The 260,159-nt window shown below is 39.8% G+C and overlaps 5 protein-coding genes across 24 annotated transcripts; 1 reads left to right on the plus strand and 4 right to left on the minus strand.

The window, feature by feature from the left end:
• Nucleotides 1–4,725: 4,725 nt before the first annotated feature.
• On the minus strand, nucleotides 4,726–29,124 carry shmt2 (serine hydroxymethyltransferase 2 (mitochondrial)). The gene is made up of 12 exons (XM_023290504.3): nucleotides 28,964–29,124; nucleotides 20,320–20,505; nucleotides 16,641–16,720; nucleotides 15,268–15,468; nucleotides 14,916–14,997; nucleotides 12,833–12,955; nucleotides 10,361–10,500; nucleotides 10,063–10,225; nucleotides 9,451–9,550; nucleotides 7,601–7,756; nucleotides 6,750–6,857; nucleotides 4,726–6,526 (listed from the first exon to the last, which is right to left on the minus strand). The coding sequence occupies exons 1-12, from the start codon at nucleotides 28,994–28,996 to the stop codon at nucleotides 6,399–6,401; spliced, it is 1,500 nt and encodes a 499-aa protein (XP_023146272.2). The 5' UTR covers nucleotides 28,997–29,124; the 3' UTR covers nucleotides 4,726–6,398.
• Nucleotides 29,125–31,568: 2,444 nt separating this feature from the next.
• LOC111582038 (neurexophilin-4) lies at nucleotides 31,569–167,173 on the minus strand. 5 transcript variants are annotated; one of them, XM_055011039.1, is made up of 4 exons: nucleotides 167,116–167,173; nucleotides 164,608–164,770; nucleotides 131,033–131,144; nucleotides 125,606–130,787 (listed from the first exon to the last, which is right to left on the minus strand). In XM_055011039.1, the coding sequence occupies exon 4, from the start codon at nucleotides 128,599–128,601 to the stop codon at nucleotides 127,588–127,590; it is 1,014 nt and encodes a 337-aa protein (XP_054867014.1). In that variant the 5' UTR covers nucleotides 128,602–130,787; nucleotides 131,033–131,144; nucleotides 164,608–164,770; nucleotides 167,116–167,173; the 3' UTR covers nucleotides 125,606–127,587. The 5 variants fall into 5 exon arrangements, with proteins under 5 accessions (XP_054867017.1, XP_023146273.1, XP_054867014.1 ...); XM_055011042.1 differs by lacking the exons at nucleotides 125,606–130,787; nucleotides 131,033–131,144 and adding an exon at nucleotides 31,569–32,955; XM_055011038.1 differs by having other exon boundaries at nucleotides 125,606–131,144.
• Nucleotides 167,174–175,732: 8,559 nt separating this feature from the next.
• Nucleotides 175,733–185,253, minus strand: LOC111579118 (SH3 and cysteine-rich domain-containing protein 3-like). 4 transcript variants are annotated; one of them, XM_035955438.2, is made up of 14 exons: nucleotides 185,006–185,253; nucleotides 184,653–184,723; nucleotides 184,464–184,526; nucleotides 184,054–184,132; nucleotides 181,914–182,070; nucleotides 181,723–181,820; nucleotides 181,554–181,635; nucleotides 180,958–181,055; nucleotides 180,566–180,629; nucleotides 180,351–180,400; nucleotides 179,510–179,613; nucleotides 179,296–179,347; nucleotides 177,997–178,134; nucleotides 175,733–176,428 (listed from the first exon to the last, which is right to left on the minus strand). In XM_035955438.2, exons 2-14 carry the CDS (start codon nucleotides 184,661–184,663, stop codon nucleotides 176,330–176,332), a joined length of 1,095 nt encoding a protein of 364 aa, XP_035811331.2. In that variant the 5' UTR covers nucleotides 184,664–184,723; nucleotides 185,006–185,253; the 3' UTR covers nucleotides 175,733–176,329. The 4 variants fall into 4 exon arrangements, with proteins under 4 accessions (XP_035811331.2, XP_035811334.2, XP_035811332.2 ...); XM_035955441.2 differs by lacking the exon at nucleotides 184,653–184,723 and adding an exon at nucleotides 184,768–184,866 and having other exon boundaries at nucleotides 185,006–185,251; XM_035955439.2 differs by lacking the exon at nucleotides 184,653–184,723 and adding an exon at nucleotides 184,768–184,887 and having other exon boundaries at nucleotides 185,006–185,125.
• Nucleotides 185,254–186,825: 1,572 nt separating this feature from the next.
• LOC111579120 (R3H domain-containing protein 2) lies at nucleotides 186,826–246,787 on the minus strand. 13 transcript variants are annotated; one of them, XM_023286258.3, is made up of 28 exons: nucleotides 246,502–246,787; nucleotides 246,083–246,135; nucleotides 223,631–223,787; nucleotides 222,675–222,833; nucleotides 222,302–222,523; nucleotides 220,577–220,618; nucleotides 218,028–218,114; nucleotides 217,714–217,837; nucleotides 216,972–217,050; nucleotides 215,827–215,886; nucleotides 215,164–215,304; nucleotides 214,005–214,113; nucleotides 211,786–211,881; nucleotides 211,545–211,594; nucleotides 210,680–210,733; nucleotides 206,931–207,166; nucleotides 205,194–205,333; nucleotides 204,578–204,676; nucleotides 203,425–203,718; nucleotides 198,521–198,656; nucleotides 197,149–197,306; nucleotides 196,193–196,332; nucleotides 195,862–195,962; nucleotides 194,606–194,775; nucleotides 194,191–194,335; nucleotides 192,430–192,524; nucleotides 191,158–191,242; nucleotides 186,826–188,434 (listed from the first exon to the last, which is right to left on the minus strand). In XM_023286258.3, exons 5-28 carry the CDS (start codon nucleotides 222,458–222,460, stop codon nucleotides 188,031–188,033), a joined length of 3,204 nt encoding a protein of 1,067 aa, XP_023142026.1. In that variant the 5' UTR covers nucleotides 222,461–222,523; nucleotides 222,675–222,833; nucleotides 223,631–223,787; nucleotides 246,083–246,135; nucleotides 246,502–246,787; the 3' UTR covers nucleotides 186,826–188,030. The 13 variants fall into 13 exon arrangements, with proteins under 13 accessions (XP_023142026.1, XP_023142025.1, XP_023142024.1 ...); XM_023286257.3 differs by having other exon boundaries at nucleotides 205,194–205,375; nucleotides 211,545–211,576; nucleotides 246,502–246,786; XM_023286256.3 differs by having other exon boundaries at nucleotides 205,194–205,375; nucleotides 246,502–246,786.
• Nucleotides 246,788–248,120: 1,333 nt separating this feature from the next.
• Nucleotides 248,121–254,132, plus strand: LOC111579121 (inhibin beta B chain). The gene is made up of 2 exons (XM_023286266.3): nucleotides 248,121–248,961; nucleotides 250,384–254,132. Exons 1-2 carry the CDS (start codon nucleotides 248,592–248,594, stop codon nucleotides 251,163–251,165), a joined length of 1,152 nt encoding a protein of 383 aa, XP_023142034.1. The 5' UTR covers nucleotides 248,121–248,591; the 3' UTR covers nucleotides 251,166–254,132.
• The last annotated feature ends 6,027 nt before the right edge of the window (nucleotides 254,133–260,159 follow it).

Here is a 260,159-nt window from a genome sequence, read left to right on the forward strand (position 1 = left end):
GGCCTCGACACATACATCAGTCTAAGCTGCACATGGAGTCCAAAGAGTTCATGTAGTTTCCGTCTTTGCTTTGCCTACCTTTGAAAAACTTCAACACTTTCATATGCAGGGCTTTCAATATTGTTTTATTATTTATGAATGTTAGAGGCCGACCAATTTCACAGGCGGTTTTTGGCATTTTTCAGATTATCGGCACTGTTAATATTATTTTTTAAACTCCAGATAAAATAAATCAGTTCAAAAATGCGCTGTTTTGGCTCTGATGCATCCACCTCTTTCTGTCCGTAGTAACCACTCTGTGGTACCATCTGATTGGCTACACATCACGAGATATAACCTACTAAGAATGAAAGATAACTGTGTCTTTTAATTAAACATACACAAAATGTATATAAACAAAGGCATGTAAACTAAGCTTTTTAATGTCGCAGATAACGGCTGTGAAACTGCCAGGTGAGGGATGATTTAAGGTGGTAAAGGTGGTGAAATTGCCAAGTGAGGCTTTGACATAGAAATTTTTGTTTTTACTAGTCCCAAACGGTTATTAATCTCTTTTACTACCAGTAATCGGTGTCAGTATTGGCCTTGGAAATCCTATTGGTCGAGCCCTATTAAAAGTAGCCTTGTTTCTGCAGTAAGTACAATAATGTGTCACGTTTATTCTAGTTATCAGCAGCAGTAGCAGCAGCAGGTGCAGTAATATGAGAGGATTAGGGGTGGGATTAGGATTACTGTACACACAGGCAACATCGGCAAGGCTCAAGTGATGCCTCTTACTCTATGAGGAGCACTCATGTTTCATTATGGGGTAATTACAAAGCATTAGTGGGGCTTGGATGTATAACCATGACTTGGAACACAGTTACATCCACACAGACAGCTCCTCCTGCCTATATTTAGATCTTTTTACGGTCATATCAGCTTCTGTCAGGTTTAATTAAGACAGGTATTGAAGTGACAGATGTACATTCATGTATACTGTATCTACAGACACACACATACACTCACACAGTTGTGACAGGCTGCAGATACATTTCTAATTAATTGCTGACACTGTCATTTATCCCCCTCCTCATTAAACAGACATGAGTTATTGTCAGATCAGCTACCAAGGGAACTGAATTTTATCATCTTTTCATTTACCACTGTGTGTGTCTTTGTGTGTGTGTGTGCAAGTGTTTTGTTTTTACAACAGCAGAGGGCAGATCAGAGGGAGTTTTAAGGCTATGATATACGACCAACATTATGAGGAAATGTACCAGATGGGTAATACTGTGCACGATTATGACAATTACAACTGAAGAGTACTTTTTCATTGCACTTTCTCTTGCTTATGGACCCATTCGTTTTACAGAGTGATTTTACAGTCCGTTCTTCTGCTAAAAGAAATGGCTCATGTGTGTTGCTTCTGAAGAATGAGGAAATTGTGTTAACTCCTGCACAGGATTAAGAAAGAACGAGCTCCAGCACATGAAATGAAAACAAACAAGGATCTGTTAAAATTCTTCAACCAGTCAGTACATTTTGATGCAACAGTGCTGGAATGCCACTCATAAGTTGTGTGTCTTCATAAGACATTATCATAGATATCCAAGGACACATTGTTTTTAAGTGTTTTTGACATAGAACTGAGTTTCATATGGGATACACGGGGACAGTTACTGCTGTCAGAAGGCAGGGAACAACAAACATTCCTCATTTAGCTGTACTTTGTCAGCACAGCAGGCAACTTTTGTTTCATAGCAAATTCACTGTGGAAATAGTCCAGTAATGACGTTCAACAATCACTACTGCTATCACAAAGTGACAGGAGTGACCTTTAGCATGCACAACCCTGAACCTGACCTGACTACATTTACTACAGACGACCACAGGCGTAGATTTCAGAGAGGGATGGGGGGGATACGTCCCCTACATGCATTTGTCCCCCACTTTTAAAAAGAGGAATGAAAAGGACTTCTATCTTGAAAAACACTAACATTTACTCGTGCCTGAATTTTGCATTTTCTTTTATATAACTATTAAAAAAATCCAGTTCAAATTGATGCAGAAAAAGTACAAATTAGTGCATAAAAATTAACCAGAACGCAGAAAATTAAGTGCTTGATGCGCAAAATATACCCCTGCTTCAGACAAAATCTATAAAAACTTAAAAAGTTTTTGTAGATTGCCCTGTCCTAATGTACAAGTATCATCTGGAACTTCTTTCACAATTTACTGTACTTCAAATGACCACTGATCTGCTTTTCAGAGTGGTTTGATTTTGATATGCCTACAATTAAATTTCCAGGTATTCCACTTAACAACATCATAATTTTGGTAACTTACTTGACAATATTCCTACATGCACAATATTGGATTTTGGCAGTTCCTTTTGGCCATTGATGATATTGAATAAGCACATATTTTCTCAGCCTAATTCCATGATAAGCTTCTTCTTTTGCATTAACATATTATGGCATCCTTATGGACATCTGGCAAAATGCTTTAAACGTGTACATATTGACTGGGCGAAGTAAGAAAACTACAGGTTTGGATCACACTCCTTGAGATAATCATGATAATCAAGCCACAACCAGGCCGCTTCTGACCTATTTCACAAGCTGCAAAACAACTAAATAAATGTCATCCGTGTCCATGCATACCAATGCTGACATTTCATTATCAAACCTTTATCACTTCATACCAATAATGGCACCATCTTGTCCAAAATACGACAAAAATCACCAAATAATCTGCAGGTATCTGTGCGAGAAACGGGATCATTTAACAAAAACTACCACCTGAACCCAGTTATCAATTTATTTTACATAAGTCTATTTAGTTATTTGCTGATTTTACATGGATACAAATGTTGCACAAAAACAAACTACTTCACAAAGGTCCAGAATACAGTAGTGGTAGATTAAAACAAACTACTACTGTGATCTAGTCGTGGTAGATTAAAATACACTACTACAAACTGTACAGTACCAACGAGCATGCGGCCATCATCCAGCACAGCGCTTACAGTATTTAGTCAACTGCATTGGAATGGACACATGTATGTAACATAGCAACCTGTCTGACAGCAACCACTAAACCACCCCAACAGATAATCCTTCCAAAATTACAAAAAAAAATAATGCCTTGGAGCCTTCATATGAAATGGTATGTGGTATTGATAAGCAGCAAGAAAACAACAATACACTAATTTTACCTTAAGGTTGACAATGAATCATTCTAAATCAGCAAAAAGACATAAGATTAATGCATGAACATCACATAAGCAGTAGGGCTGGACCCGATTATCCGAACATCCGAATATTCGGTCCGACGGCGGTATCCGGATATTAATTTTGAGATGCGAATATTCGCCTCACCCCCCAATTATCTAATGAGAAAGTGATTTAAAATTCATATGGAAGCAAATAAAACACATATTCTGAGTAGATGTCCCAGTATAAGAGCATACAGCAAACACAGCAGACATCAAATAGCAGAGCACACGGACTAACAGAGCCACTTCACCTCCTGATTGACATGTTAGCAAAGCAATCAAAATCCTACCTGTAGAAGCAGTCACCTCTGGTTTCTTGCAGAAAAGAGCAGGTGAATCATTTAAAAGTCAGCGAGTTGTCCACAAACAGCAGCAAGAGGGACCAGCCTGAGCTGAAGTACTTTCTCCACAAAATGATCAGCGGTGTTAAGTTATCAGATTGCTGCCAGGTTTGCTTCTTTCCTACTTTTTCCCCTGTAATGTTGCAGCAGCTGTAGCTACATACAACAGTATACAGCCAATCAGCAGCTTAAATAACCCGCCCTGTCAGAGAGGTGCGTTTGATTTGCGTTGCAGCCAGGAGAGTAACCCATGTGAGGAGAAATCTGAAGGTCATTGGCTCATTATACACCGTTTTTTTTCATTACAGAAATTCTGAGTAAAGATTTCTTTTGGTAGAATTAATGATGGTCCAGTAAGCCCTGACAGTGAACCAGCATTCACAACAGAATGACCTCCCCCAAGTGGAATGCAGCCATCATTAAAACTACCTGTACTTTTCAAACTACAATTAAAACGACCAGTAAACTATGTTTTAACTGCAGAATTAGTCACCTTGAAGAGCAATTTATGTCAACACCAGACCTGGCAAACAAAATATGATCTGATATATATTTATCATATTAACTTTATTGACATAGCACTTTTAAATACAATGGTTTACAAAGTGTCTGCAGCATATTTTTTGTAGATATGCAACGTTTTTTATTAGTTATTGAAGATCAGAAATCACAGCAACATAGAATATGGCCATTTAATATAGATGTACCCACAAACAAAACGACATTATGCTGAGCACAGACGTGTGTTATGCATGTGTACGTCATGTACGGATACAGAATTGCATGACCTAAATATGTAGCTGATGACAGGAATTGATGAGACTCGGAAACCCCCCCCCAATTTAATCAATTGTTCCTTGTATCATTTCCAATGAATAAGTCTGCAACAGTCGATTTGTGGTAGGATCGTAATCATGTGATCAGCAGGCAGCTGATGTAGTGTTTGTTAGAGTCATTGCTGTAGATAAATGTTAGTCCATTCCTTTTTTCTGCAATGCAGTTTAACACTCTAACACATCTGTCCTATTCCAGTACAGATGTTTAGATTTTCACAGCTTTTTTAACCTGACTGTGACAAAGCATGTGACAAATGATGTATAATAATATTAAGGACACAACACAAGCTACATTTGCATTATTGGATTTTTATTAGGACTCTGCTAATAAAATTAATAAAAACATTCTGTAAAAGAAAGTTAGTTCAAACTGGTGGTTGTGTACAATGGCTGGAAGCACATCAGAGATGATAACAGACAAACAGTAGATTTGTGAACACCACAGTAAAATACTTGTTGGTATATTTTGGCGAATGCTTGTCAGAAAAATTGAATTTGTTCACTTTAAAAGATGTGTTCTGTGCAAAGTAGGAAAGTAGCACATCATTTTTACGTCTCTTTCTCAATTGTGCTGTAAGACCGTTTCACAAACAGAAATCTTGCTTCCTCACTGATGCAGTGACAATGACAACAGTGCCAATCTGTGAACCAGACAGACAACAAAATACTCAGAGAATGTTTTATCAAATCAAGCTGCTTCACAGCTTCCATCACTGAACACCACATTGCAAAAAAATGACACTCAAATCAGGCCGACTGCAGTACAAGCTGTCTTTTGTGTCGTATAACAAATAAGCATGGTACCAGAAACCTACAGATATTTGTGAAATGGTGGCGATTCTTTTTAAATACAAAGAAAAGTATATACTCTCTGTAAACAAAATGAAACAAATGGGACACAATGCAGACCAGCATTTCTGTTATTACTCCATTTGGTTATTATAACGATTTTGTCCTAAGAAAATAAAGAGCATTAAACCTGACATCTATGATATGCTGGAACAAAAAAGAGAAGACAGTTATAGCAAAGTCAAAAGAAAATGACATTCTCAAATTTTGGACATATGTCACAATCTAATAGAAATTCACATTATACTCTAATTTTAAAGCTGATATTTGACTTTTGTTTGCTCTGTGTTAAATGTGTTCTCAAACAACTTATGTGAACAGTTGTAGTGTTGCGTAGTGTCCGTCTTCTCTATAATTTTGGCTTGAACCCTTCAACTTTGGAAAGAAGTAGGTCATATCTTTTCTAAGTTAAAGAGCTAAATTTCAAAAATGACATTCTGATAGTTAGGGTTAATTTCAGATTTTCAACAAAACATTTCCCTAAAAAAAGAAGGCCAGTACATCATTGCTTGACAAAACACCCCTTAACCTCATGATACTTGTTTGTGTACCTGGTTTCAAAGACTGACGATGACAGCACCAAGCTGCCATGCAAACATCTCATGAACATAGTAAAATACATTAGTGACATTAGTTAAGACTCTTTACAGAATTAAGACTCTCAGCGTATCTTGTTATAATGACTAATTATACATTTATCACTTCACACAGACTGTGATAACAAGTGTTGGTCTTTGTTTCATTTGACATGTTACTTTTTTCCTCCCACACATTTGCGTTAAACAAGTGGTGGGAAGACAGCTGAGAAAGATCTTCACACACACAATAGAAAATAGGTTCTTCTGCTCTACAAAATCTGACAAATGTTATTGTTTCTTTTGCCTCAACATGGAGGCCATGTTGTTACAAGAATAGATTGATGGATGACTGCAAAGAAGTACAAAAAACGCTTCTTCAGATCTGATTGGAAAAAAGTGAACTCAAGTCATCCAAATTCACAGGCACAAACACATTTCACTACATGACATTTTTCCATTTTCTCCATGCACACTTCTGCCCAGCCAGGTTTCTGCCATCTGGCTGTCACAGACCAGTGACTCCACATCGGCCGGCCTAATGGTCGTGGAACCCTGGCATGGGAAAGGGTCTGGCAAAAGCTTCAACACGGTGGCGCAAGTCTGCGATGCGAGCGACGGTCTCTGGGTCCTGAAGAAGGAAGTTCTTGAAGTCCTGGAGCTTTCCTGCAGACAACAGAAAGGGAAAGAGGAAAAGCATTAGCTTGTTACTTTTAGCTTCCTTGCTTCCTTTGTTTTATTACCACTGGGCATTTTGTCTCCCTTCAGCCGACAAGTTAATATGTAATACAATTTCAGACTGTGCTTTGAATGAAAAAAAGACTCACACAAGTTCTTGGCAACCACTGAGTTATATATTAATCTGTCTGCCCTCTCACAGCAGGCTAACCTGTCTTTTTCTTCACATCCAACGCAATCCTGAAGCCTTCATCCATGAACTCGACAACTTGCACAAAGTCGGCCTCTTTAAACTGTCTGGAGGTCAGAGCTGGAGCACCTGGGACAGAGAAGAACAAAACACAATGCAGCTTAAAATACAAACTATTGACTATAAACTTCACTCTTTGCTTTTACAGGTCAACTGTTAGTAATTCATGTTCTTAATTTTTTTTTTCTACTTAGGAACCATATGGTCTTTACAAAAAATAAATAAATAAAAAAGCAGAACCCTGGAGCTTCTTGAAACTTCAGTAATTAATCTACAGAGACTGGAGATGTGTCAAACCTACACAGATGCTGGTGGTCAACAGGCCACTACGGTGCAGTATAAAAGAGAAGGTAGTAAGTGCAGAGCATTGTAGTGAAGGTTCAAGATCTCCCCTTAAGAAAGTGCTAAAATAAGACAGCATAGATGTGGAGCTCTTGAACTTCCTGGAAGATGATTAAAAAGCCAAACAAGTTTAATTAATCATGAATTGCTCAGCGCTTGTGGCTTAATTGGTGGCTGACTAATTTCCATACGCAGTATTGCATTTTGAAAAGTAAAACAGACGAAATGAAGAGGATGTTAAAAACAAAGTAAATTAGACAAAAACGCCTCCACTTTGTAGTGACATATGGAACATAATACACTGGGAATATAGATTACAGTTTCTTTTGAGAATTAAGATTTTTTGACTATTCAAACCAGCACAAGCATTACTGTTTTATTTAATATGGTTTCTGATCACACACTTAATAAATAAGACAAGCCCTCTGTTTGTCTGGCTAAATACAGCGTAATGTGAGGTTGTTCCTTACCTAGCCTGAGGCCACCAGGAGTCAGGGCGCTCTTGTCCCCGGGGCAGGTGTTCTTATTTGCAGTGATTGACACGAGCTCCAGCACCCTCTCAGCTCGAGCCCCATCAATGCCCTTAGGCCGCAGATCCACCAGGACCAGGTGGTTGTCGGTCCCATCTGGAATAATAAGCATTGTTGGTAAAAACGTCTGAAGAGGAGGAGTCCAAGGTTTTGTAGACAAGCGATCTTTACTTAGAAGCATTTGATCGTACCACCTGGTCCTTTATTTAACACGGACAACTGTTATTGCTAGGTTTGTTAGCTTTAGGATATGAAACAGAATGCAGCTAATGATGAAACCAAATTACTTTTGGTAGTGTCTTGTCAGTAAAGCTTCAGATCTTCACCTTTCTAATGGGCCATCTGATTTACATTCACCTGAAAGCTGCATTTACAAGTTTCACTGCATGCTGCCTTGAATGGAAATAAGACAAAAACTTTTTTTTTTTCAGCTCAATGAAGTGTAAAGGAGACAAATGGTCAATTTAGTTCCTTTTGTCATCTGGATCCCCATTAGCTTTCACCACAGCAGTTGCTCTTCTTTCCATCCCCACCATAAATGTTAGTATCTAGAGACAATATCTATTAGTAATTCAAGCTGCTGTATGAATGTTCAGGCTTATTGATGAGCTTATGTCATTTTTTTTAAAAAGGTGGATATGCTGGTTAATTAATTGTGTGAACCAGTTTGCTTCATTTGCTCTAAAAAAAACTAAACAGTATCTTTGAAAATGTTACTTTTGAGGCGAGGATTCTTGAAATTGAGGTTATTAAGAAAAGTCTGGGATAGGTATGTATTTGGTCTGGATGTTGCATTTGATCAGAGAATGAATGGGATGTGTGTGATACTATTTCTTTCTTCATTCAGGAGAGAAGCAGGACAATCTACTGTGAATTATACTACTGTGGTACAGTACGCAGTTTAATTCTGGACTAACTGAAGGCTGAATTTATTATTTGCAGCAGATCATGTGATTTACCAGTACTTCAATGGGACAACAGTAATGGATTACTGACATTTTTCGTAAGAAATGGAGGTACAAAAACATAATTTGATAGCAACAACATAATGACATTGATATTGTCAATATACTGAGACCATGGAGATAGTGCTCCAGTCCAACTCTGAGTAAACTAATTTAGCTATTTTTAAAAAAAAATAAAAATCTATTAAAGAGAGATGTACCTAGGGCTATCAGCAAACTGAATTCCACTCCCAGCTGTCACAAAAGATGACAATGCCATTAAAATTCTCAAAGACAGTCAACTAATTTGTCAGTTTAAGGTAACTTATGCAGGATGTTCTTTACAGTTTAAATTATGCAAATCTGTATTTGTTTGGATATGTTTTGTACAAGTGTTGAGGATACATTATTCCTATGACACAGTCTTGCTTACTCTTCAGTTCTATTGTTAAAATATCTACAAAGGGATTATAAGAGGGGTGTGTATGCTCTGCCGTGTAAGCACAGGACAAATTTGTATTTTTTAGGGTATCGACAGAGAGCTATACATCAAAAAACAGCTGAGGCCAGTGTATTAAATGCAGTACAAGATTCAAGCATTTGCTCACAGCCACAAAGTGACCACTTTAATCTGATTTCATTTTCTTGACTGACAGGGCAGCTACCCTGACATTAGCCTATTTGCACATCATGAATTTAAATGCATTCCTCTTTTTTTTTTCCCAATGTGTAATTTGCATTTTGTGACAAGACATTCTGCGTGAGATTTCAGTGTTTCTCAGCCGTTTGCTGAGTCAGTGTCTTCTTAGAAATAAAAAAAGAATGCTTATATACAAGTTGGATTACCTGATACCAGGGTGTAGCCTTTGCTGAGAAGAGCTGCAGCCATGGACTTGGCGTTCTTTAGGACCTGGGCAATGTACTCCTTAAACATGGGAGACTGTGCCTGGACACGCACACAAACAATAAGGTTAAGTCAGCTTTTTTTCTTTTTGGAGGGGGGGGGTCAAGAAATAATGAACGATTTCTATAAAAACATAAATGCATCATGTTTAAAGGTTATTATTTAATTCAGAAGAATACTATCATGTATGTTGTGATAGAAATGTTGATTATTTCCTTTTTTAAATGACGAAATACCTTAGAAGAAAAAATTGGATCTACTGTTCACTACTTTTGGAGGTGATGGAAGTATAAATAGCATTATAAATTAAGAACTGCTGTTCAGGAGAAATTTCCCTTTAACAGTTCAACGGTGAGATCATTTCACTCCAAATCCAGATAGTTCACGTCAGAGAAGGGGGAACATAGGAACTATAAGATTCCGTTTCATGGACAGATTGATTCTTTTGTTATCAACCTCTTATGATAGGATATAACTGAACAGGCTGATGCAGTGAACGTTGATCACTGTGTGACATAACACACATTGCAAATGGATATTTGTGTTGCGCTGACCTGTCTGAGTGCCACAGCTACTCCAGCAATAGCATGGTTATGAGGTCCACCCTGCAGGGAGGGAAAGACAGAGAAGTTGACCTTGTCCTCAAGGTCGTACATGATTTCCTTTCCCTTCTTGTCCACCGAGCGAACGCCCTTACGATAGAAGATGAGGCCAGCCCTGGAAGGAACACAATCATTTACTGACAAAGCATTTCTACCACTGAATCTTTCTCTAAAACGTAAACAAGGTTTCATCCTTGGTAAATTGATTTGTCCCCACTTGTGGTTTCTAAGGCTCACCGACTGTCCTTACCTGGCTCCTCGGAGAGACTTGTGTGTGGTGGAGGTGACCAGGTCAGCATGTTCAAATGGGGAGGGGATGGCTTTGGCTGCTACCAGGCCACTTATATGAGCCATGTCAGCAAGCATGTAGGCATTAATGTTGGTGCAGAGCTGAGAGAAAAAAAAGGGCAGAAAGAAGGAACAACTGTGAAATTAAGACACACATTTATATAAAAAAAATATATATATATACACACGCACACACACACACACACACGACAGGAAATTTTAGCTGTTTCCATTATGAGACTCAAAATCATCACATTACTCTGCAATACCTGTGAACTGCAGTGCAGTCATTAAGCCTTGAGGCAGTATGATTTTTTGTTAGATTGGTTCTATGACAATGAGGTGAAAATGCAGACTCTGTGTAGGAATTTTAGCCACTCTTAGACACTGTCTCCTTACTTCTAGGTGACAGAGTACTGAGGCAAGTTGTGAAGAAATCTAAAAAACAAGCTGAAGTTATGACATCCTATCTGGGTTTGCCTCTGTAATTCTGCAGTCTCTCATTCAGCACCTCTTGCATGGGTCTTGCTGACAAATTAAGCCTTTCTGGGTTTACTTTCCATATTCTTGGACAAATCGGCATCCACTGCTGCAGTTGCTATCATGATTTTACTGAAGATAAATAATGTCATAGGATCGTAAATTGGTTTCATCCATTCCTATAAAACAAATCAATGGACCCTTATCTAGTATTTTTTCAACTTCTGACTAATCTTTGCTCTCTAAAACCTTTGACAGTGTGCAGACCTCTTGACGCTGCTGCTACTACAGACATATCCGAGCTAACAACAACCCCTGAACTCACTAATAGACTTGCCACTTCTGTCAATACATCACATGAAACAAAAAAAAGCGCACATACATGATTCCAGCTCTCACATAGCGGAAAGTCAGCACTTAAGCCTTAGTCACTGTTTAATTAAAAATATAGTATCCAGGAGAATAATGCAAAAAAGCACAGGGGCCAAGTATTTATGAACTGCCATGTCTTTGCATATGCATTACTCTTGATATACAGAGCGTTCCCAGAAACGGCTAGATAATGTAAACCTAAACTTTGTGCTGCCACAGTCAAAGCCATCAGTGACCCCACTGTTCTGTGAATTTTATTCGACTGAACTCTGTATGAGTTGAAATTTGAGATAAAAGATACAATCTCATGGTGCTTACACATTTATATCCCCCCCACAGTTAAGATTTGATAACTCTTTTTACATCTGTTAGCGGTACCTATCTTCTCCAGCATAAGATATTTCAAATAAGAGTTGGTGTAATTACACTCTTCGGCAGTCTTCAGAGGCCTGAAATATTATAGTGCAATTCAATAAATCCTGGCTGTCTCTTGCCAGCATTTACTGAAGAAGGCACAAACAATAAATAGCTTTCTAACATGCAAATGACTCACTGGCGAATGATCAGAGGAGTAAACAATCTTTTTAGTGCTCCAATTAATATGCATTATCATGACAATCTCGTTTCGTCTCATATCTAAACTGGATCAGCACGTTTAATAGATTAAAAGGCAGGGGAAAGGGGGTAAAGAACACAAGTGGGTGATGTGCTGCATCTGATGAATGCCGATAGTGAAAAGATTTTAAGATTTCAAAAAAAACCCCAAAAAACAAAAATAAAAGGTTTGCTCCAATCTAGGTAGCACACGATAGAAAATCTGGCAAGAAGCCTGCCCGGCAGATTCTGCCATAAAACAGTGAACAGTTCCACAGAGACATGCCAGGGGGAAAATATGGCCCCTCTTCAGGCCTCGTGGCAAAGTAGTTATGGTGCTTAATAAAAACACAGCTCTGTAATGGTGGGACACTCCATCTGATGGGACAAGCTAAAGTGGAGCTCTGCAACAAAGGGAAGCAGTCATGGAGTGAATGAAGTGAATCAGCGGGGGGAGTATAACAAAACAGATAAAGGGGCCTCTTGTGCACTGTCAAAGAGAGCAGTGAAGTGTGCGGTTAAAAGTTGCTACTGTGCACTTGTGAGTCTGTGCGAGCGTGAGTGGAGTAGGCAACAGAAGAAAAAGGCATCTGTGTTGTTGTGTGTAAAGTGTGTAATGACCCTAAAATTGGTTTGTGTTTGGAAATGTTGAAAATTTGAAAGTGAATGCTCTAAATTTTGAGCACACAGGTCTCTACTGAGGGACAGAAATTAGTAAAGGCATGGCTGGAAGAGAAGCTGGCTGGGTCTGACCTATCAATATGGGAAGCAGGTGTGTTTGACATTTCGGTGAAAAAGGTTGACTGAGTTTTAAATAAGAGGATGAAGCTGGTCTGTCCTTCCTAGTGCAGGATGAGAAGTGGAGAAAACAGGTAGCAGAGGAGTGAAGGGTAGAGCAAAATACAAAAAAAAAAAAAAAAAAAAAACTGAGAGAAAGATGGGGTGAAAGGAAGGTAAGCTTTGAATACAGAGCGAGTTCTCCATGCACCTTCTTAATGCGGGCATAGTCAATGAGGCGGGCATAGGCACTGGTGCCAGCGATGATGAGCTTGGGCCGGAACAGCTTGGCCGTCAACTCCATCTGGTCGTAGTCTATGAGTCCTGTTGCAGTCTGCAGAGAGGTAGACAGATTGAGGAGAGAGAAGAGGTGGAGAGAGGGGCAAGAATAAAGACGAAGTGGAGGAGGAATATGAGAATATTAGAGGGAGCGTAAGGGTCAGGAGAATAAAAGGAACATGAGAGGATGAAAAAAATTGTCAGATATCTGAGGATCAAGAGCAAACATCAACACGGAAGGGAGATTTTTTTCTCCATTTGAAGCTCATTTGAAGCAGCTGCATTTGAAGTACTTTGGCTACCTTAAAAGGGAAAGGAATTTATCTAAGGAAGACATTTACACCCATCATATCATGGAAGAAGATGGAGCAATTGCAGTAATACACCTCTACTTATCCTAATTCAACCTTTCAGAGATCTGCTTAACTGGTGAGATGAGGCTGAACCAGATCAGGTCGGTTTCGAGACTCTTCCTGCTCCGTTCATTGAACCGAGCAATTTAAGAAACATGTTAGACAATCCATTTTATAGATGACGTAGTTCAAAGTCATGTGAAATGAAGTCGACCGGACCAGCCAAATGACCAGTGTGTCTGCTGCCTGAAGACAGTTTTACCCTTCTGGTCCTCCTCCAAGAATCGGAAAAGAGAGACAGCGAAAGACAGAAAGATAGAGCAGAGAAACAAAGCAAGAGACAGACACAATGGAGAATAAGGGAGAGAGAGACAAGAAAAAGAAGAGAGAAAAGGAGGAGGGAAAGCTTTATTTAGACAACCTGATAATCTCCCATCTCCACAGCACATCTATGGATGCCCCCTCACTCCATCAACCTGCTCATTGTGAAGACAGAGCCAGTGGTGCTGGCCAGCCTGTCGATTTCCCATTATCTCTCTCGCAGAGGGGTCCTGCCTGCCCATACATCAGCAGGTCTGGACATGCAGACTATCATGGCCATCCATCAGCCACTACCAACACTACCACACAACTATGACCCCAGGAATAAAATACTATACACTAAATATACAATGGACTGAGCATGTCTATATGTTAACTTGATAAATTACTTGTCACTGCTGAGAGGCTCTGATTGTACAGATCTCCATGCAGATGGAAAAAAGCGCTTTGAATGTTTACATACACTATTAGGACTCTATGGTTGCATTGTGGATACTGCGGCCGTACAGAGACTAAACCATCTGAATTGCCTTCTATCGGCAAGCACCTGCCAGCCAGTGACTGCTGGTTTTAAGTTTTCTTGAGGTAGACACTGAATCCCAACCCACACTGCCTTGTGTCTTCTCCTTCGAGGCGGGGAAAAACAAAAACGGGATTTCTTAAAGCTAAATCACAGCATTTTTATTACATCCTTCTCTTTTCGGTCCCTATCAATGAATATCCTGTGTAATTTATTTAAAGGAATTATCAGTACTTTCTGAAGATTTGTACTTTCTTTGTCTGTCTTGTTCTTTCATTATTATTCTGTCAAATAATCAGTGTTTTTCCAAGTCTTCTCATTTGATAACAGCTGATGAACCAGACGAAAATCCTTGTGTTGTACTGCAATTTTAATTACAACAGCAATATAAAAATGGTGAATGCTAAGCAAAGCTCAGACGCTATGCTGTATGTTCTGACCTTGTGGTGTCATGGCTATTCATTGTTCTTTATCCTCTCTTTAGGAGATTTTTTGCATTCCCTATTACAGTAAATGAGCCTAAAAAAATTCCACATGCAAGAACAGCACAAAACACATTATAAACAACATACTATACAATGCTCTGAAAAAGGTGATTGTCTTGACATTACAGGCTGAATTTACAACAGGTCTCGCACTTGAGATTTAAAAAGCATGAAATATACATGAGAATAGGTAAGTATTTCCAAATGTTATTGAACTTGCATTTGCCTCAGATTTTTCATGACACTATGACTTGCTTTAATCTTGCTACATTTGCATTTACTTTTCTTCCATTACCAAAAACAAGCTGACGGTGGAAAGTAGGTACCTCTACTTACATTTAGTTTGTAGGGCATGGATTCAAAATAGATTGATGTCGCTGAGATTCTCTTCACATCAGACATGTAGCCATGGGTCAGACTGGGGTGACAAGGACATATAGACAAACATCATTTTGTGCAACACGTAGCTTGCAAACAACTACATCCATAAACACTAATCTTTCTTCTAGTGTAAACAAATGAGTAGGAAAATTTGAAAAGGAAAATGCACAACACTGATTTTTCATGCTCTTTAAGTCCCACACTAGTGTTGAACAAGAAAGAAACTGGGGCAGCTTTGAAAAATGCGAGGATAAAAGAAAAAAGTGACAGGGTGAAGAATAAAAAGAAAATGGCAGTGACTACTGACTGTCCTCCATCGGGCAGGTCCAGGCCCATGATACGGTCATGGGGCTTTAGCACAGCAGTGTAGACTGCAAAGTTAGCTGGCGATCCAGAGTACGGCTGGACGTTGACACCCCACTGAGCTGGGTCCAGGTCAAAGGCCTCTAGAGCTCTCCTCTGACACAGCAGCTCAATCTGGTCAACCACTTCTGCTCCTCCATAGTACCTGAGGGCAAAGTTGGAAAGGAAAAACAACACAAACATGATATTCCATTAATAAAAATGGATGTATCAATCTTACACACAGCCTGCTAGAGTAGGCATTAATTCTGATGCAATTTAAACGTACAATTGCTAATATTTTTGGCTACTACGTGGCAGCAGAATAATCACACTGTAACCCGAAATGGCAATCTTGTTAGTAAAACGTTGTTTGCATACACATTTTCCAGATATCACTTTTCTGGATTTATATTTGCGTCCACTTGATAAATGTAAAAACAACAAATATTGTTTGTTTTAATTGAGAAATGCTCCACTGTGTTCACTAAACTAGTGACAATCTGTACTTGTTAGCTGCTTGGTGCAGGGATTGTAGTGACCATGCGGATTATATTAACAGTAAACAATGTTATTAATATAATAATAATAATAATAATAATAATAATAATAATAATAATATAATATAATATTACAACAAAATAGATCATGTCCCTTTTTTTCTGTAATGCCTGTTCACTTTCATACATTTATCACAAATGGCACTGTTGGTCACAAAAATCTAGAGCAACCTAGACCAGCATTGACCTAAAACTTCCACAGCCGATCTGGGGCATCTTAGGTAAAAATGCTCATGAAAGCTTTTCAGTGTAATTACAGATGAAGGAGCAACAGATGGCTTCTGTAGCGATCACTCATTCAGTGATATCATCATTTTGTTTCATTACATTAAAGTGTAAAACAACAGATGAGCAGGATTGTAGGGGAAAAAAACATGACAACACATTCAGGGGAATGAAATGTATGGGAGGCTTGTATTCCAGGAATCAAAGGCATCAAATGAGGAGAATTATACAACATGTCAGCTCTCTGTTTGCTGCTGATAAATGTGGGTTATCCACAGCAAATAATAGAAAATCGGAAAAGCGAAAATAGAAAACATGCAACTACCAGCCTGGCACTAAATTCTTCCAGTGTATCCCCTCGGGAATTTTCTTTGGCAATTCAAGGCTGAGGATTATTTGCTATGTGGTTGGAATGTACTATTGCAGGGCAAGCTAGCAAACACAGTCTAAATTAGTGTGTGTCTACGTGTGTGCATCTGTGCAACAAATATCCTCAAGCACAGAATATCAGCAGTGTTAATAAGCAGAGGTGGGGCTGAATAAACATACTCACCTTCTCCCTGGGTAGCCTTCAGAGTATTTGTTGTTCAGACAGGAGCCCTGAGCTTCCAGAGCTGCTCGGCTGCAGAAATTCTGTGGTGAGAGCACACGCACAAGCAAACACACACTCAGATCAATGGCGCAAGTGGACAGAAGGGACAAGGATGGCAAATTAAAGTCTGTTAAGTGATAGTGAGAAATTCCCCTCCGGCTAGAGGCAATCATTACAGTATTGAACCCCTGGACTTCCATAGACTAACACGCCGCACTTCACAATGCTTATCGCCTCACTGGTGGGGGAGATGAGATGATGTAACAAACTTTTCTGCACGTGCTGCGATACACTGCCGTGGCCTTTTTAAATCATTTTGAAATTCATTTTCCAATAAAAACCTAATTGTAGTGAGTTGTTTTGCTGAAAACGTGGTGGAATTTACCACCAAAAGTTTTTCTTTCTTATCTTTTGTGTGTACTATAAAATGAAACTCATTGGATTCACTTATTCATTTTCACATTAAATTTGTCTGATTTTAGTGGATGCATTCCTTAAATTCTTAATATGGCTTTACTGCACTAAATTAGATATGAGCCAATTATGGCTGAGTGATTTTTCTAAGCAAAGATATGCGTCATTCCCTTGTTCTAGCTTCTCAAATGTGATATTTCTTTGGGAGTATCTTATAAGATAGTAAAACTGAATATCTTGAGGATTAAAGGGATGTTTTTACAACATAGAAACTTTATTTTTTCCAGTATTTTTTAGCTGTTACGAACAAAACTATCAAAGAAATGAAAATAAAAGAGAAAAGCTAGTTAATTACAGCCCAAACTTCTACAAATTGTTGTTCATCTTGTAATAACTATTTCCCAGTAATGCTTTTCCAGCGTCTTCTCCAGAAGTTTCTTTCTTGCTGTCTAGGTATTTTCTGTAACACTCTCTTCATGCTGTAATGAGTCTTTTCAACTCTTGTCCAAATCTTCCAATCAATTACAATAATATTGACACCTGATTCCTAACACCACAGGTAATGTGCAAACAGTGTTAGAACAAAGGAGTGGAAATGCATATGATAAAAGGTCATCTCAATCGAAAGCCATTCATATTAAGGGGTAAGTTTACCGTGAGGCTACTTTAGGTGTAGTGTGCATCTGTATTTTGAAGGAATGAAAAATACCACTAAGAATATATTTTTAAAAAATCAATTCTCTATCAGATACCTAATGGACTTACTTTCTATTCAGTTTTATCAGGGGGAAAAGAAAATATGACTGGGACATCCTTCACCAGTGCCCACTGTACGTATGCAAATTCACTTCCCTGACTAAATGCATGCAGCCCTGACTGTGTAACACAACTCTTGACACGGCCTCCTCAACAACACTAGTGTATATTATCACATTGGTCAGTAATAGGGTCTGACACAAAACACATACAGACAAATATAGTCTCCACTTTCTCCCTCAAAAGGGAGGTAGGTGGTGTGTGTTGTGTGTGTGTGTGGTTATGCTAATGCTTCACCTGGGAGCCAAGAGGAGATCGAGGAAGATAACAGCTCCAGTAACAGCTTTCTGCTGCGTCCGTCTGTCATTCCGACGACTGTGCATATATTAGAAAAGGAAATGCATTTGCCTCTCGGTGTCTTGAAGTATGTGTGTGCGTGTGGGTGGGTGGACATGTGTGGGAAAATGTATGTCTTCTCATTCAAGGAATGTCTGCCTGAGCTGTACTGTGATGTGCCTTGCAGAGTGAGTTGGGGAGGAGGCAGAATGAAGATATCAGCTTTATCTCACACTAGAGCGGTCAGGCTTTGTGTTGAGGGGGAGCTGATATACTCCACTGAACAACTACTGCGGCGAAGAAGAAAGAGGAGGAGGGGAAAAAAAACAGACGATAAAACCTTGTCCGCCCTGTTGAATAGTAAAATTTTCCATTTCACACCATTCAGCCTTGGAATAAAAACAAAGAGTTCTGTAAAAACTAAGCTATTCTTGCTTACAGTCAGAATCGTTACTTGTGAGTGTTTTTACTGTTAAAGAAACCAAGATTGAGCGACTTAGAGCACGCTGTGGACAGTTTGTCAGCGGGTAAATAATGTATGAATAGCGAGTTTGATATGAATTCGTTCTTGTCAGTCCATGACATCAGTTTTATCATTTGGATATTTGAAGCAGAAGGTCATAGTTTAACAAGCCAAGCAGGCCACTGGAAAGATTGCAAAACAGCAAATTTATTGCTATAAAACATTAATGCATTCAGCAAAATGATTACGGAATGAATTAGCAAAAACATTCAAACATTTGCAGTGTGTGAATTTCAATGCGATACCCCTATCATTTGCTGTACTCGATGTACCACATATACTGTATTTACTAAGAGCCCAAAGACACCCCTAAAAAAGGCTTTTGTTTTACTGCTGCTAGCAGTAACATGTAAATTAATTACAGCCACAATAGATATTCACAAGGCTACCAGGTCTGCACATTAATCATTTTTGCCAAAACATTAATCCGAGGTGATGGGGTGTTTTCAGCTACCTGCACTGCCAACATACAGAGGAGATGCTGCCAGCTCTTACAGACACTGAATATGTGCTCACATTGAATGCCTTTCCATTAAAATGAGCCACTTCAAAAAGAAATTGTGACTGAATTAAATAAATTAAAATATCTGCCACCTTCTAACTTCATTCAAACATTTTAAAGGCAGTGTCAAAATGAATGTGCTGATTCTTAACTGATCCATCAAGATGGTCAAAATAACTGTTTATATTAGTCTGCCCACACCTTCTGGTCAATTAGCCTATCATTTTCAAATACCCAGTCAAAGTCAAGCAAAACAGCACATTCATATATTCAGTTACACTGGCATCAAATATAGGTTTTTGAGACCATACCAATATATGACTTCCCAGTTGATTAAACGGAAATTTTAATTTCGATTAGTAGAATGATCACAAAGTAAGAAAACACTTAGAAAACCATTAAAATTATCCTCAACCATTAAACATGGTCACAAAAAAAGTATTTTTTGTGGCTGTTTTAGAGCTGAAATGTGTGGTGCTTTGTGCCTGACATATAAGCAGTGCATATTATCCTACAAAACAGGACAACCCATTAAATAAAAGCTAACAAATGGCACTTAAAACACCACGCAAGTCGACATCCAGATGCCTGTACTCAATGTGGTTGTGCACTGCTCCTGTCAAGTGGTTATCAATCTATTCTGACACAACCTCAATACAACCTCCTTTTCATTTTCTAGATCAAAATACTGGTTTTGCAAGATATCATCGGTCTCATTGTGAACCTTGGTGTTTTACAACATGCTGACATTAGCATGATAAGATCAGAGCTGCAGTCTCCCCACTAGCAGCCTACTGCCAGGCAGGTGGCAACCTGTCATTAGCCAGGGCTACCCCAGCTAACTAGCAGGTGGCTGTGTAACATCTTGGATGCAACAGACTAGTATTTATATGGTGCTGACTAGCAAGGGTAGAAACATTTAAATAATTTACCTGACTAATTGAACACATTCATAGTAGACTTATCAAACTTAAGAAGGTATTTTCATCACACCCCTTTTGATGTTGCCCAATCTCCAGTTTCCCTCCATTCTCAAATGAACAGAAACAGTCAAGAACAAACAAACAAGTTTAAAAAGCATCAGTTAGAATTAGTAAAATGTGTGGTACCTCAGATGCAATGAGCTCCAAACCACGACACTGCCTGTCTTTCTCTTTCTGCAGCAGATCCCACATTTCGGGGTCATCTTGAGCTAGGCTCTCCTGACCCGTCCACGGACGATCTTCATCCACTGTACGGGTGGCAGCGTGCTGGCCACGCACGCTGACACGAATTGGGGTGCGATGGCACAGCGGCTGTGAGCAGGAGGACGGTTGGGGTGTAAGATGAGAGAAGAGGGTATACAGAGAGGAAAAGGCTCCATTTAGAATGTATTAGTTTTACACAGATATCACAGTTATTGTAGACATATTTTCTAAAACTGGGCCATTGCAGTTAAATGGGTCATGGATTATGAGGACTGACACAAGCTGGCAAAGTTTGGGGGGAAGAATTTTGGAGAATATTATCTATTAAGATGAAAGCAGTTTGGACATTTTAAATAATCAGAACATAACAAGAGAATGAACACAGAACATAATTTCTCTATAGAGCATATTTCACCATTTCAAATATATAAAGAACCATCCTGATTTGACCTGTATGAGTAAGAAGACATTTCAAGTGCTTTCCACAGCTCTGTTCTTCTTACACTCTAATATGTAGCCTGGTATAATTAGAAGCTGGCGTGTTTGCATGATATCAATAATCAGCATGGTTGTTCAATTATGCCTCTATCAGCACTTCTACAAACTGAGGGACTGACTTTTACAGCCTCAGTGTACCAGAAGGAGGCATATAGAGAACAGATTCAGCACTTCCTGCTTATCTAATCTTGACTGGGGCTGGCGAGTTCTTCTGCTGCTGCTGCTGCTGCTGCAATGCCTGATCATGTGAGTGCAGAGTCCATACAATTTTCACTGGCTCCTTTAAAAAATGAATCCCATACTGGGTTCAGTTCTGGTCCCATTATTCTGGCTTACTGTTACATACCATAGCTGCAGTGTTTGGACAAGCAGAAAACTTCTATGCACACGAAAAATGTTGGGTTGTATTTAAATAGTGCACAAGTTCCTGTTATAATTCTTAATCAACAGTAAGACTGCTGTGTGGGAGAACACTAAGAGTTTAAATTAAATACTTGACAGGTTGATTGCACTAAGAACAAAATGGCTCCTTCTCGTCATTTAATCAACAATATGATGATGACTCTGTGCCGAGATCAATCGCCCCACTACTAACCAATAATTATCGTCTGTGCAGGTGTGCTGGGGTGTGAGGGACAGCCTCCCCTTAATAGCACTATTAAAAAGCAATTAACACAATGCTCAGGACTGGTTGAGGACACCTATAAAAAAAAAATATACAATTACTCCTATTTTAAGGGGTGTAAAAAATGTTAAGTTACACAATCTTTTGAAGGAGCCTTATTACAGTTGAAATTTAGCAAAGAAAACAACTGTGTAGTTTTTCAACAGGTTTCAAGACAAAGAAAAAAATGAATAAAAGCCACACAAACTCCTGCAATCTAAAAATGACCACCTTAGTATAGTTTAACATTCTTGAGAAATAAATTCTGTTAAAATGAACTATTTATCCTCGGAAACAGCCTCAAGGTAGTTTATCTACTCCACTGCTGTGCAGCTTACCCACTCTACCCTGCTGCCTCTTCCTCAGGTCCCCGGGGTGGTAGAGGGGACAGTGGTGACACACCAAGTGGCACATTAATGACCGATTTCTAACAGTCTCTACCCTGGCCTTCTGCCACCAGTAGCAGTGGTGGTGGTGGAAAAGGGGAGAGGCCCCCCGCCTCAGGGTCCTGTAGGAGATGAGGGCCTGGGGAGACAGGTCGAGCTGTCTCGGAGGACACGTTTCTCGCCAAGAAATCACATGGGTCATTAAATCTTGACGGGAACTGTCCTTCGCTGTCTGCGTTTCTGCTGGGGCAGACCAAAGCCAGGGAAAGCAGCAGCAGAAAAACCCAACACAAGCCAACACTGTGGTTACAGGACCACTGATGACTGCAAAACAGACAAGGGTGCCTCTCCCTCCTCCTCCTCGCTTCCCTTTTCCCATCCTCCTGTCCCCATCCTGTCACCCTTCGCTGCTAAGCACGCTCAACCAAGTAACACTCGTGTGGCATTTTTATTAGTTCCTCCTGTCACTGACATCACTTCCATGGTGTCCAAATGGGACAGCTCTGGGCTTAAACAAACAACACACAGGTCAGTCCTTGCGGTCTGCCTCTCCGCCTTCCTGCTTCATTTCTCAGCCCTGATCATTATGGGGGATTAATTAATAAACACAAGATAAACTGATCCAAGAGAAGTGAGAGCCAAGATACAAGCACCAAATATGTCACAGTGGGACTATTTTTAGGCGATACATTACACGGTTGTTTGAAGGTGAACTTGATGAAAACTCTGCTGTGAGAAAAGGGGCGGGATAGGCCACATCAACCTGGGTGCTGAGCACGAAATAATGGCAGTCACAGATGCACTACATCTGTGTGACAATGATAAGGTAAATGTTGGCGCTTTGCCTTTCCTGTCAAACATCTGTGCCCGAACAACAATGGCGGAGAAGAAGAAAAGGGAAGAAAGAAAATCATGTCATTAATCCTAGGTCTGTATTATTTTTGCCCATTTCCTGAAGCAGCTCCCGAGGCGAGTCAATTTTACAGATGACTGCTGTCCATCAGTGGCTATACCAAACAACAATCAACTCTGTAACACAAGGAAAGCAGACAGGACTAGAGTGGGGAAACGGTGAAGAAAAAAAACTGATATGTAAGGTAGCAGAGAAGAAGTGTCGACAGGGCAGCAGCATCTGTCAGTCTGACACGTAGTTGCCTCTTTCCCTGTCACTGACTAATAGCGGGGCTGTCCGTTACAAATTGCCCTGTGACTCACTCTGGATGGCACTAGACTGAGAAGTCTGGATAGGGTGAAGATGCGTAAAGGGACGGAAGCACAGTCCAGGGCGAATCCACGCTATTCGGGTCAAAAGATTGTCAGAGTGACAATCAGAGACTTAAGCAATGCCGGCAACAGAGCCAATCTTCAGGAGGTGTAAGTGCTGGAACGGTACATTTATGTTGTAATCTTTCCACAACATTCCCTGCAGTGAAGAAATTTTTTTTTTTTTTTTTTTTAAAAGTTCAACACTAGATTTCATGGTAACTCAGATGCAAGCTGTGGACTGTACTGCAGACACCGTTTAGTTCAAGGTTCGTGGCCTTCCCTTCACTCAAACCATTCTTAATGTCTGTCAAGCTCACAGTGTGCTAAATCAAAAACAGAAATACATTACAGGGGGTTCTTACATTGCATATTTTGTCTGGGCCACCTAAAATGCAATTCCGAACCACCTAAATACAGCTAAATCACTTTTAAAACTTAAGTTAACATGCATAAATTTGTGGGAATAAATAGCAATGATTTTAAGTCATAGTCAATGTTATTCTGTCAGAAGTAAACTTTAAGTCCCTATAAATCCAAATCCAAAGATGGAACGGGTTGTCTGACAGGTGTAGCAAACTATATTAAGCTAGTTAATCTGCCATTTATTTTCTCTGTCAATATTTTGTCTATAAAATGCCCAGTATAATTTTGTGTGGCCCAATATCATAGTTTTAAAATATCACATTACTAATTGTGAGGATCCACATAAATATTCAATTTGTAGTGATACTGGAGAGAAAAAAGCAGCATAGCTCACATTTTAGAAGTCTGAATCAGGTTGTATTCGGGCTGTTCTGTGTGACTTAATAATTTGCTAAATGCAGTTATCTTTGAAAAATCTGCTCTACACGCATGCATGTGTTCTCTGTGAATGTGGATGGCCTTTAAACATTTCTATGTGCTGAATTCATAAAGATGTCAAGCGTTCTGAACAGCATGTGTGAGGAACATGAGGCAATAGTACGAGGTACCAAAGGCACACAGAGATGTCCGATGTGTGTCTAGGCTGGTCTTGGCTAGTGTCGATTCCGTATTTTCATTGTCACACTCAGCATGCGAACATTTGATCAGATGGAGCCTTGGATACGTGGACCATGCACTCACAACATCTGGATAGTCAGATAATTACCTGTTATATAACTGATTGATGTGAATTTGGTGGCGATTATGAAGTTAGCTAGTTTGGTTTAATTTAGCAAGGGAAATTTCAAGACATGTTTTAATTGAGTTTAGAAGAAAAGGTTTTACTGTTTCATTGGATATTTATGAGCAAAATATATAATTTAAGCCATGTTCGAGATAAATTATTTCATTTCTTCAGTGTTTGAGGTTTAAGACGTGAACTGCATCGCTAATATACTGTAAAATTTGTTTATTTATCACAGGTCAACAATGTACAACGTTATCACACTGAGATTTTATTCCTATAATCCGGACCAGGTTGGCATAAGGAACACTTGAAATTATGAAAGTAGGAGGACCCATATTTCACAGTCAGAGTAGCTCAAAGCAACCTAAAAAAAAAGATGTCTGCTGAGGAAAACACAAAGCCATTAACCAGCACTGACAAACTTCTGTTAAATTATCAAAAGTAGATTCAAAAGGATTAACAATGCCTCTCCCGGTGCTGCGATATGTTATTTTAGGCCAAAAACTGCAAAATACAAAGTGATAAATTAAAATTTTGGTGGTTTCTGTGTGTGACATTGAAGTTAGAGAGGTTGTATTTAGGGTGACACTGCAAATTATTTCTAAACCAAAATGAAATACTGAATGCAACAATACTACTCTTTTGGTTGACGTTGGCAGCATATGGACGAAAACAAAAAATGTTGTTGTCTCTTTTCCAACCCACTTAAGCTCTGACAACCGTTTTTTTTTTGTATGTAAAAAGTAGAATTACTGCAAAGCTTTTCCTCTGAACTTCAAACAAAAGCATGGTGAGTAGGAGTTATGCGCCAAACTCTAAAGGGCAGCAGGTCTTCTCACCAAAGAAAAACAAAATCCTCCTAAACAAATCTCTCATATATAAGAACACAGCATTGAGAACCAGCAGTAATGATTTTAGATTTGATCAAATTTGAATTTTCCAAGTACTGAATCATAAATTTGTGTTTTGTATGTTACATTGAATTTTGACCTGAGAAGAAAACATTGTGAATTATTTTCATGTGAAAGTTTAGGGGGGGAAAGATGCAATTTTGTGTGCCCACTTATACTAACTTTCCTGATTAATGATGTTTTTTTTTTTGGTTTTTTTTTAAGTTTCTTTCTCTCAGGTTAAATTTATACTGGCCGACACACAGAAATTATAGTCGTCCATGCAAATAGCAGTACCCAGCAAGCTCTTCTAATGCATTCCCCTTACCTTCACATCTCAGCAGAACCTAAACTATGGAAATAAAAAGTCTAAAAATATGGAAAGTTACATGCTGTGACATTCACACTCCGTTTGCTCTAACAAAGTTTACTGCATAACAATTTAAATTTGAAATAAGGGGCTTTTCAAAAGGTTCAAAGTTGGAGTGCACGGGTGCTTTTTCCATCATTATACACTGAATATAAGCGTGATATCAATGCAAATCCACCAAATCCATGTAATTCAACCATCATCTGCACTACAACTAGAGCCTAAAAACACTAAGAGAATGCCTTACAGAAATGAGAAATAATTGCTCTCATTAGTAAAAGAAAACCTTAGTCAAAAGTAACAGCTGTTTCTTTGGCCTCTTGAACTGGATGGATGATTTGATACTGGGATTAGAGTTCATTTAGAATTTTCGAATAGACTAAGTGGAGTTTTATGAATACAAATACACCAACTTCGGAAGACCAAAAGCTGAATTTCTGTGATAACAAGCCATAAACAGACCAGTCGTCCTAAAAAGAATGTGAGGTCAACAGCAACAAAAAACAATAGTGTACTGAAATCTTTCTGGCACATATGCAGATCCTGTGAGGACATCACATGCTTCCATACATCCAGGAAAAAAAAGACCTGTCTTGTGAGTCCATCAGAAATTCAATGATGATGCACACTTAACCAATTAGCACGAATAGGAAAAGCATGCAAGCATGTGGACTGCTTAATTTAGTGGGAAACTTCAAACACACTGACAGTAGTGAGTGACTTATAAAACTAGGTCTGAATACATGCCACAAAATTTTGGCTCAAACTTGGTATAGCCTAGTTGTTTCTGAGAAACTACGTGAAATTCATAACATCGCCTAAATAGGTCACTTCTTGAGGTCCATAATTAGGCAAAAAATCAACCAGTTTTTCTTTTTTCCCCTACACCTCCATCACCCTGATGTGTTAACTAACCCAACAACTTGTTTCATAAAAAAATGCAGTGAGCAGTACCTTGTTGTGACATACTGTCCTGTATTATACTTAAGTGTGTGTGACATTTTCTTTCTCCTTTATATGTGTCAGAATATTAGAATTTTAATTCGGGTGTGTAGGGTGTAGTGATGATATTAGGACGATATTTATGCGTGAATAGTGAAGAGAATTAACTAAATCCAATGCAGATGAAAAAATGTAGTTTAAATTTCTGTGAATTACATTTTGCTACAATAATTTAAAAAAAAAAAAAAAAGTTTCATCTTTGTGGTACCAAAGGTAACAAGTTATACTAAAAGGTATTTCGAGTAAGTTCCAGCCCATGTACAGTACCCCAATAAGAGTAGACTAATTGCAAAAAAAATTACCATAACCTTTATAATTGTGTTAGTTTGTGTTTATTTCATAAACTGCCAACTGTGTGGGAAGGATATTAGGGCAATATCTACATCTGGACAATCATGATTAACACCGTCCTTGCAACAACCCTAGTTAAGATAATAAGTAAGAAGCTGCTGACACAACTGAAACAATGGCCATTAATTCTCAAGTTGCACAAAAATATGTCCTTATCAGTTATACAATTATCTCAAAGCAAGAGGTTAATATTTGCTTGCTTCTCCTGCAATACTTCTGAGGGTCATTTTGGACTTTGAATGTTACCGAGAAGAGACAGAACCACGCATTTCCAGTTAATATATCATTATCTGTTAACCTTGTCTTGCATTATCTTCATAAAGCTGTCAGGACTGAGGCCTTTACTATGACTTCACAGCCCTTTAATTTCAGAACCGCATGTGTAGTCCAGAATAACTAAAAACTCATTCTACTGCAGTTTTTGACCAGATGATGCAACATGATCTTAGACAGGAAGCTAATTTAAAAGCTTTTCATGACACAAAAGAACATGACCATTTAAGTTGCTTCTCTGTTTTGGTTATTGTTCAGTTTGATATACAGCAAGGTTACCAAAAAAAACCAAAACAATCTCTCCCATTCAGACATCATAGCAGGAAAATAAAAACAAGCACTAAAAGACAATAGTGTGTGAGAATTTAGATCAGCAACTCCAAAATTTGTCAGCTATTTTTTGTTATTTTCATTTCAGTGTAAAACTTGCCTAATGACATGCACGGGCACTAGGCGTGGAAGACAGCAACTTCATTCATGGTTTAATTTAATTTGCATGGTCCTAGTTTGAGTTTAACTACTATATTTAACTTTTGCAGTAATTATGGCTAAAATATGCCATTTCTAATCCTTTATAAATCTACTGGTTTCACGCTATTCAACTCATGACCCCCTTTTTGCTGTTTCAAAGTCTCCCTGAGGCGTCCACACCCCACTTTGGGAACTCCTGGCTTAGCTCACACCAGAGACAAGGTTAAACCTTTATATTGTCCAGTCCAAAAGTTGTTCATAATGTGCAGAGGGTGCCCAAAACATAAATAAATACCTGCAACATCACTATCCCCCACAGCATTTCAAATGACTGCACTACAAGTACTGGCTTTGGGTCGAAATAAACACTTACAGCAAAGAAATACTACAATCTCACCTTCCCAGTACTTCAATCTTTGTGAAGTTCTAAGTTGAATTTAACTTTTTTTTTCGGGTAAATAAAATCAATTTACAGTTCTATGCAGACTCCCCCAAAAGCAAAGCGGAGAAGACAGAGGTGACACAAAAAATTTAATTGAGAAGGCTCAGTGTATTCATCTTAATGACTGACTTCTTACCGTGTAATGAATTTGCCAATTTAGTATGCGTTATATGCTTCTTCGCTGAATAAAGTACTTCAAGATTTTACTATAGATGCAGCCACAAAACAGATGAATCAATGTTCTCTCACGTCTACGACAAAAATCACACGTGTCTAATAAATATATTTATATAATTTCATGCTCATTGGGTAACATATATGCATTATTTTAGATGGAACTTATTTTATATTGTTTATTAACAAATCCACCGTGTAAACAGCCAAAGCCATCTATTCATTCGTGATGTTTTGCAGTTTTCCCACATGATGAAACTGAGCTGTCGCTGTTGCATCATAACTTGGACGCAACTGCAGCCACCTAAGTTACGGAGGCTGACAGCTAGCAGCTTAGCTCAACGGCTAGCTAACACGCGTCAAGACTTTAAAAGATTCAACGCGAACAGTCCGGAGAAGTCAGCGAGTGATTCGTTCCTGAAAATCTTCTTTCATTTAATATCAGCTGTACCTTACACAAGCAAGAGTGGGCAAATGAAACCCCCCACGACTGCAAGTTGGTACTGACTCTCACTGACGTTAAGCTAGCTATCAGTCCAACCACGCAGAAAGCCCAGCCTCTAGTTACTCAACCGAGCATCCAGAGAGGGAAACAATGGCACAGAAATTGCACTTAATGCTACAGTTACCCGTGTGAGTTGTCTCAGGGCGAAGGACAGCATGGTTCCAGGTGTCAGGCCAGAGGAAGAGGCAGTTCAGCAGGCGACACACCGCTGACAGGCTCGAAAGGCTGTTTGAAGTTGTTGGCAACGGCTGTTGACGCTCGTCCTGCCGCAAGGGTCGATGGGAAACGTAGGCCGCTGCGACGAACTTACATAAACCAGCGGTGAGCCTACAACACCCCTTACAGCTGCGTCTACTGCACTGAAGCTGACCATTCACTTCATTATCCACAGTCTCCCCTCATTGTGACTGAATTTTCACAGATTTTTTATTTTTATTTTTTGTTAAACTACATAAATCACCTGTACATTGTGAGAACAGCACAGTAAATGGTTTATCTTTGTTTACCCCGCCTCTCATCTGTTAGAAACAGATAACAAATATTTCAAGCAAGCACTTTGTCTTGCTTTACACTTGTTTATCTGGGATGATATATGTTTAGATAAACAAGCCTGGCATTTAGAAGTGCAATAAATTGCTCGTGGCCATGTAAAGCTCACTCTAATATCCTTGCGGGTAAGTCTTGAGGAGATTTTATTTTATGAGATGATAAATTGTAGCCTACTCATGCAGTTGTGATTCACAGCAAGAAGATCTCAGGCTTGATGTCAGCCTCTTGTGTGTCATTTGAGGAGTTTTAATGCTTCTTGTGTCCTTAGATTTCCAGATGTGTCCCAAAGCACTCATGACAAGTCTCTAAATCTGTGTATAAATTTTTACACGGATGTCACTTGGACTGTTTTGATCTCTGTGTTTACATCCCATAATGCTTTCTGCTGGTTAAGGCTTCACATCTTCTTGTCACTTCATGCAAATGAGCTACTCTTGTTAAAAAAATAAAAACAAAACATGAATGAATGAATGAATGAATACATGAGTAAACAGGGTTGAATTAATGACAAGACAAAATGTGAATGCTATATTTTAATTGTAACAGTATCAACTCACTAAAAGGTAGATGAATGAATGTCAGAGTTTAGAATTTTACTGCCAAGTGGTGTTGCCTAGTGAAGTCACTTTGCCACGATAACCAAGTAGCGACCGGCTTTATCACCATCTGTATCAATTTAAGTGTCAACTACGGTATGCTGCCACTGTCCCTCAGCGACGCCAAATCAATACTTGCTCATTCAATGTAAATCTCAGTGTATAAGAGTGGCAGAAAATACCTAATGACAAGATCTGGATGGGTTGATGGGAGACAGCACTGGCAGTACCTGTATCAGTTACCTTTTCCAGTTTTTCCTCTGAAGATTATTTAAAATCTGATGTTTCTGTCAAACTTCTTTGCAACAAATGAGGCCCAGTTTCTCCACATGTCCAGCGATGGTATATCGGTGTGATCACAGTCGTTAAGACAAGCATTCTGTTATTGTGTTCTTTCATATTTATATTTTATTGAAATTCAGGAAAATATACGTGGACACACACAGACGTACACATGGAAATTTTCAGAATCACACCAGCACCTGCAGCCACTCACAGACATGCAAATCACATGTATGCTCACTCACAAAGGAGGATATACAGTGAGGATCCGTCTACACTAAACCTCTGTAGAGATTCTGCGTAACAAAGAACTCCATGAATCTCTGTGCCCCCGACTGTCCACAGCAACTTGTGTAAGACACGTAGACCTCCGTGGACCTCCATCTCGACGTCATTGATCAAGCCCATAATGAGGTATTGAGCCAGAGAAAGATAAAGATTCAATTAGCATTGAGTGTGTGTTTTCTAATGAAATTCTGAGGACCAATATCATCAGATCAAAGGTGTAAAGAGCACAGACCCAATGACCCTGCAATGAGACAAAAACAGTGTGTGAACCAGGAAAAATAGCTTTAAACAGTCAGAAAGGTGGCTGGTGTTCGAGGTGTGGCTGTTTAATTTAATCAAGGAAGAGGTGGGTGAGCCGATTCTTGCTTTTGGTTTTAATCCTTCATCTGGATGCATGAATAATTACTTTTTTTTGGCGGGTCTGCAGTCCTGCTTCATTTTCCTTGGAAGTTCATTTTCTGAGCATAAAGAAAGCCTTGATAAAGTAAATATTATTAGGCAGCTAAGATCATAACACTGGCAGCAGAAATACAGCAGTCAATAAAATATGAGGCAGCCACCTGGAGGTTTAGGCACAACTGAAAAGTGTTTACGCAGGTGTGCAATACTTTCTTTGCCTGCATGATCAACCAAACAGAGATCCGTCAGTCACATTACTTCTAATACAACAGTAATTTTTCTTTTCAGTTTCAGGGTATATGTAATTAAAAAATAATGTGAAATATTTCCGTCGGACTCTATTGCTGTACAAATCAACTCCATCAAAACAATTCAAACACTATCATTTCAAGAAGGTTTCACGGTGAGTTTTCATGTCAGAATTCAATCCACAGCACAAAATTAAAATTACATATCTTCACTGAAAGCTGGACCATGAATTCCTAATCAGAGTAAAACGTAGCTTAAGTCATAATAGTGTCCTTGCTGAGTTAGATAACATGAATATGTTGCACAGCTTGTACCCTGCAATTGTGCTTCAAGCTTTGAATAAGAACATTCACCCAGTAAAAGGCAGACAGTTTAAGAGATTTTAATGTGCTTTTTATACAGTATATTGTATGCATATCCAGCATAGCATTCCTCATACATATAACTCTCTTATATCCAGGGTTTGAAATGTAGAGCTGAGAGGATGATTAACAGTCAGTCTACCATAACATTACGTCTGCCATACGATGATGGCACAGCAGAGCTGCCTCACAGGCTCACTTTGTACTTGAAGGGCATAATACAGATTCCAGCTGTTTTAACCAAATTCTCCAACCGCAGAAAGTAATAACACTGAGAAACAAATATCTAAAAACAATAAGTCTGCTGAGGGCGAGTACATTATTTACAGAAAAAAATAAAAACAGAAGTTAACAAATACAAAGTTGGAAAATAAGTCAGAGGAATCAATCATATCCTAACCATCCATAACTCTGATTATACAAGATTTAAATCCACAATTCACTGCAGTTCAGAGGCAAGAAACTGTCCCCTGTATATTCATCATAATCAATATGACTATCATTTCCATAATTATCATTATAGTCATCGTTGTTGTCATAACATTGTCTCTTTTTTCTCTATTCAGTTCAGTTTCATTTACTTATCCAAAGTAAGGGTGCTCGCTTTGGAAGTTGTAGTCCGGACACACTTTCTGAACCAGCTTGTAATCGATGCTAAAGAAAGAGATGAAGATGCAGATCACCTTGAAGGGCTTGGCACACAGCCAGGCAGCGTGGGACTGGGTGTGCTCTGTGAAGCAGGTCTGAGACGGATCATAGAGGCAGGGTTTGGACTTCTTGGATCTGTTGGTTTTCTCGTACTCGACCCGACAGTTAAAGGTCTTTGCCTCTTTAGGATCGATGGTAGACTGCTGCGTCTCCTGGATCTGGACGTCCTGATGGGTGTGGGGGTGCAGCTGCTGCTGCTGCTGAAGGACCTCAAACTCCACCACTTTGGTTGGTGGCACGATACTGACCGACACGTTCCCCAGGCTGGACGAGTTGTGACGGAAGTAAACAGTGAAAGTCCCGTTGATGTGGTCCACAATCTTCCCTGTCACCAACAAGCTGAACTTCACCGTCTTGACGTTAAAGTAGAAGTCTCCCCAGCCAAAGATCTTCTTGGTCTTCATGGCTGTCTTTAGTGCAGGCTTGCGTTTGGAGCGGTAGCCTGTCTGGTCTAGTAGCAGGGACTGGTTCCGGTTTGAGTCGTACGGGTTAAAGAAACCATAGGTCGGTGGTTTGGATTTCATGGGTGTCTGGTCAATGGATGTGGAGTAGATGCGGGTTTGGTGTGGAGGCTTAACTGCTCCTCCAACTGGGCCACCACCCATTCCATATGGAAAAGTCTTCATCACTGACCCCACTGGACCCAGATCTGAGAAGTCCACTTGCTTCTCCAACCCTTGGACCTGCAGGAGACAGACAGAAGAAGAAAACTTTACTGACAATACACAAAGGGCTGATTTCTCAAACAACAACAAACAAACAACAGCATCAGCCACTTCAACAAATGTCCAAAACTGATGTACTTGTGTTCAAGGGCTAAAGATTTAGGAATCAAGTCTCCTGGCCATCCATTGTAAAGCAGTAAATAGCACAATGTTGTTAAACAGTCACAAAGTGGATGCCTGGGTGAATAGCTGGGTCAACGGGGGGCAGAGTTTGATACTTGCTGATGGTTTCTTTTAACATCATGAATGCCCCCTGAACTTAACCAAATGCCCACCATTGTAAACCTTTCTCTTTCCTTAATGCAACTAAATGTTTGTGCCCAAACCAAACCTTAACCACAGAGTTATCACAATGGTTTTGAAGTCACAGACAAATGATCCCGTCTTTCAGAAAGGATATTAGTTTATAAAATGATCATGCATGTTGTTCTGAAGGGCTTGGACAAAAAAAAAATATTGTTATTTAGTTTGAATGACTTGTTGTCATCCATTGTTACAAATAATCCAAGGCCAAGTTGGGTGAATATTAAACAGTTCAGCCTCATGTCAACTTACATTGCATGGCTTAATTGTTATTTCTTGGACAAATCAGTGCTTGCAAAAGGTTCCTAGGTACGTATTGAATATGCACAAACCGGTAATGGGTGAATGGATACGCTATCTCGGCTGCAGTCTGAATGAAAGCAGTATGTCACGAATTCGCGACAATCAGCATCAAGGTGTTAAACACTTGGCACCACACCATCCCTTATTCTCATTGATGATTAAAAGCCAAAATGCACATCGCCAGGGATAGGAGTTGAATCAGCAACCTGCAACTAGTCCTTGACACACTTTATCTTATCTAGGTAAAAAAAAATGCTAAAGAGATCAGTATTACTACAGTAAATCACGCAGAGTCCAGGTAAGTCAGGACAAAACTAAATATACACAAAGTGAAACCATTCTGCTAGCTCCCATTCCATTTCACACACATTACTATAATCTTAAATGTTGTACAGGTCACTCGTCAGTAGTATTCTTTTTACCTCACATGAGTTTTATATCCACGAGCATCCTAGTTGTTAGATGTTGCAATGTTTCATCTCTCAAATTCAGGAAAACAAAACCATCTATTTTTGTTAACACACTTTAATTTTGTTGTCAGTGTTGCTCCAGAGAGCAAAACAACTTTGCATGTAAGGGTAATGGATGTGAGCCTTTGTTTGTTCAGACAGTTCTCTGCCTTTAATCCACAGCCTAGCAGGTTATTCACAGGGTTGATTGACTGGAAATCTTGCTCTGCTCTCTTTCATGTCTCATCAATCACATCACTACCATGCTCCCATCCATATGCATATATGTGCACACACACTTTAATACATGCACAGTCAAGCACACAGAAACAGTTGCGCACATGCAGACTTCAGGCTTGAAGCTGTCATGAAGTGACAGTGAGAAGTATTACAACTATTCAGAGGGGTTACATGTACTTCCCCTGAGGATGCATTTGGATGGAGTTAAAACTATTCTCCTAGTGGATAAACACCCCTCCCTCACTCCCCCACCTAAAAAATAATGAAAACAGCATTTTAAAATAAGTACAGGATCACATTTTTGTGTCTATTCATGCAAAGGCAGGTTCTGTCTTCTTTCATTCCTATTCGGGGCAGTGGAACCGACAGGTTTGTGCCAAAGCTATGCTCATCTTTCATCAATCACTGAACCTAATAACAACTCCATATTGCTATTCGCAGAAGTAAAAGTGCAGCAGTCAATACAGCTTCTAATGTATTCGGCCATTCAATTAATGTATCTATTTCTGCTGGCTATTAATTAACATGCCTGCAGAGATGATTTCTAAGTAGATTGATTGGGGCGAAAATAACTGAAAGTTTACTGACCACTGGAGGAATGAATTACCAAAAAATGAGAGGTTTTGATGAATGACCAGTGACTGGGATAACATCTCACTGCTGATTTTCAACACACCTTTATTCCCTTTGGTGCCATAACAGAAGGTCTGTGCAAGAGGACATGCAATTTTAAGCCGGTGAACAGGTGATGTGAGCTGACTTTGGCATTGACAGGTAGAAATAGGCTACAGTTGATGGCGGAAAAACATCAGAATATGAGCAGCAACAAACAGTGTGTACAGCGCATGCAATATAGGGACTTGCTGTGAATGCGCTGTCAGCAGTGCTGTCAGCTAGCTCCATGTGTTGCCATCTGTCAGGCTAACACTCTGCTGGTGCAGTCCTAATCATTTCTCTAGCTTATGGCACAGAGCTCGAACCAGCACGATCATCATAATCCTTAACCATCTTCAGAAGCAACATCACACCATGAACCTCAACCTGACCTTCAGGGTCAACTGTATGAAGCTCAGAAATGATTTTATGCTTTGGTCTGAGGATGGTGTGGGTCTTTCTGAAGGGGGGGAAGCAACTGTACACAGTCAGCAACTTCAACAAAACATCGACTGAGTGGAAAAAGATGAGTATGAAGAAAGGGCTCTTCTTCTGTGGCACGAAAGTAATAAAATGCCAGCAGAAACCAATAAATAGATGGACTTTCTATTAGCATAAATATAAAATTTTTTGTACCTGACAGTAAATCCATTTAAAGGGTGAGGATTTGTTAGAAGAAATATCAGATATTTTCTCTTGACATGAAATCCATAAACTATGGACTTTTTGAAACAGCGGATGTTTGCTATAAGGTCATATTAGGCTTCTGCATCCAGTGAAAGATTGATGGTGTGAAAAATAAACCTTCATGCTTTTCTTCCTTCTAAGCCTCTATTTAGTGAAATTAGAATGGGCGAGAAGTCAGTTTTAGAGCTGTAGTCTGAGGTGTACTTAGGGGTGATAAAGAGGTGATGAAGCTAAATGCACACATACAACCAAACACTAGACACTCTAAATGAACACTTATGAGGCTTATAAGTTACATTAGAAATAAACGTATAGCTGTAAGCAAAAGTTTGTCCACCCTCAGGCAAATTACATGTTTTCTTGATTCTCAAAGTGAAAAGAAGTAATTAGGAACCCCACAAGGCTTTCCTTCAAACGTTAATGCCTGTTACCTTTCCTTTCATGATCAAAAATTACCATTAAGAATTGTCAGCACACAATTTTATAGCTTTTTAGTCCACTAAATATCAGAAAATTGCGAATAAATATGTTGTGAAAGCGAACCAAAAAAAAAAGGCTACCACAAGGAAAGGCAAGGATCCAAAGCAGACCACCGAATCCACCATGAACAACATCAAGAAACAGAAAAAGATGAAGCTTTGGAGCGGCAATCACAGTCCCCTGATTCAAACATCACTGAAAATCTGTGAGTAGATTTGTGTGCAAGACAGTCTAAAAATATCTCATAATGTGAAGTGATGTGCAGAGATGAAAATTTCTAAACCAAGGGCAGCTACATAACCTGTTTCCAAGTAGGGGTATCTTCCATAGGGGTTTCCATAGGAGTGCTGACTTCATAGGGTGCCCAAACCTTTGTATATGCGGCAAATACTTTTGTCTATTTTTTTCAATATTTATTCCAATTTATGTTTATTTTTCATAGTTTAATTATTAAAGCAAGTAATCGAGAGGTTCATAATAAACCATCAGTCTCACACAATGTTATATCAAATTCTGGAGTTGCGAAAATCTTCAACCATCTTGGAAATGCACGTCAGAATACTGAACCAAAGTACTGAGCAACCAACCAACAGACTCACCTACTCCTCCCTGCATGGCTAAAAATCAGTATCCAATTAAAAGATGCAGTTAGCTGGGACAACATGGCACTGTGGCTGACAGTTTAACACTGTACTTTATGGTAAAGTGGGGTGTTATTCAACAATTCTCCGCCATGCGAGCTACACAACCCAAAGGCTTTACTTTCCCAGTATCTACAATCACATTAAATCTGAACCAACTTTGCCAAGAAACAATCCCTTTAACAGAAAATCCAACTCAGTAGTCTTCCAGCTCATCAGGCATAACTGAAAGGTAAACGTCAATAAAAACTTAACTTTAAGGAATGGTATGAGTTCCCTCTGGTGGCTATCTGTAAAGCTCCCCACAGAGCGAAGTTATACACATGTCAACATGGCATTAGTGTTTCCTCCACTTAGGAATGGGATTCCTGTTTGGTTGAATGCTGAAGGAAATTATAGCAGAATATGGAATAAGTATTGTGGTGGACTTATACATATGTATGATCCAGGCAACTCAATAACAGCACAATCATAGGAGGAACAATCAGATTACAGAGCTTGGGAGATAGAGGGAGATGGTGAAGAAAATGTTATTAGTGGAGAAGTGAGATGAGGAGAGGGGAGAGTAAGGAGATCTTGTACATTTTCTAGGAATGGGGGACATTAATCATCTTTAACTTCATTTGGAGGTTCATATGAGCAAAAAGCATCCTTAGCCGCTTCTTACGTGGAAGCCCTATAACCTACCTGGAAATACACGCAAGAATGAAATGTTGGAATTGTTCGATGAGGAGATTATGAGTTCAGCCAAGACACAGAGACAAACTGGACAGAAAAAAATGATGTACAGGTAGATAGAGAAGGGTTTAGTGAGGGAAACGAAGGTCGTACGATGAGGTGCTTCACTCTAACTTATTAAATAAGGTGAGATGAGCTCTACAATTGACTGCTGAAACTTGATATATCACACGTCACCACAATTAAGATCTCTTTTCATCATTAAGGAAGCTTTGGATCAATGGGAGCTCCTCTTTCTCTCACACTCTCACCGTCTATCCGCTATCTGATCCTCTGTCTGCAGTTCACTCACTCTCACATTCATCCATAACTTCCACACCTCCTTGATAGCACGAGTATTCGGAGGAAATGAACCATGCTCACTGGCTCCTCAGCCCACATCCGACTCCCTCTCCTGCCTCCCGCCCTCCCATTCTCTCCTCCCTGAGGACTGATGTGAAGATGGGAGTTGCTTGTCTCTGAGCTCTCTCCCAGGCTTGTTCCTTTGTTTAATTGGAGTTTTATTGGTGACAATCAATTCATTTCTATCTGTGCTCCAGGCTGCATTGATCTGCTGTCGCACAGAAGAGTCAAATGTACAGTTCCACTCCCACCACACTGCAAACCACAGGGTCCGATGCCAGCTACTGATTGTTTTTTTTTTTTTTTAACTCCCTGTTTCTAGTGCTTTACTGCTTGTTGTGATTAGAAGCAGGGTTATCTCATATTTCCTTCAGATGGCTAAAAGAGGCTGAAAAGTATCTGTCAGCAGTCAGAGGACAGTAACTGTGGATAAGATGTTGTAAAGCTTGATGTACATCAGGATTTACTTTGAAGTCCCTGTTTACCTTAAATGCTCCTTCACCATCTCTGAAAGATGCAAGCGCCATGAATCTGTTCAAATCTGTGTGGGTGGAAAGCCGAACATCTTAAAGTAAAGAAAGTTACCTTATTGTTGGTTGGATGTTCAAAGATGAAATTTGTCAACATTTCTGGCACATCTCCCACTGCTTTATGAAATGTGTTGGAAAGCCCTGAAAATTTAATGCCTTTCATTTCAACTATCCCACTTCATTTCCATTTTGGGTGTTTTTGTTGACCCTGAGACCCGCGTACGACTCAGTGTGACTGAGCAAGTCAAAAGGTTAGGCACTTGTTTGGAGAAATCTCGAGATATTATGAAGTTTTGCTTGCTTCATTGGCCTCAGCTAGCCTTTGCATGCCGTGGCAGTTTTTGCAGTTAAGTGTGAAGCGAATTCGATGAGGGTCATTACCTCAAAGTTTGAGGTCATGAATCAGTCTCTTCAGGTTGGGAATAGGTTGCTCTCACAAAGGAACCACAGTATTTTGGAGTTTGGCAAAGCAATATGCGTGGATTATGTTGGCATCTTCGAGCACACCTGCTATTTTGTTTCACGCAGGTGCTGCAGTGCAAAGAGCAAGACAGCAAGCTAAGGTGGAATATAGAGCGAAGGCTGTGGTGGTTCACAAATTAGTCATATGACTGGTCTCATAGCTCTGAGTCAACGGAGGCAAACACAGTGATGCATTACGACAATGGCTCAAAAAAATTCTCCAGGAAGTCATATTTTTGTCTGGATGGTGCAAAGTGGCAGATCTGAACACACAGCAACACAGGAAGATGTTGTGGGTGTTTGTTTTATAACAGTTAATACAGAAACAATACAAACAAATTATTAAAACTAGTTTCCTGAAACTATTTTTATTCATGTATCTATTTCACTCAGAATTCAACCTTAGTTCAAATTATAATTGGTTATATCGTGCCTTTAAATGTGACATTACAGCTATTGCTTTATAATGTGTTTTAATTCATTCTGACATAAGCTGGAAAGGGGGGATGCACTTTGGTAATCTGATGTCTTTCACATAAACCGGCACAATTCTGAGTGAGAATTGATCTGTCTGCTGTGTACAGAGGTGTATGGGGTTATTGTGTAGCAGCCTGGTACCATCTGCATGCAATTCATAAACACAGTTGTGCATATTGGCACTGCAGATTTGCCAACATATTTGTCCTGCTCCTGTCAGATGGCTGCAAGGATTTACTGAAGGAGAAGTTTTTCAAGTAGTAAAAAAGCAGTTATGAATGACAGACGATGTCAGATCATATTCAAATCACATTAACTTACAGGTAAGTAAGAGAATTTGCTGAAATCCCTGCTTTCACTGCATTAAAACATTTTTCTAGATGCCAATTTAAATACATTTCCTGTTTGTGCTAAACTAAAGCATTATTCTATTGGTCATAAGCTTATCAATCAAGCTATCAAATTTAACAATGCCTAAAACAAGAGGTAGCAAAATGACTCTGCTCCTTTCTAAGACAAACATTTAAAGCGGTGTCTGCACAGAGGGCACTTTAGACACATTTTTAGTTGTCCATCTCAAGCGTGCCAAATACCTCAGATTCACTATTTTAATCAATTCAGCTGTCGACACAGGTAGTGTAATGGCTTGCATTGCTCGCACTAGTGCATTTGTACTCTTCAAGTCTGTTTCCCTGCATTTTACATGCAAAACTCCACTGACTGTGTGTTGGCCACCGAGCACAAACTGTGGGTGACCTGCATCTCAGTGCAGTACCTGAACACCTCCTGTGTGGACACAGATGTGATACCAGAGCTGCAGCCACTTTGCTAATGCGCTGCTCACACTACGACTTCAGTGTAGACATGGTGTGTCTGCATCAAAATACCAACAACTTGTTCTGAGTTGCCTCTTATAAATGAACCTCCCACCTGTGCACTGCACGCTCTGTTGTCGGCAATAAAATGCCACACAGATGGGCGAGGCACATTTCAAGGTCAGGGAAGCTGTTGGATCAGTGCTTGTGCTGGTTTTTGTGCCGATACAAAGAAAGATCCTTGCTATTGCTTGGATAGATAACTGGAAAACTGTGTTACGTTGTATGTTGGTTGTTGGTAAATGGAGGGTGAAACTTTTAGTTTGTGAAGACCGAAGACCAGGCATGAGATTCAGAGCAGGCATGTTAAAAAGCTCCTTACAACAAGATCTGCAAGAAACAATTAGAATACACCACACCAGGTTGTGAAATCAAGGAAACGTGCTTCAGGCAAGTAACTAGTATTGCAGGCAGGAATACTAAAACACAAAGGATCTTGACCATGGCTAAGATTCAGCTTACAGTTGGACTTTGGTTTATCAGCTAAACATAGATTTAGTTTAGTTTTTGACTATCTTAAGACTGACAGGTGTCAGTGAGACTTTCTTCAAACTAAAAAACATGGCTGACCGAACAGCTTCCTTGGCTACTCTTGCGCCTTTTTAAAGAATTGTTAGTGACAAGTTGCAATGTTTTTAAATGGGCAGTCCAACTAAATATGGAAAAATCTCAACCAAAAAAACAAAAAACAAAGCAATACAAACAAACAAAAAAGATTTGGAAGAAAAAAGAAATAATTTCTAAAAGGTCACTGCAATCTCAAAAATTCTTTCCAACCTTGAATTTATGAGTCAAGTTTTTTTCTCCTTTTTGTCCCTTGGTGCCAATAAGGGTTACCATGGAAACATACTGTAGCGCCAGTCTCTACTTGCCCGAAACTGTTTAACTTGCAATATTCTTATTTTAAGACCAAATTTGTCTCTTTGTGAAACTGGCCCCAGGAGTCACCAGGACATTTCAGCACTCGTGCCTACAAACAAAGTGAGGACCTGAGAAAACCACAGAGACGTCGGAGTACAGGCCATGCTACTTCCAATGAGAGGAGGGAGTCAGACGCTTTGGGCTTTCACAGTACAGGAAACATCATAGACGCCTCTGTTTCACCTGAGGGAAGAGCCACAGCTCTCATCCCAGGGATTACAAATCCCATCTGTTATGAACATGGCAGGACCCCTCTAGAAATATAAAATGTGGCTGTAAAGAAGACTGTCTGGATTTCTTTGCTTAGTCTGCTGCCACCAAAACTTAAAGCTGAGTAACCACTGACGATAGATTAATGGATGTGTACCGACTCACCTGTCAACAAATACAATGAATATAACAGAAATTGAATGCCTATCCATTTGTTGAAAAGACGTACAGTGATTCTACAAAGCAATGATTGCTGCTGCATTAGAGGACAGAGAACAGACAATGCTGAACTGAACATATTTGCTAGTGAGGTACTGTGGTTCAGTTTTTACCAGCTGTGACTCTGCTCTGTTTTGACAATAATCACATTATAAAAAAAGAAACTTTTTAACTTTTAACCCCCACCCACCACCCAAAAAAGAAAAAAAATGGGAGAGCTGAAAATGACATTTAATTACAAAAAGCAAAATAAAGCCAGGAGGAAAAAAGATAAACCAGTAGGGAGAAAAAATGGAGAGAGAGAGACAGACACCAGGAGAGAGACAGTGGAAAAAGAAGGAAAAAAAGGCAGTAAAAGCGATTTCGCAGTCCAGTGGTGTCGCTGGATTATCATGAAAATGAAAGCTACTGAGTCAGGGAGTATCAGGGAGCAAGGAAATGGAGCCGAGACAGATAACACAGTAAGGGAGAAAAAGAAAACGAATAAGAGAACGAGTGTAGAGAAAGCAGAGAGGTCTGTAAGACAATATGAGGCGAAAGTGCAAAGAAAGAGAGAAAAGGTAAAAAGACAATATATATACGACACACAGTGAGATTATGAGTGCAATAAGACAAAAATGAGAATCACTTCACCCCATAGAGAATAATCAGAGGTTTCTTGAGAAGTAATATCTGTAATATTGTTTCAAGAGGACCAGCTCAGTTGTGAAATAATTTTAGTTAAAGAAGGGATGAAGTTTTTTTTCTTTCATATTTCAGACAAAATTTAATCAGTATACTGGTTGATCATGAGCAAAAGTTCCACTTTAAGGAATCTGTATTTTTAGCGTGTTGGATATAGAGCAAATAATAACAAAGTTGGATTTGAAGAAAAAGAAAGAAAGAAAGAAAGAAAGAAAGAAAGAAAGAAAGAAAGAAAGAAAGAAAGAAAGAAAAAGAAAGAACAAGGCACATGAGGCAGTACTCTGCCATTTGATGTCTACATAAGAGGATTTATGAGGGTATTGTGTGCTGGCTTAAGTGTAATATGCTGACAATATTGCAAAAATATTGCAGATGCTGCTAAGATTGGACTGAGAGGGAAATGTTACAATCCCTGTTGTTCTGTGTGAGGTAACACACGTGCAGTAGGAAAACTAAAATGTGCGACAGTTATGGCAATTTTTGATTTGCTTCATTGCTTTGGCACAACATCTCAACTTTTTAAGCTTCTGAGTTTTGCTTTACCAGGTTGTATTTTTCATTAAAAAACAACTTATCTTAACCAACTCAGCCTACTTGAGAGCGCAGGTGAAATTGTTTGGAAAGTCTTGCAATTATTGAGCCAACTAGATCAGCTTTTACACCTGTCAGCGCTGCAAGCTCAGCCAAAAGATGTGTTTTGACAGAAATGGGGACAGACAGGTCACTAGGTAGGTAGCCATTATCTTGTTGATGCTCAAGGTATCCCTACTTTAAAAAGTAAAAGAACTCCATACAGTGGCTACATTATACACAAACTCGTGCATGTGGGAAATATGGCTATTTGCTTTCTTGCCAAGACTGAGATGAGAAGGTCAATGCCACTCTCAAATCTGTCAGTAAATACAACTCAACAGCCAGCTCACAATCTGTTGTGTCCATTACTCACTAAGTTCCATTTTTCACCTGAAGCTGTTTTTCTATTTGCATCACAATCTAACCCAGTCGCACCTGTGACTCGCAGCTGTAAATTCTCCAGTGCACATTGCAGTCCAGTGATTTAAATAGAGAATGGCCAGCCACAACCAAAAACCAGAGGGACGATGAAAGAAATGTTTTTTCGCTTACATTTGGAATGACGTAGCTCTTGTAGAGAACATGGGACTAAAACAAGGCAATATGCTCCTGCAGATTAGCCACACTACGCAAACAATAGTGCTCTTGTTGCCTCCATCTTTTGTAAAAAAATAAATAAAAATAAAAAAATACAGTGGGATTAAGGAACTATGTAAGATATTAACCCAGGAGATTGCGCAATCACCACCGCCAAACAAGCACACAACGTTAACAACACACTGAGGATCGGTGCCAGCATTGTGTGTGGGAGTTTTCATTCATGCACATTTAAACATTGCTGTCACAGCCAAACATATTTAATTCTTCATATTACATCAGACAATGACTCCTAAATGAAAGAGCCGAACTTTAAGCTGAGGACTCCTACAGCACTCAAAGAAACATTGTTTTCATTGTTAGAACTTTAAGAAATACAAATACAGTAAAATTCTATTTGTTATGTACATCAAGGGCGCTCAGGTACATAAATTTAGACACACACACCTACATAAACTCACATTTACATGAATAAAGAGTACTCAAAGGTCTGTGGAAGAAGTGTTGGAAGTTAGTGTTGTACAAAGATCTTTTAAAAACGTCAGGGCAACTGCAAGTAAATAAATCAATTAGAAACCATTAAAGAATACTACATGTTTATATCAGACAATATGAAGGATAATGACAGAAGCACATCAGCAGTTACCCTGGTATTGGACATGTTGGCCTCTTTAAATGAAGGTATTCTACTAAACCTACAACCAGGCACCGTGATAACGTGATCTGCACAAAGGCACCTCCATCCATCCATCAATTATCTACACCTGCTTTGTCTTGTGAAGGGTCCCAGGAGACTGGAGACCAACTCAGCTGACAGTGGGCGAACAACCTGGACACACCAGTCCATCACAGGCCTAACACAAAGAGAGAAACGATGCTATACACACCCACACCTATATGGCCAATTTAGAATCAACGATTAACCGAAGAGCCTGTCTTTGGACTGTGGGAGCTGAAGCACCCAGAGAAGGAGAAGGCACCTACCTGGGGTCAAAAAAGAAATAAAATAGAGGCAACAGTGGCAGAACAAATCACTGCTTAAAACAGGCCAAACCAGTTGTGCAACCAGCTGAAATATTAGCTGTTGCTGAAGCTACCATTCTATCTAACATGCAATTAGCTTAAGAGGATGTTTATGTGAAGAGGTTGTAACTCCTGCACTCTTTAGAGACCCCCTCTGGTCAGAGTTTTTTAAAACTTTGGTAACATGTCCATATGGTGGTTTTGATATGCTGGAATACACATCATAAGCAAATGGCTGACCATTTCCATCTTGAAATTGTAGTTTCCAAATGTCCAAAGATTCAGACTTCAGGGGCTTCAAACTTAACCGACCTCAGAACCCAACCCTTTCAATTTGTGGAATGAAGCTCTCCGTACCATTCTTCTTCTTCAGAAACAGGTTTGACTTTAACAGTATTTTTCACAATGTCTGAGCAGAATTGTAAGTGTGCTGGTGTGCTTGAGCTGCAGCCAGTAGTGGAAGGGTGACTGCAGGTGAAGATGGGGATTTCATAGATCTGCACATTCTAGAAGAAGTCTTGATGTACAGCCATATCTAAGCCATTTTAAGGCTTTTAAAAAAAATGAAAACCAACTCTTAATATGAATATTTAGGGGGCTGTAGAGGGACTCCAACATGGATTTTTTTTGAGACAGTAGGAAAAATGTCAAGAGCATAAGTGGATGAGTATATAATCAGTTTCTACCTCTTTTTCAGCCCGTAAATGTTGCCTGTCGAACTTGACCTTCGAAAAACATAAATAGACATCCTATAAAACTTAAAATGAGAAATCATACCTTTGAAAAGTCAGCTGTGGTCTAACTGTGAGGTTATGGAGGCTCTTTCCATTTAAACAAACCCTGGTCATTGTAGAATAAGTGTCACTGAGTGTTAATGGCGCAACTAAGAAACTAATAGTCTGTTAAAGCAAAGTACATACTTTACCAAAAAGAAATCTGCATTGTGATATGGTGGACTGTGAAGTTTCTCCTTAATCAATCTCACTAACTCAATCTTACTCTAACCCTACAGTCATTAAAAAAAAAAAAAAAAACAGTTCCAAAACAAGATGATGAAAACATTGCTAATGTCCTATGTGCCACATTCATCTTCTCTAACATCTCTGTATGCCATTTGCCCAAAGGTAGACAACAGAGCAAGTTAATACACACTGCTGTATGCTTTATCTATAAAGCCATTAGAAGATTTCCCTCTCAGGAGCCAGACTTCAGTGACCATAGATCAACTGTGTGCAGTCGTCCTCCCTTGTTCCTCCTATCTCACTGATCACATCAGATCAGCATGCCGGAGTGTTTTGCCTGGCTCGATGGGTGGGCAGACTTCCCACATGTCTCCAGCGATGCCACAGCAGCACCTGATCAATCACCCAAGGCAACTCTTTGGGGACACATCTGAGAGGGAGGGAGGGACCGAGGAGTGGGGTGGCATCGGCGGAGTGAGGGTGTCTTGTTTGCATGCAGGACGGCAGGCAATGCATCAAGAGATGACAGCTTCCCCATTCTTCCTTAAATAAAAATGGCGAGACTCCTGTTGGTCGTGCCTTAACTTTAATCATTCATCTAAATAACTGTTGCAGAAGCCTGCTACAGGACAGGACAGTGGCAGCAGGCAGGCTGCAGTGGGCGTGGGGAATATGAGAAGTGGCGTTGCGCTCCTGGATTTCTCATTTGTAAATGTGTAAACATATATTTGACTCAGATTGCAAAAGCACGAAAGTGTTTGTCCTCATCCAACTCCCCCCCCCTCGTTCCCTCTCCCCCGCACAGATTTATGTATTGAAAGAGTTTGAAATTCATTGAGGTTAGACTAAGCAAGAAAGGGTTTGGAGGAGGGCTCCGTCGACATGAGCGACGTGTTGAGCAGCTAAGTGACAGTGATTGATGCCCTCTGTTTCGCAACGTATCAGGCGAATGCACGCGCGCACACACACACACACACACACACACACACACACACACACACACACACACACACACACTGCAAACAGATAAACAGCAGAAACATTTGAGATAAATAAAGAATCAAATAAACACAAGGGAGTGCCAGAGACAAAAAAACCCAAAAAAACACAACAACTTATCTGCATAATGAATGGAGCTGGGAGAAGAGAGGGACAGACTCCCAGCGGGTGAAACTGAGCCTGGGAGATGTCGGCTGGGGAGGGATACAGGGACACATGGGCTTGTGACGACTCAGACAAGTCACCCAGGCGGCAAAAGAAAGCCCGGCTTCCTCAGATTTGTTTCCAGTGCTCATCAGTAGGAGAGCTGGATGACGGATGGACTGGCACTGGGCGCAACGCGAGCGTGTCAAAGTTACTCACCATAATAAAGACCTGCTCTTTTTCCTTCCATTTGCTTCCCGTTTTTCTGCAGCCACCTGCGGTCCCCGCTGTCTACAACCAATTTCATTTCATTTCAAACTGCCTTCATTTGTGTCTTGTGCTTTGTCCTGTGCGCTTTCTTCCTAATACACAGCATTTATATACAGTACGTGAGTTTGGTTATTGAGCATGGTATATTTTCAAGGTTGCTTACCAGCGAAATGCTACAAGAATCTCCCTTCTTTTTTCTTTTGTTCTAGTTCTTGCTTAATCCATCTCCTTCCCTGTGCTTCCTTCCTTTCATTTATCCATGGATGCCTCTTGAATTTCTTTATTCCCCACCCCTCACCCATCTTCTGCTCTTGCTCATTCTTCCTTTATTATGTCCCCTTATCTTCTGTTTCCATTCTTCCATCCATCCTTGACCATGGCAATACATAATTGCAAACATGTTGCTCCCAACTCTGCTCTTATCTCTGATTCTCCATCTTTCCTCGCTTGTTCTATTTTCTCCTTCTGTCTTTCCTAAATTTCTTCCATTTTTCATCCCTTTCTTCCATCATTTCTGCATCCCCTAGTCTCTCTGTCTTTCCTACTATTTTCTAAGTCTTTCATTTCACATTTAAATTATCTTTCCCTTTCTCCATCCTCCAGCCATCGCCTCATTTAGAACTTGAATTGAGATCTGTTTCTGATAATTTCTTCCCCAGTTCCTGTCGGCCCTTCTCTTCCTTACTTGCTTGCTTTACTTCCTACATCCTTCCACATATTAACCCACCAATTACTATACTGTTAACAGAATTATGACTTACTCTTGATACTTTGTTCCTTCCTCAGTTCCACTATTCTATTCTTCTTTTAATTTTTCTCATTCTTCTATTTTTCTGTTATATCCTCCTTTCTCTGGGTCATTTAGGATCGTTTCTTCCTTTATATTCTCATATTCCTCTTTCCTTAGTTTATTTCCTACTTCCTCCACCCCTCTCTTCATTGTATAACAGCATACACAAATAGAATTGAATCAACTAATCGCTTTTAAAATAATTTATTGTAATATATTAAGTTATTTTTTCAATTTGAACATTTCTATTTTTTTCAGATCAGAACTTATGAACACAGCTACTGAAGTTCACTGAAATCAGTAAAGTATTTGTAGGATTATAGTATTGAATAAAATGATTTAATTCAATGTTATTTCAAGTTTAATTAAATGCCTTTTATTTAGATAGCACCACTTCACAACATATACTCCTGTTCAAAAGTTTGAGGTCACTTAAAAATGTCCTTATTTTTGAAAGAAAAGCATTTTTTGAATGAACACAACATTAAATTAATCAGAAAGACAGTTTAGACATTGTTAATGTGGTAAATGACTATTCTAGATGATGTTTAATGGAATATCTCCATAGAGGTACAGAGGAACATTTCCAGCAACCATCACTCCTGTGTTCTAATGCTACATTGTGTTAGCTAATGGTGTTGAAAGGCTAATTGATGATTAGAAAACCCTTGTGCAGTTATGTTAGCACATGAATAAAAGTTTTCATGGAAAACATGAAATTGCCTGGGTGACCCCAAACTTTTGAAATGTATTGTATGTCGTCTCAAGGCACTTCACACAGTAAGTTGAAGATCTTACAAAGCCTTTACAGAGAACCCCAACAAAACCAAAGCTGATGGAGGTTAGTTACCCTCATAAATGTATAATTATGTCACCAGCAGCTGCTTTGTACTGACTCAGCACAAAGTGACTCCAAGAGAAGCAGCTGAAGCTCCATTCACTTCTCAAATTGAGAAAATGAACTGAGACAAATGAGTGCAATAAATGAACAAAGTTAAATCAAATAAACAAGTCAAAGGTTTATACAACAGACCATTTTAATCAGCCTGAAATAGATTTGCAATTTCTAACACCAACCTAAGCAGTTCACTAAGTTACAAAATCCAAATCAGCCAAAAAGTCAAAACATGGTAAGAAAATTTAATCAAGCCAACATTTGCCCAAAGAATGAACTCTGAACTGAAAGATGTTTGCCTGAAGTTTTGAGGCAGATCTCTCTCTGGTATTTTTAGTTATATTTAACATTGTTCCATATTTTCCTTATTTTTCGGTCCTCCGCCCCTCATTTTCTCCTTCTACAACATCCACGGCCAGAAATGTGACTAGCTTTTGATTCTTCCTTCCACTCTTTCTCCATAAAACCATCCCTCCATTCTTACTCTCCTCCTACAGTTCCTACATCCCTCCATTCTTCCACACTGTATTTTTCTCTTTCCTTCCCAGCTTCCTTTCATCTTGCTGCCAGAACACAAAGCCTCCCAGTCTCTCCTCCCTGGTTTGGAAGTCGGCTGACTTTGGGGATAAAATAGGATGATTAGACAGAGATGAAAAGACTAAGTGTTTCCATGTCTGTTACTCTCCTGCTGTGGAGGATGCTCTCCAAGCATTTGGAGCCTAAGCTGAGTGGGGATGAGCGGGGCAAAGCTCAACCCTGTGAGGGGATACATGGCTCTACGGCTTGGGGCAAACTGTCTTCACTGGGGCTGATGGCAGAGTTAATTGGAGAGGAAACAGTGGGAGGTGCCGATGAATAAAACCCCAGAGAGATGCTGGCAGCAGGGCACGGCGACATTCCCCTGTTCCCTTCAAGGTTATGCACACGCACAGAAACACACACCTGCTACTGAGGCTGAAAGTTCCTGTAGGCAGGAAGAGCGCAAAATTAGCTCCAGTATGGCTCTACTGCGTAAGACTAATTTGATTAAAAGGAAATGAAAATTACACGATAGAAAAATGAATGAAAACATGACACCACATACACATACGAGCACACAATGTATAGCAAGTTCTCTCCTCGGCTGCCTTTCGGATGCCTTTGCCAGCGTATAAATCACCCGGCTTCAAGGACGCAGCACTGGGACCCCTGACTGGGATCTTTCACATCTACCATCTGGATGCAGAAATCCAGAGTGCTGACCAGCGGCCCTGCTCTCATTCTGTTCCTCAGGACGAACTGTGAGATGTGGGGCTGCGGGCGTATACTGTAGATAGAAACCTAATCAATCCAACGACTGCTTGGTGCGTACTGGACTTCACATAAAACCCTGTCCGCAGATGAAGAGGAGTCAAATTGAGCAGTAATGGTATTCTGAGAGTTAGCGAGAACGAGCGAGGCGGAGGCCAGGACGGACAAAAAGAAAGAGACAGAAGCTGTCAGTGTCTCTGCTCATCCAGAACTGTCTGAACCGTTCATTCACACGCTCCCTCCCTCTTTCTTTCCTCTTTGCTCGCCCTCCTCCAGACACCGCAGTCTTCCATCACTTGGTTTCACACTCCGAGGCCCAATATCAGAGTAGATATGAACAGAAGAGAGAAACACAGGATTGTCTTTCCACAGACAATTGTGTCCACTGCGGTTATTTGTGTCATGCTATCCAGTGGTGTAAGTAGGCCTATATCTCTCTGCCCGGCTGCCGTCTTTCCATCAGGCTGAAAATATTACCTCTCTACCAGACGGGACAGTCGCTTTGGTTCAGCTCAGGTCATCTCACCTGCGGGATGCTGCACCGTGGCTCATCGCTTGGTCACTGGCAACATCCAGATGTGCAAATACACACACTCTCACATACTCTGCACCCAAAGAAGCATATGTATGGCCCCTATGGACAGATGTACACACAGGGAGACACAAATGTCCTACAAAAAACTCAATCTGGAAATGTGGTGAAACAGAATCAAACCATCAGGTTCAAATGGTTTATGTGAGAATGGAAGATCAGGATAAAATCTAAAACGCAGTATTAGTAGCATGTGTTATTTGTGGCAAATCAGGGAAGAAATGTGGTTTAACTATCAGAGAGTTTAAAAAATAATTTTGTAAATAAATGTAAAAAAAAAAAAATCTGTGTAAATTTGTGGAGCAAGTATGCCAATATCTGTAAACTAATGAATTTTTAGCTGATTTAAATGCAAGAAAATGGTGAATTTTTATGATTAACATTGCAAACAAACAAATTTGTAAAAATATTTTTGATGTGGACATTATTTATAGTTTTGATTTTTTTTCTTTTAGGGGTAAAATACAGATTAATATGTTTTCCAATGATTTTAATTGGTTTTATCTGTAACTTAACAAAACAAAACAGGGAAATCTGTAAAATAACAGTAGGTTGTTAAAAAAATTCAAACTGTTAAAACTGTTCTTTCTGTTGTACAGTGCAGTGAAACAAAGTAGTGTGACAACAACTGGCAACACTGCCTGATACAACTATAGATTAAAAATATTTTGAGTTCATTACAGTTCGACCATACTATGTATTTCACATTTAAACAACACCAAACACGTTTATAAATTCCAACAGTAATACATTAAGCAGAAGCTTTGTTTAAAATAAACCTTTCAATTACAATTCTTTTACACTGATTACTTTAGAATTTTGAGTGTTGAGTTTTAGAGCTGAAAAATAAACTTTTTGGAGTCCTTTAGTTGACTAAACTATGAAATGGAAACCTCCTTCTAAAATGTCTGGTCTTACACATATCTTTGGTATTTGGCATTTTAAATGCCAACTCTGTCTTGTCATTATAATTAATATAATATAATAAAGGACTATCTGCTAAGATATTGGCCCCTGCTGTACTTAGTTGTGAAGCTCTACTGCTTAGATTTAGGACCTTAATAGAATTTCCATGATAAAGCTCAATGGGCCAAGAAATACAAGTCAGGTCAGACATGTATGCAACTTAATGGTTTATCCAGATTATTTTACTTGAAATTAAAAATGTCCTTCTAATAATACCTAATTTCTTCTGAGAATTGCCTCAGCAAGCAGGGCAGATTAAATCGTGTTGAGATTTGATTCAGTTACTTCATAATCTACATAGTAAAGTAAATACATAGTACAACGTTATACTGCCAACAGAAAACCTGCAACATTTTTTGAGGGTACACAAACTGAAGAAGGAGATTTGTACAGAGGAAAATTTGCCACTGCGATCTTTAATAGCTACATTTGTATTACTGACCTGTTCCATTCACACTGCTTGTGTTGATTTAACAGCGATAAAAGGCTCCGGACAGACCAAGACTTGTGACTAATAGTCCAGCAGGATCTGTGGTTCAATTACCGTGTGGGGCAGCTCTCCTCTGTCCCTGGGCTAGACGCTTTACTGGAATAGCTAACACACAAACACCCACTGAAACGCACAACACAGCAAACAAACACACAGCCTTTATAAATGCGATGTCACTGACCAAAGGATGGCAACACTGATACATTTCTCCCGTTTCTTCCTTAAAGATATGTCCAAAGGAAACGTATTGGAAGATTGGATATTGGCACTATCTAAATGAATGTTTTCTGGCCCTGGGGAGGGAAATACTCACTGCACCGTCTGGTCTTTTAAAATCAGGGGACAGCTGATGAAAAGCTCGAGTGGAGCCGTTTATCCACAATGAGTGAGAAAACACAGGAAATGAACAGTGACCTGTGAAGTCAATTCCAGCTTCTTCACATAACTCTTTTGTCAAGTTAGCGTTCAGGAATCGTAACGGCGGTTTCGAGAGCAATCATCCATTCTCTCAGCTGTTAACTGGTCTTTTGTAAGTTCGGACTCAAGGACTCATGATATCTCGCATCTTGGGCAAACAAACTTGATTAAGTGAAAGAGGTCAGTGACATAACGTTCTGCTGTTGCACGGCGTCACTTGGACACTATACAGTAAAAAGCAAACCAGCAACGGCAGCCAGCGCGGCCTTGGCATTCACGGCAGCAAAATGATGGATGCAACAAAAGCATGACGAGAATTTTCCTCGCGTTCCTGCACCGGTCCAGCCACTCGAACAACGACAAAACTGAACCGCCTGACACACACATACACACACACGCACAAAACACCCACATGGCGTAAACACAACACAAGTCTAAAGATCTGGCGCCTTTCCAGAGCAGATGGGTGGGTTGGGTAGGGGAGCCGGGTGGGTCTGGTGGGTGGGGGGTGCAGGAGAGCGTCAATCTGTCATTTCTAACAAGCCAGGAGACTTGGAGCCAGGGCAGGTCACAGACACACACACACACACACACACACACACACACACACACACACACACACACACACACACACACACACACACACCCTCGATGTCCTTATGCGGGCGTCATATTCCAACTGTGGCATTCCTGCTAATTAGAACACAAATTAATGATCCAAGCAAGTGAGACAGGCTGACTCTCCCTCCCTTTAGTCAACATTTAGCCTTCCTCCCAGCTGCATCTTCCTCTGCACTGGCATTTTTTAAAATTTGTTCTGATTCTCCTTTTTCTTTTTAATATTATTCCTTGTTGTATCTTTCTGCTATTTTTTCTCCTCTTTGGCAGGTAAGAAAAACAATCTAGAAATGCTGCGTAAACACAAACTCTTTGTAATTTAGCAGAAGTGTTCATATTCTGTCCATGTGAAAGGTGGCAGTAAGACTTCTCCTGTAAATCTGCGTCTAACATTATAATGAATGGAAGGGATTTCACTTATTTAGATCAGGTGGAATGTTTTTAAGCAAGGCAAGGCGAGTTTATTTGTATAGCACTCTTCATGTCCAAGACAATTCAAAATGCTTTACATAAAACATTAAGAGCATTACAGTGAGGTGCAGATAGTTAAACGATATCGTGCAGATTTCATGCATAGGAGCATGAGAAAAGAAATTTTTTTAACCTGGATTTAAAAGTGTCTCATTTGGTGAAAGTTTAATCTCCACTGGCAGTTTGTTCCACTTGTTTGCAGCATAACAGCTAAATGCTGCTTCTCCATGTTTAGTCTGGACTCTGGCCTGGAACAGCTGACCTGAGTCCTTGGATGTAAGAGCCCTGCTAGGTTTGTATTCTCTGAACATATCACAGATGTATTCTGGGCCTAAACCGTTCTCTTTACATGCTGAAACTATATTCTTCAAATGTCATTGAAGTTATTATAAGGGTTATAATTATTTTGTTCAGTTTTAACTGACAGCTGGGTTATTTTCCTGTTCTCGGCTGTTACCAGCCACTCCAATAAACAAAGTGAAGAAAAAAAAGACAGTACAAGCCAAATGGCCCTAATACAAAAAATTTAATTTACTTATATAAATCATTATGAAGTGGTAAAGTTTAGTATGTATGCTGACAAGTGACCAACCACTGAAGGCAACATCTGGGAGGCAAACACTCAAGTGTCAAAATCTGCAGTTCCTCGAATGGCCATTAGAGACCAAAAGCAACAATCATTTTAAAATTCTGAACTTCAAAGCAGAAATAAACATGTTTACAGCCTGGTATGAGTTTGGACTCATCTATAGGTGTTTTCATTCAATTCAGTTAAATTCAAACACTTTATTTATCCCCGAGGGGCAATTAAAAAGGCACAAAGAGCAGCATCAACAAAGAACAGGACAAGAACAAACAGAACATCAGACAATAAAAACGACACAAAGTTCTATCATTTAAAATTCACATATTTTAAAAATTGCAGCAATTATCATGTCAATAATGCGCTCTGTGCTTCACTCTAAAGTGCTATGTACACTTAGTTGTGGGGTTTGTGCAATATCTGGACAGGGAGGGGTCAGAGTTCAGAAGCTGGACTGCTGTGGAGACAAAGGTGACCCTCCTCCTTTGTCATGGAGGGTGCATCCATCTTTATAAACAGCCGAGAAGTCATTTTCACAGCGTTGCGTTTTTCAGATTTTTTCAGGTGATTCTAAGTAAGAAGGTAATTCTTGCTGGGTTCAACTAAAAACTCGATGCACCACTTTGACATCCAGACAGAAATCTTAATTTTGTGTCTTGTTTTGTTTTTCCAAATTTCATCATTAGTGTCACACTGGTGATTTGAGACAGAACTACTTCCACATTCACATTCATCTCTCACCTGTCGACCATTAATATCTAAAGCAGATCTGGTTTCGCTATGTCTGTAAATCTGTTCAAGCGAGCACCACCAGGCATCTGAGAACTTGATTTGTACATTTGATGTCTGTGCATTTTTATGACAACAAACTATTAGTCAAGCTTGTCAGGTGGTTAAATCACAATCCTGCTCCGTCTCTTTGAAAACCTTGCATCTTTTGTCACTGCTTACAGTAATTTTCCACTAGAATTAGTGCGAAACAATCAGTGCATGACTTGAACAAACGGTGAAAAATCAGGTGCATAACTTGCAGAACAAGTACTGCTCATTTCCTTCAGAGCTGCAGCGCTGAATAAATTGCTTGTTCTGTGATTGTATCTGTTTGTATTCCTTCAGGAACAACAGTGATAAATTCTGGGGCAAAGTCACATAAAACAACAACAGCAACAAACTCGATCCGGCGCTGCTCCTCAGCGCTCAGGACACCTTGCCCACAATGCATCAGTGGAGGGCTGACCTTGAGTGCGAGGTATTAAGGTCAGGAAGCATCATTAGTCCTGTTTCCCCACTGCCAGGCTAAGAATAGGAACACGAACACAATCACTCACTCATCATCTCCATATATCTTTGCTTTTCCTTCCTCAATTTATCATTTTTTTGCTCAGGGTTTGCTGGAAAGACGAAAACAATTAAAACTCTTAATGCAGTGCATGTGAGTTTAAGTGGGATTAAATGAGCTGTAGAACAGACAGCTCTGCATTAAGCAGAATTAAGTCTTAACATTATCCATACAGCCAAATCAGCGCAAAGTCAGTATGTAACGCTCAAATCAACTAACATAAACAATCACCTTCTCAGGCTGCCTTGTCTACATGAATTTACATGTACAGGTGGATTTCTCCACTGGTTATGTTGCTACATGCACCCTACACAGACTCCTACTGTTAGATTGTGTCTGCACGTCAGGTCTTGTTTAAAAAAAAAAAATCCCCATGAGGGAGTTTTTCTAGGAACTGAAGTATGTCCGCTTTTATTTCTTCAAATAAATAAATAACTAAGCACACCCTCGTTTGAGTAAAGTATGCTTGAAAATAACACCTTACATAGCAGCGAAAGAACGACCGATACAAATCACCTGCCAGTAACAGCCCACAGCCTCCATCTCCGTTTCCTTCGGTCCCAGTTGGGGCTCTTGCTCACAATCAATACCTTTCACCGCTAAGCCAATCTGCAATAATAAAGGCATTACAGACAGGGAAAAATAACATCAAATCTTATTAAATACGAGAGATGTTGTCTTCCCCTCTATGTCTTCCTGTCTGTTGTTGCCTAGGTGATCGGGAAACATCTCCATTGGACAGATCACAGCTGTTGGCTTGATCCCTAAATGTTCTGCTGCGATCAACAGGATCAGGATCGGGGCCGGTGTTGTGGATTACAGGTAGAGTCGGGAGCTTAGCATTCCGCTCAACTCTCCTGCCAGCCATGTATATTTTACAGGCCTGTCTTTTATATTCCGTCTGCGGCTCAGCGGAGCACTCATCTTTGTTTCATTTTGTGGCATTTTTTAATTTTAGCTGAGATTTCTTTGCACCCTCCACCTCTTCCTCCTCCTCCTCCACTCCCTCCATCCTTCCTGACATCCCCCTCTGCCGACTGAATCAGTAATGACATTATGCATCTTGCACTCTCAAGCTTTCAGAAGAGCAAACAGTAACTTCTAGCAATTCGATTTATGCCCTGACTGCACCAAGCCAGGAAAAAGGGAGAGATTCACTTTGTGGATATCCAAGTGTCCATTTTTTTGTTGTTGTGACAACTCTGTTACATCAGTGTACAGTTGTTTCTGTGATGCAGTTATTACACTTCATTTTACAGGTAAAGGGAAGCATACAGTGCAAACTTATTAAAGGGTAAGTTCACTCACATCAAACAACCCAAATGTATTTTTTTTCAAGTGAATAATTTTAGTTTTATTTGCTTATGTTTGAGATATCTGCCACTGAGTTGTCTTCATTTAAGTGATGTAATGGAGACGAATCAATATGCTCAAAAAAAAAGACAAAATAGTTTTTTTAGAACCGTTCTAGTTATTATTTCTTTGGTTGCCCCAGGCTATCCTTTTTCATTTTGGTGTTTTTAAGCCTTTATTGGAGAGAATGGATCAGAAAACAAGAGAGAGAAAGATGCAATAAGGGCTGCAACCACACTCAAACTGGGGATTGTGAAAATCTGGAATATCAGTGGTAAACGCAGTATTACAATCCTTTATCTAGGTAAAATCCCTCTAAAATACTTAAATAAAAAAATATAAATGTACAGATAATTATTACAGTAGCCAGTGAGTGACTGAGGTGGAGCTAATTGTGGCTATTTTGTCTACAGGTGGGTAATTCAGCATCATATAGCCATTATAAGTGTTAAAAACTGATATCCGGATGTTAAATTTAGCTGTCAAAACTGAGTTAAGTGAAAAGAACAATATCTCCTCTTAAAATTTACTGAATTACAAGAATGAAGACGTACAAAATGAAATGCTCAAGGAAAGTATTTTGGAATTAGCACTTTAATAAATGCACTTTGGCCCACAAAGTCAAATTAGAAATGAAGACCGCATTGCTCTCCTCTCTCCTCTATAAATCTAACGCATTTCCTTGTCCGGTAAAGTTATCGTGTCTCCTGCACCGTGTAGACATGGACTTTTCTTGTACAAGTCTTAACAATCACCCTTTCAAGCAGCCTTGGAACAGCTCGAAAGGGTAACAGAGAATTTTAGATGGTCTCATTACAGTTGGTTTGCTGTCAAGGGGGCAATTAACCCACAAACACACCAATCTACCACACTCAGTTAGCGTTGCCAATAGAGCCTGAAGTCAATAGAGCCGGCAGCCTGCTCTTTATTTACACCTTTGTCTGTGGTCTTGGTAAAGCGATTCACATCTCAATTTGCTGGTAATTGAACACTACAGGGAAAAAAAGTGAGTGTCTTGATGGTGACAGGATTTTTTAGAAATCTACATCAGGCCAATTTATTATACAGCCATGTACACTAAAACCACCGGACACAAGAACAGCTTCTTCTCCACCCTAATAAACAGCTGAGTCATTCCTCCACACCTGTACAATATACAATATACCAATGACTATGTACAGTACTTTTTTCACTATGAACAGCATTCTCTGCTTTTTGCACTGTATCATTATTGTCTTTCTTTATTCCTAGGGGGACACCAACAGCCGAAACCAAATTCCTTGTATGTTGTATACGTACTTGGCCATTAAAGCTGATTCTGATTCTTAAAGTGCAGCAAATTTAAATTCATTCATCACCAAATATTATTTGGAGAATTCTACAGAACAAAATGCAGTGTGGATTCTTGTTGTTTTTTCTACAGTGACCTCTGCTGCTGGTGCACCACCTCCACCTTGTTGTTATGTGAGAAAATGATAAATCAATAAGTCATACAAATATCATCAAACTTTTACCTGTATTTTTCCTTATATTTTTTAAAAATACACCCTTTGGTTCTGAGCTCTGATTTGACAACACTTCTTTGAAGCTAACAAATAAATAACTAAGATCCAGTGGTTGCACTGTGAACAAGTATTAATACTAGCTGTGTTGCTAAGCAGAGAAAACTGTTATTATTTTAAATATTGGTTATGCTTTTCCCCTATTTCTGTGCGACAACACTTACATTGTAAAAGTAAATGACTGCTCTCAGTTGATTTGCATTTTACATCATAACAACACGCAGAAAAATCTGTGGAAAAAGAAAATAAGTACCCTCTATTGAGCCAGACTTTCTATACTACAGGGTATTTTTCAGGATTTATACATGTTGTGGAACACACACAACAAAACTCAAAAACCCACAATGACAATGATCTTATTCTTAGATGACACCTTCAGAGGTACATGCCACTCATTATCAACAAATCTCACAATAAACATTATTGTTAACTTGTGAAAAATCATTTTATATGATCCTGCAGAAAACTACAGGACTCTACAAATACACTACAGACACCACAGATAAAGTCTTGAGTACATTGTCAGGTATTCTAATGTTTCAACATATCAGCACTTAAAATCAAATCAACTTCACTGAAGTCGTAAAAATATTTAATTCCACTAGCTGTATGCCAAATAATTCCACAGCTTTCTCTAAAAACAGAAAAAATATGAAGGTATAGCATAGCACAAATTCCCTGATGTATGAAAACAAAGGTAAAAAAACAACAAAAAAACATCTGAGACTTAAAGGATTGACGTCTCTATATCTGACATGACATTCAGTCTGATCTATACTACAAGCACAAAATTATTTGGCAACAGAATATAATCTCTACAACACTGAAAATATGAATGGAAAGGAGACAGTGGGGTCTGATATCTCAATGAAGAACAAGAATGAAATCATTAACTAAACCGTTTGGCAACAGAATCTAATCTTTGCTACATCAGATGTAGCAAATGAAATAGGAGGGTGGGTTGATATTGCAACAAAGAGCATTTGTTATCGCAGATGAAAATCAGTTTATGTGAAAATCAAAATCATTGTGGGGGTAATGTGCATAAAGACACCAGAGGTGTTTAGGTGCAGCAGCAAAAATGTTAACATGCTTTACAACACCACATTATTTAAGAACACATATTAAATGTTAAAGCCTTTTGTAATCTGTGTCCTGTGAGGGATAACAACTGGACCTGGTAGTGTATCTGATACAAAAATGTGAAAAAAAAAGCCGGCAGAGGAGCATGAATTACAGAATTGATATAGTGACATTGGATGGGGGCTCGTGGGAAGCGCTGACCTCGTGGATTAAACATCAGAGGAAATTACAATAAACATTTATCAGCAACATTCATTTGTAAATCTCATTTTAATCTCTATTTAGTGGATGTGGCAATCTCCAAATAACGCACATCCAGTTAAACAGAAATTGCTTTGCCTGATGAGATTCTATTAGATGTGATAAACCTTGAGGCACACAATCATGTTGGAGCAAAATTTGTGGACACGTCATTTCTGATATTACTTTAAGGTTAAGTCCACAAGTCGATCACAAGAATGATGTTCAGCTAGCAAACTACGCCATAAATTCTGGCCGTGTGCTGCTCCCCAAGTCAGGGTTTACTCATTCAAGGTCTCACACAGGGGTTTTTGATATTAGACTACTGCACAGGTATATATATACAGTAGTATGGTTTTTTTTTTGGCCATTCTGTTTTACAAGGGAACAGCATAGTCAATCTTTCACAGATATCTTTTTAATCTCTTTTTTTGCTGTCCTTGTGTGCGCATGTGTTTGATTTATGTGGCTCAGCAGGCCATCAGGACACAATGCTGGCCTCTCAATACTCTGCTGTCTGATGTGGCAAGACACGACATCACCCTGGCCTCCTTATCTCGACTGCACGAAAACACCTCACTACAAAGAATGACAGAGAAAAAATATCAAGGAAATGAATACCTAGAAACGAGAAGAGTTGGGAAAATAGGGGAGAGTAGAGGAGGCAGTAGCAGAAGTTACTGAGGGACACCAGCAGCTCTGAGACACTGTGCTGGGACACTAAAGTTAAACGCTAACACTAGAATTGCAATATGCTTGCAATGGCACTGTTGATATGCTGATTTTAGCTGGTGTAATGTGAACTATGACCATTTACATTCAAACATTTGCTTATTCGCTGGAAATCATTCTAAAGCGGGCTATTTTATTGGCCAAATCTTGTGGCTACAGAGCAAGTTAAGCAAATAGCAAAATTATTACATTTACTACCAAGGAGGACGTAAATGTGTGTACCTCATTTTGAAGCTATCCATCTAATTCATGCCAATTCATGCTTTCCACATTTAATTGTGCCAATAAAGTGGACGCATACATGGTTCTATTAATACTAACATAAGTACACAGTGATCGGCTACACGGATAACCGAGTTGCCTCTCATGTCAAACACAGAAAATTGCTGGTTACAGCTTACACTGTAGCACTGTGTTAATGTGAATATGCCTAAGTTGTGCCGAGCACAGCGGACAGACATAACACAGGCTATCTGGAGAAATGAGGACATCCCACTGTGTTTGGGTTCCATTGATGAAAAAGCACAAATTAAAGCACCTCCAAAGTACAGCAGCAATTACAACTCTTTCAATAAAGATTAATGAATGTGGATGACAGAGAATCTCCTCCTTCTGAATATTTGTTTTAAGCACCACTTGTTTTCCTGGCACATGTGCTGTAAATGCGCTTGCATTGCAATGTTGCAAACCCTCAGAGATTTGGTTTGGATGATAAAGATTATGCCACACATGTCCTTGCAAATGTGTACGCATGAACTGGCCTTAAGAGTTGTTGAGATATTTCACTAAAGAAACATATCCTTTACAATTAGGTGATTGATCAAGCAAAGAAGAAAAGCTCTCAGAGAGTACCAAGGCTGCTCAGTCGTTGTATCATTTCCGACGGCTGAAATCTTGAAATATAATTGTGCAGTAGTCACAGCACTATAGAATGTGGCCATTTAATATAGATGTACCCACAAACAAAATGACCTTGTGCTGAGCACAGGCATGTGTTATGCATGTGCATGTTATGTACGGATACAAAATCGTGTGACTGAAATATGTAGCAGGCAGCGGGAATTGATGGGACTCAGAAAAACCCCCAAATTTAATCAACTGTTCCTTGTATGATTTCTGACGAGTAAGTCTTGATAAGTCCACAACAGTCGATTTGTAGTAGGATTGTAATCATGTGATCGTCAGCAGGCAGCTGATGTAGTGTTCACTTGTTGTCATAGTTACAGTGACGTTGTGCCACTATCTCACAACGATACAGAAATCTTTAACAAATCCGTGGATCCAGACTATAAGCCGCATCTCTGCCAAAATCTAATCACTAGGTCCTTGTGTCATTTGACAAACGTACACTGATGGTCACATAACTCCTTGGTGGAGTAAAAAACAAACAAACAAAAAACACTGAGCAGCCTTTCTGTATCATACACCACAATATTAGGCATGGCAAGAATGTGAAATCACTCATCCACACTGTCTGGAGTCAGCTATTTTCACACGTATTATTAGTATTATTAGTGAAAAGAGCATGTAGGCCCACAGGAAGACTGCAACCAATTTGAAGAAGATAACGGGGCTCCAAAGACATAATGAAGAATAGTGGAAGGATTGAATAAAAGATAGATCAGAAATGCTTCTGGGGTCACCAGAACTCTTCTGTCTGGACAGTCTCCATGTTTGATTGACAGCTGAGCCAACAGGGGAATGAAGAGACAGTGTAAACAAACATGCTGTTAAGTGTAGCTTAGAAGCCAAGGACAAACAGTGTTTTATTAGCAAATGGCACTGAACAACACGACAACAGCATTTAGCATCTAAACTGACCGATGTTGACATTTGCAGGTCCACTTTTACGCTGTTCAATGTGCTGCAGCTAATTAGATGTCTAGCCTGCACACCAACATTAGGAGAGCACCTTCCCTGCAGTGGATGTTTGTTGTTCGATATCCTACGTGAGAACAAGTCACATTTTCATTCTTGTCAGGATCCAGATTATAAGCTAGAAAGCCACTCTGCATCTTTTTGTGTTCATAAGAATCAAAACAGTATTTGTGGTTTGTTGACAGCATCAATAGTTAATCTGCTTCACACTGTTTTGGGTCCATTTTGGTCATTTATTTATGTGTTGTTGTGTTATTCAATGACAATTTACTGTGTATATAAGCAGCCTTCTTGTTATTTGTTATGTGGAATGCTTAATGGAGGTCAGTAGCTATTCAATAAATAAAAAATGGGTTCTGTGGACTCTTTTTCTCAGTGTCCCTGAGAGCAGACACCACATATAACTGTGATGATTGGTTCATTCTGTAAATATGTTCCACATGAAATCGTTTGCTTGGTTTTAGGCAAATCGCTTCTGTCTGCACAAACAAAGGATTACTCACTAAACACACCAAGGATGCCATCATGCCACCAAAACTATAAATTATAAATTATTTATTTATAAATAAAAGGTTAAGAGCTTGGAACATGTACTTTACAGAGCATCTATTCTGGCATCAATAAACCCAATCACCAAATTCAGTTAAATTCATTTCATTCTGAGTTTACTACTGTCTGTCATAAAATGCAGAAAAAAAAGGAGAAGATGTCCACTGTGAAGACAGGATGGATTAACTGGATCAAAGAACTTGTAAATTAACTCAGCTCATTCAAGCAATGACTGTCTTTTCAGCCCTAAACTGTAGCTAGTTGGACTCCATGCATTCACTCATGTAACATATTTCTCTACAGCAGACACGCACTGAGAGCATAAGGTTATGCTCTTGGCAACTTTTCTGCCCAAAGTCATGAGGGGAGAAAGAAGCGTATTATCAGCAATCCTCCTGGTTGGTCAGGGATCACACTGTTCTGCTGTTGCCCTCCTTGTTTATGCTGCATTTCATTGTTCATGCTCTCCTCAGCTGAACTTATTAAAGCTCACTGCAGAGAGGTGTCCAGCCTCACACCAGTGGGACATATGTGTCTGCTTCTCCATTTGTCTCTCTCTATCACTTCCCCCCTCACATTCTCTCTCTGCCTGGTTCTCTAGGTGCCACATTATGCCGCTGTCACTGACTGGTCATGTTGCTACATGCGAGCTGGGGTCTGGTCCAAGTGTTTGCCGAGGGGAGGGTGACATCTGCTGAGCGGAATGAACTGAGGCTTTAGGAACTGAATCCATCTGCAGTGTTCTGATCAGAAAATGTTTTCTTTCCAAGTTTTCAAAAAAATTCTTTTTAATATAGGTGTGTGTGGTTCAGCTGTGACTCAGAATAGGTGACCGGGGCTGTAGCTGCATCTATTTTTTATTGAGGCCAGAAACTGAATTCATTGCATCATAGCTTGCAGTTTCTTCCACTGGTTTTTAAATTGTAGAGTTGCTGTTAGCCAGCTAATTATGGTGTTAAACACTATGAACACTATTTATGTGAAATGGTATCAATATGGATTTTGGCTTTCACCAAAGATAAACTTTTTAGGTCATTATTACTCCGCCAAGGAACGCGGTGGAGTTATGTGACAATCGGCGCACGTTTGTCTGTTAATCTGTGAATCTGTCTGTGCAACGTTTCTCAAAAACGGAATAAAGGATTTGAATGAAATTTCCAGGGACGGTCAGAAATGACACAAGGACCACCTCATGAGATTTTGGCAGTGATGCATCTTATAGTCTGGATCCATGGATTTGTTAAAGATTTCTGCATCATTGTGAGATAGTGGCATGGCGTCACTGTAACTATGACAACAAGTGAACGCTACATCAGCTACCTGCTGATGATCACATGATTGCGATCCTACTACAAATCCACCGCTGTGGTCTTGTCGAGACTTATCCGTTGGGAAATTATATAATTGAGCTGCCTTGGCGGAGTACTGCGGTCTCTGAGTGCTTTTCTTGTTGTTATTGTTTTGCATTTCGTTCTCGGCCTTTAAGAGCAATTTTGGTTATGATAGAAGAATCCTAAAAATCTTGAATAAGACATGAGTCTGGACCACTGTCTCATCAGTGACATTTGAGAAGAAGTTTAAAACTTTACAAGACTAAGTGCCTGAATAGTCAATATTACAATTACCTTTATTATTCATGTAAGACCATACCGATTCAAATTTTCAGTTTTCTAATTCCCATAGCTTTGGTGAAGCTAATGGACTTGACCATACAACCTAATTAATGTAGAAAAAGATTGCTGCCATGGTTAAAGGAACTATTTGGTTAAGCTAACAAAAAAATATCATTTTGTAAATTTTTATTCATGTCCCAAGCTTCAAAAGTTCAGATTAAAAATACATTCTTTACCTTGAAAACTGTGTAACTGAATAACCTGTCGCATTACAAGCGAGGCATGATGATCATGTCACGTCGTGTCATGCCCAACCATCCACTCCGACCTCCTCCTAATAGGTTTTGTGTTGCAACAAAGTCACACAACTACTTCAATTCATTCAAGTAATGACAGCAGGAAAACAAAGGGTTGCTTTTCAAGACAGCATAAAAACAATGTGCTTGATCCCTTAAATAATTTTTGTAGTCTTTTATCTGATCTGGACAGCATAGAACAAGCCCTTTCAACATTTTAAATGGATTAAAGAATTTTGCAATCCACTTCTGACTAGACAAACTCAAATTTGAGAAAACTCAGTAGGTAAGCTGTGTGAACAATCTAAGTTTTGAGGCTCGCAATCTTATTTTGCCTGAACAAACTGAAACACTAATTCAAGGTTGTAAATTATCTGACTATTGTTAAAGGTGGAGCCTTTTTCAGTGAGTAAACAAATTCTGTGAAATTGTTTCTGAGGTTACTGACACATTGGTAACTTTACCACTCACAGCTACAACTCTTATACATCATTCAGAATCCGTAGTAACATCAAAAGCATCAAATGGTAAAATGTCAAGGTCCACAAAAACACACTGACGGTTAAACTCTGCATGAGGAGTGAAATGAAATTTGATAATGTGAGGGCAGTTAAGATGTGAGCCGGTTTTCTGATGTTCCCTTCTGCCCACACAGCCTCAAGTTCAGTTTGCTATGCACTCCTCTCCTTCCTTCGCCCTGACCTAGACTCCCTCCCCAGCAGCCTCCTTTGGGCCAACTTGGACCAAGTTAAAGGAGGGAAAGTCTACCCTCCCCGCCTCCGCACACACACATTTCTTCCCTCTTGCCATCAATCTCCCCATCCCCCCTGCTTCTTCGATGCTCGGGCTAATTAACTAAAAACCAAGCAGAGATTTTATATAATTCAGCAGCAAGAACTGCCATGTCTTGATCCAGAAACACCCAGAGAGAAACATGGTGACTGAAGCCAGAAACCACCGGGAGAGGAAAAAGAGAAAACTAAAACGCAGATCTCGTCTCCACAGCACAAACTATCAGAGCAGGAGGAGTTGAAAGCTTAAACTATGATAGTTTCCTTACTTATCTTTCTTTTCCGTTTCTTTTAGGGCTATTTTTTAATCAGAGACACTGGCGAAGAAGTTGTGAACCCCAGCATGGTCAGTATCAAGGCGGGGAAGAAGGGGAAGTGGAAAGAGGCTGCAAGAGCAGAAATGGGGCAATGGAGTGAAGGATAGAGGCTCGATTGTGAGGGATTTGACAGGCAGGTGGCAGGTGAGAGAGGTGTAAGATGAAAGAGAGAAAGGCAGGGAAATAGACTGAGAGCAGTGCAAGGGATCTGTGACCAAATGGTTCTGCAGAGTGCTCGGTTCTCCGCTGAAATCTCCTGACCACTCTCCATTAAGCTCCGCTCCAGAACACAATATATCAAGACAGTTTTTGACACAGAAAAACAAACTGTGGTAAACAAATTTTAAAAAAAAACATATATAAGCAGATGGTCTTGCATTAAATTCAGTAATGCATCCCACGTAGCTGTTGAAATCCAGCATGGACAAAAAAAAATAGAATTCAAACCAGACCCCATGTCCAGTGGATTTACGCCGGATCTTTTATTTATTAAGATGGCATGATCGCTAAGGTTCAGCGCATACTGAGGCTTACTGAAGGGGTCACCAATCTAGTTGGGTTACCTATGTCTCTTTTTTTCTCCTTCTCATCCTGCCTCAGTTCTCCAATAAATTCAATGCTTGTCTGAATTAATGCATTACAAGCTGTGCTGGAGATATTAAAAAATGATAAAAACTAATCCCTCCTCCACAGACTCGCGCCGGGCAGGGTCTTCACACTGCGCTGACCCTGAGCGTTCTCTGCCATCTGCACTGTGAGTTATGATATTTGGTGTCGCTCGGATCACACTTTAATATTTCATTACATGCACAAAATCCTATTCTATATATCTCCTCTAGGTGTGTCACTATTAATCACAAGATGTTGTGAAAACCCAAGGCTACCTAATACCTCCTCAAAGCTATATGTGTGCGATACATGTATACAAATATTGTGTAGAAGAAAAAAGGCATACACTCGCCAGGCACTTTACCAGTAACATCTGCACAGTCTAATGCAATCTAATGCTGGACTGCATTAAATTGAAAAGTGCTCAGAATATTTTGCATGCACAATAAAGCAGTTCAATAAACCACAACCTCAATAATAAAAGTAAAGTCAAATTATCACCCTTTTGAGAATGTCAAAAAAACCAGAAACTGTATAAGCTCCATACACGTAGAATGCATAGCAGAGCTGTTATCTTGGATTGCATTGTGCTCTGAAAAAAGTGCTCGGTGTGTTTATTTAATACACACATATATATACAGGTAATCAGAAATTGTGCACGTAAACTCTCACATCAACACACAAACGCACAATCTGTCATCGCCTTAAAATTCTGCGCAACATTCCGCCGCCCTGTATGAGCTCGTGTTCAGCTCACAGGCTCGTCTCTCACACCAGTAAGCACACACAAACGCGTCAGAATACACACTGCTGTATCAAATAGCAAAAGTATGAGGCACAGCGTGTGTTGTCTCCCAGGGGGAGATGAGACTAGGCAACGCATTGACCACGGGCAGCGGCGTTATGCCATAACTGGTGGCCCCCGCCGAGAGCTGAGCTACTCATCATGCATGTATGAAACAAACGCGGTGCCCATCATCAGGAGCCAAGCGTCCCCTTCTGATGTGATCTATTTCCAAAGCTCGACTCTGCTCCTCGCAGCCAGGAAAAAGAGACGGAGAAAGAGAGAGAGAGAGAGATTAACACACTGCTCACATCACTAAGATGACTGGGGACCTCGCAAAGTGGAGCAACCGCAAGCCAACCAAACCAAAGTAGGGCTGACCACGTCACCCACAACCTCCCTCTGCTGCTTTATTTTATTAAGTCATGCAAAAGAGGACAACAACAACAAAACCCTAGTGGACATGAAGGAAAAACAACAGCCGAATACATTAGTAAAGAAAACAAATGAAAAACAAAACATCACTTAAAACTTTTTTTGAAAATTTTTGAAAACTTATGCCAACATGATTATACTGCCACCGTTACCAAGAAATAACTTTTTTAATTCCATTGCTACTTTGAGGAAAAACAAACAAGAAGAATGTTTTCTATTGTTATGCCAGTAGTTCTGGGAGGTTACACTTACAAAAGTGCTTGGAGATGAGACCTAGACATGGACAATATTTACCATGTTTGCTGTCACATTTAGAATGATAGCATCGTAACATCAACAAACAGCTGAGGTTGATGGGAATGTCATTACTTTTGCAGGTATTTGGGCATAATCCAAAGTATTGGTCAAATTACCATTTTGAGCCACATAAAAACTTAAAGGATGACCAAAATGATGGTAATTCATGCCGAGAAGGGCACGAAAGTGTGTAGATTTAATGGTAACCCATCCGATAGTTGGGACATTTTACTAAAAGAGGAAAATGTCAGCCTCATGACAGTGCTTGAAGAAAGGTCAAGGGATCACCAAAGTCTTTAGGATACATCCTATGGGGACCACAAATGTCTGTGCAAAATGTCATGGCAATCCATCTTACAGTTGCAGAGATATTTTAATCTGCAACAAAGTGTTGGACTGTCTCCATGTGTGGCTAAAAACAAGCAGTGATACCAGAGCTTCCTCTATAGCTCACAAATCTGACCTGACACTCAGTGACGACTTCAGTGTATTTAAGTTGTACCAAATTGTGTGCACAAGACGAATGAAATTCAACAGGATGTACTCAAACATTTTGGTATCACTCAGACATTAAAAATACGAGATGATAGAAGAAGTGGTACCCTTCTCATCCGCTCAGGTCACTGTGCGGTGATGGATGTCTGCCCTCTTGGCAGACATGTAGCAGGGCCACGACACTCCCAGCTCTAATGTCCCTTTATCTGCCTCAGCTAAGTGTTCATTTTTCGCTCCCTGCCATCGTAGCCGTAATATCTCAGCGGTAATTGCTGTGTTGATAAATAGCATTTTTGTCTAGCCCACCTTGGCCATGACAACGCCGAACAATCAGGCAGCCACATTCCCCGCATTCCTTAATTTTCCCTCTCGGCGGTGAAGGCGTTTATACATGTGCTCTTGGGTAATTCATTTTTATCACATTCAGTGCATGCACGTCTGTGTCACATATCTTTACGGCGAACAGATTACGAGTAATACTTTCAAACTGATTCCTTTTCAGGTGTTATTATCTCCTCAGACATCCCCCTTTTTTTTTTTTTTTTTTTTTAGCCCCCTCCAACTCCTCTCAGGGAGCAATTTTCCTCAGTCACTCCATAAGACTTGGTGAGTCATACACAGGACTATTGTAATTTCGGTAGCCCATCCATTCAGGTAGGCGGGGATGCATTAAAATGCTGTGTGGGTGTGTGTTCTGCAGCGTGGGTAGAGCTCAGTTCAAGACAGATCAGGTGTGGTTATCTTGACCTAGACCTCCATATGTGCTTTACCCGCTCTGCCCTCATCCTCCTTCCCTTCACTCGGGCAGCGACAGGAGGACAGAGAGAACAAACAGATGATGCACAGGAAACAAAACTAGAATCAGTATGAAAGACCGTGTTTGTTTAAAACCGTATAATCATAGAAAACAGAAGAGAAACACAGACTTTCAGAGAATCAGGCTTCTTCCGTCCCAACAAAAGTCTCCAGCCATCTCCATCATCACCACTTCCTCCTCCAGCGCTCGAGCTGGCAGTCACATAGAGATCTGAGCGGGAGGCTGGACGGAGGCTCAGGCCGGGAGACGTGAGACCCTCCTGGGGCTGAGGCAGCAGCTGTCCACAGGCCTTCTTTTCCAGATCATCCTGGCAGTGAAACCTGGGTCGCACGGTCTGATGTGGAGCCCAGTGTTCTGCTTCCCTGTCTGGCTGCGTTTTCACTGGAGCTCAAGAAGTCACTTTTTCCAACAACAGGTCGGGGGGTATTTTGTGCTAATGGCAAAGCGTGCACTATGTACTGACTGCTGGAACACAACTCGCTTTTATATTCAGCTCCCGTTTCGTGTCATCTAACTCCTGCAGGACAGTTAATAGTTGAACTCTATGGTTCTATGACATGTACTGTACTGGACAGACACTCAGCTTGTGTTTTGCGCTAAACTCGGTTATTCAGTATCAGTGATAATTGGACTATATTTGTAGTGTAGCGCTTTTTTTTTCTTCAAAAGTACAGAGTTATGGGAATGCTCATTAATTTGTGATATTTGCCACAAACCTAACACTTTGCAATCTCACCCATAATGAACGCATATGATTGGTTGTTGAAAGTATTAAAGTTTAAATGAGGAGACTATCATTTGCCTCCTTTAGTAGGATTGGAAGTACAGTATCTAAGTAAAACTGCACCTTACAATATCTTCACTACAATTTAACAACAGTTTTGTTTATCTGGCAGCTATAGGTGCTGGTTTGCAGAATATGATGTTATATTCTTCTTTGCTTTTCCAGGACTTTGCAACATGAAAACCTTGGATGCTGATGCATTTATACGAAATCTAGTAAGATAAGCACTGACAGAGGTCATTCTGCCTTAAATACTTTAAGGACTTTGATACTTCATGTAAATTCTATTAATAATAATAATAATAATAATCATGTATTTTTAGTAGTACACTTTAGTAGATTTTCTACACCTGGAGCGATACTAAAACTCTAATTTACTCCAAACTGGTGCCTTTTGATTGCTTTAGTATCTTTGATTTTTTTTGCAATTTTTTGGACAATTTCCATCCCATTAGTGTTATATGTGACAACTTTGACATGCTATCAACAGAACTCAAGCTTTTGTGTTGTTGCTAAAGCATTCAGACTCAACTACTGATTTCAAAATGACAAACAAAACAGTCAGAAACTTTTCCTTCAGCCAGCGAAGGTAGCAAATCGCCAAAAAGGAAACCAACGGAAGCACATTTTGTTGTACTTGAGCGTTGCCATGATGCTATAAACTGTTACCATATGAAAGACATTCTGTTTACCATTTTATATTAACTTGAGCTTTCTGGAACACCACGAGAGCCCAGACGAAACAGGAAGGGGGCGTTTATTCAACTTGTGTGTGCTTCTGCTTCTCTGATTTCCATTTTTTTCTCTCCAACATTAAAGCTTCAACCAATTGCCAACGTTATTTGCAGTTATGAGAAAGCCCACCATCTGGCATTCACAACCCAGTCAATCCAAACCAAAGCAAGTCTCTTCTGACAGCTGGAGGCGAGTTTGTAAAAATTAACAGAAAAATTAGCTTTTTTTCATGCAGAATCCTTTCTTCTCTTACCCCAAGTAGCATGTACTGTTTGAAAAGCATTTATTTTAAAATAACTATGGAACCCAGATAAGACATGGAATACAGGGGGAGCAAATACACCAGTAAAAATGGCTCCTTTACTGCAGATTGTAGTATTATTGGTGCTTCAGATCATCTAACTGTGCTGAGTTTATACATCCAAGGTGTCAATTATAGACCTGCAGCAACTTTGATTTGTTGAGTCGGAAAAAAGCACAAATAACACCATTCAATCAATATGTATAGATGTTACAGTTCAGACATTATTTAGGTGACTGGGCCTGCTTGGTCAGAAGCCTCTTGTTTTTACTGGTATTTTAGCCATACAGGAGGTGGAGCTTTAATAACAGTATTGTTGGCTCATTGATCGAGCATTATGGTACAAAATCCTGTAAAATTCTGCACTGATTCCAAGAAAATACATCATAAAGACTCCAAGTTTGATGATTCCTGCTTTCTTTAAACGAAAACTCAGTGCTGCTATAACAACTGCTAGCCTCTGAAAATAAATCAAAAACTAACAGAACAGCTGAATATGTAAAAGGTGCTGAATTAAGAACAACCTTTTACACCATTCATCCAGGGAAATTATTTAGTCCAGCATGCAGATCAAAACTTTAACACACCTGATAGTGTGTGACTATCAGTGTTTTCCATTTCTATTTCAATATATGCCTGTTGTTAAATTAATTAAGGTGACATTGGACACATATGAGAAGATTTACTCACAATTATTTCTTCAAAATGAAAGGGCAACTGAAGTAAGCTTTTTATACATCTGCTTATCTATATATTTTCAGGTACATTCATTTTAAAAATCCCTTTTTTTGTTCTTTTATTGCCTCTTTCTTGAGGCAAAAAGTGTGTCTTCCAGTACCCATGAATCCAGCTAACCCAGCAGAGTTAGGAGTGTCATATGAAGTAACACATGATCAAACTGTAGAGATCATCAAACTCCAAAACTAACACACACACTGTATCACATTCATAGATATCATAGGAAAACTTATTTCACAACTGGTGTCATTTCATAACCTAGGCTGGTACTGATTAGATACGTGAAGGACAAGTTTTCATCACCAAAAAAAAAACATATTAAAAAAGATGAAGTTAAATCTGTAATGTCTGGGAAAATCTGTAACAATAAATGAAACCACAGTGAATTTAAAAATGTGTTTAATTTGGAATGAACAGGACTATACTGCATCATTAGATCAGTGTCAATGGCTATGCAACACTTAAATACAGTGAAAACAGCTTTGATGTGAAGCAGGACTTCCTGCAACGGGGTCAGTAGGCCCAGACTGAGAAAAAAATCTAACTTGCATCTTGATTTTTAAGCACTTTAAGAGGGCCGTTCCTAAAATTAGTTCCAAAGCCAGTTAGAAATGTGACAATGTCAACACCAGCCTCTGTTCTCCAGCTGCTTCTTTTCTGTTCCAGAAGTTTGATCTACGTCTGCATTCAAACCCGAAACCCATCTGCTCGGCTTCAGACTGGCTGAAGTAAGTGAATGTAACATGTTTGATACTTTTATGTTTTTAAGCTGGATGTGAAAAGTTTACTCCTTTCCTATCCTGACAATAAACTCACATAATTGTTCTGACATTTACATGAAAGCTGTGCTTTTAGAAACTACTTTGAGACACGTGCTTTAGAAATAAACATGAACTTATTTGGTTTTCTCTTGTTTTTCTCCCTGCAATAACCTCAGTTTATTTTACACGGTGATGCTCCACAGCACCAGAAAGAGGAGAGGGGTGGGCTCTAACGATAAGATGCTGCTACCTTTAGCTACGCGACACATGCACGACCAGATTGTTTCTGCTGCGCTCAAAGTGACACAAAACATTAAATCCTTGAAATTAATTAAGCCTGAGAAATGTTGTGTTGCACAGTTTGAATACAAATTTGCTTGGTGTGAGAACGGTACAAGGCCATCACATGAAACAACACAAAAATAAGACTCGTAATGTGCAAATGTTAGGTTAAAAAATACCGTGGCTCATTAATGGCAGCATCAGAGTGAGGATCAGTAGAAGAATGTAGCAAAACATTTCTACTTCAGTACTCTGCTCAAGTACACATTTAAGATTCTTGCACTTTGGTGTTTCAATTGTATGCTCTTGTATATGTTAGAGAGAAGAGAAATATTGTATTTCTTACTCCACTTTCCTGTTACATGCTACATATGATCAGCTGATGACGTATTGTCATAGACTAAACCCTCTGATTATACATGAAATACTTCAATTCAGCTCCACCTCAACCAAATATATGAACGTGCAGACAGTTTAAGGCTTGACACACCTTTGCGCAGGAACTGCCCTGAATTAACTCTTTCAGAACCATTTTCAGGGGAGAAAAATGAACCTACTCCAGGTTCAGAGCTGCTCTAAAAACTGCTGAGTCAGGTTCAACACTGATTATTCAAACTCAGAGAAAATTAAGCGCCATTTTTTCATCAAAACACACCATACAAGGTAGCACAACAAACAACAATGCAGCAACCATTGCAGTCCCACGCCCTGTTGTTTTGGCACGCTTGGAGCTGACATTCGCACTATTATTACATCACCTTTTGAGTCTGGTGAATACTGAATTGCGCTGGAAAAAGATGCTGCGAGGAGCGATTTGGTGAATGTCTGCACCACCTCACACCTGCCTGAGTTCCTGTATCTTATTACAGTAAAATGCTACTTCCACAAGAATGTGTCAGTAATACTCATCTAGTAATTTAATATATATATTCTGCGCTATTTTCTTTTAATACTTGAAGCATATTTTGTTAATAGTACACATATGGGTTCAAGCAATGTTTTCAGTGCAGGAGTTTTACTGATTTTCACGGTGTGGCCTAAAATTAAACAGAACTGTAAGAGAATACATTCATGCTGCATATGTACGATGCCGTAGCTGAATCTCTGACCCAGGAACACCTTCAACATCTGTATATGGAACATGAACAGGTGGCTCTAACAGGAAAACAAACACCGGCTCAGCGGTGAGAACAGCGGCTCCTTGTGAACTCCTGAATATGTTCTGGGTTTCTTCTCTTTTGTGTCTTAATACCAAATAATACCATTGTCTTATCAATAATTTCACACATAGTGCTTCTTTTCTTATAACTTCTGGTGCATTTCAGCTGTCAGTCAAAGACAGGCTGCACACTTGGTTTATAATTTCATTTTGTACCATTAACCTGCTGTATGCCTCCATTATTGCACACAGGTGATCTAGAATTTGCAGAATACTATTGGGATTTTAAGAGTTATTATACATACTTGGCTTTACTTCTTTATATTTTTAAAAAATAATGCTTTCATTGAAACATCGAAAATGCAATTATATATAAATGTGCAGTCCCAAGTGAGATCCATGACCTAAAGTGTGAAGACAGATGCTTGTGCAAAGCAATGTTTTTTTTTTCTACATTACTCTAAGACATATGACATCTTTGCACATTTAAATTTAAATTCCCTCTCCTCAGGGCTAATACAAAGCCTGAGGTAAAACTATTCACCGCAACAAGCAAGAGATGACTCATTTCACAAGTAATGGTTTGTCAAAAAATGGGTTCATAGGGCTGTTGAAAGGGGGAGAAAACAAATTAAATAAAACGGATCGCTGCTTAACCTTAAGCAAACCACATTAAATTCATTAAAATACTGTATGAATCGGTGCCAGGGCTCTTTTTTTGGGTTGTTTTTTTCTGAGGTTAAAAAATTCTTTGATCTCTGGGAGCAATTTCAGCGGCAGCAGATACAGCAGTAATGTGATTGCTTGTGTCATCATGATTCTACAGATTACACGTCTAATCGCTTTGTGAACTGAGAATATAATTTGTGCAGATTACAGACTAGCGGTACCTCCTCCTGCTTGTTCAAACCGGGATGCTTGACGGCTTAGATGATCCGCAGACGGACAGATGGATGGACAGAAAAAAAAGACAGCAAGTGGGAGGGAAAGCACCAACCACCTGGTTTAATCTGTGGTTTCTGATGCCTCAGATTTTTCCCTCCACAATGTGTAACGTGGGCATCGTTGTCTGGATACACACTTTTCAAAGAGACACTGAAATGCAAAGCTATGCAGAATATATGAGACGTGATGGCAAAGGAAGTAGGACTATATATAATGAAATTAAAGTGACTCAGTTGCTGTAATATCCCTGGGGTATATAGCTAGTTGTTTTACGGGGGGAGATAAGAGGATTTTGTCAGGTTGAGATGCTGGCTAATGCTATTGTTTCTACTGGGAGCATAAAACAGCAAAGAAGCTTTTCACACATCTTTTCTTCTTTTGTAGTGCTGTTACTGTAGATATCTTTTCAAAGCACAGGGTGGAAAAAAAATCTGAAAATTGCAGCATAGGACACCATATGGAGGAAATGCAACTGCTTTATTATTATTCCTATAAAAATGAGAACTCACCCGAAATACGTCCATTTAGATTAAAACAAATTCATTTTTAAGGAGATGTTTGGATAATAATCTATAAAAATGAGTGCAGTGAGGGAATGTAAAAATGAGTCTGAGGATGCTCTCCCCATGCTTCCTTGCAAAACACTCAAGCGCACTTACATATGTGCCTAAATAGGCCTCTAAGTTACTCTAAATGACCACTGAGGGGGAGTTTAGCTCAAAGAGACGGTCAAATTAAATCGACCAATGTAGCCTTCCCTTCTCTTCTCTCTTTCTGCTGACTTTTCTTTTCCCCCCTGCCTCCCCTTCTGTTTACCCAATTTTTCACCTGCCTTTGCCGCCTCCTTTACCTCCTCACTTCTTAATCCCTCGAGCTAATAGTGCTCCCACGGATGCAACTTGTCATATTATGTCAGCTAAATCACTGTCATCACACCACAGAGTTGGTAAAAAAAGACTCTCCTCGCTTCCCCTCGCTTTCTCTTTTTTTATTACAAAAAAAGAAGCTCTATAACAATCTGAAATGGCACACTACCGCCAAGCAACGCTGATACAATCTAATATCAAGTCAATCCAAGTACTTGAACCCAAACTGAGCTCTCAAGTGGACGAGACACAGCAGGACAAACGATTTGCATTCCATCTTCAAAAGGAGCGTTATTATCTATCACAATGCAACCTAACCCCAATATGACAGCAGCCAGCAGCGTTTCTTTTTAAAATCACACACCACACACTCATGTCACCATTTTTTCTCCTGTTGTTACTGTTTTGGAGAAAATGCTGGCTACCGTGGGCCACCGAGCAAATCTGCTGGCAATGAAGGTTTCCCACCCGTCCGCCCTCTCAGCTCCTTCCAGTCCATAACACTACACTTTGTCACTTTAATCGAGTGACATTTGGCAGCTAAAAGGACTTGTTTTACACTTCGGGGCTGCTTTCTGAGCACTGAAAAATAGGAAATTATAAAGGACTGTCAGTTTTTCAACAAGATTTGACAGCATCAGCCTGACACAGCACGTGATTTCTTTAAAAAAAATAAATAAATAAAAAAATTTTAAAAAATTAGTCATAGTGAGATGAGCCAACTTTAAAAAAAAAAAAAACAGGAAAGAGGAGGAAAAATCAAGGAGTCAGAGGTGAGGAAAGGGGATAAGAAGAGGACTATGATGAAAAGGTCATGTTTTTATTCTCCTTCATTTTTGTGAGGCCAAAGTCCTGCTGAGTACAGATGGTGTGGATCTGCTGGGACAGACAGCCTCCTATTGTATTCTGTTATGCTGTCCTGCATTGTGTTCTGTCATGTGCGGGGCTCTAGATATAATATGTGCATTATTACTGTCAGTGTAAAGAATTCAAGAAAAAAAAAACTCTGCCATAATGCCCCAAACAGCCAGGGGAGCGCGCACGCACATGCACGCCCGCACGCATTGTGAACCACACATATCAGCAGCTGCAGCAGTCAAAGTAGTGCGCACAAACTCCGCGACGAGATAATAAAACAGGCCACGGGCGTGTTTAACTTCTGAAGAAAAAATTAGAGGAAGTTGCTGCGAGCGCAAATAGATAAATAGATAAGAAGGGCTGCTTAGCTGGGAGTGAAGGGGAAACGCACAGACAGCAGAAATCCGGTTTGGAAACCGGGCAAAAGTGCGCTTTTTCTACGGTCCCGGACAAATGAATCCAAGAAAAGCCTCTTTTTGCGCTTTTTTGCGCACTGGTGAAGATTTAATAACTTCCAAGCAAGTTTTAGCGAGCAAAGGTTTTTCCTCTCCAGCTGAAATACGGCTCCATCACCAGAAACTAAACCTGCTCGTCTCGCTGGATGCGATTTCAATTTAAAAAAAAAACCTTTATGTGAACAAAACAAACAAAAAAAAAAACAAAAACAAAAACGTTATCGCTCGTGTCATTTATTTCAAGTGAGTGATTCCTAGGAACCTCTAAAAGGAGATGTTTCTCTCCAAACGCTGCACCTCAAATCTATAGATATAAAATAGATTTTTAAAGTTTTTTTCTTCTTCTTGGAATGATATTAAACTCACCTTCCGCAGGATCCACTGGCAGAGGAGAACTATGGTCCAACCGAGAACCTGCATGTCACCTTCCTTAGAGCGGACCACCCTAAAAAAAAAAAAAAAAAAGCTACACGTCTCCCCGGATGAACATATAAAGACGCACCGCGGAGTCCAAGCAATCCCAAACGGCAGGTCGACGAGTGACAGGTGTCAGAAAACCGCGCGTAAAGTTGTGCGTTTGCTTTGTCAGTGTCACAATTTGGGTTTGTGGTGGCAAACTTTGAGCGGCGCTTTCAGTTTCTCGGGTCCGTCTCATGTGGCACATCCATGGTGTTGGCTCTCCGCTCACGCTGGCCGTCTTGGCTGGAAGTTTGTGCGCGAAGTCGGTTCGGGGAGGTGGAGGAGGCAAAGAGCGGATCTCATGGAGGATCTACCAGCGGATGGTTAATGGGATACTGACTGGTTGATTTTGAGAGGAGAGATGCGTCGCACTCTCTCCCTCCCTCACTTCCTCCCTCTCTCCTTTCCTCTCTCTCCTTCTCCTCCTCCTCCCTCTCTCGCTCCGTGTCCATGCGCGCGTCACGGCGCACAGCTGCTTTTTCCTTCATCGGAAACCACACTGACCACAACTGCATGTAGATGATTTTGTCCAGTCAGTGCTCAGATGATGAGGGGACTGTTTACGCTCTTCCAAGCACTTAATCACACAGGATGCCGACAATTATGCTTCAGACAGAGCTTTTTTATTGGAAACTATGTTGATACTTGAATAAAGCATATTTTAAGCAAATAAAATGAAATAAAAGAAACTGACATTTCCAAACCTGACAAATGTGAGGTTTTGCTGCTTTTCTTTGTCAGAGTAAATTGGATTTATTTGTGCTTTTTGACTGATGGTTGGACAAAACAAGCAATTTGAGCATATCCCCTTTGGCTCTTGGGAAAATGCTTGTTTATTTTGCTCATTTTTCACTGTTTCTGATTAAAATTTCACCATCCACTAAAACATCCATAAATTAATCAATACTGAAATACTATCTCCCACAGTATATTCTTAATAAATCATCCTATACTTTTAATATTACATGATATCTACATACTATAGGCTTTAATTATTAACTTGGACTAACTCCTTTCAAAGTGCAATTTTCTATCTGCATTCATACATCAGATAAAATACAACCAAATCGTATGCGGACAGACAGATCAATCAATAGATCTACAACCCTGTAAAATGTCAAACTGATTATAAATTGGAATATCGACAGCACACATACCTGCTTCGGCTAGCGGTGACACCTAATTTAACACTACCTAATATGTGACTGTGTTGCTCTTTGTGGCAGCTGAACACCTCAGCAAATGGGGAACAATCATTATCTCACACAGAAACACAAACCCCGACTGCCACATTTCAGCGACTGGGTGTGATGGAGGCCAACAGCCCAAGCTAGCCAGACCATAAATTCCCAGAAAAACAATTTTGAAATATTAATGTTGCATGGATATATTGGGGCAGCGTGGCCCCACATCTCTCCCTGATGGCCGGTCCCAGCTGCTGCCAGCCGGATTGTGCCGCCTTTAAAATAAACTGATCTGGGATGCACCGTGTTTGCTCGGCTGTCTCGCAAGTTTGTGCACAGATCAGTGTGTCTTCGGCGTTGTACGACGTTGTCAGTGACTGAGTGAGCAGCTCTTGTGTGTAAGCATAATGTCCGTCTCGACTTTCTGTCTGTGTTTGATGAAGTACGTCTCTTCTGCGTAACTGTCTGCCCGGATGACTGACTGACCAGCTGTCTGTTTCACCAATGTCCCTTCGTATTCCTGTCCATCTTAATGTTTTTCAATTTGTTCCTCTGTTTCCAAATACTACACACCAACTCCTCTTTTTTCCTGCCTCTCCTCTAAGAGTATTTGATTTCTTACACTCTCTCCTCTTTTTCTCTCTGTAAAACCTGCAACAGTTTAGATATTATCTATCCTGTGAACAGAAAAAAACTGTTTTTTGGTCCTGAACCCAGACATGTAAGCCTCCAGATCAAACACGGGCGTTGCGACTCCTTTCTCTTCTGATACACCTGTGGCATGTCTGTACACTTTCTTCATTTTGCCGTTTGACAAGGCCAGTTTCTGGGACTGCTCCACAAAGTGCACATCGTGTTGACGGCCTCAGAGGTGGCCAAGTGGGGCTGTTCTGTCACAGATGAAGAGGAGTGTAAAATGAACAGCTCTGTGACTCTATATATTGTACATTAGCAGTCTGTTATCAGTCGCTGGAATGCAGCCTCTTTGCAGCCGCTCTGTGGCTTTCATCAGTGTGTGAATGACACAGCATTGCCTCCCTGCGAGGGAAAGAGTCACTGCACACTGGGGCAAACAAAAGCACCAGGCTCTGTGTTTGCACAAAGAAAAGGAATGGAGTGGGAGAAGAGATTAAGACTGATACGGGGAAATTCAGTGTGGCGAGTCTGCAAATTGCTAGGTGACCAAAAAAAAGACACTGTCAAACTGTTATTTCTAATAATATACCTGTCAAAGTAAAATATAGCCCTCTTGTTTGGCCAACTGCAATTATTTACATAATGTGGCAAGACACCAAGAGAGAGTAAACTCCAGGGTCAGCTAATACCAGAGATCAACTCCACAGGAAGTGACACTTGAAAATTAAAATGTGCTACAGTGAAATATCACATTTCCATTCTTCAAGTAGGAGAGTAAGTGCTGAGAGTCGTGTATAACAAGGAGAATAAACCAGTCTTGGGAATGACATTTATATATATATACTTATTTGCAACACCATATTTGTTTTGATCGAAACATATCACCTAAATTATGTTTTTTTTTAAAAAAAAAACATTTTAATAAGGAAAAGTTCTTCTTACAAATATCTTTCATAATGCAAAAGTTCCATATTTACAAGTATTCAACATTTTATTTGTTTTTTTTTCTACAATATCTCCTTCTAGCAACTACAGTATGAGTCAACTTTGTTACAGTTGAGTTTAGGAAAGTAAGCATTTCCCTAAAGTTTGGGAAAGGTCATTTTTTTACCGTGTGTTTACTGTATTGGTATCGAACCAAAATCAGTTTTGTGACCTAAACCTAAATCTAAACTTAAGCACACATGGAACTGATGATACAAATGCCAGTGCAAATCGGTGTTAAAATGACATGACACTTGGGGCAGCGTCGATCCCTGCTATCAAACTTTCTTCATTGCCTTTAGATATAATTCAGGTAGCAAATGTGTATTTCATTCGACCTACATTTCGCTAAACAAAGGAGACATAAATACACTATGATGTTAAACAATTTGATGACCAAAAAAAATCTTTGATTCCGAAGAAAAGCCCAACTAAATTGTGGCCATAAAACACAATCGGCGCAAGTTAATCTATTGACTTCTGTCGCTCTCACGGTTGCTGTAAATCAGGGTGCTACACCCACTGTTTTGTCATCAGTAGACCATGAAACCCTGTCTATCAAACACAGCAGGGCTCAAAGAATGTGACCATTTCCCATTTCCATCACTGCCCTCCATTCAATCTACTGTCTGTGATTTGTATGGCCACAGCACGTTCTGTCCTCCTGTTTCCCCTAATTTTTTTTCTCCTGCTACTGGAGAAGGGTTGCCGGTGTGAGTGCAATTTCTGATCCACATTGGAAGTGGCAGGTGAATTTCGCCCAGCTGCTCCCCTTCTCTGTTCCACTTAGCAGCGACACTCCTATTCCGAGTCACTCAGTCGCTGCATGGTTATAGTAAATGAATGAACATGCTCTGAGCAGGAGCTGAGTGCATCTACTTTCACAAATATCATCCTCACATTATTATTTCTCCTTCGCCTCCCAAAATGTCAGAAGAAAGTTTCATCATTTCCAAAACTGCACACTCAAAGGCTGCTCGTGTTTATCATCTCCACATTTGCAAACAAATTAACAAGTATGTACCATTAAAGACAATAAATTAGAGTGAAGTGTGATGAAAAAGTGTGCACATTTCATCATTGGTGCTCTTTGAATGGATTGAGCTAAAAGCAGGCAGAGGAGGAGGAGGAGAAGGTGGTAAAGAAGGATAAGTGAGGAGGACAATTGTGAGAGCATGATGGAGGAGGAAGAAACGGGTAGTGGAAGGAGGATTAGAAGCAAAGTAACGAAAAGTAGATGGCAAAGAAGAATAGGTGGTGGTAAGAGACGGAGGTCAAATGGACCAACAGGAAAGATGAGGAGCTGAAGGTAGGGTGCGATATCTCAAGGAGAATGAAGGGATGAAGATGAGGAGGTGGAAAAAAGAGAAACTTGTGTTTATCAGAGATACCTGTACGGTGGGTTCTTGATTTGTAGCTCAGTGTTGGATATTACTCACCGATAGCATCACTGCAACGCTAGATTAATGTATTGCACATGATCAATTAAGCCATCTTGTACCTTAATTACGTTCTCTGCAATTATTTCATTTACTTTGTGATGCAGAGTGACAGTAGGGGCCAGAGTGCACATACTTGTGGACCTGGAGCAACATTTAGGTCACTTTTAATTCACCTTGACTCACTGCAGACATACAGGTCTTATAGGAATTATAATAATTTGTTTTCTATCCACAACTACACTCATTAAAAAAAAGAAAAACACCATCTATGAATACACAAACAGTTTGATTTGATTTAAACGTTTGACGTATGAAGTCTCCTACATCAATTAAAGACTGTTGGTGCAATGCAGGCTTCAATTTTCCACATCACATTTGTCAAAGTTGTCCTTGGACCATTATTGGCCTCTATCTGGTCTGCAGTGACATCCAGATTTTACACGAGCTCTGAGAAATTTTCCCTTTCAAGAGAAGAATTTGGAGGCAGTCTTCTTTTTCTCAATGTGCATTACTGTGTATAAACTAACAACACATGGAATAGTGATCAAAATACATTTGTACATGGATGTAAGCTTTAAGTTTAGTAAAACACACATAAAAAAGTGCTGACTTTTGTGGTATCAAACCAGAACGTGTCAGTGCTTTAAATTTAACCAAATACTGCAAATGTATACATAACCATGATAAGGTTCAATATCATGACATCTGCTGTCTTTGGTACTTCAAATGCGTACTTATAAAACAACACAAAAGCTAACACTAAGACACCACTATGCAACTGACCTAAAAATAACCCTGAAATAGTTGAACAAGGCTTTTCATACAATTGCTAGACAGACTAGTGCAAGGAAACAAGTGAAATCCTAATTTTACTGATAAAAAATATATTATCTAGACCACATTACATTTCCTCCAAAATGCATTTCTGTTCTAAATTAGTTGCATGTTAACGGAGGTTGTAACACAATAATGACCATGTTTGTGTCCTTTCATTCGCCAACATGGCAGCGATCGTAGTGAGTAGGTTAGCAGCAGAAATGACGTGATGTTATTATTGAAAATATGATGTTTCAGCCTGCTTGATGTTGCTTCACTGTCAACAATCTACACCACAATTAGAAACTTAAAAGTGAGGACAGAAGCAACCCAAGCTGACCAGTCACTTTTCTTATGGTCTCTACTGTAACCACTGAAGTTCTGAAGAGTAGTTACATTTTCCAGGCGATGCACGTCAGATACAACACAGCCTACGGCATGGACTCCATAGCTGCGCTGTCCCCCTTAATGCACATTATAAATCTACTTAAACATGGAAGAGTGGGGCGATAGAGGCAGAGCAGAGGAAGCAGAGGAGTAACAGAGGAAGAGACAGGAGAGGGGAGCAGATAAATGTTGGGAGAGGTGATTATGCAAAAGGCAGGGGAGGAAGAATACGCTACAAAATCAGCCTGACAAGCTCGACCAGAAACACTTCTTATTACTATACATCAACCAAATCTCTGCGCCCACTAAAACATGCTCGCGCATGATAAAAGAACAGTCTGTCTGTGGAAATATGCACTTGTTCGTGTGTTAATGTACACACACTCAGGCAGCAGATACACTCTAGTGATTAAGCCAGACTGAGTCTATTAAATAAATCCCTTATCTTCCAATAAGAAAAAAATATTTATTAAGAAAAATTGCAAGTAATTGCAAGTATGTCTAAACGGACAAAGGAAAATATAATTAGCTTTGCCTTTGACATTTTTTTGAAAGCTGCAAGTTTTAGTGCTAAAAATAGAAGGCCGTGCAGTCACTGCACAGATGACAGCAAAAAGAGTGTGACAGGGAAAAAAAACATCAGGATGAATGACAGGATGAATTCCTTGCCACAGCATGAGGAGCTCTGGTACAGACACAATTACACTGCTCAGTCACGCATACACACACAGACACACACCTGCTAACACATACACTGAAGCGCCGATCCCAGGGTGTCTAACTGTGGAGGTTAAGGAACACAATGACGGGAGGTCACCTGGCAGTAATGGAGCCTTTTGTGTGTGGAAATAGTCATTTCCCTGTGTAGTCTCGGGGTATCACAGCAGTGATATGAAACCCTGTCATTTTGTTTTCCTTTCTATCGATTTCAGAAAGGAGAATGTGTGGAAAGGATGGAGGGTGAGAGGCGCAGGAGAAGAGCATGAGCAGTGGTGCCTGTTGCGGGTGTTAGGACTGTGCCATTGTCATTCAAATGTTTTGTTGCAGGAAGGGAATTTGAGAGGAGAATGGGAGATGAGCGCTAATGGGGAGCAAAGGGAGAAGTGGAATAATTGGATTTGATTACGTCTGTCTGTCAGGACAGGACAGGGCATAATATGCGGTTGGAATTATTTTGACAGTGTCACAATGTGCACAACACTTCGTGAAGTTGGCTCGATGTGAAGAACTTTTGGAATGAGAGGGGTTCTTCACTGAGAGTTTCAGCCACATTAGCTGTGTGACTCGATGCATGACAACATCAGTCCAACACTTTAGTTCAAAAAGATACATCTCTGGAAATGTGTACAGATATTCATGGTGCCCAGAGGATGAATCCCAACATCCAGTTGTCTCCCTCGTACGACTAACCACATGCCAGTCTGACTCACCGGATGTAGGTTGCTGGTATAAGCCTGCCATTGGCCAATAATCTCAGCTGGCATTCTGCTGACTTCCCCCTAACAACAAGAAGCTCTGTGCTGCAACCTACTGCACTGAAAAAGAAACTAAACTTAAAGCTTTTCAGAGGATTTACATCGTGCGGTTTGGCAGCTCTGCCAGTTTTTTGTATGGATTATCCTTTTTAATCACAGTGCTCATGCTCCTGCATGCAAATGCTCCACCAAAACAATTTCCAGGCGTCACTTTTTTTGAGGCAACATCAAATCTGTATCCTTTGCTCCACCTACAATGACACTGATTGGTTTAAAGAAATACAACGGCAGTGTTTTTCCTCTGAATGAAACTGTGGTGCAGCTGGATCATTAAGTTCTACAGAATGGGCTGGCTAAGTGAGACTAACCAGATGTGGACTTTGGGTATAATCCTGCCATTTCAGCCATGCTATCTGCTTTTAACTAATTTCAAAATCCAGGAATGATCACCAGCAGCAACCTGTGTGCTGAAACTTTTGAAGATCTTTGGGTTGTGCCAGCTTGGTTCTTCACCATCACTGCATCCTGGACAGTTGTGATTGGTGTAAAGAAAGCAAGAGTGTTATTCCCTAATAGCAGAATGATAATGAGGTGCAGTCAGATCATTCTCTATTGCTGACAGTGTGGACATTGGTGTTGCAATGCAAGACTAATGCAAGTGTGCTCCTGATTTTTTATTTATTTTTTTAACACCACCAGGTTGACAGTTGTGATTTTAAGTAGAGCTCTGGAAAAGGTTTTCATTGACTTGGTACAGAATTGTAATATCTTTGGGGATCCGTTAAATCCCAGTTTTGCTAAATTTTACTTTTTGATAATCATCAAATAATTCCTACACAGCTAACGACATTGTCATGAGCTTTAGTTGTACTTTATGTTATGGATGAGATATTTCTGGAGCTCCAGTTTGAGTAACATATCCATGAGTTTAAAAGCTTATCAGACAGCAAAACACTGCACAGCCATTTGTAATACTCTTGCAAGGGAAACAGTAGAAATCCATCAGCTCCAGTGATTCCCTTTAATGCCTTTAGCTGCTACGTTGGGTTTCTTTTTTTATCTCGCTGCGCTTTCTGTGTTGTGCTTTTGGACTCATCTTCGCTGGCTGCCCACTTCTAGGGTGAGTATCCACAATACTTAATCATCTCCATTTATAGATCTGACAGTTTGTCTGGCTTAGGACTGATCAATATCTAAACTCTATGAGATTACTTTGTAACCCTGTCTATCTTTATGCATATCAACTCATCAATTCTTGATCCTAAGTCTTCTGAGACCATTTTTTTTTGTGAGGCACAGTTCAAATTCGCAGATCCTTATTGTGGAGAGCAAACTCAAAATGTCTGTTTTTCTGTAAGTTAAAGGAGCTCTTACCCACACCTCTTGCTTCATTGATTACACTCCAGGTTTGCCAACTCCTAATTTCAGTTAGCCTTTGTTGGTGTCATTAGCCAAGGGATTCACGTGTTACCTACCCACTCTGTGAATGTTTAAAAGTTCAGTTTATTATGGACCAGAATAACAAAAGGATTTATGTTTTGAAAAATCATTTAAAATAGATTTTGGTTGTTAATAAACTTAAATGAAAATCTGACCATATTTTAAGACAAATTCTGGCACTGCAGCGTTGACTACAACTTTTTGAAAATTGGGGCATCTTGTGTCAGGTTTTAGAAGATCGCTGTGATCATGACTGTTCCTTGAAGACAGAAGGGTCTGTGGCAAAATTTTGAATCTACCTTGTTTACCACTGATACCATCAGCGTTAAATAAATGGCCTCAGGATTGCCATGAATAATGAAAACTGATGCGTGGACTACAGATAAGACTTGCATACGAGCTGCGAACTGATCGATTCATGCCCAGAGGCATGGGTGAGCATGTCTAAAGTTGAAAGACCCTAAACACTCTCTGCGACCTCAGGTTACATCGCTGATGTGTCCAAATGCATCAGATGGTGTAAAACATCAAACTCACTGACAATATTCACGTAATCCTTCACTTTAGTCACAGCGAGGCTGGAGACAAAACATCTGATATGTGCAAATTAATCCAAAAATCACTCTGATCAAACATAATTAGATTCCCCTGTCTGACTCTGCCACGCACTTCAGCTTTTACGTAGCTCATGTTTGATTTTAACTGTTTTGCACGTATGGCTGCACAGTGGCTTGGTCGTTGGCACTTTCACATCACAGCTAGAAGATCCCTGGATCAACCGTCTCGGCCTTCCTGGGATCTTTCTACATGGAATCTGCATGTTCTCCCTGTACATGTGTGGGTTTTCTCCAGGTACTCCGACTTCCTCCCACAGTCCAAAAACATGCTGAGGTTAATTGGTAACTCTAAATTATCCGTAGGTATGAATGTGATTGTTTGTCTCTAAGTGTAGCGCGACCCTAATGAGAATGAAGCAGTGTATAGATAATGGATGTTAATTGATTATTCTAAATTTGCCCGTAGGTGTGAGTGCGACTGTGATTGTTTGTCCTGTTTTAAGTTACTGTATTGTTTTTAAGTTATTCTCTTGTTTTTCACTGTGATGCACTTTGGTCAGCCTTTGGGCTGGTGTAAAGGGCTATGCAAATAAACTTTGATTGATTGATTGATTGAGATAATGGATGTTTTGCACGTTCATGTTTTACTTTTGCCAAAAATGAAACAGTGATTCCGTGGCACAGTGACTTGATGGGTAGAATATCTGGTGCTACAGAAGCTTTAAAAATGAAATCTCTTTGTTTCCTAAAGAGTTGACAAACACATGCAGAAATAAGTGTATCAAATATTTTAACACGGGTTTAGTTCATCAAACTTCACAACATACAAGATGCATGAGCTCATCTTCTCTGACTTATTCTGACACATTTCACAAATCAAAACATAAGCCGTATTTGTGAAACACACATGAGCCTGTGAGAATTCTGTAGAATCACAAATTAGTTTGCAGTTACAGAGCGACACTGACAATATTTGTGATCTACAAGTCTAGTCTCCCTCCCAACTCATCACATATTGCTGCATTGTCAGAACCCCCTTGGCGTCACATTTGAATGCACTGGGTATACTTATCCTTTAGGGCCATTTTTCAACATGCAGGGGAGTCAGATAAACCTATAAAAATCTGCAAATGTCAGAAAAGGATGCTATGAGTCCATAGCCAAATGTTCTCTGAGGATATTGTCAGTTGTTTTAGGTAACAAGAAGTTTGCCTTGCCTTGTGGTTAATGGGAGCTAAACTTAACCGAACAGTGAGTGAAAACAAAACATAAGTCACAAAATAAAACCAAAGTAAATGAAAAAGCAATTCTCTGATATAAGACACACAAAATACAGTCTCTTGGGTAAAATTAGCTCTTTATGAAGCTCTTTTGCAGTGGAAAATTTCCTACATTAATATTGGCCTTGAATATTAATGGGGGTGGCAATGACGCCAAAGGACACCTCGTGCGTAACTGAGATGCAAGATGCTTTGACAAAACAGCAGTTGTTGACACCGTGTGAATGAGAACGGGTTGGAAGTACTTTGGCAAACAGGTCTCAGATGATGGAAGTCACGACTGTCATAAAAAAGGTGAGATGTCCACATACGCCTCCACATATTTATAGTTCACTTGACTGCTGCAACATTTATCTGTAAGTTTAATTACATTTTCAGTGCTTAGACTATTCTGGCAAACACCAATGTGTGTGATTTCAAAGTTATATTAATCTCCCCTGTTGCCACTAAACTGCATTCAGTTTGGAAGAGAACCTAATTTTCCTTTGAAATAAATGTAATTCCTGACCTGTAATGTGATGGGAAAGGCAGTAAGTTTAAAAAAAAAAAAAAACTACGGTTGAATTATCATTCTGCTTAAGGGAAAAAAAGAGCTCTGGTTTCTTTTTGTATCTTTTTAAACCAGTCACAGCCGTTGTGGGTGGAGTTAAGCAAAGGATCCAGCTTCAGTGTTCACTCAAAATTGTCGATGGAACATTAGTATGCAGGGTGACGAGCACTGTGACTAAATAATTCACCACAAAAAACTAACATGGCTGCCTTACTGCACGACCCAAATCTTCAGCGTGGTAGGTTGCTGCCTGGAAGTTGCTGTTGTTGTTGTTTCCCACAGTGAAAGAAAATGGGAACACACAAAGAGCAGAAGAAAGGACAAAACCACCTAAAATGCTCAGTGGCTTCAGTGGAGTCAGACAAAGGCATAAACCTGCAACCGGACTTTTACCCCAAAGACCAGGCGTCACGTTCTGTGATGGACAAGAGACCATCCGTCAGAGAATTAGGTTTTATTTTCTGTACTTGTTTACTTTTGATTTTCACGAAAAGTGCATGATTATGTTTAGGAATAATATCATGCTTTGTTTGACACTTTTCCATGTAAGAAGTTTGGTTGAGGTTAGGCCCCAAAATTATTTGGTTTGGGAAAAAAATGACTCTTTCAATACATGTTTGAAGCTTCTACTCCCTCTTCTGGGTTACCAGGATAACAAGTCACACCCTGTCAAAAGGAGCGTCAGTGAAGCAGTAAAGCCAACAGCAAAGATACATTAATTAGAAATGCATTCGTGTTAGGTCACATACAGACGCAATCCAGCAGAAAAACTTCTCAAAACATCATTCAGAATGCAGTTTAGTTGCATAGGAATGTCATTTTGTGGAGACAGGGTTGTATTAGGCAGAACTCCTGAGTGACTGCATCATGATATAAGAGAGAACTGAAAACATGACATGTAGGAGACACAAACTGCAGAATTCAATCTGAGACATCAGTCAAGGAATTAAACATTCATAGCAAACACTTCTGCTCTCATCGATGGACAACTAACTGACCTTTATCGAACATGTATTGAACTCGTGAATAAAGTCTTCGTAAATCAATAATAACTAAATCTTAGTAAATAGGAGGTCATTGGGGTAACCAGTGATTATGGTGAACGAGTGAAACAGCTGATGTCAATTAAAACAGCCTGAAATAATCCTATGCTCCACACATACAACAAACTACATTGATTCCAAATAAATTCATGAAGACATTCTTCATAAACTCCAGAGGTTCTAACATTTGACCTCTATGTTCTGTGCTCACATACAGTATAGTACATTTTCAGCTCCTTTGCTTATCGGCGCACATTCTCACAAAGACTCATTTCTATGAGTGAGAGTATTCCTCCCCTCAGTGCTCTCCCACATACAGATACAAACACACAACCACGAGTGCATAAAACACACACGCACAAACCGAAAAAAACACAAACACATAAATAACCGGAGACACAGTCTGCTGGAGCCGCTTCCATCGCTGCTGCTCTTGGAGTGTTGGTGTATCAGTAACCGTTGGAAATAAAAGCCCCTTTAAGCAACAATGGTTATAAATTACCAAAAATAATCTGGCAGCCAGGAAGCATAGAGGGCCTGTCAGCACTCTGCATCTCCCCATCTGTCACACACGCACACACACACACACACACACACACACACACACACACACACACACACACACACACACACACCTACACACACACACACACACACACACACACACACAGTAACAGCAGCAGCAGCATGCATCTGCTCCCGCCTCCTCTGGCCCCCCTCCTCCCCTCTTCATCCCCACCTTATTAAGATTCATATCCCCGAAAGGTGACTTCTTAGTCGGGCACAGTGACAAACCCCCCGCCTCCACCACCACCACCTCCACCACCTCCACCACCGCTACCCCGTCGCCACCCTGCCCCGCAAGCTGCCTGGAGGTATAGGCTCAGTGACAGGTAGCGCTTCACTCCCCTGGGCCCTGGGCAGAGGTGCAGAAGTGTGTGTGTGTGTGTGTGTGTGTGTGTGTGTGTGTGTGTGTGGGTGTGTGTGTGTGTGTGTGTGTTCTGGGTGAGTTGGGGGTGAGGCAGGGAGGGGTTCGGGGTGGTATAGGTGATGGAGAGCAGGATTATCAAGTCAAAGATGCCCCCTGTAGATAAGAAGTCTCGGGGGACGAGTGCCTGTCAGAGAGCTCTGGGAACCGAAGCCTCTCTTTCCCTCTCACTTGTCCTCTTACTACCTGTGTTGCTTTCTGTCTGTCTTTTCTCTCTCTCCAGGCTTATCTACCTCTCCCCTCCTACAGCTTGCCATTCTCTTTATCCTCTGACACTCGTTCTCCCTCCTCCTCCTCCTCTCCGTGGCACTCCTAACTCTGAGCACTCCCTCTGCGCTCCGACAAATGAATCCAGCCACTTGACTCCTGATCCTAGGTGCAGTACACAAATACACAACTCCCCACAGCAGCCATGTGTGAGGGGGGTGGCAAAGAGTGCACTTATTCTTGTTACTCTTAGATTGTACCATTTTGTAAGAGGTGAAAGTTCCCCCTTTGTCTTCCGCAGGAGCTCAGCTGCCGTTGGGTTCGCTCTCTTCCATCCTGTAGTATTTACTGTGCAGCATCTAAGCATGCAAAGTTACGACTTTTCCACTTCTTTTGTCACATAAGTTGTTTTCCAAAGCAACCAAACAAGAAGACATGAGAGCAAAAATATTTCTTCCAGTGCTAATTAAAATGCGCTGTGCATGCAGTGGGGCAGAGAATCCTCTATTTGATTATCTAACAGAAATATTACAGTGCAGTCAGAAAATATTACCGTATGAACATTTCTGTTGAGTTGCCTCTGAAATCCACCAGTCTTGTTTGTGTAATTTTTCCCGTCATTTCAGCCGCGGTAACATCGTGTCTCTGTTTGTTATGATATTACTGGACTGTGTAAACATAGGAAGAGGGCAAGAAATGTGCAGCTAGCATTCTGTCAGGCTGTAAACAAGCCAACAGTTTAGCAGGATATTTTGTATTTAAAAATGAAAGTAAGCCCACCTAAAATGTCTTTTTACACAAGAATCCATTATGTATAATGTACAGTATATCAAATAGAAGGCAGAGGTTGATCTGTGAACTGTGGTTAGAGTCTACTTTTTAAAGCTGTCTTTAAAATCAATAGCTAAATTTCCATATCATTGTCAAGCGAATTTGAAACAAACTCTTGTAATGCTGCAAAGCATAGAAAAAAGAAAATGCGAATTAGACACATTCGCATTGACTATCAGGCTGCATAGTGTCAAATATATTGGGGGGGTATTTACTACGTTACACATGGCTGTAGTAAACACAGTAGAAGAAGCCGGAAGCAAAACTACTTCTTTGCCAACAGCTAAAAACCCCTGAAGAAGAATAAACCAACAAAACTTTGGCCATGTACAAGAGAACAAGGCAGTTGTAGTTACTCTTCCATGTCAGCTGAGGGCTGTACTATGAAGCCAGACTTGGTTGCGAGATGTGCTGAACTTAAAGTCAGTGTCTTGAAGGAGAGTCTGTTTTAACCTGCTAGATCTCCATGGCAACTGATGCTGCAGAGCTAGCCTGGTCCGGAGAAGGTTATGTTCAGTTTCAGATTTAAATTGGCTGTAAGAAGCATCTTTTTCTTTTTTTTTAACCAATTCATTTCCTGGCGATCCTCTATGAGTGATAGAGACTCTCTGCCTTCAAACCTGTTGATCTGTATGTTTCTAACACCACTGAATGAAGCTGTGTTGTTACAGCATCGCACAACGAATGTGCTGCATCACTATTGGAACCTTCTTGCATTTAGCTGCTGATGTGTGTTACTGTTTGGGCCTTGATTTTCTGCCAGGATCATTTGCGCTGCTGGTACTGAAGCTGATAGCACAGAATGGAAAACCAATTATTCTACTGGTATATATCAGAGAGTATATTTCATCAATAATATTAATTTCACTTTGATTTGGCCAAAAATTCAATTGGTATCCTGCATTATGGGACAGTGTCAGACCTAAATGCACATCATTACAATATCATGTTTAAATGAATGAAGTTTGAAGGTTAACAGCTCTAATGTGCAGCTGTGAAATTAAACATAAGCAGCAGCAATGATGGATAAAATCACCCACAATTAACAGTTGTCTACCAGCTTTGCTGTCTTGCATTATTTGCAGTAGCCATAAAGTAATTCTAAATTTTTATACTCCTCATAGCCTGAAGCAGAAAACAACGAGCAAATTAACAACTACCTTCTTGATACTCATTATCTCTGACTACCACTTTAGTTTTTGTTAAGTTACACAAAGAAAGCCCAGCAACGTCAAACTGGCTTCGTGATACAGCCCTTTGGCCATGTTCCATGCTGTCTGGACATGAAGAACCAGAAACAACTGATCAGTCATGTGACTTGGAAAAGTCATTCTCCATTCCCATTACACAGATCAACTCAATATCACATTACAACATTAACTCATGTGAGCATAAAAACCTTCATAGAAAATTGAAGTTTTCTGAAATCTTGCAGATTCCATGAACTTCTTCTCATGCAATACTTCAATATGTGCATAAAAATACATTATGGTACCATGACTACTGGGTTTCTGCAGATGCATACTCATCTGAATGAGGACATTATCTTTTTACAAAAATAACTGATGCATTAAACTACAAAAATATTAACTGGGATGTATAAAGGATGTAACTTCTATGGCTGTCTGAAGAATCCATCTGCTCATTCTGAGTAGCAAACTATTGTTCTTTTTCACATCTTGCTGATTTCGGGGTGTTTCACTCAGGATGAGGACAGTGTCCAGGTGCTGCTGCTGACATCTTCAGCAGCAGCTTAAAATAACACTTTTCACCAGACAAGTTGGCTTCATCAAGGAATCTAGGGACAGCACATCATTACTTACAGATATGCAGCTGTTCCATCAACAAAGAAATATTTTTTTCTATTTTTCAGGATATAAAAAATAAGCTTTACCTCTAAACTAGTTCTCTGCGTTAATTCATGGATGCCTGAATGTTCCCTTTCACAAAGACACTTGCATTAAACCTAGGCTGCATTTGCACTTATGCACAGATATTGATCTGAAACAGGGTTCAAAAAACTTGGGAAGCTCTGCATCGCACTGTGAAAGGGTCCTTGGAGGAATGTGCCCTGACATTGCAGGCACCAGTTCCTTCAGATCAGAGAGCTTGTAAATGGGGAGGGACATTCAGAAAAGAGGAACGCCAAGCAATAAGACTTAAGATACGGTTCTGGTCGGTGGAACCCATCAGGTGACTTGTTTAATGAGGCAATCCAAGTGCACAGGCGAGGCTAATACCTTCACACCAGGCTGATTAGTGTGAACCTCTCCTCGGCTGCCAGCGAGGAACAGGTCTACGTGCCACACTGGTCCTCATTATTACTCTTCAAGGGGAGAAAAGAGTCAGTTTTGAATTTTTTTTTTTTTTTTAAATCTTTTTTCTAATGTTTTTTGCCCCCCAAAATCTAACTGATATACACTGCGTCTCCAGTTCTTAGAAATACAAACATTTACCATATCATTTTGCGACTGTGTGCAGAAGCAAATGGCACAGAATAATGAGGGCAAACTATGATACTGCTATGTTTTTTACTTTTACATCCCAATAAAGGACACTGTTGCCAGAATGTCAGCTGAAGGAATAAAGTCTACGCTGCATATCTGTTATTCTGCAGTGCACATTATTACACTTGTTTTCTATCTAAACTTTATGAAGGCATGTTTTGCAGTAGAGAACATTTTGAGCTACAAAAAGTAGGGCTCCATTTCCTTGAAAAAGGGCACAAACACCATAAAATTGTCAAGGTTCAAACACAACTTGGCACGGCTGGTCATTTTTTGCCACACCGATGACCACAGGCAGCGGTGCAAACCAGGCACAGGAGGTTGCAACACGGAGAAAAACAATCACATGTGGTCCTCTTACGCTGTTTAAAAGCAGCAACAAGTGAAAGGAAAAAGGCAGAGCGAGGTCTCTGAGAGAGAGAGAAATAAAAGAAAGTTTTTAAAAAACATAAAACTCTGAATGTTAACATTCACCACTGCCAAATATGTTGTCAATAGTTGGATGAAAAAACAGCTGATGGACTGTGTTGGCAAGAATGTCAGCGATGTCAGTCATAGGTGCAAACAATAGAGCTTCAGTTCACTAGTCTATATGCAAAATATCACTTTGTGGTAATCAAAAAAACATCACACATTCCTCATAGCCTTTAGGGAATAGTTTAGAAAAACACACAAGGTCAGTTAAAAACATTAATAATGAATGAAGACATGCATGCCATACAAGTGTGTGTAAATTATGGACGATTTTGGAGAGGTGTGAGTGTGATCTGAGTCTTATGCTCTCAATTGGTCTTAGCAAAAGGAAATAGAGAGGAACATAATCCACTGATGCCATAAAGGATGCTTTTATGTCCACAATCTACACTATTGCTGCATTTTTATTTATTTTTACCATTTATTACCTCTTTCCACCTTGTGTATCGATGGCAGAATGCGCCCCAAGCTTTGGGCTTCACTCAGCTTGAGCATCTCGAAGCTTACATTTAATTAAGGGTCGGATCGTATAGGCCACCAATATGGGCTGAGACGGGTCCAGAATTGATTTAAACTGCACATAACAGTTTGGTTTGTGTCCACTTCAGTGTCAGAATAAAAGAACAATCTTACATGTACGAATCTGATTTTAACAACCTGCCACAAACGTTGTTTATTTGTCTCTACTATATAAATAGGATGGATCATTTTGTGGTGTTACTGATTATATGGACATGCTTTTGTGCACAGGAGCTACAAATTCAAATATTTATGTCAGCAAGTGGTAAAATGAAAAATTCACTCTATCCTCTTCACGACAGAGAAGAGTTTTTGCTGATGTCTGGGCGCACTGATTACACTCCTGTGGATGATGTTATTGCTACAAATCTTCCTTAATTACGTTTTTAAAAATGCATTTTGATGCACATATCAATCTGCAGTACATTAGACAGCAAATGAGAACTTAACACTTAACATAAATAAAAGTTGTGCTTTGATTATTCCAAAACTTAATGCCTAATGAGCCTCAAACACTGCCTCAGCTGTATTTCTCCTCCAGTCTTGGCACAAACACACACATCTGATGCCAGGAAATTACCAAATAGATGCAGATGCAAATAAATGGGTGAAGGAAAAACTCCATAAATAACGCGTTTACCCTACCACTGGAAAACAGAGCCTAAACTTCAGGTTTTGTTTGAACTCCAGTTTCAAGTGGAACAAATGTTGATCACAGCCATCAATTACACTGATTATTCTCCACTGTCACACTCACTGACTGTACTGCATAATATCATACATTTCATCAATGATAAAAAGATAATAGGGACTTAGAAACAGACTAGGACTGAAGTTAAGACTTAATTTAACAATGGTTGGCTACACTATCATCTGGTAGAAGCCAACTTCAGCATCAGCAGCTTCGGAACAGCAGCTCTGACCTCAGTGTGACAGCGTACAGGCTGAAAGGTCCACATGACAACAACTTCTGCATAAAGGACCCTTGGTTGTCTGATGAATGGTAGAAAAGAGGAAAAAAAAACACCCACTGTGCATTTACAAAAGAAAATGCTGCTAATGATGGTCTGGTATTTTTCTCTTCACTATTTACAACAAAGGCTTTGAGCCCTTAGCATCATATGGTGCATGCAATTAAATGTGTGGCAAGTCACACGTGGAAAGAAGCCTTTGACTGCAACATTTTTTTTATACCATGAAATGTACAGAACGCAGAAAGTCCAAACACCGAACTCAAAACGCAAAAAGGAAGAAAGTTATACTGTTTTCTTGTATGTATCTACAATTGAATAAAATCAATAAAATCTTGTTTTTTTTCCATCTTTGAAAGCTGATGGCTACTGTCAGCTGAAACACCAGAGCTGCTGCAGTGTCCATGTTATTGTCAGAGCTTCACACTGCAAGGACTATGAATTTATCATGACCCACCTGAGATGGAAACTCACTCGAAATATCTAAGCGCTCGGTGCTAACTAATCAACAGCACAGCTTTCCACAGTCAGATCGCACACAGACGTTCACCAACAAGCGTCCGCCTTAACTCTCCCTCACAGCTTGCATGCAGTTCATTAGCATGCACTGTCCAGAGTGGGATGTGATGCTCATGCCCTGTCCTTCATTCTGAGATGTGGACGGAGCAGGGCAGGGCAGGAGATGGCAGGTTAGCAGGGATGGGCTGTGGCTCTTAATGAGCTCCTTGGCGCCTTCCCATCAGCGCAGGGATGGGTTCCACTTACATCCAGGGAGCTCGTTAAGAGGCGCTCGCTTTAAAACAATCATCCGCCAGCAATCATCCTATGTGCCTATATTTACAAAGTTATATGTCACAGCCTCTGCATCCCCCTGCCTCAGCCCCACGCTGATTTCTCTCACATGAGCCTCTTTCCTTGCTCGTCTACGCCCTCAGCTTTCCAAAATCCGCATCACCTGTTATTCAGGCATTTTGCTCAGTATTCAGATTCCCCTGGAGCAGAGTCTGACGGAGGTGGTGGTGGCAGCTTCCCTGGGGAGCAGATCCAGAGTATGACATGTTTAAGAGGGTTTAGAATGACAGCAAGTGCAGAAAAGGAGATGAGGAGGCTGGAATGCAGCAGAAGGTACATAAAGTACTTCTTAGAGGGGGTGAGACATGGCAATAATGGAGAAAGAAGTCAAGTGAGTAGCACTAATGTATTTGCAAATGAGAATAAAGCAAAGGACTGCGGAAACGAAGGTCTTTATCCATCAAATTTGTCTCAAAAAATGACACTCACATGCCACTATTCTACATTAGGATTTACATTCAGGAACAAGCTGTACAAATATTAGAAGTGTGTGATGTGAGTGGATCACAGTAAAATAAAGCTACGCTCACTGCCAATCTGGGTTCATGCCCCCTCTTTAGTGTTATACCGAACAATATTAGGGTAATATAGTGAAGTTCTGTTACCGTTTTGTGTGATCTGCTATTATGCCACCCCACTAGCAGCAGTTGGTTGTAAGGGTTGATATGTGTTTCATCTCTGTGTTTAAAGGATAGACTGTTTTGGGACATGACAGCTTCCAGCACAAGGCCTCCAGCTAAAGACAAGGAATGTGTCCACTGATGGAACAATTACTTAATGATTAAGGTAATGGTTTATTTTTGCTGTTTAGTAATTAGAAAAGTAATAAGCGATTTCACGAAGGAAAAATTTATGATTAGAGTTGGACAGCGGTCATGTTTTATAGCCGCAGCTGCTGTTGAGCGTACTTTCTAAAAATAAATGATTTATTTCTCAATTTAACTGTGTAGCTTTCATTGCTTTGCATTAATAATAACTTAATTGTTATCACAATCAAATAATGAAGGAATACCAACAGACAAATATTGGCAGAGGAGCATTTACATGGGTCAATATACATTTGCAGGACTTTTTGTAACATAGTTGACACGTATCATAGCTGACATTTTTGCTGTTTTCAGGCCTAAAATCAACATGAACGCCTATAACCGAACAACACATGGCATTTTTACAGAAAGATTTTTCTAAATATTATATATAAAACTGAGTGAAATTAAAATTGAAAGTTAATTATAAAGATATTGTAGTAAACCTGTTGACGTGATAAATCTACACTTGACTCACACACTACTTTATATTAAATAACTCAGAAAGCCTTGGAGTCTGGCCAGTCTTTTCTTCAGGAGGAAATGACATCATGTGGAGCAGGTCATGTGATCTGGAATTAACACATTTCCTTGAAAGGTGTTTTTGAAATGGGTAACTTAGTTGGAAGTGATTTCTCTGACACAGATACAATTTATTATTTTCCATATAGAATTTGATACATTGCCAAAAAAGAAATATCTGTCATGATTATTTCAACTTAATAAAAATAACACAATCAAAACCATTTTTGAATAAGCTCATTTTATTATTGTTTAGCTAATTAGAAGGTGGTTGTCATTAAATTCGGACGGTTATTTAGTTGACATTTTAGTGATATCCAGTCATTTTTTATTAATAAGTGATTGTTTCCATAATAAATAATTATGGAATATGTAAAAACATGATCATAATGAACATAAAAAAATGATTTTTTTACTTGTATGAACTTTTAATTAAAATATATGCAAGATATTTCCCATGGACTTCACAAGTCCCTCAATTACACATTGACCGACATACGTTTGATATTAAAATTCTATCTGACACACTGAAGGAAACAGTTTTCCTCGAAATTGCACTTCCTTATGTGAAGCATCAGTGTATGCATGTAGGACATGAGTAAAAGGAAGCTGGAAAGAATGTCAAGGGACTGAAGGATTAAGATGAAGAGAGAGGCGAGAGAAGTGAGAGCTGAAAGAAGAGGTGAGAGTAGAGAGACCTGGAGGTTTTGAGGCGATGTCTCCATGCAACAGGCTTGTTCCGGCACATCCATGGATGCTAGTGGATGCCAGTCAGCTTGGGATCTGGGGAGTTCGGAGGCCAGGTCAACCACCGGGCTCTTTGCTGTGTTCCTCCAGCTGTGACTGAGCAGTTTTGTCCAGTGTGGCAGGAGATTGTCCTACTGGGGGAAGCTGCTGCCATGGGGTGGAGTGCTCGGTCTAGTTCAGTGATACGTGTCAAAGTAACATCCACACGAATGCCAGAGCTCAAGGTTTCCAAGTAGAACATTGCAGACATTGAGATGATCAGATGTCACCTGAGTGTGGCTTTCATGCTGTGGCTGATTGCTGCATATTGTTAAATTAACGGCAAGTAAAAATGTGTGAAATCAGAGAAGCAGCACACCACTGCCCCTCTCATCACACCTTCTCGAACATTTCAGTAATTCACACTCAGTTGCAAGCAAGGTACACGTTGAGAAAACAAGATGCAAAGCTTTACATTTTCTCTAATTCCTACAATGCATGAAAGTATGTAAGGCATGAAAATCTGAGGTTTAATGCTGTGGAAAATATAGTGTGATGCTGGAAAAAGTGAATAATTTCTGTCGTATTTGCACATGATTTTGTGTATTTCTTTCTTTTTTCTTTGCACAGGTGTAAGCTGGCCTTTAAGCTGTGACATCAGTTCAAGGAGATGTGTGAGGATGTTTCACGGAAAGCAAGAGCAGTGACCATTAGCAAGCATTGGACGAAAAGTGCAAATGCATCGCAGCTCTTCTGTTTGACATTAAACAGTATCTGGGTACTCTTTATTTGAAACTGTGGGGGAAAAAACAAACGATGATAAAAGTGCCGAATGGTTGAAGTTTTCAAAAAAAAAAACCCAACAAATAAATAAATGTTTGTGTTCGCTGCCGTTTGGTGAGTCAGAGTGACATACTGTCTGCACACTCTGTCAAACGGGCTTGTTAGGAGTATTTTGAGAGCGCGAACCAATCTATTACACCCAATCCACAATTTGCATGTTTTCAGCATTATTAATAAGTACACAAAAAAAGAAAATTGCTTAGACTGCCCTATAGTTCCACTCATTCCAGCTGCAAATTGGAACTTCTCTAAAAGCAAATATATCATGTGTATAAGCAAATATGTCTTTAGTGGTAATCAGGAAATCCGCTGGTAGAAACATATTCTCTCCACTTATAATGTGTCCACAGCCCAGAGAAGAACTTTAAGTGCTGTATGAATGTACCATTTCCAGGAGTGCAGAGCAAACAGATAAGGTGTTACATTTACACATGTGAATTACATTATACAGAAGCCATAAGGAAACTATGGAAACGCGGATGTGTAATACTGTCCTTGAAAATGCATTGATTTACTTAAATGTCATAAGATCTAAATGAATTCCATTCGGCCTTTTCATTGGACCCATCTGACTTCTTTTATTGGATTTGTTACATAATATATTACTAGTGAATTGTTAACAATCCCACTGTTGAATTGTAAATCCCACGACTGTTGAATTTGTATTGACCATTAAAAATAAACTCTTTTCCACCTACAGTTTCTACTGCACACTGAGCCGTCAGAGGAGGGAGGAGGAGGATTTGTCTTTGCTTCACCCAAATTTTTTTTCTATTTTTACCCTACTGTATGTGCTCAGGTATTCTGTGGGAGTTTTTCTTTGTCCTTTTAGAGAATCTGGGCTGGGTGGGAAGCGGCTGATGCTGTTGGCCTCAGAAAAAACATTGAAACATTATATGGCTTGTGGGGCTGCAGGAATATTAATCTGTGACTCAGGCTGTTCTCTAGTTGCACAGTTTGGTGGTTCAATCCTCTTCTCCTACTGTCCACTTGGTGAAGTGTTCTTGGGCAAGACACTGAAGTCAAATTTGATCCAAAGTCCACTGCAACGGTGAGTGAGAATGAGCCAAAACATTCTGCCATATGATGCATTTCATCATGATTTTGTATCACACACAAACTAGAGGAGTGTGCTTTAAAATGTTATTGACAGAGTGGAAACAAAAGCCTTTCCAATGTTTGGATCTGAGGTAAAGTCAGAGGACCTAATCTGAAGATCACATTTCTAACAGGCCGATTCTTTTCTACACTGCATACGAGATATTTTTTAATCACACAAACACTAAGCCATTCAGCCCCCAGTGTTCAAAGAAACAATAGTATTCAGTGTGAATATCACATTTTATTATTATGGGACATTGTTATTAAATCTCGTTGATTAGTTCCATTGAACATTTCTAGCTAAATAAGAAAAATGACTCTTAATTTGATTCTGACTTCTGAATGTGACTGTGAATGATGGCGAGTTTTTTTTTTCTCTATTAGAACAAGAGACGAAGGATAAAATAAAACGGGAGAGAGAGACTGAAAGAGGAGAAATGGATAAACAGAGGAGTCTCCTCTCTGCACAGAGCAGACCTGGTCATATATATATATTGTGACACTTCCAAGTGGTCTCTGATGTAGGGATTGCACACCTGTTTAATGAGCCACTAATAGTGGCACTAATTGAAGTGGGCTAATTTTATGTCATCAGGAGCTCGTCATATACAGCACCAAAGGAATTAGATCTATGAAGCAGGAAATATAAATATTCTGTGATGGCCTCCGGCTTATACTGAAGCTAGCCTGATCCCCTATCACCTCCCTGCATCACACAAGGCTCTGTGCAGAATTCTTTCCATTACCATCAAACAACTTAGCGTTTTATATTCACATTCAGCATAGGAGGCAGCGCTTTACACGATCACAGCAATACTCCACTGAGCATCCGCTCCTTAGATACAAGACAGATTAAATAAATGGGCTATTTTTCACGATGTGGGTTTTTCCTTTTTTTGCAGTAAAACTGCTGTAATGAGCTGTGTTTTGAAGCTTGGCTGGAGGTTTCAGTGGAGTGGTGTGAAGGATTGTGAGGCAGCGGACAGTGGAGAGTTGTAGCTAGGAAGAAGACACAATCCACTCACACCCCCAGGCTTTTCCATTATCCCACTCTTTCTGGATCATATAACACAGGGCTGCATGTGTGAGTGTACAGTGTTTGGCTGTGGTTGCAGGTATGTGTGTACTGTATATCAGTGTGAGCCAATGTGTCTCACCAAGTCCCTGTTCATTTTTTGCTCTTCCCTCCTCTCCTGTCCTGCTCTGTTCTTTTAGATCTATCTTTTTATTACTGCTAATATCTGGTTTGTTCTACCGACTGAGGCCCATGACAGCAGCGTTTGACATTAATTCAACCAGTGCCCCGGGTCTTGAGAAGTTTGTGGGAGGAGAGGAGAGAAAAAAAGGAGAGGAACACAAAGGAGTGAGCAGAAACAGGCGAGATAAAGAGAATCTTCTCATTCATTGTCTGTCACACCGCAGTCACACACTGTTAGGTACACAGGGGCAGACAAAGACTCGCTGACAGATGTGCATGAAAATACAAATAAAGAAAAGGGTCACAGTTTAGGAAAGCCATATTTTCGTGCCCATTTTAATATAAAACATCCACTTTGTGCTACCATGTGTTATCCTGACATGACGTTTAGGGGAACAAAGACTTGAGTCAGACCAGGCAGGAGCAATTTATACCCAACTGGATTGGGATGGATCTTATTATAGTTCAAGGTGTCTTGAGCGTTTGTATCACTATGACCAATACACAAGTAGCTACATGTGGCTTTGAGCATCTAATTATAATCATAAGAAGAGATCATGTTTAGAGAAATAAACATCAGTTTATGGAATTTGATTCAAAGATATGAAATCTATCTATATATCTATCTCTCTCTCCATCTATCTATCACATAGCTGAAACTACAGAATGTTTTGGTGCAGCTGGTAAAAATAAGACATTCATCTAGTTTTTAAAAGTATAAACAAATCACTTCAGGAATCAGTACTATGACCTGGCATCTGTTCTTATTGTTATTTTGCTGCTAAAAAACTAATTTATGCACCGGTCTCAGATTGGTTCCAACATTTAGGACCTCTAATTCCTACATTGCAGCTCAGCAAGCAAACGCTGCAGCTAAATACAGGATTCACACAAAACAAATAATTCAGATTGATGAAGCCTGATACTAGCTTAAGCTGAGCTTTAAAAAGAATCAGGACTATAGATTTTTACCCCGTTGCTTATAGGAACTGCATTAGAGATAAATCTTTTCCTCCAGTGTGAACAGGAGGAAAGATTACAGTCAACCTCAAATGCACATATGAGATACATAAGATACACTTACAAAATGTGATCCTATTCTCTAATGTTGTCCACGAGACCACTGTGCACTTCCTCTCACCAATGCTGCTTCCACATCCCACCACATCATCTCCACAAGCATGCAGCTTGAAAGGACTTCTGTGGGGCCCTGAACAGTTGGTGGACCGTCCACACCACTGTTTTACCTCTAAACCTCCCTCAGTGCAGTCAAACCCTGTGTAGTCTATGTGTGTGTTGATAGACACTCCATGTCAGCGCCCGTGCCCTGGGTCAGCGTACGCCTTCCCTCTCTTACCTACCCCACAGCCGCGAGACTGTCTGCAGCCTCACAAAGCAATGGAGTAATGAGTCCCATGACAGTCCGGTGGAATAGGCTCTGAATAGGTAATGACGGAGTCTGAAGGTGTTGGAAACACCGGCGGTGTCTGATCGGGGGTTATAATGTAGTCTTGGAGCATTCTTCCCCTCTGCTTGTCAGTGAGAGTTGTGCTGGCACAATATCTGCTATCTAAAATTTATCGTATATCACTGCATACCTGTGTTAGACTTGTGCTCCCCATACACTGCCCATCAAATCCTGTTCTGATCCCCATCCCTGATTAATGGTCGATACATACAGTTCTCCCCACATATGTATGCTTTTCATGCTGCTGAGCTCATAATAATAGAGGCGTACGGCCTGACAGACAGCCTCTATGATGCTTTATATTCAGAGGTGGTGGAGTCCAGACAACACCTAACTGACTAGCTGGACTGAGGAACCTTGGGAGCTCAGCTGACAGTTTCTGTGTTCCATCCAAATGACTTGTGTTAATGTGCTATTGTTTCCAGCTCCAGTAATGCATCCAATTGTGTCGTTGTGCTTGTGTGTGGCACATGACTTTGTGTGCCTTTCTGTCCGCCTGTCTGTATGTTTTTCTGTCTGTTGTCATATATTTATGCTTGGAGAGAGGCTGCCTAGTAGCGCCTAAGGCATAATTAAAGCCCGAGAGTCAAAGCAGAGGAAGAGCTCCGCTTGGTGAATGAGAAACAGCGGACACTGATAGACCAGAGTGGACAGTCATCTCTGTGCCGTGCAGCTCCAGGGGGGACTGTACCCATAATGCTCTATTCCTCCATCTCATCTGCGGTACTAGACAGAAAGATAGGCCACATATTCCAATTTATGGCTTATCTCATCATCATCGTTCTTCTGTCTCATTTTACTGCCCTTGAGATTTCACCCTTGTCATCCAACTGGTAATCATAGTTTGGAGAGTTACATTTATTACTGTACATTCACAGTGTCTGTGATTAGCCGCTCGGTGTATCTGCTGTGAACTCTTTGGCTTTCATTTTAGGTAGCCTACTGTGTTACCTGTGCATTACTTTGCCTCTACAATCTATAAGCAATTTCTGTACCTATCGATTAAGAGAAAGAGTGTGCTTCTTTATTACGTGAAATCTTAGGCAAAATGTCACCTTGGTGACGAGGTTTAAAGAGGTGGACTAGAAAGAAAACACAATTATGTGATATGCATTTGTCTGCTCATAAATTCTCACTCAGGCCATGTCAGTTTTCTCAAATTTGAAAATCTACGCTTTGAAAATGTAGTTTTTAAAGAACATGTGTGAAATGAAAGCCAATTATAAAACTACAGTACAATTATGATCTACCTAACATTGATGTGTCTGTGTAGTGTGTATATTATTCTAGTTTTCTTCCTTTCTAATTGAATCCCGTTTGTCACACTCAGTAACATGCTGCTCTTTATGTTCAGCGAGTGCATGAACACCTGCTGTAGCAGCAAATGTGTGCAGACGGGGATGGGTAGCTGAATGAACCAGTGGTTCATCATCAAGAAATCATTTCAATCATTTGCCTCCTTCTAAAACTACCATGCCTCATTTGTATTTCCATAAGCACTAAATACGTTATTAAAACAACTCCTGGATGCACCTTGCTTCCCTCTCTACATTGGTTTCTGTGGAGGTCACAGCCTTCTCATGAGGGGAGTTTAATCAGGACGCCAACAAAGAACAGCGAGAAACCTGAACACCACAATGAGGTTTTTCAGCTTATGTCAGCATGATCAACAAAAGGTAAGGCAAGAGAGGGAAGGGAGAAGAGGAGAAAGATGGTGAAGGAATGCAAAAGAAGACTTACTACGAGTCTGTCAGCCATAAATCTTATGACTCCTTCCCCCAACCAAGTGGCTGCAGAATATCTGCAGGGGGCATTACCCCTTCCTCCCAATCTGTTAAAGGCCTGTCTGGTGTGGGTGGCAATGTGCGTCTGAGTGCACGGAGATAAATACACTCATGCATGTGTGGTGTTTTGATCTTAGCTGGGGTTGCAGGGGCCAGTTGGTATACGAGGTTGAACACACTGTGCAGGGACCCATCCAGTCACCTCGTACTACTGATGAAGGATAACGGAAGGTGGAAGCTCACTGACTGAACAAATTCACACAGCAACGGTACACAGTTTAGGCAACTTGCTTATAGACTCATGCATATAGGGATGATCTTTATCCAGTGCCGCCACTCTTTCTGAAGTGTCTCCATTCCTCTCTCATACATATATACAGCACACACACACACACACACACACACACACACACACACACACACACACACACACACACACACACACACACACACACACACACACACACACACACACACACACACACACACACACACACACTCTTTTTCACACTCACTCTCTCAGTATGAACTTGAGAATACGGACATTTTTCATTGTCAGGAACCTGCTTGAGGAAAAACACCAACCCTACGGTCTGCTGATTTCAGCAGGATAGGGATTTAAACATCATACCTGCATGGCATTGTTAGCGAGAGAGCTTCTTTACCCGGCTCGATAAAGTCATCCATAAAAATGTAATTATTCTTTTTTCTGGGGTTCTGGCAGCTGATGTTAAGCTCTAGTGGTTGAAGGCATCAACGGGCAGCGAAGCCAAAATCCCCACAGTGCTTTAACTGACTGGGGATGAAGCACATTGACCCCGTTACACTTGCAGATAAGACTCGGGTCAAATACAAACAGCAAACCACCACAGCTGAATGGGTAAGTCAATGTGAACATGCATTAAGACCTCTGTGGCTGCGGATTAACAGCCAAATAAATAAATAAAGACAGGCGGGTTGTTTATTAAGATACATCTTTAAGTTGCTATTGATTTGTCTGATTATGTGTATTCAATATTCAACATTAGTGCATAACTGTTATTATTAATGGATGCTTATCATTTTGATTATGAATAAATCTGGCTGCACGGTGGCTCACGACCCTACAGAGGACTAAACAGTGTATAGATAATGGATGGATGAGTAATAATATTTTTGTTTTCCTACAAAAAAGTGCAATTATATTGTTAAAAAATAATCATTTTCTTTTCACTCCTTCAGAAAACCAAAATCAATAAAAATGTGCAACAACTTTTTTAAACACAAGAAGTCTCCTTTTTCACTAAGTTTCAGTTTGAGGTTTGATTTTAAACACTGCAAGTTCAATATTTCACTATGGCAGACTGCTAAACTAAATGTTAAATTACAAAACCACGCTTGTTTGAACTTGTCTCGACTCAGATTCAAGGCGAATGCAGAAAAATTAAAACAGACAAACGTTAAAACCATCTTATGATGTCAAACTCTACACAATGAAGGCCAAACATCCAGGTGAGCTAATAATAAGCAAACACATGGAGGTGGAGGGAAACTTGTTTTTCTGTGCCTAATGATGGAATATTCCACATCATGTCAACCCACCAACTGGATACTGGTGTCAGTAGCTGGTATTGAATGTATTTATTTTTTATTTTTACAAGCACCATATATTTAACAGCACTTTGAAAAGCTAACTCAGTGTGTTATTAGTCTGCTTCTCTCCTTCCTCTGCAGTGATCCCTCAGCTGAAGTCTTGTTCTGCATGAATGCTGGCCTTCTCATGAGGATTTGGGGAAAGAGGGGAAATTATCTCAGTAGCTCCTCTGGATTTTCACAGCCATAGTGTGTCTTAAACATCCCCTCCAAATAAAGTCAAGTTTTTTAGACATGTCTATGTGGTGTTTATTACATGCTGGATGACATATCATGGAGTCATCACCACACACAAGCATTTCCACCAGGACACTGTAGCGTACCGATAACAGCCTCAAAAACACAGACTGAGACTTCCAGGGTATCACAGGGTTTCAAGTATGCAACGCTGATACACAGAGATGAGTTTTTTAGGGTTGAATCACTGCCTAGAAACTGACTTTAATCAACCTGTTTATTTCTAGGCCGACCAACTTGCACAGTAGTCATTCCTCTGTGAGTTATGCTCCTCTGCAAAGTTTCAATCCTTGATTTTACCCTCTTCATTGTGTGGGAAAAAAAGAAAACTCTGCACAATAACTTACACATGCCCTTTCCTGAGCCCATTGTCTGAGGAGAGTTCTGTTCCTTAACCTTTATCCAGTGATGTATGAGCTTAGAGGAGTGGCTGCAGGCCTGTGCATCCATAATGTCAGAGAGAAGTCGAGTATGGCACAGGAGGAGTGAGGAAGCCATAAACAGGACTGTTATCTTTTTAATTGGCTTTAAATAATTAAAAACTCTTCTCCTAACTTATCAGGTCTAAGCTTCTCCAATGGGAAAAATTTGCTGTTTTTTTTTGTCTTTTATATTGTTTCACATTAAACACCTTTGGATTTTATTATGTTGGTTGGACGAAATTGGTGATTTGAAAATATCAACTGGGCTCCAGCAAACTGTGACAGGAATTTTTCAACATTTTACGATGTTTAATAGACTGACAGCTTAAAGGCGGAATCTGCAAATCTGGAGAAAGATTGTTGATGCTGAGCTAGATGGGATGTTTAGAGAGCGTCTGCCGGGTTTACCGTCACGTCCTCCTGTCCTGACCCTACTACACGACTCACTGTGGCAACGTTGCGTGGATTGGTTCAAGCCACTTAAAGAGCCAAACAGCAGAACAAACAGGAAGCTGACGGTGAGGAGATATTTGTTAAATTTGACACCAAGTGCAAGGGACTAAAATTGCATACTACAATTGCAAGTCATAAAGGTTTAATATACACTACTAGTCAAAAGTTTGGACACACCTTCTCATTCAATAGCTTTTATTTATTTGTACTATTTTCTACATTGTAGATTAATACTAAAGTTTAACACTTTTTTGCTTACAACATAATTCCATATGTTTTCTTTTATGGTTTTGATGTCTTTAGTATTAATCTACAATGCATAAAATAATTAAATAAAAACCATTGAATGAGAAGGTGTGTCCAAATTTTTGACTGGTAGCGTATAACGAAATAAATATAATCAAATCGGACATGATGCATTATTAACCATCTACATTGATTAAGGCGAAATATATTCTGAATATACAGGTTTAGCCATTTGAAACTGATCCAGTCAAAAGCAACAATCCTGCAATAAAACAAGACTTCATGAACATTAAACCCAAGAGCTTTGCTGTAACTGTTTTAAATTGATGTCGATTCAACTGTATATAATATTTGGAGTCTGAAGATTGTGGTGGTACTAAACTGACAGTTGTTTGTATTAGTCAGTCTGTATGGATTCATAAAATAACAGAAACACCTCTCACAAAATACAAAAAAATGAATGCTCTTGCCATCATTGCAGGACTGTTGCATTAGACTGCATTGGTTTTAGCTCAATGTGACAAACTGACAAGTGTAGTTTAATGATTTGGAGGAAGTTTTATGCTCATTATTAACTAATCCTGCAGCCACAATAGGACTGAGCTCCTTTTTCTAACTTGTTTATGTGTGTATTCACCAGATTTCCTGACTTTGCAAAGTGTACAATATCAATAATGTTTGTTTTGTCGTAAAGATGCAGTCACGGATACCATGTTTTTTCTGAGATACAAAAATACTTACCTACCAGGCAAGTATACAGCCACAGCTATAATAGAAGCTTATCATTTGGAGGCAATTTCACACCATTCTGCCCCTAATTGAACAGTCTGTTTGTTACACTTCCATTTTCCCCTCTCCGCCCTCACTGCGAGCCTGTGGGACAGGCCTGAGAAATGACACTCTCTGCGTCTCATTGAGCATCCTCGAGCTCAAACAAAGCTCACAGCGCTGCGCACAAGAGCCATGCATGGCCGCCTTGTCTCATTGCTTCTGCTCTGTCTGCCTGTAAAGGAACGCGACTGACAAAAGGGACGGTTTTTGTTGGGAGCTGGTAAGGAGAGAATCTTTTCACATTGATCGTCAAGGCCATTTTGCAAAAAGTAGCTGTTGTGAGATATGTGATGATACAAAAACAGACCAACTATCACAATGGATGACATGTGAACCCTCCACCCACTGTCTGTCCTTTTGTATTTATCACTAAAGGTCAATATTTCTGTTTCATAAGTAAGAAGCTCCTTAAATGTTTCAACACAAAGACTGAGCCAGATGATTAGAGTGCATTCAGTGACCCCCTGTTTGTTAATCCTAATTAACATCCCTCTAATTGGGGTTGACTGCTTGAGAAGACAGAGGTGGGAAGTCACAAAAATACTTAATTGGGCTACTGATTGGCCAGTGTTAATTGAAGGCGAGCAAAGTGAAGAAGTGGGGAAAAGCGCAGCACAGGAAGCCACGAAGAGAAACAGAGGGGCTGCTACTGACTGAAACGCTATGACACTTCTGCATAGTGTGAGATGTTGTTCCAATTAAAGCCACTGAGGACCTGTCTTTCTGTTTGCCTCCAGCTCTCCGTGTCTCTCTGCTGGTAATTACTGGTGGACTTTTGAACAATCTGCCTCTGAAAACAAAGTGGCTTCTATTTTCTTTAAAAACACACACACACACACACACACACACACACACACAAGAAATGTATTAAAGATATGTGTTTGGTTGCTGTAGAGAGGGGAGGGGAAGGAGATAAAAATGGACAAATGTTTGTTAAAAGTTTCTCACTGATCCTGTACCATGAAGATGTGGTGATGAGGATGAGAAGTAGGAGGCTGCTGCTAACAGGGACAGAAAACAAAGCAACAAAAGCACTAAACTGAAACTTTCAGATTACACACCGAAGCTACAGCATTGAAACCACTGACAGGTAAGGTAAATAACACTGATCATCTTGTTACAATGCAATGTTTTACAGGGAAACCATGGGTCCTAGCATTAATGAGGATGATACTTTGACATGGAGGCCAAGCACACTTCACAGTAGCAATGGGCCTCTCTGACAGCAGTTGCCTCCCCTAGCCTCCCAAGTGTGTCCCACAACACCACAAAAACTGCTCAGGAATGGCATAAGGAACACAATAAAGAGCCAAATCTGGCTTGGGTGGGCTGCAGCACGCAGTTACTTCCTGACCTGCTCTCCAATGCTCGATAAGAGCCCTCAGAATACATGAACGCTCAACCAACAGAACCCAAAAGAATCCAATGTCAAGATCCTGGTGGTAGACATGACAGGACTTCCTAAGCAGTTCTGAGTCCATTCTTCGATGGGTCAGAGGGGGACCTACACAATACTAGGCAGGTAGTTGTCATTTGCTGGCAAAGATTGTTTGTGGAAGTGTCGGTTTAACAGACAAAGCTGTGAAACCAAAGGCCGAGTCCAACTGTTGTCCAGCAAATGTCTTCCAATTCTAGTGGTTATAATTTCATCTCCTACACACTGTCAGTGCAAAAATACATTTATTTGCCTCAATACTAAATCTACATGCAGCTTGGCCCTTGGGGCTTAAAAGCAATCACATCTTAGTATATTACTCATTTGATGTAAACATTTTCCGGATACATTCATGATTCTTCCTCCTTAGAGTGAATTCTTATTTTCTTGAGGGTTGAAAGTTGTCATTCAGGGAATGATGTTTTGGAATCCGTGCCTTCATACAGTACGTGGGGAATGCTGCTTGGTTGCAAAGACGGCTTCTCTTTGTACCAAACCACATACATGATGAAAGCCTAGCACAGAAACATTGCAAATAAATGTATTTGTTGGCAAGTTACACAGTGTGCAGGAGTCTATTTGAAACTTTTGGAAATGCTTGTGCAACACCTGCATACATCTCATGAAATACGTGTTTAAAAAGTTGCTTTGTCTCGGTTTTAAATTTATCAAATATGTTTAAAGACAAAATGTTTCTCTAAACCTGACCTAAAATTTTTTTGACCATGTGTTGCCAAAAAACAAAAACACTGAGATTATAACTTTTAAGTTGAGATGGTAAGTACATCTTACAACAGCTGCTTAATTACACATGCAGCAGACACTGAGCTGCACTTGTCCAACATCCATGTGGCATTTGGACAGTCCAATATTCACTCTTTTTTAGTTCCATTTTCATTTGCACAAATCTCAGAAAAACATGTCTGACTCTTCTGAATGCACCACTATGGTCACCAGCTCCAGCTGACTTTGCCTCATTTTGCTGAGAGAGCATTTTGCAGAAGCTGGAAATGATGCTGATGAAACCAGTGAGGGTGAAAGTTGTGGAGCCTAAAACCAGAATGAGATGCTATGAACCTCTACAGAGCAGGGTAGTCTCTACAGGCTTATTATGAAACCCTTTGGTGGTCACGGGATCCTTTAAAATACTGATTATAGATGACTTCATATAGGATTGAGAAAATTCTACCTTGATGTTCAAGACCAGCGACAGATGGTTTTACAGGATGCTATATAAAGGACAACGTTAAAAATGTAAACATTTAAATCAGACCCTCCTTCACTAGCATGGAAGCACACTGCCAGTGATATGCATTTAATATTGTGGCAGCTTAGATAATAAACACAGTTGGTACAAAGGCACCGCTCATGTCACTGAAAGATAAAAAAAAACAACTCAGTGCCACCAGTCTATTTTAAGTCTGTTAGCAGTGCACCATCATTAATCTTTACCACCATCTGTTGACAGTGTGGAGACGGTGCCAATTACACAGAAGTCACTATGGCTAATGTCAAGATAAGATGATGAGGATAAAAATTAGACCTTCAGAACTGCTGATTAAAAAAAGCACAGCCAGCATAGAAACGTACAAGCAGAGATCTGTTTGTTTAAGCCCTGCTGCTTTTTTTATTTTCTATTTTTTTAAAGCGACTGCTTTGCAGCGTGTCAGTGTTCACTTGTGACCTTAAGAAACTTGCCAATATCTATCAGTCCTTTTCCAACTGCTCTGGGTATCACAAAAGGCCGTTCAGCTCATCATTTCTTACAATAATCTTGTCAGCTTCCTTGCCTCAACTCGTCCCCTTCCTCCCTCCAGGCAAAGCCACCCACATTCTGACCTCACCCATTTCCCGTTTCATTTCCCACCATCTCCCAGTCTCTCCAACTCCTCCAACAACATCCTATATTCTTCCCTCCCGAGTATCCGGCGTCCCCCTCCCCTTGTTTCAGAGGCTGTCTGGTGTATGATGAAGTGCACATATTGAGAGACTCTGGTTCCCATCTTCATTTCCCTTTATCTTCCCCGTTTGGAGTGTCAGGGTTATTAATGCAGGCCTGGGGTCCACAAAAGGGAGAGAGACACACCAGCTCAGAAAGAGAGGGAAGAAGAAGAACTAGAGAGCGACAGAGAGATGGCACATGGACTTCCAGCAACAGTAAATACACAAGTAGGAGTAGGAGAGAGGGAAGAGGTGTGTCGCAGTGTGATTTATTACATGGGTTTCATTAAGCTGCAAACAAAAGGTCAGGGAACCTTAAGGTGGGCCTTGGCGAATGATGGAAAATGCAAACGGTCGTAAGTATTCTTGGATACAATTAACCTTTTCCTTCTCTCCTAGTCTCCCTTTTTTTTTCCTTTCCTCTCAGTCTGAAGCCCAGTTGCTGCAGATTTCACTGACTGGGGCTGTCAGCAGCTGCCAGTCGCTGACACTTATTAGGCCGTAATCTTACAGTTTTTGATTTCTCTAGTTTTTTCATTTCTTCCATCCTTCTCTCTCTCTCTCAGCGACTGGGCTTGGCACTGAGAAGTGACCTGTGGTTTGGTGGGGAATATTTTTCTTGCACTAATTTGCAGACAAATCAGAAACTGTTCATTCTTTCAACACAACAAGGCCAATTTCAAAACTCCTGTAAAGTCTTCCATGAAGTGTAACTTGCACATGTACCACAGTCACTACTTATTTTTGGACTGTTTTTTTGCAAGTGTCGACTACCACTTAAATGAAAAAGAAATGTATTAAATTCAGTTCAGTAGCATGCTGCTGCACAGATTACCGCCTGTAGTTTCAACCCAGTCTCCACAAAATCATGTTCTTGTACAACTAAACTGCATTCTCAGCTATGTTTTGAGGGAAACATATTTTCTGCCAGATCAAGTTTGTTACCCCGTCAAGAAATGCGGCAGAGCTATGTGACAATCAGCGTACGTTTGTCTGTTTGTCTTTCTGTGCGCAACATTGCTCAAAAACAGACTTAAGGATTTGGACGAAATTTTCAGGCAAAGACAGAAATGACACAAGGACCACCTGATTAAATTTTGGTAGTGATGCGGTTTATAGTCTGGATCCACGGATTTGTCAAAGATTTCTGTATCATTGCGAGATAGTGGCACAGCGTCACTGTAACTATGACAACAAGTGAACACTACGTCAGCTGTCTGCTGATGATGACATGATTACAATCCTCCTTCAAATCCACCGCTGCAGACTTATCAGGACTTATCCGACGGAAATGATACAACGACTGAGCAGCCTTGGTGGAGTACTGTGTTCTCTGAGTGCTTTTCTTGTTTGTAATGTATCACAAATATGTCATTATTTTATTCTAATTTGCCATTTATTTTCAACCAACCAATCATTTACAAGATGAGATGGGTTTCTTCACCCTGGCAACCCAGAAAATGACAGAGATGCTTAATACATAGAGTGAAATTGTATTTTAACTCAAAATCGCAACACTTTTCCTGACCATCGCCAAGTAATTTTGGTTCCTAACCTTAACCAAACCTCTAACATTCAATAGTATCTAACCAAGCCAAGTGTGATCCCTTCCTAAACCTAACCATGTAGTTTTGTGTCTAACCAGAAAGTGAACAAAAACAAGAAATCAATAGTTGAATCTGAAACTGCTTTTTTAAACTGGGCCTTTCTCACCACATCACAGGTCACAAAATGTATTTATTAAAAAAATAAATGAATAAAAATGTGCCCTACAAAATATTATTGACAATGCAGTTTAGTTGTACAGGAATGAATTTAATGAAGACAGGGTTGGTAGATGTGGTGATAATTTGACATGAATGTGTTTTTTGGAAGTCAGTGCCATGAAATTGGAGAGAGAAACCCTCATTGGTTTGCCCACTGTTATTGCCTGCTTTAATTTGATAATTTCTTCTAGGAATAGTGAGTACATTTCTTTTCTACATAGAGAATCCAAGAATCTCCCACAATTACAGTTCCATAATCTAAAAAAGTTTAACTTTGGTGAGTGGCTCTTCACCTTTAGTCCTTTTTAAGACAAGTACATGCCTATTAGACCTTTAATTCAATTCCAAAAAATTTTTCCTTATACTCAAGCAAAAGAAAATGTGATTTATTTGATTTCAGGAGTGATTCAAATCTGCTAAAGGAACATGAGCCCCCTGACTGAGAATTCTTTGCCTTTGCTGTAACGTTACTTCCAGACTAATCTACCAAGTACACAGGCAATCTACTGAGACCTTGTAGTTTGGAATGCAAGATGGAGTCGTCTACACCATCCCATCCTCCCTGGAGGCCGAGTAACAAGTTAAAGGCCTTGCAATATATCAACCGGGGAAGTCGCACGCCTGAACAAACAGTTACAGGATGAAACAACCACAGGGCAGTAAACAGGCTGGAGGGCATGGAGCTGCACCTTTCAGATGTCATAATTCAACTACTTTTTTTTGTTTCATATGCAGTTCCTGATGTTACATAGTGGGATGCTTTATTTATCGAAGAATGGGTGACCAGCTTTATATCATGTACATGGAGGGCAAAGAATAAAGATTTCAAGGTTATCGCATTTCATTTGTGGGAGGTTTGATACACTTGGCATTTTATGTGACAAGACAGTTGGTGAGGCCAGCGGGGTTTATGGATGTTTAGGAGAGTGAGATACAATTGAGTGGTTCTGGCAAAGCTGTCGAAGTGTTGGTGGTGGAAAGAGACAATTTGGCCAAGAATTTAAAGTCGACCAAATGTTGTTATAATCATAAATGACAGAGACAGTTTGAGCGATGCTATTGTCATTACTCTGGATGAGAGCATCTTATAACTGCATCCCATGAAAATTGTTGACTTTTTCAACACATTTCAAGAAGCAAACACTTGATTCCTCTGTGAGGTACTGCTTACAGAAAATGCTGATATATTTAAACAGATGACACATAAAAGTGACATTTGGTAGTCATTTTCATGGTGTATAAATTAAAAAACGGAGCTGTTATGTGGAAAACAGTGAATATATTCCTACATTCTTCACACCTTCGAATGCATACAATTAGCAATATTAGATTCATTATGATCAGGACCTCTTCCGGGAATGACAGCTAGAGACTACTAAAAATCTCACATCAGAGTTCTGGTGTTCTCTGTTCGGGAAGTGTGTGGTGTCATCAGGTTACAAAGGATTAAAAAAAGCTAATTTTTCATGTCTAACATGTTAATCCATAAGCACTGTTTAAGAGAAGATCAAATATTTGCTTGTCCAATTCAACAACTTCCACAGAGTACACTTATTCTATCACATGACTGTACTTACTGTGTGACTGTACTTTCAGTGGAAAATCAGGGAACCGGAAAAAAAGGCTGACATTTAAAATCATCCATTTATTGCAGCTCTGCCCAGTAACTCTGAATATTACATCCACATCAGATGAGTAAACATCTTATGATTTACAGCTCATGCCAACTTTCAGTGTCAGCGGAGGAGTGTCTTACTGTGTTGCAAAGGTGTGGACATTGTGGTGACAGATTTAGGTATAGAGCACCTCAGGGGGGCAATTAAGTTTTGCTTCTTTTTTTTCTATTAACTTCTGGAAAGCAATCTTTCCACAACCTAATGCTTTAGCTGCCTATCAATCATAACTTCACCTAAGTTGAAGTGACAAAGTCAATAATCTTTCTCCTCATCTTAACCATGTTGTAGCCATCAGATGCAGATGCTGCAGCAAGCATGAATTTATAAAACCATCGGCACTGAATTAATAAATGATTTCACCAGTGACAGTATTCCAAGGTTTTGCAGGATCACCCAGTGTTGAGGTTCTTGCCTGGTGACAGGGTTTCTGTTCTTAATGTGTCTCCTTGTTTCATCCAGCTATTTACAATTTAAGACATCAGTAACACACCTGTCCTGAAGGAACATTGTACACTACATGCATTTCAACTGCATGTAACTATAATCGACAGTTAAAACTGAGTCCTGCATGTCATAAAATACCAGTACAAATGGGACTCTCTGTACATCTTCCAATAAAATGCTGCTGAAACAGGTGCTTCTCTGCTTGAAGACAGGACAGAAAGTACAAAAAATATAAATACATATGAGGAAAACATTTACCCAATTCAGAGTTGATTCTGCAGCAATTTAAGTGTTAATCAGCTAGCTAATCTGTGGTGTGCTATCTGTGCTCACTGTTTTGTAGAAAAAGTGAAGTTGTAATACCCTTAGCAGCATTTGCCATTACTGTGGATAATTAATGACACTGATGGAAGCTGCACTCTAGACTTATTGATCACTCTCTGTCTATGTTATGAATTAGAGCCGAGAAAACAGAGATATCTGTGATGAAAATTTGTCCAGCTGATGTGAAGCAGCGAGACAGAAGATCACTGGTAACTTTTAGGATTGTGCTTTCAACATTTGAAAGTCCAAACAAAAACAGAACCTAAAAATTTTGAATCAAAATATGCGTAAAAACACAAAAATTGGTTAGTTTATCAAACTGAGCACTCCAGAGGTCTGAGCTGTATGTTGTCAGCATATCTCCTTGCATTAATGCATTCATATGAGGCCACTAAAAACTGAAAATGGCCAATAAAAAGCATAGATTTGAACATCCAATTAGTAAGTAGGGGTTAAAAGGGTTAAACTGAATGGCTCTGAAAGAGTGGGGAACAAAGCTAACTGGAATACACATTGAAAAAACAAGAAGTACATAATATAAGGCAACCAGACCATTGATGTCTCCATTATTTGTGAAAAGAGCTGCTAATGTACAGGTTTCCCATTGATCTAGGACCAGCCACCCCTAAAATGCAGTCTGTTGAACTCCATCCTGCAGAAAGCCTGTGGGTTTACTGTGTTATTGATGGTCTTAAATGTCCTGCTGTGAGACTCTTCTCTGCAAGCAGATGCTGAGGTAACCGCTAACTGGACGCTTAGATGAACATTTGTGCGAGGCAGCCTCTAAAGCACCGTGCTGATATCATAACACCACCTGTTCTCTCCAGATCCTAAAGAAGCCGAGAGTCTGTCTGTCATACTCCCTCTCACCTCTCTGACTCACTTACACTCCTTCAGTCCTCCTTCTCCCACCCTTGCAGCTCTCCACTTCACTCTCTGTAGTTCAGTGTCTAAGATTGTCTTTTTCTGTATTGTGTGTGGCACTCTCTACTACAGTACATCAAGGAAATAAATAATGATGCTGGCTAGATGAAGAGAGGCACAGGAGATAATATCCCTCCAATTGTTGAATCTGAGTGTCAAACAAATGATCCCTATGATCTTTCCTCTGAAGTGGACTAATCGCTGTTTGTTGTCTACACTGGTTCATTGACAGGCATCTTCCACCATGATGCTCAGACAAGACAAAAAGGAACAAGGACAGAAAAGCCATCTTAAAATCCCAAGCTGTAGACATCATGCTAAACCACTTCATGCGTCCTGTATAGATTTGATATCTCACAGATATCAAAAAAGTTTGTATTCTTGGTACAAAGTCAAACATGTTTCAGATGGGTGCTGAACTCTGTCAGGGTTGCTCCTCGTCTCCGATCCTATTTGTGATATTCATGGTGTCCAGTGTGGGGACCTCAGAGGTGCATCATTGCTTTTTGCGGATGATTTAATTCTATCATCTGACCATGACCTTTATCGTGCACTGCTATGGTTAGCATCCAAGTGTGAACCCTTCTGGAAACCAGTGGATTACTCCCACTTGGTTGGGGGTAAGTTGCTGTCTCAAGCGAATGAGTTAAAATGTCTTGTGATCTTGTTCAGAAATGACGAGAAAATGGAGCATGAGATAGGCAGATGGATTGGTGCAGTGTCAGTAGAAATGCAGGTGTTGCACCAGACAGTTTTGGTAAAGAAAGAGCTGAGCTGGAGGGCAAACCTCTCGATTCACCAGTCGATCTACATTTCAACCTACTCTGGGTAGTGACTGAAAGAATGACATTGTGGATACAAGTGGTCAAAATGACCCTTCTTCATGAGGTGGCTGGGCTGAGCTTCGAGGTGGGGAGAGACTCTCAGACATGTGGATAGAACATGGAATAGAGCTGCTGCTCCTTTGCATCAAAAAGGAGCCAGCTGAGGTGATTTGGGCATCTGATTAGGTTGCCTCCTGGGCGACTTCCTTTGGAGGCTTTCCAGGCACGTCCAACTAGGAGGAGACCTCAGGGTAGAGCCAGAATTCAGTGGAGGGATTACATATCTCATCTGACCTGGAAACACCTTGGGATCACCCAGAAGGAAGTGGAAAGCCTTGCTGGTTAGGGAGACATCTGGAATGACACTACTTAGCCTGCTACCACACGACCTGACCTCAGATAAGCGGAAGAATATGGATGGATAGATTTCAAAAAAGCTAGTTGTAAATGCATCCAAATGCATTAAAGTCACTGAGCTGCTGTATTGTTTCTGTCCCAATATGAGCACAACCACTGAAAGAAAGAGGAAGCAAGGTGAATGAAAGTTTGTGAGGATAAATTATATGTCTAGTAGTTCATAGATATGATTGATCCATGTGTTTATGTTATTTCTTTTCTTTTTGTTTTATAAATGGATGTTGGCTAGCCAGCAAAACTTTTATTATTGTAACTAAACTGGCAAAGAGCGACAGCATTTCTAGGGTGACCAAACCAATGCTTCAGATGCATTTACCAACCCCTTCTGGACTAGAGTAGATCCAACCTTGATTTCTACATAATCAGTATGGATTATGATCAAATCTGCCATCTGTATTCTGTCATGCTGTATCTCATATCTCACATATACACATGCTGTAGCTTAACCAGGACACGTAGACTCACTTCATTAACACTTTATGGGTAGAAACTGCAACACCTGAGTGTTTTTTTGTGTTGTCTGGCATATTATATGTAAAAGTGTTAACTGTAAGAATCTGATGAAAATTAAGTGAGAATTATCAAGCAAAAATGGAAGAAAAAGATCAGTGAAATGTATATATATATATATCTATTTTGGCTTGATAATTCTCACTTGAGAGTTATTTTAGCAGTGATACTGAAGGTACAAACTCATGACTGCAGTCAGATATGTTCCGGAGGTGGCGTCAAATCCGTAGCATTGAGTTATCACATTTATTAACACAGTCTCTTTTGGTTTTGATGTTGCACTGGATGTCGTTTCAGGGCTTACATAGATATTATTTGGGATGTAGCTCTTAATCACAGAACATCTCTGACCTCCCTTGAAAGTGTTTCTATTCTTTTATTTTTCAAAGCAGATGACAGATGATGATGGGATGTCATCCTCCAAGATCAGTTTAGTTACTCAATGGCTCTCCAGACAATAGCCTCTGACGTTTTGCTGCGTGAAATAACACATTTAAGTTCAACATCAAGTCGCATTTCAAGCGCCAGTGCCTCTTGGCTAATGTGCTTATTCAGTTAAGTCATTTCATTGTGAAAGCCAGTTATTGTCTCCTGATTGTTTGTCAGATTTACACTGCTTGAATCTTGTCATTATAGCACAAAAGACAAAAGAGCGCAAGCTGTGCGTTTTTTAGCACATTAAGTCAAAACACAAATCTAAAATTGAAAGAACTGAAAAAAATAGTAAAGGTTTGATTGAATGGTAAATATGTGGTCATACAGTAGAGTGTGATGTTGTGGAGCTTTAGCATTGTTCTTGCTAATTACTTCAATCCCACTATTAAACTTAACACTTTTTGCTCATGAGTTGTTAGTGATAAAATATTAATTTACACATAAAATATAAAGTGTGATTGTAGAAGTATCAATATGTGTGACCTTGTACCCTTCAAAAACAAGGGCAGAGGGCAGCATGTTGCACAAGAATAGTTGTAAATAAAGTAACATGTTAAATAGCTGAGTTAGGTAAAGTATTGCAGGTAAAGTAGGAGTTCAGTTTTATACCCAACATCCAGATAAAGGGCAGAAAAAATGTCCTTTTTTAAAGTTTTTGTTTAAAAGTGAAACATTATCTTCCTATATACAGTAGGCGTTTGCATATCTCTGTGTGTCTGCAGCAGTGGCTTGTCAGCAAGAGGGCGACAGATGGGAGTGTGTCCATCTGCGTTTTTCTTTTTCTTTTTTGTAAATGCAGGAATGGAGTGTGTGCGTATTTGTGTTTGAAGCAGTGCAGTGAAGTGCTAGGTGACCTTTCGGGTGCTGTAGAGGTGGCATCACTGTGACAGTGTGACAGAGCGGGCCTCAGCCTTCCTGTAATGGATGAGCACTCTCAAGGTGAACACCTCTCCTTCCTCTCGTTTTCTCTTCCCCCTTCTTCCCACGTGTCCTCTTTTCCACTGAGACTTGCAGGCATGTGGCCCATCTCCTTTGGTTGTTTTTGACCTGGCGTGTGTGTGTGTGTGTGTGTGTGTGTGTGTGAGCGATGCTTTCTTGTTTCCTATTGTTCACTTCTATGTTCTGTATTTTCATACTGCTTACAAAAAGAAGCCTAAAAGTCTGTTAACAGATCAGTATGCATGTAAGTTGCAAAAATGAATTAGTTTGAAAACTAAAAAAGAAAGAAATGCTAACATTTAGACACATCATGTGATAGGTGTTTCATTATCAGTTACACTAAACTACTACATGTCCTGTTATATCCCATAGAGCTTATCCTGTCAATTGAATTTCCGTAGTGTTCCAATAGTCTCGCTGACACTGCCCTTTCAAAGAGGGGATATATGATAATGATGTTGAAAAGGCACACACGAATCCCTCAGAGGGTGGAGGTGGGAGGTGTGGGTTAGGAGTGGGGGGGGGGGGTGCAATCTGTTCATGTTATTGATCTAAGCTGAGGGGACACGGATGGCAGGTCACAGCAACATACTTGCATGATATTGATGGGTGGGCAAGCAGCCGGCCACCCACATCTCTGAGAAATGGACCCTGCTGTTCGTCCTTTCCACCAAGCAGACTGTGGGAGACACAACTCCTCTAGCCCTGCGACACAGGCTCTGACAGTGGGCAGCTCTGATAGAAAATGTATGGTGTCCAACAGTATTGTTAGACAAAGACAATCTGAGTGAAACAAACACTTTTCTTGCCAATTTATGAGAGTTACCTTCTTCAATATTCACATGAATTCTATTTTTCAATGAAACTGAACATATTTTCATAGCTGCAATGTTTCAGTGATTCAAATTTAGATGAGCTGCACAATCCTACTTGTGAAAAAAAGTCAAACCTAGCTCAGTCAAGTTGAAGACTGCATTACAAATCACCTGCTTTTCTAAAACTTTAAGTACATACTACAGCTGCCCTTACAAAGTACGTAATGTTTCATGCATAGAACTGGGACATGCTACTTCATCACAATAATGCACCTTAAGCTTTGACCGTGCGGTCTGTAGTGCAAAATTAGGTCTGTGCGATCTCTGAAGCTTGTTTAAACATGTGTGAGGCACTGTGATGTACCTGTGCAAAGGATTGTGGATCAGAACAGGAAGAAAAGCTGCTTGGCTTGCATACTACAAAATCCACCTAGATGCAGTAAGACATTCGGATATTTCTGGGATACTATATTTGACTTGGTATGTCATGTCAAATAAATACCATCTTGCATGCTATATATGGTCGTATGGATAAAGAAAAGCACCCCCATGTATGTCTGCAGTCAGGCTACGCAGCAGCTAAATCATGAGGCTGCATACCGTGGATCCCTGGTTTAAATCCAGCTGAACCATGTCCCCTACTTCTACTAAATAAAAACCTTTTTTTTGTGTGTGCACTCAGTCTTCACTACTAGGCGGAAGGTGATTATTCAGTAAGTGTCCATATTGATCCATATGTGGTAGATTACATCAGTGCATCCCTAAAGTTTCAACGTGGCCATCATGGTGTAAAATCCGTGCTTATGCTCCAAAATTTTTCTTAACAGTCTAAAAAAGGAGTAAAGAACATTCCTTACACTTCTAAATTAATTCCATTTGATGGAAAAATACAAAAGATGGACATGACCTCTGTGTCCTCAGTTCAAAGTGTAGTTAAATAGGAAAAAATAAACAGTCGGATGAGACAGAAATAAAACAGTTTGAGAGAAAACAATTACTGAGATCAACACAGAAATGATGACAGTTAACTGGTCGTGCAAAGCTTTCTAGACTCATTCATCAGACTGAAGAACTATAAATATGGGACTTTTCTTTATGATCAACCATATATAAGTAAGATTTTGTCACCTAAGGTCAGAAACAAATGTGTGTAAATGTGTTTTTCTGTCTCCAGTCTACCATCGAGAGAACTTTGACTAACTGACTGCATTACCAGTGAAACACAGTGCGCTGAGCCCAGCTGTGTGGTTCAGCACGAGATGACCATCATATAAGCTTTATGTCATTTTAGCTCCACAGCTACAGCACATCACTCAAATGTAATTGAATATGCAGCGGCTTGGCTTTAATTGTCCAATATGTTACTGTAAACAAGTCTAACGAGATTAACATTTACACACACTGATATGAGAAATTTGTTATACGTATGTGCTCTGTAGTCATTGAGTTAATTGTCAGATCATTAAACGTTAATGACACTATTAGGGCAACGCTGTAGCTGGTTCAGCACAGCACATGAGCCCTTGCCCTGAACTGGGAAACAGCGGAGCGATTCAAAGAAGATTGCATTTGTGACAAACACGATTCCCGACTCATCCATCATGCTTGCCAAACTTAGACATTCATTATAAAGTTTGCCGATGGATGCAGCCCGTTCTGCTCGGCCATTCATTTTTTAGACCCCCTCTCTCGCTCTTTCTCACTCTCCAACCTCTCCTTCCATCTCCATCTTTTTACCTCTCACTCTCTCTTTTGCGTTCTCTGCTTGTGCAGAGTTTCTCTTGTTCTTTCTCTCCGACTGTGGACTGAAAGATGCTGAGCAGCAGTGTAACAAAGGAGGCAGTGCATTAATTAAATGCAGCAATTTGCTTTCCTCTCCTTTTTGTTGTGGGGACAGCGCTGGTAAGATTGATGAGGCACTGTCTGATACACAAGAAGCCCACTACATCTATATCTGAGACTGATTGTGATGGAACACCCATTAAATGGCCAGTATGTATTAAGATGTCAGCTTTTATATTATAAACTGCGTCGCTCTGTTTATTCATATTTTATTTCGTTTATTAATCTTTTTTTCCTGTTTTGCATGCAAGCATATTTGTTGGCCAACCGGCAGTGAGGCCAATACTGGCTTTGCAAGAAATGGGCGTTACTGGAGTGTTACTGGAGAAAAAGCTAGTGGGAAGCGATCCAAGATATGCATTTTTGCATACAGCCAAAAAAAGAAAGATTTTTTTATCAGCAGTCAAAAGACATTATTAAACGTCTCTCATGTAACATATGAATCATACAAAATTTATCTCAAGACTAAAGGCAATGTCCCAAGTGGAGAGGACTTTTGGTGTATAGGCAGATACACAGAACAACACAGAAAAAAGTGTAGGAAATGACAAACTTGGAAACACAAGATCTCATCTCACAAACTGTCAAACCAGACCGCGTCTCAAAGTGACCAAACTACAAATCTAGCTGTTATGTAAATAAAGTAGTGTGATGGAAAAGCAAGGGGGAGCTGCTTCACGCACAAAGAATGATGCAGAGCAGTGCAACATGCACCATCCTTTCTTTCACTGCGAGCAAATCTGATGTTCTTGCATCACAGATGATAATAAAATAAATCGTGCTACAGGTTATTATTATACATGTTTAGTATGGGGCTGCACAGTGGTGTAGTGGTTAGCACTTTCGCCTGCAGCTAGAAGATCCCTGGTTTGTGTCCCCGTCTTCCTGGGATCTGTCTGCATGGAGTTTGCATGTTCTCTCTGCACATGTGTGGGTTTTCTCTGGGTACTCCAGCTTCCTCCCACAGTCCAGAAACATGCTCAGGTTAACTGGCAACTTTAAATTTCCCCGCTCATCAATAAAGGTTTAATCTATCAAAAAAATTGTCCATAGGTGTGAATGTGAGTGTGATTGTTTGTATGTGTAGACCTGTGCTACACTTGCGACCTGTCCAGGGTGTCCCCTGACTTTGTCCCTAAGTCAGCTGCCCCCGCAACCCTAATGAAGAAGCGCTGCATAGATGGATGGATGGATGTGTAGTATGGGGGTGCTGGTCTGCAGTTGTGTTGGACTGTGGTTTTAACATTAGATAATTCTACACAAGGTGTGTTGATGGAACAGTGTCAGCAGTAATATACAGTAATGCTATTTTAAAAAATGCAGGGATCATTTCTAAAACAAAACAGCAGTTCATAACAGTTGATTACTTATTTATTGATTACTGGCATGTGTAGATTTGTACACAACTTCAACAAATCACTGAAGAAACTTGTTACCTTAGAGCTTCAATGATCACTCATTTTTCCCCTCAGCAGCACTGGACCTTCTGTTAATAAATATTTTATTTCTTTTTCGTCTTTTGAATGTAAGCATCATTGTAGGCTAACTAGCAGTAAGGTTAATACTGGGTATGCAAGGAATGCTAGAGTATAATTGTTACTGGGCAGAAGTTAACTGAAGAATTTCTTTGGTAAAAATACAGATACAATGTCAGCAGAGAAGGTTCCCATTTCCAAAATCTAAACTTGGTCTTCTGTCTTATTTCAGCCTTCTATTTTGATAAATTTGGCACAGCTGCCTCTGTGTTAGCAAACATTTACAGAGAATGTCTCTGCATGCTGATGCATTTTTGCATCTACTCACGAGAAGAAGGAAGATTTTATCAACCACATCAGTTAGATAGCATTATTAAATGTTTCTGTTGTGACATATGAATCCTACAAGACTTATCTGAAGACAAAAAGGCAATGTCCCAAGTGGACAAGGCTTATGTGAATAGACTGCTGTATTAAGATCAACACAGAAAAAAGCATAGGAAGCGTAGCGTAGGAAATTACAAACTTGGAAACAAAAGATCTCATCTTACAAACTGTCAAACCAGACTTTGTCTCAAAGTGACTAAACTGCAAATCTAGCTGTTATAAAAGCTGTAAATAAAGTGACGAAAAAGCAAGAAAGAGCAGCTCCATGCAAAAAAAATGATGCAGAGCAGTGCAAAGTGCACTTTGTTCTTTGACTTTGAGCCAAGCTGATGTTTTCACATGACAGATGATAGTAAAATACACTAAAATGTGTTTTACAGGCAAAACCTGAGACTTGATTTAAAGGTTATTATTATACATGTTTAGCATGGTGTTGTGTTGGACTGTGGTGTTACGATATGATGACATAGTTCTACATAAAGTTTACTGGTGGAAAATGCTTTGCTAGTAATACACAGTAATGCTATTTTAAAAGTGTTAAGGCCTCTTTAAAGTTGACAAGGCTGGAATAAACAAAGAGACCGGCAACATATAAACTAGACAGACACGGCAGGTAACGTGAGAATAGGGAAAAACCCAACTTTATTAACAATTAATTCAACTAACGTAAATCAACTAAGATGAAAATAATGGTGAAAGTAAAAGGGCAGTAGCTGCTGGCCAAAAGAAACAAAAGAGGGGTGGTGAACGTGGCTAACCCTGCAATGGGCTCTCGGACCAGTCACCACCCCGTACTAAACTTCCTAACCACAAATTAATACTACAAAAGAAAACAGCGAAAATAGGACTACCAGCAACTACAGCCAAACTAAAACAACAAAACCCAGCAATCTAAACATGCGTGGGGAGGGAATAGCCAAAGTACCTGAAACGAAAAAAAAACACAATGTTAATCACAAAAGGAAAAGTTATAAATGCAACCAAACCCCTCAAATGTTTGTCCAGGAGGACGTGTGGCTGGGAGGTTCTCCAATCTCTGCTCTGACTGCTGCTCTCTCCTGCCTCCCTAAATACCCTCCTCCTCCCTAAGTGCTAACAGCACTCAGGTGTGCTGCAATTACACAGATAAAGGGAGGAGGGAGATCAGAGAGAGCAAGGAGAGACACAGCAGCCAGCCACACGTAACACCCCCCCCCCAATAAGATGTTGCGTGGAGGTTCGCCCCAACCTACACGCAACATACACGTGACAACGCATCTGCCACTACATTTCTCTCACCCCTAATATGTTTAACCCCTAGATTAAACGATTGCAGCGAGAGCGACCAGTGCATGATTCTCTGATTTTTATTCCGCATTTGTTGAATGAAAACCAGGGGATTGTGGTCTGTATACACAATAACTGGACCTGAGGTGGAGCCGACATACACCTCAAAATGGAATGAGGCCAAAACTAGGCCAAGTGCCTCCTTCTCAATGGTGGAATATACATGCTGATGGCTGTTAAATTTTTTTGAGAAGTAGGAGATCGGATGCTCGACACCATTCTCATCGTCCTGGAGGAGGACAGCACTGGCTCCTACGTCACTTGCGTCTACCGCTAGTTTGAAAGGACGGTCAAACACTGGCGCAGCCAAAACAGGGCCGTTTGATAACAGTGCCTTAACACATTCGAAAGCACGCTGACAGTCATCTGATCTGACCAATAGAAACGCCTTTTTGGGCTAAGGAGGTCTGTGAGTGGGGCGGCGACAGCCGAGAAGTTCTTACAAAAACTACGGTAATACCCCGCCATTCCCAGAAAGCGACGTAGCTGACGCCGAGACGCAGGAGCAGGAAACGACAGGATCGCCTCCACCTTCGCCTCTACTGGCCCAACTTGCCCACGACCCACAACCTTTCCTAGGTATGTGACAGTGGCCTGACCAAATTCGCATTTTGCCAAGTTAAGGGTCAGATTGGCGTCACGTAGCCTTGCAAACACTGCCCCTAGCTGCTGAATATGGTCCACCCACGATCTCGAATACACCACTATATCGTCGAGGTAAGCCTCACAACCAGGTAAACCATGCAAAACAGTGTTGACCAAACGCTGAAAAGTCGCCGGGGCATTTCTTACGCCGAAGGGCATAACCGTATACTGCAAAAAGGCGTCTGGAGTGACAAACGCAGTCATCTCCTTAGCGCGCAAAGTCAAAGGTACCTGCCAATAGCCTTTAAGGAGATCTAGCTTTGTCACATAAGTAGCACTGCCGACATGATCTACACAGTCATCGATTTGAGGGAGTGGATAACAATCGGGCTTAGTGACACCATTTACTTTACAGAAGTACGTACAAAAACGATCAGATGAATTGGACTTCACCGACAGGAGACACGGTGAACTCCACGAACTGGAGCTCTGTTCGGCAATGCCGTTCTCCAGCATATAGTCGACCTGTTTTTGTAGGCGAGCACGCTTCTCCGGATTTACCTGATAAGCATGCTGCTTAATTGGAGAAGCGTCACCAGCGTCGATATCGTGCTCAAGGACATTAGTTTGTGTGGGCACATCAGAAAACAATGAAACATTCGATTTAATTAACTGGACCACATCCTCACGCTGGGACTCTGAGGTGCAAAAAACACTCGTCAAGTTTAGACATTGCCGAATTCTGCAGTCTGCCTTGGACCACAGCTAGGGACGGACCCACCACGTCCTCGAGGTCAGCTGCAGCCACCGTGGGCAGCACCCTGGGGGTTCCAGCACCGGACAGCTCCTCCATCACCTGGGAACTCACCGCAGCTTCAGCACTGGACAGCGCCAGCACGGTGTTGTGCACTTCACTGCCAGGAGTCGGATGAGTAGATTCCCTGCAGAGGTAAGGCTTCAACATGTTTACATGACACACTCGGTTACGTCGTTTACGGTCAGGGGTGGCTACAATGTAATCTCGATCACCTAGTTTCTCCTTGACCACATAAGGACCGCTGTAACGAGCTTGTAGGGCCGAACCGGGGACAGGCAACAAAACTAACACTGTGTCACCGGGACTGAAGCTTCTGTTTTTAGCGTCTTTATCAAACCATCGCTTCATTTTAGCCTGAGTAATGGACATATTTTGCTTCGCTAATTCACACGCACGGTGAAGTTTACCACGAAAGTTTGAAACATAATCACACAGATTCTGTGGTTTATTATCATCCAGCCACTTTTCCTGCAGGAGTTTTAATGGGCCGCGCACAGTGTGCGCGAACACCAGCTCCGCTGGACTAAACCCCAAAGACTCCTGAGCTACCTCGCGAGCCGCAAACAGGAGGAGATGAACGCCCTCATCCCAGTCTTTTTCAACCTCAAAACAATATGCCCGGAGCATGCTCTTTAGTGTGGAGTGAAAACGCTCCAGAGCGCCTTGGCTTTCTGGATGGTAAGCGCTAGAATAGTGATGAGTAATATCCAGCTGTTTCATGACCTGCGCAAAGACTCGTGACATAAAGTTGGAGCCTTGGTCAGTTTGTATTTCCTTAGGCAACCCAAACAGAGAGAAGAATTTCACCAGGGCTTTTGCAACTGCAGGAGCAGTGATTTTACGCATTGGGATAGCCTCAGGAAAGCGGGTCACAGAGCACATGATGGTCAGAAGAAATTTATTAACACTTTTAGTGCGCGGAAAAGGGCCAACACAGTCTACTATTACGCGTTCAAATGGCTCACCCACAACCGGAATCGGGTGTAATGGATACTGGGGAATTATTTGATTGGGTTTCCCACAAACTTGACACACTGTAACGTGTGGTAGTATGAGCTGAGGAGTAGTCAGCCATGGACTTGTGCTAGTGGATAGCAAAAAGAGCGAAGACTTGTAGATTTCCACAGGTTTCCATTTATTTTAGAAATAAAAATATAAAAGTCAGCTCTACCACATATTACTTTAGTGAGCACAGAGGTCCGCGTACACACGGCCGAGTCCATGACACAAGCAACGGGAAACTAGGAACCATGAAAAAAAGGGAAGAAGAGTGACCTATTAACCATACCAAATTACCAAGGCGCCACCGTGTGGCGAGATAGCGGAATACCATAGTAATGACAATAGTAATGACTGTTACAACACATGACAGGTTTTGCAGTGTTGTCGCACATCGCGCTTCAAACCAGGCCAGAAAAAACACCACTAACTCGTACGCGCGCAACACAGACGCTTTTACTTTATCGTAGTCCAAGCACTGATCAGGCGACATAGAAATATAAGCTATTTGAGCTTTCCCCGTCAATACCGACTGCAATAATAAAGTCCACACAGTCCTAGCCACTTAAGAGTATTGGCAACACGTTCAAACATAACAAAATACGAATCAACATCTTTCTCATTAAATTGCGGGACTAAACGAATACATTTATTTAAATCAAAGTCACCGCCATTTGGAGATGAAGAGACAGCTGATTGCTTAATATCTAAATCTCTTTTACGAAATTCTCATTCCAGCGTTAACTGTTTTTCTCTTAGTTCTTTTTCATTATCCAGTTCTTTTTCTTTTAAAGCTAAGTGGCGCATTTCCAACTCCTGCTCCTTAAGGCGGACCAAGTCGCTGGAGTCACGCTGCACAGCAGGTGTTCCTGAGGCTGGAGCATCCGGATCAATTTCAAGCGCTCCTTTCTCAGACAAAGCGGCGATAAGTTCAGATTTTAATATCTGCAACTTACTCTGTTTTGAAACGCTAATTTCAAAACGGTCGGCAAATATAAGCAAGTGCTCCTTCTTGCATCTGTTTAATATCTCAAGGCTCGGATGAGCCATAAACTCATCAATATTAAACTCCATTGTTACAGAAGAAAAAAAAAATTCCTCAACAATTTCACCGCCGAAAAGTTTAGCCGCCACACGAGCACAAACAAGAGCAGAGATGACAAATGGCACAACACACTCCAAAAAAACTTCCTGGACATACACGTAACTCTGTCTAATGATACATGTGCGTAAATAGTAAAGCACACGAAAACAAAGATACTAACAAGTAGGCAAAACGTGTTTAACAAAACGGTAAACAATGTATCAAAGTAACGGCAAAAACAATCCCCCAGTTAAATAAACAAATTAACATGGAGCAACACCAACTACAAAAAACCACGCCAAAGCAACAAATACTGACAAGAAAACAAACAAATTATCAGTACTATAAGTGCCTCAATAAAGCCTACAAATAAACGCCTCTCAACGCGTTTTAGACGAGCCCCCATATATGTTACGGCCTCTTTAAAGTTGACAAGGCTGGAATAAACAAAGAGACCGGCAACATATAAATTAGACAGGCACGGCAGGTAACGTGAGAATAGGGAAAAACCCAACTTTATTAACAATTAAGTCAACTAACGTAAATCAACGAAGATGAAAATAATGATGAAAGTAAAAGGGCTGTAGCTGCTGGCCAAAAGAAACAAAAGAGGGGTGGTGAACGTGGCTAACCCTGCAATGGGCTCTCGGACCAGTCACCACCCCGTACTAAACTTCCTAACCACAAATTAATACTACAAAAGAAAACAGCGAAAATAGGACTACCAGCAACTACAGCCAAACTAAAACAACAAAACCCAGCAATTTAAACATGCGTGGGGAGGGAATAGCCAAAGTACCTGAAACGAAAAAAAAACACAATGTTAATCACAAAAGGAAAAGTTATAAATGCAACCAAACCCCTCACGTGTTTGTCCAGGAGGATGTGTGGCTGGGAGGTTCTCCAATCTCTGCTCTGACTGCTGCTCTCTCCTGCCTCCCTAAATACCCTCCTCCTCCCTAAGTGCTAACAGCACTCAGGTGTGCTGCAATTACACAGAGAAAGGGAGGAGGGAAATCAGAGAGAGTAAGGAGAGACAGCAGCCAGCCACACATAACAAAAAGATGCAGGGACCAACTGAGAACAAAATTAAATAAACCAGCGCTTCATAACAGTTGATGAATGACTTAATGATTATTTGCATCTGTATCTTTTCCACAATTTCAACAAGTCACTGAAGAAGCACTTTAGTTCCGCTGTAGTTACCTGAGAGCTTCACTGAACACTCACCTCCCTCTCAGCAGCGTCGGGCCTTGCCCCATTATTCCGTGGCTGTGCTCCTTCTCTGCCCCTCTATCACTCCCGGCTTTCCCTGACTGGTGCAGCCTCTTGCCTCTTCACTCTAATTGATAGAAGCAGAGTTAGTTAAGATGTCACCTGAACACATCTGCAGCCCTCAGACGTGGCAGCAGCCCCCCGCTGACAGCCCACGCCATGCCACACACAGACTAACCGATGGTTAAATTGGTGTTGCAGGGAGGTCAGGAGTGCCTGCGGCCCTCAGGGAACGTTTGACCCTTCCTGTCACACACTCGCAAGCTTGTACCCGCTCTCCACACTTGAGCTGGTAAAGCCAAAGCTCCACAAATGCATTTACTCCCGCAGCAGCTCAATTAACACGTACGGCCACTAGTGCAGGTCCTGCAAGCTTTCAAGTATGCACATAATTACACGTACGCACACGCACCGGCAGTTCACTAGCAGTAAGCATTGTGATTGGTAATTGCGTCGCTATACTGGCCCGGCTGTCACGATCAATCGGTGCGACCAGGTGATTAGACAAGACAAGCACCAAAAGCCATTGATTAGAGACTTCCATTCCATAGGATATAGATTTATGAGCCCCTCCACTGCACAATGAGTCAACCCAATGGGATTTCTTGTGTAAAGGTTGCAAAAGGGTAGAGAATCTTCTCCTAAAGGATTTTCATTTCTAACAGGATAGAAATGACCTTTTCAAGAAACTCTGTCAGAATAGTGAGGAATGCGGCAATTGCAGAGCATGCATCTTTAAAATTAGAGTATGGATTCTCTTGTTTTGACAGAAGGATTGCCGCATGCATTTTGTCTTAATTAAAAATCAAGTAATTATTCCTTCTTCTCTGATGACAAATGGTCTTATAGTTGGCAGAGGGCCCTAACTTAGTTACCGCCAATGTGACAGTGTAGCATTTTCTATTCTTTAACACGTTATAAATGATATACTGCGGTAATAATAAAACATTTAAAGCAAAGTTCTTGGAGTTGACAGAGAACGTGAAATAAAAACAATATTTAAACTGGTGAAAAGTTACTGTAATGAATAAAGACTATACATAGAGGTCCACTTATTTGGAAACAGTGAGTTTTAAGCATTGCCAGACCCCAAGTAATGCATTTCAAATAATGTATAGCTGAATTAGGTTGGATCAATATCCCACAGTTGTTATTGCTGCATCGAGCAAATCAATAGACCGTAATAGAATTGTTTTGGTTGTGTGTGGAGATGACACTCTAGCTGGAGGGTTATTTAAGTGTGCGTCTGTGTACAGTATGTACAGTAGATGAGACGGGCTCGATAGAAGCAAACTGCAGAATAAACTCAATTTTATTATTTTTGAGGTGACAAAAAAAATTCAAGGATGCTTTTATACTCAAAAGCTATTTCTAACTTTTGTAATACCTAAAACGTGTGTATACCTATAAAAAAATAATCCAAATTCTGTATTTCTTTCAGCAGTTATATTTGCTCACCATGTAATGAGTGTTACTAATTACCGTTAGACCACAATGTAATCCTTACTGTCCTGAAAATGTTCTTACTACCCACATACAACAAGGCTTTGCTGAGATTTCAGGCTTGATTACTGAGTAAATAATCTGAGAGGTAAGGAAAATGCAGAAATGGCTAAATTCAAGTTACACCTTGGAAAAAGAGGACCTCACCTAACATAACTCATGTACGCTGGAGGGTTTTACCTGTGAAATAACTTAGATGAGACATGAAGCATTAACCTTATTCCCAAGGAGGATCGGGAGAATTAAGAAAATGGAGAGAGAAAAGGGTGAAATATCCCAATCTATAGTTCTCAGGGAAGGGGAGGAGGAGACCTCATTTATCTTGAAGATACACATCCCAACAATATTTCTGAAGATAAAAACTGGCCAAAGGCCCGGCCTGTTGTGCCACTATAAACAAAAAAAGCAAGACTTAGCATCTTCCCCCCTGCTGTTCACCTGGTGATCAGCAAAAGTGTATCTCTCGAAACTTGCTGTCAGGCAGAATGGATTGTACTTAATTTCCAATAAGGTGCTTAAGAGCGATCCCTAATCATGCCTTTAATTAGAATCCCGTGGTCATTAAGGGGAGATAATTCAGTGAAAAATACCTCTGCTCTCTGTGGGAGCAGCAAAGCGGCAGACGGACGAACGGTCTGCTCTGTACACAGGCCAATTCTTCTCCTCCGTGCAGAATATGTCACACAGGTCTAACTATGCAGGTTAAAAATGAGGATTTATAAGACTTGCAGCCAGGAATAACAGTCTACTGTCCGGTAGTATTGTTGAACAAGGAGACTTGTACGTGTTTTCATTTAAAATTAGCTTTAACCAACCAAGAATGACCATTTACCCCATGACTCTGCATGTATTCCACGACTATAAGCAGTAGATATTTAGACACACTGAAAGTCAAGAAAAGCTATGTGCTAAATCTACTTTTATTTCCCATGGCAGACTGTTTTAATGTAATCTTGTCTGCAGTTTTCTCATAGGTGTGAAGTGGGCTGGATTCAGCTGAACAAGGCTGATGTTGTGTCTGTTTGTGCACTAATAAAGATTTAGCAATATCTGACTCAAACTGTGACAGGAGAGATGAGTTTGTCAATCAAATCTGATCAAACCAGACCCGGACTGCTCCAACGAATTAGATTAGATGTATTTTTCTGTGTTATACACTCTAAATTGGAATTCAGGGGACCTGTTCACTTCACTTAATTAAATGCATAGTTACAAGATTACAATTTGGATTTACAGATGTAGACAAACCTTTTAAGTTCCATTTATTGATTTGATGAGCTGGGTCAATTTAATAATATTGCTAATTGCATCAACTTAATATTGTGTGTAAGATAAAGTCAAATTATTTGTTTTTGTTTTCAAGATTGAAATATCGTGTTGAAATACATAATTGAAAAGATTTAATTTACAAATACTGCTGAGCATGCTATTTGGCAAACAGGAAAAGCTCTTCAAATAGATATATTTTTCTATACGCCACTGTTTGTCTGTTCACATGTCATTGATTTTGATTCACACCTTCTCAATTCCATGCTGTAAACTAGGGAGCAAAAGTCACACAATACCAAAAATACCTCATTCAGTTCAACACATTTTAGTCACCTGTTGTGCCACCAGCTCAGACACACCACAGGAATCAAAACAAATCCTGACTGCAGCAGGAAGCACTCAAACATCCTACTGCACCACAGAACATCTTTTTAGAGTAGCATATATATTATTTCCATTCTATCTAAATAGAAGAATGTTCTGGGCGACTCCGTGATATTGTGTTCTCTGCGATATGTATTTTCTCTATCACTTCTGCATCACTTATTTTTCTTTCCTGTTACATTGTCTGCGTTTGTCTTGTTTGTGTGTGTCTGAGATTCAATCTGTGTACTGTGCACGCGTATGTGGATATATAGTGGCGTTTGGTTAATAATCTCTTGACCATTTCATTACAGTAATCAGGCTTGGGATCGGCGGCGGTGGCAGGATGACTTAGAGCTTGGGGCCTCGCCTCATTAACTCTCTGTGACCAATGAGCGACACCCTCGCGACAAATTGGAATTGCCTCGGCGCCCTGATTTCTCTCTCTTCGGCCTCTTCTGCACTAAGTCCAGTGAAAGTAAAGATTATATCATTTCCCCTCTAATCTTCTCTCTGACAATCAGACCTGACACCACGTCTTAAATAGCCTGACTCAGTTTCCTTCACTCCCATCTGTACTGCTGGTGTCTTTAGCGATATGTTTTGAAGGGTGTAGGATCTCCTGCATCGTTAAAAGTTTTCTGATTCATCTAACATTCATATTACACTTTTCTTACTACTATACTTTTTATAATCTAAAATAAATGTGGGTGTAAAGTAGAATTGTGGATTGACCTGTTTCCTTTTATCTCTGATACTGTTCAACACTGTCAACCCAAAGTTCACTTTTACTATGTCTCTGCTTCATTCTTCATTGTTTTCATTTCATCTCCTCGTATGTCAGGTACTAAATATATTCTCCTCTTTACTGTGAATGGTCTCCTGCCTCCAATTACCCACTGACAGCTAGCAGCTTTGAAAAGAAGGATAAAAACAAATGCTTTGTTTAAATCAAAAAACATCCCTGAATACATCTGCTATATGTTTGCAGCTGCCTGGAAATCTGGCCTCCGGTGGAGTGTGTTTAAACTTTGTTGGCATCACTAAGTCTCACTTTCACTTCTGAAGTGCGAAGCTTTTCTGAAGCTTGACCTGCATTTGATGGGAATTCAGAAACACGAGGAGGAGCGTCTGTGCGATCGGGTATTGTTTTCCTGTATATGAAATAACTGTGGGTGTGTGCTATCTGCAAGTGCGTTGTGTATGTTTACTTCTCGGTTATAAATTCACACAACTTAAAAATATCTACGCAGACTGGTCGAGGCTTTGATAATAACCTGCTGTCATTTCCATGCCCTCTGAGTAGCGCTCTTAATCAGCCCCCACCGCATGCAGTCATACGATTTAATTAGCTGCTCACCAATATTATTATTAAAATTAATCACAGACATCACCGATCACATCCTGGTGAACATTTTAGTTTGCTTTGGTGAAACGTTTAGCTTTAGATTGAATGAATGTTCGTTGAGGAAGCATACTTTAAAATTTTAAACCTTTAAATCTTTCAAAGGTTTTTCACTCGTTGGTGCCAGGAAGAAACTGACATACTGTAAACTGCACCCTTTGTGATTTTTTATGCAACAACAAGTGTTGAGAGAAGTCAAATTGAATCTAAATCATCATCAAAGCTCCATTCCTCGAAGGATCGAAGCAGGGGAGACTCTACTGAGCACTTGGCCTCCTAACCATTACAGTTTAATGTTAAAATCCCATCTCTGCATCCCTCTGTTGGAGCTAAATAACCTCCATATTTCCCTGTGTGGCTGACACTAATGGGAACCACGCTGTGCCTCACAACTCATCGCCCTGCCTGCCTGCGCTCGCTGATGCTCAACCTGCTGATTGGGTTGGTGACTGAGGTCATCTTTTCTGTGCTGACCACAAGTTGCAGAGCAAAACTTCCAATAACCCGCTGGGCTAATGCAATTAGTATCCAACAACCATATCACTTACACAAGCAGTGAGCGCAGCCCAGAGGGAAGGAACGCTGCGTAAACAATGAGCTCTTAACGATGGGGAGAATAAGGAAGGAGATACAGCCTCGGTGTTATCAAGTTGTAAGTGCGAGGTTAGGGCAGGAGATTAAGATAGAAACGAGAAAGGTGTACTATCAACAAGGGATAGGGTGTTATCTGACGTGATTTTTGCCAGTTTTGTCCTCACTATCTGATGAACACTCTACTTTTATGAAGTGTTCACACTGGCAGAGATATGCCATCAGTAAAAGTGTTTTTTTCCTGCCACACAAGCATAACTGGTAGATAACAAGCCTAGAGATGTGATGGTTTTCTTGCACCAGGGAGAATAATAATTTTTTTTATTTTAGTTGCAGGGATCATTCACCAGTGGCTCAATTATATGTATACTGTATAATTGTGTGCATATCTGGGTATTGGGATCAAAACACCAGACACCATATAGCATCAAAAATATTCAATACTTTGTATTTGCATGGAATGCAAAGCAGTTTGTGTTGTTTGAACAAGGGAATATTATAGTATGCAAGTAGGTGCATGTTTCTAGTTTTATAACGTTATGTGTATTTGTCCTGAACCGTTCAGTTCACGATGATTGACTCGGTATAAAATTTCCCCACCCTGTGAGCAAAACATTTAAGTCTGTTTATGTCGACATACTTGTGCTCCCAAAATGAAAATTCTCTAGTGTGAGTTTCACCTGGAACACCTTGGCAGTGCAGCAATTGTTGTCCATCTTGCTAGCAGGGCTACACTTGAAAGCTTGGTAGACCTCATGCCAATGCTATTAACCATAACACAAATTCAGACTCAGCTGGTATCTCTGACCTCTCTACTAACACCGTTCAGGTCAATCAACCATCCACCATGTGGAACCACAGACACTATAAGGGAGAAATTCACCACTTAAAGAATCCTGATGGAAATGGATGTGAGAATTCTACAATAGCAAAGATGGCCGACTCCCAAAATGCCAATCATCAACCTAGAAAGCATCCAGCCAATCATGTTGTTCCTCTAATTCAAGCACGGTGTCACGAAACTGTGCAGAAAAATGCTCTTATGTTGAGCCTTATGTTGACACAAAGTCACCTACTTCTACAACTTCTGAAACTGTTTTTATAATATTTCACTGGTGATTCTACTCTTACATAATATTCTGACATTATCTGATTTGTATAATGGCCAGAATACATCATTGTACGATACGTTGTACGAGTGTCTTTTTTTTTCTCCCATAGCACTTAAATATGGTCCCCCCAGCTATTATTTGAAAAAAAGCACAGAAATTTATCATCATTTGGAGAAACTCTGACCCAAAATACATTAACAAACCGCTGCTGTAACAGCAACATTCAGTTTGCATACCCTACTCTTCTCTCTCAGGTTTGACCTTCAACCTGATCACAATCTGCACCTAATGTAATTAATGAGGTGATTAATTGCTGGATTGATCCACTGATCAATCAAAAGGCTCTTGGGTAGGAATTCTCAGCCCTCTGTAATTACTGGGAATATTAAGGGTTTAATTAAATCCCAGGGTCAGTGTTGATGATTTTTTTGCAGTATGTACAAACATTTGTTGTACAATCCTTTAGAAATAAAGTACTAGTGCCAGTAATTCTTTTTAGTTCAACTTGACTCAACTATACACTTTAAAACGTTGCTTGGAGACTGAAGTCAAAGTAGCTCAATTAGGCTTTATTAAACATGCTGTGCTGCCATGCAAAGCTGCGCCTAACTGTTGAAAATTCCAATTGTAAGTCCACAATCTGCCCCGTCGAACTTCATTTTGACCATTCTGTAAGTGTACATTTTTATTATTACATGGATTATATCCCCTTCATAATCTGGAGGTGTTTCGGCAGTGCATCTTCAGCCATAGACTCATCCCCCCTCAGTGCAGGTCTGAGCGCAGCAGCAAGTCCTTCCTACCAGCTGCAATCAGGTTTTCAATTCGCATTATTTGAACTAATGAGTTATACGCTGTGCATATGCTTTTAACTTTTATATTTTTTTCTAACTTATATACTATGTATATGGTCATACCGATGACTACTAGTGTTGGTGTTCTGTCGGGTTTGTGAGTTGTCTGCGTGTTAACATGCTACTGTAACAAAGTAACTTTCTGAAAAGGATCAAACAAGTATTATTCTATTCTATTCTATTCTATGCAGGTTAACAGCACTGCATGTTCTAACACTAACAGGCCAAGCCTTGTCTCAAAACGACCAAACTACAAAATTAACTGCTATGGAGACAGAGCAGGCAGCACAATCCAGATCAGCATGACTCTTTCCTGCTCCCTGCAGCCTAAAAGTGCCAAAGCTTACTGTTCATGAAGTAGGCTAAACTAGTCTGAACCGCACACTGGTACAATCTCTTCCACTGACAGCAGAAATACAGGTGCTGTGGAGTGAGGAAAGACACTAAAAATTTGAGTCTCACAGGAAGACTTGACATGTAAGCTGTTATCAGTGTTCAATGTGGTGCAGCTACAACTGCAGGGGCAGTAAATGGTACCAGAGAAGAAGAAGAAAAAATGCATTTCTCACAGTTGCTGGTTACGCGTGGTGAAGACACATAAGTGAACTTAAAAATTCGGATCTGAGCAGAGGCCAGATTTTTGCAGCACAGGAGTCAAAACAAAATCCAAGCGCAGCCATTAGCTCAGTACTACAGACTAGTCTGCACTTTCTGCCATAATCTATTTTTTGTTGTATTCATAGCACCAGAGCTTTGTCACATTACTTCTGATTCATGTCTGCTACATTCATGCTGACATGCACCGCCATACTTTACTGTCCATGCCAGCAATAAACAAAGAAGTTTCTGAAACAGGAGGCTACTACAGCCTGGCTTTTACAGATGGGCAATCCAGGCAATATGTTACCTAACAATCAATGTCTGACAATGCATCCAGTGAATACAACACGATTCCTGCAACCAATCCTCAAGTCTTACATGAATGCATTGATGCCTGTCAGAAAGGAAAGTGAAGGGAACGTTCCGCAGTATAAGGTGTGTGATGGTGAAGACACGGTGGTAAAAAACAAAGAGAGAAAGAGCGAGTGGTAGTGGGGGCTTGGAGCTGCAGAAGGTGACCCTGAGATACAGGCAGGGTTGTTCATTTAGGCAGGCAGGGAACACAGCAGTGACAGCCAGCACCAGAGTAGAGCAGGACCCCTGGAGAGAGGCACTGTAGCAGATGGAATAAGAGAATTTAGATTAAACATTCCCACACTGCACAATGTCACCATGTTGATGCTGTTCTCTTATTAGAGGTGATGTAAGACTTTAGTACCTGAAGGAAAGAACCTTTTCTAAAAGAATGCATACAAAGCTGATGTTTTTTTTATTTATTAAGGCTAACTAATGGCTAAAACCTGCAAATAAAATTATTTAGATTTTCCATTAATCTCCAAATGACGGTACTAACCCCTTCCACCCTGCAGGTCACTGTACAAATGGTGGTTTGTATCTGTTATGAAAATGCAACCACGCATGGCACATTCATTGACATGGCCGCCCAGCACTGCTACGTCTAAAACGGATGTAGCTTTGCTGTGCTTCATTTCTGCTGCATCAAGCTCTACACAGTTACAGCTCAGAATATGAGAACAGGTTTAAAGACATCAGTGTCTCAAGATTCACTGATTCAAGATTGACCTCGTAATTTACAGGGGTTTTTGGTTTCAGCAGAAGTAAAAATGACTTTTTTTTTTGTTGGAGATTTTCAGATCTCGAAATTCTCTGAGGTGTCTCCATTCCATAGAGGCTGAGGTTGTTCATTTATTTAGGCAGAAATTTAACCCTCTGAACCCCAGGTAGTCTCTGGGTGTTTCTTTGCTCCTGTCAAATTTTTACTCTACTTACATTTTCGCTGAAATATAAAGTTCTGCACCTCGATGGAAATGCAGCAACAGTGGCTAGAAGAAGAGGAAAGCTTGACAACTTAAAAACAGAAAGTTAGAATGCCATAAATTATAAAAGAAAAAGCAACAGTTGATTTTCTCAGCATATTTATTTTCTAAAAATTTAAAAAAACTGGACTCAACATGAACATTGTTTTTCCAAGCGTCCAGTGCTGGAAAACCCTAAATGGTGACTGTGTATAATCTAGATATTTTACCACTCGTGTTTTTATTTAGTTTCAATATTTCTGTCCCATCTGCTCTGTGTTTTTTAATAGAATCTAGTTTGTGGAAACAATTTATTTTAATGAAATAGTTTAAAGATGTAGAATAACATGATTTTGATGAAATAATAGAATTTTAAGTTCAGGTTTAGTTAAGTTTTCCGACACAACGGCACGTCATAAATTAATGGTTCAAATACCGCCAGAAAGAGCAAAGTTAGGCAATTCTTTGTGTTTGTTTCTGATAAATGTGGTATTCTGGCAGTTTCAGATCTTTAGTGGGTTTGGGGGTTCAGAGGATTAAAAAAATAGGAGTTGATTGATCAATTGCTTATATTAAAATATTACAGCAAATAGTAGAACTCTCATTTTGCTTGTCCTGTCAGTAGTCATTAATTATCCATTGTGTGTGGGTACGTAATCTATAAGCTTCAAAAGAAAAGGGCACTCCACTGGTAACAATGAGAACTATGATCTATCACTACAAGATTAGTTCAGGTATTTCAGATGTTCAGCAAAGAAGTCACAGAAGCCTTACAGTAGACGAGGACCACGAGTGAAATCCAATCTGATTTTGAAAAACAGGAAGAGTAAGAAAAAAAAGGGCAAGATCAGAGTGTAGACAGGGTTGGCCAAACTCATCATTACTGGGTGCTGGACTTGTAATTTCTCCACCTCAGTCTCATTCTCCATTTCAAGGACACACTGGCTGCTGAGAGTGTGATGGCTTTGTGGCTGGCTATAGGTGGGACGCTCCCTCCATGGCGGTTGGCCGGCCGGCTGCCTGATGTATTATATCTTCTGATTACCACCCACCACACACTGATAAGATCCCAGCTGGAGCAGGACAGGGGCCAAAGAGCCAGCACTCGGCCTGTATGCCATTTGTAAACCAGTATCAGCATGCTTGTGCATATGTGCATGTTTGTCTGGGTGCTCCAACATTAGCACACATGAATATATTAGTCAAGACCAGCTGACATCAGCACTCCACATCTGGGTGGTCTAAAAAAAACAAGGGAAATAAAACGATACTGATATTTTAAATGACGCAAATGGGCCTACATGTAGAGTCATCCTGCTACAAAAGTAATACACAAACATTTACTTCAAATGTACTGAAGTAAATTTTAATACACCCCAGAAAAACTTCTTTTATCAAACTATAGTGTTAACAATGAAAGTTGTTATGTACATTTTACCATTGTTATACTTTATATCTGTTTACATATATTTTTGCATGCATGCATTTCTCCACTCTTATAATTTATCAGTGGCACACTTCAGATTGAGTTTATAGTGTGCAGTTCTTGGATTGTTTTGGGAGGTTTATCAACTTCGGTATTGGGCAATTTAAATACTTACATACCAGAGTATTTCAAAAAGTTCTCAGCCTCACCCAGAAACAGGGAGCGCAACTCCCATTTTGGTCATAACTGTATACTACAAAGCCTGATATCACTGCCCACAAAAATTCAAATGCTTGTCCTAATTTCTTTGCAGATGACACCCTGTAAAAATAAGCAGGTGAGAGGGAAACCAAAAAGATACAGCACAGGTGGCAGAATCAGCCAAATGTGGCTTTTAACTGTTGCCCCATGAACCTTAAGCACCTGACCTGCACCATCTGTCTTCTGTCTCTCAAACTGAAATCCCACTTGTGTGGTCGCCATTTATGAAGTCGTCCATGTGGTTGAGCAGTACCTTGAGGCTCAAGACGTGACCTTGTTCCATGAAGGGACAATGAACCTTAAACATTGATGAAGCGCACTGAAGTTAAAGGAGACTGTTGATGAATAATGCAAGAACACTTTCTCTGTGATGTTTTCTAGTGAGGCTGAAAAGTTTTTGAAGTACCCTCAAATACCACTATTGAGTCTATCGATGTTGGTATATAGTGCATGTGTGATCAATTAAGGTCAGACTGGGATTAAAATGTTGCCCATTTAGATAATATATTCCTCAATGCTGATTTCCAGTAGTCTTGTTCTTGTGATGTGTGTTTAAATACTCCCCTTCAAAATAAATACCATCTGTCTGCTTCTTAATTATTACAATATATTATTTAAAGAAATCTGTTCCTATTTTATAGTAACATGTATATTATGGAACAAATAATACAAATTATTATCAATAGTGTCACTTAATTGTTCCTGAATCCTTTACTCAACAGACACAAAAGGAGGACTGGCAGCTTCACTGCTGCGTTTGCTGTACATTGGAAGTAACCAGATGGTCTGCTTGTATTCATACTGTTTGCTGTTGTTGCGTTTGTTGCAACTAGCCAGACTGCTGGGATCATTTTGCTTTATTATCGCCGTCCTCGTTGTGCCTTCTCTTCATGACAGAGCCATTTCTCACCAAGCGCCTGTCTTCTAATTCATTTTCCAGAAACAGAATTTATCTTCCATTACTCCGAAACATACAGAAGCACAATCAGATTTACTTTCCAGTGAAAATGAGGAAAAAGGGGCTTTCTCATGTTTTCTTTTTTTTCCAACGGCAGCTTCCTGATGATCACCTCTGTACTTCTGTATGTAAACTGTCTGAATTTATAATGTGGCACTGACGGATGCATTAATTTTCTTGGCCATTTGTCTGATTCAGTATTATGTGTTTATCTGATAGTGCTGCCTCTTCATTTTACCTCCTGTGGGGGAAACAATACTGTGCAAAACTCACTCTCTGAAAATAGTGATAAACAAATGCTTATCTGTTTATCTGACGTTGATATGGCACATGTCTGTCTGCCCGTGAAAGATGTTTAGATTCTTTTTTTCCCAATGAGATAGCTGATCTGCCACTGATGTGCACACAGTTGCAGAGCGCTGACACACACACATACATTCATATATATCTGTGGACATTATTGTAGTTACAGATGGATTTTTAACTCCGGCTGCCTGTAGCTATCTTTTATTCATCTTTCTCCCTCACCTTTCCCTCTTCTTTCCCTTCATCTCACACCATTTTCTCCTCATCCTTCTCTCCATCTTTCCCCTCATCTCCTGAATCTCCAGAGGGTTCCTCCTGATTTATTATTTCCTGTCAACATTTGTCTCCCGAGGCCTCACATGCCCTGGAGCCCCTTCTTTAACTTCGCTTGAGTTAGCAAATGGGTGCACATCCCCGCTTCCTAAACGGCTTAACCCTAAATGTGTTTACGCTTTAACTTTTAAACAGGTAAGAGGTGCTTTTTCTTTAAAAATAAATAATGTGGAAAAGTTTTTGCTCTTGACTCCAAGCGTATGAAGAATTTGTGTCATGGTTGTGCGTACCTTAACACCTGAGATGTGCGTCTGACGATCCTGTGACTCAAAAATCTGCCTTAATTTTAGTGGGCATTTTCTCTTTCACAGTCAATGAGTATGGAAAGGATTAATAATTAATTTCAAGTAGCAGGATTTTCCCCTCCAGCTGTTAAAACATTATACATCCATTTGCTCTTCTCAAGGCTCTCCTACCAGCAGCAACATGGAAGTGAAATTTGTGCTAATTAAAAATTGCACCGCTGTTTCTGAAGGCTCGTAGTGGATGAACACTCCCTTAACCCTCCTGTTGTCCTTATTTACAGGCACCAAAAAATATTGTTTCCTTGTCTGAAAAAAATCCCAAAATTCAGCAAAAAATTCCCCCAAATTTCAGAAAATTTGCAAAACCTTCAAGAAGAAAATTCCAATAATTCCTTAGAAGTTTCCCTTAAAAGTCTTATTTTAAAAAAAATCCCCCAAATTTAGCAAGAAAATAATTGTAAATGTTTTCAAAAAATGAGTAAAAATGTTCCAAAAAAATCCTAAAAATATCTAAAGTGATTACATATATATCAGGAAAATTTCTAACATTTTCTTTAAGAACATTCACATAAAAATCAACCAAAATCCAGTGAATTTCACTGGTTATATATATTATGGTTATATAAATATATTTTTTCCCACATTTTCAAACTTTAAAACGGGTCAGTTTTGACCCGCAGGACGACACGAGGGTTAAATAAGGCACCTCTGTACTTTTACATGCAGAACAAGTATGCACACGTACACAGAAACAAATACAAACAAATCCCTTACTCTGCATCCTCTTTTTTGTCGGCCCTGCTGTTTGCTAGCTATTGGAGTCCATTGATTATGTCAAGCCGGCATCAGTCCATCGTGTCTTTGCATTTAGTTCTCATGTCGTCCCTTGAGAGTGGTATTTGGAAGAGAGAGGAAACAGATCAAATGTGATTTATCCAGTAGTGGACAGTAAACTATACAGGCTGAAGAGGATCAGAGGGTTACAGAGGGGAAGGTCACACCTGTATAAATACTGACACGACACTCCAAGACATGATTGGTGTGTCAAGAATGGAAGATATGATTGTGACTGTGTGCCCTAGATGTGAGACATAATCACCACTTTCAGAGCTTTTTTGTGTATATTTGATCGCTATATTTCCACAGCGTGAGAATAAGACCTTAATGTTTCTGCTAATCAGAGTGAGCATTAATGTATCATGACCACAGAAGCTTTCTATGTGGACTCCACTAAGATGATCACAATGTGGTTTCTGTGACTTATGGGTAGTTTCAAGGCAATCGGACAGCAGGTTGTTGGGATCAGACTCTTACGATCTGACCTGAACCGTGACCTGTCAGGCTAGCAATGGAAGAAAAAAGAAAACACTGATGTGTTGCTGGTCTGAACATGGTCAGTGTAATTTGACAAGTCATCATCACACTATCACATAAATGTACTGCATTTTATGTGTGTTCTAAGAGGTACGGCACTATGACTGCATATAGGGAGTTAACGCAATTACCTGGATGCAACTATTTCAATTCTCTCCTGATACTATGAGATGTAATCTGACTATATTCATTCATTTGTTCATTATGTCGGTGTTCAGTACATTATTATGTTTCTCAAGGTTAACGAAAATGCAGAAAGTCTGGACAGACGGCCTGACAATTGGTTTGATTAGATTTTGGGTATGAATGCTCCATATTTAGGCAAAGATTTTTACCAAATTTAGCAACAAACAGGCTCACAGAGCTGCCAACAGTTTCTTGCCAACAACAAGCTGGAAACCACTACCAGTATAGAAAAACTAGCCTCTGTTTCTCAGTTTAGAGAAAATGAACTGCTTTAAGTTGTTAATAGCGTCGATATTTGTTGTTGTGTTTGTTCCAAAGCCCCTCTCATAAGTTTTTAAAGCACTGTTCAGCATTGAGCATCTTTTAATCCTTTTACAGCTAGCCTCTAAACTCTACTTTTTGTCTGCCTTTTATCTCCCTGCCTGCCTCCCACTGTGTCCTAGCAGTCCCGTGGCTGTGAAGGTCAGCCTGCTTCGCCCCACATACGACCCTGACTGATTGTACTACCTTTGGGGCAGAAGTCGAATAGATCTGCAGATGTGTGTGTTTGTGTGTGTGTGTGTGTGTGTGTGTGTGTGTGTGTGTGTGTGTGTGTGTGTGTGTGTGTGTGTGTGTGTGTGTGTGTGTGTGTGTGTGTGTGTGTGTGTACATATTTAACAACTGCACACATGTGCCTGTGGCTGCTGATGCATCTCTTGTATACAAAAAGAGAGCAGAGAATGAATGGGCTGAGTATATTAACAGGAACATCCTGGTAGTTTCTATATTGGTTTATTAACCCTCTGTACCCTCTAGTAGTTTCTGGCTATTATTTGCTCGAATCACACTGTTGCTCACTGTGGGCTCATTTTTCACTGCAATATAATAAATACATAATAAAGTCCGGCACTTCTATGGAAATAGCACAACAATGGCTGGAATTAGAAAGAACTCAAACCTGCTGTAAATCAAATGAGAAAGAAAAAAAACAGATAAAAGTCGAATTTCTTTGAAATTATTTCACTGAATTAGATAAAATCTGGACTACAGCATTGGTCCACAAGCGTTGCTAACAATGGATGAAAAAAATGGAGATTCTACATGCTACTTGCATTTTTAATTAATAAATTGTTAAATATAACTAATATTTTGTCCATCCTTGTCTACTATCTGCTCTGTGTAAACACAGCCTGCAGTTCAGCCTACTTCAAGATTCAAGATCTTTATTGATCACAAACACAAACATACATAGTATAATGCGCAGTGAAATACACTGTGCACTTGTTTCAATTATATATATATACATATATATACATATATACGTGTGTATATATGTGTGTATATATATACACACATATATATACACACACACATACATATATACATACACATGTATAAATGTATTTATGAATATATATATATATATATATAGGCAAATAGAATGAGCAAAATAAATACATAAATCAAAGTGAAGTACAAATAATATACATATATACACACACACACACACACACACACCTACACACACACACACACACACACACACACACACACACAAGGTGAAAAATACGCTGAAAAATACGAAATATCGTCACTAATGGCTCCATACTTGCACTGTGGAGTGCATAAATTCAGATTTTACAGAATCTGATTAGTGAAAACATTTCTTGAGAGAAATTTTAAACTGAGACATATAGAATGAAGTGATTGATGAAATACTCTAATCTAAGCTTAGACTTTTCCAACAGAACTGTATGTCACAGATGAGTAGTTCATAGACAGTCGGAAAGTTGAAACACCAACAATTTTTTTGCTTTTCACAGCTTCTGTGAAAAATTGTTTTTTTGTTTTGTTTTTTTTAAAGGTAACATGCCTGTCAGATCTGTTGGAGAGTTTTTAGGTTCTGAGGATTAACATGAATGCTATCCAATATTTTTGATAGAATTCCCCTACTTTTTTAATATAGACAGTTAACAAGATTAGCAATGAGTTAAAAAAAATATATCAGAGCTCTCTGGTCGACACCATTTAACAGAGACGCTGTTTCTCAGTGAATTCAGACGGAGTTCAAGAGAGATGACGTAAAAACTCAAGTGCATATCTAGCTCCTCTTCAGAGGCTTTTTTCCCCAATATGCAGCAGGTGTAGACTTGCTTCAAGCATATACATGACAGCTTGAATGGGAGGAGAAAACACATTTAGTTAACATACAGCTCTGACTCAGAGTTCAGTGATACTAAATCGAGACATGAAGAGAGTCGACAATTTGCATGAAAAGCTGGAGTATAGAAAAGAGACCATCAGCCCCCCACTTACAAATGCTGTACTCATTATACAGTACAACCTGTCAAGGTACAAGATGTTTTACAACAATTCTTCAGTCTGCAGCCACGTGTTCATATATTTAGAGCAAAAAGCGAGTGTTTGCAAGATTTTGGAGTACTTCTTGTTAAAGTTACACACATACAGCATAGAAACAAAGCCTTCCACCTGAGCAGGCAGCCAGTGTTAAGCACAGGTTTGAGCGGTCCCAGTCATAAAAGTTGCATGGCACTGCTCACCCATGACTGACACACAACCTTCTGTGCTGCTCCTTCCACTTCACCACAATCAAATTCATGGAAAAAAAAAATCAAAGGTGCAGGTGAGGGAAAAGAGAAAACTGTGAAGAATGAAGCTTCACAGTACAATATGAAGAGAATATGAGAAGACATGTTAATAAATTCATACACCTTGTTACACAACAGATATAAAACTTGAGTTCCTCACTTTTGTAGCAAATAAATTAATGCTTTGATCTTTTAAAAATGTCACCACTAAACTGGTTTTAACAAGGAAAGATACAGAATTTCCTCAACTCTTTAATATCAGGAATTTAAAAAGTATTTTCTATCTTTTCAACAGGTGCCCAAATGTGAAAGACTCAATGGGTTGACATAAAGGATTTACACAGAGGGGAGTTCCACAATGCCATGGCCAAACATGTCTCTATATAAGAGCTGTGTTATCATTTAACTTATTTTTAGTGTTGTACAAGTGACATTGTAAAGATGAAAGAAGAATGAAAAGCTTTGCCATTCTAAATCCTGTACATCTGCTGATTATCACGTCTTTCCATTGGTGTGTTTTGAAACGTGGTATTTAGATTAGGGCTGGCCCGAATAGCAATTTCTGGGCTCCGGATATTCGGATCTCAAAATATATATTCAGATACCACCCTAACGACCGACTATTCGGATATCCAGGTCCAGCCCTAATTTAGATATAGACCAAACATCCTTCACTGCACTCCAAAAGCACAAAAATGTTGGATGAAGAATGGAGAATCACTTTCCCAATCAGTGTCACCATCGGTGGTCCTATGTCGCACTGTTCAAGGACGGCCGTTGTCATGGTCTTGCAACCAAAGACAAGCTGCAATAAAATTCTGACATTGTCAGAAATTTGGGGTGATCATCTAACAGTGTGACTGCTGCTGCAACCGAAGACAACTAATTAACAACTAACTAACCAATAGAAATGTAGTATGAAATGACATACTGATCAGCACAACACTGGCGCTAAACCCAAATAGGTGACTTGCGGCGACAATGGCAAAATGCAGCAAAACAAGTATGTGGGATTTAAAGAAAAAAAGACAGCCTAGCAGAGTTGTGGCAGCAGAAGCCCTTCCTTTTTGACGTGTCCTCCAGCTTGTACCACAACCAGACAAAAAAGGACGAATCATGGAAGGATATAGCGGCAGAATTGCAGCTCCCCGGTTAGTAACCTAACGTTAGTGGCTAACAAACACACACACACACACACACACACACACACACACACACACACACACACACACACACACACATACCGCTGTAAATAGTGGCCACAGTACTTAGTGTCGTTGCGTTGTTGCTTTGGTTGTTTATTTTTCATTTATGGCCGGCGCACGCTTTTTATTCTTGTGCATTCACGTTGACTCACGTACATCATAGGCTGCAATTCAGCTTTTCATCGTGCAATCGGCACGGCGCAAACTTCACGTCGTGGTCAAAGATTATTAGATTCATGTCGTACAGTGTAGCAAGCTGTGAACTTATAAGATTGTTAAAATCGCAGTGTGTAGCGGCCTTTAGTTTGACATGACCACACATTTAAATATCATTCCAGATCACTGGTACCACAGTGTGCCTCACCACAACGCAAAAAAACTGCTCAAAAATGGCTCAAGGAACACGAGAAGGAGCCCAAAGCATTGACCTGGTCTCCAAATTCTCCAATCTGATCAAACCATCAAGGCCTGACGCTGCAACTGAATGATCCAAAGGATTCACTGCTAAGGTCCTGCTGTCCATTCCACGACGGCTCAGAAATGTTTTGACAGCAGGAGAGGACACACACAATTTTCTGATCGCTGTATAGTAGCTACTGGTGTCTGATGTTAACCAAAGGAAACAAAGCAACCTTGTCAATATCTGCTCCCTAAGTGCCGATTTTTATGTGTAGAATCTGAACGACGAGTCTCTACAAAACTACTTCCATCAGGTTTTATTTGACAGTTCATCTCTCAGAATCTGTTTATAGAGAACTGCTATATTCTCCTGAGGGTATTTGTTGATCACTGGCACCATTCTGTCATTCAGCAATACAAGTGATTTACCTGAAGACAAAGACTTGAAACAGTACAGTCAGTGCCCATCAGTCTTTCAGTCTGTCACTCCTGTGTTTCCTCAAAGACGTGTACCTACTGCTGCCGCTTAAAAAATTCAGACTTCCAAGCCAAACCAAAAACACAAAAGGATGCTACTATTTGAGTATAGGTTTTCTGAAAAAAATAAATAAATTAGGCAAGGTAAGGTGAGTCCTAAACACCTATATTTACCTGAATCTTTCCACTGGAAACACAAAAGAATGCATTTTATTTGGTCACAAACTGGACTAAGATTTCATATCGCACCTACAAAAACATGATACGTATTTTGCAGCTGGATCTGTAATTCTTTTTGCTTTTTTTCATCTTTTCCAACTTTGCACAGGTTTGAATGACCGTGTTTTGCAGAAAGACGTCATGGCAGTTTTCCTGAACTTTTCCCAAGGGAGTAAAAATTACTTATATTCTATCGATTTCTCTTTTTTTTTTTATTCCCCCTCTGCCATTCTTGCCGACTCTTCACTTTCTTCTGCCCATCTGTATGTCCTGCATTTCCCACCAGCAGATGACAGTTATCTGCACAGTTATTTGTAGTGAAGCGATGATCAATAGAGCTAATACTAAATGGTTTAAGATCAGGCAGGCTGAAACCCAAAAACACATAAACATAAGTGGATTTGAATGCAGAAGTCGCCGGGACGACTATTAAATGAGATGAGGGGTGAGAGACACGAAAATGTATTCTGAATGTGTAGCTGGTGTTTTACCACCTCCACTTCCACCTGTCAACACACAGTGTGCACAAACACACACATACATTAATGCATACACATGACAGAGTGAGGGGGGAAAAAAACCAACATGCTGCCTTACAGAAAATGCACACACACCAGTTAAACCATCCTGCCTCTATCGTTTCCTTTACACACTCAGCCACCAATGTGTGTCCAGCCCATCTGTTGGGAGAGGACAGCAAAATGAGCCGATGGAGGAGAGGAGAGAGGAGAGGAGAGGAGACGAGAGGAGAGAATGACAGCAATGTGTTACACTGGTACCATCACTGTTGAGAGCATGAAGCATTTCTAATCGAACATAACAGAAAACTGACAAACATATGCGAAGAACGCAAACAAACGCACTTTTTCGTCTGACACACGGGCGCATTTCTGCTCACAGAACATAATAGTAGTATTCAACCATGCATATGAAATACATATGCACATTGTATATTCACGCAAATTGCCAAGACAGTCATGTACAACACATTTATGGGAACACCTACTAATGCGACACAACTGTGTGCGAGGATAACAAGTAGTTTTAAGCAGCGCTCTGTGTGACTGAGACATCAGCCGTCCATGAAATTTACATGTATGACCGAGAAGAAAATGTTCAACCATCATACACCAACAATATTTAAGAAATAGAAAAAAGGACTTCACAGGCATAATAATGAATTTAACCTTCAGATGCGCACAAGTGATTGGACCCTACACTCTTCCATAAGTGGGTCAAAAATGAACTGTATTAGCATCAATGTGTTTTACATCATTATTGTCATTTTGGTGAAAAATAATCACTTCTATTATTGTTTTTATCTTGTTTTGATCCACACAAGAATGAATTCATGTTTGAAATATGACTATTTTTCATTTCATAACAGATCATGAATATTTTGATAATTGAAAAAGAAGAATATCACACAGAGCAGCAATAGAAGAATGTCAACATCCATTCTGTTGACATTTTTCCATTCTTTTCCTCCAGCTGTTGCTGCTCTCCGTCCCTCCAAGTTTGTGCATCACCTCTTGTATGATATTATCAGTGATAAAGAGCTTTGGGTAGTACTACAAATATTACAATTTCTTTAAAAGTATAAAATTTAACTTATAAATGTAAATGGAATGATATCAAAAACAAGTTTTTTGATGAATACCTGGAAAGTGATATGATAAAAGTGAATGATAAAAACATTTAATTCCAAAGATATTGCAAGAAAACAACCTCACCGGGTCACTTTTGACTCACTTATGCATCTAAGGGTTAATAAACACTTAAGTTTCACTGAAGAAACGACAAAACAATTTTGGTTCAAGCATTTTCAGTGCTGTCATTTCTCTCAGTTTTTTTTCCATTGTAGATTGGATGTATTTGAGTTTTTTAATGTTTTACTCTCAGAAACTCGAACAAGCACTTCATTTTTTTTTAAGTTTTCATAAACAAAAGAATTAAATATTCAGTAAAGAATCAGTAGATTAATCAATTATTAATATTTATTCATGAGGTGGTTTATTTTTATTTAAAAATCCTGTGCAAATTAATATATCTAAGGAAAATAAATCACAAGGTTATGATGGCTTGGAAAGGAATTGTCATTTTGCTGTGTGGGCTGTTATTTTTACAAAGCATGCTCCATTTTTCTCTTTCCAGTGTTTGAGCTTTTTTCCCCACTTTGGAGCATGTGTAGCCTCTCAAAAAAAATACCAAATGGAGTGACTGCTACATGGGAAACGTTCTTACTGACGGTGTGAGATGGAGTGAGGGTGTGCTGAGAGGGTGGGAGGAGGGACAGAAATAGAGTTGTTTGTGAGTTTATTTTGAGCCCCATTACCCCTATTACAGATGAGTATCTACTCTCCAACCTCTTCTAAATGCTGAGGATGCAGGTGGCCCACTGAGGAAAGCACCTATCAATCTCTCCCTGGCCATCTACCTATCTGTCTGCCCATTTATTCATCAGCTCATCTGATGACAATCCACCTGGTCCGTTCCACTATTCTTCTGCCTCCCCTCCATCTTTCAGATAATCAGTCCATCAACACATCCATCTGTGCACCCATCCAGCAATTCATCTACCCATCCATTTATCTCCCCATCATTCATCCATTTGTCTATCATCTATCCATCCATCCATCGTCACACACACGCCTGCTTCCATCAGTTTCCAGCCGCGCCATCAGGACTGCACCTCAGTTGTTTAAAGTGCCTCACATGAACAACAGGCCGTAATGTTAGACTTCCAAACAGACAAATGCATAACAGACGAGCTTTTCAGTCAATAGTCGGGGGGGAGAAAGCTGCAATCGCTAATGTGACTCAATAGTGCTGGGAAAACGCAAAAAACAATTAAAAGCACTTGTAGAAAACAATGTAGAGGAGTCCGAAGGCACAGGGTGATGGAGTTGATTAACAAGAGAGTCTCTTGTTGGAATCAATTACAAGCTCATAGCATCATCCTGTAATTGAAATGGATTAGTGTTGGAGGACTATTCTCTGGTGCCATGTACAGTGAGCCAGTGTTTGTCTAGAACTGTCTGCATCTGGAATTTTTCCAGATGAAAGGAACAGTTGGACCGTTTTTTATGTTTATATCAATTTGCTACTGAGAAGTGATGAGAAAATCAATACCACTCACATGTCTGCACTCTAAACATGAGCCTGCTGTGGGGGTAAAACAGCTCGCTGGATCTGTTCAAAGGCTAATCTCCACATAGGCAGCATGTCCTGGAAGTATCAGAACAGGCCTTGGCGATTAAATGATAGAGATATGTACCAGGGACAGATGCTGTATCGGTACAAAGAGGAAAATTGCTTGATAGAATGTTTGATAGTTCAGCTGAAATTAATTTGATGCACACTGCCATGGAAACGCATAATGAAGAATCTCCAGACGTGATCCGTTCCATCATATCATCACCGATACTGGATCTCCGTCTCATTTTGTTGCTCTCTCCCATTGGCTTCTGTGAAAATCCCCCAAAAGTGCACCATTTTGCAGTCAACTAAGCCTCTTGTCATCTCTGTTTGCACCCACACACCTCCTCTGGTTGAGGCTTTAGTCAGCAGGGTCCAGGGGTTGCCCTTGCAAGGTGGTCTAAGAACACCCACAAGCTGGTAACCATGTGTCTCCCACTACCTTCACCTATGCTGCTGGCGGCCTGCTGGGCGATGGACTTGACGTCTGGTTGCACAGGAAAGCCGGTACAAGGTTTCTGTCCATCCATACCTAGTCCAGGTCTGCCACGTGAAACCTTAAGGTCACTACACACTGTGCGATTTTTGGCTGTCCCAGACAAAAGATAACAATCATGAGAGAATGGTGGCGATCTCTTTGGTCTTGGCTCTAAATCGGTGGTCCTACGTCGCACTGTGAGACAGGTTCAAGGACGGCCGTTGTCATGGTCTTGCGACCAAAGACAAGCTGCAATAAAATTCTGACAGTGTCAGAAATTTGGGGTGATCATCTCACAGTGTGACTGCTGCTGCAACCTACAACAACTAACCAACCAATAGAAATGCAGAATGAAATGACATACTGATCAGCACAACACTGGCGCTAAACCCAAATAAGTGATTTGTGGCAACAATGATAAAACGCATCAAAACAAGTACGTGGGATTTAAAGAAAAAAAGACAGCCTAGCAGAGTTGTGGAAGCAGAAGCCCTTCCTTTTTGACGTGTCCTCCAGCTTGGAACACAACCAGACAAAGCATGGAAGGATATAGCAGTGGAACTGTAGTTCCCCAGTTAGCAACCTAACATTAGCAGCTAGCAAACGCACACACACACACCATTGTAAATAGTAGCCACAGCACTTAGTTTATGTCTTTAAATAATGTGATCCTCTATGTTTCGCTTCGGTTGTTTATTTTTCATGGATGGACGGCGCACATTTATGACGTTTTATTCTTGCACATTCATGTCGACTCGCGTGCATCGCAGGCTGCGATTCAGCTGCGTTTTCATTGTGCAATCTGCACAGAGCAAACTTCACGTCGTGCCCAAAGATTATTAGATTCATGTCGTACAGTGTAGCAAGCTGTGAATTTCTAAGACTGTTAAAATCGCACAGTGTGTAGAGGCCTTTAACCTTAGTGCGGTGCGGCGATGTCATCATAGCTGCCCTCCATTTCCCTCCTGGTTTTACTTACGTCCTTTTAAATGTGTGTCAAAATGAAATCAGTCCTTTATCATTATATTTTTTTACATGTGTAAATGTAATTGTGTGTTTTCATTATTATATGAACATTAAAATTATTACCTGCAAGCAGTTAAATTCAAAGAAAGGTGTTTGCTTTTCTTTACAAGCAGATGACTCATTTAACTTTGGTATTTGTTCTCAGTTTTCATTCTCAGTTCTAATGTTCTTGATTTTCTTAAAAGAGACATACTCCGGTTTAATGAATGAACGTTAATTGTGGGAGCTGGGAATTTTTTTAAAAAAGGATGATGTTCCCCCGAGGTAACGTGCAGTGTAGCTGTCTGTGGGCGGCTACAAACTGCCAGCTGCTCTTCTGATCAACTGGATCACACTAATTAGTCTGGTTCGTTTTAATTTGTACTTCTTGTTATTTAAGTGGTGTATCAAATCAGGCTCATGAAGTAGATGTTTAAGCGACAGCTTGGATGTCAGGTTTGATAGGTCTTTCTTTTGTCCTTAGAGGGGATAATTATTGCTAGGGCTACATTTTGTTACCAGAAAGCACATTTTTACTGGCAAAACTAAACACATCAGTATCAGAATGTGTAGCATTTTTATTTCAGTGATAGATGTTAATACACATAGTGTAAGATTAATCTCTAAGAACAATGTCTATTTTCTTTTAAAGACAGATTTTTGGGAGATTAATATGTACAAACGATCTATGCTTAAGTAAACCAGCTTAAAGTGCAACTGAATCAAAACGGACTACAGTTTATTTATTGCTCACTGCCTGGGGAAGATGCCCCTGTGGGTAATTTTAAGTCACAAGTGTATTTGATCGACACAAATTTGCTATATATGCATAAGATTAATATAGATAAATAAAGATAACTATGTTCTCTCTGACTTTAACTGCAACATGAATGTTAGGTGTGTCGATATATAATTGCGGAACTTTTTGTAACATAGTTGACAGGTATCAGTTGACATTTTTTGCTATTTTCAGGCCTAAAATCAACATGGCCGCCTATAACCAAACACCACATGGCATTTTTAGAGAAAAATTCTTCTAAAATATAATATATACAATTTAGTAAAATTGAAATTGAAAGTTATTTATAAAGATACTGTAGTAAACCTGTTGACATGCAATAAATCCACACCTGACTCACACACTACTTTATATTAATTATTTAGAAAGCCTTGGAGTCTGGCCAGGCTTTTCTTCAGGAGGAAATGACATCATGTGGAGCAGGTCATGTGATCTGGAATTAACACATTTCCTTGAAATGTGTTTTCCAAATGGGTAACTTAGTTGGAAGTGATTTCTCTGACACAGATACAATGTTATTTTCCATATAGAATGTGATATATTGCCAAAAAAGAAATATCTGTCATGATTATCTCAACTTAATAAAAAGAACACAATCAAAACAATTTTTGAATTAGCTCATTTTATTATTGTTTAGCTAATTAGAAGGTGGTTGTTATTGAATTCGGGCGGTTATTTAGTTGACATTTTAGTGATAATCAGTCATTAATAAGTGATTTTTTTCGTAATAAATAATTATGGAATTTGTAAAGACATAATGAACATAAAAAATTACTTTTACTTTTTAAAAAAAATGTATGCAAGATATATCCCATGGACTTCAAAAGTCCCTCAATTATATATTGACCCAGAAAACACATTATTTGAAATTTTTCTTTTCTTTAAAACAGTTAATTATTGTCGACTAATTTACAATTGAATAGGCCAAAGATAAAAGATCTAACTACACTTTATTAACACTGACATTTAGATTCATGACAAAAAAATAATGTCATAACAACAGGGACTTTTAGCCAACAGCAGCGAAGAAATCAAGCTAGCCTGTTAGTGCACCTACAGTGAGCTCAGGTAGCAAAACATTATTAGCTTAGCATAAAGTCAGCTAGTTAGCCTTTAAGACAGATAATAGTACATTTTTTACCGCTGCTTTGCTATTATGTTACTCTATTTCTGATATTGTTGTTTTTAAATGGCTGTTTTTAATCTTGCGATTGCTGATATATGTGAGATGTTTTATTTTCTTTTTTTTTGTTTTTAACATAAAAGGGAGTCAAAATTTTATCATGTTTTTTAAAAAAAATAGTATGTTTCTAATTGTAGTAGCGTAAATTGTTTGTCAGAAATCTAACATTGTCTACTCTTACATTTTCACATATTCTAGAATTTTTTTTTAATTTTGCAGAAGTATAGTCTGATTTTTACAAGAAAACAGAAGCTGATTTTGTACCACTGGAATGCTACATTATCTTACCTCACAAGCACTCCTTTTGATTTAATCACACCAGTAGACTGATTTCAGCACTAACTGAAGAATAGTAAAGTCACTATCATCCAAGAAAACACACAGAAATTTATTGTATCTTTTTTTCTTGTAGCGCTTTTTTTAAATGGTTGCAAAAAAGCAGTTTTCATTTTAAGAAAATGCATCTGTCCTGGAGTTTGAAGAAAAAGCGGTAATAAAACCTGATAATGAAAAGACCTTTACTTGTTCTATAAACTCAGAGTTAGGCTGTGGCTCTGTATTGCATCGCCCTAAGGGGAACAAAAGCTGAATATCAGATATTTGCAACGTTTGCCATTTTACACAATTAACAAAATATTGAATTCCTATTGATTCGTCCCGTGTTCCCTCAACGGACCATCTGCAATTGTCTGCACAGGCAAACCTCAGTGATAATATTGGGAAGAGGAAAGACAAATGCAGAGGGAAGAGCTTAGCTGCACATGTCATTCTCTGACACCCCTCCAGGCCAACCATTAGCAAGCAAGAGGCAATCACCATTTCATCAGCGTTCACGGCACGGCCTCCCCCCTCTCTCTTTTATTCATGTCTTTTTTCTTTTTAGTTGTTTTTCCTTCTCCGTTGCTCATTTTCATTCTGTTTTCATCACTGTTCTCCCTCTCTGAGCTCCACTCTCCTTTTCTTCGTCGACTGTGGCGGTGGAGACATCCATTCATCAGCCTCCGTATGAGCTGATGAATGTTGATTTGAGTGAAGAATACAACCCCGGTGTGAAAGTTTTCTGTGTGCATGTGTGGCTACCTCGGGTGTGTGTGCCTGCATGTGTGTGTGATGCATATGGAGCCACCTCAGGGTGACCTGCTGCTGCCTGATGGCAGCGAGGAGAGCTTCGGGTCCAGCAGCGTCGCTGTTATGGGATAATGGTGGATGCATCACTCGCTTCTCTCATTATAGGCCTCTATCGCTGTCTTTCTCTCAACGTAAACACACACATCTTACAGATCTCTGTCCTCTCGCACAAACACACACCTGTATCCTTTCGCTTTCGAGAGGCTTCACTCACCAGCTTATCGGCTTAAACCAGCTCTGACAGTGCTGGCCCTGCTCACACACACCTTGTCTCGGGGGCACGCCACATTATGAAACAATTACTCCCGTAATTGACAGTTAATTAATCTAAAGTCAATTTGACCTTGCCAGTCTAACCTTGAGATTGAGAGCCATGGTAGTCATGACACCAAGGCAAAGGGCTGATGGTGGGATGGAGAGAGAAGAAGAAGAGGAGCCTGGAAAGGATGGAGGTAAATGATAGATTATTTTTCTGCACCAGCAGAAATCACTTGGTCTGTCTGCTTGTCGGTGTGAAGACAGACTGCGGTGGTGTGGATTATGTTTCTGTGGATGTGTTTGGGCCTGTTATTGTGCTCAACATTACACCCCATCAGACAATAACCAGCTTTTTCTGCTGAGTTGATCATTTAGGTGTTAATTGCATTCCATCTTGTCTACAGTCTGTATTCGAGTGCCATTTGTGTGTGTGTGTGTGTGTGTGTGTGTGTGTGTGTGTGTGTGTGTGTGTGTGTGTGTGTGTGTGTGTGTGTCTGTCTGTCTGTAACAGTTGACAGAACACCAGAAAAGTTTCCTTTATTTCTTCATCATCTGGTTTAAAAGGCATATTATCTTTTTTTCAATAATTCCAAAATTACACACTAACTTAGAAAGAAACTGTGAAAACAGGATGAGTCACACGATTTTTAACTTTCCACCAGACCATGAGCTACTTGTATGCCGTTTCATTAAATAAAAAAAAAAAAAAAAAGAAAAGAAATCCTAATCCTAAATCCTAATCTACACTTTCTTTCTGTGACTTTTTGGCTGAACTGTGCTGAACTGCAGGAGCACCCAAGAGTCAATGGATATGGATACAAATTGAAAATGTAAGTAGTAAAATATCTATTGTACGTAATTTTTTTCCAGCCTTGGAGACACCAGTTCCATTTTGTTTGACACTTGAGCTCTCTCTACTTGTTCTCATGGTTGTGCTGTTGTCATAAAGGTGCAGTACTTTACATTGCCCTGAATACTGAGTTAACAGTGAGTAAGAGTGTAGTGCAGGCAGCAAATACACCAGGTTAATGTAAATTATAATGCTGTCATTCAGAATGTGAGACACAGTACTCATATCTTAAGCATATAAAGTCTGAGGTATCTACTTATCATTACCATGTGGCCATATAATCAAGCAAACCTGCAATAAATACCACATTTCTGAGGTTTTTAATAATTTGTTTTGATTTGTGCCACCACAAAAGCATTAATTCAGCTGTATGGTTATTTCTTCTGGTGCTGTTGGTGGTCCCGTCACACTAGACTATGACATATTAAAATGTGTTTCTACAGTTCTGTCCAGTGCCATTTGCATACATGAGGGGGAAGAATATTTAAAACTTTTTTCAATATAATGACATCCTAAAACACCATTAACGACAACAGAAAATGCCACAGAGGTCAGTGAGCATCAGCACCGCCAAAACTTAATGAACATCATAAGCTTCACATGGACGGGATTTTTAATTTTTTTTATACATCTAAAACACTCAGCTAGAATTCATAAGTAAACGGGTAAAATCCCTTTGATTCAGTACATGATGCTATAAAAAAGGACTGCATAACTTAAATACTAACAATAAATCTTCAGATGATGATTTTTTTTCAAGTTTTTTGAATGGGAAAAAAAATCGTAAGGCTCCAGTTTTACCCCACAGTCCAAAGATATGCACGGTAGGTTAATAGGTGAGTAGGTGATTGGACATTGGTCATAGTGTGAATGTCTTTGTGTTGGTTTTCTGGCTCTCTGTGTCACCCTGTGATGGACTATTGACCTGTCCAGTCTGTCGCTCAGTGTCAACTGTCACACCACCATTGTCTGAGGTCATTTTAAATCCGTGGCTGAAAATCAAACTCGTTTTTCAGTGGAGACTAAAATGTTTTCCCGGAATAGAGAATGTTTTCATGTTTTCATCACACATGTTCCACTTTATATCATACTGTTGATATTATTAGATTTTATCTGCATGAAATCCTGGTGTGCATGCTTATTTTACTTTAGGAATTTTAGAGAGAGATAGTCAAAGACAAAAGTATAGATTTTTGTGAAAGAAGGTAGCATACACATGGACTGCCTTAACAGTATGAGGACCGATCATGCTTGCTGTCATGTGTAATCATCCCCCAAATGCCTGTTCCGAGTCAGGAGAAGCTAAAATAGAAGAAAAACTAACTGCACTGACTCAATCCTACAGGCCAGGCACAAAGTGTAAAAACATTTGTGAGTCAAAGCGCAAGATACAGGAACAAACCTTCACAGAGCAGCTAGTGGAAGCTCATAATGCCCTGAGCAGCAGAAAGGAGCAGAGGAATCAGTCAATGCAGCTTACAAACGCTTACCTGTGATGTAATACTGAATTCAGTGGGGGAAAAAAACTACACATATACACTACCAGTCAAAAGTTGTAGAACGTCCCAATTTTTCCTTTTTTTTTTAAAATTGAAATTCAAGTAGTTCAAGTCCAATGAATAGCTTGAAATGGTACAAAGGTACCATACCCTCCAGAGCATTATTTAAACAGCACTGTACTGCAGAAAGTAGTGTGTTGCTATAAAAATGGCGAGGAGACAGACCATCATAACACTTAAAAATGTAGGTCTGTCCTACAGAGAAATTGCAAAGAAAGTCAAGGTGTCAGTTTTCTTCACCATCAAAAGGCTCTCAGAAACTGGGGGAAACTGACAGGAAGAGGTCTGGAAGACCCAAAGCCACAACAGACTCAGAAGACAAGTTCCTGAGAGTCAACAGCTTCAAGCACAGCTTAATAGTGGTCGTAGTAAGAAGTCTCAGTTTCAAATGTGAAGAGAAGACTTAGAGCTGCAGGCTTGACAGGTCGAGTTGCAACAAGAAAGCCGTTGCTAAGACGTCAGAATAAGAAAAAGAGGCTCGCTCTGAAATTTTTGGTTCATCACGCATGATTTTTTTACACCGTCGAGTAGGCAAAAGGATGGTTCCTCAGTGTGTGACATCAACTGTCAAACATGGAGGAGGAAGTGTGATGGTCTGTGGCTGTTTTGCTGGATCCAGGGTTGGTGACTTGTACAGAGTGAGAGGAACCCTGAACCTAAACGGCTACCACAGCATTCTGCAGCACCATGCAGTACCCTCTGGTATGAGAACAGTTGGTCAGGGGTTCATCCTACAGCAAGATAATGACCCAAAACATCAGTCCAAGCTATGCCAGAACTACCTTAGGAAGAAAGAACAAGACGGGAAGCTTCAAAACATGGAGTGGCAGCACAGTCTTCAGACTTAAACCCCATGGAGCTGGTTTGGGATGAATTGGACAGAAGAGTGAAAGCAAAGAAACCTACAAGTACCACAGATTAATGGGAACTTCTGCAACAGAGTTGGGAAGAACTTTCTGAAGAATATTTGTTTTCCATGATGGAAAGAATGCCACCAGTGTGTTCAAATAATAATAATAATAATAATAATGGATTAGATTTATATAGCGCTTTTCAAGGCACTCAAAGCGCTTTACAATGAATCCCTTATTCATTCACTCACACATTCTCACTCAGTGGTGGTAAACTACATTTGTAGTCCATCCGGTGGTTCCAATCGGTTAAGCTGTGCAGTAGAGTGATGCAGATTTTACTCCACAGAGAGTCGTTCTACATGAAGAGTGGTTTTGGGGTTTGCCCATGAGCCAAGACATGGCAGGCATTTGATGATATAAAGAAACCTCACTGCTAAAAGTGTGACGTTGTTATTAAGTACTCATACTGATACTCTGTATCAGCAAGAACCCAGTAAGTATATGTACTTGCTCTGACAGAAAGTGGTATCAGTGCATCTGCAGTTAAATCAGACAATAGCTTTGGGTAATATGATGATAGACATGAGAAAATGTATCAACTGTGGGTTTTTAACAGGATCAATTTTACAAAGGTTACATATTTCCACTTGTTTGAAGTCACTGAGGGCAAAGCTGCCAATTACGAAGCTGGACTATCTTAATGCAATGCTTGATTGACAGGATTTTCAGATGTGATAAAGGACCTCAATTTGCCAGGTATTTTATTCACAGAGAATAAATGTGGTTATTTTATTCTACAAAATGTTCCTCAGTTGAATCTCCACAAAGTTATATCACAATATGTACAGAATTGTGATAGAAATTCATACACCCTGTGGATATTTTCAGGGAACAGATGTTGTCAAATTAAGTGCAGACAGATGTGTAGCTGCACCAAGGTGCGTCTGTCCATACCAAACATTTTAGCATAACACTGCATTTAACACACATAATTCTTCAGTGGTAGAGGCACTTGTTTATCCTGCTTTACCCACTTTCACATCACGATAGCCGTCATATCAAAAGTTCAACCACTTGCCGTACAACCAAGCAGCAGTCGGCACAATAAAATAACATCAGACCTCAACACGAGGACCCCCATTTATGGTTAGCCTCTTTTCTCCACAAATGCCTACACATTTTCTGTATCAAAATCTATGGCGCACTGGATAAATTTGTCTCCACTTTGTGTTGCTTTGACAAGACAGAGCTCCGACTTCATGGCCGACTGAATTTGTGTGATTAAAGAGACGACAAGCAAAACCATCTGCTTGTCACATCCATCTGTCATCGCCCAGCGTTTGCCATCAGCCGCACATCACTCAAAAACAACAGCAAGTCATGGAGACAGAGAGAGGGAGAGGGAGAAAGGAATCAGAGGAGGGGGGCATATGCCTCAGAGACAGAGAGACAGAGAAAAAGAAAGAGGGTGGTGGGGAGGAGGAGTAACCAGGATGCTCGAGAATGAGAATCAGAGGATATCAGTAAATGAAGGGAAAGAGGATGAAGACAGAGCGCAGGGGTGATGCAGAGATGAGGAAATACAGCAGGAAAAAGGAAGAGACAGATGGAGATTTTCCACGGTTTCCTTGTGCCCATCTCTGAGCCAACCTGTTGATGTTGCCCTGTTGTGCCCACAGATGTCTTACAGAAAGCGTCCTGCCAGCTCCCACCAGCCTGTGATCGAATCTCACCACAGCACCACTTCCCCCACTTATCGCCCTCTTCTCTTCCCCACCGTGTTAGTACAAAAGCACTGAAGCCAAGTAGCCTGCTCACACTGGTTCATTTCGCCAAACACGGGTTACTGTGGTTTATTTTGAACCAATACTACCAGACATGTCTTTAAAACAGCCCCCAGCAACTACACTGTTCATGTTTGGTTTGAGTAACATTTGTAGAAAACAGCCTCGTTTCTACATGAAACAATATATTTATGATCCATTTTCTTTAGATGAACATATTTAAAAGTACTTAAGTCACTGTGGACTAAAGTGACAGCATAGAGAAGTGGTAAAGCAGTGACAGATGGGTTAGCACATTGTTAGTTCTGATGTTTTCATGGGATTCACAATGCCAGTGATATGGCAAAAAATGGAAGATAATGCATAGTAATGCATGGTAGTACTATTCTCTAGATATATTTTTTTTAAATGTAAATACACAAAAGCAATAAAAGATAAAATAAACAGAATAAAATGGATTTCTTAACAGGCTGAGTTAAGATTTCATGAATCAAGTTTAAGCAAAACCTGTAAAGCGTTTAGATTTTTCAAAGACCAGATGTCTTGTTTCAGTTCATCTCCACTTGCTCTCAACATTTTCCTTTATTTCCTCCATTTTTTCTCATTTTCATTCTCTCCTTCCTCTCTTTTCTCTCTCCGATCACCTCAAGAATGTCCTCACATCCTCATATAAAATCACAGTCAGCAAAGGGGCCTTTGGGAGTTTGTGGGAAAACCAGTCCTCATCTTTCATCTTTCCATCCTGGCCCTGTTCTCCCCCCCTCCCACTCTTCATCCCATCTTCTTTTCTCCTCCTCCCTCCTTTCTCTCTCCCCCAGCCACTTTCTCTCCATCTTTTTCTCTCTCCCTCCCACCAACTATCTCCAGGATTATCGATTTAGCGTAGGCTGTGATTGAGTCTCACTGGGTGTAATGCGGGCCCTAAGGTGTCTTCTGAATGGAGAGCATCATGAGTTATGGACTAACTATAGTCACTCTTCCACAACACCTGAATCACAGCCAGACATGGTATCATCCACACACACACACACACACACACACACACACACGCTGCTCTCTCCAATGCAAACCATCCCCTGTGCACAAAAACAAGGACGCACACATTGATCATGCCACTGACACACACACTCAGATGATCCGATACTCATTGAGGACATAACTTCACTGGAAGAAAAGGTATAATTTAAAGGAGTCATTTCACATCCTCTTGTGCTTTCACTTCCGCTTATTTGCATTCAGGAAGATTGCATCTAACAGTGGCCTCAGTCGTTTTTTTTTTCCCCATTCCCTTTGCAACAAATATGTATCACACATCCTTGACTAATATTACATCCATGATTCAACAGCATGAACAGCCAGATGTATGTGAAGTACAAATGAATCTGCAAAAGACAGCAGACTTGCAATGTTGCCAACATTTAAAAAAAAAAAAAGTTTTACTCACCACTGAAACAGAAGAACACAGTGAGTGCTGGTGCTGAACCACCGTAGGATAATATTTGTTCCGTCATCAGCGGTTTTTTGTCGTGAATTCGGTTTGTTTTCGAGTTTAGCAGCAACATCCAGGTCTCTGATGTGTGAGGCTCATCCATGGTCCTGGAAAAGGACTGTCAGTGTGAAAACACAGTGGTGGTACGTAAGTCCATTTAAATAAAACTGTGGTGAAATACAAATTTTACATACTTTTAATCACGCCTTATATTTCAGTTCAAAGTTATCAAAAACATGCAAAATGTATCAAACAGTAACAGAGTGTTATAGCTTAAATTATTTATTTGGAACAATCAATCAGTTAGTCAAATTACAGAAAAATAACTCTTTTCATGGCTGATTGGTTGAGCATTTAAAACACAAAAATGCTCAATTTTCAGGGGCTTCAGTTTGACAAATTGAGATCTTCTGTGGTGAGCTGAATATCTTTGGGTGTTGTACCTGCTAGATATTTTTTTAAAAATGGGAGTTTTGAATAAGTAAATCTAAGCTTTGGGAAATTACATTTTTCTGAAATTTTAAAGTAAATCAATATCAATATCAATAATACAATAATACAATAATACAGAAAACGATAATTGGTTGAAATGACAAACAATTTGAAGGTTTTTACTAAGAATGAAATATAATCTATATCATAGCAGTTGTGGTATTTGTCATATTAAACAACCATCTTAAGTAAATCTAAATGTTTTGTACAAGCAGCTTTAGAATTTACTCAAGAACCGCACTTAAATAAAATTTGTACTTTGCTGGGGTATTTTCATTTTTTGCTACTTGATAGCTCTGCTTCGCTATATTTCGGAGAGAACTATTTTACTTTTTAACCCACTACAGTTCTGACAGCTTCGGTAATTAGTTTCTTTGAAGGTGACACACAGATTTAGATGATGATACTAATTAGTATGTGCAGAAGTAAAAACCAGCTGAAAGAATAAAACGGATCTTACACTTCAACACCATAATTTAGTCATCTCAAGTGTTTTCACTGTGAATCTCCTTTGTTACCCTTGACACTGCATCTATCAAAAATTTGCCAGTCCTGAAAGAAGAATCACTCCCTCAAATAAAGGATCTGAACACAGAATGTGTACTGTGCAGCAAATTGCTGATTTGCACAATGAGTTATATGAAATTTATTGGATTTAACAAGTTAGTATTAATTACTCAGTGATATATCAAGCATGATGTGCAATCAGAAAGTTTTAATTTTGTTTCTGATGCACGCTAACAAATGTGGCTTGGTCACGTGCATGCAACAAGTGTGAATGTTACGGCCTGAAGAAGTGGATACGCTCAGGTCATGCAATTCTTCTTCCAGCAGCTTCAGTCCGAATTTATTTACAAATAATAAACATATGTACAAACAACAATTTTCCTCACATAAGTGTTCAAACAACTAATATACATTTTCGTTCTAGTAACCAGCTCGTTATCATATCAAAATAAAATCTATTGGTTATTAGTAACAATTAAACAAATGACAACAAGAAAAGCACTCAGAGAGCTCAGTACTCTGCCAAGGCTTTTCATTCCCCCATACGGCATTGTCAGAAATGCAGCATATTTTTGCAGAAATAAAGCATTTGTTTTATTAGTTAGTGATGATCAGAAATCACGGCAAGGTAGAATGTGGTCATTTATTTATTTATAGATGTACCCACAAACTAAATGACCATGCATGGAGCACAGGTGTGTGCTACGCATGTATACATTATGTACAGATATCGAATCATGTGACCTAAATATGTAGTGGGCAGTGGGAATTCATGGGATTCAGAAACACCCCCACAGTTTAGTCAATTCTTCCTTGTATCCTTTCCGATGGATAAGCCCTGAAAAGCCCGATTTGCTCAGGCAGCTGACGTAGTGGCTGCTGCACTTGTCACAGTTACAGTAACCGTGTGGCTATGATGTGGAAATCCCTAACAAATCTGTAGATCCAGACCATAACCTGCATCACTGCCAAAATCTAATGAGGTGGTCCTTGTGTCGTTTCTAACCTTCCTTGAAAATTTCCTCCAATTCCATTGGTCCATTTTTTAATAATGTTGTGCACAGACAGACAAATGGATGCTGATCATCACATAACTCGGCTATGTTCCTTGGCGGAGTAATAAACAAGGACTAGAAAATAATCACAGCACTGTAGATAACATAGTCTTGTTTCTGAAATAAACACAGTAGCACATGCATTTCCAAAACACATAAAAACACAACCTTAAACTGCATGTTTGGCCTTTTTATCAATACTAGCAACATACTGCTCATGTCCACGCGCCGCACACATGCATGTTAGCGGCTAGAATGCACTTTTAGCTAGCTGTTTAGCAGACAACTAATTTAAGTATTTTAACTCTTCAAAAGGCAGAATAACGCTCCAAAAACACTCACAATTCACTCAGTACATTAACAAAACACATATAAACATCCTGACAACTACATTTCATACAATTCATACCTGAAGAAGGGGATAGAGAGAGAATGCTCAGACAGCGACGCTTCCTCTGACAGCTTCAATCCGAATGGAGCATCACGGTGGAGAGCTCCCCCTTCCGGCTTCCGCAGGCATGAGCAATCAATCGTGATCATTAATCCTCAAGTCTGAATAAATGGATCAAAGATCCTGACGACGTCTCAGTTTACTGATACATTTTAACAGTTTTTAAAGACTTTTCAGCCCTTTTTAAACTAGTGTGGTGTATTGACCACATAGCGGTTGAACAATGTTATGGCCGCAGAAGCTTTTTGTACTACTGTGAACAACGTAGAGTTCAGGTTTGCTGCGTTGCGCATGCACACCGTTGTTGTTATAAAGTGAAGCATGGCAGTAGAGCATGGAATGAATGAACGCGCGTGTCCGCCTCCTAAATACACTACAACTAGCATTTTAACCTCTTTACAAAATCAGATTTTTATACTGCTTTTAATATTCAAGAGTATTTATAGCATTTTTTCTGTTTTTTACATGACATAGAATTTATAGATGAATTTTCCGTTTCTATTGCTTATTTATGAAACCACCCCCTTCTTAATCAAAATCCATCTGTCACATGAACAACAAGAAAAGCACTCAGAGAGCGCAGTACTCCCCCAAGGCTGCTCAGTCATATCATTTCCGACGGATAAGACCACATAAATCCTCAGTGGTGGATTTGTAGTAAGATCACAATGGTGTGATCGTCAGCAGGCAGCTGACATAGTGTTCACTTGTCATAGTTACAGTGACACTGTGCTTTTATCTGGCAATGATACAGAAATCTTTAACAAATCTATGGATCCAGACTATAAACCGCATCACTGCCAAAATCTAATCACTTGGTCTTTGTGTCATTTCTGACCTTCCCTGAAAATTTCATCCAAATCTGTTATTTCGTTGTTGAGTAATGTTGCTACTAGTCAGACAAACAGACTGACAAACATACGCCCATCACCACATAACTCCGCTGCTTCTTTGGCAGAATAATAATTTTAAAGAGTCAAGATTCAGCACAATGTTCTGCAATCAACATTGGGATCCATGTTATATGTGTTTTTATAACCTCTTGCAGAGGAGGAACCAAACTTCTTATCAACACTATGTCATCACTGGGGACAAGAGTTCGGTGTCTGGCTACCATCCAGAGATCGAACAGTCTTCACGGTGGAGGACTGCTGTTAGTTTGTTGTTTTCTTTGACATTTACAGGATTGTGCATTGTAAATTTACCCTCCAGGGCCAAACTGTCAACACTGAGTTCTACTGTAATGTCCTTAAACATCTATGGTAGGACATTTGGCACACATTATTCTAACTGTAGCACAATAGCAGCTGGATTCATCAGAACACGCTGAAAACAGGTGAGTGCTTTTGACACCCAAATATTGCATCAACAAAATAATTGCTTTGCACCCACCCTTTTTCTTCCCCAAAAGGAAACTAAAGTTTAATGGTCACTGTTTTGATGCAGTAGAGGACATCCATGGCAGAGGAGATTCTGTGGCAAGTGTGGCAGGAGCACTGAGAGCAGAGAATCGCTGCACAACAAGACAACTTCAGCAGCCAACTTGAAATCAAGTTTTTCCTATTTCTGAACTTTTTAATCACAATGCTTGTATGGGATCCATGGGGTTCATTGTTCTGAATGGTGAATATTTTTCGTTTAGTACAGCTTAGTGATAGCACTTTTGGTAGTTCTAATTAAAGGAAGGATATGAACACTTGATCCACCAGCGGACAACAAATGAAGGCACCAGAGCATCAGTTAAAGTCGACAGTACAGGATCTGCCCTCCCCAAAAAATCATTTTCTTGTACTAATATTCTGGAAAATGTTCCACTGGTATTCCTGCAGTGTGACGTTTCAGGACCACTTATAATGTAAACACTGTGGAAGTAGAACTAGTTTAAAGCACGACCGAGCTCCGTGGAACAATCGGATGGTAAAGGCCACAAAATACCCAACAGTCTCTGAATCACACAGAACTGTACCCCACTGGTACCACAGTGTGTCGTGCCATGAAGTGCAATAAAACTTCATCTGATTTTAACAATGAACTCAGCTGATTTTTTTTTTGTTTTTTTGCACTAGTTTCGAAACAAACAGGCTCCTCAGGTGTTCAGTCTGCTGACCTCCCTACTCTAATTGTAGAAATTGGCTTCAGTGAAGAAAATAAACTTTTAATGAAAGCCATCTTCTGGTCAACTCCATTTACGCACCACCTTCAGGTTCCAGAAGTCCCCCCTCTCCAACTCACCAGCACATCCTTCCGATTTTCCTCTGCAAGCCTGAATATTTTACTCTAACTGCACAGAAATCAGTTTTCTTTTCGTTAGTAACACTTTCACTTTGCTGTTGTTTTCTTGTTTAAACCTGTAATTCACGTTTCCTTGTTTGTTTGTTTTTTCTCAGCAAATTAGAACAAAGCATTTTCTAAATTAAATCTAAATTAAATGGAACCACAAACATTTCTGAGAGCGCTCAGCCTGAAACCATTTCAGTATTTCTGGCTCTGCCAACCAATCCCACTCAAAGGCACAGATGTTCTGTGCAAATTGATGGACAGATTTACTTAAAAATAATGCTTTCATACATATTGCATTACAGCTGAAAAATTTAAAAAGAAAATGAAGTGGTATCTCATCTTTATTGTACAGATCTTTGTCAAAGATTAAAGTAGAAAAAAAATCATGGGAAAGTAGCTACTCAAGTAAGCCAAGTTTTGGATGTTCTGATATCACATTTATGGGCCCAAACCACCAAAACCTGATGTGGAAAAACAAAGAACAACAACAAAAATCTAATTAAAATAGCTAAAATTTCTGCAGAGGAAATTGAACAAGGTGGAACTGTAGTGTTTGGAAAATGTCAATTACATGGCGAAAAGAAAGCAGATAGTAGAACATTTAGAAAGCAACAGTGGCAATAAAATCTTTCTTTTTAAATATCTAAATAAATAAATTTGCACAAAGAAGATTGCTGAAATTTTTCTAAAACATGATGGATGTCAGTACAGTATGAATCTTCTTGTGATTGTGTATTCAATAACAAGACCCTGAATTAGCAGGATTGATTCCAGGGGTCAGTTTGATTCAACTCCTTTGCTTATTGTTCCAAACTTCCAGGGACACCACATATTATTGATGATGCTTTAGGAGCCTACAATAGGCCTCCATAATCGATTTGAAGCCACTTGTTTTAGCATAAGTCAGTCGTATTGTTGTTTCCAAATGTATGCTCACTTTTATCCGAGCATCCACACCTCCGCCTCCCCTCCTCCTCCTCCGGCAACCTACCTGCCCCAAAAGCAAGACGCTCATTGTAATTCGTGAATCCTATTAGGATTGGCCCCAGAGTCGGCCTCTGCTTAGCAAATAAATAATGGTAATGATGATGATCCCTCATCTTGTCACTGGGGCTCTCCCCCGGGGGCCTCGCGGTGCAGGTGGAGGGAGCCTCTCCTGGCCTAATTGGTTCGAACCCTGCAGTCTTCTCTGCAGCCTTTTCTCCCTCTCCTCCCTCCCTCCCTCCCTCTCTCCTCTCGCCTCCTCCCTCCCTATGGCCTCGGGACTGACTCGGTAAACTTGTGTTTCTCTTAATGTGTGTGTATGTGTGTGTGTGTCATCACCATCTTTAATTTATTCTTGCACAAGCATGAAATCACATGTGTAACAGCAACACTTTCTCTCTGCTCACACAGATGGATGGACAAGAGTGAAAGCACAACAAACACACACACACACAGACATTTATGTACTGTCCTGTGGTAAAAGGCTGCCAATATCTTGCCACTGTCTCCCCCTGCGGTGTCTGTTTGGCAGCCAGTTGCATAAACACCCTGAATTGTTTAATGATGCCAGACAGGAAGCTGCTCCTATCTCTATATACCTGTCTGTCTCATCCGTAACTCTGACCTCTGCCCTTCGCCGAGCCTATCTCCAGCCATCGCCTACCTCATTACATTTCCACTTTAAAATAAAAATAAGACACCGTTTCATATCTCACAAGATTGCAAATCCATTTTGAACGTGTGAGTAATGGAGATTAATAATCATACAATCAGATTAGATAATTGAATTTTGTCCTCTCAATGAAAAATGGTTGGAAATAAAAAGCGTGTTATTCTGCAACAGTTATTAAAAGAATCATGTCGGGGTTTTAATCTAACGCCTCAGAGGTTCTGTCAGGAAATATGAGATTTGAGACACATTCATGCTGTTATGTGCAAAAACTCACACACATATCTGCATGTCACAAAAACAGAGAATGAAAGAGAGTAAAAAAAGGAAAAAAAAGATTCTAAAAATAAGCCCAAAGCTTTGTGAAAGCCCTAAAATGTTGTTTGTTGCTTTGAGGTCTGGGTGAAGAAGCGACATTAGCATTGGCCCATGGAAGAGACTTTCTGAAACATATCTCTAAAAATCAATACCTTCTCTGCTAGGCAAAGAGGATCTCTAATATAGTTTTATGTTATTATTTTTCCTCACACATTGCTACATTTCTCAGCGGCTGGCAGAGGGAAGATGGATTTTCTCTTCGACTGGATGGTAAATGTGATTGTGAATGTGGTGGTTCAATGAGATGATGCAGAGCCTGCACTCTTAAAAAGGGATGCGTCACTTTCGTAACGTTCAGAAGTGCAGTTTGACACCTTGCGAAGTTATATTACTTTCTGATGCTGTGTAATGCCGCTCTAACTTGTGTTGCAAATGATATATCACACATTCAACGAGGCTCCTGTTATTAGTGGGAAATACCAAGCTGTGTGGCCTCCAACTGCACCTTTAGGTGTGAATCACAAATGAAGGAAAGGTGGTTTGTTGAACTTACATTTGATTTTTGCAAGATAATATCAATTGCAGTTGATTAAATATCAGAATTTGATTGTATGGACAGAAAATCATTTAAATCCTTTATATATATGGGATTTATTCTTATTTTAGAGACCAAACTGCTCCTTCCAGCAGCTCTGTGCTGTTTATTTTAGCCCATAGGTTTATAACATTGGAAATAAAACATTTCGTCCCTCCAACAAGGTTGGTACCTGGTTGCCTGTGCAGAGCTGCACTACACACCTGCCTCACAACTGTTATTAACAATAACCACACACTGGCTCCCTGTGGTGTGTGAAGTTAGTTCAGTGGGAATTTGAGCATGATTTTCTCTATAACTGGTGCAACAGGGACCTCTGTTGGGTAAAATCATCATGACATAGAAAATGTGCCACAGTTCAGAACATATACAGTATATATATGAGTATACTGTTCAAACGTGGTGGTTTTACTTAAGGAAACCGTTTTCTCTCTTTGTTGCTCTGCTTTCATTTACATCTTGTCTGAGTGTTTGTCTGCTGGATTTGGCAATGCAGTCTACTCCGCTAAACATCGTTAAAAATATTACTGATGGTTGTAAAATCTTTTTCTGAAAGTTTATTCAGGCATTTAAATCTGCATCTGTTCAAACATCATCCTAGCAAATGTCAGTTTCAATACAATTACTCATCCAGAGTCGGTCATTTTCCTCCTCTATTTTTGGCAGAATTGCATCTTTAAAAATGCTTGTCTTTCTTAAAACAAAAAAAAAACAAAACAAACAAAAAAAAAGTCCCCATAAATCTTTGACAATGTGATAAATGAGATGACAAAGCAAATTCACCGAAAGCTCAAGTGTCCTGGTTATTCTAAAGTTTTTCAACATGTCATGTGGTCTTTATCAGCTAACTGAATTTACCCTGGAAACGTGCACTTCTAAACTTTTTTCCAAGATTGACTGTGAAGTTCAACGTTTCGGTGCCAGAGGTGGCATGTAATGCTTAAACCATGACTATATTTCCATAGCAACAGGGCAAACTCAATCAGCCCCAAACAAGCAGGAATGTTGACCTGAAGGTGAGATCATTTTGGATTTATTCAGAGGTTATAAATGAGCTGATGAGTGACATTTTCTGTCACTTATGGTACTTTAAGGAAAGTAAATCAATCTCAAAGTTTACCAGCAGCTGTAAGACTGGAAGTTTGGCTTTTGATGTCGCACCCCAGCAAAAGTAAAATTCTCTTGAACTGAGGAGATTCATTGCCACAGCTTCAAGCTGTCACCCCCTCCGTGCCCTGGACCTCTCACCAGTGCACTCACATATATATATGTGTGTGTGTGTGTGTGTGTGTGTACAGGCACACACTCACAACCCCACACAAACATAAAATCTTCCACCCACACAAATCCACAAACACTTTTGCGGCCGTCCTCCGTCCTGCCTGTCTGGAGTGGCAGGGTCAGGGGGTCGGGGATGACAACATGGCAGCTGTGGTATCTTCCACGCCGTCGCTCAGTGGAGAGCGGCAAGAAGCTGAGGCCGTTTCCCAGGAGGAAGTGACCCGTGTCTGAAGGGGTGCTCTGTTGTCCAATCAGAGGACCGCTGAAGCCTGGCAGCGCCTACCTGCCTGGGCCACACTGCTGCTTTCATCTGACAGACAACAGAGAAGGAAGGAGATGTGACCAAGCAACTCATCATCTGCATCTGAACCTGTGTTAGGGACAGCAAACCAGACAGGGAAGTAATTAATGGGAAAATCAGTCTAATTCTGAAGGAGCAAAAGTACAAGAATTGAAGTGAGGACTCTTTTTTAACAGTGATCCGAAGGCGAGACATCAAGCAGAGATGTATAGAAAATGAACTTGTGTCTGTCTGTCTCGGTGTCGCGTTAATCAGGCCTGTAGTTACCACGAGAATGTCTCCTTGGACCTACAGATGCCATTCCCTGCATTCCTCATCCCTGAGCTGCAACCAAACATAGCAAACCGTCCCCACAGTGTTCCCTCTGGCTAATTACACTGCACTCAGAGTATCGACAGAAAATAGTTCCGCATCCTTTTGAAGATCTGGAAATACCTCGGCCTATTTTGAATCGCTCATTTGTTCTCCAACATGTGAAAGAAATGAATGCCGTCCTGCCTTTGCTGAGAGTGACAGTGATAATGAAGTGATAAGAAATTCTGCACCTTTTTACAGATTCTTTCTTCTTCTTTTACACATAATGAATCTGCATATGATGAAACACAGTCACATAGCATTCATCTGGGAAAGACATTCCCAACTTTAGTGACATAAGGATAACTGATACTGAGCCAGCAGGTTTGATCAAGTTAATTATCTTTCTTACCATTGACAGATACAGTACACAGTAATATTAATTCATACAGTGGTGGAAAAAGGCTTTTGGACACCATTAAAATTTGACACAATCTCAATTATTATCATGAAATACTTGTGGAAAAATCTTTCTGTCTTTCAGAAGGTGTGGCTGCATTTAGACAGACACAGACAGATATAAATTATATATTTTTTGTTTATTGTCTACAAGGAAAACTAACAAAACGAAATTGTTGACAGTTTCAGTATGTCAGTTCTCAACATTGTTGGTATCAAAGTCAAGAAAAAACAGTGTGTTCAAAACTGAACAAAAAAATGAATACATTAAATAATTATCTTGCTGAAACATCCAGTTCTGACCTCGATGGAACAGAGCGCGTGCAGAAAGGAGCATGTGGATTTGGAGAATGACCAACACCAGCAGCACTCATGCTTCCCCAAACCATGATACTGCCTCCACCATGCTTGACAGTAGGTACTGTACATGCTGGAGATAATTCTTCACCTGGCCTTCTGTGTGCCCTCACATTAGCAGGAGGAAGATAAAGCTGGAAACTGGACTCATCTGACCACACAATTTCTTTCCAGCTCCTTGCTGTCCAGTTCTTGTGTGCTTGGGCCCAACGACGCCGGACTAATCTCTGTCTCTCATTGATCAGGGGCTTCTTGACAGCCTTGTGGGACCTTAAGCCATGATCTAAAAGTCGGCCACGCACAGTGTGGGTGAAACACTGGACACCAGTTTGGTTTGACCACTGCTGCTGAAGCTCCTGTGATGTCACATGATGTCAGGATGCGGCCATTTCTTGCTAAAGAAACCCTTGGATGCCCAGATCTTGGTTTGTCTTCCAAGTTGTTGGTTCGTCTGTATTTCTGCAGTGTATCCAACTGCTGAGGTTGGATACCAACCTTTCCTGGCTGAGAGTGTTTCCTGCTTTAGGTTCCTTGTTTTAGCCATTTTTGTCTCTGAAGAACTTTCAAATGTTCTGGCTTTATATAGACACGAAGCACTGCAACAAAAATAGTGTCTTTTAATAAAAAGTAAGACGTTCATTAGTGGATCACTGTTACCAAAATGACCCAATACTCAAAAATTCACAATGCATTTTTATGGAACCAATCTATTTTAAGTTTTTAATGGCTTTTTTAGGATTTGTTTAGTATTTTGGCTGTGGCTGTATGAAAAGAAATTGCACTTGAAGACCTAAGAGTGGTTCTTAATGCAATATTTCACAAATACATGGGGTGTCCGAAAACTTTTTTCCACCACTGTCTATGTGCTACATGAGACTTATTCACATTTGCTGATGGTCGGTGGGGAAATAAACTCTGTAAATATTTATAGAAACGTCTATATGTCAAATGTTCGAATCAATGACTCCATGTAATGTAGCTTTGCATGTTAACGCCAATAATGAACGAATAAGAGACATCACAATGAAAACACAAATAAAAATGTAGTTTCTTTTAATGGAAAAACAAATTGCAGGCTTGTTTTTGCAACAAATGCAAAAGGAATACTCCGAGGGATAATTATTGTTAAAACTCTTATTTAAAATTTACAGTAGAATATCGAATATTGTTAGTAGAAACAACTGTTGGAACAGCAGCATATTAATATTATTACATTTATTTAAAAAAAATAATCTAACTGAAAAGGCACCATCATGTTTCTAATGGAAGTGCTCAGTATAAAACAGCAAAATACACAAAGATCATTTTACAGTTCACCAGGTCAAGTTTTCAGGGTGACACAATTCTGTTAAACGTAATTTTACTCACAAGTACATGATAAAGTAGTTCAGCGCATGCAGTTAGAACAATCTGTGAAGGGAAACTTAAAAGTAGTAAAACTGATTCTACAGTAATCTCATCAGAGGTACATGAGTTTTTTTTTTTTAAAGGTGTGGTTATGAATCAGTTTGTGAAAGTAGCCTGTGCTCAGTCCTGTTCAGAAGTCTTTTATCAGAAAAAAAAGTGTCACAGCAGATGATAAAAATGACACAGGGCCTGGTCAGATGTTTCTAAAAACCCCTGCTGCTTGTCTTTAAATCTCCTGCAGCAGGTTGGAGGGAAAGAAGCCGAGCTTTCGTCCTGTACTGACCTTCAGGTAGCCGTTCACCTCCTCACCCTTCTTCACCACAATCTGATGACACACAAAACAAACAATCTTAAACTGGCATATTTTTTTAACTGTCTTCTGCAAGTGTAGGCGATGCTTTCATTCATGCATTCCTGCACACATGAGCGTGTTCCTGTGTCCATGTTGAGTGATTCATCAGCGACTACAGAGAGCGTTACACAACCGTGAGAAATGAATCTGCAATTCAGTATTCGAGAGTGTGCTGTGACAGATTTAGAAATGCAAAACAAGTCTCAGTGGCAAGTGAGAACAGAAATGTGCATGTAAGACATGTCTGAGGCCTGAGAGGAATTGTGTCACAAGTGAGCAGACAGCAGAGCAAATTAAACAGTGTCAGCTCTAAAATGTTTTATCTCTCCTGTTCCTTCCAAGTCAGGCAGAGCAAATCCACTGATCTGAACTCAAAGTCAAGTATGATCCCTGCACTCTCTGAGTAAATGTATGATACTTTGAGTGTGATCCATGAGCTTCTGTATCTCTCTTAAAATAATCCATCCATCCATTATCTAAACACCGCTTGATCCTCATTAGGGTTGCATGGGGCTGGAGTTTATCCCAGCTGACTTAGGGTGAAGGCAGGAGACACCTTGGACAGGTCACCAGTCTGTCACAGGGCTACATATAGAGACAAACAATAACACTTGCAGCTACAGAGAACGCCCAGTCACCCCAGTGTTTGTATTAAGACCTAGATTTTTGGTCGAATTTGTGATTTCATGAACTATTTAACAATCTCAAATGCTCAGAATCTGCAAAAAATAGATGAAGAAAAAAACCAGAACAGATTTTGAGAAGTGTACAGAGCATCAAGATTCAGTTCTTACATCTTGATTTTCAGATTTTCCAACTCTAACACCTCTTCTAGGTGGTAACGTAACAATGACATGTCGCAGACAGCAACGCGTGCCACTGAGTAGCTCTTATGTCTTCACTCGAGGCAAAAGAATTTAAAGTTAGAGTTCAGGTTAACCTCTGCTGAGGGTTGCGGTGTTTAACAGCAGGGCTGAAGGCCAGTGAATGTAAATCAATGAAGCATTTATTTCTTCATGTCAATGTGACACGGGCTTGTGATGTTTCCAGGCCTGTCATTTCCAGCCATCATGTCAACACAAGTGTACATATATATATTGATCAAACAGGAAGGCAGTGAGGGTTAGATTGTAAAGCACTTGTGCATAGAATTATATATTTTTCAATTTTGCCTTTATCCATCCGAACAGTGTCTAATAAGCGCTAAAGGGATGTGCAACTTCAAGTTCAGCTACCTAACCTTCCTAGGAAGTGTATATCGCACTGACTAAGCACACACATCTGGAGGGAATTGATTTTAAATACAACTGCTCAGGCTTTAGGCTGCGTTGTATGTGTGTTTGTGCTTCTGAGGATCAACTGTCCCCACAGCTATAGAAAGATATACAAAGACATATTTCAGCTTCTCAGTTCTGTATTCCTGTGTGTTGTGCAGATGAGACTGGGGCTAGGTGTAAATATAGTGGAGGCATTTATGGTTTGGTTATATAATGATGTGTCTGTGTAGGAGACTGTGTAAATGCATGTGTGTTTATGTTAACCTGGTCTTTCTTGAGAGTGATTTGGCCCATCTCTCTGTTGCCAACGAAGGAGCGAGTCACCTTGAAGACGTTCTCTCCCGCTCGCACTCGGATGATGTAGTTGGCAGGGATGAAGCCTGTTCTCTCTCTGATCTTCCCCTGTCGGAACAAAAGCCTGAACAGTGAGCTACTGCAGCTCCGGGGTCTAATTTAGATTACTTAGATGGCTCAATTTAAACACGGACATATAGTCCAGACAGGCTTTGAAACCTGAGAGACTGACAGAAAGTAGCTGGACTGATGATGAAGGGGAGCTCTCTCCACAATAACCAACTAATATGGAAAACAGAGAAATGCCTGCAGACCTGGATAAAGAAATGCAGCCTCAGAAAGTCAGAGTAAACCCTATTCGCTCAGTTTTAACTACAAAATGGGGAGTGTTTAGACGCTGATATAAGTCACTGTTACCTAAACTACCTCTTGGGAAGCTATTGAAGCAACAGTCATGGATGAAATTATGGGCACCTCTGGAATTTTTCCAGAAAATACACCATTTCTCCCAGAAACTGTGGCAGTTACAAATGTTTTTGGTATACATGTGTTTATTTCCTTGATGTGCATTTGAAAAACACGAAAAAGCAGAAGAAAAAAGACAAAATTGACATAATCTTACACAAAACTTAAAGGATGGGCCAGATAAAATTGTGTGCACCATTTTAAAATTTTGGGTAAATCATTTTATTTCAAGCATGTGATGCTCGTTTAAACTCACCTGTGGCAAGTAACAGATGCTGGCAATAAAGAAATCACATCTGAAGTCAGTTAGAATGTATAAAAGTTCACTCAACCTTTGTGTTGCTGCGTTGTCTGTTTAGAACCTGAATATGATGCATCAGTTCTGAGAATCACAGTGACTTTTTACCAGTTTAAGAAAATGAAAACAACAGAACAGCTCTCCAGCTTGCTTCATGATTTTACATTTGCTCAACGACTACATAAATATTAAAAAAAAAAAAAAAACACAAAGCTCTCAGGCTGCCGACTTGCAAGTTATGGCAGTTGGACTTTTTTCCAGCACATAAAACCGGCATAATTGTTCTGGCTCAAAAAAACATCATCAGCTAATGGCAGAAATCCCAGACCTTGATGATGACCAAAAATCTAATTAATTGATCCTGAAGCCATCTGGCTGTCTCTCAGTAAAATTTCATACGTTTTGGAGAACACACAGGGTTTTTAAAAACACATCACCTTAGCCATGTGTACACTGAAATAATTAGTGTGAGTTGTATGAAAGATAAATAAAAACCCGGCACTCACCCTCCACCATTCCTCGTTGGAGTCATCTACCACTGTGATGCGATCACCAGCACTTGGGAACAAACAAGATAGGAGTATTTTTGGAGTATTTAAATATCAATTGATGACACAAGCTGGTGTGTGGTGAGAGAGACAGCCAGGAAAAAAGAGAACAGGAAAGAAAGTGATTAAGAGAAATGTCGAGGGAGAGAGGATGAGGTGTGGAGACGCTTACTGAACGTCCAAATCATCCTTTTCTATGGCCTTGAAGCGATACAGAGCCAGATAGTAGTGGGACTGACTGAACACGCCGATCTTCCCTGCCTGAGGCTTTTTACTCTGAAAACACAACAACACAAAAACACAATACTGGCTTCAGATCCTTCATGTTGTTTGTCATTATCATCACTGGTAGTGTTACTGTCATGGTGTAAATCAGGGGTGTCAAACTCATTTTAGTTCAGGGGCCACATTCAGCCCGATCTGATTTCAAGAGGGCCGGACCAGTAAAATCATAACATAATAACCTCTAAATAACATAGAAAAAATGCAAAATGAGAAATAAAGCGACAAAAAACGAGACAAAAACAAACAAAAACAAGACAAAATGTTATAAAAATGACGAAAGCGGGGAACAAAATGACCAAAAAATAGACAAACAACACAAGTGAGACAAAAAAACCTACAAAACTACAAAAATGCTACACAAAAGAACAAATAAAGCAAGACACAATATGACAAAAACATGAGACAAACGACAAAAGCCAGACAAAAAAAAACCTACAAAAACCAGACAAAATACTACAAAAACGATACACAAAATGACAAAAGAACAATGAGCAATCTGGTATTTTACTTTATGATCAAAACACCTTGTCATGGTCTAGAAATAATTTTAAATTTATAGTTTTGCAAATTCACAAATTGCAGTTAATGTCTTCTCTGTAATTTTTGAGGGCCAGATTGGACCCTCTGCAGGGACGATTTTGGCCCGCGGGCCTCATCTTTGACACCCCTGAGGTTAATATAATTTTTATGATCATTGACCATCTTCTCCATCTCCTCATTTTTCAGACCTTGTCATCAGCAGGAGCTTTGTCTCCCCTTTTGTCTCCTTCTGTGTTTGCTAACGCACAAAACAACAGAAACAAGACAGAAAACAGACAGTTATTAATTTGATTTTTCCTTTATTATACTGAATATTTTCATTGCAGTTAATAAACAGTAAAATGGAGAAAGCAGCAGAGATAAACACAAGTAAGGTTACTTTTGCTAACAGCTTTGTTCTCACCTCCTTCACCTCCTTCATCCTCCTGCTTGGGCTGGGACTCATCTTCCTCCATCATCATCATCGTCTGAACAAGGAACAGTGATATATATATATATATATACACTACAAAAGTTTTAGAACGTCCCAGTTTTTCCAGTTTTTAATTGAAATTCAAGTAGTTCAAGTCCAATGAATAGCTTAAAATGGTACAAAGGTAAGCGCTGAATCTGGCCTTTAAGAACAACACTTTGGGAACTAAAAGAAAAGATCCAGCTGAAAACATTACTAGAACTTTGCAGAACTTTCTTTGTATGTTTGTGGAGCAGAACTATTCTAGCTGGGTTTAACACCAGTGATGTTACTTCGTGCATAAGTGGCTTTGTGCTGCATGAGTTGGACGTCTTATTACTCACGTTCTTCTTGTCCTCTGAGCCTTTCTTGCGCTCCTTGTTGGCCATAATCACACCGACTCGCAGCGTCTCAAACACGGGGTCAGTGCGGTTTGACTGTGCTGCCAATCAAACATCAGCATTCATTGAACACAGAAACCACAGAGATGGGTGGGAATGTACCTGCTGTCATTATAAGAGATAATATCATTCAAATTTACTGTAACTACACTGAAGGAGTGACTGGTATTCCAACAATCTCGACTGGTTGTATTTAAAATTGTCAACCAGCTTTTATTGAGACTAGAGAGCCAAGGTTTTTATCATGCTAATAAACCCAATACTTGATCTACTAGTAATGAAAAGGACACTTCTGTCATCACATTTCTGGCTTATTGCTCTCACTGTAACTCAAAATTTGATTCAAAAGTACACAAGCAACTTCTGGTCAACATGAAAAACTGAGAGGAAATAAGATTCATGCGTGATTATACTTGACTAATGACTGAATATCTACGGCTGCGTTGACGCAGAACTATTTTCCAAAGCGAACTCTCCAGTTTGTGCTGCATTTGCTTGTATGGAGGAATCACACAGCAGTGTGCATAAGTGGGACTCACAAAAGGGCAGCAGCTGTGAGACTGTAGCATTCTGCTGACTGCTGTAGAGAGGAGAACTGTAGGCTCTTCTGAAGCCTGGAGGCTAAAGGAGAGGACAAGAGCATGTAAACCAAATATCAGGAGAAAAAAAATCTCTGTGGTTCATTCCTGAAAGCACTCGGCATCTTACAATTTTGCCAAAACACCTCTGGAACTCCACGTACGACTGGCACTGGTGGTGGATGCTGGTTTTGCAGTTCTTACATCGCAATGCAAACTTGTTGTTCACTGGAGAGAAAAAGCAAAATGAAACTGAAATTATGTGAGGAGAACAAACTTTCATAGGTCGCTAATGTCAGCAAAGCAAAGGGAGCTACGTACAAACAATCATGCGCGCACAGACGTCACAAAACTTGGGTTTCTTGCAGTAGTGGTCCTTGAACTTGTGAGGCTTGTCGTTGACTGGTCTGACTGGTTCTGGAGGGGGAGGCTCCTCTTTGTCTTCCTCCTCTACCTCCTCATCATAGATGAAATATACCTGGAAATAAGAGAGGACTTTTAGATTATAGACCAGAAGAGGACAGTAGATGCTGCATTTTATGATTCTGTTTGATACGTTCAGCTCCTGTGCAGCTTGTAAACAATAAGACTAAATGATCCAGTTTCGGGATTCCACTTCTTCTCTCCTCTGTTTTTCTCTTTATTTAACCCAAACAGTCTCAGTATCCTGAACCACCCACAGCCTGACAGATTCATATGACAACGCTTCTATTAATACTGCGGTCTGAGTCATATGGAGCCCGTCTGGTCTCGCACAAACTGTATCACATCAGCAAGAGCCAGATCCATGAATAATCATTTCAGTGTCAAGATCTTTCCTTTTTTATTGGCTAAATTTCATTGATTCAGTTTAGGAGGTAGCTGTGTGTTCTTGAGAGTTTTTTTCTCTGGACTCTTTCACCTGGAGACAGACTCATACAAACCACAGGTGGGACATACAGAAAAGAGCTCAACATCTCAAAATAGCCTTCAGCAGAGACCGACAACATTCCCAACTGAATGCAACAAAGCTAATACTAAACATACAGTCTGGTCTGACAGGGCTATAGGGATGTCACACACGTACATACATACACAGATTTGTACACACACAGCAATTAGAGGGACGCCGGACAGACTGAACTGGCTCTGAGGCTCAGCGACTCTCAGTGACCGGCCGGATTAGAGACGTCCAGCGGCCGACTGTCTGTGGATTCTCACCACAATAAGTGGTAATACCAGGGATAGTTCACACATTACAGCACCATCACTCTGTGACTCTATTTAGCAGCCAGGACTCCTACACAAACCTACCGCAACGCCTCAGCACGTATGTCAGCTTAGGGTTGACTTACACAAACCCACTCTGGCAATTATTCAAGCAAAAAACAGGTGATGGAATATCTGTCCATTCAATATGAGAGTATAAGGAAATCATGCTTGAAGAAACAAATTCACGTATGTTTATACACAGCTGAGGTGGGTTTTTTCTGAAAAGGGTGGAGGGAGGAAGCTGACAGACTAATATCTCAACATCTTGTCAAACATAAACTGAATAAAATAGAAAAAACACTACAGGAGGTCCTTTCTACCTGAGGCAATCAGACTAGACAATTCCTCCTCTTTCTGCAGAAGGGATACTTAATGAACAAACTTTTCCATGGGCAGTTTAACCAGGCTCTTTCCTGGTAGACTCAAATGCAGTACATCTGTTTACTCTATTTCCATTCATTTTCTGTTAATCTTTCTAGTTTTTAGTGTTAGTATTATACAGTTTACATCTTGTACTTGTGATATCTTACTTTATTTTTCTTATTTATTTTAATTATTTTTTATAGACACTTTACACACTTAAGACACTTGACACAAACACTTTTAGAAACTTACATTTTGTACTTTGTATTCTTTGTTAGTTCTATTTACTACTAACCTCTGTGTAACTGTGTATATTCCACTAACCTTTGTTTATTGTTTGTTGCACTCTGGCAAAATAATTTCCTCAGAGATGAATAAAGTAGATCTTGTCTTGTCTTGTCGTGTCGTGTCGTATTGTATCTTACCTTTAAAAATATACACGATCAGTCAAAAGTTTGGACACACCTCCTCATTTTCTCCCTCCACCCCAAAAGTCTTCCTTTTCAGAAGCATCTCAGTTACTCTGGAAATACTGGAGTCCGCTTTACGCAAAACTGCTTTTAGTACAGTATATTTTTGAAATTACATGCACACATATGGAGATCTCAGATTAAAGTCGAAATGCAATATCTGATACTACGATGGGGATTTGGGTGAACAAACCCTTTAAATCATTGATGTGATCTCAGAACCCAACTATGTTGTGTATAAAACATTTTAATATATGTGAGAGTGAGACTTGAATGATTCCTTCAGAGTTACTCGATGTTAATAAATCAGTTTCCCTGGTATATGCTTTGTAAACAGCCCTTTCATGTGCGTGTCACACTGGTTCTAGATGTCTCACCGTGTTGTCCTCTTCTTTCACCACGTTTTCAGGGAGAGGTGGGTTGTCATGAATATCCACAGAGTCCTTGTCATCCAGCCTGTCATCAGCAGGTAGCAAATGTCACACTGAGAGGCAAATGTTTGACTGCGGAACACAAACAGTCGCCTGCCTCACATGCAGGGTTTTATGTTTCTGTCTTCTGGTATACAATATGAAAAGATGACTTCAGTTGGGTTCGGTTCCATTTTTGTAGCAATTGGATTGTCTTTCAATATTTATTTCCTTGTTCTTTAAGATTATTTTGATATTGAGACATTAGAAACCAACTTCCCACACAGGAAAAACTTTATCTCACAGTGGTTTTAGCATCAAACACGAGGTAATTCAAGTGAATAAGGAAACCTGTCAAGATGTGCATTAAAACTTACGAGTCATAATGAGCCATGGTTCGGTGGTTGAGGATTCCTGAGAGTTTGGGCCAGTAGATGCCACTGTAGATGGAAAACACACAAGCATCACTGCTTTAGGTAAAGTGAGGAGCTATGAGATGTCCTCTGTGGATGTATTATTAAAGCAATTCCTCTCCATTTGGCTTCCAGTCAGTTGTTTTTTTTTACCATTCAAACATTCAACGTGAGTTATCAGAGAACCAGCTTGAGTTGTCTTCTAGATCCTCTGGAGGTCTGATCTGGGGAGGAAACTTGATCTCAGCAAAGTTAAAACAGGACTCACTTGTAACCTGGTACAAGATATATGGTCAGCGTATCTACAGAGGCTTCAGAGAGTTTCCCCTTCTCAGGTTCCTCTACATGATAGACTCCACGCTCAGGACTTGAATAAGAAAACAGCGATCTGCAATTAACAAGTGCTTAACAAGTACTAGGAAGGGGTTCAAAATGATTCAAATGAGCGTAGATCATTATTCTGGAAGCACATTCGTGTAAAATAAGTAAATAAATAGTCAACTGACCGTGAAACTTGAATTCCACTTCTTTTCCACGGCGATGTGGTTCCCACACCCTCCCTGCTGTCAGATACCTGCAGAAACTTCAAGACACTCTTGGAGCTTTTTCTATCAGGCCTGTCGTTCAGTCCTTAACATGCCCAACTTTCCAAATGAGGCTCCAACAGGTGGGAGATTGGGATGAGTAATGCCAGCAGGCCAACCCGGCCCAGCCCTGAGTCCGTATGCGTGTCTGTGCATCCATGTGACTGTTTGGGACAGCTGAGCACTTAAATCGCTGAGAAGCTCCCCTAGTAGAGCGTTAAAGAAACTAGCGTGTTCTGCTACTGGCTCCCCGCTCAGCGAACTTAAGTGTTGCCTTACAAATGTGTATCACATCAACAAACTATTTGTGGACTGTCAGTTGACTTGGTTGTGATTTCACTGAATTAACCGCACAGCTAGAATATTAATGGCTGGGCTGGATTCAGAGGCGGAAAAGAAACCCAGAAGATGGAACGTCTTAACAGGAAAACAGTATAAAGCTCAGTAATGTCAGAGTCTGAATCACTTAACCCTCGTGTCGTCCTGCAGGTCAAAATCGACCTGTTTTAAAGTTTGAAAATGGGGGGGAAAAAACTATTTTCACAGTGAAACTTCTGATGTCCACATTTTCAACATTTTTGGGAAATCTTTGAACATTTTTTGGTGAAAAAAAAAGAAATATTAAAAATGTTTAAGAACATTCACAAAAAGAAAATCAACCAAAATCCAGCAAATTGTGCGTACCCAAAAGTGAAGACAACAGCAGGGTTAATGTGTAATGGCACTCCTCACACACTGCTGCACATGCTTTGTGCTAACTGTCAGTGAAATAAAAAAGCACACACAGTACACACAAAAGTCTGAAGGAGGCAAAATAAAAATAAAATAATAGCTATTATATATACTTACTTTGACAACTGGGTGCCTGCCGCGAAGAGGAGTTTAAATTTGAATTAGTGTCTGACAAGAAAATATCCATATATGCCAATAAACAATATTTGAGAACATTTGTAAACATTTTATAGGGAAATTAATCCACTATGTTCATAGCTGAGGTGTTAATATGGGCTCCTTCTGTGCCTATAATAAACACAGAAGGTCTAGTCTATGGCAAAAAATAAATAAATAAATCAACACTGAAGCTTCTGGTTACATGTTGACGCCTTTGTTTGGAAGCTACTAAATGGACAACTTAAACAGAGTTATTCGTCCTAGAAATCTATAATTTAAGGTTTGTCCTGATGGTCATTGTAGAGAAAAGGTCATGTCATCATAAAATACACCAGTCATTTGAAAAAATAAATAATCTGACGGAGCTTGAATCAATCTTACAGGTCCAATGTCACAAATGGAAGTGTGCTACACCTGTAGAAAGTTACCTGAGAGGATTAAAAGTTGTATTCACTGCTCCTACAAAGTGCAGATTCCCGAGTCTGAATACTTTCAAACAGGAGAGGTTTCAGCTTTTGATTTTGAATATCTCTGTAAAAAACTCTAAAAACATGTTTTCACTTTGTCATTATGGGTTATTGAGTGCAGACTGATGGCAGAAAAAGGTCATTTTATCCTTTAAGAATAAAATCTACAATACAACAAGTGTGCAAAAGTCATTTTTGAGCTGAAATGTTGTAAAGATTCAGGGACTTGTTGAATCAGCACCAAGGAGCTCTGCAGCTGGTGGGTTTCAGAGGCCCGACACCTTAGCGAGACGCTTCCTGACGTTTTTTTGCCATCTGTACTTGCACGCACACTTTAGAGTCGGCTTCAGGAAACTCAAACAATAAACCACATGACACGAAACATGTTTTGATAGATTTTTTCTTGACTTTTATATTTTTAAAAACAAACAAAAAATAACAGATTAAATAAAATTTACAGTAGACATATGCAATCATTGTGCACTTTAACTACTTCTTCTGATACGTTCTGCACAGCTGTCAACGAAAAAACGCAAACACAATGTGGGCGTCGGGGCGGAGGCTGGGGGGGATGTGGGGCAGTCGTAGGAGAGAGGAGAGGACAGAAGAAGTGAGGTAGAGGGCAGAAAGGAGGAGAACGAATGAGGGCAAGAGGAGCAGGGATGAAGAGGGGAGGAGTAAAGGAGAAAGGAAGGCCTAAACTTTGTCACTCAGGGAAAAGAAAGAAAAATCACTGAATATATAGATTTCTTTTATTCCTTACATCACTTATATAAATATATTGAACCCCAAAAAACAAAAAAAAGAGAGAAAAAAAAAACTTTTGAGAAAAGAACAGCGCAATACAGAAACCCACAACAGCAGTAAGGCAAACAGAAAGCAAGAGAGAGGAGAGAGCAGTGACAGAGTACATGAGAGGGACAGAGGAGCAGAGAAAGATAGGAGGCGCTATGAGACGTGGCAAGAAGGCAGGGGAAAGCAGAGAGAGTGCGCAACTGTGCGTATGAAAATTTATAAATATGTGAGATTGAGAGACGACTGGGTGACGGAGAGCTGAAGGAGAGAAAGCGCTGGCAGAAAAAGGAAGAAGGGTGGGAGAGCGGAGGGGGGAGGAGGAGGAAAAGGTTTGACTGAGGTCGACTGTCCAGTGTGTTTTTGTTGTGTGCTACGTAACCCTGTTGCCTGCGCTTGCGTGTCTGTTTGTGTGTGTGTGTGTGTGTGTGTGTGTGTGTGTGTGGAGTTGCGTGTGTTTTTTGTATAATGGCGGCACACATTCCACGGCAACAGTGAAACACATGCTCACGTGTCTTGTGTGCTCTTCTGCTATATAAATACAAAACAAAAACAATGAATAAAAACAAACAAAATCATATTTGCAACCAAACACCAGCCACCTCATGATTCACACCTTCTTCCCTTTTATACATTTGACACATTTATCTCGAGTTTTTTTTTAGTTTAGTTTTGTTTTGAAGTTGTACACTAAGAGCAGTCCCCCTCAGTCCTCCTTCCTTTTCCACCATTCCACCAAGTCTCTCTGTCTGTCTGTCTCTTTTACTTCCTTTCTTTCCTTCCCCTCTCTTTTCCTTTCACTGAGAACTGGCTCTCTCCAGCACACGCAGGTCATAGTTCTTTTTGGCGGCCCTCAGTTTGAAGAGGCTGGCCCCGCTGTTGTTAAGTTTGAAGGAAGCACTCTGGGCAGCCATGGTGCTGGGAAACACTGCCACTACTGTGTAGAGGTGAGCTGGGTCACTGCCATCGCCCTTCACTCCTCCGGCTCCCATGCTGGCTCCGGGCCCAGCAACAGCTCCTGGCCCAGAAGGCCCCGCACCAGGACAGGGGCCACAGCCTCCCGGTCCTCCTCGGCCTCCCTGGGGCTCCTTCAGCCACTGGATCTTGGCACCGCACAGCGACAGCTGGTTGAAGAGCTTTTCAGCCTCTGGCCGTGAAATCCCCTCTGGCAGGTCTGTTACCTCGAGTACTCGACTCACCACTGGACAAGAAGAAACAAGCAGAGTTAGAGAGAGGCAACATGTTAGGCAGGCTTGATTTCCCGAGCTGTATCTTAAGAGACATGAAGCACTTGTTTTCAGAGACACTCCACGAGTTGACTTGTCTGTTTCAACTCGAGACTTTTTGCTTGAGCACCGCTTGGGGGAATTACAGTGTGCACAGCCCTGAGGCCAGAGGGATACTTCAAAGGGAATCCAATTAAGGCTGTAGAACTGCATTCGAATGCAGTGCAGCAAATACATGTCTTGTACTTGCAGCGATTCGTCGTTTATTCAATGGCATCAACATCAGATAGAGGAACATTTGAGGAAAGCAGTCACAGAAAAACTGGCTGCCAAATCTACAAAACTGTCTCTGCATATGCTTTGCTTTCCTCTAATGTTGTCTCCTCACACTTTAACCTGTGCAGCATGCTTCGCCATGTCTGTGACAAATCCGACATAACTCAAGAAATGTATTGCTTCAGTCCCAGATTTGTTAAGATTTGATTTGTTATTGAACAAGAAGAAAGGATGACAATACAAATGTGACATTACAATGGTTTCTGAGAATTTCCTTCCTGTAAATAATGGAATGTAAATCCTCTGAGGAATGAGGACTCTTCTGCATTGTTTTCTTATGATGCTTTTAGTGCAGCATTGATCTGTTTCACCTGTCTTGTTATAGCACTTGTTCAATAAACGTGACGTATATTGACTTGTCATCAGCTTCACTGTTCAGTGTTCATATTAAGTATAGTTATGAAAATATCTGGGAGGTAAAATATGCCGTCGATGCTGTTAAAGATCAGCATGAAGATTTCGGCATTTTCTTAAGTTTTGTAAGTTTGCAAATATGACTACAATATACAGATTTCTATGCACAACAGTTTTTGTGGTCTTATGAATTAATTAACATCACAATTTGACTTGTCAAAACATCACAAAACTTTAACCCTGGCTTGTCATACCTGTCAGACAATTCTGATTGATGCTAGAGTCCCCAAAAGTTGGTAATATGTCAACCAAAGACGGTTTTAAAAGAAACATGCACCAATCAGGTATAACATCATGACCACCTGCCTAATATTGTGTTGGTCCCCCTTTTGCTGCAAAAACAGCCCTGACCTGTCCAGGCCTGGACTCTACTAGACCCCTGAAGGTGTTCTGTGGTATCTGTCACCAAGATGATAGCAGCAGATCCTTTAAGTCCTGGAAGCTGTGAGGTGGGGTCTACATTGATCGGACTGGTTTGTTCAGCACATCCCACAGATACTGGATTGGAGTGAGATCTGGAGAATCTGGAATCCAAGTCAACACCTCAAGCTCATTGTTGTGTTCCTCAAACCATTACTGAACCATTTTTGCTTTGTGGCACATTATCCTGCTGAAAGAGACCACAGCCATCAGGAAATACTGTTTCCTTGAAAGGGTGTACATGGTCTGTAGCAATGCTTAGGAAGGTGGTACATGTCAAAGTAACATCCACATGGATGGAAGGATCCAAGGTTTCCCAGCAGAACATTGCAAAGCATCACACTGCCTCCACCAGCTTGCCTTATTCCCATAGTGCATCCTGGTTCCATGTGTTCCCCAGGTAAGCAACACACACACACCCAGCCATCCACGTGATGTAAAATTAAACGTGATTCATCAGACCAGGCCACCTTCTTCCATAGCTCCGTGGTCGAGTTCTGACATGCTGGCGCTTTTGGCACAGGGGGTCAGCATGGGCACCCTGGATGGTCTGCAGCTATGCAGCCCCATATGCAACAAACTGGGATGCACTGTGTATTCTGACACCTTTCTATCAGAAATAGTAACTTCTTCAGCAATTTGAGCAACAGTAGCTCATCTGTTGGATCAGCCTTCGCTCTCCACATGCATCAGTAAACCTTGGCCCCCCATGACTCTGTCGCCGGTTCACCAATGTTCCTTCCTTGGACCATTTTTCATAGATACTGACCACTGCAGACCTGGAACACCCCACAAGAGCTGCAGTTATGGAGATGCTCTGACCCAGTCATCTATCCATCGCAATTTGGCCCTTGTCAGACTCTCGCAAATCCTTACGCCTGCCCATTTTTCCTGCTTCTAACACATCAACTGTGAGGACAAAATGTTCATTTGCTGCCTAATATATCCAACCCACTAACAGGAGCCATGATGAAGAGATAATCACTGTTATTCACTTTACCTGTCAGTGGGCATAATGTTATACCTGATCGGTGTAGTTTCATTTGTATGTCCATATTTTGATTTATTTAGCCTCTGCTGGAGCCAGTCAATCATTTGGATCTGCTGGAAACTATTTTGTCTGTGTCTGCTAGAAATTTAATGGCTGTGGAAGTTTTATTTGTGGAGATATTGAAACGTTAAAATGGCTCTCCAGGTAAAATGATTAGATAGACATAGGTCGTAGGTCTTAAAACATGGGAAATTTCAGCCAAAATATTTTACAGAACTTAGTTTTGCATCGCAAGTAAGTAAACAGAACAAAATCAGAGGTGGTGGAGCAACACTGCAATCTAAAATGACCCATGAGTGACACAGAGATTAAATCAAATCTTCTACGTGGAAATCTCATGCATTTTTAAAACCACAAATTCTCAGGTTAAATAAAAATACAAGACCACAAGGGAGTGCTTAACATACCTGCAGAAAATGAAATGAAAACACTTATGGAGATGTTATTCTGGTCTGTGATGATGCATTTCTAACTTACCTACATCAGTGGTGCCGAGATCTGTGGATGCTGATTTGAGTGTTTGCTTTTTCCCTCGTGCCCCGTGTTTCATTACTCCTTGGGCCTGAATAACAACAACCAGTATTATGTGGCATATAATTACAATGCAGTAACACAACAGCACACTAGGTGGGGGTATAAGCAATCAGTGGGAACTCTAAAATCTTAGCTTGATGGCAGCACACATTATCACAAACTGCACATTAGCGGTCACAGGACAGGTCACAATGACTGCAGAAAAATGATGAGTCACAGTGTATGCCAGCTTCCACTTGACATTTCTGCAAATGTTTAAGTTACATAACATGCTGTAAATAAATTTTTAAGTTTCCACACAGCCCATATTTAAAGATCAATGTAAAAAGCTGTTGGTGGTTCCAAATATTCACTAAGGATATTCTGTGGTGCTTAGCCAGTCAGTAAGGAGTTAAATAATATATAATAATGATTAATAATTAATAGTTTCTCTTCTTGTGTTCCTACTGGTAGACAAATGTCACTTTTCTTCAGAAACTTTCTTTTTTCCATGACCACATCAACTGTGTAAAAGCAAGGCGTGGCAGCAGTGAATTGCATCTGGATTTTTTTACTGCTTAAAAACATATCTTTTAGAAACATTTTTGCAGCTGGTGGTTTGTTTTTTATTGTTTAAAAGTGTATTTATTACAATAGAAAAAACTGAAACAATCAGGGGCATTTCATGATTAAAATATAAAGCTGTAAATGGCACTTGGCCACCATATTTAAAGGAGCTTGTAGTCCCATATGAACCAGGTCCTTACAGTCCCAGGGGACGGGTCTGCAGACTGTCCCTCAAGTTAAAAAGAAGACAGTCGGTGCGCGGGCTTTTTATTTCCGTGCACTGTCTTTATGGAACGCTCTTCCGTCTGACATTAGGCATGCTTGCTCAGTAGAGGTGATCAAAGCAAAGCTAAAGACCCACTTGTTCTCTGCTGCACATGAATCATAACTACTGTGTCTTCTTAGATACTGTCTTCATCGGTTTTAGCGTTGTTATTGTGTCTTCTCAGCCATTGTTTTTATCAGTTATCATTTTATTGCAATTTATCTGTTGCTTGTTCTGTAAAGCACTTTGACTTGAAAGTGCTATATAAATAACGGTATTATTATTAATAACAAAATATCTTGTTAATGGGGAAAGAATCAATTATCAACACAAGATTAATGCACTCTGACTAACTGCAAAGGACTGAAAAAGAGGATTCAGTACAGAGGCCTGCCATTACTGACCTGATGGGAGCTGTAGGAGGACTGGCCATGCATGAGGGGTGGAGGACACAGGCTGTACTGTAGGGGCTGCCCCAACAAGGAGTAGCGACCATCACCTAAACAACAAAAATTATAAGCTACAACCACAATCATCAACCCTACGTCTTTTACTTTAGTACTTCATTCTTTCAGAAGACAGGTGGACTTAAAATACCACACCTCACTGAAGTTTCATTGACATTAAATTCCTGTTTTCATAGACTTGGCCAAGACAACAGCAGAACCGAGAGTTAGAACAATGAATAGACTAGGGCTGCAACTAACGAATCATCTGAGCACGATACATCATCAAAAGAGGAAGTGAGTGCGCAAAGCAACAGAAATCACCGTCCGAGTGGAGCGCTGAACACGGATGGACATCCACGCTGCATCGTACGTATATTATATATGCACGATACGCACGGATGTCCGCGCTGTATCGTGCATATATATATATATGCATATACTATATATGCACGATGCAGCCCTATTCCACGCTCCGCTCGGACGGTGATTTCTGCTGCATTGCGCGCTCACTTCCGCTTTTGATGACGTATTGTGCTCAGACAATTCATCGATTCGTCGTTAGTTGCAGCCCTAGAATAGACTAACATACGGTAAAGAAAAATAGGTGGATAATAGATTTAATGAGTTATTTGAATTAGTAAATGGAGATTTTTTTTCAAACTTGGAGAGTTAAAAGAAAAACCTGCAAAGCAATGAAATCATTAGCAATGAGGCTCAATGTGACTGACTGCTACAAAATATATTTATTTTGGTGTTTTGTAGACAATGCAAAAAAGACCTGCAATGAGGTCATATGACAAGTATGGCAGACTGATGCAAGACCTTGTTTCTATGTGTAATCACGCGCCCCAAATAGTGGATCTATTTATCTGTGAAAGTACTTTGTGTGTAGATACAGGTCAGAGGACAAAGATGAGGTAAAATCACATGTAGTTGCACCAGATTCCACCAAGTGGCACGGTGCCAGTCATGTGAATCTGCTGAGGTGACGTGACAGGACTATCAGTTTGTGACCAAATGACAAGGTTCAGAAGGTTGATGTGGAAATGGGTGAAAGAGCATAAACCTGATCAGGGGTTAAGACACACAGGTGCAGAAGTAGAACATGTTTATTTGTTTGTGTGGTACATGAAGTAAAATCTTGTTTTTATCAACTTGGTTTTGATTTTTCTAGTTTCAGTCACTATTTCTAACTGCTATGACAATATTTTACTTTAATGTTGTTTGTTAAAATAGGGGAAAGTGGAAAAATCACTACAATCAGACAAAGTACAATTCAAATAATGACATAAGTTTCACGCAAAATAATTCTGCTGCATAATCTGAACTTAATTGTAGGTAAAAAATCTTCTGAAATGAGCTGTGGTGCCCAAATTTGATGGAAAATTGCCTTTATGTATTTACTGTAAGAAGTCGCATACAAACTAATGGATAATTACAACAGAAAGACTGATAATTAATCTGTGCTTGCATTTATTCATAAAAATAAAGTTAATACGGTAAAACTATGCAACTGATTGTCTGTCTGCTCAAGATACTGACCTAATTGATGCAACAAGTTGGTGAGAAAACCTTACAATTCAAATGCATTTTCCTCACTCTTGTCCTTTGCTGGCTATGTGGAACTTTATTTTTTTTTACTGCAGTTTTGTTCAAGAATTATTGCAAAATATCTGTTTCTGCATTCGAACCTTCATTTTCCCTGTTCATACATACCTTGAGCTGGTCCTCCTGGCCGAGGAAACTGGGAGATGAGGGGTAATGGTCCCAGGCCTGGACAGACGCTGCTAACGCTGCCGGAGGGAGACGGGGTGGGAGACTGAGTGGGGGAGGCAAGGGGACTCGTCAGCTGGGTACTGGCCTGGATACACAGAGGGAAAAAAAAAAAGAAATACTATAATCTAAACCTGATCATCTTTACACACTCTAAAGGACATACTGCTCTAAAGGAGCTTTAATAATCAGCAGTATCATAGATGGCCACTAGGGGGCAGAAAGACTCAAGAAAGAGCGGATGAATCCTGCACATGAATGAGTGGATATGCCAGTTGCAGCCTGAATTAATGAGGTCCTTTGCATTAACAAATAACTTCACAATTGATTGAGAACGTTTTTGTGCATATGTGTGTACCTGTGGAGTGTTATCAGGTTTGTAGAGCTCTCCTGGCTTGCTGGACCTTTGCTCTATACTGTAGTACTTGCATGGGTTCCACTGGACCAGGGGAGGATTCTGGGAAGGCTGCGGCCCATTGGGGACACTGAGCTGCATGACCATCACCCCAGGCCCAGGAGGAGGTACTCCTGAGGGAGCACAGACAGTCAGGCACACATGTAGAGAAACAGATGATGGGAATAGCACTGGCACAGCTCTAGTGGTCTATATTTAAATTTTATCACAAAGATAAATATTTAATTCATCACAAAGGCAACTTCAGATTAGACGAATAAAAGGACAGTTTTCGATTAATACAGAGGAATTGTAGCATTTAAGTCCCCTTACTTTGCTTTTAGACGGTGCATTTGAACATTTAACAACAACTGATCCTATCTGTATAAACAGATGCTGGGTAATACTCAAACAGATTTAGGTGGGAATGAAGTTTGGTTTTATATAGTTTTACAAGGAAGAGAAGCATACAGTAAGGATACTAGACTTAGCATGTGTTATGTTGGCTTTACATTTGATAAGTTAACTGACAAATCATAACAAAAGCCAATAACTCAATAGCAATTTAGTGAGTATAAGGCCGGAATCTTGTGAAATGCACCTTTAATGACCTGCAGACAACCTGTAATACACACTACCATGATGGCTGGTTTCCTGGTTCGAGATTACCATCTGGTGTGTGCTAGTATATCAGCTTAAGTTATCAAATACCAGAAAACAAACTACATTCACAGTAAACAGACCAAGGACTACATTTTGTTCAAATCAAGCACTGTGTTTATGCCTGCTGTCTCAAAAGTAGGTGAAAGTTTGTGAACAGACTAAACTGTACCTTTTAGAAGAAATAACTGACATAGTTGGGTCTCATCCACTGACCAATCAAATCACTCTTTCAACATATGAACATGACACACATAAACAGAGACTAGGTTAAGGTGACCACCACGGTAATCAACATTTACTCAAGGCAAAGGGGGAGCACGATCAACTAGTGAATATAGGATTTTCCCAGATTTCTCTAAACATTACCTATTTCTGGACATCGATGTGTGAACTCTGTGTACCTTTGTCTGAACTTTTACCTGAATACCTTTAACCTAATTTATTAAAGGGTAGCTGCAACACTACTATTAGTCACTATAGGATTTGTAGGTAGAATCACAGTGTTCCTACACAGTATTGTAGTGGTAGCATTACAATCTCTGGACATTAAGTCTCACCAGAATATTGCTGCTGCAACTGTTGAGGATTGCAGGGGGACGGTGATTGTGTAATCTGATACTGCTCAGAGCTGGGGGGCTGTAGGTAACCTACTGACGGGCTGCAGCACAAACACACAAAAGGGGGGGAAAGTGATTACATTTTAAAGGGTAATGCATACAACACAGTATAAGCAGTTCAAAATTTCTTTCTGTATTTGTGTTTTAGTCTTCACAGTGAATGACATTTATATTTGATGATATATATATATTTTTTAATAGAAGGCTAAATATCAAATGTTTGAACATTCTCACCAAATCGATTGTATGAAAAGGATGTGTTCATACATACCTTGTGCTATTCTGCTGTGTGGGTGTGATAACACTGTAGTAGACGGGCATGGGCCCCTGGACAGACTGGCTGACTGGTACCATCACCTGCTGCTGGTACTGCTGCTGCACCACCTGTTGATTTTCATTGCCCACTGGTACCTGAAAAGGTGTCAAAAAAATGAAGACACCATTCAGGAAAATGTTCCCAAAGTGTAGCATCTTGTGCTATGGTTTATTCATCTGCAGTGGGAATATCTGCACTGCAATCCCCTGGTAGCTGATGCTGAGCAGCCATTTTAAAAGGCAACATCCTTCTGACGATGTCCATGTTTGTGGATTTCTTTACTCTCCTAGGAAGATCGTAGCTTGTGAATACAGGCATTACTGGCTGATAACACACCCTCAGGTTTTCTTCACATAGTTCATAAACGCACCACACATTAAACTACACAGGTAAAGGGTGGCAGCTTACTTTAGTTCCACACCCAACTAGAAACACAATGACCTCACTGAAACAAATTTGAAACAGTGTGGTCAATTTAGACCTAATAATGTCAGATTCTTAAACTGGCTCCTGCATCAAATGTTTCAGAAAACACTTGCAAATAATTTGCTTTGTGAGATTTTTGTGACGCAGAAGTCGTTTCAGGACTGTAGGGTCTACATAATTACTGATAAGATATTAATCACTGACCGTAATCGAAACTAAAGACCAAAAAAATAGATTTAGGATTCATTTAGTTGGAGCTCTTTAACATAAAATGTTACCTTTACTTTGCACCAGATGGAGCTGTCTAATTTGGTGAAATAAGTTGTGTGTATATGGATACCAGTAGGAATTTTCAGTTTATCTGGCAAGGCTCACATACAATTCTGCAATCATTAATTCATCATGTTTAGTAAAGAATGACAACAAAACTGCTGTATATATCTTATATCAACTATGTCCTACAGATGACTGAAAACAGTCCATACCTGATATGATGGCATCTGTGGGTACTGGACCATTATGCTTTGCATTTGTCCTCCAATGCCTGCCCTCTGGGAATTGAGCAGACCAGGGTTTTGGGGCTGCTGCACACCCATCATGCCCTGGTAGCTCGGTTGCTGGCTGGGCATCATGGTCTGGAGACCTAATAAAAAAATACAACATTTTAGGAGGGTAAAGACAAAGTAGAGTACAAGGGGTTCCATCAACAGGTAGCTGGGCCTTTTTCCAGGATTTATAAAGCATACTCTTTCAATCAAACATATTTTAAGACATTTTATTTGTGCAAAGTTGGTGGTTTGCAATCTAGATTAACAACTAAGAGTTAACTATTACAATTCAAATAGACTATGCAGAAAGAAGAAATATATTAGAATCCAAAGGGTTTTAGTTCGCACTCTGTGTAAGTTTGAATCTTCACCATTACAAAACTTATATTTCAAACCAGACAGCAGCTATGGAGTGATGCAAGGTCAGTAAGACCTTACTGTTCACGAGCTATGTGGGTTTGGCAGGCTTCCATTATGATCTGAAGTCCATTTAGGCTGTCAACAATGTCTATCTCTCTTACTGTATAAACACGCAGCAACCACCACAAACCACAAATTAAGAGCGTGAAAGATGAAGCTGCTGCCTGCCAGGGTAAAGTAAAAAAACTATATTTATCTGTGTATATTTGACTTGGCTGGACAATACAGGGACAAGGTTGTTTAAATTCGACCTTTCACCGGGTAGACTTAAAACTAAGCGTGATTTAGCAGGTTTTTTTTATTTGTGTTGTTTTGCTGTGGGACAACATAAAACAGCAATAAAATCAATTGGACTTTAACGAATCCAGTTTGGATTGCGTTCTGAAAAAGTAAATTATTATGTCTTAACTTCACTATTTTTATTTCCATTTAAAAAAAATATATGTGGACATCTTGTAATTCAATTTTTTTATATAGCACCAGTTCACGACATATGTCATCTCATAGCACCTCACACAGTAAGGTACAGACCTTATGAAATAAATACATATTAAACCAAGTATAGATATCATGTCATAGAAAAGTCAGGAAAGTGTGTGTGTTAATTACCTCCTGGGCAAGGCATATATTTTATTGACTGTTCAAGTGAAAGTCACACAGTCTCTGTCACAAACTCACATTATAAATTCAATCTTTCTTCAAATAATAATGCATTGTTAACCTTTATTTTACTAACTTAAAAACAGTAATCGGGACATGTGTAAAAGGTTTGGGAACCCTACAAAATCAGTACTTAGTAACCTCCTACTTCAAAAAACAACGGTATCTATTCACCTACAGAGAACTGAGGTAGAGTTGATGACAGCGCAGCACAACAAACTGGACTGACCTGACTGCTGTGTGGGCTGAGGCATGGGTTGTGTACGCTGGGCAGGATAAGACACCTGGTGGGACATAGGCTGGGGCACACGGTACTGCTGGCCTGAGCTGGGATACTGACCAGGAGGGTAGTATGACACCTGTATCTGCAGAGAAGCAACAACAAAAACAGCTTAGAGAGTAACAAATGCACAAGCAAGAGAAGAAAAACAGTTGCTAAATCACACCGGAGGAGACACTGACTACACATATTGAAAACTGTATGTAATGTGTTATCGTATATATTACTATACACTGTATTCATGCTCCATTATATTTTTAATGAACTTTTTTCCATGAAAAAATAGGGTTTATTCGACAATATTTAGAAACTACATAGATTCAACTCTGCATTTACGTGCTCAGTTAAGTAATACAGCATGCCATGAGTCAATGTTACTTTGGCCAAAGACTCAGGTTCTCAAACCAATTTTTTTGTTTAAATTTACAACACAAATGCACACTTTCAAAGATTTTCAGAAATATTCAGATTGTTAAATTTTAACAAGGAAAAACTGTCAGATTTTGTTTTTGTTTAAACGCTGGTATAAAGCAAGTTGGGGATCATTTTTGAAACATAAATGAAATTACGGCTGTTGTTTCACATGTGAAACTACTAGGGCTGAAACGATTCCTTGAGTTATTCAATTACTAACATTTCTCAAGGCAAAATTCTCTGAATCGAGGCTTCGTTTAATCCACTACATACTAGAGCCTAGGTCACTGACTGGACCAAGACTTTATCCTATACAGACCCGGACCTGTAATCAATAAATTATAAGGGGATTTTAAATTTGACGGGACGCTTCTACTTCAACCGTCGCAGCTTTTCTAGTGTTTGCGGCATTCAGCAGATCAGAGGATTGAACTACAAAGCAAGTTTGACATAATCAGGCTTTCTTTTTGTGAGTCGGCTCAACAAAAATCAAAACCTTAGTCAGAGTTAACAGGTATGAAGGTGGTTTTCAACTTTCTTTGTTAACTCAGACTTTCTGCTTCAAACTCGTCACACAAACAGGAGCGTTTATAACGATCATTTGACTTGTTTTCCACACAAAATGAACCGCTTACTGACAGGTTGCTTTAATGTAAAACAATGAGGAACATAATAATTTATGACAGCAAAAAGCTGCTACTGGAAATAATGAAAGACAGGAATGCAGGTAGAAAACTGTTAAACATGTGTAATGTATTTATTTTATCTATCATTGCAGGTAGACAATAAAACTATCAAACTTCATTTAATCAAACATGATATTATATTGAAGTGCATGTAGGTCTGAGACTGTCTCATAATGAAGGAAATCACTTTAATTTGTGGCCAAATCTAAGAGAAACTAAAGTTACTGATTGAATATTCTCTGTAATACATGTTAACAAACTAATCAGTGTTCTATCAGCTGCAGTAGCAGCAGTTTACACGGACCAAACCTAAAAACATATTTATGTGACTTCTGCATCACCAACTAAATACATGTAGGTTCCCATGGCTTTGAGTTTTAGTTGAATACCCATGTACAGGTAGTATATACGTACAATACTATATATGTACAATACCCCTGTACTATACTATATACGTATGATACACCCGTACAAACAGCTGGATGCAACAAACTAAACTTCAACCCCTATTAATATTTATTAATCTCTCACAGATTGTCTTCATGGCAGAAAAGTTGTATTTTTATCGGCGTTGCCTTTCAATTGTAATAGAAATTGCACAGCAAAGTGAGTGAGGCAAAAGCCATCATACATAAAACTAAAGTTTTGTACTGATTTTTGCATGTAAACTGTGTCAATCTTTGTTATGTTTTTGTACTGGTAATGGTGCTCACATGTGGAACCTTCCACAAATTGCATCACACAACTCAAAGTGTCATCGCTTGTGTGTGCCCATCAATTAAAGCAGACACATTCAGATTTCGTCACATTAAAGAAAACATATTTTCATTCTTCTTTTACCTTTGTCTCTGGTCTCTACCAGCTCCCCAACAAAGTATCTGGTCGGCAAATGCTCCAACTATGATAACCAGTTAGTTCTGTGTCTGTCTGCTGTTTAGTGTTGGGCAGGTAATGCCCAATAACTTTATGGAGATTTTTTGCAAAAAAATCTGCAGCCCAAATAGATGACATGCTTGACACTGACTAAATATGAGACTGCTGAGAGTAAATCCAATGATGACCTGAAAGATGATAAATTGCTACATGCAGAGGTCCTCTAAGTCTGTGGATTCATCAGTATGTGCAACACCTTTTACACACAGGTAGTGATGTGATCCACTGATAAAATATTGATTGTAGCAGTTTAAGACAATGCTATCAGAACTAATGTGATGACACAAGCAACAGTATTCAATATCAAGCATTTACCAATGTGCAACAGTAGACACAGAGGCGTAAGCACTTGCAGCTTATACAACTGGGCTAAATGTAGCTTACAGAAATTCCAAATGAGACAGCATAAGGTCCAAAAGAAAGGAAGCTGAATGTTAGGAGGATCGATAGTTCCTGCCTCCACCTTCATCTGCATACATGACAACAAATCAGCCTATCTAGAGGCTGCAGCGGTGTCAGTATTAGAACTGTTACACTGTCAACCACCCACACACTGAACAACGCAATGCACCTTTCTTTCCCTACCAATACTGTTTACAAAAGTATGGAGATCTAAGAGTGAGAGCAAAAGAAGAGGGTGTGTAGGGTGATGAGAGGTATGAAAAGACACAGTCTACACAGGTCAGAGCTTGGAACTCAAGAATAAAAGCACAGCGAATGAAAGCTATATAAAGTCAGAAAACAGAAGACAACATGGATCAGTTCAAGAAAAAAAAACTGTTTCTACAATACAGCTATAGGTTGTCGGATATAACAAAGACCAACACGCAGGAAAAGTAACACAAAGGGACTAAAATGATTGGGTATTATCAAACATGCACCTCATTCCAGTAAAGTCTCTATTCTTTATTACATCTACTGTGAAGAAGTCACTTAGGTGTGCTTTGCTTATGCTGGAGTTACTACAACTGTTAATCTGCTTTTAAGAATAACGGCTGACTGCAATTTTTCTTTTCCCATAAACACAAAACTATTGGTGGTATGGAAAAAAAAACTGACTTCAGCTATTAAAAACTCGACTAAACAGACCATCATCTTTTACAGCTCAGCCTCAGAGAAACATTACAGGGCCTAATGTCTCCCACAGGGTGTTTAAGGGCCAGGTCAATTTAGTTCTCTCTCCTCAAATGAATTATAATAACTACTTTATGGATTCAAGCAAAGGCCTGAGGAAAGGAAGGAAGAGTGTGAGTGACAGAGAGTCAGAGGACTCATTACTGTCACCGCCTCTGCAATCAGAGCAATGTGATAGGCGAACTGACTGACTGAGACTGAGCTTGAGAAGGTGATGCAAAACGCTGCGTGCGAGGACCAAACTCCCCACTGGATGAATCCCGCAACACAGTAATTACATCACACCTTATTCACAAGTTTATAGCGGAAAGTTAATGTGTGGTTGAATCCCATACTGTATGTGAGGTTCGATGTTTTTATGCACTTGGAAAAAGGGCACCAAGAGCAATGTTGCAGCCAGAGGTGAGTGGCATAGTTGCGTCACACTCGGACATAGTGGCAGACACATTAAGATTACTGTGAGTTGAGTTGGCTGCATCTACTGCCAATTAAACCAGTTATGATGTCCTTGTAACTGAAAACTATTATTCCCTAGAAAACAGTGATGTTGTTTAACTCTAATATCCGTTACTGAAGGTATAATATTTCATAATGCAAACAAGACAGGAGACGTTCTGCCCCTTAGCTGTGATGCATATCTTTAATTACAGTGACTAATGGAAGTCTTTCCCTCTACATTTTTATTTTTGAGGAAGATAACTGCATTGGGTTTTTGCTTTAACCCTTGGTTAGTCAAATTTGGAGTTCCCTGACAATGCGCTAGTAAAAGAAAGCAACTGCTACTGTGGTAGTTCTGTGCCTGTAATAATAATAATAATAAAGCACCATAAGATGACTCATTCACTGTTACGTGAAAGAAAGCAAAAAAAAGTCTCCCTGTATCTCTATGTCAACAAAGTGCAGCAATGACCACGCACCACAAACTCTTTTCTTTCACCAAATGCCATAGAAACCATTAAACCCTGGCTGACTGTATGAGAAGTACATTACATTTTGATATTACTTTGACTCACTGCATAGCCAAAAGAATTAACATATTCAAAAGCCATAATGCTGTGATAATCACTATGATGGTAATTTTGTGCATACGGTTCTCGTCTCACATCTCAGCAAAACACTGCAAACAGTTAATTGGCATTCTAGCATTAAGTGCTAAAATGTGGCCTTTTCAAAGAACTTCCACAAATCAGGACTGTTCTTCAAACTGGTTTGGAAAAGGTTCGTAAGTATTAACAGAGTAACTATTGAACGGTTTTAAGTTTTGTCCTTATTTCTCTCAACGTATCTTTGGATTCCTTCAATAAAAATTGATTCCTCATTAGACAGACAAAAGGTATCGCTACAAATACTATAATTCTGACTATGATGAAATTGAGAGTATTATGCTCTTAATTCTTTGTACACTAAACATTTGTAATATAATAGATAAAATAATATATTGCATAATAAGGAAAAAAATCCATGCATGTGCAGAATATCACCTAATCAATACATTTTAATTGTCATGGAATAGCAAATTTGCCACTGTCAAATACAGTTTATTACATGTGCAGCTTCACATTAATCTTCTCATTGTTGAATATGACTTTGTGGGAATATGTGCATTTCTAATATTATTAAGAGGTACCCATTCTATTTGGTTTTAAAAGACATTTTGTATGTGAAAACCTGTGGGGGATGGCATACCTGTTGAGGTGGAGGAGGCTGCATGTACCCTTGTGGAGGTGGTGGGGCCTGCATGACAGGCTGAGATGGAGGAGGCGGTGGAGGTGGAGGATGGGGGTGTCCAGTGGCAGGCTGGTAGCCAGATGGAGGCGGCATAGGCTGACCCGTAGTAGCCATGATGTAGCCAGTCTGAGGTGGGGGATGCTGCGACAGCACCGTGGGAGGAGCCTGATACATAGGGGGAGGCTCAGGGTTCTCACTGGAGCCCTGCCGACTCAGTGTCATCTGGGTGAACTGGGGGGCAAGCTCTTCTCCCTGGCAGGATGGTGAACGATATCATTAGAGTAGAGTTTCTATTTGTGGCTGATGCCACAACATTAGCAATGTTTGTGAATTTTGCAGTGTAAGGTATAACTGAGTGATTGAGTGTGATCATCAAAGCCAAAATTTCACATTAGAAATAGTGTAAAAACCCTTGAAACATGAGCAATAAGGACTATAGTGTAATTTTGGAAAATACCGCTATCATTCTTCTTACAAAGAGTATTTGTGTCCAGTTCCAAAGGAACATGTTCGGTAATTCTGTGCAAATTCCACCAAAAAAAATATTCTATTTATTTATTTGAGAAATGCCTTCCACAAAAACACATTAGTCAACAGTAACATTTGTATGAGCAAAAGTTATTTTGAACACACTTTTTAAACTCAGTTTGATCTATTGAGCTTTTTCCTTGCAATAAATATATTTTTGCAACTTCCAAACACAATTCTGCCTGTATTCAAAAGGATAATACAGCAGTAACAACTAATACTTCAGTATTAACTGCCTGGTAACAGAAGTAATATATAAAAAAAACGTGCCACAAAGTACAACTATACAATGTCCATTTTTCTCTTGTCACTTTTAAATATTTTTTAATAGTGAGTTAAGTGTACTATATGATCAACAGTACATGCAAACACACAATCATTAATGTCCTTGTATAACCATCAGGCTGTCTTGCTCTGACCAAGCGTTTCCATGATTGTAATTCAATACCAAACTAATGGTAATGAGAGCAGGGTAAATGACACAATACAGCATTATCTCAGTGGGAAGTGTGCGGGTGTCAGTCTTGATGTAGTCTTTAACTGAATTAATTCAAAGAGATGAAGCTATAAGAGGTGTCAGTACCATTGTGTACTGCTGGGGAGGAGAAACTGGCAGGAGAACCTGGGGGCAGGAAGGGCTGGAGTAGGAGACAGGCTGAGAGGGCTGCAGAGACGCCACCGGCTATACACACCAGAAAAAGGCATGAAATAAAGAGGCAGAGAAAGAGCAGAGCAAGGCAGCGAGAAGACGGGCATCAGAACCAGATGGAAAGAAGGGAATAAGAGAAATGAAGACATATGAAAAATGAGGATTAGAACACAAAGGAAAAGTTGTTAATGAGCAGACAGGATAGTAATGGAGGCCATAGATAATTTCTAAATATTCAACTAACTAAAACTATTTATTAAAATGAAATGCACTTACGTCTACTTATAGACAAACAATAATGGAAAGGTAATACCTGTCATCTGGCATATGGTTATTGAGGGTCAAAATGTTTCATAATGCTGTATCTTCTCCTTATATATAAAACCAGATCTCATCCTTGAGCACATTAATCTAATACCAACCCTTTTAGACAGCATACACAGGGTCACTAAAGAAGTTGAAATCACCGGATCTACTTTGAATTAGATCCGCTTTAACTCCAAAGCATCTGTCCATTTTTAGGGCTACGGTTAGTAGTGGAGGTACTTACCTGAGCAATCATGTGGTTGCCCATAGGGTGCTGCTGTGGGGTGGGCAGCAGGGCAGTTTGAGGCGGAGCCTGGGGCTGTGGCTGTGGCTGCTGTGGCTGTTGAGATGGGCAGGGAAGCAGGCTACGGCTGGACTGGGAGGCTGCGGGTGGGGGACACACATCAGGACTGACTAGGGGCAGGCCTAGTGATGCACATGAAGACATGATGGATACAGGAAATCATTTTGCATATTCATTTCTACAAAAACAAGAGCCCACAAAAACTCACGTATTCTTTTATTATCCTCTATTTTACAACAAAAGCCCTTTCAGTCATGCACCACTTTCTGCTAAGATGACAGCAATGTAGTGTGCCTGTCTGATGGCATAAACACACCCTGCTTACTTTTCTTTTTGCTGCTTTCGCATTAACATAAAGACAGCAGCAATACAAGAAAGTGAAATATAGAAGGTGGCACAAGGTGTGCATTTCTCTCTGTTGCTAAGATTACTATTATATGCTTGAGATTAAGCTTCAACTTTAATGTATTAAGACAGTTAAACTTTGTAAGACTGAATGAGATCATTTTAAGCTGTAGAGGTGTTAAGGTGTTAGTGTATAATAACTATTTCCCTTCGGAATGCGAATGAAGCAGAAAAACCCCTTTGTAATAATAACCTGACCGACAGTTTCTCCATGTACTTCCAGTGCTGATTTATGCCAACAGCCTGGATGAATATGAGTATCTAGCAAAAATACAAATACTTAAGCCACAGCTTAGCATTTTGTCATTAAATTCTGGAGCAGCATCAGATCTTGTAAAACAAGTGGCAGAATAATATTAAAAGATTAAATTAAGAGAACAATCTTCCTTGCCCTAATAGTAACTTCCCCTCGCAGTAATCCCTTTTGCGCAAAAAAGTGCCAAATACTGCAGTAGCACCGAGCTTTTTCTGTAAATGTGCTGTCATGTCTGAATAAAGCTGTGGGTAGCATTAACATAAAAGTCAAGTAATACAACACAAAGCTGTCACTTTAACGGCTTGACACAACCAGCAAGGGTTTGTGTTCCATGTCTGAGAAAGGCAAATGTATGTTGACTAGAGCACTAGACGGCAAAGTAAAGTTAACATTCCAGCAAAAGGTGAAGTTTCTCTGTAGTTTATATGGTTTGGGGGCAACTGCAGTCATGATATTATGTTTATGTACTTAAAAATAACATAATAATGTTTACTATTCTTTCTGAGTGGAATGAGTATCACTATAGTATCATTATGGGCTGTTCTCGCTTTTAATGTTGCCTTCTAGGGAGTTTGTTCAAATCAGTTTTGTGTGTAGGATACAGTAAGGCTTCAAAATATGTAAATCACACGGGTTTCTGATTATTTGTGCAACATATTTTGCTGCAAGAAATAAATTCCTAATGAGTGAAAATGAGTCAAAAGAATCTCAATGTCTCTTTTGCAGAAACTGCAGGCACTGAAAGATTTGCCAAGTAGCTTAAAGTTACTATTGGCACAGAATTTCAAAATGAAGAAAATAGATAAAATGCCGTTATTATTCTGTCCAAGAGCTGGATATTTGAGAACAAACTCTCCTTTCTGAAATAAAAACCTTCAACAATAAGTGCAATCTTGCTGGATTACTATCATTTAAAAAAAGCAAGTTACGAGTGCGGTAAAATTAGTCTTATGGACATACGTCAGAGAAACCAAAACGCCTCTTATTTTTCCTCTGCTTTTGGTGTCAGTCCTTACCAGAACGAGAGCCTTTGCAGCTTCCCTGTGATCCTTTGTTGCTGCCAAGGCTATCCCCCCTGGTAAGGATGGAGATGCCAGAGAAGCTGCTGGCCTTGGTGACGGGTGGCCGGAGGGTTCGGTTGGAGCTGTCTGAGTCGGTGCTGCTCCAGGGCCGTGGCTCCAGGCACTTCATGTCACTGTCTGTGCTGCTTTGACGACTGCTAGATGCCCGGCTGGAGCTCTCACGGTTCCCTCTGAGAGAAGACAGAACAGGGAGGAAGAAGAAAGAGAAAAGAGATGAAATGACATAGATAAAATGGGAATGGAAGGACACAGCAAAGTGGTGAAGTAAAACAAGTTAAAGCAGGTGAGTTGAGAGATGGCAAGTGAGAGATATATGTAAATCAGAGATAGAGTTGAAAAATAGGAAGTAAGAGGAGGATGATGAATACATGAAAAAAAGATGACATCACATAGGAGATTTGAGTGTAGATGGAGGAAGAAACATAAGGACAGTTAAAGACGGAACAGGACAGAGGGGGGAAGAGCAAAAGCAAAACAGCAGAGTAAGTTCATCAACACCTGGAGAGGACACAGTCTGACAAGCTTTGGGATGGGGCATTCGACATGGATGCATATTGGCTGGTTAAGTGTAACCACAATACAAACTCAGGCAACATACCACCAAACAATATTACCTCCAGATTTTAAACATACGACCACACACACACAAACAAACCCATCCACATAGGAAAACACACATGCAGGGAGAAAAGATGCTCCAAACAACACCAGGGTGGAAGAGGATATTACAGTGACACAAGATGAGACAAACTTCCATGAATTTAACACACAAACCACCCGTCGACATCATTCACATAGAGGACCTACAGAATGAGCGCTTGCAAACATACATGTTGTACATTTAAATACGACTAAAACATTAAGACATGCACTTAAAAATATGTTGTACTAAAGACAAGAAATGGCAGAAACAAGACAAACACCTTTTAATTAAAACCAGATGTACATAAACACTCAGACATTAAGAGGATATGTACATCAACACTCAGACTCACACACTGTCTACAAAATAACTTGCTACCACTGGTTCACCACTATGGTTCTTCAAACTATATTGCTGTATACACACTCATTGTGCTGTTGTGATGCTGTCACCCTGGATAAGGGTAGCTGCCAAGAAAACCAATGATCACACTGTAAGCGCAACCACCACTCTCAGGAGACCCCTCCATCACAAGTGAATGGTTGGGTCTGCCATTGACATGTCAGCATTAGGAATTTTATTGTTTTACTTGAGCAGGTTATATTGTGCTTGTGCTTGAGAAAAAGATGCATTTAAATGACAATGAAATTAAAAAACTAATGCGACAGCTGCTGTACATAAGAAGCTGAATGTAGACAGAAAGCCTATCAGGTGAACACAGACCTACGACTGCACTGAGGATAGCAGAGAAAAAAAAGTAACAGCTAGGTCAGCTGTAAACAGATGCTTTTTTCATCCTTAGAGCTGGAGGAGGGTTATGAGTAGAGTATGTCCATGTCGACAGAGCAAGACAAAAATGAATTGAAAATATATAAGACGGATTGTGGGAATCTCCCTGACGAAAAACAGGGATGTGGTAAGGGTTGTAAAACCCTACTAATAGGGAGTAGTGTTTAAAGGTGGCTGTGGCTCATAAATATTTCAGAGAGACTGTAATTAATGGAGGATCTATTTTGAGGGCTCTCTCTGCACAGCCTATTTTAAGGAAGGGTGGGTGCGCTGACATTCTCTGTGCAGGCAGGCACACACTTGTTCGCTTCGCTCTGCAGACAAAGATGCGAGCAGGATGAGCGGGAGAAAAAAAAGGGGGGGGGGTTCTGCTGTTGATCACATGACATTTCATTTTCACTCACTCCTCACGACAGCATTTCCCATCACATGAACCAAAAGGGAAAGCAGGGATGACAGGCTGTTGTTATGTGCTTCGATCACGGCGTCTTTGATAGGTGCTAAATTAACCAAATAGCCTCGGGTTTTGGTTCAATCCACTGAGGTCTGTGATTTTACTGCTCTGTTGGTTTAACTGTATGTGTCTTGTAAAAGGTGAACTTCTAATATGCATTAAATGAATACTGCTTGGGTTACTAATTTATATAATAAGGAAAAAGCCTAAAATTTGATTCAAAACTTCAAACATGCATCATTAATGCCATTTTAGATTCCATGTCAAACAGTCATGAAATTTCTACAAGCAGCACAAATAAAAAGAATGAGAATGGTATTAACAAATATCGATCAAATAATTGGATTCTTCAAAGGTTTCAAATGAAAACTGCAAGTCTAGGCTTCCACAATATAAAAAAAATATTTGAAATTTTAAAAAAAAATTTTAAAAAAAGAGAGAAAAGGAGGGCTATGCCTAAAAGGTAACCTTAAAGATTCTGTTACAGAATGCACACAAGACAGTTTACAAACAGCAGCATGTACATTGCATACTTTTACATAATCATAACAAAAAATTGTTTATATTGCTGCACCCTAAAGCTGAACCTATTAGTTAATTTCTTGATTTATTGATTAGTCAAACTAGTCATTATAATTTTGCTAATTTGAAAAGGAAAAAAATCAGGAAGATTTCAAGGTTTCAGATTCCAAAATGTAAATATCTACAACTTGTCTAAGAGAGAAAATATATGAGCCAAAACATTATGACCACTCACGAATAGTTTTTCAAAATAAAAGATCCATGGCAAGGACTATATATAGGATTATATATAGATATAGATGGTAATTGAACAGTCAGATGGCAATGTGTTGGATGCAGAAGACAGGCAGAAATGAAGACCAGAGTGACCAGATCACTATGACAAAAACAACTGGGTCAGAGCATCACCAGAAGAGCAAAGCATGTTCAGTATTTACTGTCAGTAATGATAAGTACCTAGTGACAGTGGTCAGTGGAAGGACAAACCACAAACCAGAGAAGGGTGTTGGGGAACAGCTAGAAAATGTCTTATCTGCGATGGTGGCTAGCTTTCATCTTAAATTAACTAAAGGATCTGCTGCTAACATCTTGTGGCAAGTTATAGACAAGTCTTTAGACGTGCTGTAAAGTCCATGTGCTGGTGGATCAGTGACGATTTGGTTGAAAAGGACCAACAGCATTTTGGACCAGTGGTCATAATATTTTTCAGTGTATCTTTGGGTTTTGACTTCTAGTTGGACAAAAAAGCAACATAAATATGAACTTGGAAATCATGTTGACCATTTTTCACTATTATCTGATATGTTGTGGACCTACAAGCAAAAGATAAAATAAAAATATTAATCCATAAAAATAATTGCCTGTTATTCAGTCTCATGTTTCTTGTATTCAGATGAATTTCATTGTCAGTTCAGCAGCAGTACTTCATGTATGTACTGCCTAGAAATGCAACAGGTGACATGTTAACAAAAACTACAAGACTAAGTCAACCACAAAACAAACAGGTTACTGTGAAAGTGATGCAGTTACTTCATATATAAATGTAGTTGACGGTGGATGGGTGGAAGGGTAAGTAGGTCAATCAGTCCCCAGTGAAACCACAAAGCAGCCATGCATGGGCCATGGGAAGCCCCACGGTGCAATGCTGGAATAGCCATTAATCAGCAGACTACGCCAAGCAAAGATAATAACCACCACAAGTCACCACTATCATCACCAAACCACTTTCAAGAATGGGCATGGCAACACACAAGTCAGTCAGCAGCACCCCAATACCTAAAGATCTGCCTCCTCTTTTGAGAGCTAGAGCAGTAGCCCTCAGTGGAAAGTCTGTTGGGGTTAACATTAGGAGAAAATGCTAGGGTTACAGGACTGGTTTGGAAAACAGGGGAGGGTTTAGAGAAGGGTGAGATGAAGAGGGGTGGGAGGGTAGAGGTAGATACAATGTAGAACTTTTACCCCTGACAAGAAGAAAGGGAGGGGAAGAAGAAAGCGCATACAACGCAGAAACTTGACTGCTGAAAAGCCCACGCTTCTCTTTCTCTCTCTCTCAGCATATTATGTCCTAATCTTTCAACCTCAATAGCCAGGGTGCTTAGGGATGGAGGCTGACTGTAACTGCTGTGTGAGCTAACTTATTCCTAGAAAAAACCTAGTTCCACTATTCACAAATCTAACAAAGACAATGAATCCCTTATAGTAAGTTTCAACAGAAAATGTTAGAGAATATATATAAAATCTTGCACATACGAGAAAAATTGACAAATTCATATTGATCATTTGCCAGAAATTGAAAAGGGTCAAACACCTATTAAATAAATGTCATCTCTATTAATTCTGCTGTACAAGCAAATGTTACGCAAGACCAATGCTGCCAGAGAGTTCAGATTTGTCAATACATACATATATATGTGTGTGTGTGTGTGTGTGTGTGTGTGTGTGTGTGTGTGTGTGTGTGTGTGTGTGTGTGTGTGTGTGTGTGTGTGTGTGTGTGTGTGTGTGTGTGTGTGTGTGTGTGTGTCTATATCTGCCTGCCTTTCATAACTGACACCTAAAAAGTATCTCAAACAGGCAAGGTGGCAAAAATGGAGCCTTATATAATGCATATATTGAAAAACCCAAGGAGGATGCATTATCTTACCTGTTGTCATTGATGTATCCATTCTGAGAGGACTGTAAAAAAAAGGACACCTGCACATTATGAAATGTATTATTCTTCCAAGAGCACATTAGACCAACAGATATTGCATATCAACCTTTAAAATTTTTAAGGATGAGATGTGTTGTTTAAATTAGAGGCTACATTTAAATTTTTAGTTCCCAATCTAGGGGTCAGGAACCCCTCAAGAGATGTGGGAATAATAACCAGGTTCAATACTTACTTCTCGGGCAAAGATCCGGTCTCGTACCCGCTGATATTCTTCCTCTCGCTCTTCAATGGACTTGCTACGCCGCCCATCCTGCAGCGGCACACGGATCTATCACATGGGAAGAAACTCACGATGTAATAAATTAAGCTTATGAACTAAAATGCTTGATTGACAAATATATCCCAAAAAACTTTGTGTAAACACTAATAGAGCCACGCTTAGTGCAGCCTACTGAAAAGGAAAGTGGCAACAATTCACATGATTACAACAGTAGCATGTGAGGAAGAGGGTATTTCAAGGGATGGAATCTGCGTGGGAAGGTTTCACACCACAACCGTGATAGAACACAGAACCATACACAGGAATTAGACAAATCTGCACAAGCATTAGGTGCCAGAGACAGAGGAGAGACGTGTCCAAGCTTTAAACTAATACTGCTGAAATTAATAAAGCAGCATGAAAAACTTCCTTCAGACAACAACAAAGTAAGTAAAACATTAAAAAGAACAACTTGATAATCCATATTTTGATTATCTTAACATCTATGTTGTTGATGATATACGGTTTTAATGCTTAGTTAAAAATCTCAGGACCTACTGTTAAACACTGATGTAAAAGAGGTATTACGTTTCTTTTCAAATAAATGACTTTCATAGCTGATGTGAAAGATGTATTTGTTTAACTTATGTCATTACTAAGCCTGACAGCACAGGAAATAGATTCAAGTGTTGCTGTGCAATAAGCAGTGCTCCAGGCTAAACAGTTTTAGGGTTGACATATACAGATATGCCAAAACATCATGACCACCACTGCATGACATTCTGTTGGTCCTTTGCACACTGCCAAAACAGCTCCCTGTGGTACCTGGCACCAAGATCACAGCAGCAGATCCTTTAAGTCTTGTAAGGGGCGAGTTAGAGCCATGATGGATTAGACTTTTTCTCACACATCCCTGAACACATTGTCTCTAATTCATGACCCAAGTCAGTAGGTATTCACCGCTGCTGAATGGTAGAACCCTACATGCCTTGCCATTTTGGAGATGCTCTGAATCAATTGTCTGGCCATAACGCTATTGGACTTGATGAAGTTGCTCTAGTTTATACACCTACCAATCTCTCCTGCATCCATAATGTTGACTATGAGAACTGACTGTTCATTCAATGTCCAATAAATTTCAAACCTTGGCATGGGCCATTGTTCCAAGACAGAGTGCGCCAGTCACTTTCCCTGTAAGTGGTCATAATGTTTTGGCTCATCGGTGTATGAGGAATCAGCAGCAATGGGGGAGATTTTACGTTGCAAAACATAAATTGTGAACTTTTAGAAGAAATTAGGAAGATATGGTCTACGAATTGCTTAATAATGGTTAAATATACTGTCAGTGTTATTGATACTGGTGCTAGAAAGAAAAAAGTGAAATCAAACCATCTCCAATTCTAATCCTGAAGTTATCATCAAGGATTTAACAACAGAAAATGCACTTTGCATTGGAGGCATGAGATGTCTAGTCAGCAAATACCTAAAACACATAAGGCTGATCAAAGTGTGAACAGAGAAATGGAAATGTTTGGACTTAAACAGAGATGAAAAATGCAGGCTGAGCATTCTTCATTAGTTGTATCTCCACGGGTCTTACAGATCATTAAATGTCCTTTTATGTGTCAGCTTTTATCACTAGTGGAATGAATACAGTTTTGTACCCACCTGCCAACTGTGTATCTACAACAATGTAAACTAATCAAACCTTCTTTTACACATGACTACCACTGACAAATACACTTAGACTCCCTGTTTTTTTCTTGTTAAAGTTATTTGACACAATTAAAGGGTTCTTTATAATCCATAACACAGGGTCAGGGCAAGATTATGCTATAGAACTACAGCTCCAACATCCAGATGCCTAGACTGTGTGTGGTTTCAGATTGACAGATTAGCTGCCATCAAAAATAGACCTTTCCTTATTTAATCTGATATAGGAAAGGTAACAGGCTTTTTGTCATCAAATCCAAATGAGTCCCTCTACTTTTGTTAAATTAACATCAACACATGGGATACATTGTCAAAAGATCCTGCAGCAGGAAAAAGAATGGCTTTTGAAAAAAATAAATACAGACTTAATGCTTACAAGATCATTCTGAAAGACTGTATGACAAGGTTTTTGTGACTCAATGGCGAAAACAAATGATGGTTGCAGCTACCAAACTTTCAAATATTTCTAATCAGCCTACCTGATTATCATCTTTGTCCATGCTAGCATCATCTCTCTTAAGGATGAATTTCTTCTGGAAGTCCATGTTACGTTCATCCTTGATGTGTTCAGAGAACCTTTGTTCTGGGCTATAGAGTAGTAGGAAGACAAAAGGCATGCTTTTAACATATTAAACACAACGAGATAAAACATTTGACTGCTGTAAACAAAAAACAAAAGCAAGATGAGAGCAAAAAATAACTTTACGCGTTAAATATGGTAATGTTTGTCATTCTAAATCCAAATATTAAAAACTTCTCTCATTTTGTTGGCTCACTTCATAATTTTTCTAGCGTGTGCCGAAACACATTCTTACAGATTAATTTGGGTAACTAAGTTGTAAGGCATGTCTGGCCTCTGTTGCACCATCAATACATCATTACTATTCAGCTTATGACACGCTTTGGAGCCAAAATAAAATGTTCTGCCTCAGAATATGAACACAAACAGTTGACAACAATTAGTGAAGGGACATGTACTGTGTATGATTTTAAGTTTTACTCAGGTGGTACCAAAAGTAAGATAAGAATGCATGGAGACTGATGCCTTCTATTTTTTTTAAATGGTAAATTGTAGTTGATGGTTTGTAGGTCAGAGTTCAAATCATGAATTTGTAAGTGAACATTTGCAATTCGTGTTGATGGCTTTCCCATCAGTCCATAGATATACATCAGTGACTGTAAACTGATTTTTTTACTGCTTTAAATTAGAAGTTTCTCATCTTTTTTTCCCTGGTTCAAATGACAGTATTGAGCTGGTAAAAGATTTTTCAACCCTTTGAAAGTTTCAAAATTAGTTTTTCTGGTACACAATACTTTATGTAATACCTTGGGATTCTGCCTTTGCTAAAAGCAATGACTGCTATGGTAATATCGATAAATCTGGTATTATTTTTCCCCATAAAAACTCAAGTTATTTATTTGAAGCAGGGTAAAAAGTCTGAATTTTTCTACTATGTGTTCCCTTGAGACAACGTATTACACTACTATGAGAAAAGTCTGTATTAAGTGTGTTTCATTACCTGTTTTTCAGGTTTTCTCTTTTTGCATCCAGCTGTACCCGGGTTGGTTTTAAGTAGGCTCGCTTTCTGAGTAACTAGATTATTCTAAGTTTGAACTAAAATCAGAGCACACACTCACATGCGTGTGTTGCCGGTCTTGTTGATAATGACAGCCTTGCCCGTCTGATCCACATTGTGGTCCATGCCAAAGTAGGCAGCCACACGATGCAGCAGCATACGGTGATAAGAAGTCATCTGAGGAAACTTCTTATACTGGTTACTGACCAAAAAAAAAAAAAAAAGCATGTCATTTCAACATAGCATTGCAAAAAAAATTAATTGCTAAATTACTAGGATATTTCTTTCTTTCTTTCTGTTTATTCTGGTTTCTTTAACATGTAAAATTAGTTGAGAAATAGGGTGTCACTGGGCTTTCTCAATCATACAAAACTATTTTCTAGAGATTTTCTGAACAATGATGAATACTTCAGTTATATCATTTTTGTCATGACTATAATACATTTTGTTGACCTATTATCCTCATTATTTTTATTTTTTAATTTTCACTTTTAGAATGACTTCAAATCATAAGACCTAAGTCTAATAACACTACAAGTTTACTGCAAGAGACAGTCATAGTCAAAATTACAGTCAGCCTAAACTTGCCCATAAGGGATAACTACAGTGTCAACTACAACTTGACATATTGATCGCATTAGCTAAGCAATCTATAAATAACATGGAATGGATGCAGGAAGGCTAAATTTAAACACAAGTGAGTGTTACGAGGGCTGTGGCTTACTTGTCGTCATTAATGAACTCCAGGATATCTTGTTCTAGTTTGAGCAGCATCATTCGATCCCTGGTGGGCCAAAGGGGGAGAGAGAGTGAGGGAGAGAGATCAGAAGGGGGAGTGACTCAGTGACTACAGTGTAATAAACATACCGCCACTGTGCCATTATGATGATATCCTTACAAAACTTTTTAAACACGTCTACCAAACTCTTTCTGCGTTTTTTATTTGTCTTTTAACATCTGAATGCAGCAATTCATCATTTTCTGCAGGTACAGGACAACTTCCATCCATCCATTATCTATACACCGCTTAATCCTCACTAGGGTCGCGGGGGGGGGGCTGGAGTCTATCCCAGCTGACTCGGGCGAAGGCAGGGGACACCCTAGACAGGTCGCCAGTCTGTCGCAGGGCCACATACAAAGACAAACAAGCACTCACACATTCACACCTACGGGCAATTTAGAATAATCAATTAACCTCAGCATATTTTTGGACTGTGGGAGGAAGCCGGAGTACCCGGAGAAAACCCACGCATGCACAGGGAGAACATGCAAACTCCATGCAGAAAGATCCCGGGAAAGCCGGGACGCGAACCAGGGACCTTCTTGCTGCAAGGCGAAAGTGCTAACCACTACGCCACTGTGCAGCCCAGGACAACTTTTATCAACAATTTATGTGCAAATGCCTAGACAGGATAAAAGTCAGGACTTCAACTGCCACTTCTCTTACTTCACAGTAAATGCAAGTACCCTTGTGATCTTTCTCTTCAACACTGTACTACATACAGGTTCTTTTGGCAAATTAAGCGATTCCACATCATGTCAATGCATCTGCAGTAAATATGGACTTACTGCAATTACTGAATAAAAGATCAATGAGATCAATTTATTATGTATTAATTTATTTATTAAAAATGAGATCAATTACTGAATAAAAGAACATAAAAGATCTCATTCTTAATAAAAAATAAAGAATTAAAATGCATCATTTTTTCCATAGTTTGGTACCCCAAAAACCATTTAGTTCAAACCGTATTTAAATAAATATATAAATTATTAAATCAATGAATATAAACAAGCAACTCTATCCCAGTTACTTAATGTACTGTTGTGCTCCTCTTATTCGTACTACTGTGTTTAGCATTTTCATACCTGGGATTGTTTTTCAGTGTGTTGACCAGAAACTCGTGAACATCGATGCCCGTGGAGTCAGTGTATTCCTGACTGGAGTCTGCAAGAATGAGGAAAAAAAGAAAACAAGCAGGTGAGTGGGAGAAAAAGTTGGAAAAAATGTGTAGAGAAAGAGAGTGGGACACTTTCACAAAGTGCAGGTGAAGAAGAAAGAGCAAACTCAGAGCAGAGCTCCTAAAATGGTAACAAAACACATCAGCAACGACATTCAAAGTTGTTCAGGAAGGATAGACATTCGAAGCAAATAGCATTAGAGGCCATCAACAGTTCTTCTATGCTACCCCATACACACACACAAACTAACCCTTCAGGGGATCATTTTCCACTATTTTCCACTACACTAGACAGTTGGGCTAGCCATTTCATCTCTACTGCTCTCAGTTTAATGACACCTGAGGGCCTCAGCAGAGAGAGAGATTGTTAGGTAATTATATATATATTAAAAAAAGAGTTAAAAAAATTGGTTTGGATATGAAACAAACAGTAACCATTGCATTTGCATGTAATAGTCATGACACAACAAAGCCTTTTTAAGATGTACTAATGCATAATACAGACAGATGACGTTAAGTGTATTTGTATACATTATTTTCAGTCTTGTGTAGGATTAAGCATGACATCAAAACTGATATTGACACTTGGCATATGAGGACAAGCGCAACAGGCTACAAAACAAATGTAACCAGAAAAGTTTGCATCTTACCACGTGACAACATCTTTCGGGGAGTCTTGTCCTTCTTTTCCTTCTCTTCATTTTCATATTCATCTTTTGAGGACTTTTCCTCCTCTTTGTCTGATGGACAGCTGATGTGAAGTTGGATGATATCCTGGGCATGGACCACATTACAATAAGAATAGATGGCCAGTTTTATCATTCTAATGTTGTTTAGGCTATTATGGATTGTTAATCCTACAAAAATCAGTGTTGCAGACAAAGAAAAAATTGTAGACTGGGATGACAGCGTGTTATGGACAAAAGTTATCGTAAATGGTTATGGTTAGAAAGAGGAAAGGTACCGATTCTGGAGGTCCATCATTGGAGAACGGACCAGAGGACTCCTCGCACACTGCCAGACTCCGTACCAGCTTCAGTTTGGCATTAGACTGAAACAGACAGATTTAATGTCGACATGGACAAAACTGTTGTTGCCTGTGAACTATAATGATTTGTGGTATAGCAGGAAACAATACAGCTAATAACTTCTAGTAAATGCGAAACAAAATATAGGCAGATAATGCTAAGGCTAATCACTTCTATCCCTTAAGATAAAATTGAGCAATAATAATGGTAAACGATGATGTGCTTGCATTTAAATTTTTGGTATTTTTAAAAATCTTTATTCCCTGCAAAAACTCTGTAAGTCAGCTATGAATTGTTGAAAAAACACTGGAGGTGAAACAGGTTGAACAGAGTGTAATCTCATCATATGTAGCTATGTGTGTGGTCACCTGATGTTTTGCTAGGGAGAGAAAATCTCTTTACCCAGTTTTAAAACTTAAGTCTATTGCTGCAGCTCACAACATCTTGCTATTATTTTGTGTTTTCGGGGCATAAACACAAGCCTAAATATGTCTCAAGCCCTTGCAAGAGTGTAAAGGTTACATAAATCCCGGAATAATGACTGGTAATAGCATTCTCAGAGGAATGGAGGAGGAGCTCAACTGAGACACAGAGAACACACAGAGCTTCAATACATCATAGCTGATGCGTACACTGTCCCTTTGTGGATTACGTACTAAAACCAAGAGCAAACTGAAAGATGGGTGAGCCAAATTCAAGAAAATGGTTTCAATGTGAAAAGAGCAATTTGATTTAATCCCGTTTACAGACGACATTTGGGCAGGGTAAGCAGGACATGTCAAACTCTCATGATCAAGTACAACCAACTGCTGCCTTGACATCTACATAGATGCTAAGTAATAATTATAAACGTCTTCATTTAAAGTCAAATAACAGTAACAAAGTTAATGTTAATAATAGTGCTGGGCAACAATTAAAATTTTTAACAGCGATTAATCGCATGATTTTCTGCCATTTATCGCGATTAATTGCATTTTTATGCGCAAAATTTAAAAATTCATTTAAAAGCCATGTTTTCTGCACTTTTATTTTAAAAGTACTGCTATATGAACAAAAATGCATTAACATCTGATATGCAAACACTTTAAACAAATAAAGTGCTTTTTAACAGCAGTATTCCCTTTACACAGTAGTAGTTAACATATTTCTTGTAAATTTCAACATAACCATTAACGTAATCAATTCAAAGCTATCTGCCACAGCAAGGGCATTAACGTTTTATCTGGTTTGTTATAGAAAAACGAGTTACCCTCAGAGTCCAGAGACATGATCATAACATTAGAACATCTGAACAGGTACCAGCAGAAACATTTTTCTTATCTCAGAGAGCAGCAGAAACAGTTTATGTTCCTTGGCAGCTGTCCCTGTTACAGTGAGGTGAAGTGGTCGAGCACCAAAAAGTACACAGCTGGGACTGACTGTGCAGAAGACGTTTTAGTCTATGAAGTCCATGTTTGTACTTGGGGTTTTTTTGCCTTTTAGGCTTTAATATATAGGACAGTGGAGAGTGACAGGAAACGAGGGGAGAAGAGCAAAGGGCTGTGGGACGGACTCGAACCCATGACCACTGCGTCAGGGACTGTAGTCCCAGTTTATATTGTCACACGCACGCACAAAAACCTTCCAGTGATGCAGGTTGAGGCTTATACGTGCCATCATTCATTGCAATCCAAAGAACATTCCTTAGACCAACATCTTCCACAATACTAACCATAATGCAGTCTATAGCTAACTACTTCGCTGTGGCATTTGTTAGCTTGTCTTGTTTTAGCGTATCTTGATTTCTCCCACACGCTGCATCCAACCAGTCTGCTGAAGCCTTCCTCTACTGTTAGTTTAGATGAGACGTGATGACGCACATCCCAAGTACAGATCAACATCCAGCCCTCCTGTGACCCATGGTTTGTCTGTCCGTGTATTGAAAGCCAGTGAGCAACGGACTTTCATAGTAATAATAATCATTTAAAAAACCTGCATCAATGCGTAATAAAATGCATTAATAATGTGTTAACTTGCCCAGCCCTAGTTAATAATTAATGTATGCAGTGATGACAATTTAGTAAACCTACAACTGAAGTCTGGATAAAAGTGTGTTTCTACTGTGTCCACTTAACTCACTCACCTTGTTGACGAGACATTCGACCCAAATTATCTTATTTAGCAAAAAACTACATCTATTTAGCAAATTGCACTGGTCATAATCGATTATTCTCATAGTCTAACTTTGGTCATTCCAACACAACTACTTTTCCCCCTTTAGTCGGATTAAAAATTTTAAGCCAATGATTAAAAAGCAGGTGGTCCAGAGTAGTTGAGAAGATTAGAATGTTATTGATGTAAAGTCATCTTACACAACCAACCAGCAACAGGGTTAACTCAAGGAGCAAGACCATGGAGTTATTTGGGTGAGTTTGCAAAATCACATACACATCTTTCTGAGTTTAAAATGACCAAAATGATACATCATTGTCCAAAAATGACTGACCTTGGCTCTTTTCCTGCCATGGCTGTGGTTAGGAGCCCGCTTCTGCAAAAAAAAAAAAAACAACAAAAAAACAATTATTTTACTAAATTTAACAATAATAATAACGTGCACACACAGAAATCAGACTTGTTGATCTAGTAAATGGCCAAACAAGCGGGTTTAAAGACATCTGACAGATTTAAGGCTGTTTAAGTGTTACTGTGTCAGCAATGTTGAGCTGACAGGGGTTTCTCAAGGTGTGCATCCATCAATATAAATGCACTTCTGTCTAAAATCATTTTTAAAGACATTGAAAGAAAGATCATCTATTTGTGGCTGAAATATTATTGCAAGGTAAACAAGAAAATGTAATTATCGTTATCATTCTGATAAATACAATAACGCGACCCATGTTGCTGACAAGGGACGCCACTTGAAACCAGGTTGTCAGTGGTAATTTTTAGATCTCTCTGCTTCTCTCTCCAAGTCTTTGATCTCTGTGTTGCTGCCTGTTTGGACGAGGGTTGGGCTCATCACACACAGAGCAGAAAAAAAATGTGACTTTAGAGTAGGGATGTCACGATATCAGGAATGAGGTAGTTGGTACCAATAACACTAAAGTTCCACAATTTGATAATAATGTCAATACAAAATAATAAACTAATGGAATGATTGCATTTCAAAAAAACATAAAGTAGGGCTTCACGACATTGGAAACAGCTGACAAGGTGATATTTTGCTTTTCTGCTATATATAATGAATTTGAAAAAACACAGGAATTGTCACCCGATGACTTTAACACATCTATTTGGAAAGAATTTCATCATTCCAGAATGATTAGGCATATTTAGTAGGTGAATGCACCTGCAAAGGAAAAAACAAAGTTGAATAATGACATTTTATTTTACTGTGAAGACTTAGTTTGAGCATGAACCGTTTACACCGTTTCTAGGTATCCAAAACAGGTTTTTGCTTTCTGTGTTATTTAAATTCAGCTTTGCATTTATACAAAATACAAATCTTTCACTCAAGGTAGTGAAGTTGCCTTGTGTAGTGACAACAATTGCAGGGCACTGCCGACAGTAGTGTAGTCAAAATATGACTATGCTAATTATGGCCACAACGGTAATCACAAATATGCTAATCAATATTGAGATCACAATTGGGGTTTTTCAGAATTTTAGAGTTAAAATATAGTAAATGCGCTTCCACATAGCACTGCTTTCATTTCCATGTTGTGCTATATTTCTGCTAATGTACAAATCTGCATTAAACTAATATTTAAAATAAGGTGGATCTTCGTCTGAATTCAGTGCATCTCCTAGAAGCAGAATATAAATGAAATTGTACCCAAAATATCTTCCCTGCTGCAAATCTGCAAATTACTAAGACACTATAATTTCCCAATGTTCCCAAAATGCCTATCATGCAGGCTACAGTAGAAGCTAGCTCGGTGATTGCAGTGCTGTGCAGAGAACCCACTGTGAGGAAACTTGGCTACAATGCCACAACACAGGTAGTCTGAAAGTGGTCAAGTTGAATTCATTAACTTTCACATTTAGAAGAATCCAGTTCCTGTAGAAGCATTTACTCGCTTTGGCCATCCTGCATAATTCAGCTTGGATTATTACCACAAGTTGCAGGAGACCTGTTGCTGCATCTGCTCTTGCCACTGCCAATCTCTATGCTGTTGTTACTTTTCAATATATCTAGCACCAGCACTCACATATGGTCACTTCCTCGTACCTGTGCATCCTGTGGGGAGCTATCGTCAGGCTCCAGGCCCTCTCCTGTCCCTTCCTTTGTGCCCTGTGGTTGAGGGGAGGTCTTGCCTCGACTGCAGGGCTCGTTAAGTGGCCCACTCTCTCCCTCCTGCTGAATGTCTGTTGTCAGGCTCACTGACATCTTCTTAAGGGAGGGGGAGAGGGTGGGAGTGGGGAGGGGGTTGGGTGGAGGACCCAGGAGTGGCTGAGAGAAAAGAGGGAGGAGATAAGAGAAAATAATTCAAAGCTCTGACAGAACTTTTGTATATTTTGACAATAAACACTAAAGACAATGCTGAGAAAAAAACAAAGACGTATACAGTTGTTGTGTGCAGCTACACATTTACACCATCTACCTGTAGGTGGTACCAGATCTGTGCTGGACTCTATCCTGTGAGTCTGGATAGGAACCACACACAGAAAGTTGAGGGGCAACCACTAAGGTAGTGTGCTGGGCTGGGCTGCAGCAGGGGGCGAAGTGCAGTCCATAGCAAGCCTTAGATTTTGGGGTGGTGCTGTAGGGAAAGAAATATGAAAAATGAAAAAATGGCAAAACTATTTGAAAAATAGCAACTGTGATGAGTTATTAGAAATTATTGTTCCCTGCAACATAAATATTTAACTCTTTATCTTGTTTGCTTTACCACATGTTCAGAATAGCCACCTCAACTCAACTTTATTATTGTCACTTGAAGGGCGATTAGTTTTGCAGCAGTTTACACCAGCATTCCAGTAAGCAAACAATAAAAACAAACAAATTAAAAGGTAAAAAACACATAAAACAGTAAAAATAGATAATCTGGTTAGAAACATCTAGAAATAATGTTGTGCAAGTTCCTACATTGTCGTCTACTAATTCAGAGTTATTGACATCAATTTAAAACCTGTAATGAAAGCTATTTACTTTTAAAGTAAGAACAAAAAGTAAACTACAGTCAGATCCTAACATGACTCAATTTTACATTTACACTGCCCCTAGTGGCAACTCAACTCTAATGGATGATTTTTCATCCAACTGGATAAATGAAGGCTAGTAAGGGAATGAAAACAGAAGGACTTCAATAACAAAAAGCATACTCAGGAAGACTGTTCACTTTGACTTGTTTATGCGTTGATGTATTTAAGCTGTAACTTCATCATTCCATTCATAAAAAAATTCTGTTATAAAGTGTACATTTCCAAAGATTCATTTTGTAATAAAACAAACAATTAAGTATTTTGAAGTCCACTTTTCCCAACATGTATATACACATCTTTAGTAAGACAAGATTACAAAAAAAAAAATGCACATGTGCAAAAACACAATATTTACAGCGATCAGGTGAACTGAAGAGGCAGCAGTTAGCCAGCCAGACAAGAGGGAGGGGCACACCAACAGGCCAGCCACCACCTCAGTGGTCCTCTCTCTCTTCTCTCCTCTCTCCCTCTGGCTTAGTGCAGCAGCATGGTCTGTCCTACAGTCAGGAGCCCTGAACACCAAGAGCAGAAGAGGAAGACACGGATGACGTCATGTTTCACACACTGAGTGACTCATCGCTGCTGCTGCTCCTAATTCTAGCAGGGTGGGGGACAAAGCAGCTGAAAGCTAAGAGTCTACTGGTGAAACGTTACCATTTAAATCAAGGTTTCATCTGCTTTGGCATTGGTTAAAATGCAACTACGGTGTGAGCACCACTGAGAGAAAGCATGTTAAAGATGTGTGTTTCCCCCTCGAAAATTCAACCTAGTATAAGCTGTACCATCTAGCAGAGCCAAGTGCACTGAAAACTACTGCAATTTCAACTGTCGGTGATGTGTACTGTGAACTATAGTTGTATTTCTTTACGTAAGTACCATTAACAGCCAAGAACTATACAGAAATGTACTGCAAATGCTCTTAGCATTTTTGGTATAAACACCCTTGTCAATACACTAATGAGGCTAGCCATCATATTGGCATTTCACCATACAACTAAGAATGCAGTGCTGACCTAGAACCAGATCACAGCCATCATTTGTCTGACCTGCTCTGTATCAACTTATCACTTTTGGTTGAACACACAAAATACATGCATGCATTAGCTTTTTTAAAAATCCATTTTTCTCGATTATTGCATTGAAAAGACCTCTTAATTTAACTTTCATCACAAAAAAACATACATTGGGGTTAATCATCAGCAATAAAAATGATAGAAATTATTATGATGATTTTAACTACACTTATATCCTCTAATTACATCAAACAAATCCACATTTGCAACAAAAAATAGAACCAAAAATTGCTTTGGGGTGAATGCTGGTGTCTTACAAACATACAGGCACCTAGTCACCGCTGAATAACAATACATTGGTCCTACAAGCCTATGCTCTCTGTGTCACAGGGTCAAAAACAGCATAATCTGTGCACGCTTGTTGAAATAAACACGAAAACTACTTATCAAATCCTGCATGCATACATATATGCAGTAGTGATATAAGCACAAGCGGGCACAAGCATCAGAAATGGAACTGCTAGCATGTATGCATGTGGTGTGGATGAGTGTCATTCATGCGTGTCCCTGTCTGTACCACAATGCTGTGCTGTTGAATAGATGAGTGAACAAACGAGGCAGGGATTCCCAGTGTGGGAAAGACCCAGGCAATGCAACAGCAAAGGCGTCATCAGCAGCAGCATCAGCAGCATTGCACTACATCATTGACAAGGACACCCACATGCCCCAGCCCCACTCTGCTTACACAAGCCTACCATACAGCAGCACAGGATACAGCCACACTGCAATGAAGGCCTGACTCCTTTCAAGATGACCTCTTCCATTTACTTGCTTACAGTGTGTGCAAATAGTTTTGGATTCAAAAGCAAAAACAATCATTTATCCCAAGTGTCAATCGCAAATCTCACGGCTGAGCAGACTGTCCTGGCTTAACGGTAGGGAGACGCTGCAGGAAAATTTGTGAATCAGAGCCAGTAATGGGGTGCTTATGAATAAACCAGCTTTACCTTTTCTCTCTTCATCCACCCATTTCTCTCTCATGTTTCCTCAGCTCCCTCATCAACACTCCCCCCCCCCACCCCCCACCAGTTTCCTTCAACACACACACCAGCCCACAGGGTTGCCAAGGAGATGGTAACGTCATTCTCAACTGCTGCCATTTGTGTTGAGCGAGCACCAGTGAGAAGGGCAGGGAGAAGAATGATATTAAAAATAAATACATGGATTGCAGTGTGCACAGACTGAGAGAAAAGGAAAGACAGAAGCAGAGAGAACAGAGTATGGTGAAAAGGTGAGAGACTAGGATGTGCAATTGCTAGTGATCCAGTTTCTTTCAAGCTGCGACAATCCTAGACTGTAATACAACAATGTGGGCTTTTATATTCAGATCACGGGATACCGAATAGTAAAATGTCAAATTAGAGCTGTGGACAGATAAAATCTCTGAATGGAGTACTGAGGCCTCTTCAAAAACTGTCTCCAGTTGCCTCTGACCGACTAAAATCTGATAAATATGATGACACTTTAAAACAGAAATATATACGCTCATCAGCTATGACATTAAAACCAATGACAGGTGAGGTTTAAACTACTTCTCTAAATACAATGGCATATTCTGCTCAGAAATCTTGAGTCCTAGCATTCACCTAAACATTTTTGCAGACCAAGCATTGCAACAGCAGATGATCATCAGAAAATGCACCCTTGCACACGTCAAAATTGCCAAGTGTCAGCTCGAGAAACACAACAAAGAGCCCAATGCATTGATCCATGCATCTTATGAATAAGCTCCATGCATGATGGAACTAGCTTTTGGGACCCACTATCCAACCATACTGAACATTAAACATGTTTGTAGTCAATCCAAATGACAAAAGCGGAAGGTGAAGAGAAAAGCTAGCAGTGGAGGAGGCATGATGTCCTTTTAATATGGAAATAATGGTGCATATATTCAGACAATCACTCCTGAAAGCTGTTTCTATTCTTGCACTGGGTTGTACATTTAAAAGTGTCGCTATTAGTTGATCAACAATATAAAAAGAGAGTTACAAACGGAAATACAATGCCTTGCTCCTCTCTCACATTGAGGGCCTCAGCAGACCTCTGATCACATGCTTCTAACAACATTAAAGCTAAAGAGATGAAGTGTATCAGCGACACTGCTCTTAGTATAAATACATTTCAGAGATGGCAGTAAATGCAGACAGATTTATTGCACAGATAAAGTTTGTGCGACAGCATTTGTGAATGTCTGTTCCAGCTCAGCAGCTGTTTTCAGCAACTGGCGCTCAATTATGTAGATCCGATATGAAAATGATTTTAAAATCAAACTGGTGTAAAGATGTTATTAACATAACAGGTTATTTACTGAGGAGGACTGTAGCTCATTTGCTGTTTAATATGCTTGATTTCGTCAATCATTTGTTAATCATTAACTTTGCCGACTCGGTTAAGGAAAATGTTTAACACTTGCATCACTATTATGTATCAATCACCAAAAAAAATAAGCACAGCTCTAAGTACCGCAGATGAGGAAACATCACTGACACAAAATTCAAGACTTGGTATGTGCTTCAGTTTTCAGGTCACGGTTAATATGTTTTCGGTACAAACAAATTAGTAGTTGTTGAGATGGCACTGATGGCACAGCTTTTGAGTCCAAGATAAATTTCCCCAAGTGGGACAATAAAAGTATATTGTATTGCAAATCAAAAGAAAGGCATTAAACAACACATGGTCAATTTAAAAAAAAAAAAAAAATCATTAAAAAAACACAACACAAATTTTATTCATGCACCACTTCAAAACTCAAGTATAAAAAAAATAATCAAAAGGTTTACTGAGACAAGTTCAATACAGTTAGCTATGTTCATTGTGGTTGACTAACGTGTACAGTGCCAGCAGTAAAGCTGCAGGTTCTAGCCATGCAGGAAGGCCAATTACGTCATACAAGATTAATAATTATCAACATACAAGATTAATGACCGTCCGATCCTTCAAGGTTAATCGTACTAGCAGGCAACTTAGCTGGTAGACTGCTGCTCAGACAAAAAGTTCAGGGTAGAACTCGCTCTTGAATTTCAAGTGCTCAGACATAAATAGACTTCTTACACTAACTGTTTGGATCACAGGGTGTAACAAACAAAAGTTTCACACTGAACAAAACTTCCCAAACCACACCACTACACCTCTAGAATTTATTTCTATGAGTATTGCTCTGAATGTTTTTGGAAAACAATGCTGATGGTAATTAGGTCAAAGCAGTAGTATGGCCTCATGCTGCAAAGTACTGTAGTAACTAACCCACAGTATGCACTACTAAAATTTTTGCTAGTATTATAAAGAAGCATCCTTGTTCTTACATGGTGGTATTACAAATGGCTAACCAGGCATACAAACTTAACTACATTGTGTCATAATATGAGTTGTGCACAGCAGACTCAACAACTACAATACAAGCAGCAGCACTGCTCTCTGCCTGCTGTGTCCCAGTTCAGTCAGTGTGTTGGTGGGCCTGATGCTGACATCTCTCTGGCAACTGTCTGCATCATCACATGTGGCTGCAGATATGCAGCAGAGTAGCTGATTCACACAGGACTTGGGTCAGTTACATCATAGCAAAAGAGTTATTCCCATCAAGCTGGCCTCATAAAGCCGTTAACTGACTGGTGAAATACAGCAGGATATGGATATTTGAATCAAACGCTTAAAAGACAACTGATGCAATTTTCAAACTAGTCTCGCTATTACACAATATTAAATCAGTCCTATATACACAACTAGTTTCTTATTTTGGAAGGGTTTTTTTTCCTAAATTCTTTCCTAACATTCAAAATTCTGTACACGTCCTCACTTTCTGCATGCCACTCTGAATTATCACAAGCTAGTTGAACTATCAAATGGCTGTACTGACAATGATGTTAGCGTTTCCGTCAGACACTTTCTTTCAACTCTTAGACAATTTTACAGCTTCAGGTGTCACTATGAATTTATCTGTGCTTAAGACAGTAATTTAATTTCACAGATCATGCTATCTGACAACATGAAAATATGAAACAAAAGTCAGGGCACTCCATCATGTGCATTTCCTGCCTTGCAGACTTACATAGGCCCTCCTGATGACAAGCAATCAGCTGAGACACAGGTCATACACCGCCCTGCCCGCTGGGTCAGGTTACCTCATCAAAAACTGATAATGGAGGGGAGCTCCAACCGAGCCGTGTGAGCGAAAGACACAGAGAGAACTATCTGCCCAGACAACACTGTGTGTCTAAGTGTGTGTTTGTCTTAAGGCAGACAGAATGCATATAACCACTTCAGACAGGAGGTGAGCTGGACTAAAAATTTTGCACAGGTTTGAGCTCACTGTCAAATTTAGCAGCCCTGGGTCGAGCCGGGTCAGGGTCTCAGCAATAGTTAGCTGCAGGGCAAGCCGGAGAAATGAGAGGAATTCTACTGCATGGCAGCTGGTAAGAGCAGAGAGATTGTCTGTGGCAAGTCTTACTGACTTATTAACTAATCAGACAACTAATGTCTGCCTAAGTGACAGACATCAAACGGGGAGCCAGAATCCACAGCTTGAGTGCTTATATTTATTGCTGGGGACATTTATCCAAATGTTACCTTTGACACAAAATTAAACAACTGTGGATCAAAGCAATCTTAATAATCAATCAATAATTGTAAAAAATGAGAGCTGTATTGTATGTAGGTTCCAGATCATTCAGTATAGGGATTCACTCATTAGTACAACTGCAAATTTTTAAAAAAATAAACTTTTTCCTATTACATCACTACCATCCATCAGATAACATCTCAATGATTAAACAAAATCATAGTACAGACAGAGCACAAATGGACAGCTGAATCTATACAGGCCATCTGTTCTCTCTTATCATGGTGTATTTTCATGAATGGCAGCCAGAGTGCAAGTGAACAGAGAATAAGCACCGTATATTGCTACAATTCTGTGTGGGTAATTATTAAGAGCTGCTACTATGATCAATTATTTATTTCATTCACTGCATTATTTCAGATTTCGTAATGGATAATAATGCGTAGCAAACATGCCTCTCCATTTTCTCTGCAGAGGCTGAATGAAAGATGAAGGTGAATGGAAGCACAGAACGCTGCAAACAGGAGTGAGCAAGCACGTACAAACCCACAGACAGCAGTGGGAGAGACGTACACAGGCAGCTCGACCCAATTCAGCTCCTCTGTATTCTGCTGCGCACCTCGCCCATTTGACGTCAGAGAGAACCCATTTCGCAAAAGGCAGCAAGGTTACGTCTTCGCAGAGCGGAGGCTGATGTGTGTGTACTAATGGCAGAGTTAGTGCAAGCTCAGTGCCTGCACATATTATATATCAGCAGCACTCGCAGTGGGTGCGCACCAGTGCTCGTCTGTGTCAGAGAGGATTCCCCTTTGCGTCGGTTGCACAATTTCACACAGGGAGGGGACAAGGGGACTGGCAGAGCACTATGGACTGTAGAGGAACAGTCCAGGCACATTTGCATTAAAGCAGACACCGTGCTTCACTTACAAAAACAATATAGATAGATACACCATTGGTCAATACTCCAGAATACAATTTTCTGTAGTGTTGGTTATATAAAAAAGGAACAGGGTGACTGCATGGCTTAGAAAACGGAAGCCAGGAACTTAGATAACGACAGCATCAAAGATCCGCAGACAAAATAACATCCTGGAGGGACAAAACACTGACGACGTAAATATAAATGGTCAAACACAGCGGAAGACAGGGTTTCTCTTCTTCCATCTATGTCTCTTTCTGTCCTTCTCCCCGCCTCCCCCTCTCGTTTCTCTTTCAGTGCTACGAGGATACCCCTTCCTACCTTCCACCCCCTCCACGTCAACCCCTCCCTTCAATATCTCTCTCCATCCACCCACTGCGAAATGTTAGCTTTTTCTTCCTCTCTTTTTCTTCCTCTTTTAATGTGTCTTCTTAAATTGTCAGGCCTACTGCTGACGCCATCCTCCTCCACTCAGCCAGCCCACTCAGTCCTGTGGGACGAGCTATGACTCATTCTCTCCCTCCTTCCCTCCTCTCCCTCCCTAGTTACCTACCTACCTTTCAGCAGCTCTCTCTCTCTCTCGGTTACTCTCGCTAGTTAGAAGCTCTGCAACGTTCTATGCTGTGTGTGAATGAGCATACAGAGGAAGGATTGATAGAATAAATCAGATGGAGAAAGTAGGTGATAGAGAGAACGATCTGTTGGCCAAATAAACGACAGTCTCTCCTCTGCATAATGAATGAATGCCAGTGGAGAGAGAGGGGATCCTGATCTTGGATGCATTATTGATGAATGCAAGAGTGCAGGAATGTGGGTGACGGAGAGAAATATTGAATTCTATGTGGGCCAACATTAAACAAGTACATAATTCCCTTCATTGTAGAAAATGAAAAAGCAAGAAAAAAGGTGAAATAAGTATAATAATTAGGAACAAAACAACTCACTATGAACTATTCAATTAGTCTTCCCTCTAGTATTTCATAGTGATCACCTGCACAAAGTTTTTTTTTTTGCCAATAACATGTTGAAATAGCATCTTTACTTTGAAATAATGTATTTCCTGTAACAGATATTGGTGCAACTCACAAAAGCTCTCAATTATAAACCAGTAAGATACCAAGGATAGGGGTTAGCAACACATTAACAAAACTATGTAAAATATCAACTGGGTGGAGTGTTTATTTACACTCACTTGCTCTGCTTTAAGGCAATAAGAAGTGGCTTTTCATATGCAATTTCAGTCTCACATGACAATAATGCCCTATTTGCATCATCAGGGTGATCCACTGCATCTAACCAAGCACTCCTTATTTGTCCTTAAGTTGCAAAGACTGTCATCTTATCTGACACAAATCTATGTGTTTAATTTCATGGCATTTCTGATAATTTTATAAATAAAAAGATTCACAATACTTTAGTAGATGAAACCCAAATTCTACTCAATTGCTATTTTTATTCATAATTCTTCAAAAATAATTTTAGCGCTGGTGATATTCCTTTTGAGCTAGTTTTTTGGATGGGCATCAAATAATGCTTTATGTAGAAAAAACTGACAAATGACAAGGCCACATTTAAAGGTGTGACAAACAAGTGGAGGCAGAAAGAAATCTAATGTGTGAACAACCACTACGAAAGAAAGCACTTCTGAGGAACAACTGGAGAGAAAAAATGAATCACAACCGAAAACACCTTAATGGTGATGTTGAAGATACGGAAATATATTTGTCTGATTCCAGTGTTCAGATAAACAGTGCATTTCCACCTTATAAGGATTATTTTCTGTGGAAGGTAACTTTCAGATTAAACGAGTACTGTGAGAACTAAAAACAATTTTTTTTGCAGCTACAGTTTTACATAACAGCCCATCAAAAACAAATTCAATGTCTTGGAGCCTGCTGGGCCTGCAAGACATCTTCTCATCGGCATGCATATAAAAAGATGGGTTTCAGTAGACCATAAATAAACAGCAGTACAGCAAAATTCACAATTGCACCTTGCAAAATGGACAATGGTAAAAATATTTTCATAGTGCATTACCATTACCATAACACACCCAATGCTGAGTACAATTCAAACTCCACATAAATAACTTTCAGTGGAAGTACGCAACTCACAAATCACTTTCTCATCTGTGCCTTAGATTATAGCAGATTAACATATTAATCCTTGAGCTTCGGGAAGGAAAAGTGTAAAAGAATTCTACATTCACTTAAAGTTTAAGACAAACCTGCTAAGATGAAAAACATTTTCAAGTAAAGCAGTGCTCTGTTAAAAGCTTGTCAAGTTTTTTGGACAGCAACCAGATTTTTGCTTCAGAGCTGAGGCAGTTCCCTATGACCAGACTCACCACAAACTCTCCAAATGTCTGTCCGCTAAGGATTTAGATACATTAACATGCCTGTCTGTCAAAAAAGTAAACATCTCACAAATATAAAACCTTCTGGACAATCAGAAACATGTTTCAAAATAATGGTGTAAAATAAGCAAATATTGTCTATATTGAAGTGTCAGGTTTATCTTGTCCCCTCAGGTACCGTAAGGAGATATGACAAAGATTCTGAATGCCACACTTGAGCTGCTAATTTAAACAAATAACTGTGTCAAAATGAAATTGGGTGGCAGCTCCAGTACTCATTATACCTTATGTAATTTATCAGCTTCTTTTAGTGTGAGAAGCAGTGTGGAAGAGGGTGTGAGAGAGACAGAGAAGAAAAAAGGAGAGAGGAAGATAGAGGAGCAAGGGGTGGCTAGTGAGACAGGAAGAGAGGAAAAACTTCTCAATGATGAAACAATCTGCACTGTTAAGCGATTGGACCAGACTTCCACCAATGGGAGGACCAGCTCCATGGCAACAGGCTCTGTCACCAAGAGAAAAGCAGCCATATCCCTCAACACCCCCATATTTTTCTCTCCTTTTCTCTCACACGACCCCCTTCCTTTCCCCAATTACAAGACCCAATGTATTTACCATTGGGAATTCGCATAAAGACAAATAAAACCGCATAGACACATACACACGCATACAAAATACACAGCAGCATCATGGGTTACTTATAGCTGGAACAACACAGCTCCATCGCACAGACACAACAAACACACACACGACCAAACAAGGCTTGCAGATGTACACACAGACTTAATGGGGCTTACAAAAGCCTCAGAATCTGAGTCATTCACACACACAGTTATTTAAATGTGCAGATTGGCTATGACTTCCCTCACACACTGTGTGACTGTAGACAGTTCTGTTCCACTCCATCCTGATGAGAGCAATGACTAACTATGAGGTCTGCTGGAGCCGAACCTTGAACTAAACAGATTGAGCTCACAGACACAAGAACAGGCCTCCAGAATAAGTAAGTAGGCCCCAGCAGATAGACACTGCCCTTTAAACACGTATGTCCATATGCACAATGTGAAGTCTGCATCGATTAGAGGGTATTATTAAGTACAGACCCTCCTTTACTAGACTAAGCTAGTTTTATAGGTTGAAGACATTGAGCTATTAAATAAGAATGTAATAAAAGGTAATAATGACAAACTGCTGCTTAACTACTTACACTTTAATCAATGGAAAATGTGGTGACAACAGTGCATTCTGAGAGCTGAAGTCTCACACAAACAGTCAGACATTCTCAAGTACACTCCAACCATATTTTGTTCAGTACAGCATGACGGACGAGAATTGTTGGGTTCACAGCCTTTGCAGGCAGGTTTATCTTGAGTTGGATAAACATGGGGAAAACAACACTGTTAACATAATGACAAAGATGAATATTAAAACACATAAGAATTTTTCAGCATTACTTTTACCCATACTGCCAAATATTTTGCTGAAGTCCTGTTGAAATCCTTTTAAAAAATGTTTAGACAGACTAAAGCAATATAATTTAGCTTGAGTGAATTAAATTAAGACCTATGACGACACACAGAATTCATATCTATAGTGAAATAGATATAATATAGCAAAAGCAATTCCTCAGGTGCAGTGTGCAATTCAAGTGTCCCAAATCCTCACAGGCACAGTACCAGATAATAGACTGTTGGATATTGTTTCCAGTCCATTTCAATTTAGCATACCAAAGAGATACATGCCATTTTTGCCAACAGGCGGCGACTCTGTGCAGCAAAGGGAATGTACTGAATAAAAATGTAAACTCAGCATGCAATATTAATACTTTTGAACATAGCTGAAATTTGTTGTTCCATCACATGGCATCTCTACAACAGAATGGACGACATTAAACAGCCAAGAACACACTATATTGGAAATGATGACGGGCAGAACAAGAGTGGGGTCATAGACCAGAAATAGCCAGTCAGTTAGTAAGTAAAATAATGTCTGCAGTTAATGATGTTGATGTTGAAATGTTGTCCCACTCTTCCTGAAGGACTTGGCAAAGTTGATGGGAATTTTGGAGGACAGGACTACGTAATTTCACATTCATACACACATCAATCAGGAGCATCATATGGCAGATTGTCTGTTGTACCATGCTGTCTTTAATGATTTCTTAGCCAACAAATAGTGGCGTTGTGAACATTTAACTCCCTGGCTACGGCCAGTTCTTGACTTTCTCGTCATCTGGGCCATTGTGTCATTCTATTTAAACTGGAATTTTAGGGTGGACTTTTGTGGTCTCTGGTCAAAGGAGTGTATGTTCACTGGTCACGCTATCTGATCATTGTCCTGCAAAACCACACCTGACTAAGGTGTGGATTAAGTCATTGGTCGGGAATTTGTCACAGGTTGAACAGCTCAAAAAGTCTGGGTGCACCAGTGCCAAAATATAACCCTTTTCCAACCCTTCTTATAGAAATGAGATTTTTTACTTTTTCTCAAACATTCATCTTTGAGATAATGGTGCACATTTTCAGGGAATCACTCCCAGGAGACACTGATAGTCTTGCACTGGAGTGAACACCTGAGGAGTGCCACAACCAGTTGAGAAACAAATGAAAAAGATCTAGAAAGAGGAATATAGTACCTTGTTTATCTACGCACAGCTGGCCAATTAAAGCGTCAAGCTGGTGCGAATGTGGGATTGTGGGTTTTAGAAAAGTGTGTGAACGTGTTGCTGTGTGTGCAATAGTGCGTGGTTGGTAGGGTTTCCAACGCTGACCATTTAAAATGCAGTTCAGACAGACCCTAAATGCACCTTCGTTCTCTAGTATGCTTTTCACTCACCAAGTGAGTAAAAAATATGGCAAGTCCAGTCTTTCCATACATCAGAAACAAAAATTTAGAAAGGAACCATGAATGATTCACTGAAAACTGTTAAGAAAAAGCTAAAAGCCTTAAGAAAATGTTGCTGGTATCTCAATTATATTACCACAATTTTATTAATAAACAAAGGAAAGTGCAAAACAAGTGTGGAGGAAGATAAGAGAACACACTGGTTATTACACGAAAACTTAGAATATGTCCTTTTGACCGCAAAATAAATCAATTTCCCACAAATAAAGCAAAAGCAAAACACATGTCCTAAAGCAGTTTAGCAGTAGCAACTTCCTCCCACTTGTTCCTAATATGACAATAAACACAAAGACAACTAAGCATAGTCATTAGTGTTAATTACTAAAAACAAGTTAGTGGAACAAATACTTTCCTGTTCTTTGGCTTAAACAGCTATGTAAATATGATAAGGCAATATTAAACACATAAAAAGCATATCAATATTTTAAGTCCATTATCATTTCTGGCCTGATCAAAATAGATCATGAAACTGGAAAACTTCTGCAAAACTCAGAAGCATGCTGTTGTAGCAGAAATGTAAATTTCAAAGCTCAGTTGACAAAGTGATTCACCACACTAGGACCCAGTTGCAAATTGCCCACTCTTCAGAACTGTAGTCTTTAAATCAATACAGGCTCAATCAGTTACCATGATTGACGCACATACTGTGGAATAGCCAAGTGTGATGGATGGCCAACTGAGGGCAACTAAAAAGAAAAAAATTAAAAGGAAATCACATGACAACTGAAGAGGATTTGAGGAACAACTTTAGATGGTTGGGTCAGTGGATTGAATGTTTCCCTGCACACAATATCTGTACTTCTTGAATGAAAGTCTAAAATCAAAACTTTTAATTTGGTGAGGCAACCCAGCTCATGAAAACCTCCATATGTGCTCTAACACGACATTATTTTTTTAGGTACAGTTTGTCTGTTGATGTTAAGTGGCATCAAATCTAGCATTCCTTTGCTCATAAGCTAATCTCTGCCCAAGTGTAAATACTGAGTGACAAATTGAAGTGGGAAGAGACTAGAAAAAAAGGGGATAAGATCTTGTAGAAATCGAATCAAAAACGACTTGCGTATAACGCTAATGGACTCATCAAAATTTGGAATATTTGTAGATGGTGAAAACATTATCAAGATTATCAACTGCAAAAAAAGCACTTTAAATTATTAATAGCGATTAGAGCACTAAGGCCTTCGTGTGTAAAATAGGGCACACCAATAAAATTTAAATCACAAAGGTTGCAATTTAGGATATGTGGCTTTTTAGCTTGCTAATTAGATTTTCAGGGGTTGTTTATGCTTGTCCATTGATCAATGTATCTAATGAAGCATGTTGCTCATATTGCTAGATATTTTCCCCAAGTCATTCAGCCCGTGTGCACAATATTTTCAATCAAGTGTCTAATTAAATGGTAAATGTTAAAGTTATTAAAAGTTAAGTGAGCTGTCCCACTGCTGCTATAGCTTAAAAAAACGTCACTGTGTTGCAAGATCCCTTGGTAAGTTATATGCCAGGTAGCTGCATCTGGCTTCTTCATCAAAGTAATGCAATGTCATCCATTAGTCAGTATCCATTTTGCTGGACAGTGACATATATCCCAGAGAGATCACAGTATTATAAAGTGCCGTGCAGTGTTTTGGCATCTGATAGATTCCAAACTGGACTTCCTGGATCGTATGTCATGTTTTCAGTGGTGTCTGTAGCAACACACCCACTCCAAGAAGCTCCTTGTGTTATTTTTTAACACAGTGCTATTTTGGGGTCAGAACACCAGGCTATTGGCTGAATAGGTTAAAAAATGACCAACAACTGGATGTGTCCAGATGGCAGTCAATGTTCTCCAAGATCTACACAAACACCTCCATTTGCCACAACCACACTTAATGACAGCTGGCTTTCAAGGCTGCCATGCCACAATGATGGAGGCTTGAGTGCTGCCAGGCATCTAGCCAATCAACCTGCCAGACCGGCTCTGTTGGGCCAGTGCAAAGGGTGATCTCTTACGATGTGACTTGTGCACTCCAGAATAGCCAGCAGGAAGACAGCATTACCGGTCATTCAGGATTCCACTCAGCCAATATCCAGCTAATTAACACTCAGCTCAGCGTGAACATACCACCAATAGAATCTATTTCAAATCATTTTCAGAGTTTCACCTCCTTCCTTCATTCCCCTGGCACCTGACCAGCTAAACACCAAACCCCATTAGCAACAGTTCCATAGGCCAGAGTCGAAAAACCAGACGCAAATCCCAAACATGACCTCTCTATTACACACCAGATGAGATCTCTAGTATCCATCACTAAGATGGCACTAAAACCAGAAATAACAGCAACCATAACAGTAAGGCAGGTCACACGGATAAAACATGGCCTGTCCTTTATGCATTAGCATTACAACAGGCATTGGACAACTGCAATGTTCCAACAATGATGACACTGTGCTAAAATAGAAAAATGGGGTGATGATGACAGGCCTGCTGTTGGCTGGACAAGCTATAGACACAAAATAACATGCACACTGTGTAGATTCTTTGACAGACACGTAAGCTCAACTAAGCAAGGCTAATATGCTATATTTGAATACAGTTATGCAGATCCTAATCTAGTCACTAACCTTCTACTTTACATGTTTGGAAAATGACACACAACAACAAACTCCTATTCAAAAGACACCTACCCAAGTCCATATATCGCCACCGATCCTTGATGAAAATGCTTATGTTACACATATTTACTTAAGGAGGTCTTGGCTCCTTGCATTTGAAATTTGCACCTATTGTTAAATTCATAGATATTTCACGTATGAGAGAGACGGTGAGTATGATACTGGCAACACTGCAGTCCCTGCACTGATTAGGAGGTAGTGCTAATTAGAGAAACTGCACATGGCAGCAACTCAATAGATCACGTAGCTGACCTGACAACAGTGGCAGGTCAGCGTTGTGCTGTGTGATGCCATCTGTTTACCTGTAAAAGCCAACCACTCCCAATATTTCTGCCCGTCTAAGGAGAGCCATTTATTGGTCCCCACATTCTTCAAGTTTTTCTTGCTTCTCTATCCCTCAAATTCCCTACGCATTATCACAACCTTCTAATTAGGTCAGAAACAACCACTCCTAAACTTGTTCTGTTTAAATATAGCATGTTTGCAAAGGCAATCTATTGGACTCAGAGGCCTCTTACTGACACCTTTTGCTTTCTCCCAGTTGCTCCCTCTGTCTCTCTAGAAACCTCATCAAGTGAGTACGCCTCCTAACCAGTCTCATCTGAGCCTACAGGAAGGAAAATATAATACTGGCCCAGTCAAATTTGCAGCACAGTATCATTTGCGTTTATCACATCAGCACATCAGCCCTAAAGCAGACTAAGGTACAACTTTTCCTTTTATTTTGTTTTTAAAAAAAATGCAATTCAGAGTTCAAAAGCCATATGTAACTAGCTTACAAAATACATCTGTTTGCACCGCAGTCTTCAAAGTCCGAGGTAACTAAGTGATAAAATTACAGTAACAAAATGATGTATGCAATACCATGCATTAATACCATAAAAAATGCCAATGGAAGACAAGGCAGCAGAAAGTTCAAATGAAGAGAAATATGGAAGCATGATAATCTAGAACAAGAAGGGACAAAAAGGATGTAAATTGAGGCTTCATTAATCAGATAATTTTGAATGCCATTTTTTTTTGTCTTGAACAAATTCAGTCACTAATTCGATCATCTGTTTCCTTTAATCTACACAAATAAACTAAAAAGCATTACGTGCTTTTTATGAAAAATCTCCAGGTGAGAAAGTGTAAACCTTCTGACTTAGGCAATTACGGCAGCAGTTTCTTCAGGGTTTGCTATTGATTTTTTTTTCCTCCCCTCCTCTCCCTCTCATGCTTCCTCTCTTACATCCTCAGTCTTTTTCCCACGCATTGGCGATTAGTATGCAGGAGTGAGACTATAGGAACACCAACTACCTGGGGAGCCGAACTACACTGTCACAAACAAAGGTACCGGTCATAGTCACAGACAAGGATGCACACACAGTTTCGTAATGTGAGGGGGTCGACTTCATGATGACAGTCTAAGCTAAGCAGTCTGCTTTATTCACTTCAGCTGTACACGTCTTGTCTTGCTCAAGGAAGGGGTTAATAAGTTGACGAACAGACAGCAGGAAGAAAACTGCAGTAGCTCTAGCAATGTGACACCAAATGGGCAGCTTCTATGTAATTTGGGGTTACTGTGGTGGCTGGCTGTCTTTCGTATTTCTATTAGATAAAAGGGGTAGAATCATGGGATCATTGTCGTTTTATAAAAATCATGCAGCTTGAATTATGGTGCAGCACTCAGGACACAGATTCATGTTGATTTATTATAATGCTGAAAAAGATGCACACACGTACACAAAGACGCAGATATTATATAAACAGACCATATCCAGCACAAGACAGATCTGGGCCAAGTGTACAAAAAAGAAGAGAATAAAAGGAAGAAGTGATGAGGAGGATTATGAGTTTGATTTTGCTAGAACCATGAAAACAGTGAGGAGAGGGAAAAGCCAGGTCTTCTAAACATGAAACAGTGCTCGGGCCATGAGGATGGCTTGCTATTTATAGCAACAGATTTTTTATTCAAGAGGGCTCTGCTGTTGTGCTTTCTCTCACGCTTGTGCTGCCTCTCTCTCACCTCCTTTCTATTCTCTCTGTTCCCGCACACCGTGTTCGACAAATAAAGGGGAAAAACGTGAACATGCAGGTATAAATGTAAACTGCAAACTGCATTCAGATAGGAAAAGAGTTTTATCATTTCGGATGCATTCATAAATATCATAATCACAACCCGATACTGCAGCTTCCAGTAAAGAGGGTCAGTGAGGATAAACTCCAGGGTCTCTGAATACAGAACTTTTCAATTGCCTTATGTAAGCCCATAGGTTGTCCTTTTCCCCTGCACCCCTCCCTCTCTCCCTCCCTTCTCAGTATGACAGTGTTGCAGAGATACGCCTACTTCTCAGTGACTCTCCACCCCACCAGGCCACCTCCACCGTCCCTCCTCCCACACAGGGACGGTGGAAGGGAATTCCTCATTACCTCAGCATTTGCTTCACTAAACACATTTTGTGTACACCCATACATACATATATGAACATAAACTGACCACAAGGCACAAGAACAATTAAAGCCAGCACACATTATAGCATCTTACAGTCTGTAATGTGTAAAATCCATCTATGCAAAATACAGTCAGGATTGTCTTTACAGCTCTGGCACACTGATTAAAAAAAAAAAAAAAACGAGTTCAACTTATATAAGTCTGCACAGTATATGAAACAATCTTCCAGTAAAATCTATTATAAGATCTTTGCACTGTTACTGAGGCATAATTAAAAAGATTGCTGCAGGAACTTTACAAAGAGCAATCATGAAATGTGCCACGATAAGAGGTAATTATAACAGAGGCAAGGACTGCATTTTAAGTCAAATCTAAAGCTGAAGAACCTATATCTCACCTACCAGTAATTAACACCCACTGACAAAGACACACAGACGCATACATACTCACAGCACATCCTTACTGTATTTAGAGATCAGCTCTGTGGATCTCCAGCCAAGTCGGATCAGGTGTCTCACAGATAAAAGCACATTAATGCAGGGAAAGCAGCAGGAGAGGCAGCTCTGCATCAAGACAATGCTGGCATTTGTTTTATCTCGCTAAGTAGTACAAATGAATGAAATCCATTTCCTGCAGCATGTAAATAGCGGAGTTTCGGGAGTGTTTAGGTCTGTCACTCCTCTGCTCACTCTACTTTCTTCGTCTTCATGCTTGCTGTGTTCCTGTCTGTAGGTACTACCAGCGCTGTTTTCTTAATGGGTTTCATGAAAATGGTCAGAAAACTCTATTTTGACTGCCCCCTTTCTTTTTCTGAATGAAGCACAGGCACAACAGAGAAACCAAAAACCTCGCTTGCTAGCTGGCTCCCTCTCTTCCCTCCACTCTTATGCTATCATGCGCACAGTTTGCACCGCTCCCTTCTACTCCAACCCTCCCTTTCGTGTGGATTCTCTCCCTCTCCCTCTTACATATTTTGTTTGCTCTCTGGCTCTGTGAAACAATATAATTGCAATGACAGCCAAACCAGGGCACACAAGAAGCCCAGCTGTTTAAAAGGGCTGCTTGGATCTGCTAGTATGTCACTTGATACAACAGCAGGACTCTACAGCGAGAGCTTACAATAAATAGATGTATCCTTTCACAGCTACAATTTAAGGCTTGGTACTTTTTTGCAAAAACAACACTGCCTACATCTGTGGGCAGACAGAGGACACAGTCCAGTCACACGCTAGTCGCCATTCATCACTCTCCATTTTATGGAAATGTCTGAAGTCATTCTCCGTAGCCTGTATCTTGACAAACAGAAAGAGCTTAAACGTACTGACAGCTGCTGGTGAAACGGAGCACTGCTGCAACGGTCAAAAAGAAGTAATATAAAAAGGGGATTCTGAAAGGAAGATAGTGGTGAGGAGTATTGAAACCACCTCATTATCAAGGAGAAACCTTAATCCCACAAGACAAAATATTTACATATTATTATGTTCTCCCAGCAGCCTCCTAACTGCAAGAAGCAGCTGAAAGATGCAGTGGAAAAGAGGCAGTCAAAAGTTCAGCATCAAAGGAAACGTCAGCAGGGAACTTTACATAAGGGCAGGGAAGGCAGGAATCACTGTCTAACAGATGGCTAAGTTGTTGAGTTGACAGCATGTGGCCAGGTTTTATTGGAAAAAAAACAAGTAAACGTGTGGCCAATTTAGGCGGTATTCCAGTTTAAGATTACATTTAAACAGCAGGGACCAGGCTAGTCTTCGACACTTCAATCAACAGTTGTCAATATTTTGGCTCTAACTGTAATTAAACGAACCAATAAACCATGTCAACAGCCCACATTGGGATACCTAGTGGGAAATCTTTGCAAGGTAACCGTATCAGTGGTGACAATTAGAATACTAGGGCTGGACCCGAACATTCTGTCATGACAGTGGGATCCGAATATTTATTTTGAGATCCGAATATTCGGAGTCCCCCACCCGTCAGACGATGTCGCACAATCGGCATTCAACTCCTCTATTCGGTCCCAACCTCTGACGTTACGAACCGAACCAAATATTCGGATAGTCGTCATTAATCGGGGTGGACTATCCAGAGCCCAGAAATTGCTATTCGGGCCAGCCATATAGGATACATTGGTATGTGTGTGAAGTCTATCATTTACAACCTGCATCAAAACAACTGGACCAGTTATTTTCAAGGTGCCCCTTAGGTGGAAAAACTGGAACAGAACAAAACACTGTCCTATTTTCTAGCACTGACGCTGGTCAAGGCTAGTGTACAATAGCGTTTTGTTTTTTAAGGTGATTGTACAGCTGCAGTCCTGTAGCACCAACTCTGTGCATAACCATTAAGGCAGAAGGTAGCATAGTGGATACCAATTTAGCTCAGAACTCATTTTGAAGAGTGACTACGGTGCCTTAAGTTAATTTCTCAAACTTGATATCAAGCTCTAATTGTAAAACACATAATTTGCCCATTTGAACCATGTCTCATTCATTTTTCACTTTTACCGTCTTGTGTTTATTCACTGTTTTAAATCCATTATATCTCTGGTATGGCTGCTGGTTTATGGATATGCCCATCAAAATGCTGAAAAACTTTAACCAGTTATCCAGTTCACTGTTACACTGAAGTTCCACTCCAATCTTGTTTTCTCAAAACACTGTTTTCAGGTGCTGGGGCCAAATACCAATACATGATAGTAAAGCATGACAATCTTTAAATGCTTATTTCCAACAGGCCTACACTGCTCTTAAGTACTACAATCCAGGACAGACAACAGGCCTACATCCCTACAACAGCACCTTGGGTGCTCTGAGTTTTTCGACAATGGCAGTTTGTCATTCATATTACATGGAGTAAATGTTGGATTTGACTCTTGAAGATGGATAAGGCAATGCTCTCCTCCTGCTTTTGGACAGAGTTGTTCTGTTTACATATTAGCCCAAGCTTATATCAGTAGTCTATGTTTATTATGTTTTTGAATATATAGTGGATTTCACTTAACTTGCACACAATTCATATAAAGGTAGTTTTGTGGCTGGCTGGTTAGCATTGTGCCCTCACAACAGTTGAGATATGTGGACCCTGAACAAAATAAGCCAGCAGAGAAAATAAACAGACAGATGCTTAGCACAGAATTGGTTTTCTAACCTGACTTAGCTACTTAAGACACGAAACCAACCAATGACTCTGCAGTTCCTTAGCATGGGCTTGGAAAAGGTCCGTCTCAGGTTGACCGCATGACTGGGATAAAGGGGATGGCATGCACTAATGCCACCTAATGCGTCAAAACAAGTACAGCCACTTCTTCTGCACATTGAGCAGCCAGGTAGCTTCTTTTCCAGGACAGTAAGAGAGTGGCTTAGAAAAGGGAAAGGGGAGGAGCTCAACAAAGATCAGGAGCCAACGACACCATTTACACAATCACCTAACAAGGTGTTGCAGTTTCTGCATGCAACAAACAGCTGAGGAAAATCTATCAAGATACACTAGAAACAGGCCAAAACAGACTGTTACTGAAAACAACTTAACATGAACATAACCAGCTTCTTGCTAACTTATGATTCTACATGGATTAAGTGACGCCCCTTATGAGTCCAATCTTTTCATAAATAAAGCTACACATACACCAAGGCAAGCCACTGGATACTCATTCCATGTATCTGCACCCCTTGCCAAAAAAAAAAACTAAAAAAAAAAAAAAACAGTTCGGAACTTTGCAGCAATGACACTGGAGTCAGTCAGGCTAATATACCCAATCAGAGAACAGGATTATGGCCACACCAGTCACCTCCATTTTGCTTTAATCAATAATTTACATTAACGCTACCAATAAAGAACCGATGTTGAAAAAGAAGATTGACACTAAAAAGGGAAGGCATCGCAAGAAAAGGAGCTCAGAAAACAAAGAGAACAGGAAAAGAAAGGGGGTACATATAACGATGGAGAGAGAGCGAGAGAAACAGAAGCAGGAGTGGTTAAGAGAAGAGACAGATAGAAGCAGCAGCAACAGCACCACGCTTGGTGCTCTGGCAGAGATCTATAAATAGCTCTTCAAATCTCACTAGAAAAAGCCACTCTTCTACTTATGCTGCTGCAAACAGAGATTCAGAGACAGAAGCAGATATGGATACCTGGCTGACAAATAAACAGATATCACATCTGATTGAATAATAGCCGCCTGTTTTAATATCAGTGCATGAAATACATTATTAAAAACACTTACACTGACCAACCTGGCTTTTGTAAATATTTGATAATATGAAAATGAATGCAGTAAAAGCAAATAGGTTACCTCCAACACACAAAATCACTACTAAATGTCCTACTGGTGTATATAAATAAAGATGCATTTAAAGTCATGCATCCTGCAAGGTAAAATATGCACACATTAGTTCTTGTTACATTTGTCAAACAAAAATATGAGTTTCTCACTGCTATTACCCAGCATAACAATTTAATGACGCTTCACAAGTTGCCAAGTAATGCCAAATGCCTTACAATGCATAAAGATCTGCAGCCGGCAGGGTGTAAAGGGGTAATACTTTGACAAGGAGGCAAGATCCTCCATCTTTCTCTTTGGTGGACTTAGAAACAGTAGACTGTTGATTCAATGACTCACCTCCACCAGATCTTACTATGGATAAACCTTTTCTCAATGATACTATCCTTTCACCAGCAACTGGACTCAGTGTTGCTATGGAAAGATATGTTTCCCAATGCACAAATTTAGAGGAAAAACCTGCAATGATGCAAAAAAGGAGCAGTGAGTCTACCCATGCCTTCACCCATAAACACTGATATTGTTCTACAGGGATTTCTCCTTAAGCTGCCGTTTATTTTACTCTGTCTATAAAGGAAGGGACTAACTGTGATATTTTCATGACAATCTCAACATCAAACATGACTATGTTGGCAGTCCCTGCCCGCCACTTTCCAATTCTCATCACCACATGACTGGCCAATGCAAACCGATGTGAGAATTTTTGTTTTCAGACACACATGCCGTTTTCCCAGAGCAGATGTTTGAATCACAGCTCTGACAGTCTGTGCTATGATCCCAACTAGTTTGTCACAACAGTCTTGCTATCTATTTTCGGAATGAGTGACAAAAAGTAGAGCTAAAGCCAAGAAACAGAGCGCAATGGCCATTTGTCAAGTATTTCTTGACAAACCCCATTTCTTCTTTGAATCCTCCTCAACAGTGTGCTATACTGTCTGGAACACAAAGCAGTGACAAGCTCGATTCTGATTCATCTCTGTGAATTGATGAAGAATTATGCCTCAATGAGCTATGACCTACCTACGTCAACTGACATTAACTTAGTTTGAAATGTGGTAAAGCAACCATAGCAATACATTGAAAAAAATATAAACTTTAAAGCTATAATCCAAAGAACACCACTTAGTACTGCAGTATAACTGTGTGTACCTTTCACAATCAGCAAACTTGAATTCTGCCTTGCAGTCAAGTTGCCACTTAATTATCTATGCAAACTATGAATTTGCAACTTCAGATGAATTTGTTATTACACCTTGTTTTCTGGCTTGAAACCATCAGTGGATGCACGAAAATATACCCGCCAGGGAGTGCTGGAATAAGTAACACTTTGTTGTCACCATCCAATGTTTGCTTTTAGCATGACTGCAAAGCACAGCTACAAACGATTCCCAGTTTCTTCATTCAAATAATCAATCACTTAATTCACAATCACTCCAGCCTCACATATAGCCACAGAGTTTCAGCAATATGTCTCAGCTACGATAAGAAGCATAAATTGTTAACATGGCCATCTCGTGTTTGGCATGGAGAACGCAGACTTTAAAGATGGTGCTTAACGCTACGATACACATCTGACTAAAGACAGTGGATCATCGATTCTAAGTTATCTCAAGTCATCTTCGCGGTGGAGCTTACAGTTTTGCTGGTCGTACGTCTTGAGTCCGTGTGGAGAATCCTTCAAGTTGTGTCTGTAGAGAACATATGGCAGTGTGGTCAGTGTCGTGGCTGTGCAGTTCACTGAGAATATTAGCTTGCCCACACGCTAACAATAGCTAGCTCACGGTATTAGCTTGCTTCCTCCAGCGAGTATAATTAGCCACCTACAGCACCTAGCCACCTAGCTAATGTTAGCCCGCTAGCTAGCCTTTTCTTTTCAGTGAACGCTAGCTGCCCAACATTCACAAAACCAAGCATTGATATTACAACTGGTCATCCAACAAAAAGCCACATGTTTATATGATGGCGAACCTCGTTGCAAAGCTCCCCCAGCACTGTCGGGACTCAAAATCGGAGGTGCTAGCTGGTACGATTTGCTAGCCTTCCGAATGACTTACCAATGCTAATATAATGGTGCTGCTAGCTTGAGTTGGTTCACTGCGACCCCGACTGTCAAAATAGCGCCGCGTGAGGGGAGAGCGGCATGAACGCTAATGATAGACAGCAAAGCGCAGAAGAACGAGGCGGTCGGACCCGTCACTGCAACACCGCTAAATAACAACAAAACGCCAAAGAATAAAAGGACACAAATTAAAGAAAAAGAAACAAAACGCAATTCCCCCTTCTCGGCTCCGGCTTGTGTGTGTCAGCGTCACTTTTTTCCCCCTCACCGACAGTTTACGTCAGCGGCGTACTTCACAGTCGCAGGGAGACGTTCAGGATACAGAAAACTTGTTCATACACAATCAAACCTTACCAGCTGCAAAATGTAAAATTTAAAAAAACGAACACGGTGTATTTTTGTCCATGAACACGTGTAATTATAGTGTATTAATTTTTTAATTGCCGGTTTTGGTAACTGTCCTCTTCGGTTGGAAATCAATGGAGGTTTATTGTCATTCTGCAACGTTGAAGCATTTTTTTTTCTTAAAAAAGAGACATATCTCTGCACATCTCTCACATATCAGGCCTAATCGAGCGTGTAAATTATTCAAATATAGGCTAGAGCATTTAAGTTCACAATGGCAGTTTGACACTGAATGAACTTCCCTTATAAAATAACCCATATTCATAAAACACATTTCTTCATTTACTTCTACCTGATACTCTTGTATTTGACACATTTTTCACAGGCACCAGTGCATTAGGCAAAGTTAGCTGTAGTTCCCAACACCTCCCACATGTGGGCAGGCATGCACTCCTCTGCCATGGTAGGCCTTTACGCGCAGTCTCTTCTTCAACCCTGAGACCAGAAGGGAAAAAAAACACACACGCATGCATGTTCTCTGTGTGCAGCTTATCACTGATAGCCTCTGAAACAGCCTCTATTTGATAATCCATAGTGCTTGTTTTAGTGTCAATGTAGACAGGTACACAATCAAAACGTGTCCCAAGAGCGTGGCCAGGACTCCTTATCCAGCACTGTGAAGTCATACGAGATGATGTAGGCTGTTGAGAACTCCCTTTGGACTGTTTTGGTCTACTGTAGTGTGCACTTTATAACTGATTTATTACAGCAGCTTTCTTGAAACTATTTGCACCTGGATTACGTCATTATGTGAATGATTATATCTTTTCAGTCAGATCCGCGTTTCTTTACGACTTTCTGTATTTTTGAAGTTTATTTTATGAATAGAATACCGTGAGAACCTACAAGTTGTGGTCTTGTGTCTTGTGGGCATGACAATTATTCGCTCTCTACTTCACACACGCACACACACACTCGTTTAAGCACGCACCATTATGCTGCATGGTATAATACAACACTGCAGGAAACATGACCGAGCGTGTTGGAAATACCGTGTGAAGGCTCTCCACCTCCCAGCCCCGGGCGATTTTGCACATTTTTTTTAACCTACAATTCAATTGTTTGGTGCCTGTAAGTCTTCCGTATTTTGTAAGTGGGATAAAGGGCACTGAATCTCAACTTTGATCTGCTGGAGTGATGACAGATTGCGTATCCCGCTCACTTGCCCTAAGGAGGGCAACGTGGCACGGAAACTACCTACCTGTTGCATTAAACGCAAGGCGGCTATATACAGTTTCCCTGAAACGTATCAAAACCAGCCACTTTACGCACGTGTTAATATAAAGCCGCAGGTGAGATCATGTACTGTCAGTAGCAGAAATGAGGCTGTGTGGATTTCCGCAGTGATTGTGAGTCAATACCGTGTGTGTGTGTGTTACGTGTGTGTTGTGAGTTCTTGTGTTGTGAGAGGAGGACAGACAGATGCTTTGCCAGTAATTTCCACGGTGCCCCGGTGCGCTCATTGGTGCATCCCTCCAACGTGTCACCCGTTTTGGTGGATTACCACAGATATCTTCACCATCAGGAAGGGTGTAACACCACTCCGTTTTCACAGCTCCTGTCTTCACGGTGTCCAGCTGCTACCAACACACATTTGGGAAACTTGTGGTTTCCCAAAGAACTCAGGGAAGAGGATTTGAAGATCTTTTTGTTCGTTGTTTACGCACGCCGAATGCAAAAATGCATTTGTTCATTTCAGAGTCAAGGACCCCGTCGTCTTTTTCAGTCTCAGCTTTTCTTTTTTTGGCACCCTTGCTGTTAAAGGGTCTCTGGGTCAGTGGCTCCCCGGGCTGCGCGTCCTGCGGCTTGTCGGGGATGGACAAAGACGCAGAGGAACGGCTGATGATAGAGTTCGCCAAGCAACAACTTTTGGACAAGCTGCATCTGAAAGAGAGACCAAACATCACTCACACGGTTCCCCGTGGGGCGCTCCTCACGGCGCTGCGCAAACTGCACTCGGGGCGCGTCAGACAGGATGGCACCCTTGAACTAGAAAATAACATACCAACCAAAGATCAAGGCTATGAAATAGTGAGCTTTGCAGATATAAGTAAGTTTGGTATTCACCTTTTATATTGTAAAACTATTTTCGTATGGCACTGAAACGCCACATGGGCGCATTTTGTGTGCGCTTTATGCGTGTCTGTGCGTAAAATACACACATTAGGTCCGCATTTCCCCGTATATTGGTAACTTCTTTCGGTTACTGAAATGTTGCATACACTAAAGTTTGGTCACCTATGGCCAGTTTACATCTTTAATTGATTTTTGAAATGAGACAAGGTAAATATATCCAATACAGCAAACATACATAAAATTAGTCTTTCTTTGAATGTTATTGCATCTTATTACGTTAAGTGAACTTTTACTTCATAAACTTAACTTAAAAATAGAAAAAGATTAAACAGTAATTGCGGCATGTGCAGCAGTTTGGGCTTTGGACTCTACTTGTGTAGTCTTAGAACTTCATTAACTCCTGAAACTTAGATTGACCTGTTAGGTCTTATAACGTCAACAGTTGTCTGTGAGACTTATCATCAGCTGTAACCTTGTGGTAACACTCCATAAGTAACTGATAACCTGAGAATATAGCTAACTGGTGACTATGGAGGAGGAGAAAGTTCTAAACAGATTGAGGCTTGCAGCTTCTGCTGTCTGATGATATTCAGAAGGGAAACTGTAGAAGTCAAGACAAGATCAGGGAGACATTAAAAAAAATCAGATAAGACAGCATGGCTGCTGGGAAGAGAGGCAGATGTGCTACTGTCAACCAAAAATTGAAAACAAAAAGATGCTGGCTTCTACAACATGACATTGATCCAAAAAAGACCTCAAAGTCCACCTTGAAGTACTTCAAGAAACATAATCTGAATCCTTTGGAGCGGCACTATAGTTGCCTGACTTGAACCAATCTGAGTGAAAATTTGTGGGTAGATCTTAGACTAAACTTGACTCTTGTAAGCCAGACTCTTCACTGGCTAAGTGTTTATGAAATGTAATAGCACTATGCCTTAATTACTATTAGTGGAGGTAATATAAAGTGACAGTGCAGTGATATTTATAGCTCATTTCCTAATTTCTTCTTACTGCTGGAGTTGCATTTGTGTCTTTTCGCTACAAATAACAAATCAAACCATTTGCCCAATTAATCTGGCTTGTTGTAAGCTTAAATTAAAGGTGAGACATTATATATATATATATATATATATATATATATATATATATATATATATATATATATATATATATATATATATATATATATATATACTATTATATTATTAATATTATAGTAATGCCTACTATTGGTGGAAGAAAAAGGACTTGTCCTTTATTTTTACAACCTGCAGCTTTACTTTACAAGCATGATTTAAATTGATTTCTCCTTTGTTTAAGTGGCAAAGGAGACACTTTCTAAAAGGTTCAAGTTAATAACAGTCTGTCTTCATTTTACATTGTCATTGTTTCATAGATAAGGCAGAGAATGGCGATAAGGCAAGCCTTAGCCTTACCTTCCAGTTTCTCCAGGAACATGGCCAAAGTATCCAGGTCCTCCAATCATCACTGTGGATCTATGCCCGCTCCTCTGAAGACCCTCACCGGGACTCCCGTCTCCTTGCCCGTGTGTTCCTCACTGCAGATGATGGGCTCTCAGGCTCTAATCGCACCCTGGTGATAGAAAAGATGCTGGAGGTCCAGGAGAGTAATTGGCACACTTTCCCCATTACCCGCACCCTGCAGACCTTCCTGGACGGGGGCCAACGGCGCCTACGGTTGGAGGTCAGCTGTGAAGAAGATGGGAAGAACCTTTGCTCCCTGGATGCCTCAGCTGACACCCCCAACCAGCCCTTCCTGGTGGCGCAGGTGCGTCTCCGTGAAGACCACTCCAAACGCTCACTCAGGAAGCGCTCACTGCGCTGCGGCGCCGATGTAACTGTGTGCTGCAAGAGAGACTTCTACATCAAGTTCAAAGATATCCAGTGGGATGAGTGGATCATTGCACCTGAAGGCTACCATATGAACTACTGCATGGGCCAGTGCCCCCAACATCTATCTGGTTCCCCAGGAATAGCATCCTCCTTCCATGCCACCGTCTTCAGCCAGCTCAAAGTCAACGGCATTAACACAGCTACAACTTCATGTTGCATTCCCACTGAGCGCCGACCACTTTCCATGGTCTACTTCAACTCTCAGCACAGCATTGTCAAAACTGACGTCCCTGATATGATAGTGGAGTCCTGTGGATGCACATAAAGGACAGAATTTGGAAGACATGGTTAACTTAGATGTTTTTTTTTTTGTGTGTGTAGTAGACTTAAAGACCAAAAGAAATAGGAAAACTCACATGAACAGTGTAGGCATGGCTACAGACATTTGTGTTACTTTTCCACACATGACTACAGGCTACAAAATGAGAGAGAAATAAGTATTGTAAAAAGATACTTTCTGAGCAATATAGATGCTAAATGCTTCATTTCATATACTTTTTCCAAAAAGGAATAGATTTTTTTTTACTAGTACTTTTTAAAGAATAGGAAACAAGCTTGTTTTGTAACTGAACGGTGTGTAGCATGTGTTTTTCACAAAGACAAAAAAAAATGATGCACACATTCTGTTCAAAATTAAGATTAGACTAGGGAAATTATAGGCACAAAGAAAAAGAAATTATTATTATAAGTATGGCCGCGGCAGTCCAGCATATTTTAGTGACAAAAGTTGCAAAAATTTGACCACTTAAAATTCTACATTAACAATACTATTCAACACTCACAGTAATTTTTATTTATTTTTATTTTTTCAGTGAGTAAACAGCAGGTTGTAAATAAGAAAATCCACTATTCAGTTTTAAAGACTGGAACATTTTTCAGTGCCTAGAAGTGAGTGAAGCTAAAGAAGTTTATACATAGTGTCACAAATTTTCATCCATATGTCAGAGGCATAAACAAAGAGTGGATGGAAACTAAGCAACCTTAACATATGGCAGACTCAACACACATAAAAAAAGCAGTGATTTTAATGTAAAGCATGTACACTGGTAACATGTAGATCAGACCAGGGCTGATCATATTGAGAAATCAATGTAAACTGTTAATTTAACTGGCATATGTAGCTTAATAATTTAGTTTTTCACAATTGCTGCTGGGATTCAGTTCAAAGATGCAGTAAAATGTTTAATGGATCTCAGGAAACTGTGAGCAGAACTGATGCCAATTTTAACTCTTTCAAAACTTAATATTATCATTTCCAGTATGTTTTGTTATAGTCACAGTGTCCACATGTATAATATATGTGGAATCTATATGCTTTATTTAATTGAACGTTTTTTATTTTCATTGCAAATTTGCACCTTTCTTTGGTCCACTTAAATGTTGCCATTTTAAAGCAAGGCTTTTAAAATGCTAAAAGAGACCCTTGATTTAAAGTGTGCCTTCTTCTGACAAGTGCAACTTGGAGATCGAATACCAAGTCAAAAAGAAGTCAAAATAACTGACCTTCAGTTTAATCATATCACTTTACTGACTTATGGACTTTTTTATGTGGACCTTCATATAGACAACTCTTTGTATTCCAATCAGTTAAATTTCCCTCACATTCAGTAAACACTATATTATATTGTAAAGTTGCGATAGCAAGCAGTTGCTACTACAATGCAAGAAACAGTGAACTGAAATGGTTTGAGCAGGGACAATCTGTCCTCAGTTCTGTCTCTGTGCAACCGATGCTGAACGCAGTGAAATATGTTTAATCAGCATCTCCACTGTATTATTTACACAAATAATCAGTTGGGTAACTGTGGCTCTGACAGCATATGAACCGTAGGTCATTTCTCAGCAGCGTGAGCAAACATTTGGCTATTGCTTCAGTGTCAGGTAATGTGAAGGTCCGTGAGGTAGTTGGGTCAATGAGCATGTGGTGTTGCATGTTGGCATTCATAGCTTTCAAAGTCTAAAGTGTTCAGGGGCGATGTAAAATTAGATACTTTCCATTTTGAGATCATCTAGCTGTAAATATATTTTTGAAAGATGCCAGCATCAATTCCTAAATCACTTGATATGAAGCATTAGTAAATAAATAATGCCCCACAATGCAAACCTTAACAGTAACTAAGGATCTACTCACAGCTGGGAAAAAGAAAGCAAAGGAGCACAGTAACAATTTCTTTGTAAAAACATTTCAAGATTCTATGTCTGGGTAGGTTCTCAGTCATCTAGGTCATGGGAATCTCAGGTAGATGCCAACTTGGACAAATAAGAAACCCAGTTGCCTTCTCCTGAGGCATTTAGGGTCACTTTAAGACTTCCATATTGGATTCAGCGGCCATGTCAACTCAAAGACTGGCATCTGTCACCACATCCCTTTGTCTTTTCCTTTTACTAAACATGAAACCTTTTTATTGTATGCCAAGTACAACATATTACACTGCTCACACCAAAGACCTTAAATATAGATGTGAGGCCCTGGCCTTGTCTACTTTTCTCCCATATTTACACCAAGCACAGCAGAAGTCAAACAGTTTATCCTCACTGTGTTGGTAAATTATATGTCTTAAGGACCTGGATTGTACTGCCATGATACAAATTCAAGCTGTACATTGTCCTCAGACTGTTTTCACCTCTCTCTGTTGCCTCTAAAGGCTAGACTTGTGCTCATGCATTAGCGTTCAAACCCGTGTTAGACAATTTCAACGCTGTAGTTTATTGTGTTTTATCCTGTGATCTATCTTGTAAGCACTTCCTGTCCCAGGACTCAAAGAGACATTGAGGTGCCATTGTAACATAACTTACTAAGCACTTTATCACCCTACTGTATTTTTAGAGTGAACTTTGCTTGACGGGTCTATTACTGTACTCATAACTCAGGTGGGCGCTACGTAAAATGTAAACAGGTCTACAGAAAGCAAATGTCAATCAGCTTATTTACTTAAGCGCGAGTTATGTTTAAATGTGTGGTATTATATGTACTCGCAGAGCATACAGATGATGTCGGAATTCATATATACTGTAACTGGTATAGAAATGAAGCCAGGATTTGAATTTTGTTTCAATTTAAAGTTATAATTGTTGTCTTTATTTTTTTATAATATACTTTATTTTATGTACAATGAAAGATTTGTAAAAGAAATTTAAAATTAAATGTCAGAAAAATATCATAATGTGCTGAGATGACATGATTACAGTCAAAGTTTTATTTTTAATAAATAAATTAATATTTGAAATTGAACCAAGTTGTGTCATAACATTTGATTCTACTCATTAAACCACCTCATCTCTTGCCTTAAGATTCAGTGAGAACACACTGAATTGGGGCATGCAACTTATGTCCACAGCAGGAAAAGTAATAGAATTATTACTCTCATTTTTATGTGAACACTGTTTAGAGGAGACATTGGATTGAACTATTTTTATGCATCATTATTAGTTAGATATGTTTTTTTTTTTTTTGTTTGAGAAAACATAATCTTCATATTCCTAACTGTAGCCTGCATGAGAAACGCAGCACCTGCCCTGTAATGACATTGGTACTGTCTATAAGGCAAAGGGTGTGTTTGCTCATTCAAACAGTGGAAGTGGCTTTATGGACTGTCTGTATTTGGTGTGTAAACAGTTGTCGCGTTCCCTTGGCATGTTATCACTTTCACATCATGCATTTTCATTTGAAAGTGATTGCAATCTAATAGCAATACTAATTTGAAAAATTTGATATCTGTATTTTATGGAGCACTCTTCAAAATCCATGTTGCAAAGTAAATCAGAAGAGTCATAAAAATCAAGTTTTTTTTTTCAAGAGGAGAGATAAGATTAAGAATATGGTCCTTAGAAGTATATATTCAGTAATACAACGTATCTATGGTATGTTTCATGTTAGCAAAAGTATGGGGTAAAAAAAGGAAGACAGTCGGAGATAGTGTGTACCCTTCTATTTCTTATGAGTGGTATTACAGTAGCTCACAGCCACACATCATAAAAGGTGCACCATGGTTATTAACTGACCTGTAAAGATTATATAAACTGCTCCTATTCCTTCTGTTCTTGGTGTTCACAACTGCATAGATGATACTGAACTTTCAATCTGAGCACAAATGATAAAATATACATATGTACAAATAGACAAACTTCTGTTTGAGTTATACAACCATTTGGAGTCCTGAAGATCAAATGCCAAAATATCTGACTCCTGTCAATATTTCCCAACTCCTGCGAGTCAGCCAACAGATCAATTCAAAAAATGGACTATAATCCGTGTCTAAGGGTAGTCTGGCACTAAAAAATTTTTAGATTTGTTTTATAGATTACAGGATGTTTTTACATATTCCTGTCCAAGTTACTGGCATAAAATGTCAGCTTTGTCAGTAATAACTGTGCAATTTCATGCTGAAATACTTACAGTGTGTTATTCCTTGTGGTGAAAAGACCATATTATTACTGGAAAGTAAGAGAGAAAGAAAGAAAAAACACATTGATTGAAATTTTATTGATTTAGATGACAGGGTTCAAAGCCCCGTCGCTGGCACATACTGTAGACTCAATCATGATAACCCAGTCACCTGTATTCACATGGCCAACAACATGACATTTATAAAACAGTCTGTTCACAAAAGGGTATTCAGAATAAAACAGAGGACTACCTTAAGTGTTTGACCAACACTTTACATGTGAACTGACGTGCAAGAACAATGTGAAAGCGTCAGACACACTGTGTCATTATCATGACTCCAGATAAAAACTTGTATTACTTTTATCTCATCTACTTAAAGACTACTGAGCAATACTGTAACAGGACGTACTGTTGTCATATGCATCACTGCTGCAGCAGACCTGCTAATCTGCCTGGATAAACTCCAAATTCTAGATCGAAATTCCCCATTGTCTGCTATAAATCGTTTAAAAGATGCACATTTTGACACATGCACATTGTGTGTGTGTATGAGAGAGAGACTGTGACAATGTGATGGTTGTAGGTGGACAGGTATGTAACACACATCAGAAGCGTGAGGTGTTTGGAGAGTGATGTCTAAGCAAGCGTCGTTTCACATGGCTGCAGATACTTGAGAGCAAAGAACATGGCTAAATCGGGTGTCTGGATATAGATACGGATATAGACATAAATATATAGTGAGATAGACATAAATATAGCAGGCACAAATCTGTTTTCTCTTTATCGATGCCACTAGTACTGATAAAGTCTGGGTATTTGGTGCTGAACTGCTCATTTTTCAGAATGAGATGAGTCCTGAACAAATTTAAACTAATATCTGGCAGCATGGTACATGAAATCTTCAAAAGCTACTGAAGAACAAGCAATAAAATAGAGGCTAACTGCTAGTAGCCAACAAACCGTTCCAGAATAACCGAAAAAAAGAACTACAAGATAGATGATGATAAGCTGCTTTAGAACAGACGCTACGCATCCTAACTATCTCCAGGTGCAAATTCCTTCAGTTTGAACTGCTGAGTAAATTATGTCCTCTGAAGGAGTGACAGTCAGTGAACTTGAGTTCCACCCCAAATAAAATTGCTGGATAAATCATAGCATTATTATAAGTCCCTGCTTCTGGCCTTATTGAAATAAAAATAGTGTTCAAGCAGTCATTGTCATACAGTTGCTTTACAGTGTGAGAAGGTTTTGCTTGTTTGGTAATTGCCAAACCATGATCACCAATAAAGTGACTAGCATACAGTGTAAATTACAGGGGATGAAAATGACACATTTGTTGACAAATGAAGGACAAATTTTATTTGAGAGATTCTTAAGTGTGGCACAACCTATTGTGGTGTAACAGGACAGGAATTGCTTACCCTGAATAGAATAGAATGTAATAAAATAGAATAGAAAGGAGCAATTCTTCATTCTTCATTACAATGGAAGCGCTTGAATTTGGTTTGCTGTATTCAAAGCATTAAAAAAACAACTCAAAATTGTCTCTAGAAACACTGTCCTTTATATTTACATGTTACAGACCTCAGACATTAAAATAAACAGTTCTGACGCTTTCTACCAAAGATGAAGCAAATTCTCTCATTTCAAACGATTTTTTATACTAATCAAATGGTGGTGGATTATCCAGTGATCAGGACATTGTATCTGGAAAGGGACATAGATATTTTGCACACAAAAAAATTCTACTGCTTTTAGTGACACAAGAAAAGTTTCATTTACCTCCACTGTATTTGAGGGACCACTGCTGTTTTAGCGGTAGATCCCGTAAAACTCGGTCAAACAGAACCAAAACAAATAGGTTCAATACCACAAAAGAAAAGAAAGAAATGTGAGAAGTATATGCACATTTTTTTTTTTTTTTTGCAATTTTGTTGTACTGCCTCCTAAAGTAAACTCTGGTCTCTGCAAACATCATCTGTACTTCCTTGTCTTTGCAGCAGACTAGATTTGCAGATACTGCTCAGGTGAAAAAAAAAGGCTCTTTTTTGCAGGTGTGTGATCTTTAAATTTCTAAATAATCAACTAACGATGGCAAGGCATCACTACATGGTATCACTGCATGAATCTGATCAGGCATCATGTCAATAAATAACCAACCAAATAATGTTGTGACTGATAAAATGTATTTTGCCAGCCAGAGACCTTCTATCTAACAACACTTAGGAAGGAAGCCTGGTAATTATGTTAGGCAAAGAACACAGAGAGAGACTGAAAGTGTGGCTGCACATGGCACAGTTTTGGAGCATGTTCATGGGGACAGTTTGATCTTGCCATGTGAGCAGGTGAGTACTCTTAAATACCAGGAAGCTACTGGACTGGCCGAGCTCATGGAAGGCAGTTAGGTGATCTACCCTGAGAAAAATAAAAGCCTACTGACTCACTGATATACTGACACACTGACCCACAGACCCACTGTTTGCTGTGTGCCACTAAAACCCTAATCCTTTACTCCACTCACAATCCCACAAATCCCCCGGGGAGGGTTAAGGTGTCAGTCAGACTCGTCCCCCGCAGTGTCATGACAGGACAACACCGGAAGAAACTGCTCCTACACTCTCTCCTTACCCCTAACAATCAGTAAATAACAGGGTCATGTTGTGTGTTTGAGTTACAGCTACATGCAGTAATGATGCTGTTGTGTAGAAATAATACTATGACATACTGTTTTTCTGTATGTTCTGGGATTTGTACAATTCACATATACAGCAAATTCCAATTCAAAAATGTTTGAAAGGGAGCCAAGCTTTGCTGACAGAATTACCATGAGAATCACTGCTGAGTCTGTCAAGTGAAATCCCTGCAGAGGACAGAACAATTATTCAATTTAGCAATCTGAAATGTAGGCTAGCCAGGTGAGTGAACTGATATAATGCACTGTATCCCAGCAAATGTGAAATACACCTGATTGCAGGGATTTCCATTTACCTATTGCTATGGCAGTTTCATGGTGTAATTTAATTTAATTGCGCATTTTTTATGTATCAGTATTGATACTGATATTGATTTAATAAGAGCAATATCAAAACTTCACTTTAATCTACCAGTGGTCATAAACGTGTCCTCAAAATATAAAATCTGTTTAAGGGCAGCATATGAAGCATATTAAGAGAAAGAACATCCTATAATTTGTTACATATGCATTAATTTGGTCTATTGAATGTCACGCAATCATGTGAAAGTATAAATGTAGGACATGAAGTTCAACCATAGTGCTATCTTGATGGTCATTTTACAAGACCTAGATCTGCAATGTTGTCTGTATACTTGTTCCAGTGTTCGCAGCACTTCAAATAACTTTTAAATCCACAGGATGATCCCATTACGACAGACCCAGTTACCTGTTATATCCCTGTGTGTTACATCAGGAGTGCCGTGTTACAGAAGAATATCCTGCATCCTTAATGTGAACTCAGGTAGAGCTTTACTTTCTACTTGATGTTAACTACTGCCAATGAGGTCATCTGATAAATTAAGTTTAAAAAATGCTGAAGAAAGTTTTACATGGTATTGTTAACTATTATTATTATCAATTTCTTCTGAACATACTATCACAGCTATAGGCCACATTAACAAACGAGAATTGTAGCAACTACTACACAACCTGTCAAATCTAATTAAAGAGCACAATGAATGCATGATGAATTCAATACTGCTGATTGTTGGTCAAAAAGAGATTAGCATCACATAAATCTTCAAAACATATACAATACTTTGTGAATATGTTTTCAAAATGAACTGTAGAAATAACACATTCACCATTTTACTCAAAAACATCATCTTAAAATATAATTTTCCTTAGACTTGGACACCTGCAACTAATAATTATCAACACGGGTGCTTCTTACTCCCTTAATAAAGCAAAAATTCTAACTTAACAATAATTGGTGTTGATTTTTCAAATTTCAAATTAGTGCCAAATTCCAGAACGTTTTGGTCACATTGCTGTTTTTTTATTTTAGATTGTTAATATTCTTCTCTTATAATATGTGTCAGCCTGCTAGAGGGCCACACAGGACATTGGCAGTACAATTGCCGGTAAACAGCCAGTGTTTACAAAATTCAGCATCAGTTTGAGACTTCTTCGTTTTTGCCACTTGGTGGCGTTGTCTAAGTAACACTGCTGAAGGTCACTCATACAGCTTTACTACAGAGAAAAATCCTATTAAATCAACTCCTACTTTACTGCGATCATGCTATTTACACTGTCACGTTTACCTCCAACAATTTAAAATTCCAAGGTTGCTAACTTGAGAAGAGCACAATTATTTGAGTAGAGGGGGTTGAGAACTGTAAATAAAGACTATGCAGTAAATTCATATTATCATCCACCTTGTGCAAGAATTAGATTTAAAGGATAGGGAATATGTCTGTGGTATTCTCTTTTAAAACTTGGGGTCCAGGGAAATAAAAAAATCTGACATGATCTGAATCAACATTTATCTGAAGTATTACCGATGTCAGATTACTGTATCTTCTTGCTTCTTCTTGCTTAGCATAGTTCAAAGATTGTCACCAAAGAAAGGGTTGAAGTAAAGGTAAAAGTCAATGTTGTCTGTTGTTAAAGTTGTTTTACAGTTTGGTCAGCAGAGGGCACGAGACTTGTTGTTTGTATGTATACATCAGTAAAAACTGCTGGCTGGAGGTTGAAGCTAAAACTCTGGACATAAAATTATTTATGTCAAGAAGTAGTAAATCTGGTGACTGAATTCTTTACTGATGCCTCTAACAGCACAATCATTAATTATGGGTCCTTGGCCCACTTTAGATATGTAACAGTGTTGTTAATTGGTATACATCAAGCAGGTTGTC

The sequence above is a fragment of the Amphiprion ocellaris genome, chromosome 5, assembly GCF_022539595.1.
Source record: "Amphiprion ocellaris isolate individual 3 ecotype Okinawa chromosome 5, ASM2253959v1, whole genome shotgun sequence".
Lineage (NCBI taxonomy): Eukaryota > Metazoa > Chordata > Actinopteri > Pomacentridae > Amphiprion > Amphiprion ocellaris.

Coding starts and splice junctions, on each gene's coding strand:
- shmt2 (XM_023290504.3), bottom strand. CDS start 28,996: ATGCTGTCCTTCGCCCTGAGACAACTCACACGG. Junction 15,469..16,640: donor GAAGGCTACCCAGGGAGAAG/GTGAGTATGTTT, acceptor CTTTGCCCTCAG/GTACTATGGAGGAGCAGAAG. Junction 6,527..6,749: donor GGATGTGAAGAAAAAGACAG/GTTAGCCTGCTG, acceptor TGTTGTCTGCAG/GAAAGCTCCAGGACTTCAAG.
- LOC111582038 (XM_055011039.1), bottom strand. CDS start 128,601: ATGTGCTCTGTGACCCGCTTTCCTGAGGCTATCCCAATGCGTAAAATC.
- LOC111579118 (XM_035955438.2), bottom strand. Junction 184,133..184,463: donor ACCATGGCTCATTATGACTC/GTAAGTTTTAAT, acceptor TGCTGATGACAG/GCTGGATGACAAGGACTCTG. Junction 180,630..180,957: donor GCTCAGAGGACAAGAAGAAC/GTGAGTAATAAG, acceptor TTCCTTGTTCAG/ACGATGATGATGATGGAGGA.
- LOC111579120 (XM_023286255.3), bottom strand. CDS start 222,460: ATGTCAGTGAGCCTGACAACAGACATTCAGCAGGAGGGAGAGAGTGGG. Junction 215,305..215,826: donor GAGTTCATTAATGACGACAA/GTAAGCCACAGC, acceptor TTTTTTGGTCAG/TAACCAGTATAAGAAGTTTC. Junction 211,882..214,004: donor TGGACAAAGATGATAATCAG/GTAGGCTGATTA, acceptor CCCATGTGATAG/ATCCGTGTGCCGCTGCAGGA.
- LOC111579121 (XM_023286266.3), top strand. CDS start 248,592: ATGCATTTGTTCATTTCAGAGTCAAGGACCCCGTCGTCTTTTTCAGTC. Junction 248,962..250,383: donor AGTGAGCTTTGCAGATATAA/GTAAGTTTGGTA, acceptor ATTGTTTCATAG/ATAAGGCAGAGAATGGCGAT.